We start from the raw sequence: 288,358 nt of genomic DNA on the forward strand, positions 1-288,358 counted from the left end.
ATTTAGCAATGCCAATAGCTCAAACTTAATTAAACCGAGACCTATTGCACTGTAAATGCTTGTTTTCCTTGCCTCGCGCCCCCCCTCCCGCTGTCCGTGTGCCCGTTCCTGCCCCCCTCCCCCCTCCCGCTGTCCGTGTGCCCGCCCCCCTCCCGCTGTCCGTGTGCCCGACCGCCCCCCCTCCGCTGTCCGTGTGCCCGCCCCCTCCCGCTGTCCGTGACCCCGTGTGTGTGTGTCACTGCTGCACTGTTGCACCAAACAACGCGTCAACTCGAAGCGCAAATGAAAAATGTGACTGGCGAGGGCATGATCTTCGTTTCTTGGCTTTAGTTGGGCCGTTCATGTGGGCCTTACTTTTGTGCGGATTTTCCATGTTCCGAAAGTCAGGTATTGGTGAAAAGTACACGTGCTTGCAAACAGTAAGAAATGGGCCTACTGTCTTGGCCGGTGTAGAGTCTTGGAGCTTTTCAAAACGCCACTACTAGCGAGGAGGGATTATATATTTACTCTTCATCCCTCCAAGGTATAGTCTCATACTCCTGACCTATCCCTTACTTAATCGGATTTCAGTGTTTGAGTACTTTATCTGTCTGCCACCCTACAGCCTGCTCCCGGAAGTAGACCTTCGCCCCCGAGAGTCATCCCGTAGGGGGTGAGGTAGTATTCGGGAATCGTTGTGGTGGTTTAGGAGGACTGTCATTTTCTATCTAATATGTTCTTGTGCGCATTTTCAGGCCACGTTTCTCAAACGTTCTGAAACGTGCATGTGTTTCTTTCTCGTGTCCGATGCAAACACTTCTTTCAACGACTCATTTCATGCCATTGTCAGCAGAACATGCTGTTGTGACTTTGATTTTTTTTTACTGTCGCCTGTTTTGCTCTGGGTAACGCCTACTGCTTCCCGAAGGGTGTAGAGTTAAAAGCGTGCAGGTTTTCAAGCCCACTAGGACCACGTATTTATAGCAGAGAGGAGTGCTGCAAAGTGCTAAAAAATCACATTATTAGGCGGAGACTCTGTTTAACGATTCAGTCCTTAAACAGTGCTTGTTATTGAAGGTGCGCAAATGTCACACTCGACACTGTTACGAAGCTTTTTTTTCGTATAGTGTTATAATACACACAAACTATAGGCATGCATGTTACAATACAATGTAAATCTAGGTTCAGAATGACTTTACTGACGAAGTACCCTATATACAAATTTAAAACAAATGAATACAGGGAACCATCCCACCTCCCTCCTCTAAAATGTTGGCCTGTATGCACAGAGTGACTGTCACTGTAGCAATGCACATGGTGGCACTGACTCAGTGCAGCACTGCAGACTATGCCCTCACTGCATCACTCGACAGGGATCTCACTGCAGCATTAGAGAGACCTCACTGCAGCACTGTAGAGCCTAGCCCTCACTGCAGGGATGAACAGCGTCACTCCAATATACCAAGACACCCTCACAGCAGCACTGCACAGAGTGACAGTCATTATTACTGCACTGGAGAGGCCTCACTGCAGAACTGTAGAGCCTGACCCTCACTGCAGGGATGCACAGCGTCCCTCGAGTACACCAAGACACCCCCACAGCAGCACTGCACAGAGGGACCACCATTATTACTGCACTGGAGAGACCTCACTGTAGAGCGTGACCCTCACTGCAGGGCTGCACAGAACAGCCCTCCGTGCAGTACTACACAAAGAAGCGCTTAATGGAGAAATGCGCAAAATAATCCTCATTACCACACTACAAACAGTACCCCCCTCAGCAGCACTGCACTAGAGGGCAACACTGCAAGGTGATAATCATTACATCACTGCCCAGACCGACTCTAATCACAGCACTGCACACTGTGGCCTCCTCTGCAGCACTGCACACTGTCTCCTCCTCTGCAGCACTGCACACTGTGGCCTCCTCTGCAGCACTGCACACTGTCTCCTCCTCTGCAGCACTGCACACTGTCTCCTCCTCTGCAGAACTGCACACTGTGGCCTCCTCTGTAGCACTGCAGACTGTCTCCTCCTCTGCAGCACTGCACACTGTGGCCTCCTCTGCAGCACTGCACATTGTCTTCTCCTCTGCAGCACTGCACACTGTGGCCTCCTCTGCAGACTGCATATTCACCCTCACTGCAGAAATGTGTGTGTATGGCTGGCTCTGGGTGTGTGTGTGTGGCTGGCTCTGGGTGTGTTTGTGTGGCTCTGGGTGTGTGTGTGTGTGCTAGTAATTGCTGTCTGCTGAGCTCGTCCGTAGGGTACAGCAGGTCTCACATTTGCGAGAGATTAAGCTAATGGCAATGTAAATGACAATGCCATTTATTTACCTGTTTTCAAAAGCAACACATAAATACAAATTTTGTCATTTACAATGCCAATAGCTCAAACTTTTCCAAAGGCGAAACCATTGCATTGTAAATGCTTGTTTTCATACCTTTCAGAAGCATGGAGCGCAATGGCAGGCAGAGAGAGGGTGATGCAAGTGTTGTGTACCGGCCTGGCAGTGCATGCTCCTCCCTGCCCCCCCGTGTGACAGCCCGGGCTAAAACAGCTTCCTGTGCACACACACAGCCCCCTCCACCCGCCCCCCCCCCAATACTTCACAGGTCTTTAAAAGACCATTCCCTGGTTAATGACGCTTTGTTGGTTTTTCACCCCTTCTAGAGCCCCTGCCTGGCCACTCTGACTATTGCTGGAAGAATTGGCACTTAACACAATACCGAGCCCTGTCAGCTGAAAATCCGAGGAATCGGGTTTTTGCTCGCAGGAATCGGGAGGCGGGAGACTACCCTTGAAATTGGTAGTCTCACGCCTGAATCGGGAGGGTTGGCATGTCTGTTATTGCACCAAAGGAGCTTTCTCGAACCTTCCTGCTTCCCCTCTGACATCAAGCAACTTATTATTTCACTTCCATAAATATCACTAAACACAGGGGGGCTTATTTACAAGCCCCTTGCACAACCGGTTCGTCACTTTAAATATGGGAAAAAGTGACGCACCTGCGGCGCAAGGGGCTTGTAAATAAGCCCCAGAGTTTCACTGCTGATTTAAGACAATAAACTGGAACCAACCACACAGAGCAGCTCCTCTGTCTACCGGCGAGATTCAAGAACACTCTTATGCTCGAGGTGGTGGTGGGGGTAGGGGGGAGAGTTGGGGTAGGAATTGTGGGACGTTGTTCCTCTTCCCATTTATTATAAAGGAAGTCCAGTGGAATCACTTCCCAACAATGTTCTTTTTCTTTTGTTTTTTGATGTTTTATACAAGGCCCAGGGCCATTGAGGCGCATTACACGAGGTTAGATTATTTTTGTAGGCACGTAAAGAGTGAGATTTGCGCAGAATTAGGGGATGCTGAGCCCGCGCAGGGACTCTCTTTGTGCCTTACCAGACGTAGCAGAGTTGTCTTTCATGAATAACTTTATTAACTTCTTAGTTGCAGGATGGTAAATATGTACATCAGTCTATAAGTCTGGTTATCCTCAAGCTTCAGCCTCTTCAGCTCTTACACCAGCCCCACCAGGAGCAGCCTGCCTGCTATTCAGCACATCTCCAACCTTTACCACTCATCCACACAGGCACCCAAGTATTCCACACATCACAGTCACACCAACATTTCTATACCAACTCTCACTCTGGCTGAGCAGCAGGGAAACAGCGAGGCTGGGAAACATAAATAAATACAATCAGGATATAACATTATCCCCCTCCTTTTAAATGAAAAATAAAATTGTGATAAAATATAAGAGTAACTATAGACAAGAATATACATAAGCGGAGAAAAAGTTCAAGACTCTAGGAAGAAAACTAAAATACAACACCACAAGAATCTGAACACTAATGAATCAGCAGGAAAACAGCTAGGCTGGGAAACGTAAATAAATACAATCGGGATATAACAGACTCCAAACTGGTTCCCTAGTCCTGACAGCTCTGGCCGTTATGCCAGATCCACACCTAACACCAATCTCTACTAAATCAATCAAATGGCAGCTTGCGCAATCGATCCCAGGACAACAACACATACCATCTACGCCAGTCACTCCAGACGAAATTAAAGGTCCTCGAATCTTACTCCTGATTAAACCAAAGATTAGCATCTCTCACATGCACATCGCAGGAACTCCTTGCTCACCTCTGATGACATCACAGAACACAATCTCTTAGTGTTGACCACATCGCAAAACGTATTATTGGCCACCTCAACAGTACTCCTTTTAGCGATCATTTGATGTTGTAACGCAGAACAAGGGCACTCGCTTGCTTTGCCCCCCCACTCCCCGTAACTCCATAGAAAGCGTTGGCTCAGGCGTGATAAGGCCAACTCCTAACCTGCTGCTGACACCATAGAATACCCACTCTCCCTGCTAATAATACAGTTGTGGAGAAGTGTGGCTCAATGATTAGAGCGGCAGACCCTGATGCAGAGGTCTAGCCCGGGACCAGGGTTCAATTCCCCGCCTCGGCGGGTCTTGGGCTCAAAATTTCACGGACCTGATCATTCTCGCCTCGGTGCCTATTCCAATCATGGAGTCCCACTCTGCAACTCTGGGCAATAGCTTGCTTAATCTCCACAACGGCCCCCACAACGCTAAGGATGCCTGGCCTTCACTTTGGGGGTGCCCAGGAGTGGACGCTTCACAGGGAAAGCCAGGATGGGTTCCACAGCGGTATTCGTACAAGCGCCTTGAGACCCTTGCGGGTGAGTAGTGCACTATACAAGTATCAATTTACATAAGCACATCTTCTCACTCGCAGTGACAGCCCTCTGCTGCTGTCGCAGAACCCACAGCCTTTCTACAGGTTAGAATCACAGCGCACACAATGTATGGGACATCAAACAATGTTTCACTCTACCCATGCAACACACAGCTTCGATGAAGGGGACAATGTAGGCGAGAGGATGTGGTCTCACGGCTAGACTGTTGACTTTGGAGCTGAGAAACCAAGGTTCGAGCCTCGGGGTTGACTCCACATCCTTAATCTCCCGGTGCCTACCATAAAAATGAATGTGTCCTTGTGTAACGTAACTGATACTCATGTAAAGCGCTCCAATACCTTCGAGTCGAGTTCGCTCTATATAAATCTGCATAAAAAAAAATATATATTTCTCCCGATGACCTCACGGAAGTCCTTGCTCTGCTGCTGATCTCGCACAACAACATTGCTTCGCTACGATCGACGTAATAGAAACACCACCTTGCTGCCACGTTCATCACCGCATCGTCTTCTGATGGCAAAAAAAAATACGTAATATCACCGCTTATGTCACAGCGACCCTGTCTTGGTGGGAGTAACATCATAGAAAACAGTCTCACTGCTGACGTCACAGTACAGACAGCCTCGCTGCATTTGACATAAGTGCATTATGTTACTACAATGAGATCACCAAAGTACCTGCCCCTCTGCTTGCCTTACAGAACTGTCATCAACGACGTCTTAGAAAATGCATGCTCCTTGCTGACAAAACAGAACACTTCATCTTCTTACTGATGATATCAAGCGACTCCTGTCCCTATCCATGTCGTCAAAGAACACCTGCCTCGTTGCGTCAGATATCATTAAATAAAAAATGGTCTCAATACTGATGAGGTCCTTAAACACCAAGCTGATTTTTGGTGGGACGCGAAAGTGCAATCGATAAATAAAGAGGTCTTTAAATTCTGTATTCATCCTGTCACATTTGCCAATCTTCAAACACAGAAGTGAAATGTCAGGCCATCTTCTGACAAATTGCTGCTAAGGTTTTTTATCATGGGGATTTGTGTTGACAAACTCATCTCACTTTGTAGTCAGAGAAAAGGGCATTATGTGACATCTTACTGGGGTAGGCTAGTGCGAAGGAAAAGGCTGTAGGATGTCATTTTTTTGTAACACACAACAACATTTTAATTCCTGTAAATGAACTGTACACATTCAGCAGTTAGGAAAGCAAAAATAAAGCCCATTTTGTTTGTTATTCCGAAGTATGATGGAAACCAAGATTTTAATGGGATCAAAAGAAATCAAGGCACTTTACTTGGTGATGCACAAATGATAAATACTAATTGAAACCTGATTTTCCCACATTATCATTTATGTACAATAATAGTTTTATCAGTAAACCTGTATATCTGCACAAACGTTGTGGAATTTCAATGGAAAATGTGCTGTTTGTTAATGATAGTGCATTAACATACAATGCTTTAGCTGCAATTTTTTTTAAAAATCGCCCGCCTAATGTCAAATAAAGCTATGAGGGTCGCAAAGTTTTGGCGTTTGAAAAATTGGGTTTTGGTTTTAAAATGTTTGGAAAGCACTGATCTAGACCGTTGAGGCTTGCAGCAATAATAAGCCACAACTGATGAACCAGTATTACATGAAACCAACTAACATAACTGAAAAGATCAGTAATGACTGGAATTGTGAAGAAAGACTGTTGGACTTGGCACTTTTTGCAGGGTTATCCCCAAACATTTTGCTCCTTCCTCCTTTTTTTTCAGACCTGTTGTTTTTGGCTATAGGACTCTGGGCACTTTACCAGTGCTAAAGTGCACATGCTCTCTGTGTAAACTGTTATCACAATTGGTTCTCCCCGATTGGCATATTTGATATACTGGTAAGTCCCTAGTACACTGCACTCTGTGTGCCAGGGCCTGTAAATCAAATGCTACTAATGGGCAGCCTGCAGCACTGATCGTGCCACCCATGTCTAGCCCTGGAAAGGTATCTCAGACCTGCCACTGCAGTGTCTGCGAGCAGTTTGGAACTGCCATGTCGACTTGGCAAGTGCACCCACTTGCCAGGCCCTAACCTTCCCTTTTCTAATATGTAAGGGGCCCCATTGGTAATGCCAAGGTACAGTGTATGTGAAAGGTAGGACATACTGGTGTGTATGACATTTCCTGATAGTGATATACTGCTAATTTCGATTTTAGGTCTCGCCGGAGCCAGCGCATGCGATGCCCTGCGAGACATTTAGTGTGTGGGCTTTTAAAAGTCCTACCACACGCTTTTGGCAGGCATAGAGCGTATGGTTTTGCGCACAATGACCAGCAGAGGTGCATTCTGGCTTTCCTCTCTCATCATGAGGGGCGTACATTACACACCACTCAACAGCCTGCTTTTACTTTTGTCGTCGTGTGCGCCCTCGCACCACTCGCTTGCTTTTTAAAAAAAAATCTTTTAGTGCGCGCACACAACTCCCGGTCTTGTTTTCGCGCACTCACCACTCGCATGCTTGTTTCCCCGATGCTCTGCTCTGCTGTGCCCTTTTCAAGAGGTAAATAAAAAGCAAGATTTATGTGGTCCAAGATTTGTTAATTGTTTACAGAGTGAAAGCTCTTTCTCTCCTTACATTGTCTCTCCCTACAATATCTTTGTAATTGGGAGCCTGCGTGCAACAGTGGCCTCGCTGCTGGCCCTCCGGCTCCCACCCACGCATGCCTCCTCCTCGGCCCTGCGTTGAATGAGCCGGCTCGCTGGACCCGCTCCAAAGCACCTCCCCTCCCCTGGCACCAGGCGCTATAATGAAGTCTTGTATGGAAGTGCTTAAGCGCGGACAAGGAGCACAGCTCTTTAGACAAGTCTTCTTTATCTTGCATAGCTCTCTTTCTTTCCTTATCATGTCTCTCCCTAGCTTCGCAACCCCTCCCCTTATTTGTCTCCCTTTTTCTCCCTCCCTCCCTATCTTTACTCACTATCATTCTACCTTTTACTCCATATCTTATTATCTTACCCTCCTCCCGCCTTTCTTCTGTCACCTGCTCCGTTTTCTCCCTCCTTTTTCCGTTTCTCTAGTTGACATGGCTCCAACCAGTGTTGTGAAAGCTTTACAGATTCTCAACTTTGAAAACAGTTTAGTATCATGAGTTTTATCTCCTGTCTATGTTTTTTGTTCCCTTTCCTCCTTTGTGTGCCTCACTTGTTCCAGTCTTTTCTCTCCCCCTCTCGTCATGCTCCCACACTCTTCCCCACCATCAGCCGTCCCCTCTCACCCACTTTCTCTCCCCTCACCCCACTCACCCGAGACGCCACCTCATCCCTGCGGGTCGCTGTGCTGTTTCCATTCCTCCACCGCCATGTTGGCATTAATTGCCAGCGTGTGCCAAATATCTTTGTAATTGAGAGCCTGCGTGCGACAGTGGCCTCGCTGCCGGCCCTCCCGCCCACACCACCGCAGACCTCCTCGTCGGCCCTGCGTTGAAAGAGCAGGCTCGCTGGACCCGCTCCAAAGCGCCTCCCCTCCCCTGGCGCAAGGGGCTATAATGAAGGCTTGTATGGAAGCGCTTAAAGCCCAGCTCTGCAGACAAGTCTGCGGTGTGGGACAGAGAGCTGCCCAGCCCAGTGACCCGCCATCTTGGTAGTCCTTTTCAGGAAATTACTGGTGGGGCCTAGTCAAGGGAGTAGCCAAAATATTAAAATCCCCCCACTTCGAACAAAAAATCTTATGGCACCATGCAAACTAAACAAGTATTTACGACAATCCTCAGAAGAGCTCTCTTGTCTATTCCATCCATGCATCTACCCATTCATCCTTCCCTCCACCTGCTGATATCCACAATGTCACCTTTATATTCTGTTGTGCATTCAATCTTTCACCATTCTGCCCGTCCACCCATCTATATCCAAACCTATGCATCCATCTTCAAGCCCATCCATCCATCACTCCTTTCACTCTTCCATCCTTCCATACGTATACCCTTTCACTACATTAATCTTTGCACTCTAGCCATCTTCCCTTTCACTCATCCACCTACCCTTTCACTCAGCAATCCAATGATCCATCCTTTCTCTCATCCTTCCACCCAACCACTCATCCATCCATTTACCCTTTCATTCACCCATCCACTCACTCATCTGTGCTGTCACTCATCCATCCACCCTCCCTGTCACTCATCCATCCACCCTCCCTTTCACTCATCCATCCATTCTTTTAATCATCCATCCACCCTTTTATTCTTCCATTCACCCTCCCTTTCACTCATCCATTTACCCTTTAATTCATCCATCCTTTCACTCATCAGCCATACTTTCATTCATCCATCCACCCTTTCACTCATCCCATCCATCAATCCATCGACCCTCTTTTAATCGGCCATCCATCCTTTCACTCAGCCATCTACCCTTTCACTCATCTATTCCCACCCACCCTCCCTGTCACTCATTCATTCCCACCCACCCTTTCACTCATCCATTCCCACCCACTCTCCCTTTCACTCATCCATCCTTTCATTCATTTGCTTATTTACCCATCCACCCTTTCATCCATCCATTCATCCACACATTGATCCTTTCATCCACCTACCTTCCCTTTCATTCATCCATTCTTTCACTTATCCGTTCATCCACAATTGTATCCATCATCCTTCTAATCCTCGTTTCACTCAAACATCTACAAATCAGTTATTTCACTCACTCAACCAACCACCCCCCTTTCACATTAAGTAGAGCCCAAATCATGAACTCCACCCACGCCCCTGGGCCTAGTGCTGAAATTGAAACAATAAGTTCAGGGGCCCAAAGTTTTTCGAATTCTGGAGTGAAGGAAACCAAAGCTGCCTGGTCTTGATTTCACCTCCTACATACATGCCAATCGACCCGCTTCAGGTGGGAGACTCCTGATTCTTTAAGCAAAATGTGATTTCATTTTAGCGGTCTCCTGCCTGAAATTGCCTCTGCTTGTATAGAAGTCAATGGGGAAAATGTGTTCCCCCCGATTTGTTTTTCTAAATCTCCACCTTCCTTTACTTCAATGGTGGCAAATACGCTCATACCTCTTTATACCACCACCTTGCACTTCTGTCTCTGTATCTCATGCTTACAAATTACTTTTCATCCCTCCTTTCTCCCTTGTCATTGTATTCCAGCCGTTAGGGCGGGGTCATACCGCTGAGCATCACTGTCAGGGAGGAGTGTTTATAAGTGTTTAACCATGTAACAGTTGGTGTTGTTGCACCAAGGATATTCTGCTGCATAACTAATTACTTATAAGGTCCCAAAAGCGAGACCTATTGGCTATGCCAATGCTTGTTCACTATTGAAAGGCTATCTGCCCCCACATGATAGAATTGGAAATGCTTTGTAACATCTTACAAGTAAAACTTCCAATTGCGACAAGATCGAGAAATATGTTTTAGGCTCTCTGAACTCAGAATTTAATAACATCTTTTAGTAAAGATGGTTTTTAAATTGTGTGTTTGAAAATGCCACTTTTATAAAAGTACAAAAACCTATAGCGGATAAGCCCAAAGGATCAAGGCCAGGTAGGGCTATTCATAATTCAGAACACAAAACAATGAACCCAGCTCCGTACTACCATACACTCATACTACTCATGGAGTAACGAACAGTCAACTCTTTTATCTGTCTGAATGGAATTTTTATTAGACCAATCCTGTTCCTTTCAAAAGTTAATCAAAACAATTATTTTGGGACTGAAAAAGAAACATAGACTTATCAAGTTCACACATGAACTTACATGTAAATACAATTCACAATAGCATACACTTAAAGATAAAAATACATTTAGAAACTGTGAAAAAATTATTAGCAATAGCTTGCAACATGACAAAATCAGTAAATGAATTCATACATTAATCTGATGCTAAACACATTTTTAGAAAAAATTACATCATATAAAAATTTAGTAATAAACATATTCAATTTTATGAACCACATGTTATTCCAGCTCCAGCATATAGAGTATCTGAATTGTGTATCAATCCTTTATCCAAAAGTTTCCTTGAACACTTGCCGTATTCAGAATGAACTAAATGCCTCCCAAAATGCCAACGTGTTACAAGACCCAGGCAAATAGTACTGGGACCATCATCAGGGCTTCATATTAATGGAACGGATATTCTACAAAAAACAAAATAAATAAATGATGCAAAAACAGCGTCAACCTGAACTAACTCTCTCTCTTGTACATGTAACTTAGTATGTACCTGTTTTCTAGAGTTGGAGCAGCCGCTCCAGCTCGTTTGCTCCAAGAGTTTTTGGCTTTTCTGCCACTGGACTTGTTTATGTTACTGCCTACGAGGCTCCCTTAACTTTGCAAGTATACATTTCTGAAAAGAAAGAACCAAGGTATTGAATATATCTACGTCTACTCTTGACTTACAACCCCAGAGGGAAATACCAAAAAGATATGTACCTTTACTGCAGAGTATGGGGCAGGACTGAGTTCCTTGAAGACTCTTTATTCTACAATTAAAACAACGATATTGTCATCATTTAACAATGTATCCAAACAGGCAAAATGCATGAAGCACTTGAAAACACCATTAACAAGTGGACTTACTTTACCGCATCTTCACCAATTCAAAACTCTGGATGCAATGGACTATCCTTTTGCTCAAATACAGGCGTGCTTTCCCTCACGGGTATTATCTATAAGAAGTACAAACGTAAGCGCATTTAAGCATACGGTCGTATGTTTTTTAGTATAGTAATTTTTAACCAAACAAACACAGGGGCAAAACAGTGACTTACTTTTCACTCAAAAACGAGAAGGAATATTCAACTTGTGCACCATGCTGGTTGTGACTCAACTCGGCATCTCAAACCAGAGCACTTCCTATTTGGAGAGCTATTGTTCATGGGAAAAGGATTTTTCCCAATCAAAACGCTCTAAAGTCCCTCTTTTTGTAAATGCTCAAGAATTGCATTATGGGATTTGTAGTATACACACTACACTCTAGATAATTCAGTCATACCATTCAATACCGTAGAGGCACGATCAAATTTTAAAATGAGATAAGCTTCCTTTCTCAATAATGCAGCATCAATGTAAAAATAACGATTACTTGTTTCCAAGCTAGACAAAACTGTCCATTTAAAATCCTTCTCAGTATGGGAATTGTCAATAAAGTGTTACACCATGGGGGCAGTCAACACTCTATTTTTAATCCTAGAGCGGTGCTGATTGATCCTTTGATTTATTTGTTGATTTGTTTTGCCAATATATAATAAGGCACACAGACAGAAAATTGGCATACACTATGTTTTTTGATTTGCAATTAGTGAATTCTGAATGGTGCCATTTGGTACCATTATGGGACAATTCAGCACCTTCAATGGTTGAATCGCAAGCTGCACACGTTCCACATTTATGATGGCCCTCAACAGGTTTTAATTGCCATTGTGATCTTGAAGACTGTTTATTTTGGATGGGAAAGATGTCCGCTCGTACTAGTTGTTGACCAATACTCTTGTTTTTTTTCATTGCGAACAGGGGTTTTGAAAGCTGCATTCAAATTTTTCAAGCAAGTGCCAATTTTTCATTATAACTTGCCTGAATCTGTTTGTATCCGGACCAAACGTGGTCGCACAAATCATACATTCCAATGGTGGTTTCTCCTTCCTTTGTAAAAGATCTTCCCGAGGCGTGTACCACGCTCTCTTTATTGAGTGCTTCAAGAGCTTTTTTGGGTACTCACGAAGGATCATCTGTTCTTTAACCCCTCCCATGCTCATGACGGAGCCGCTCCGTCATGAGCATCGGCTGAGCTGTGCTCATGACGGAGCGGTTCCGTCATGGCGCTGATTTCGCGCCTGCGCGGCGCGTTCTATTGAGCGGGCGGGGCCATGACGGAACCGCTCCGTCACGAGCACAGCTCAACCGCGGCTCGTGACGGCCGCCGCCGCTCGCCCCCCCCCCCCACCCCTGGAATTGCCGCCGCAGCGAAGGGGTTAAATAGCGCCACATGGTGTTTAAAATCTGATTTTGATGAACAGTTGCGACGTATTCTTTATAGTTGTCCATACAGAAGATTTTCTTTCAAGCTCATAGGATGAACACTTGTATGGTGAAGGATTGTATTTTTATCAGTTGCCTTTCTATGCAAAGTAGTTAACTTTTTATCATTAGACGCCACTTCAACGTCCAAAAACTTAAGCTTTTTCCTACTCATGGTCAATGTAAATTTAATATCCTGATGGCGGGTGTTTAGCCAGCCATAGAAACTTTCCAACTCTTCCTTACAAGCACCAGATGTCATCTATATAGCGCAACCATTGAGCTATATGTTCTTTAAATGTATTGTTGTTAAAAATAAATCTATCCTCCTATTTGGCCATAAAGACAATCGCCATTTCTGGCGCAAACGGACAGCCCATAGCTGATCCTTTGATCTGAATAAAAAAGGAATCATCAAATCTGAAATAATTTTTCTTAAAGGCGACCTTTGCTAGTTGAAGAATAAGCTGTGAGGGTTCCCTATGATGACGATGTCTTTCTTCCAAGTAGGCCTCAATTACTTAAAGTTCCTCATCTTGGGGTATCTGCGTGTATAATGAGGTGACGTCAAACGGCACCATCCAATGGATCAACTCATCAAATTCATGGCCTTCAATCTTATTGATAAAATCATCCGAGTCAAGCACATAAGAAGGTACCTTGGTCAAGAAGGGTTTAAGGAAAAAATCCACGTATGTGGAAATGGGCTCTAATAGAGAATCACTCCCGGACACTATTGGCCTGCCCAGGGGATTATACAATCTCTTATGTACTTTGGGTAAAAAATATAAGACTGGGATCCTTGGGAACTTTTTAGACAAATATTCAAACTCTTTCGGACCCAAGAATCATCCGTCGTACCCTGTTCTCAATATTCCATAAATAACCTCGAGTAGACTTAGTTGGATCATCCTTAACCTTGCGGTACCATTCCTGGTTGTTCAGCTGCTGCCTTCCTTCAGACACATAAATTTCCTTAGGCCAGATGACTACTACAACGCCTTTATAGGCTTGTTTTATCACGACCGATGTGTCCTGTCTCAAACTCTCAATGGCCAATTGCTGCTGTCTCGTGATATTGCGTTTAATAAAGACTTTCTTTGTTTCTAATTGGCTGATGCCCGATAACACCGCTTGTTCATAAGCCAAACTTTCTTTTGGTACTGTTTGTGGGAATGGGACAAATTTCGATTTATTAGAAAGACCAGGCACCTCATTCATTTTAGTATGTACTTTTCCATGGAAAAATGCCTCCAGGCGAATTTTTGGGCAAAACTCTAATGCCTCCAATTTCATTTTGGTAAAATCAGTAATTCTATTGGGGACACATTTAAGGCCCAGTTCTAATATGGAAGATTCCTCTTTTGTCAATTGTCTCTGTGATAGATTAATAATAGCAGAGGGTTTCACGACTTGTATTATTGTCGTCGAGCCCTCATCTCCCACGGCTGGGGTTTGAATCTTCCTCTCTGTTTCAGTTTGCCTTTGTCAACCTGCTTACATGAAGGACCAGCCCGAGTCTGAATCACTGGAGGTTTCTGAAGATGACGGTTCCAAAAAAGTGAGAAAATGATTCCTTGAGCGTCCCTGAAAGTTTGCTAAGGCCCTACATGACTCAACCGATGTGTAGAACTCTTCTTTAAGGAAAGGATATACTTGATCTATATTGAATGATTTTGTGTCTCTTTCAAATTTAGCAGTCTTGAGGCTAATGGTATTGTCTTTAAATAACAAGATTTCTTTTTCTATTTTCTCTAATACATTTTTGGCTTCCACCACGGAGTGATTATCCTTAATCGCTTGTGTTAATTTGTCTAACTCTTCCACTTCTTTCAAGCACTTGTGCTGTTCAATGGTATGAACCATTAAATCATGGCTACACTTGGTGTTTATGTAGCTGAACCCTTTTCTGTATTCTAAATCCTCGGTAAATATAACTGGTATGTTTTTCACTTGAAGACCCCAAGGGATAGTACCAGCTCGCAAGTGCTCTAGTAGGAAATGACCGTGGAGCTCAGTTCGAATATGCTTTTTATGCAATCAACTCAATATTTCAGCCTCGTTATGTTGTTGGGCTGAAGTATTTAACGTCACTGAAGAGAAAGGCGAAGGGGTTGACATAAAATTTTGAATATGTGCCTCTGAAAAAGAAAGTTTCTTTCTCAGACATAATATTGCAGGAAACCTGCCTTGATTCAAGCAATCAGCTAATGAAAGGGCGCTATCGCCCTAATGTCCAAACCCTTGTGAGTGAAAACCCGCTCTAAATTACAAAAACCTATAGGGGTTAAGCTCAAAGGACCGGGGCCAGGTAGGGCTATTCAAAATTCTGAACACAAAACAATGAAATCGGCTCCGTACTACTGTACTGTAATGCCAACGCATTTCAAGACCCAGGCGAATAGTACTGGGACTATCATCAGGGCTTCATATAAATGGACCCAGTACTATTTGCCTGGGTCTTGAAACGCGTTGGCATTTTGGGAAGCATTTAGTTAATTCTGAATGCGGCGAGTGTTGAAGGAAACTATTGGATAAAGGATTGATACACCAGTCAGATACTCTTTTGACCCTCGAGCTGGAATAACATATGTGGTTCATAACATTGGATATGTTCATGTTTATTATTAAATTTTGTATATGATGTACATTTTTCTAAAAATGTGTTTTGCATCAGATTAATGTATGAATTCATTTGCTGATTTTGTCATGTTGCAAGCTGTTGATAATAATCTTTTCACAGTTTCTAAGTCCATTTTTGTCCTTAAGTGTATGTTATTGCTAATTGTATATACGTGTAAGTTCATGTGTGAATTTGATAAGTCTAAGTTTTTTTTACAGTCCCCATAAAAATGTTTGATTAACTTTTAAAGAAACAGAAATGGTCTAATAAAAATTCCATTTGGACATATAAAAGAGTTGACTGTTCGTTACTCCATGAGTAGTAGGAGTGTACGGTAGTACAGAGCCGGGTTCATTGTTTTGTGTTCTGACTTTTATAAAGTAGGCATTTTTGTGTTTAACCATTCTGTGTGCCTCTGCCTGTTTTTGTGTTGACTGTCTAGTTTTAGAGTGACAGGGGCTGGGGATGTGCATTCACTGTAGATAGCCACTGGAGAGTGGAGGTTGCCTGGCCCTTCCTGGATGACTCAGAGCTGAGCTGAAGGGGGCTTGGCTGCATTTAAAGTAGAAAGAGGAAATTTCCTTGCACCTGGATAGGGTCCGTCTCCCTTGCACAATGCTGTCTCCACCTCCTGTGGTTAAACTGCACCAGTGAGAACAGAACTGGTTTGGAATGGGTTCAGAGATTCTTGCACAAAGAGAACATAGACAAAATGGGGTATAAGTAGTAGACCTTAAACCCTAGAACTTTAGACTACTGCTGGACTCAAGAGGAACCTCTGCCCAGGAGAAAAGCTGAAGAGCTGTGAGTAGTAGTACTGCCCCTTTGCTGTCTGTTGTGTGGGGTTGGCCTGAAGTTACTGTTTCTGCCAAGGAGAGGACAAAGATTGGAACTTTGCTTTGAACCTGCTTGATAAAGATCTCCAAGGGTCTGTGTGTACTGGCCTCCTGGTATGAAGTCTCAGGACCACAAAGAGTTCACCCCCAGCTCCCCTGAACTCTACTGCGGATAGTTCTGACCAGCCAGGTGGAGCTTTCTCCAGTTCTGGTCCTCTGGAGGTTGTGCTTGCTGCTGCGAGCTGGAAGAAACCTGATAAACTATGAAAATCGACGCATCGCTCTTCTTGCAGCTGTTTGTCCGACGCAGCATAGCTGTGCAAGAAGAATCACGACGCATCGCCGCGCCACTACCGAAACTGACTCAGCGCCTACTGCCGCTGCAAGAACCGATGCATCGAGGGATCACGGCTGATGAAACCAACGCAATGCCCCCACTGCATCCCGGATTTCTTCGCATCGTACCTGTGTGGCAACTTTTCCAGACGCATCACCCATGTACCAGAATCTTCTCGAAATCGAGGCATCACTTCCCCCTATAGACCAGACTCGATGCATCATTTCTCCTGCGTGCAGCAGAACTGTCGCATCACCACCCCATGGTCTCAGGAACTGATGCATCACTTTGTTTTTCGGCGCTTCCCACATCTGCGCTGTTTGGCCTTGTGAATTTTGACACATCTGCAGGTACTTTGTGAGAAATCACGCATCCATAGTTTTCTATGGACCAAGTTGTTTGAAACCTTTGAAAAGTCATATTCGTATTACATGTATGTTGGATTTTTGTCATTTTGGTCTTGTTGAGTTTAGATAAAGATACTTTATTTTTCTAGACTGATGTGGTGTCCATTTGTGGTGTTATCCCTGTATTACCGTTTGTTTCGAGTACAAATACTTTACACATTGCCTTTTGCATAAGTCTGTCTCATCGTGACAAGCTACTCAGGGGGTGAGTAGGGGTTATCTAAAGGGTGTATCCCACTTACCCTGACTATAAGCAAGGGTCCCTATTTGGCTAAAGGTACCTACCTCTGCCAACTAGAGATCCCCAGTTCTAACAAGGACTAATTTAACTTTTTCTCTGGGCTGTGATGGCCACCAAGTAAATGTTTCAGGAAAGGATTGCAAACCAGACGTTGGTCAAAGAAAGACGTAGGGTAATACCGAAGTCTTGCTGGCATGTCATGAAGCAGACAGATTTTTCCCATGCACCAAATTCAAGCTCTTTTCCAGTGAAAGGTATGAAGAAATTTAGCTGAAGCCCTCTTGGCTCTTTTTTTTTTTTTTTTTTTTAAAACCTTTATTCAAAAAAGAAGGAGATACATGCGCAGGCCCACAACCATCATGGCCGGCCGCAAAGACAGTCAATGAAAACAGGAGAAACTGGAGCCAATCAGTAAACAGGATATATAAAAGTATACCAGATGTGGTTGTGGGGCTCGCAAATAGGATATGAGGTTTTCATTTTTAAATTTTAGAAAAAGAGTAGGGGCTGCAACAACAAGGACATCACACCTTACAGGATAGGAGCACAAAGGAGACGATTGGGACTTACCCCAATTACAGTCGGAGATAGGCTATGACTAAAGCAACTATGCAATCTGAGCAGCCACGGCGATAATACTGGACAATAAACCACATTACAATAATCCACATTGCTAAAAATCACCCAGAGAGCCTACCCCCCAAGAACAGAAAAACAGAGGCTTGTCGAGAAGCCGAAAAAAGAAAAAAAAGGTGCAAGACCAAGAGACAGCCAACCCTACTAAAGAGGAAGAACCCTCCCAAAGCCGGAAAAGAGCGATAGGGACCATAGAACAAAACAAACTAAAATAACAACCCCCCCCCCGCACCCGCCACCCTGCACCCCTGTAATGGCTACGGCCTAACCCACTAACAGCGTGCCTGTCGCCCCGGAACTGCCCCACAGAAGGGAAAATATAAGAAGAAGTGGAGGAGGAGAAAAACAAACAAGCCCCCGGACACCTGGTACCCCCCGCCGGCGGTGACCCCCCCATAGCACAATCATCATAAACAAAGCATAACGGTCAGCATTATCACGGGGAGGACAGTCACCAGGAACCCCCCCCCCCATCCTACCCCCGGCCCGGTGAGGTATTCGATGCAGTCCCGGCAAAAATAAACGGAGCAACCCCAGGGAAATAGAAGTCAACCCTGCAAGCCTTACGAGGAGATCTATCGCCAAAGTCATAACAGTTGCAAACAAAGGGAGCGTCTCAGATGACCAGTGCGAATCCGTTCCGGAGCACATCCCGACCAAGCCACATCCGACCAGAGGCAGTCAAAGCGTCCATGGCGGACCAAGGCAGTGAAGGTGGAGCAAAGTCCGGTCACAAAATGGCGGCATCCGTTATGCAGACGGGCCGGAACAAAGGAAAATGGCGATCCCCTTCGACGGGACCCTGAGACTCGGCAATGAAGAACAGGACATCCAGCGACGACACACCATCGGATAGGAGACGTAGAGGGAAGACCATGTACTGTAGCAGATGAAGGAAAAGTGAGGCCGACTCTCAAAGGAGCAAAGTCGGGCTGCCGCTCGGGCCCCTGCAGATGGCGGGTCAAATCGCTCGTCTGGACCGCAGACTTCTGTGCAGGCGCTGCAGCGTCCGTGGCCGGTCGCGAGCAGCCTTCATCCAGTTTCGCCGCCAGGGAGACACATGCGCCGGTGAATTGCCAGCGGAGCGCCCCAATCGCCGCCATTACGGATCTCAATGAATGTGCGCCATCCACCCCCTCCATCCCAGGGTCCAGAGGACGGAGGGGGACACAATCTCCAGCCCACAACGCCGGGCTCCTGGCACACATTTGGCGATCGCAACAACAAGGGCGCCCCGAACTGACACACTCAGCACAGACACCGGCCGTGGGTGCAGCCCGTCAGCCCCCGGACCGGGAAACGAGGGTCAGGCACACAACCCACAGCCACGGTGCAGGAGGATCGCAGCACGTCACAGTGTCTCTTCTCCGGCACCATCCATCAACGAGGACAAGAGTCAAGAGCGGAAAGAATTATTCAAACCTGGAAGACCGGCCACAATCGCGGTCCCACAGCCGATGTTGATCAGGTCCCTCTCGGGTGTTTCAAAAATCGAGGTCCCGGCGGCAGCCCGGGAGTAGGCCAAAAATGGGACACGACATAACTTCGTCGCTGAATAAGGTAGGAAATCCGGGAAAGCACCGTTGGCATCAGGCAACCTTCATACATCCAGGCACAGGGCGTGGGTAGAGGATAAACGACAGGATCGACAGGCCGCCGGCGGAGGTCGGCAGAGCCGGGAGCTTATGCAGCCATCTTGGTTCGCTTCGTAGCTCCTCCCCCCTCTTGGCTCTTATTGAACCTATTTTATTTACTCTGTTTGGCAGAAGATTAAAATGTCCATGTTTCGATAATTCTGGAATCACACCACTGAGTTCAATAATTCTGAATTGTGGTGCAAGGTTCTGCACAACCGAGTCCTGTGTGGTGACTAATCAATGGGTAACTTTATTAACCACCACTGGCAACTCCACTCTGGGGAAGTAGGATCACACCGGTTCTGGATTGCTTCGGTCTGGTGACATTTATGAGATGCAGGGAACCACTGGAAAACACAGTTATTAAAAACACTTTCTTCATGGATCTAATCCTTTGATACCTCTGGCTCAAAGACTTTGGAAAATTGTCTTTTCAGCTGTTGCAAAGTGATTAGAGAATTTCTTGTGATTATCATTTAATATTTTGCTTAAGGAAGCTAGCTTGTTCGTTCTTCCACCTCAGTCACTGGACTTCTTTGATAATGAGTTGTCTTGCGTTGAGCTAGTGCAGTGTCACCTGATAATCCTTCGACAGTATCCTCAACCTCATTCCACCATAGCCGAACATCTGGTGAATGGAGTCCATTTATACCATCACTGAATAATCCCTCCAAGGCGGGAAGTCTCGATACACTGCCTTTGGTCCCATCAATTTAATGAGACTTTGCAAGTTCTTGTATGATCACATCTGAATTTTGAGAGCTCCAAATTGGTCTCCTTCCCCCAACAGAGAAATTTTAATCCCCACCATCTGGAATAGCAACATTTGGAGGAACGGGGCTGTGATTATTGTATTTGCTTTTCTCATCATCGCAGGACAGATTTAAAAAATGCCATTGATAGCCTTAAATTGCGGTGCCAGATTCCAGAGCAATGACATGAATCATTTCTATGCACCTCTGTAGAGGAATCATTTGTAGCCTTACTTTGGGTACTGTAAACATACAAAAACACATTGTATTGTGGAAAGGGATAACCTTTTGAGCCATTTGGCAAGGTTTTCAGGTTAGGAACCAGCACTTAGGATGTTCAGAACTACTTTGAAACTGTGAATCCTATGTACTGGAGAAGTTGTTGACATGTCAAGGTTGATGCATAGTTCCAATTCCTGCATTACTAATACAGATGCCTGGCAATCTCTGCACTTTGTCCCTTGATCTGTCATATAATCATCTAGTAAGGAGGTTTCTAGGTACAATTCAATTAATATTATTTTCTTTTGGAAGTACACTGACACCCCTGCAATGGATATAGAGATGTTTGCCAGGGCAGACTTGATGCTGAATTGTTAATTATGTGTTTTTACTGTGAGCCTCAAAAATGTGTTTCTTTGCAAATGGTTGATTAAAAAGTGTGTATTTAAGTTATAAAGCGCAATCAATCCATTAAAGTAACTGCAAGAAATGCTGAACTGGTGTAATTAAGACCCAAAAAGTGTCACAACCACAAGAATTCATATGCAAATCTATATTCCTTCTGCCAACTACAGATTAAAAAAAATAACTGAGTTTTTTAATTAGACCACTATTACCATATCCTATACTGCCCGTACCTTCCATATATATTCAGGACCATCCTCAAATCCATGCTGCCCAAGGCGATCATCAATTAATCACTATCAACAGGAGAATTCCTTAGCAAACTAAAAACATCTTATATGAAATCAATTCCGAAGAAGCACAGTCTGGACCAGGAATACTCAACAAATTACAGTGCTTTAGCTAACTGAACATTTATCAGTGAACTGACTGAAAAGCAGCTCTCCCAAATTCTAGAATTCAGTGAGAAAAGCAATCTCATTCTGATGAACAGAAACGACCTACATCTGTAAGAGGCACCGAACCAGCCTGGTTGCTGTTCTGGATTACTACAAAGACACTGTAGGATCTGACACAGTGATTGCACTAAGTCTACTGGACCGCTGAGCTGCTATTGATACTGTGAACCACCAATCACAGCTGAAAAGACTAAAAGATACAGCACTGAAATGGATAGTCATACCCAACTGTGAGATCACCAACTGCATCATTAACTGCTAATTTATTATCACCATTAACCATAAAGTGCATGTGTACTCTATTGCCCAACAACTTAACCTCTGCTCCAATACGTACATCTGCCGCTTGCTGGGCGAATCAGCTGCTTCAAACTAACATGTGGCAGCTATGCTGACCACAATCAGATTAATCTAAAACTGGAACAGCACCAGAACTTGGGGCAACAGGACAGAATATGTACCTACAAACAGACGAGGGATGCCCCCAAAATCACCTGGTAGTAAACCACATAAAACCGAGTTTTTAACCTGTGGATCATGGGAAAATTAGAATCAGCCTCAACTGGCCTGAGGAAATGGGATCTCTCTTAGCCAGATCAAATGAAATAAAAACTTGGGGTGTCACCATGGGCTCTACACTCACCAGGAAACCGGGGCAGCAAGGAGAGAACAGCACCTCTAGCACAGAGAGCTACATGGTGGAGATGCCTAACTTGGGCTACCCTAACAAAGCACGAGCATCAACAGCTTTAGTGCTGTCAGAATTATATTACGCCCATGGACTCTACACTGGACTTACAAAACACTTAGTCAAAAAACTGCAATGAGTGCAGAATGCTGCCACCCGGCAGGTTCTTACATTGAAGAGAAAAGAACACATTAACCCCTTGTCTAAGAGACTGGTTCCTATTTGCAAGAAGCATACCATTCAAAGCCCCTGCGCCACTCACAAGGCAAGTCAGTACATGGGGCCAATTTCCGTACAAGCCACATTTAACCTCTAGAGCCAAGAGTGGAATCTCATGTCAAGAATGGCTCCACCACTAACTACCCCGCCTTTCAGAAGCCGTTCATTTGCAAACAATGGAGCTTCTTAAGAAAGAAATCAAGGGCCACCAAAAATAGCAAAAGTTCAGAAAAGCAATTAAAACATTGCTCTTCCCAAAACAAGACTCGACCTTAAGCTAAACAACTCTACGACTGGCACTCCTGAAGGTTTTGCACACAGAGCCAGCAGTGCCACCTGAGATGACATGGGCCACAATCTTCCTGGGTCAGGCCTCACTTCCACATAACACAAGTGGATGGACTAGACTTAAACGATGGTTCTGCCACTTACTTCATACAACTGTAAACGAACAGGGGCAGTCCTGTTCTAAACGACCTGCACCCAGGAGTAATTGACACATAAGAACTAATGGTCCCATGCAGCAAACACAATTATTAAATTAATACTTTAAAGAATGGCAACAAATCGCTGCTCACCAGGTGAAAGATAAAGTGAACTTTATATTGAGTATAGAAACATTGTTGGCTCTATTGTTATTTTTGTATACTCACTATAAATCTCTCTAGTTTTCACCCTGTGAGAACCTTTTCAGCACCAAGCACTTTTCGAGGAGGAAGTAAATGAATTTGTATAACTGCAAAGAGTGTGCTATTTCCTTTTGCAATTTATCTTCGTTTTTGATGCAGAAGTGTGCAAATTGTACAGATTTTTTGCCAATCCTAAAATATTGTGTCAACAACTGTATCTGCTGCATGGTACATCGTTCCACACAACCATATGCAGCATAATTAAAGGCTCAGCCTAAAGGACATTCAAACACAACCTTTAGTCAACTTTCACTATAAAGTATCCACCTGCAATGATGCGTCTATCCTTACGCTACTCCGCAACAATCTGCTCATGTGCCACAAAACTCACCCAACACATCTACTTTGCCCCTCAAACCCATGCATCCACCTAATGTTTTCCTCATAGGTCTAAGTGCAAAGAACCCACTTTCAACTGGGCACCTGAAGGCATTCCAGGAACCTACCGAAAGTCAGAACGCTCCAGTGACCGCCTAGGGCCACGACTTGATTCGACTTGACATTAAGTGCTTCATGCTGATCCTAATAACACTCTGTAGGATTCAGCTAACTTCATGGTAATACGGTCATATCCCTTTTCATCACAACGGAAATGGCAGGAAAAATAGTATCAGCTCTTCTGTAGCTTTTTGAGGAAAATATCCTTATGGGGGGGAATGAGGAAAAGTCACTCACCTGTAATCCGGGTTCTCTTCCTGTAGAATACTCGTAAAAGTCACAAATACTGAATAGTCCATTGAAGTAAGTGATGCCAGCACACTAACAGGTTAGAGGTAAGCAATAAGCCAGTTTATTGCAGCACAGATAAATACAGGTCGGTTACTGACCTGTATTTATCTGTGCTGCAATAAACTGGCTTAGGTGGAACACATTGAAGAATCTAGAAGGCAACATAGAAGAAGCTAGGCAGAATACAACATCCATCCATGCCCTAGGGTCCAAGAGCACTTTTAAAACTTATACATATTTTTATATCTAACTTTGTACAACAGTAAATTACTGTTGTATAGCGTTTTAGGACCCAAGTGTAATTTTCCCGATTCATGCCCTTATATAGGTATAAAATAATGTATCCTAATATAGACATAGAAATCACAACCATATTAAGACAAAGCTCAAGTAGTCCTAATACGGCTTGGCTACTTCCACTAGTTACGGAAATCTACAAAGATTTCTTTGAAAAACCCGCCTTCAGAAGTCAGGGACTTCCCCCTGCATGAATATTAATTTATCTGAGAAATCATGGAGTTTTCAGAGTCAAGTCTCTAATGATGTTATCATGTCCAATCTTACATCAAACTCGGCACCTTCAAGGTATAAATATGCCCACACATGTCCAAACAAACACACTGTGGTTTGGAGCAGTTCGACTATATACTTGCCCGACGCCCTGCTGCAGCAAGTGCCGAAGGAAACCGACTCTCCAGCTGACTCACTGAGAGAGACGCTGTTTTTTCTCTTGCAGAGAAATCCAGCTACAGTGTTTCCAGGCTACCCTTGCGGGTTGCTGGGAAATCGAGTCTTGAGAGAGAGATACAAGACCTCCTGCATTCTAAACCAAGGTACGAAGCTGATTAGACCCTTAGAGAATTCTTGGAATAGATTCTTGGCAAAGAATACTTAAACTAAGCTACACCTCACCTACTTCTACCCTTGTACTAGACCTAGGTTAGGTACACCAGGATAGGCGTATTTTAGGAGCACCAGTTGAGTACTTTCAGTCTTTAGTTATTAGTGTATGTATTTTATGGCTTAGAAACCATATCATGCTTTTCCAGTATTATTTTATAATACTCCTCGTACTGTACGCTTTGTATACTTCACCACAAGTATTACGATTGCAGCAGTTCATTTCTGATGCTTGAGAAAGAAGACTGTTCAATAAAAACCTTTTATTGAAAACGCCCGTCTCTCTATTTCTCTGCACCTCTGGTGAAACGAAGCATGCACGATTGACTGAGTGAAATAACTATCTATTGTTTCTGTGACTCTAGAGATATATTTCTTACTCTTGGGAAACAAAGTTGTCATGTTTTAAGCGGTTGTCAGAAACGAATCCCTACTTGTTCATTCGAGAAAGTTTCTAGTGACCTCTGAGCTAGCTGGCACACAAACAATTAAGTCTAGTATATTCGGTATAGACCTAGTCGACTTTAGTTCTACGTCTAAACTACAGGATACACTATTCCAATGCGCAGAGCCTATTGGGAATATAGGAACTACAATACATGGCGCCCAACGTTTGGTAAGGCGATAATTTAACGCTAGATACTAGAGTAACTCAGTTGTGCTTTTCACACAGACCCCTTTTTCCCCTAAAATACTCCAATAGACGTCTGGAGTGGGTTAAAGGATAAAAAATCCGCTTTAAACTGAGTAGGACGGAAAAATCCTATGTATTAGTTTTTAGTTTGTTCAACGTTGAAGGATACAGTGTTCCAAAATATTGTGCACCTAATCTTTGTTTCCTTGAAACTTGCTCTGCAAACTTTCATTAAACAATGCCGGATAACGGCAAAAATAACGCAACCGGTGGAGCTGCAGTAAATGCAACCCAGCCAGGTGTAGATGTTACAGGGTTTAATGAAGAAGACGATGATGATGCTATAATCATTCCGGAAAACTTAAGGAAAACTATAGCTATAAAACTTATAGAAAATGGTCTATCACCCAGAGGTGGTAGAGTTATATTTGTCATAGATGCACATGAATATCGGCAGGCAGAGGTATTCTATTAATGGATTATCTTTCCACAAGCAAATCCAACAACACATATGTTCCACTACTACAAAGTAGAGGAACCTCCAGCGGAATACGTTCCTTTTGAGGACGTTGAAATTCCACTAACTTACCAGGAGCATCAGCTCTGGTTTAATGGCTCTCTACAACATCAAAATCACATTACCAGGCTCGGTTCACTAGGAAGACTATGCGCAACATGGCCATTATTAGCCAGCTATACACCGCATCCTGACATTGAAACAATGACAGGTCCTGAACTGTTAGCTCAGCTAAAACAGCTGATTAAAATACACAGGCAGTTGGTTCAATATGTCACGAGGACTTTAACAGTTCAACCAGCTGTAAGAATTCCACAGCATATCCCTCATCAAGGGACCACAAACAAAATGACACCACAGACTATACAGTCAGTCATTGGTAAATTGCCTGCAAAATGGGAACAAATTCCATTCTGTTTAGCTCAAAAAATAACTCAAATAGAGGCAGTATTCCCTGATAGTACACCTCATGAGAAACACAGGATTCTAACAATCTGTTTACCAATGGGGATTGCACCACACGTAGAGGACTGTGACACTTGGGGTACAGTTTTTGCTTCAATTTACACAAAAACACATGGTGTCCTGTCTATGGCGGTAATACCAGACGTTCTGAGACAGATTCAAAATGAATACGGTCCAGAACCGGCCTTAAATCCAGGTATGAAATTACTGAAAGATTTCAAACAGGTCTCGGCTATACTATTAGCCAACATAAAAGGTGAAGCAGCATCAGTGGCGATCCGCCAAAAACTAAAAGAAACAGATATAACAGAACAACCTTTTGAACTTGCCAGAATTATTTAAAAATCATATGAAGAACTAGGTAGAGATAGTTTGGGTGGGAAACCTGTAAAACCACAACTAACTGAAAATCCTGAAAAAGTTTTTATTAAAAACAATCTCACTACTCCAAAGAAGAAATGGGAAAACACTAAACAGACACTTCCTAGAGAGAAGCGTTCACAGTCCAGAGGAAGGTCTCCTCAACAGGAGCCCTCTGAAAAAAGATACAACCTTAGAAATAGGGATACTTTGAGAAAACCTGATAGATATCAAGATAATGATACACGTTCCTCTCGTACCTTTCAGACTTCCTCGCAGAAATCCGAAAGAAGAGGACGATCAGAACAGAAAGAAGAACGAGTAAAATCCAAAGTTGAACAACAAGTTCCAAAAAATAAGAAAACTCAATTTCCAAAAAAGAAGGTAGCAAGTCTAAAGATCAGACATGCCGACAATCTTGAGGACACAACTCAAGAACGGGGAGTGGGCCCAAACAATGGTAGACAGCGCAGCAGAGGTAACCATAGCTCGCAAGATCCTGAAGGATCATCTGGAGACAGTGGACTTGAATGAAAGTATCCAAGTTGAAACTGCAGATACCAGGGTTAGTGTACCACATAAGTTATATGAAGTAACACTCCGGATGGAGGGGGACAAACCAAGAAAAATTAGAGCACTCTTTTGGGAGAAGCTCTCTAAGGGTTATGAAATTCTTCTAGCTGAACAAGACTAGCCACCTGAATTTGTCACATGGCGAAGATATAATTATGCCCACCTTCTCAAATCACATTCCAATACATAAAAAATACACATATGCCAGGAAATGGGCTGTGGCCCAGGCCCCAGCATTATACATGTGCATAAAAGGACAGGCACGGATCAGAGAAGCTCGTGGTCACAGGAACTGCACAGGGATTGAGCTCGTGAAAGTCAATATGCAAAGGCCTCCATCAAGCATCATAGCTATTTTTCGACGATAGATATGGGGAGAACGCACACCTGCCCAGCCTCGACAAAACTCACATGTTTGGGGGGGGGGGGGCTGATTAACTTTGCCTTCACACCAAAGAGCGCCGGGGTCCCTCGAGTGAGTTGTCCATCAAGTGGGTAAAGGGCACGAAGACGGTGCACACACCACTAGTGTGTGGGGAGGGGCCAAACGGACGGGGCTTATATGAGAGTTCACATGCCTCTTGTGTGTATAAAAGGACAGGCACGGATCAGAGAAGCTCGTGGTCACAGGAACTGCACAGGGATTGAGCTCGTGAAAGTCAATTATGCAAAGGCCTCCATCAAGCATCATAGCTAATTTTCGACTAGAGATATGGGGAGAACGCACACCTACCCAGCCTCGACAAAACACACATCATCCTGTAATTATTTTAGGATGGCGCCGGCAAGCTGCCAGCCCCATCCTAAAATAGTTACTAAATTAGCTTCATCAGGACACTAATAGATAAAATAAAGCAGGTGCTGGAGCACCTGCTTTATTTTATCTATTAGTGCTTCCTGTTGAAGCTAACTTAGTAACTATTTTAGGATGGCGCTGGCAGCTTGCCGGCGCCATCCTAAAATAGTTGAAAGTTCAACAGGCTTGAACTTTTGCCCCCCCAAATCCGCCGCTCGCGGATCTCGCGGATTTTCAGTAAGTTCGCGGGAGTTCGCGGATCGCGGATTTACCGAAAATCTGCGAAATCCGCGAGCGGAACGGATTTTCCGCTCATACTTAGTCCTATTTTTGGGCTATGAGTTATCAAGTGAAGGCAAGAGCCTGGCAGCAAACTTCTTAGAGAAACGTGCGCTGCTCCAACCTCCAAAAACACTGAAAAACTTAGTCCATTCTAGGTTTCCTGAATTTTGGAACTAAGCAGAAAGGGTTAAACCTCTCTACGAACTAATCAAACCTGATTTCAAACCTACTAATTGGACACAAAAACACACAGAAATTTTGCGTTCAGTGCAAACAGACATGTTAACAAAAACACAGTTACAAACACGCGACAACATGCTCAATCTCGTAATCCGAATCATCCCAGGAAGATGCGGATTCACATACCTAACCTTTAATGAAGGTGAGACAGTAACTATAGCATACAAATCACACTTGTACACACAAGCTGAAATGAAATTCACTTCAACAGAAAAAATAATGACAGCGGTTCAGACTGCTGTAGCAAAAGAAAGAGCACTCGCACAGGGTAAACACATTAAATTCGTTACACCTGTACCTGCCTTAGAGGCAGTGACAAAAGCAAGCATTCCAAATGCAAAAGCTCTACATCCAAGATGGATACAATGGGTTAATTCTCTTGCTGCAACAGATGTTGAATACGTTTTTGACCCGTATTTAAAAACACAAGAATTCCTACAATACGAATTAGAATGTCCTCTGCCGACTGAAATTCTGCCACTTGAACATTACAGCTGTATAATATATACAGACGGATCAGCACAACCCAGAATTGGGGGTAAACAAGCTTACAGTGCTGCGTGCCCGATTGTTAAAGGTCGCTGGCGCAAGGGAAAATTTAGACCCATGGTCACTAAAACTCAATTACTCGGAGACTGTACAGCTCAGCGAGCTGAACTACAGGCTTTCAAGATGGCGCTTGAAAATACCGATCGCGAATTCCGCACACTCAGTGTGCGATTCGTATTACTGCGTCCAGTCTTAACACGAATACTTGCAGAACTGGGTTCAGAACGGCTTCAAAGACGCTAAAGGTGTAACAATTAAGCATAAACTGCTATGGGAACAAGTAGTCCTTTTGCAAAAAGAACTACAAAAGACTCATGTGATCCATGTAGTGAGTCATCAGCGTGATGGCGTTCACGTTGAAGGGAATTTATTGGCTGATGAGGCCGCAAAGGCAGCTGTGCAAACGGCTTCCGTAGCTGCAATCACTCGTTCAAAAACGAAAATAGACGGTGAAACAATGCTAGCAGTGAATGCCTCATTGAAAGGCAATTATGCAGCATTACCACTAAACTATCCACTCGGTTATACATACATAATTGATGCAAACTCTTTTGCTCGAATCCCTGGAGTGGGGGATAGAGTAATTCCAAACAGGAACAAGAGAAGTGCTATGGTTCACAAAGCACATATGGCAGAGGGTCTGACACATCAAGGGATCTTGCAATCTTTAATAGAATTAGAAGAGAGGTACTGGTGGCCGAGAATGAGCGTAGATGTTTACAAATTTGTAATTAACTGTGATACCTGTTACAGGAGCATAGCTTCAAAGACCACCAAGTACCTAACTACAGTGTAACAAGCACAGCTCAGACACCATTGTTAGACAGCATTAGACTATCTACACGCAGACGTCGCCATAGACATACGCGGTCTCACAAATATTAAGACAAGATTCATTTGGATGTGGCCCCAGCGCTCGGCCGACGCCAGAACTGTTATAAAAGATTTGCGAGTCTTTATCGGCACATATGCAATTGGCACGCTACATTCTGACCAAGGTCCTGCATTTAGCTCCAAAGCTTACAAGGAGGCCATGGCCAGCTTGGGCGTTGCATTGCGGTTTTCGAGTCCCTTCCATCCTGAGGGAAATGCCGTAGTGGAAAGAAAAAAACGTGACATAAAGCAATCAAAAACAGCTAGGGTATTAGGTTCGGGTGACGGGTGGGTCAGACATCTAAATAGTGTCCAACGTAGTCTTAACAATCTGCCAAGAAATTATCTGGGGGAATCACTCCATATGAACTATTATTTGGTACTAGAATGCTTATCCAGGACCTTGATTGTCAAACTTCAGTGCTGGAACAGAAATCGTTTGATATCAAAGACCGCTTGGCTGTTTTACGGGACTTAAATGAAACAAGAAGGAGTCTGAGTAACACAACACAAAGCCCAACGACCACTGAAGAAAAGCCACCTGTCCCAGCAAGACCGGTCTGGATTCCAAAGATTGGGGATCTAGTCAGGGAAAAGATCGCGGTAAAGAAGGAATTTGGGCCTTCTTATAGAAAAGCTGTACCGGTCTTAGCAATTCTTGGAACAAGATCAGTGTTACTACCGCGGCTTGATGGAAAAAGGGAGAAGAGAACAGTATCAATTGACCTGGTAAAACCACATCATGTGGCCGATAATAAGTAGTAGGCCCAGTGGACTCCCAAGAAGTAGCAGAAGACCAAATCTAGCTACTATTCAAGAGGTTCAAACTGAAAGACTTATCACCTTTGATAAACCTGCAGTCAGAAAAGGAATTTGCAACACAGCCATGGAACTCGTCCCTCTTGATACCCAAATATCAATTTTTCAAGAAACTCCTCTCTAAAATGATGTAGAATCTGACTTTACAAACATGTCAAAGGAGGAAGCTACTCCAGTGATCTCAAAAAATCCGAATGCAATACCAAATATTAACAGAACTGCCTCTGGCTATTTTATCAACTTCGATAATTTTTCTGAGGATCCCAGTGAAACTGAAAAAACGCCAGTCAATACATTTTCAAAGAAAAAATAACAGAACTCTTTCATCAACTTGAAAAAACATATCTGGTTTCACCATGGGTTGAATTTTGGATTGTGTTAGGTGTACTTTTTCTGCTATGATGGCTCATTCTTGTTTTGAGTTTGGGACACATGATAGATGGAAAATACAGTACAATGGACACAGCAAGTAAGAACATCAACTTGCTACTGCAAACGTACAAGTCATCTCATCGTGAGCGAAGAGACCTGTCATCAGTGAACATCACAGCCGTTCCTATACCTGGTGGTATAGCATGGGACACAACTGATTATGACATTTATGGCCCAGTGGAACTGCTGAAAATTCCACACCAGTTCAAGGTCTCTTTAAGTGAATTGTTAAGACAATTTGTAAATTTACCAAAGAGTACTCCATTAACTCCTTTGAGGATGGATCTCGGGATTGGCCCGATAAGTGACCTAATAGCCTCTCGCCTTGTGTTATTTTGGCATCGTTTATGGAGCAAGCCTGAGCTCTCAAACTATAGGGAGGAACACAATGATCTACTTTCTATTATGGGAGTAGGAAACTTACCATGGATAGTACACATTAAATCTAGGCTCTATCGCAGAGGTCTTCAAACTTTTTTGCTCCGAGCCCCGCCCTAAGCAAAATGTTTTGAGGTCGGGCCCCCCTACAAAACTTTAAGGCAATGATTGGTGGAGCGGGAGGGACATGGCTGTGTGCAAGGGACGGGCTTATGAGATGATTTCAGGAATACTTTTTCTATAGCTCATTAACCACACTAAGTATGATACTTATAAAACAGCAAATCCATCAAACAAAAACATGTGTGGTCCCAAAAATACTGCTCCCCATTATTGGGGTGTTGTAGTCCCTCACACTCTTGGACCCAAATGAAACTACACCTGCTGTTTTATTGATAACAGCAGTCCTGAGTAGCAGGATATCTCCTCTACATCTTTCACCTCTTCCCCACAATGCCTGCCCATCTCTCCGATTTTGAATGAGGTTCTCTGTTCCTTTCAGAAAAAACAAAGCTCCCACACCAGGTCTCCCTTTTTTCTGCAAAGGTGCCCTCGGTCCCAATGCTAAAAAGGAAAATAAGCTCCCATGCCTCTTTTCTAAAGGTAGACAGTGATAACTGTGATGCAGTGGGCCCCTCCAACCCATAGGCCCCAGTCCTTCTGCATCTGCTTAATTATTGATAATCAGCAGTGGCCACTTACACACCTGGCAGCAGTACCTGCTTCACTAATGAATGGCCTTTTTTAAAGAAAAAAAAGGCCACTTATATTACCGCATTTGCTACGTTATCCATCATCTGCTGCATAGTACTGCATATCCAATTCTTCAGTGCTGTAAACTAGTAATTACAAACATTCTATTCTGGAGGACAGATTTATGTCTTTTCGAAAGTTCTGCTTTATTGTGCAGTACAGGAAGACAAATACATTTTGTTGCACACTTGTGTTTTTAAGTGAACCTAGTTCTATGTATGTTGCGGTTTATTTTGCTGCACAATTCACTTCTTTTGTGGTCTTCTGCCATGTTTTTTAAATATGTTGAGTGTGGATTCAGCAGCCATTTAATCTCCCAAACATACTTTGGGATTGGATCACCACGTACACCTTGTTGCTGTTGTCATAAGGCCGTTTGAGCTCAGGTACAAAAAGAAAACCATCTGCTTATTGCCGCTCAGATTAATACGTCCTTACAACACTCAAACATGAATTATTCCCTTGGCCGCTAAACAATTCCCACCTCCTTTAACAATTTCTTTTTTAACTTCATCTTGACAACTTCCGTTAGTGACGAACCCTTTTGCCTTTTCTCCTGACTCCAATATTTATTTGCACCAAATCAGCCTATCTGCCCCTGAACCAAGCCTGCCTTCCTTTCGTTCCACCATTCTCCTCTTACTTTCCGTTGCTCTTTTCCCTGTTACCTCTAAACTCGTCCTTGGTGCCTTTTGATGAGGTTGACCTCTATAACTAATACCTCTTTCTCTGACTGCAGCTCTTTCCCAGTGCTCAACCTGCTGCTGAAGCCTATTGTCCCTGTACCAGAGTTGGCTAATAGGCTCAGTGTTTCCCTGGAGTAACTGCTTGGTTGTGAATTGAGTGCTGTGAAGCAATTACCACTCCCAAATCTCCAGGGGTGAAGAGGGCAGTACCTACCAATCCACCCAGTGCCCTGCAAGTCCCTCCTTGTGTGGTGTGCATTTAAACCTCATAGGAAATAACAATTGAATTTACCGACACTGTTGTTCTGTAATTACCACATTTCTTATAATCATGATTCAAGCAGAAAAAAACTGCTACCACAAGATTCGGGACTAAGGACATTTCTGTAATAAAGGCCTCCGGGCCGGCCTTAGTCCTGGTGGCACCCTGTGCGACAATGTTTGGAGACGCCTCCCCCCCCCCCCCCCCAAAGACCACCTCGCCACGGATTCCCTCACTACCACCATTTGACAATGCCCCCCAAGTCTCCATTACCACTGTCTTTTAGATTAATTTAGTTTTATAGCGCCACTCATACCAGTTTAAGGTGTCAGAACACGTTACATCACACATACGTTGCACGGAGACAATCATACAAGTGTTAATCCGTGTATGGGAAATGTTACATAAGACAGCGGCCTACAAGTTGTAGGAGTCATATGTCATGCATACTGGTAGGCAGTATAGTTTAAGAGCCCTTGGTCTGGAAAAGCACAAATTCAGAATTTAAAATGTAACACCATTGTGAGTGGTTTTCTTTAACACCATCGATGCTAGTGTTATTTTCCTCCTGTGCTGGAACTTGAGATTCCCCATTGTTCATGACGAGCTCAGCTCGTCATGAGTGTATGGAGGTGTACATCATGACGAGCTGAGCTCGTCATGAGCGTCCAAGGAGTTAATAAGAAGACTTGATTTCTACCCAAATGAACACTTTTTGCAATACTAGGATAAGGAAAAACTGGTCAAAAAGTATGTAGCTGTAATATATTCCTTGCAGTTTGCATGCAGCTCTTTGGTGACAGTTAATAGCACTCAGCTATATATTAGTATTTTAACTTTTAAACTGCAAGTAACAAAAAGATCTCTCTGAGAAAAACCATAACCCATTGACCTATTTATAGTGTATGTACTTTGTGATCTGAATCGGACATGTTCTGTGCAGCAGGCATATTAACCTTCTGCGCTATGATGAGTCAAAAGAAACTTTCACTTCCAGACAAAGCTCCGGTCTCTCCCCAGAAAGAACATTAATCACTGGAGTTATCCTGGCATTTTTATTGATACTTAGAAAATTGCTGGGGCAAGGAACGTGGCATCAGGTGTTTTGAAAATTATTGATGTTTATGCATCATAATAAAAACAGCCAGTTGTTAAAAATACATAAATGTCTTATTTTAGCAACCTTTTTGACCCTTCCAGCACACTTCCTGACCTCCGCCCCCCATGGCATGCTGATCACCGTTCTCACAAGGGCTCGAAGTAAATGAAGACAGCCTGGAAATTAAGCAAATAAACATCGCCACACTTCCAGGCCATATTCATTTACATGCAATTACAGAGGCATTCGCGCCCCCCTGGGAACCCATTCACGCCCCCCCAGGGGAGCGCGCCCCACAGTTTGAAGACCTCTGCTCTATCGTATGGGGTTGACATCCATGTGATCTTCCCCGGAGAAGACCTGCCCCCTAATATAAAAAAAAACTCTGAAACACTTGACCTATAGTTTTTGGGGCATTAAATCTCATTACAGGCTTGAACCCGTCCTAAATGACATCTATCCACTTCCCGCTAAGAAATTATTCCTGAAATTTAGACATGGGGTGCTCCCTCTCAGAGCTTATACAAACAAATGGGAGGGTAATTCCATGTTGGCCTGTCCAGGGTGTGGGTTAAGTGAGGAAACTGGTCTACACATTCTTCTTTTTTGCCCAGCCTATAGTAGATCTAGGGCCAAATGGATACTCCAGTTTTGTAAAAATATGGGAATAAGAGACTTCACTGAGGTTTACAGGATACTGAAATACGATACTAGTCAACTGTCTGTATTTGTAACCTCAAAATTTTTGCTAGCGATGTGGCATATGCGTAGAGTAATTATTGAGACCCAGAAATCTGTAACCATTTAGGAGCTAAAAATAATATGTTCATGCTGCTTTTCCTATATAGACACAAAATCTGTTTTTTATTATCAGTGCAAACTCTATATTTTATTCCTATCAATTCTTTTTTAACTTTTCTCAATTGGATTTTTAAAACTATTTATTGAAATTTTTATATATATCTTATACGTGTACATCAGCTCATTCTTATCTAAATTCTTAGTCTCTGCTTTGCCCAATATTCACGTTTTTCTCCAGTATTGTATAGTCTTTTGAAGCTGTCCCAATGATTGCACTTACAACCGCAAATACCTTGATGAGATTGCTGTACTCCTGTATATGATAATTGTTTTATTTCTGCTGTGCTTTTATGGATTTCAGCCAAAATAAAGTTTAATTGACTGACTGAAAACCATGTTGACCAACACTAAACAAATGTATTCTGCAAACTTTTATGCTCAACTGTCTACATTAGGGTACAACTTTTGGAAAGACAACATTGAGACAAAAACTGTCTGGGGCACAAAATAATGGCAGGTGCAGGGTTTAGAAGCCTTGTTCAGAGCCTGCATTATACCAGAACAAATTATATTTTTGAATGACACCGTTCAACAAACATCCTGTCTTGGCTTAGCTAAGATAAAAGATTTAAACAAACCGTCCATACCTAAACCCAAGCCTGTCAGTAATAACACTTCGGATGAGGAGGTAGACGTAAAACAGATTTAAAAACACAACAGAACAAATCCTGATTGGAAACGATGGTTAATCTGGCCCATAGACACGAATAACTGTCAAGATAAATTCATGAACCAAACAGAAGGGTTCAAATTGAATAGGCCAGATCCAAGATTCTCCCAGAGACAACATCCAGGGATAGTCACCACATACATTGTAGGAAAACTATGCCTCGATTGGCTACAGAAATCCACACTTTCAGAAATTAAACAACACTTGACTTTACTTAAAGAAGGCGTTGACTTACAAGACTTTTTACTTGGGCCTCGTAAACAACGTCAAAAACATTTCATATACGCCGGTATATACGCTGGGTACAACGAAGCTTGGAAAATAACGCAAATGGAAACTGCAGAAAAAATACGAGAAATTGATTGTATTAATTTAGAGAAAGCACTCTCTGTAGTGGACAATGGGTTAACGACTCTGTCCTCCAGAATTTATTCTTTGGACAGCATTGTATCATCTGCCATTGACATAATAGAACAGGATTTGCTAATGTTACAACATGGCCAGTCTCAATTACGTTCTATAATGCTGCTAGGCTGGACGTTACAAAACCTCCGTTCAGGCTATGTGCCATGGCGTCTAATAAATACAACGTCATTGTTTACGGTCTTTAACCTTACAGATAAACAAATCTCTTTGGCACAAAGAGGAGCAGACTATACAGTGCTGAGCATTGAAAAACTGGAAAGATTACTATTAACTGTTTCCGAGAAACCTGTTGTTGAATGGATAATACATGGCACCATAACAATGCCAGTGACGATTTTCCAATTTTAGTATTGTCTACGGCATATACCAGCAGGCCTGTATGAAAGGTTGGGTAAAGGATACATTAAGTAAACCTGGACTTTACCATACACACACAAATGTTGGAGTGGGGGAAAGGAGGTATTTCTTAGTACAAAAAATTGTAAAAACTCACTAAGCGGTACACTTTTATGTGAAGGTATTAATTTACATGGAGCCTGCAAAGGTTCTTTAAATAACCTTTCTTGCCACATGCACGGTATTCCAGCGGCCGTGATAGGCCCGATTTTTAGGCTGCTTTCCAATGGGAGCTACGTTATGCTCAATGATCACAGCTGGTGTGGCATGTTGCCAGGAAAAGCCTATCTGGTTAATGTGTCGGCCAGGGTCACTTGTTGTATGCAAGTATTGTATCCAAAAAGTAATACAGACAGGGAGACGGCGTTGTGGCCTTCAATGAATATATCTTCTATACGAATTGATACTTTAAGCAGAATGAAAGCCATTCTTTTATTAAAAAAACTGTGCAACTGACCTTGTCTAGAGAAACGTATGATCTGCAAGTTGCAAGGACTTCTGCAGAGATACATGCATTATTATCAACAAACTGCCCAGTACATTTCTCAGAAATGTTAGGTCAAATCTTAAACATGTCGGATACCAGTGGCACCGCACATGTATTTAAGACGATCCTTTCAGGGCTGTTAACACCATTTGAAGCAGTCCTCTGCATTTTTCCAAATTTCGTGCACTCTGTGTTTGGTGGTCTGCCTCTACTTTTGGGACTCGTAGCAAGAATTTTATTTTTATTTCTCCTGCTCCGATATGGCAAGTCCAGTCACCAACGATACCCAGATTACAATGGAACGGGCTCTCCTGGCCTTGCGGTATCGTGACAGAATTATACAGAATCTTGGCTTGGCTCGTTTAAGAGATCTGAATGCCACTTGGTTCCTTTCATTCAGACCAATCTGGCAAGATTGCATCTTACCTGTTCTACGATGTCTGCTTTGCGGAGAAGAATGCGTGTTGGACATCTGTCTTACACTTCCATCAGCACTACCAACGGATGTTGACACCTTGCTGGGTCCTGTAACAACTCATACATCGTGTTGCTCCCATCGGCTGCCAATCCTGATGACGGCATTCATTGAGATCCCACCAGCGAATCCAGCTATTGGTGAGATACGTGGAACAACAGGCACATCTACATCGAACATTGCTAATGCGAATGACGCCGACGGCGATGCTTCCCATCTATGCACATTTGATCTACCTGAAGAAGTAGTTCAACTTTCGCCAACTGTGGTAGACGGCTTCTTTGCCAGCTTAGATGATTTGATGTTTTCTCCCAACACCGAGAATAACTTTTAAAAGTGCACACGGCGTTCCATGAACTCTGAAATTCGGCCTTTTGTTTTTCAAAACAAACCCTCTAACTTGGGAACTATATGTTTAGGCAATCTACATTTGAATATTTTTCTTTTTCCTTTTTCAGAATAGAACTTTTTCCCTTGGCACAAAGTAATCTGCTTAAAGTAGAACTATTCTTAGAGAATAAGAAATTCATTTGATACTTCCTATAGACAAATATTTGGCATTATCTCATGAAAACGATAACAGTTTATATATCATGCTATGGAATGGTTTCGACCTTTTTCTTCTGTAAATGTAGAGCCATTTCATAACTGTCATTTTATGTTTTATTTAGATAGCATTTTTAATGACAACTATTGCTTGTAAAATGCGTGCAGGACAAATACTCGTGTATGTGTATAAACCATGTTTAACACCTTGGCTGCTATGGCTTTTCCCCTCCTGTGCTGGAAGTTCCTAAAGTCCATGGATCATGACGAGCTCAGCTCATCATAAGCACAGCTCCAGTGTGCCTCATGACGAGCTGAGCTCGTCATGAGCAGCGAAGGGGTCAATGCATTTCATGTATTTTGGGAGGGATTATGAACACATGCTTTAGTTATGTTTTTATGCTCATAGATTTAGTAATATTAGACAGAATACGTGGAGTGGGTGTTGTATAGCGTTTTAGGACCCAAGTGTAATTTTCCCGATTCATGCCCTTATATAGGTATAAAATATTGTATACTAATATAGGCATAGCAATCACAACCATATTACGACATAGCTCAAGTAGTCCTAATACGGCTTGGCTACTTCCACTAGTTCCGAAAATCTACAACGATTTCTTGGAAAAACCCGCCTTCAGCAGTCAGGGACTTCCCCCTGCATGAATATTAATTTATCCAAGAAATCATGGAGTTTTCAGAGAATCAAGTCTCTAATGACGTTATACTAAAACATGGCAGATGGCGGAACCTTCATAGAAATGCACCGGATCCAAAATAACCTCTATAATATTTTTTTTTCCCTTTATAGATAGTTGACCGGGAATTATGTGCACACTGATAAGACACCCGCCATCACAGTGACAGTCCTAAACAGAACTTTAACATGTAATGAATTGAAAAGCACAGGTGCACCATAAATTACAAATGTGCGAAAACAACAAACCGATGGGTGCTATACGTACTGAGGGTGCACAGTGTCTGGGCTCCTAATGTCAGAGATTGTATGTCGTCTTTTCTTGCGAAATTTGGTCGAGGAGTAAGGAGATATTTAGAGATACATACCCATTTGCTGTTCGAAGGTTTAATTGTATAAGTTCAGATTAAGGTGCACAACCTGTGGATGGTGCACCTCGGTCATACTTACCTCTGTCCAGAATACATGTGACTCTGTTTTATTACTGACAACAAAATTAAGTGAATTTTCAAGCCCAGCTGCATATTCATTCTGGAGGATAGAAATAATAATAAGCCCTCCAGTTGCTGTTGCATCCTAACTTTCTATTTGAGACTGCGAAACATACTTCCACAATCCGGCCTTCACTGCGCGACCACTCACACAGTCAAGGATCTGTCATTCTGTTCTTGCCCTGAAGAAGAAGAAGAAGTCCCACCCGGGACGAAACGCGTCAGCTGTTCGTTTCTTTCTGTTGAAAAATAAATGAATCAATCAAACAAGACTTCTGGACATCACTATTTGTGCTTTTACAATAAGTTTGTTGTTTTCGCACATTTGTAATTTATGGTGCACCTGTGCTTTTCAATTCTCTAATGACGTAATGTCCAATCTTACGTCAAACTCGGCACCTTCAAGGTATAAATATGCCCACACTTGGCCAAACAAACACACAGTGGTTTGGAGCAGTTAGACTATCTACTTGCCCGACGCCCTGCTGCAGCAAGTGCCGAAGGAAGCCGACCCTCCAGCTGACACACTGAGAGAGACGCTGTCTTTTCTCTTGCAGAGAAATCCAGCTACAGTGTTTCCAGGCTACCCTTGCGGGTTGCTGGGAAATAGAGTCCTGAGAGAGAGATACAAGACCTCCTGCATTCTGAACCAAGGTACGGAGCTGATTAGACCCTTAGAGAATTCTTGGAATAGATTCTTAGCAAAGAATACTTAAACTAAGCTACACCTCACCTACTTCTTCCCTTGTACTAGACCTAGGTTAGGTACACCGGGGTAGGCGTATTTTAGAAGCACCAGTTGAGTACTTTTAGTCTTTATTTATTAGTGTATGTATTTTATGGCTTAAAAACCATATCATGCTTTTCCAGTATTATTTTATAATACTCTTCGTACTGTACGCTTTGTACTGTACCACAAGTATTACGATTGCAGCAGTTCATTTCTTATGCTTGAGAAAGAAGACTGTTCAATAAAAACCTTTAATTGAAAACACCTGCCTCTCTATTTCTCTGCACCTCTGGTGAAACGAAGCATGCACGATTGACTGAGTGAAATAACTATCTATTGTTTCCGCAACTCTAGAGATATATTTCTTACTCTTGGGAAACAAGGTTGTCAGAAACCTTGTTCATTCGAGATAGTTTCTAGTGACCTCTGAGCTAGCTGGCACACACACAATTAAGTCTAGTATATTCGGTAGAGACCTAGTCGACTTCAGTCCTACGTCTAAACTACAGGATACACTATTCCAATGCGCAGAGCCTATTGGGAATATAGGAACTACACTACACTACACATTTGTTTGTAGCATAAAAGAAAACTAAAATGGCCAAATTTCATTAAAATTTCATGTAAACAAAAGCCAATCACTTACAACGTTGTCACAGATAGAAAAGTGACTATAGAAAATCTTTCATTAACCTTTTTTAAAGGAAATGTATGACATTGTTAGCCAATAGGCTGCAATTCAAAGCATTCAAGAGACAAACTGACATTGTTCCTTTAAGAACACTTTGCATCCCACCATGCCCCACAGGTGAATGAAGGAATAAATGAAAAAATATTTATAGAGCGCATAGCTACCCGAGGGCCTCCCAGCGCTAATAGCAGTTGTGAACAGAGGATGGCAAGTTACTGAGCAGGATTAAGGAAAAACCATGTTTTGAGAAGTTTCCGGAAGGCCAGAAGGTTGGACTCATGACGAATGTGAGGGGGAAGAGCATTCCACAGCCTAGCAGCATTGTAGGAAAACGAGCGGCCATCGCTTCACGCCATTTGTATTCTGGGAACTAAGGCTAGACAGAGGTTGACCGAGCAAAGGCATCTATTAGAGCGGTAGGGCAAGATGATGGAGAAATTGATAGGCAGTCACTGAAAGAATGGATAGTGACCATAACGCACTGGAATTGACTCTTTCCCTGCCCGGGGGTGAGGTTACACCCCACGGATCAGGCAAAGATAAGGAGGGCCTCCTACTAGAAAACAATCGGAGGAAAGTCAAGTGGGAGAAATTGGCTAACAGTATAGACAGGATACCCCGCCTATATGAACGGATCATCCCCTTCTTGGAGACTGCCTTCCAGGTTGGGAATGTCGTTCAAGACAATGCTAGCAGAGACAAGCTTGCACAAATACATGCCAATATGATTAATTCCCTAGAAGAGGACTTATTTTTCTCCTCTGGGAAAAGGAAAGGTCCCACGCCCAAGACCTCTTGGTACAACGCCACCTGTAGGGAAGCTAAAACCCTCCTGCTACATGCCATAAAAGAACGCCTTAGTAGAGAAGAAATCCGTGCCAGGAGAAAAGCGTACAAAACTCTCCTGGAGAATGCCCGGGCCGAATGGGACCATGACTATTGGGAAAATCTCACCAAAGCACTAACAACAAGAGATTCCCGCACATTTTGGCGTATAGTCGCGAATGGCACGGAGGACCTATCCTCCGCAATAGAGCCCAATATATCCCCTCTGGTCTGGCACAGTCACTTTGAAGCCCTGTATGCGGAGGGAGGGGGGGATCAAAACACTGAAATAATAACACACACACCCAATGCCACTGGAGCTCTCTTCAATGAAAAAGAAGTGAGAGATGCCATAAAAGGTTTAGCTGCAGGGAAAGCTCCGGGACTAGACGGGGTGCCAGGGGACTTGTTCAAACAAGAACCGGGGATATGGGCACCTTACCTCACACTGATTTTCAATGCCATCTTGGGGGGAATGGAGGTGCCCGATACTTGGAGAGGAGCCGAGGTGGTACCAATTTATAAAAAGGGATCCCCTCTGCTTCCCTCGAACTATCGACCTATTAGTCTCATCGACATATCCCAGAAACTCTTTGGTAGACTGATCTTGAATCGTTTACAGGCCTGGATAGAAGAGATGGACATCCTGTCCCCCTATCAGGCAGGTTTCAGGCAGGGTGTCTCGACCATAGATCAGATCTTCAGGTTAAACCTACTTTACTGGAGAACAGCTGCAATCGAGGGCGGCACTCTATATACCATCTTTGTAGACTTACGTGCCGCCTTCGATTTGGTACCCAGAGCGAGGCTGTGGAGGGTCATGGAGGAGCTAAACGTCCCTGGGGATATCTTGGCAATCCTGATGAGACTCCACTGTAACAACTATGCCCGAGTAAGGTGTGGCAAAGGTGGCAAGCTAACCGAAAGGTTCCCCGTTCGCAGAGGGGTGAGACAGGGCTGCGTCCTCGCACCGACCCTGTTTTGCCTCTTTGTGAACGGGGTCGTTGCCCACCTAAACAGGATTGCCAACACCGATGCTCCAAAGCTGACAGGCAGCAGGGTGCCTGCAATTATGTTTGCAGATGACACCCTGCTGCTGTCTAAATCCCCTATGGGAATCCAGCGCATCTTAGATGGCTTTCTGGAGTTTTGCTCCGAACGTGGATTGGAGATCAACCCACAAAAAACTAAATTTATGATCTTAAATCCAAACCCCCATAACCGAGCCCCACCCAGGCTAGGCACTGTCCAATTAGAACGTGTGCATAATATTGAATACTTGGGGATTACTCTAAACGAACATCTAACCTGGACGACTCACCAGACCAAAGTGACCATCAAACTGGCTCAGTTGGCGGGTGGCACGATGCGTCTGGCGAATAAATCTTCTTATCGTCCACTATCCCCAATTATTCATATTTACAAAACCCAGGCCCGGGCAGGTGTCACATATGGGGGTGAACTGTGGGGGCATTCCAAACTCCCAAAACTACAGGCAATTGAAAACAAATTCCTGAGGCAGGTTGTCGCTCTACCCCAGAGCACCCCCCTACTCCCCCTCAGACTAGACCTGGGAATTCGATCTATAACAGAAGAGCTGGGAATCAAACCGCTAACCTTTTGGAGACGCCTGTGGTCTAGCCCAGACCTTATAAGCTACAGAGAGGAACTTCAGGAATTTCTAGAGCTGAGGAACGCCAAACGAATTCCGTGGTTGACTTATGTCAGGACAATGCTTGAGGAGATAGGTTTCCCGGAACTATGGAGGGATCCCCTAAACTCTTGTGCAAAGATCCCAAAAAAAGTACTCGTGAGAGCCTACTATGAACTGATGTTGACAAAAGCTATCGATGCCACGAGAGAAGGATCCTTGACACATTCGTTCCTCAAAGTGAAAGATTCTTACCATCTTGAAAGTGCCCTTGATTCAATCTCCCCCACACTAACGAGAAAACTATTTCTACAGTGGAGGTATGGATGCCTCCCTCTAGCTTCATTCACAGCGTCATGGCAATTACGATCCACCACAGAACTTTGCCCAGTGTGCGCTCACCAGAAAGAAGACGATGTTCATGCTGTCTTCTTCTGTAAGGGCTATGAGAGGAGCAGGAGATACTGGCTAGTCCCGCTACTCAAGAACTTGGGCTTTAGAAATTTCCAACCAGCCTATACAATTTTAAAGTCGGACCTCTCTCCCATTGTGGTTTACGCCCTTTCTAAATTCTTGACCTCCATGTGGTTCATCCGGAATCGAGCGCTGAAAAGACTTATATAATAGCACCCCTGGAAATTTTATTGCTTTTATTGCACCCTACGTTCCCTCTTTTTTTTTTTTTTTAAATGTTCTTAATCATTGGATCACACTATGTTTAATCTTTTTTACTGTGTACAAATACTATGCATCTTTTATGATCTGTGATCGAAATAAAGGTCTTTGAAATTGAATTGATAGGCTGTCCCTTCCCTTCTAAGGACTTGTGGGCAATACAAGTTCGGTCAGGTTATTTTTGATAGAAATGAGAGCATCCTGGGCGAAATATTATTGAAAGCTGTAATATTTATTGTCGGGGGGAGTGGGAGACTTACTTATGACTTTTATAAGGATTCCCCTGGTGCAGTACTAGGATTACAGTGAATAAAGTTTCCTTCTCTTCTGGGGGAATCTCATCAATAGTTGTTAGCACAGAATAGAATAGCAAGCCCATCCCATGACTAAGAAGATGAGAAATAAAAACAGCTCTAGCATTCACCCGAAAAGGTTCTTTAAAGAAGCCTTCTCTACTTGAGTATCCGCTATGGAGTCTGAACCCAGACAATAGTGTCTAGTGAACTATGAACAGATCTCCAAGTAGCTGCCTTACAGATTTTTTAAATGGAAATATTTCTAGGAAGGGCTATATTACCAGCTTTTTCCCATATGAAATGTGCTTTAGGTCTTCCTGGTGGAGGATTGTTAGCTAGCTGGTATGAAAGCAGTATAAGGCAAATATCCATCTAGAAATGGACTCCTACTAGACCGTAATTTATGAAAAGAGTCATATCTTTAGCTTTGTCTAGATAGAGTTTCAGAAACCTTTCCACGTCTAGAGAGTGCAGAGATCTATCTGCCGAAGTTGACAGATGAGGAAAGAATGCAGGCAAAGATATGGTTTAATTAATGTGAAAATATGAAACCACCTTAGGAAGAAATCTGGGGTGTGTTCTCATTATCGCTCTTTTACTATGGAATAATGTGTAAAAAGCCAGAATCTCACTAACTCTGCACAGAGAGGTAATAGTGACTAAGAAAGCTCCTTTCCATGTAAGATGCTGTAAAGAGGTTTTGTGATGGGGCTTGGGGGGGGGGCATTGATTTAGACGGATTAATGTTCTCTCAAGGAGAAGGGGACTTTAACAGGAGGAAATAACTTTTTAATATAATCTAAGAAACCTTTAACTACAGGTATTCTATGGAAGGAGGTTTGTGATGAAGATTTCTTATAGGCAGTTATAGCTGTAAGTTATACTTTAATAGAAGAACATTGTAAACCAGATCTTGCCAGATGAAGCAGATAAGGTATTACCACATCTTCTTGAAACGAGGATGGATTGTGGCTGTTTCTGAATACACTAAATGCAAAACCTCTTCTGCTTTAAGGCATGCGATATTCTGGTGGAAGGTCATTTAGCTTCTCGTGGAATGTTCATGCAGACTTATGAAAGATCTAGATTAGCAGACTGCAGGAATTTAGGATTCAGTCCGCTAAACTCCGTGATTGAAGGTTGGGATGTAGGACCTGGCCTCGACCCTGTACAGGAGATACTGTCTACATGGTAGTCTCTTGTGTGGTCGCTCGGAAAGATGAAGGAGGTCATGTACCACCATTGGTGAGGCCTTCAGTGCCATCATAATTATTCTGGTCTTGTTCTGGTAGAACTTGATCCTAACTGTTGGTCTGATGGGGAATGGGGCAAATGAGTAAGGACATTTCTTTGACTAATCGATCAAAAGGGTATTCCCCATTAACCCAGGTTGGTAAAATCTGGATGCATAATCTTGGCATTCTCTGTTTCCTGCATCTACAAACAAATCTATTTGCAGATAACCAAAGTCTTGAAGAATTTCTTTTAAGACTTTGTCGTTTAGAACCCAGTTGTGGTTTTCTAGAACTACTCAGCTGAGTGAGTCTGCTTATATGCTCTGAACACCTGGAATGGGGACAGCAGTTATTGTTAAATGTGTCGCTATTAACCATTTCCATATGGTTTGAGATATAAGAGATAGTGGTCGTGAGTGAGCTCCTTCCTGCTTGGTCATGTAGGACTGAGTGAAAAGATCTCCGTTAAAGAGCAATGCCTTTGGGGGCTGCTGGGTATTGCAGTGCCAACCTAGCAAGGAGCAAGCCCGATGAAGAAGGCCAGCTAGGCTGGTGAGGGTGATTAAATCCCTAGAATGGAACTCTCCATGACCCAGTTGTGACACTGACTCTACCTTCTCAATTCGGAATATGGTGGAATGGCAGAATAGCACACTACGCTTTTTATCAATTGTTGTAAAGGTCTCTTGTGAAGCCTGTCATGTGGAACCAGAAAAATGCAAGAGGCCATCAAAACCAGTAGGGTTGATATTTGTTGTGCCTTTTGATGAAGAGCTTGCAATACATTGTGACACCAAACAGATTAAGGATAATCTCTTCCCCAAAGGACACACTTTTGTGTAGTGCCCATGTAGCGTTGCTCGAAGGTAATTAATTCTTTGCCCTGGGTAAGTTGTAGATTTCCTGAGGTTCACCCAAAGACCCAACGCAGTCCAGGTCAGACCTGCCAACTCGCACAGTGCCACTGTGTGACACACTATATCGGCTTCATTCACACAGTCACCCAGTGAGGAGCAGCTATCACATGGTAGCAGGTAAAACAAGCTGAAAACTACTCTAAATAGTAGAATTCCAGCTCATCTTTCAGGCTTTGAAATGCCAATGTCCATTAAGGGGTGTTAAAATTCTCCAGGACATCGGCACCGGCATCGGCAATATTTTCTTTGTCCTTTAGAGGACGTACATTGAGGCAGAAAAGGGGGCAAAAGTGCCTCTTGGGTACTTCTCATTACAAGACCCTGCCCCCTCTAGGGCCCCACCATCCTCCTCACTGTGCAAATATTGCTTTAGTTGGCAGATTTGAAAATGTTTCAGTGTCTCCTCTGATGATGTTACCTTTATTTGCCTTTATGGGATAGACAAAGATCTATTGTTTCCTTAGACGTGCTGCAATGACAGCCATACATTTCGCAGGTGTTCGAGGAGCTGACCTCAGTCCGAAATGTAGGGCGTTTTATTGAAAATGTTTGGAGCCTACTATGAATAGAAGAAACCTTTGATGTTTAGTTATTATTGGAATGTGGACATAGGCATCTGTAAGTTCTATTGCACACATACTTCTCCTTTATGTAATAGTGGATAGCTCTGGTGTAATGCTAGCGTCCTGAAGTTTTCTTTCTTTATGTACTTCTTCAGTAGTCTAAGAGCAAGACTGGGTCTCATTTCTTCTTTTTTGTGCTCTTCCCGAACCGCAAAGTATCAGAAATACATTCTCAATCCTCTTTGGTAGGAATGAACCTCTGCTACCCCATTATTTTCTGAAATAAGATACTGATTCCCTTCTGCAACAATTTTTGCTCATAAACTGATGTTTTGACCGATGAAAGAGAAGGAGGAGGGGACTTGAAATGAGGAGAATATGCATTCTGAATAATATTCAAGATTAGTTTGTCTGCAGTTATTAAAATCCACTCTTCCAGATGTTTCACAATACTTCCACCTACCAGAGTGACTAACAGAGAAGGGGAAGAAGTGAATCTGTGTTTTGTAGGAGGCTTTTCTGCGCTCACAGATTGTTGTTGTTGGACTCCTCTACCTCTAGAGGCTGGTGAAGCAACCTCGGTTGCTGTTGTTACTGATGAGATCATTGAGGAGTTCGAACCCTCTGAGGTAAATATGTCCTATCATCAGACTTGTACCTCCTTCTCAATTTCTTTACTTTTTCTCAAACCTAGTTTTTAAAATTTTAATTTCACACTTCATGCGAGAAATTTCGTCATCTGCATAAGATCCAAAGAGTGTTTCTCGAAAATGTCAATTCAGAATGCAATGTTGCGCTTTGAGTTGAGTCCAGTGAATCTGAGCCAAGTACTCTTCCTTGCACACATTCCATGGCCAGCTAGATGTGATGTGTCAGCTGGTGCACTTGTTATTTGGTTAGAAACTAGGTTGCCCTCAAGAATTTCTTGGAAATCTTGTTTGTCCTCTTTTGGTTTTTTTTCAGTAAATCCTTGGAGAGAATCCCAAAGAGACCCATCATATCTCAACAAAAGGGCGGCATCACTGATGGCCTTCGTTGTAGATTCCGATGTTCCAAGCATCTTATTCCAAACAAATCTATATGCTTACTCTCTATACAGTGGTACAGAATACGAATGAGCAATGGTGTGCGATTTCCTCGGTGTGTCAACAATTCGTGAATTTGAAGGGGGGGGGTCTGTTCTAAGGAATAGAGGATCCTAGGCAGGTGGTTTATATATCTTGAAGTCTAGATGCAGCAGATTTTACTGATGCAAGTGTGATAAACAGCTGTATTGCAGGCACACATAGAGGAGGAACTACAGGAAGAAGGGGTCTTGATGTCGCTACGTGATGTAGAGTTTAAAAATAACCACGCTGATGTAGTTGGAGTAGGCAGGATGATATTACATTTTGCCACTTCTCTTTCCAACACATAATTAAATGTTAGTAGATGACCGGCTGGCAAAATCCTTGCTGGGGATTCATCCATCAGAGTAGGTGAATAAACTGTGATAGATGAGAGATTAGTGGGTGTCCTGGTTGGAGATCACCTTCTGCATCGAAATCATGATCTCAATCTATCTTCTGGAACATCTGGTTAATAACCTATTTCTAGAAGTACTCCTAGATCTATTTGTAGATCAAGAGCAATGGCGCCTTCTTTGAGGAGTTCAAGATGGAGGAGTACCCAGTTGTGGACTGCTAAGGGATCTTAACGGAGCAGTAGAAAGCATTTGTGGCTACGTATGAGGTGGTGTGCCTGGAGAGAAATAAGCAGACGTTGATCTCCTAGGTGATTATGTGCTTAATACTGGATATTGGGTATGACCAGTGATTGAGAATAGGTCCAGGAATTATCTGAATCTGATTTGTGTGGCACGTCTTTCTCTGGTAAACCGTGGAGCTATTGTGGTGACATGTTCAAGGTAGATTGTGATCTTGTGCTCAACGTGGAGCGAGAACTAGAGTCTGTGTGACATTTGGTTGTTGAAGGAGGCTACGTTGGTCATTTTAACATGGAGATGTGCTTCAACAAATGGCAAAGGCTGTGGGTCTTTCAATATCAACTTCCAGATGCCAATGGTGGACGTCAAGAATGCTTTGACATAATGTGGTGTTTCAAAGGCGTACTTGTAAATGGTAAACAAACAGGTCGTTGTTCCTTTCTTCACATCATGTTTCTCGACTTCGAACAGGAGCATCACTCTAACTTTGGTGGTGTTTCTCCCTGGATCTCCCTCCTGTGGGAGTCCTTGGAGCTGGAGGAGACCACTCAGGAAGAAGGATTAACTTCCCCATGTCCTCTTGATAACCCAGCAGCTGCTTCTTGCCTTTTTTCCTGGAGGCCATGAAGTCTGATTTTCTTTAAGTCTCTGAGGGTCCTTCTGGAGTGGATACACATCTCTGGACAGTGGTCTTTTGGAAGACAAACAATGCAGTCAGGATGAGGATAGGTCTGAACCTTTTTTTGCTCACGAGGAGCACTTCATGAAAAAGGAAGGCATTTTGACAAGAAAATTAATTATTTTCAGTAAAAAAAAGTTTAATCATACTCTTAGCCTTTAAAAATGTCTCAATCAATCAGGGATTTGTATAGCGCACTACTCACTTCTAAGGGTTTCAAGGCGCTGTGGGGAGGAGGATTCGGGCAGCTCCGGTCATCAGAAGAGCCAGGTCTCGAGGCTCTTCCTGAATGTTTGCAATGTGGGGCTTTGTCTGATGCTGAGGGGGAGTTTTTCCAGGACTTAGCTGTGATGTAGGAGAAGGATCTGCCATCCATTCTGGCTCTGCGGATGCCGTGGATTTCGGCCACAGTTAGGTTAGCGGAGCAGAGGTTTCTCTTGGGAGCGTAGAAGTAGATTCTCTTGTTGAGGTTTCGGGGTCCGGTGTTGTGGAGGGCTTTGTAGGTTTGTGTGACAAGCTTGAAGGTCACTCTGTTTGCCGGGAGCCAGTGGGGTTCTCAGAGGTGCTGGGTGATGTGGTCTTGTCGTGGGATGCTGAGGACGAATCTGGCTGCATTGTTCTGGATGGTCAGGAGTTTGTGAAGCAGAGATTAGTTGATTTCGGCGTAGAGAGCGTTCCCGTAGGTCAGCCTGTTGTAATGAGTGTGTGGGTGACAGTCTTCCTGGATTCCTGGTGGGTCCATTTGAAGGTCTTGCGGAGTATGCAGAAGGTGTTGAAGCATGTGGAGGATATGGCGTTGATTTGTCGGTTCATGTGAGGGAAGAGTCAAGTATGATGCAGAGGTTGAGGGCATGGTCCGTGGACGTTGGAGGGTTTCCAGGTGTCATCCCACGCCGAGGGGGTAGATACGAGGATGAGGACTTCCATTTTCTCCAAGTTGAGCATCAGGTAGCTGCTGCTCATCCAGGATGCGACGTCCTTCATCCCTTTCTCGAAATTGTGTCTGGTGATGTTGTGTTCCTTGATGAGGGAAGAGGATTAGCTGGCTGTCGTCGGCTTAGTATACTATGCTGAGTCAGTGTTTTCTGACAATGGTTTCGAGGGGTGCCATGTAGATGTTGAAGAGCGTGGGGCTGAGGGAGGATCCTTGGGGTATCCGCATCTGATCTCTGTGGGTTCGGAGAGGAAGGGCGGGAGTCTTATTCTTTGTGTTCGGCCGGTGAGGAAGGAGCAGATCCAGTCATGGGCAGTTCCCTGTATGCCGGCATTGTGGAGTCTGGTGGCTAGTGTGCGGTGGGAGACGGTGTCAAAGGTTGCCGAGAGGTCTAGTAGGATGAGGGGTACAGTGTGGCCTTTATCGAGGAGTGAGCGGATGCCATCTGTGGTGGCTAGGAGGGCGGTCTCAGTGCTGTGGTTGCTGCAGAAACCGGAGTGATATTTGTCCAGGATGTTGTTGGATTCTTTGAAGTTCATTAGCTGGATGTTGATGATCTTCCCGGTGGCTTTGGCGGTGAAGGGGAGGAGAGAGATGGGCCTGTAGCTCGAGAGGTAAGTTGGGTCTGCGGAGGGTTTGACTGCTACACGTTTCCAGTCATCGGGGAATGTGCCTGAGGGGTGCAGTTGATAATCTGCCCTAGTTCTAGTGCGATGGGGAAGGGGGCACTGTGGAAGATGTGTGGAGGGCAGAGAAAAGGGTGCTCCAGAGTGTATGCCTCTCATGGTCTTTGCAGTGTCTTCTGTGGTGACAGGGGTCCAGGAGAGCATGGTCGGCTGAGTGGCAGTGCTGGTGGAAGGTGTTGGGTCGGTGCCTTGGTGATGTTCGTTGAAGTTGTCGTAGAGTGTCCTGATCTTGTGTTGGAAGAAAGAGCTGAGTTTGTTGCAGAGGTCCTGGGAGGGAGGGGCGTTGGTGATTTTGCTAAGGGGTCTGGTGAATTCTTGTATGATGTTGAAGAGTTCCTTTGAATTGGAAAGGATTCTGTCATGGATGAAGTTCCTCTTCGTAGATCTGATGAGTTGGTGGTGTGCCGTAGTAGTGGTCTTGTAGGTGGTGCATGCTTCCGGCGTTTTGCTGTTCTTCCATGCTTTCTCAAGTCGTCGGCAAGAGCGCTTGGATTCCAGAGGTCCGTGGTGAACCAGGTGGCTTTCATGGGGTGTAGTCTATCGGAGTTCTGGAGGGGTGCGAGCGTAATGGCGCTGTCTGGTAAATGCAACAAAAAAAAGGTTTTGAAAAGATTTTCCAATGATTTAAAAGCAAAAAGACAGAGCTCCGTGCCCCAGGATTCTATTTCCAGGTGCTGGGAAAATGAATTGGCCTGTAACCTTTGGGGCATGAAGGGATTCAGGGTGTATTGTGAGGTTCTTTAAGGCACAGCGCCAGTTAGTCTCTCCAACGCTTCGCTTTGAAGCATATTAGCCAGACCCTCCAGGATTTCGCGGTTTGCCATGAAATCGGCACTTTTGTAAAAATGCCACAATTTTTACAAAAGTGCCCGCGAAATTGAAGGAATGCAGGGAAAAGGTTGTTACATGACAATGACAAAACCAAACACCCCTTTAGTACTGGTGCATCCTTTCTCTTCATGTATGATTATCCATTTTAAATGGAGTCACTGTTGCAACTTGAAAATTTGTTTAAAAATAGCATACTGAATCTAATCCAAGCAGGCACAAAACAATACAAATATACCAACAACACTTAAAAAAATACAGAATAATTAAAGCAATGAATAAGCTTACCATTTCCAGGGATAGGGTCTCTCATATGCATTCCATTTCCCGAACTTGTTCACTACAGGCCGCTGTTTGAAAGCAGCATGTCCCAAGCAAGGTCTGCCTTCTGCTGGGCGCTGTGTGCACAGCTGGAGTGCTGTTTGACATGTTAAAAGGGGATTATTCCCTCTAACCTGCCACTACTGTTGTAGGCATTGGCAGATACCAGGGCAGTGTCATCTGAAGATACACCTTCAGAATGCCATGTTTCACTGTGTCCTTGATGCCCTGGGAAGAAGGGGGCAGTCAGCACACAGGCCCACTGCCCTGACACTACTTGTTGCAGGCATAGGGCAGATACCAGGGCAGTCTCTTTCTCTGGAGATACACCCTCCGAAAGCCATGTTTCACAGTGTCCTTGATGCCCTAGGAAGAAAGGTGCAGTGAGCACACATGCCCACTGCCCCAACACTACTGTTGTAGGCTTAGGGTAATTTCACTAAGGTAGGTTCTGGAATGCCATTTCCTATGGGATGCATAAAGGTAAATTAATCGTTTATTATTTTAAAATATTCCCTTTAACCTTCCTCTCATCTCACCACCTCATCCCCAACCTTTCGGACTATGAACTCCTAACCACCTTCTTTAAATGTTCGCCTCCAATTCACCCAACTAACTGGCACACGTCCCCTACTCCCAGTAATAAGTCACAACTTCCCTTTCCTAATCCACGCTTATTTGCTATCCCTATTCAAAACAGTACTAAATGCATGAGAATGAAAGAATAAACATAGCAAACATAACAAAACTAATCCACAGGGAAAATAAGAACACAACTCAATTTCTGTACCTGTAAATTCCAGAATTGTACCAGGTCCGCCACATATTTGTTCAGTCATCAATTTAGGAAGTCCGCACTCTAAGACAGCATTGGAACTGTGTTCCTTTTCCTTGCTTTTTAAGAGTGGATGGTTAATGACAAGCAACTCTCTTGCTGGACGGGTCTCCGATTAGTAGGGGTCCCTTCTCACTCTATTTCTATGATCATTGAGGTGCTGCTTGTGAGTATTTAGCAAGCTTCTACAGCATCATACTGAACTCAAGCAGTCTGCTCGGCTATGTCCCAGTTGTGACCAATGCTTCTTGTTGCCCCAGCATGTGCATTTCTGTATCTACAGACTTACGTTTCCTTGGAGAAACATTCACTGAGCCGGAGACGGTAATGGGATTACCCAAGATGAGACTATACATTTGGGCAGGTCCTACAGTGGTTCTCGGACATTTTTCCCTTTTGAACTTAGAAACAGTGACATATTTATCGCTCCCTTTCCTGCGGTATTAGGTCCCCGTCCAATCTATAGCGAGTAAGACACACATTTGTATCAAAGTGATTTCTATAGCATGTCTAGCTAAGACACAACAAGAAACTTGATGGACAGACAGAAGAAAAGAGAAGTAATAAATATATACATGCAAGGGGAGGTGGGGCTCTTTCTTCCTGTTATGTGTTTTTATGGTTATTAGGAGGCTCCTCTATCGCTACATAAGATAAGTGTGAATATAACAAACACAAGATAATGGACGGAGTGCTGAAACTTTTCAAAAACTCACCCCCAGTCAAGAGATCCGGGTTTAATCAATTGTTCTTTTGCTCACTATGCCACTCCAGTTTGGACCCAGCCATAGGCAAATCAGACTTGACCCTGCTCCACATGGAACAGTCCAGCCGGAACTGCCAGGCCAGGTCCTCCCTGGACTGTAAAGAAGCATTCTGGGACCAGTTTCGGGGTTTCACCCCTCATTAGCCAAGCTAGCTTGAATCCAGTGGCACAGAGTGCAAGGGACCCACGTCTGGGCATACCCTTGGCCACTTAGGACGATCATAGCAACCACAGCAAGTTGATGGACGGAGTGTTGAAAGTTTTCAACAACTCACCCTCAGTCTGGGTCTGAACTGAAGTAGCGAAGTGGACAAAAGAACGATGATGGATTCAACCCTGATCTAATAGTGACTTCGGGCTAGGGTCTCAAAAGTTTCAGTGCTCCGTCCATCATCTTATTATGTTTGATTTGTTTGTCTTACGTTGGCATACACAGAGGTAGGTCCCTTGCTCACTTTGTCACTGGATTCAAGGAAGCTTGACTGATGATGGGCGTTAACCCGAAAAGGGTCCCAAGATGCTTGTTTCTGGTCCAGGGAAGACCTGGCTTGGCAGTTCAGGCTGGACTGTTAGCCTGAGGAACAGGGTTGAGACCGATTTGCATATGGCTGGGTCCGAACAGAGGTGGCTAAGTGAGCAAAAGAACGATGATGGATTACACCCAGATCTAATAGTTACTGGGGGTGAGTGTTTGAAAACTTTCAGCGCTTCATCCATCATCTTATTGTATTTGCTTTAAGGTAAGTGTTTTCTTCCTGGCTATGTTTATTAAGAAACTCCTTTTTTTTGCCTGCCGGTGCATTATCAGAGGCGTGTAGCTCTTGCTCTTGTTTTCTGTCTTTAGGCAAAATATCCTTTTCGTGCACTATGGCTCCATGGTTAGCAAAAGCTTCCTCCTGCTCTCTATACTTGTGTTGAAATGTGTATGTATTGGGAGTCTAGAAAGCATGTGGGTTAGGAAGAGCCCCCACCAGCCCTTTCGCTTTGCTGCTATACAGGACTCTAATGTCAGTAAGAGTCGCCATATTGACTAGGTCTTTGAATGGTTACACACTTTACTAAACATAAATTTTTTTGTAAGTTTGATAAAAAGGCATTCAACGCTGTATTCTCTCTGTTTTATTGCGGGACTAACACTGCATTCAATTGACTTTGGTCGGCAGTTCATCTCTGAAGTGAAAGACATCAGTCTTGCAACCTGCATTTAGGAAAAGCATACCCTCTTGTGGTCTGAGTGAGTAGGTCAGTTGAGGGACCCTTGCATTCCCTCAGGAGGGTATATGGTCAGAGAGATAACGATTTGCGTCTATTTCTATCGGTAGTGAAACTCTGGTTCTTTGGGTGTCCATGGTCATTCAGAAGGCCACGCTAGTGATCTGTGTATGTGGTCAGTAAAAAGATCTTCTACCAGTGTTTCCCAAACTGTGGGGTGCGATCAGATTTGTGGTGCGTCGAGAAAAGTCCAAGCAATAAATAAGATGCATTCAAATTCTGTGTTTATCTTGTCACATTTACCATGCTTTAAAGACAGGGGTTAACTGGCAGGATATGTCTTCTGACCAGTTAGTGCGTATTCTTTTCTTTACCGGACTTTTTAAAGTGATCTATGTGACGATCTTGCTGAATGGAGTACAAGGTATGTGAAAGGAGAGGCTGTAGAATGTTGTTTATTTTCGTTTTGCAACACACAGCAACATGTAAATACCTGTATGCATTCAGCAGTTAAAAAGCAAAAAATCTGCACTTTTATGTAATTCTGAAGTGTGCTGGAAACCGAGATGTTAGTAGGATCAAAAGAAATCAAGACACTTTACTTGGTGATGCACAAATGATAAATAGTCAAAGAAATCAGATTTCCACACAATATAATTTGAGAGCTATGTAGTTTTATCATTAAAACTTTATATCTGTGAAAAGTTAGAGGTCATTTCAATGGAAAATGTGTTGTCTGTAAATGACAATGTGCTACCTCACTGTTACATTAAAACAAACCGCCTGCTCCCTGCCCCCATGGCAGTAGCACTGCTCTTTACGTCTACAGTTCTGTGGCTGGTGATAGGAGCCCTTCCTGCTGCATAGCAGTAATGTACATATATATAACTGTTACCACCGCATGTATTGCAGTTTCTAAGTACTGTAAATAATTAGGGATACTACTACCCTCAAGTTAATGTCACTCCATTTTTAAACATCATAAGGAATGAAATGCTTACTAGCCACACCCAGTATTGAGTTTGTGACTTATATTTTTAGGTTTCGCCTAGACCGCACATGCGCTGTCTCTGTGAGACATTTGGTTTACATGAAGTGGGCTTACAGCCCGCTCATAGCTTACCATTTGCTAGCTTCAATGTCGCTCTCATTTCCTCTATTCCCATATTTCTTGGCATGTCGGTGTAATGTCCCCGTCTTCTGTTTGGCCCTCCCCTGAAGCAAGTATTTCTGTCCTTCCATTGGTTCTATTTTTGGAGCAACTTTTTTTCGCGGGGGCGGCCAGGGTGTTCAAGCACTCCATACAAGTGCTTGTGCTTACAGTCTGTCTACCATATACCTGCCCATGTATCTTTTATTCCCTCCTAACCTTTCCCCCTTCGATTTGAATTTTTTTGCTTCCCACCCCTACCCAACAACATAAGCAAATCAGCTCAATGACAGCGACTAGGTCTGCCTTTGTGGCACAGAATACGCACAATATGCATATTGTTGTTCTGTAAAGTGAGACTGTAATTCTGCGTGCCTTCCAAATAAAGAACGCTGCAACATTATTTCATGTCCCCCAAATATAATTTACTGAGTTAAACATTGCTTCTGCTACATCCTTACACTTTGTCAAAAATACAGGGTAACCAGTACAGTACCTCCGTGAAATACTGACAAAACCCTTGCGAGTGGCTTCTCTTCAGAGATTAAGAACCTTGTTGAACTTTGACTAAGGCTCTGATGTAGGCCACTGCACCCTACGCCCCTTTCCTCTATGCTACTCCACGGCACTCAATTCTACCACTGCACTCTGCACCACTCCACTCTATGCCACTGCATTCTACTCCGGGCTGTGCCCCTGCAATCCATGCCACTCTTCTCCACTATGCAGCCGTTCTACACCACTTCACTCTACTCTCTACAATTGTACGCCACTGACCTCTACACCGCTGCACTCTAAATCGACTCTAGTGTATGTCATTCCACTCTATGCCACTCCACCACTCTCCACACAATGCCACTCTACGTCAATCCAAGCTACTCTACTCCACCCTAAGCAACTCTAATCCACTCTACACCATGCCACTCCAATCTGCTCCACTGTCACTCCACACAACTCCAATCTACCCCCACTCCACCCAACTCAACTGCAGTCCACTCTATGCCAATCCACTCTACACTACGCTACTCCACTGTATGTCATTCTATGCCACTTCACTCTACAACACTGTGCTCAACCCCACTTTACTCCACTGTCCGCTACTCTACTCTCCACCCTACTTTGCTGTGCAACACGGCTACAAGGCATTGGCAAATCCAATAGCTCTTGCATAGACTAAACCTACTGGGTTTGCCAACGCTTGTTAAAGACAGGCAGTATACACGTCATGGAACACATACAGCTCACACTGCAATGCAGCATCGGCTGACAGTTGCAAGAATCTGAATACAGCTGCTTGACAGAAAACAAATGTGAATGCAGCTGCTTGACAATGAAGTTTCCGCTTCTCTGAGGCTTCTCCTGATCATTAACACAATGGTAAGTCTTCAGAGTCAAAGGTTACATACAAAAGTGGGTGATAAGAAGAAATGGTGGCCAGCCAAAAATACAGAATGCTAATCAGCCATTCAAATATATGAAGGAGACAGCCCGCACTAAGCTTCCTATGAGTTAGGGTATCTATGTTCAAAATATGTGGAGAAACAGGCAGAAGTGAACGCTCTTGAGATTTTCAGCCTTCACTATCTAGACCTATGAAATGGAATAGGTGAAAGCAGAGCCATACTGTCTGCCCAAGGAGTGGGTAGGTGGGAAGGGGACAAATGGAACAAGACGGGAAAAGCAGAGTCTGGTTTGTCACCTTAACACTGTCATTCAACTCCCTACCACCCTTTACTTACCAGAATACCTCAATCCTCTGTCACATCCAGATCTGGCCAGCACCCAGGTCTGCCAGAGTTCCTGTCGGAGGTCTGGGGAGCTGTCCACAGTGGTCTTTCTCTGGACAGCAGGAGGTAGTTGTATGGAGGCGTTGTACTTGCACAATGGGGCTCAAGTTATGTAGAATGTCATGCAGAACATGAAAATAACAAGCATTGGATATTATATTGTAAGTGCTTTCAGAGATTTAAAAAAGAAAACTGGCAATAGGTTATTTTTAAGCTGTAACACATATGGGCTAAACCTAAACAAGAATTACAATTTCAGTTGAGTCCTTTATTAGTGACCTCCTGTCTGTACATTACATAGCAAAATAAAAAAAACTTGATGTGAAGTTAAATATCTCATTAGTCTCGTGCTGCCTGTTGACACAAGAAGAATCTAAAAGTTGAGGGCTGTCAACCACTCTGAAATCAGACTGGGCTGGCTGCATCCAAAAATCAACAAAAATGAACTGGCAGGACTCATCTCCAAATGACATCAACCTAGATCAGCAGCACCGAAAAAGGAACAGGACTAGCAGTACACAACACCTGAAATACTGTCAGCACCCTGAAACTTAACCGAAGTTAAATATGACTAGCAGCACCCAGAAACCAGACTGGGCTGACAGTACCCCAAAGCCAAACTGGACTGGCAAAATCACACTTGATTATTAGAAATACACATAGAAGACACTTTGTGATGGCACTCAATGTTCGGAGAGGTGCTTCTTGGACAGTGCACCCAAGCCTCATGTTCCCTGCACTAGGATTGCTGGGTGCCTCACGGCGCTCTGTAGTGACCAATGAGGGGCCTGGATGGAAAAGAAGAGTCGATATTCCAGCCTGTGCGCAGGGAGATGAAAATGCTGGGCATGTACACAGGAGAAGCACAATATACACATGGAAGCGGTCTTCCTCGGTCTCAGCCATGTGCCCACAAGCTGTTTCAATCAGCTGCACTAGAAGGAACAAGTGTCTGTGCCATCACCGAAGATGAAGGGCCAGCCAAACTGTGATTCCGATGCCCAACACCAGGAGAAACGGGAGCCACGTCTTGAGGAACCCACCAAAGCTGAGGGAGAAACAGACAAGAGCTTCAGAAATTTTGGGAAAAGTACATCAACTGCAAAGTCACCCATAATTTCCCACCTCAAGACCAATGGTTCTCGCGGCAAAGCACATGAGACAGAACTAACTTCTACAAGCCTTTTAGAATCACCATGTGCAAGCATATTATTTGACATTGGGAATCCTAAAGAAGCGGATTCCTAAATAGATTGTCAATGTCATTAGATTAGCTATGGCGGGACAGCTGAGCAATTAATGCATGGATTTGGAGCCAAAGCTCCCTCCTGCTGGAGCTACTGAAAGGGGAGACCGTTTTCATGATAAAATGTTCTCCCTATAGCTGGGGGTGTCTGCATCCTATTAAGGATTGGAAGGTGGGAATTATAGCCAAATCCCAGTTTGCACGTCATACCTGATATACTTGCCGTGGAGAAGCATCAAGAAGCAGAGCTTTACCATATTCCAGGACGAGCTGCCATTGTATCTCATAAGGTTCAGTGCCATGGCTACGTGAGAGTGGCAGTTGTCACAGCAAAGGTTGTGCTAGGCAGAGAGGGGAGAAAACATACAAATTACTCAAGAATGTAGCCCTTACTCTGCAATCCCTAAGCCCTCCCTTCCTCAAAGTTCACGGGGTATCTTGCTCAAGACCGAAGAACAGGATCAGTTCAGTTCATTTTGCTTTATTTCGATAACTGGCATCATAAAAGCACCAAGAAGCATTTTAAAAACAAGTTACAAAATGACAAGCGATACAGAGATAGATCGGAAAATGTGCACAGCCAGAGTGTTAAAGTACAGTGTTGCACCGCAAAAGATAATACGGTTATCAGAGACTACACAATAAAAGGTATAAAAAATTAATTCGCAAAACCGTAGATAATTACATTACTAACAGTTAAAAAGTACAATCATACCAGTCCTACCTAATAAGGACATCACAAAAAAGCAGAGTGTGGAGCCCGCCATGCAAACCCAATAAATGAACAAGTTTGGGCCCTCTTTTTGGGGGGGGGGGTGAACTAATATAAAGTGCCAATGCATGAGGTGAAGCTTTAATAGTGGATTGAACATTCATCTTGAGTTAGAGTGGTTTCTCCACAGCTCCAAAGATATGATGTTAGACCAACCCCGCAAGGCTTTTTGCCTAACTATCCAGGCGTGGCTGAGGAACTTAGCCACACCACAAGCAAAGAGGGATCTTGCATCAGACTTCAGAATCGCAGAGCAACCCAGTGGTCCGGCGTGCCCAGTTGTCAGGCAGATTGGTTTTAGCCATTTAGACCTTGCTGCTTTATACGCCGGACAAACATAACATGGGCAATGCACTCCAGTAGGGCTCTACAGCAGGGGCAATCTTCTGTTTTCTGTTTGGAAGGGTGCCATTTTGTAGTCAATGCGCGAACAGGAAGCGTACCAAACCTAAAATTAATATACAGCATCCTGTCTCTTGGTACCTGAATTATATCTAGATATGGCTCAAGGCCTCTACTCTGCTTGTGGCGATAGAATTCTTCTGTTAGTCTGCCCACGTTTGGCTTGCTAAGTTCCTGGATCTCTAACCATTCCCAGTACAATCGTTTGAGCTCCACTTTGCTAGGGGGATTTTGCCTATCCCTGGATTCTTTGAAACCCAGAGCTATCAATGTTTTCCTGACGCTTGATATCCAGCTGATTGTGTGGCTAAAGTCTAAACTCATCACCTCAGTTAGTGTTTTGGCGTATTTGTAAAGTTCAGGGGTCTGCCTTATAAGGGCCCAAAAAAGCAGTGGGCGCAACTAGGCAATATCGCTGAACGACCATCTGCCCATGTCGCGCATTAAGGGTGTTAAAGGGGCATTACTGGGAAGCATCACCAAATCCCTCAGAAACTTATGCTCAGATCTACAGATGTCACCCACATTATCAAACCTCCATAACTCGGCACCAGAGAGGGCTGAGCTAACTGCTTTAGCGCCATAAACCGTGAGGGCCGGGGCAACAGGCCTACTTTGTGAGGAACGATGTTCTTTACCTAATACCCAGACCACACGTTTATGGCTCATGAGCATCTTAGATAAATGGGGCCTCCATTACATCAGAGAGTCGGATACCAAGGTAGTTAAAGGTACTGACTCCCTTCAGATGAGTCCCATCCAGCATAAGGTTGCTTCTAAATGGTTTGTGGGGGTTGATTGACATGAACTTGGTTTTTGAGGTATTGATGACAAGCCCCCAAGAGTCACAGAATGATTGGAATCTATTCAGCAGTCTTTGTAAACCTGCTGGGGTGTTAAGACACCAGCAGGGTGTCATCAGCTAACAGGAGAGTTGGTACCTTGTCACCCGCCAGGGTTGGAGCGTCAGCTGAATCTTCTTGCAAAAAGCTGACCCCCGTTCACATCTAAAGAGAACAGGGGGGGTAACACAGCCTTGGCAGACTCCCCTGTTGACAGGGATCTGCTACGTCAGCTGGCCTTGTGTCCACCATCTCACCTGTGCATAATTGCCTTCATGGAGCCGGACCAGCAGGTTAAAGATTATGGTAGGGGTGCCCATATCTCCAAGTATCTGCCACAGCTTATTCCTGGGTAGCAAGTCAAAGGCGGTCTTTAAATCGATAAAATGTGAGACAAAGACTGTCCTTGCCGATTACCACGACTTTCCAATATATGAGAAGCAGCCTAAATACCTGGCCGACCGTTCCAGTGCTGGCCCTGAAGCCAGCCTGATATTGGGAAAGGTCATCTCCGCCCTCTGCCCAAGATTGGATCATCTGTAGCAAGACTCTACCCAAAACCTTCTGCCTTGCATCTATCAGACTGATTGGTCTGTAGTTTGAGGGTTCTTCTCTGGCACCCTTTTTTATAGATCGGGACCCCCTCTGCGCCCTTCCAAGATTCCGGTACTGGGCAGCCACTGGCAATGGCATTGATAAGTAAAAGAATATAACGTGCCCAATTTGTAGTGACTGCGAGAATTAAGTCTCCAGGCAGACCATCTGTTCCAGCTGCTTTGGCAGGTACCATCTTCCTGAGCACGGCTTCAATTTAAGCCAATGAAAAGGGATCACTGACATTGCCAACACCAGAGGAGTCTAAGGGGTCACATAGCCCCTCCAGATGTGTGGCCTCTGGTGCAGAGTAAAGCTTCCTAAAATGATCATGCCAGTCCTGGCTTTAGATGTGATTGGGGAGTGAGCAAGAATCCTTCTTGCTACCCCCGGTGACTAGGGTCCAGAATAGATTAGTGTCCTTAGCTACGCTAGCATCCTTCAATTCCTGCCAGTGCGATTCGTCCCACTTAATCTTTGCTTGGTGCAAAGCTGCTCTGTAATCCTTCCTACCAGTCTTGATCAGGGGGCAGTTCTGGTTACTAATTGCTATAGCTAGGAACTGCCTTTTATGCGTACAGTCTTACGTGTACCAAGAGTGTGGCCCTTGCTGCTCTTACTGGATGCTAGAAAATATGCACTCACTTGTTCCATTGTGCATGAGTGGATAATGGGGATGTCTAACAGCCCCCCTGGATCGGTAGCTGCAGCCTGAAGCTCTGATGTGTTCGGGGTCAGGACTTGCCGAATGCCAGCTATTTTTGATTCTTGCAATGACACCTTACGCCATTAAAAAAATCTTTTACATTTTGAAGGAACAACCTCTCTAGTAGAGGTTAGCGTTCAGGTGCTCTCGAGATGGCAAGGACAGCCCACGGAGAATTCATATTAGCACAAAGAGGCTTTGCCCGGGCGCGCCCCTGCACTGCGATAGGCGCTTTTTAAAGCGCGTGCAGGAAGATGGCTCCTCCCTCCTGGGAGATCAAGGCACTCTGGGGCTTTGATTCCCCCGACCCAGTGGCAGTGATGGCAGCGCGGTGCAATGTTCTGCGCTACGGTAGGCGTTTTTAGGTCGAGGACTATCGGTTCTGCCGTAAGGCAGAAACCGGAAGTCGGAGATTTAATGATTCTTAGAGTGCTGCATTTATCCCTCCCTCTTTTTGCTCTTTCTCCATTGGCTGGCTTCCTAAATGGAGGCCAGCCATTGGAGGAGAGAGCCATCCCTCCAAAGAAGCCCCGTCTTTTTCGGATTTGGGGGCGTCATTTTTGCTGTTCTTTAGACAGTGACGTCGCCCGTCACTCAGAACAGCAAAATACGCCCCCAATTCCGAAAAAAAATCTGAAGCTTGTGGCCGCCATTTTAAGTCTTCTTGTGATGAGGTAGGCTGCTGTCCTCGTTTCCCGCTGTCTTTTTCCCGCCCCCCCTTCCGCTGTCCGTCTCTGTTTCCGCCCTCCTCCCGCTGAATCGGTCGGCCGTTGTTTTCTTTCCCTGCCTGGTCTTTTTCCCGCCCCCCTCCCACTGTCCGTGTTTGTTCCCGCCCTCCTCCCGCTGATTAGGTCGGCCGCTGTGCTGTTGTATTCTTTTTCCCACCCCCCTCCCGCTGTCTGTCTTTCTTCCCGCCCCCCTCCCGCTAAATAAATCATTCAGTGGTAGCCGTCTTTTTTGCCGCCCCCTCCCGCTGTCTGGTTCCCGCCGTCTTTTTTCCCGCCCCCTCCCGCTGGTCCTGTCCCGCCCGCACAGGATCTCATCGCAACTGGTATCTTGAACGCTCACCATAATTGCAGGACGCTGAGGTGTGCGTGCTCAGGACTCGGGAGACGGAGGGAACAGACCGGAGCACTCCTGAGGAACGAGGACGAGCCAAATGAGGAACAAGGACGTGAAGCAGATGAGCTCATCGAGGAGCGAGGACGAGAAGCAGACGAGGCACCCCAATGACGTGCGGAGAGAGCCGGTGTTGAGCAGGAGGAGTGGACGGAAGAGTGGTGGTCACTCCCGGAGGACGTTGTAACGCCGCCGAAGCTCAGGAGAATTGCGGCCCCCGTGGTATGTCGTCCTGCTCTGCCCCCCCCCTTCCCTCCCCCCGCAGCTCCGTCGTCCTGCTCTGCCCCCCCCTTCCCTCCCCCCGCAGCTCCGTCGTCCTGCTCTGCCCCCCTTCCCTCCGCCCGCAGCTCCGTCGTCCTGCTCTGCCCCCCCCCCCTTCCCTCCCCCCGCAGCTCCGTCGTCCTGCTCTGCCCCCCGTCGTCCTGCTCTGCATCGAGGGTAGTGGTGGCCCATCTGTAATTGGACCCATCATGTCAATCAAGCCATGTGAATTTTACCTTGTGCTGATGCGCACCGCCTCATTTACCTCTTATTCCATTTGTGCTGATGCTCACAGTCTTGCTTCATAATTCCCTTGGTGCACAGAGTTTTGCTCTCAGTGATTTACCCTGCGCTGATGTGCACAGCCTTGCCCACGAAGCTCACATTGTGCACTGATGCCCACAGCCTCGTTGGGCATTTGTGTTTTACAGCCTCTTTGGGCATTTGTTTGTTCAGCGCTGACGCATACAACTTTACCTGCTAATTGTCTCTGTACAACTTTGCCTGCGAATTAATTACGTGCGCCGAGGCGTACAGCCTTGCCTGCCTTCTCTGTATTTTGTGCTCAGCTAGGTATCAGTCATTTGCCGGTGTAGTTTCGGGGCTGTTGCACACAGCTTCATCTGTCAATTGTTTCTATTGCGTTGATGCGCACTGCCTTTTCTGTGTGTTTTACGTTGAGCGCTGATGTACCCAGCATCACCGGTCATCTGGGTATTTTACTGTTTTTTTTTTTACTGTTGCCCCACTTCTCCGTCGTCCTGCTCTGCCCCACCCCCCTTCCCTCCCCCCGCAGCTCCGTCGTCCTGCTCTGCCCCCCCCTTCCCTCCCCCCGCAGCTCCGTCGTCCTGCTCTGCCCCCTTCCCTCCGCCCGCAGCTCCGTCGTCCTGCTCTGCCCCCCCCCCTTCCCTCCCCCCGCAGCTCCGTCGTCCTGCTCTGCCCCCCGTCGTCCTGCTCTGCATCGAGGGTAGTGGTGGCCCATCTGTAATTGGACCCAGCATGTCAATCAAGCCATGTGAATTTCACCTTGTGCTGATGCGCACCGCCTCATTTACCTCTTATTCCATTTGTGCTGATGCTCACAGTCTTGCTTCATAATTCCCTTGGTGCACAGAGTTTTGCTCTCAGTGATTTACCCTGCGCTGATGTGCACAGCCTTGCCCACGAAGCTCACATTGTGCACTGATGCCCACAGCCTCGTTGGGCATTTGTGTTTTACAGCCTCTTTGGGCATTTGTTTGTTCAGCGCTGACGCATACAACTTTACCTGCTAATTGTCTCTGTACAACTTTGCCTGCGAATTAATTACGTGCGCCGAGGCGTACAGCCTTGCCTGCCTTCTCTGTATTTTGTGCTCAGCTAGGTATCAGTCATTTGCCGGTGTAGTTTCGGGGCTGTTGCACACAGCTTCATCTGTCAATTGTTTCTATTGCGTTGATGCGCACTGCCTTTTCTGTGTGTTTCACGTTGAGCGCTGATGTACCCAGCATCACCGGTCATCTGGGTATTTTACTGTTTTTTTACTGTTGCCCCACTTCTGTGCTCAGAATTTTGTTCTGTTGATTTTACTGTTAAATTATTTCTGTGCTTAGCATATTGTGGTTACGTCTGTTTTACATAAGTAAGCTCGTGGGTCCCCTATAGTCCTAACAATGCAAAATGTACTTGCTCCCCTTTTCGTCCTAGGGCATATTTTAAAACTGCTCCTCTTGCACTCTAGCTAGCACCCACCCCAGCATATGATGGTGATGCAGTCCTTTTGGGACGCGTCCCAACCACTGGGCATGGACGTGTGGAGTGTCTCCTCGAATGTGATGCTGGCACAAATAGCAGGCTCACCTCTACTATGAGCGTTGCATCATAATTCAGGGGTTGAGAATCTTTTTTTCAATCTAGCAATAATCTGAATGCTATGTAATAACACATTTATTGCGCTATCAAGTACAACTTTCGGGATGGACTGGTTGCCATGCTACTCTTTTCTACAGTATGGTACAATGTGCCATTGTTATTTTTTTATTTTAAAATGCTACGCTTTGCGTATCGATACATCGTTATAGTTTTTACTTGTGTTGGCTTGGATGCTCTTTATATTTTTTTACTTCGTCCCACCTCAACAAGTATGTCCTTTTATTTATTTTTTTAAACACTGGCTTTATTAAATTGATTCAAATACACCTTCTAGTACAAGTTGTACCGACTGAGTTAAGTAATGTGTATGTAAGCTTAGAAGTAGTGTTCTGCTGTGTGACATATTTAGTTTGCTTGACGTCATACAGGTGACGTGCCGCTGTCTGCAGTGAGCGTTTCACCCACTGAGCTACTTCACCACACCTGGCACGTGTCACCTGCAGGTCACAAGACGACCCCTGCAGCAGGCACATCAACACTCTGAGCTGCTTCACGTTGTTTCAATCGTGGTACCAGAGCAAGTCCATTAACGCTGGACATACCTCCCCAGTACAGTGCCCGGAAGCTTACTGCAGCTAGACTAGATCTGTGCAACAGGCGTCTTAACCCTGTCATCTATCTACAAAGCAGTCTGTTGGTGACGAACACGAATGCGTTACTATAAGTTCCCCTTTGTTTTCAGATTATTTCTGCAGAGTTTATATAAAGTCAGACAATCAGGCGGCAATACTGTGGCTCATATAGGAATGCATTACAACCACTGCATTACAACCAGGGCTGCTTTATCCCTCCCTCTTTTTGGCTCACAACTACCTCACAACTTTACTCTCTATCTCACTCTCTCTCTATCTCACTAGCTCACTCTATTTCTATCTCAATCTCACTCTCACTACCTCAGTATATCACAACTCACTCCCTCAAAAATTCACTACATCACTCCCTCACTAACTCACTCTATCTCACTACCTCACAACTTCACTCTCTCTCTATCTCACTACCTCACTCTCTCTTTCTATCTCACTAAGTCACTTTCACTCTCTTTCACTACCTCACTCTCTCTCTATCTCACTACCTCACAAACTCACTCCCTGTTTCTATCTCACTACCTCAGAACATCCCTCTACCTCACTCTTTCACTACCTCAGTCTCTGTCTCTCACTACCTCACTCTATCTACCTCTCTCTCATTACATAACTCTCTCTACCTCACTACACCACTCTATCTCACTACCTCACTATCTCACAACTTCTCTCTCTCAAAACATCACTACCTCACTCTCTTACTACCTCACTCTCTTACTACCTCACCCTCTAGCTCACAACTTCACTCTCTCTCTCTAACTCACTACCTCAATCACTCTCTATCTCACTACCTCACTCTTTTTATCTCACTAACTCGCCATGAAACCCCTGGGTGTTGTGCGCTTAAAAAGTTTAGAATAACATAACTCACTTTCACTCTCTTTCACTACCTCTCTCTCTCTCACTACATCACTCTATGCTTATATCATTACCTCACAACATCCCTCTCCCTCCCTCACTCTTTCACTACCTCACTCTCTATCTACCTCACTCTCTCTCACTACCTCACTCTCTCTCTATTTCAATACCTCACTCTCTCTCTTTCACTACCTCACTCTCTCTCTGCTAATGCAATAGGTATCACATATGCAAAAAAAGCTAATGCCGATAGAAATGACAATGCCATTTATTTAGGGATACAAAAAAGATAAAAAAAATAATGAGCAATACCAATAGCTCTACCTATAATATTGCCGAGACCATTGCATTGTAAATGCTTGTTTAAAGCGTGTGCAGGAAGATAGCACCTCCTTCCTGGGAGAGCAAGGCACTCTGAGGCTTTGAGTCCCCCGAACCGGTGGTAGTTATGGCAGCGCGGTGCAACAAGATCAGCTTTGTACAATCTACGTTTGAAGAGGGAAGTCTAGGCACAGCAAGGACAGTCAATGCCCAGGCCACCCAGGGCAAGTTCCCTGTAGCTTGCACAGAGCACCCATTCTACTCTTCATTCATACTACAAGATGAGGGAATGGACTATGCAATGATAAATTAGGTTTTGATAGTATGGACCACTGCTACAAGAGTAACCCCTTTTACTGATTTATCCACGGAGTCCTGTTTCTTATTCCTTTATATTCATAGTAGATTTGCAAACTGTCTCCAATAAGGGTGAAGATAGCATGCAGCCAGACGAAAAGGCTTAGCCAAACAGATCTTCAATAAAGCTCAACAACATGAAATCGTCTGACCATTATAAACTGTAAAAAAGTGGGCAGAAAGGGCCATGTAGCATAATTAGAGATGACAACTGGAGGGTCATGTTATTATACGGTCACAGAAAAAGATTTGCACCTTCAATAAATACATGAACGTGCCTGGGAAGAGGCCTTTTACAGATCAATATGCAGGTAAGAAGACTATGGGCAGTAGATCCTTTGAAGGTTTCAATGCTAAGATGTTCAGCAGGTCACCAAGGGCCAGATGTAGGTGGAATAGATTTACCGATTTTAAATTACCGAATTTTACCGATTCGGTAATTAAAAACCGGTAAATCTATGGGGTCGACATGTAGGTATTCCAGCTGTGCTGGAATACCGAATCGGATGATTTTGGTATTTACCGATTCGGTAAATACCGAATCGGTAATGCCCATTCATTCCTATGGGCTTTGAAGCCCATAGGAATGAATGGGCATTACCGAGTCGGTATTTACCGTATCGGTAAATACCGATTTTCACAAGGCTGCAGGGGGTGTCACTTTGACACCCTCTGGCACCCCCAAAACAGGCTCGGGTGCCATGTGGCAGGCATACATGCCCTAAGGGCAGGTCTGCCTGTCACATGGCATAGGTATGCATGCACACATGTGCATGCACACATTTGCATGCACACCGGAATCGGTATTTTACCATCAAATTGGATTTGATGGTAAAATACCGATTCGGTAAGGCTCCTGGGACTCTGAAGCCTACATATGGGTGGCTCAGATACAGTAAATTTACTGATTTTTTATTTTACCGAATCGGTAAAATTACCGAATCGGTAATTTTACCGATTCGGTAAAATAATGCCCCCTACATGCCTATCACCTATTTACCGACCGACCTACATCGGGCCCCTAGTGTTTGACTGAAGGGCAGTTTATATTTTAACAGCAACAGGTAAAACAGAAGAACCTTCCAAACCAAGAGAGTTACACTTGGCCTTATATGAGGAAGACAGAAAAAGATTATAAGGAAATGGATCTCCACGTTTATATGGAAATTGGGGAGGATTTTCAGATATGCAGAATGACCACCTTTTGAAACTGAAAATTCTTAAATAGCTTTTAAGAGGGCAGAGACTGAAATTCTGAGTCGTGAGCATATGTCACCACACCCATCGAAAGCAGGTTTGCATTAGATGAGTGGAGGCAATACACTGAAAATCTTTGTGGGCAAGAGAAGCCAAAACAGCATTCAAATCACAAACTGGCTGTGGCTTGCTTAGCTGGGGAAAACAAGTCCCATCGAAAAGATATTCAACCACAAAATTCTGAATAGATCTTTTAACTCATAGTTCCTCATAGCATCTCATACTGTGTGAAGGTGTTGTCAGGTCAGGTATACTCTGCCGGGTGGCAGATGTAAGAAAGGGCATGTGCATTGGCAATACAGTCACTTACTTCAGTATGGTTTCATGTAGAAGATTTCTTCAGCACCTCAGATTTGCTAGGTTTGAAAGTCGTTAAATAGCATCAGGGTAAAAAGAGTTCCACTTCTGAGGCCAAGTTAAGCAACAGCTTAGTTTGAACAAGTCAGAGTCCTAATTACAAGGCCAGTGAAGATCCAACTTTCAAGGTGTATGCTCAGCTATAAGTGAACTAGCTTGATAAAGACTGGAATGAAGGGAGATACTGGGACTTGTAATCGAAAAGTCTATGTTCCCTGCGCATCAAAAAGGCATGACATAAACATAACATGTTTATTTGTAATTGGCACATTCACCCAGAAGGGAGTGGTGTGGCTCACTGGTTAGAGGCGGCAGACCCGGGAGCAGAAGTCGGCTGGGACAAGGGTTCAATTCCCGACGTGGCAGGGTCGTGGACTAGGGTCAGCTGACTCGATAATTCTCGCTTCGGTGCCTACTCTAATCAGGGGTCCCACTCGGCAACTCTGGGCATTAGCTTGCCTAATCTCCACAACGGCCCCATCAACACCTGGGATGCCTGGCTCCACCGTGGGGTCTCCCAGCAGGGACCATCCCACAGGGAAAGTCAGGACGGGTTCCCCAGCGTTTTACAGCGCCAGGAAACCTACGGGTAGCAGTGCGCTTTACAAGCTCAAACATTAATTAATTAATTAATTAGCGCTGAATAATAGAGTTCAAGTTCGGCATTTGTATAGCGCACTACTCACCCAGAGGGTCTCAAGGCGCTAGGGGAAGGGGTTCGTTATATGTCGAATAGCCAGGTTTTAAGTTCTTTTCTGAAGGTGATATGGTTCTGAGTAAGGCGGAGGTGGGCGGGGAGTGAGTTTCAGGTCTTGGCAGCCATGAAGGAGAAGGATCTGCCACCCATGGTGGACTTCCGGATGCGCGGGACTGCGGCGAGGGCTTGATTGGACGATCTTAGTTGGTGGGTGGGTTTGTAGAAGGACAGTCGAGTGTTGAGGCATTCGGGTCCAAGATTGTAGAGGGCCTTGTGTGCGTGGGTGAGAAGGCGGAAAGTAATTCTTTTGTTGACGGGAAGCCAGTGGAGGTCTTTTAGATGTCCGGTGATGTGAACTTGGCGCGGGATGTCTAATATGAGTCTCGCTGACGCGTTTTGGATGCGTTGGAGTTTTTTCTGTAATTTTGCTGTGATTCCGGCGTATAGTGTGTTACCATAATCCAGTCGACTCGTGACCAGTGCGTGGGTGACGGTCTTTCTTGTCTCAAGGGGGATCCAGCGGAAGATCTTTTTGAGAATGCGAAGTACGTTGAAGCTGGAGGACGAGACGGCGTTGACTTGTCTGGACATCGAGAGAGAGGAGTCTAGGATGAAGCCAAGGTTACGTGCATGGTCTGTGGGTGTGGGTGCAGTGCCCAGAGCGGAAGGCCACCAAGAGTCGTCCCAAGCTGAGGGGGAAGATCCTAGGATGAGCACCTCCGTTTTGTCTGAGTTGAGTTTAAGGCGGCTATGTTTCATCCATTCGGCTACTTCTTTCATGCCTTCGTGAAGATTGGTTTTGGCGGTGTTGGGGTCCTTGGTGAGGGAAAGGATTAACTGGGTGTCGTCGGCGTAAGAGATGATGTTAAGGTTGTGTTGACGCGCGATGGAAGCGAGTGGACTCATGTAGACGTTGAAGAGGGTGGGACTGAGTGAGGATCCTTGAGGTACGCCGCAGATGACTTCGGTGGCCTCTGAGTGGAATGGGGGAAGGCGGACTCTTTGAGTTCTCCCAGCGAGGAATGAGATGATCCAGTCCAAGGCTTTTCCTTGTATGCCGATGTTGCTGAGGCGATGTATGAGGGTGCTGTGGCAGACTGTGTCGAAAGCGGCGGATAGGTCGAGTAGGATGAGGGCCACTGTTTCTCCGTTGTCCAGGAGTGCTCGGATGTCGTCGGTCGCTGCAATGAGGGCGGTTTTGGTGCTGTGTTTGGCTCGAAACCCGGATTGAGATGGATCGAGGGAGTTGTTGGATTCAAGGAAGGCGGTGAGTTGGCTGTTGACGGCTTTCTCGATGACTTTGGCCGGGAATGGGAGGAGGGATATGGGTCAGTAGTTTTTAAGTTCAGAGGGGTCTGCTGTGGGTTTCTTCAGAAGGGCGCTGAGTTCGGCGTGTTTCCAGCTATCTGGAAAGGTGGCAGAGTTGAACGAGCAGTTGATGACTTCACGGAGATGGGGTGCGATGATGGAGTCAGCTTTGTTGAAGATGTGGTGGGGGCAGGGGTCGGTAGGCGAGCCAGAGTGGATTGAGTTCATGAGGCGAATGGTGTCTTCAGTGGTGATTGGGTTCCAGGCGCTGAGGTTGTTAGTTGGCGGAGTATGATCTGGGGGGGGGGGTGGGGAGGGTTGATCGCTGGGAGTATTCTTCTCGAAGCTGTTGTGGATGTCGGCAATTTTGTTGTAGAAGAAGGAGGATAATGCGTCGCAGAGGTCTTGGGAGGGAGTGATGTCGTTAGATGCTGCGGTGGGGTTGGTGAATTCTTTGACGATGTTGAAGAGTTCCTTGCTGTTATGAGTGTTGTTGTCGAGACGATCCTTGAATGTTGATTTATTGGCGGATCGAATCAGTTGGTGGTGTTTGCGGGTGGCTGTCTTGAGGGAGGTCATGTTGTCCGAGGTTGGGTTTTTTCTCCATATCTTCTCCAGGGTGCGGCATAGCTTCTTGGATTTTTTAAGTTCATCATTGAACCAGGGAGCCTTTTTGCTGGCTGATTTCATCTGGTGCTTTTTCAGGGGTGCTAATTCGTCAGCACTGTGGGTGATCCATTGCCTGAGGTTGGTGGCCGCTTGGTTTGGGTCCATTGAGAGGGTGGGAGGGTTTTGGTTGAGTGATGTGAGAAGTTGGTCGGAGGTGATTTTGTTCCAGTTTCTCAGAGGAATAGGTTGTGGACGGTTGTGGGTCAGGGTGGTTATGTAGCTGAAGTGAACACAGCTGTGATCCGTCCAGTGGAGAGCTGTAGTGCGATCGAAGGAGATGTGTTTGCTGGAGGTGAAGATAGGGTCGAGCGTGTGTCCGGCTGTGTGGGTGGGGGTGTCAACAAGTTGTTTGAGTGCGAGATTGGCCAGGTTGTCCAGAAGGGTGGTGGTGTTGCGGTCGTGTTTGTTTTCGAGGTGGTAGTTGAGGTCTCCTAGAAGAATGTAGTTCTCGGAGGCGAGGGCGTGTGGGCTGACGAAGTCCGTGATGTCATCGCTGAATTGAGTGCGGGTGCCTGGAGGCCTGTAGATGAGGGTGCCTCTAAGTGTGGTCCTGGGGTCGGTGTGGATCTGAAAGTGGAGATGTTCGGAGGTTGCAAGATTGTCGTCGGAGCTGGTTGTGATTTTGATGGTGTTCCTGTGGACGATGGCGATGCCTCCTCCTGTTGCGGTCTTTCCGGATAATCTTGTAAGTGTCCGGTATGGCTATGGCGATGTCGGGAGCTGATGATGTGTTCATCCATGTTTGAGTAAGGAAGGAGATGTCAGGTGACGCAGTATCGGTTAGGTCCCAGAATTCTGTTGCGTGTCTGTGGACCGAGCGGGAGTTGAGCAGGATGCACTTTAGGCGGTTAGAGTTGGAACTGTGTTTGGAGGACGTGGATTTGGTGAGGGTTCTGAGGCAGTTGAACTTGCAGGAGAGGCAGGCGAATGGGCCGTGAGAACGTCCTGGAGTAGCTTCGCAGCATAGTGGTGTACGTCCGGGGTTGAAGGCGAGGACAGTAGCGGCATCATATGTGATTCCAGAGGGTTGGGAGCGGCGGGGACCAGGGGGTCTGGCGCTGGGCGCGGACGGGCGCAGACGGGCTTACCTTTGGCGCACCTTCGCGCGCATGGGGCGCGACCGCTGCGCGTTAACGCTGAGCGGGAAAGCATCTTTCATAATGGATAGTGGAGGGGGCGGGGGCGAGGGAGGATCAATCTGGGAGGCGGGGGCGGGTTGGGGAGGCTGGCTGCAGGCACAACAAACAAAATGGCAACAATACCCCGAGTGAAACTGGCCGAGATTGGGGCACAGAGGTGGAATGTGCTATGGTCTCGGTGCAATCAGGCCTAATTAATGCAGTTGCGTTCCCACGTTCCCAAAAGCAAGCACACACTTTAAACACGCAAGTTGTACAATGCGAGCATACGTTCCCAAAAGCAAGCACACACTTTAAACACGCAAGTTGTACAATGCGATCGCGGAATAAAATACAAAGCGCTACGATATCTTGGCACAAAGCAGGCAATGGGGAGAGCGCTACGATACCAGAAGGCAGTCTGAAATCGGCAGGCAGTGTGAGCAGCAATGCGGGGCGAGCAGGGAGCGACCGCTTCTCACGGTGCAGCGAGAGAGGTCACTCATTTGATGGTACTCATTTTTATCAAACTGAAAAGGAAGAAAGGCTGAGTGGAGCTGCCGGGATTTGATCTGTGACCAGGATATCCCAAGAACAGGACGCATACAGCCAGTACTTTGTGTTCTCCAGTTCTGCAATTTAAGGAAGATCACTTACTTCAGTAGAATATGTTACTTAACTTCAGTAATGCCTTTTCTGGTAGAGACTCCAACTGCAGATTGCTCAAGTTGTGAATTTCCCCCAGGAATCAGGCTGGGTCCAGATTTAGTTTTTAGCAATTCCCTTGAGAGACGGTAGCTGGCATAATGCAATTTGTGTCTGGGTTGTCCCGCCTTTGATGTGATTATGGGGCATCTCTCTACGCACAGACATTAGCTTTTTTTCTCATCCCTGTGTGCACCAAAGGAAGCAGAGCCATGGACATCAAATATGGCAATGTGCAGACTGTCAGATTTGATTCTTATTAATGGACTGAATGAGTATTCCCACAGAACGGGGAGTAGGGTGGGTCAGTGAGGAATATGCAGTTAGATAGTCTCTAGCAGAAAAGGCAGTACCGAAGGTAAGTAACTAGTTCTGGTATAGACATCTAACCTTAGATTTCTCACGTTGTGAATATGTACCTAAGCAATATATCTCCTCTTTTGGTAGGTTTGCAGAATGACTCAGACCACGAAATCCTGCAGGACAGACTGAGTGGCTGTTCAGACAGTAGTGCTTTGTGAACGTGTGGAGGGATGCTTACGTAGTAGTCTGGTGAAGTCCATGATCGACACACTGTGCAATGAGCACGCAAGCTTTATGGGGGTTGCTTATGGGCAAGCCCACAGCACATCTTGATGTGTAACACAATCATCTCAAGATGGTTCTCTTTTGCACTGCTTTGCCTTTCTTAGCTCCATAGAAGCAGACGAAAAGTTGGTTGTCTAATCGGTAACCTCTAGCTCAATTGACATAGAAACTAAGAGCCCTTTTAGGGTCATGGTGATGAAGCTGTTCTTCCTCCTTGGGCGGGGGGGGGGGGTATGTTTGAGGTGGTGCATAGAAACCAGCCCTATGTGGAATGTTTCGACTACCTTTGGCAGGAATGCCGTTTTTGTCTAATTTGTCCAGGAAAAAAGATAAATAAGGTGGCCCCACGAACAACGCTTTAAGTTCACTGACTTGCCTGGACAATATTATGGGGATGAAGAATGCTGTCTTTGTAGTAAGAAGGCAAAGAGGACAAGTGTGTGTGTGTACGTTGGAAAGGAATGCACATCAAGTTAGTGAGTACCAAGATAAGGTCCCACTGTAACATCATAAATATATGGACCATCCCTTTGAGAAAACGAATTACAACAGGTGACTTGAGAAGGGATGGCAGATCTGGCAAATATAAGAGAGCCGAGATGACAGAAAGGTAACCTTTGGCTGTTGTCGCAACAAGGCATTGCTGGGCTAAGGACAAGCAAAACAGGAGAACATCTGTTAACTGCACATTCAGGGGTTAGATACTTCAAGAAGGAACACCAAGCAATAAAGTTCTCCAAGGGACCTGCATATGCAGGTTTGGTGGAGTGACGCCTGGTTGCTAAGATAATAACAATCCTGTAAGGATAGAACCTAAAGGTTGTCAACTGTCGTCGCTCAATCTCAAAGCATGGAGGTGTAGGTTGTGAAGGCTTGGGTACACAACCTGTCACTGCTGTTGCAACAGGAGGTCGTTTCAAAGGGACAGCCAGAGTGGAGGATTCATGCCACTGACCAGAAGTTCTGGGTCCACACTCTCCTCGGCCAGTCTGAAGTCAACAGAGTGACGAAGGCCTGGTCTTTCCTGATCTTCTTCAGGACTCTGACCAAAAAGGGAGAAGGCCTCCAGGAGCTCAAAACCTCAAAGTGGGTGGGAGGCGCTTCTGAGGGAGAATTGCCTTGTGAATTCCCGCATGCAAACGTTTGGGCACTGCCCATGGTTAATAAGATAGAGAACCTCTGCTGCTCTCCTAATGACTGTGGCAAAAGAGGCTGGTTCTTCTGTCACCATTGTTGGATTGGGGTGACAAGATGCTAACATACGAGGATATAGCAAGGCAACTAGCACCCTGCAGGTCGCCAAAGACATTGCCATCTTCAAAGCATAACTCCTCCTGATAATCATCACTATCTCCTTATATGAGGTGTGGGGGAACCGTATCTTCTCTGAATGGGCATATTGTTTCGGAGGAAGTAGATGGGTCTTTGAACTGAAGAGTACTATTGGCTCAATTTCCAGCAACGTCGGTTCCAGAGTCAGTCTCTGGGCCAGGGCGTCAGACGTGGATGTGTTCGAAGCCCACCATGAGTGGCTGGAGCTGTCCCAGAAAGCAGAACTAGCGCTGTAATTGGTTCTGTGGAGGGAAAACAGGATTGTGACCAAGAAGTGCCTGGGCTGCTGCACTACTCTCAGTGGTGGGAGTGATGGGACAAACAAGACCCATGCTTTAATTTTTATAGGGCTCCCTAGACCTACCTGATCACTGTGACTTTGATGACGATTAGTCACGGGAGTGGCCTAGGGAGCGGGAGTGCACCCATGATTGGCATTGCTGCGCCTTAGACTAGGCGTGCTTTTTTATCCTGCAGAGCTCGGCAACACAGAGCTTTTCTTAGCTATTGCAGATGCTTGGGCTGGAATTTGTCTGCACACTTCCATCATTTGTTGAAGACAAATATCTGAAGTGATAGGATTCGAGAAGCTCCAGAGGGTCAGCAGGTGGAGAAAAAGTAAATTACATCAGCAGTGGAGGTGGCGCTGTCATAGTAGTCCAGTCATCACATCTGAGGCAGGATAGACACGGAGCAGAGCCACATGATGTCACTTATCGACATGCAAGGGAATTGTTAAAAAGTTTCTGGATCCAGTCTGACACCTGTGGGAAATTCACAAGGGGAGGAATCTGTAGTTAGGAGTCCATCAGAAGCTCCTAGAGCTAGTTATGGTAGTGACTGGAAGAGGAGTTGGACTAATCTGTTTAGGAAGGTTGGGTGTCCCCGAATTGCTCTCAGGTGCTGATGTGCAAAACAAGAGACCGTTCAGATTATCTTGACCTAAGAGAGCTCCAAAAGAGGAGGTGTTTGCAAGGGGAAATGACTCTTTTGCCTAGACTATCCTCCTGGTTAAGGGATTCTCTAGTACAGATACTGCAGACAAGAGGCCAGAAAGACCTGAGCATCTCAGGTAGTTGCGTGATAAAATAGTGGAAAGACCCTCAAAGTCATTCCTGTTACACATTCACCAATGTACCACTTTGTACATGGCACCTCAAGCATGTACCACTGTATGACCAGCGGCAAACCAACTAGTCTAATACAGATCTTTGGGTACCTTGGAGCTGGTTTGTGTCAGGCCATTTACACATTGTATCTGTAGGTGAGCACCAATGGTGGAACCACTGCTATCCAAGGGAATTGCTGGGAATTAAGGCTCCGATACAGGAGCTCAAACTAAGAGGTGTTTGCATACCCTTGTGCCCCTGACAGAGGAAAAACAAGCATTAGAAATGCAATAGGTCTCGCAGCATTAGAGTTAGTGCATTTAGAATTGTTTATGGGTTTTTTTTGTAAATCTTTAGCATTTTTGTTCCCTGTAGCCAATGCTAAAGAAAAAAGCCATAAACAATTCTAAAAGCTCTAACTCAAATGCTCTGAGACCTATTGCACTGTGTGAGGGTGAGGAGTTGAGGGTGAGTGAGGGTGAGGGTGTGTGAGGGTGAATGAGGGTGAGTGAGGGTGAGTGACTAACTCTCTGGATCGACTGATTCCTAAAAAAAGGAGGCTTATCAGGGAGAGAAGAACTGCTTCTGCCCCCTGGTATACTCCGGAACTCAGGAGTTGCAGAACTTCCTGCAAAAGGCTTGAACGTGCCTGGAGGAGAGAGCAGACGGAAGAAAGCCGGGCTAATTATAAAAGAGAGATGAGAAAATACAAAAGTGCACTGAAAGATGTCAAAAAGATTTTCTTTAGTGATAAGATTGAGAGGGCAAGTAACTCTCCAAGAGAATCCTTTAAAATTTTTAAAGAACTCCTCAAAGCCCCAGTCCCGCCAGTCGTGCACGTCAATCCTAAAGATAAATGTGAAGAACTGGCTAGTTTCTTCCATTCTAAAATAGATACAATCCTATCCTCTCTGCCCGCTATGCCTCAAATCTCTGAGCCGGCTACTGGTCCTATAAGCTGCCCGACCGAACTTGTCTCTTTTGGCCCCTTCTCGGAGGAGGAGGTTACAAAGGTCTTGGTGGAGATGAAGAGTGGATCTCCAAGTGACCCAGTGCCTATGAAACATCTTAAACTTGTGGCTAATACTCTGTCAGCTCCTCTTACTGACCTTGTCAACCTCTCTCTCTCTCATGGTATAGTCCCTCAGAGATGGAAAAAGGCAGTAGTAAAAGCCCTATTAAAAAAACCAGGCTTGGATCCCGCCAATCTGACCAACTTCAGGCCTATCTCGCTTCTGCCGGGGTTTTCTAAAATCGCAGAGAAGCTGGTTAACCGTCAGCTCTCTCACTATCTTGAGTCCAACCACCTGTTGGGAGACTCCCAGACCGGTTTCCGTCCCGGCCAAGGAACGGACACAGCCCTGCTGGCGGTAGTGGAGGAAGCAAGGAGCACTCTTGATGCTGGAGGATCAGTGGCAGTGATCCTCCTGGACTTGAGTGCTGCCTTTGACACCGTGAGTCATCAGGTGCTCCTCCAACGCCTGTCAGAGGTAGGTGTCTCAGGGACGGCCCTGAAATGGTTGGGATCTTTTCTCTCCAACCGTTTCTACCAAGTCTGGGAAGGGGCAGAACAGTCTTCCCTATTCCCTCTTCAATGTGGAGTCCCTCAGGGCTCATCGTTGAGCCCTACTTTGTTCAATGCATATATGACTCCACTTGAAAGAGTGGTATCCCCCTCGGGGCTGAAGATCATCAGCTATGCTGATGATACTCAGCTGGTGGTGGGCCTCACTCAGCTGGCGGAACAACCCAACTTGTTGCATGACTGCCTGGCTAATGTCTATCAATGGATGTCCAACTCAGCTCTGAAGCTCAATGGAGGAAAAACTGAGCTGATGCTCTTGGGCAACACCAGTCCCTCCATCATTACCAGCTGTTGGCCCCGGTCTCTTGGCGACCCTCCATCTCCCAAGAAGGAGATCAAGTCCTTGGGAGTATGGTTGGAGGAAGATCTGTCCTTTAGGACCCACGCCAGAAAGACCGCGGGGGTTTGCTTCGGTCTACTGAAGTCAGCCCGAAAGGTTCTCCCACTGCTTCCGGATCCAGCTAAGAAGCTTTTGATGCGTGGCTTAATCCTTTCTAGGCTTGACTTTGGTAATGCCCTGTTTCTTGGTGCCCCTGAAGCCACCTTTAAAACCCTCCAACAGGTGCAAAATGCAGCTGCCAGAGTTTTGATGGAGATCCCTAGAAGGCAGTCTGCTGCCCCGGCCCTGAAAGCACTTCACTGGCTCCCTGTTAAGGAGCGGGTGAAATTCAAGGCGTTGTGTACGGCCCATAAAATTCTCCATGGCAAAGGCCCCCCCATCCTGTTTAATATGGCCCGTCCTTATAAACCTCCCCGCCTTTTGCGCTCAGACCAGCAACATCTTTTGCAATCTGCGAGAGTCAGGAGAGCTCGGACTGGGGGCAGGCGCTTCTCGGTACAGGTGGCATCTCTGTGGAACTCTCTGCCCCTTAAGATTCGCTCAGAGCACAAGATCCTAGTATTTAGGAAACTTCTTAAAACCTACTTGTTTCCACAGTAGTGAGTTATCGAGTTCCTCCTTCTTTGGTCTGTTGCGCCGGGATGCCCCCGGGTAAGCTGAGCGCATTACAAATTTCATATAATAATAATAATAATAATAATAATAGTGAGGGGTTGAGGGTGAGTGAGGGGTTGAGGCTGAGTGAGAGTGAGGGTGAGTGAGTGTGAGTGAGGGTGAAGGTGAGTGAGGCTGAGTGAGGCTGAGTGTGAGTTAGGGTGAGGGTTTGCGGGTGGGTGAGGGTGAGGCTTTGAGGGTGAGTGAGGATGAGTGAGGGTGAGTGAGGTGTTGAGGGTGAGTGAGGGTGAGTGAGGGTGAGTGAGGGTGACGGTGAGTGAGGGGTTGAGGGTGAGGGGTTGAGGGTGAGTGAGTGAGGGTGAGGGGTTGAGGGTGACGGATTGCGGGTGAGGGGTTGAGGGTGAGGTGTTGAGGGTGAGGGGTTGAGGATGAGGTGTTGAGGGTGAGTGGGGTTGAGGGTGGTTGAGTGAGGATGAGTGAGGGTGAGTGAGGTGTTGAGGGTGAGGTGTTGAGGGTGAGTGAGTGAGGGTGAGGTGTTGAGGTTGAGTGAGGGTGAGTGAGTGTGACGTGTTGAGGGTGAGTGAGGATGAGTGAGAGTGAGGGTGAGTGAGGTGTTGAGGGTGAGGCGTTGAGGGTGAGGCGTTGAGGGTGATTGAGGGTGAGGGTGAGTGAGGGTGAGTGAGAGTGAGGGTGAGTGAGGGGTTGAGGGTGAGTGAGGGTGAGTGAGGGTGAGTGAGGGTGAGTGAGGGTGAGTGAGGGTGAGTGAGGGTGAGTGAGGGTGAGTGAGGGTGAGTGAGGGTGAGTGAGGGTGAGTGAGGGTGAGTGAGGGTGAGTGAGAGTGAGTGAGAGTGAGTGAGAGTGAGGGTGAGTGAGGGGTTGAGGGTGAGGGGTTGAGGGTGAGTGAGTGAGGGTGAAGGGTTGAGGGTGAGGGATTGAGGGTGAGGTGTTGAGGGTGAGGTGTTGAGGGTGAGGTGTTGAGGATGAGGTGTTGAGGGTGAGTGAGGTTGAGGGTGGTTGAGTGAGGATGAGTGAGAGTGAGGGTGAGTGAGGTGTTGAGGGTGAGGTGTTGAGGGTGAGTGAGTGAGGGTGAGGTGTTGAGGGTGAGTGAGGGTGAGTGAGTGTGAGGTGTTGAGGGTGAGTGAGGATGAGTGAGAGTGAGGGTGAGTGAGGGGTTGAGGGTGAGGCGTTGAGGGTGATTGAGGGTGAGGGTGAGTGAGGGTGAGTGAGGGTGAGGTGTTGAGGGTGAGTGAGGATGAGTGAGAGTGAGGGTGAGTGAGGGGTTGAGGGTGAGTGAGGGGTTGAGGGTGAGTGAGGTGTTGAGTGTTAGTGATGGTCAGGGTGAGTGAGGCTGAGGTGTTGAGGGTGAGTGAGGGCGAGGGTGAGTGAGGGTGAGTGAGGGGTTGAGTGTGATTGAGGGGTTGAGGGTGAGTGAGAGTGAGGGTGAGTGAGGGTGAGGGTGAGTGAGGGTGAGTGTGAGTTAGGGTGAGTGTTTGAGGGTGGGTGAGGGTGAGGGTGAGGGGTTGAGGGTGAGTGAGGATGAGTGAGGGTGAGGGAGGGGTTGAGGGTGAGTGAGGGTGAGTGAGGGTGAGTGAGGATGAGTGAGGGTGAGTGAGGGGTTGAGGGTGAGGGGTTGAGGGTGAGTGAGTGAGGGTGAGGGGTTGAGGGTGAGGGATTGAGGGTGAGGGGTTGAGTGTGAGGTGTTGAGGGTGAGGGGTTGAGGATGAGGGGTTGAGAGAGAGTGAGATTGAGGGTGGTTGAGTGAGGATGAGTGAGGGTGAGTGAGGTGTTGAGGGTGAGGTGTTGAGGGTGAGTGATTGAGGGTGAGGGGTTGAGGGTGAGTGAGGGTGAGTGAGTGTGAGGGGTTGAGGGTGAGTGAGGATGAGTGAGAGTGAGGGTGAGTGAGGCATTGAGGGTGAGGCGTTGAGGGTGAGTGAGGGTGAGGGTGAGTGAGGGTGAGGTGTTGAGGGTGAGTGAGGATGAGTGAGAGTGAGGGTGAGTGAGGAGTTGAGGGTGAGTGAGGGGTTGAGGGTGAGTGAGGGGTTGAGGGTGAGTGATGGTCAGGGTGAGTGAGGGTGAGGGTGGGTGAGCTGTTGAGGGTGAGGTGTTGAGGGTGAGTGAGGGGTTGAGGGTGAGTGAGGGTGAGGAGTTGAGGGGGAGGCGTTGAGGGTGAGTGAGGGTGAGTGAGTGAGGGTGAAGGGTTGAGTGTGAGTGAGTGAGGGTGAGGTGTTGAGGGTGAGTGAGGGTGAGGGGTTGAGGGTGAGTGAGGATGAGTGAGAGTGAGGGTGAGTGAGAGTGAGGGTGAGTGAGGGGTTGAGGGTGAGGTGTTGAGGGTGAGGTGTTGAGGGTGAGGTGTTGAGGGTGAGGTGTTGAGGGTGAGGTGTTGAGGGTGAGTGAGGGTGAGGTGTTGAGGGTGAGTGAGGGTGACGGGTTGAGGGTGAGTGAGGATGAGTGAGAGTGAGGGTGAGAGACGTTGAAGATTACATGGCAGATGTTGGATTATGTGGCAAACACGGCAAATCAATAATTATGCAAAAAACGCAGCAGCCGCACAATTCCATCATTATAAAGAGTACATAAAAAAGGAGGGTGTTGGGCACAAGTTAATTTCATGGCCTTAAGATACCGCAAGCAGGCCTGGCTATCTTATCACCCCAAGGGAGTTTAGAACATTTTTACATTATGATTAGACTGATTGAAACTTGTTTACACACGGATACTTAAATTAATTTTACGATCACCGACTGTGGTTTCTTCAAAGTGCTCAAGTCCTGTATAATTTGGCAGGGAATTCATGAGCCAATCTCTGTCTTCAGATTGGCGCCTGGTGTATACAGCTCTTGTTAAAGCATAAATATTGTATCAGGTTTTCTTTTCCACAAATCTCCCCTAAGCGGTCCTTTCCATTCACCAATGTGCGGACCACCACAAAGTCAGAAAACTGCCCAATGCGACGCAAATTGCATCCAATGTTGTTAGAGCCGGTTTAACCAGCGCTGCGTCCATGCAATAGAAAATGCAAAACCATGACCCGGCAGTGCGGCGAGTTTAAGAGTAGATTCTCCACCTGAAATACAAACACACAAAGCAAGTTTACAGGCAGCCAAAAGCAGGGTTTAATTAACACCCCAAAAGATGAAACCGAAACGAGGCGAACTTAACGTATTCAGCAGTGGCACACATTTCACTCTTAGGCAAATAGCGGAGAGATACAATGTTGAGGCACTTGAGGGCAGCAGTTGTTTGATGCTATGAAAGCCGAGGTCCCTGAGCAACTGCAAAAGCCAAACGAACATGTCCGTCCGATGACATGGACAGCCGCAGCCATCCATCCATCTCTGTCCAGAACAGCCTTCGAGTCGCTCAGACTGGGCTCGATACATTATTTATAGTTTGAAAGAAGCCAAGCTCCGCAGAGCAAGTTAATGCTCGTCTGATATAATAACTGCTTCTTACAGAAAACGAACGGCTTTAAAAGACCAAAACTATCAAAGATCTTCTCTAATTGTGGCAGAAGACACCCTACGAAGCTTAACACAACTGTTGAGCTTGAAGAAGAAACAAGTACTTAAGACAAGCCGGAGGGAAGAGAGGGGAGGGGGGAGGAGAAATGCGACACGGCGGGAAGGGGAGGGGGCGGAACGGGGGAGGGGGCGGAGAGGGGAGAGGTGCGACACGGCAGGCAGGCAGGGGAGGAGAGGAGGAGGGGGGAGGAGAGTAGGGGAGGCACGGCAGCCAAGCTCCGCAGAGCAAGTTAATGCTCGTCTGATATAATAACTGCTTCTTACAGAAAACGAACGGCTTTAAAAGACCAAAACTATCAAAGATCTTCTCTAATTGTGGCAGAAGACACCCTACGAAGCTTAACACAACTGTTGAGCTTGAAGAAGAAACAAGTACTTAAGACAAGCCGGAGGGAAGAGAGGGGAGGGGGGAGGAGAAATGCGACACGGCGGGAAGGGGAGGGGGCGGAGAGGGGAGAGGTGCGACACGGCAGGCAGGGGAGGAGAGGAGGAGGGGGGAGGAGAGTAGGGGAGGCACGGCCTAGCGGCCGTGCAATCAAGTAGTGAGGGGGCGGAGCTGGGGGAGGCTGTGGAAGAGAGTAGGCAAGGCGACACGGCGGGAGGGGGCGGAGCGGGTAAACAAAGACGGACATGCACGCGCCCGTGACTTTTAAGGTCAATGCGCATAAGCTTAATGCGCATGCGCATTGACCTTAAAAGTCACGGGCACTGCAAGGAATCGCCACGATTCCTTGCAGTGTGGATAAAGAGTGGATAACTCGCAATACTCTCGCCTTGCTCGATGCGCATGCGCATCGACAGGCGAGACCTAAACAAGTTACTTACCTGTACACTGTGGTTCTCCAGTGTTGATATCTTTTATAGACTCACATGTTTGAATCTTCCCTGTCATCATGGTGGGAGTCCCACTGTAACAGTAAAATAGCAGTCTTAAAGCTTAATTCCCTAACGTTAGTAACCAATAATCATTGGTAAAAAATATCCAAACTCCACCCATTCAGAGATTGGATCATAGAACCTCCTTCCCCTGCAGGGCCACCATACCCTCAGATTTCGAGCACAAGTGCCCTAGGAAATGAAGAGGTATGAAAGGTGAACCTGAAGAGGGGAGGAGGGAGGGTCGCGTGTGAATCTATAAATGATATCAATATTAGAGAACTACTGTGTACAGGTAAGTAACTTGTTTTTTCTCCAGTATTGTATTTTTTTTATAGATTCACATGCTTGAATCAGAATACCAAGCAGTACTTACAAAAACAAAAGGCCGAAGGCAGCGGGAAGGTGAACCATCCCGCCATGCGACCCAAAAAACAACTCATTTAACATGAACTGACAATAATGCATATAAATGCTAAAAGACATATATATGTATATATACACACACACACACAAAAAAAATTGAAAATATTCGAGAATATCTGAAAACGTTATAAAAGAACAGTAAACTTATATAATAGAACAGGCTTAAACAGCATACCTTATGCAAATAAACGCCTCAAAGTAGCTTGACCAACTGACACATCCGCCTTCTGCCAAGCCTCCAAGCACAAATGTTTTGTGAAAGTATGGACGTTCGCCCAGGTCACTGCCCTGCAGATATCAGGCAAGGACACTCTAGCGAACAGGGCGGAGGAAGCTGCTACCTTAAGTATTGAGTGCGCTGTGGCTTTGGCAACCAGAGGACAGCCAGCCCTCTCATGACAAAAGAGAATAACTGAGGAGACCCAACGAGTGATAGACGCCAGTGTGAAAGCCTGACCCTTCCTAGGGGCCGAAAAAGCAACAAGTAACTGAGTAGACTTTCTGAAGTTGAGTCTTTTGCAAGTAGAATTTCAGACATCTTTTAAAGTCCAGAGCATGGAGTGCCCTCTCAGCTGGTGAAGAAGGAGCTGCAAAGAAGGAGGGCAAAACCACTTGTTCATTTAGATGAAATGCGGAAGGCACTTTAGGAATGAAAGAAGGGTTTGTCCGAAGAATGACCTTGTCTGGAAAGAATTGAAGGTAAGGCTCCGTTGTCGTGAATGCTTGAATCTCAATAGCACGTCTTGCTGACGTGATAGCTATCAGGAAGGCCACCTTTCAAGAGAGATACTGTAGGTCGCATTTTTGAATAGGTTCAAAAGGTGATTTCATAAGCTACGACAGGACAGTATGTAACTGTCATTGTACTGGAGGAGGTCTTACTGGAGGATTAACCCTGAAAAGTCCTCTCATGAATGCCTTTATTATTCTATTTGACCAAAGGGACAAAGAACCAGAACGTTGCCTGTACCTGGAGATTACCGCCAAGTGTACCCTGATGGATGCATGCGCCAAACCAGCCTTGGCAAGAGATAATAAATAAGGCAGAGCGTCCTCAAGTGACGAAGAAAGGGGATCAAGAGAGTTCGTGGTACACCATATACAGAATCTTTTCCACTAGGCCGAGTAACATTTTATCGTTGGAGGGAGCACGAGCATTCTGAAGTACTGTTTGGAATGCCTCAGAAATCTTTAATCGTCCGAACTCTGTGGGATGAGGAGCCAGGCTGTCAAGTTGAGCGTGCAAACCTGGGGGTAAACTACTTGACCCTGGTTCATGGAAAGGAGATTTCCTTTTGGTTGCAAGTGAATTGGAGAACACCTTGATAGGCGAAACAGCTCTGTGAACTAGTATTATTGCGCACAAGCCGGGGCTATTAGAATGACACTGCAAGGTTCCGATTTGATCTTTTGGAGAACCTTTGGAATGAGAGCAAACGGAGGGAATGCGTAGGCGAACACTCCCTCTCATGAGAAGTGGAAGGCATTTCCCAGAGAGCCTAGCTGAGGGAACCCTGCTGGCAAAGGATCTGCATTTTTTGTTGAGGGATGTAGCGAAGAGATCTTGGGTTGGAAATCCCCAGCAGTGAAAAACCTTTTGCAACTGCTCGTTGTCTAGTTCCCACTTGTGACACTGCCTTGTGTCTCTGCTAAGTGAATCTGACAAATCGTTCTGGACTCCTGGCACATGCTGAACCTGAATCGATATCTTGTTGACTATCAGCCATTCTCAAATCTGACTAGCCAGGATTGAGAGGGCCTGAGATATTGTCCCACCCTACTTTAACCCATAAAACATGGTGGTGGTGTTGTCAGTACAGATCAGGATCGATGATCTCCTGATTTTTGTCAGGAATGCTTAAAGACTCAGAAAGACCGCTTTGAGTTCCAGGAAATGTATGTGACACACAGCTTCATGAACAGACTATTTTTCGTGGACCTGCAATCCGTCCATGGAAGCATCTGATGTCATGACCAACCTTGGTTTCTTCATGAGGAAAGAGACCTTGTGAAAGATTGTCTTTGACCGTCCACCAGGACATTGCGGAGACCATCCTCAAAGTGATTGATATGACGTCCTCGAATGAGACTTGAGATTGCCTCCATTGAGCATCGAGCTCCTTCTGGAGAGGCCTCATCCTTAAGCGGCAATTTGGAATCAGCGGGATACAGGATGACATCATCCCTAGCATTGACTTGTATGTCCTTACTGAAACTTTCCTTTTTGCAGACAGACGCCTTACTGTCCTTTGCAGTCGTAGGATTCTTTCTTTTGTGGGAAAGGCTTTCGAGAGTGTAGTGTTCAGAGTTGCTCCTAGAAACACTATTGACCTGGAGGGATTCGGGGAAGACTTCTTAGAGTTGATTCTGAGTTCCAGGGAGTGAAAGATTCAGACACAGGTGTCCATCGATCTCTTGGCGGCTTGAAGCGATAGGGCCTTGACCAACCAGTTGCCTCAATAAGGGAATACCTGATGAGCGGTTCGCCGTAGAAAGGCCACCACCGGAGCCAAGGACTCGGTGAAGACTCTTGGAGCCGATTTCAGCCCGAAAGGAAGATCTCGAAATTGGTAATGGCACCCTGCCACCTTGAACCTCAAAAATTTATGATGTTTTGGGTGAATAGGAACATGAAAATAAGCGTCCAGAAGATCCAGTAAACACATATAGCCTCCTGTATCCATTAGATGCAGAATTTCCTAGAGGGATAACATTCTGAAAGGTTGGGATTTCATGAACTTGTTCAGTGATCTTAGTGATTTTAAGTCCATTATCTGCCTTCATTTTCCCGTCTTTCTTTTTATCAAAAAGAAGTGGGAATAAAACCCCATATTGTGTTGATCGGGCGGCACTTCTTCTATTGCCTGCTTGGTTAAGAGCAACCGAACCTCCTTCTTGAGAATACGGCGAGGCATGTTCGGAGGCTGTTGAACGAATTCCAAGGTGTGACCGTGGAGAAACACGTCCAAAACCCACTTGTCAGAAGATATAAGTTTCAATTGTTTGAAGAATTTGGAGCAAATGAAGGCGAATTGAAGTGGGACTGCGGTAACAGGGGCCTGTGGAACCTCATTGTCTCTTGTTAAGAGTCGTGAGCGCTACCGCCTGATGGCTGGCGTAGACATGCTGCTGGTCTAGAGTAGGTCGATTTTGAGGTTTGTAGAAAGGGCTGAGAAGAGTACTGTGTATAAAAACCCTGTTGGTGATAGACCTGGAAACGCTGCTGAAGCTGTGGGCGAGAGAGATTGACCTCTGCCTCTGGCCCGGAAAGAAGAAAATCTTTTTTGCTGAAGGTTTACCAAATATTTGGGTGTCTCCGTAGCCTTTGAAATTCATTGCAAAACTTCACCCACATGCTTCCCAAACAGCAATTCACCATGGAATGACATGTCTAGAATATTTGTCTGAACCTCTGGTCGAAAAGCAGTAGCCTTCAGCCACTCTTGCCGTCTCAGTACCACTGCTCCTGTCTGAAGGCCGTTGACGAAATGTCCAATGCCACGTCAAATATTTCCGAAGAAGGCTTTTCACCTTCCGACAGCACCACACGTGACTTTATCTTCTGGAAGGAATTCAAGCAAAGTCGAGATGTCGAACCACATCTGGCAGTCATACCACCGAAGGATAGCTAAGGTTGGAGGCTCTGATGGCAGTGGCTAACAAAGCGGAGAACCTTTTGCTGCTGTTAGCCAAATGGCGGCCTTCCTTGTCATGGGGCACTACACAGAGAGGAAGGGTTCTTTGACCTCCTTTCAGCTGCCTTCATAATGACGAATCAGGCCGGAGATGCCCAATCAGGCACGCAGGAGAGTCTTCAGGTGCCTTGTACTTCTTGTCCAACTTTGGTACTACAGCGGGAATAGAAGCTGGCGTTTTCATTAATTTCAAGCCTTCTTGCCACAAGAAGTCCACCATGGGGATGTAACGAGAGGAGCGTTGTGTAGTAGGTTTAAAATCATACAAAAACACTTGGTTTGTTTAACGTGCCTGGGAAGGTCAAAGCGCCTGGAAGTGCGCTCTAGCAGATCCTGAAACCCAGCGATATCTGCTGGCGGAGAGTCGGCTGAGGGTGGAGAAGGAGAAGGAGGAGTGGGGATCACATAGTCATCCCACTCGTCGTGGATATTGTGGTACAAACGTAATTCCTCTTCCTCCAACTGCTGGTTATCATCATCTTGACTTTGAATTGATACAGTGCTGCTTTTCTGCAGCGAAGGTAGTACCCACAATGCTGGAGTGGTGACTTCGTGAGCGGGAGGTGAAGAAGGAGAAGAATTTGCTTCTGGAAATCTTCTATAATCGTCGTTGAGGACTAGCCGGAGGTCAGACACCAATGTAATGGGGACGTTAATGAAGGGTTCTTGAGTTTAATCTTCCTGCTCGTCATATGGATAGTGTTCTTGGAAAACGTCGAAAGGATGAGAGGCGTGACGTTACCTATCCGAAAAAGAATAGTCTCTTTACAGATAAGTGGATGGATCCTCAATCATCTCTTCATCCTTTGAGTCCTGGCACTTAACTTGGGAGTCGCGAAGGACTGTAAGCAGGACCGAAGAGTCCATCATCTTCAGACTCCTGAAAGTCTAGAAGGCGGGCAGGAGGCAGAGGAGAAACTTTTGAAAAATCCTGCCTCTGGGAAGGCGCCGGTTTCAGAAGCACACCATTCTTCAGCCTCGTCAACTGGGTCGTCTACGGGATCGTCGCAGAAGGATAGCTGTCGACGGTGAACTAACTTGCTGAGCCGACGACAGAGAAACTCTCGTCGACAGAGATGGCCTAACCACGGTCGACGACAATGATACCATCACCATAGTAGTCGACGCGGCTGCTATCATCGACTGATGTTTTCGGTCACTTGAAGAATCCTTGGAAGGAAATAGAGGCGTTGACAGAGGGGCAGACCATGACCTCTGACGTGATGAGGAAGGACTAGACTGGCTTTTTTTTACCTCCTTTCTTTTCAACTCTCTCCTCACTATGAGACATGGACTTTTTGGGATCTTTAAGAGATGAAGAAAATCCTTCTTTTCTCTTCTTGGAGGAGGTATACGGCTTCTCCTCAGAATCAGAGTCCTTTGCTGATTTCTTCCTTTGCAGCCAGAGAAACAGCCTACCCTCATGGTCCTTAAGGGTTTTTGAGGAAAAAGTACGACAGTGCTTGCATTCTCTTGGCTTATGCTCTGGGTAAAGACAGTAGAGGCATTCTTTATGTGGGTCCTCAGAATAAAATCTGGACTTTCCAAAAGTCTTACAGGGCCTAAACAACCCGTTTTTAGACTGACATAATGAAGAAAAAAATGGGAACTCACACTCCTGACAGGTACATCAGAAGAAAAATGAACACAGAGATTATCCTTTAGCTGGAGTTCAAAAGGGCAACAGTAGAAGCACTGACTGAGCAGAGCTCATGGAGACTCCCTAGCACACGTATGGTAAGAAATCTGAGGGTATGGTGGCCCTGCAGGCGAAGGATATTCTATGGTCTAAGCTCTGATTGGCTGGAGTTTGTATGTTTATAACAATGGTTATTGGTTACTAAAGTTAAGGAATTCTTATGGGCTTTTCAATGTTAAGCTTTAATTCTGCTATTTTACTGTTACCATGGGACTCCCACCATGACAACGGGAAAGATTCAGCCATGTGAATCTATAAAAGATACAATACTGGAGAAGTTTTGTTACTACTTCTTAAGAAGTCAACTGTTTTCGGAACGGGAGATGGATCTTTGCTATATGCACAATAGAGGGTTATATAAAGGGAGAGGCTACCCCAAACAATTTAACAAAATTGGAAAAGGATGGATAGATGAGGTCTAGTGTAGAACTGACAGGTCACACAGGACTGGAGGAGTAGGAGGGTTGACATGGCCCTACGAGGATGGTGCTTGGAATACATTGGTCATGGCTAGATACGAGGTGGTTGGGGCGCCCACCTCCACTGTGTGTGGTGGACAAGGGCTGATAGAAGGATGGTGACCCCAGAGGAAGGAGGGTGGGAGAAGAGGTAGAGGAGAGGGCTAATTGATGGTTGTATTAGATGTGATGCTGTTTTGCAAAAAACAATATGCTATGTTAAAACAAAACAAAAAGTAAAATGGTGTGCCTATCCAGGAACATAACAGGCAATCTGTGAAACCCTGCACAGACCTACAATGAATACAAGAGGACAAGAGGACATTGGGGGTGGCTCAGGTATGTGATCTCCAAGCACTGAAGACACTATTTGGGAGGAGACCCATTGGACAAATATAGTCTACAATATGCATATTCCTTTAGACCCTGAAATACGGCTTAAAGAGAGTTCTAAGAAGCTAATAGTAGAACTGGAACCACCCAAATGAGAATAATGTGCACAAGTAAAAAAGAACAAGCATTGGCATAGCCAATAGGTCTCGCTTTTGGGACCTTTTAAGTGTTTAGTAATTCAGCATAATATCCTTGGTGTAACAAGTGTTGCATGGCTAAACCTTCCCCAAGGTGAAACCATCCCCAAGGTGAAACCATCCCCAAGGTGAAAGCCAGGCATCCCGCGGCGGGATGCCTGGCTTTCACCTCGGGGATGCCCAGTACGGGTTATCTCACAGGGAAAAGCCAGGACGGGTTCCCAATGCAAGCGCCGGGACACCCCAGTTGGGGTAGCCGTGCGCTATATAAGACCTATTGCTTGTTTTGAGTGAGTGGCTTGTGCAGGTATGCCACTGTGAGGTAGAGATGCTGCGAGTGCTTTTACAGGAGACCCTGTGACTTTGTATTGTAATTGCATTTATATAGCGCTTACTACCCCTGACGAGGCGTCGAAGCGGTTTTTCGGCGAATAGCACGGCACTCCGGGACCCATATAGGATTAGTGTTGAATTAGTATAGTGAAACATGCAAGTACATTTTAAGTGGTGGATAGGTTAGTCAGTTAATTGGATTTGGAATGATAGCAGAAGGATAGAGGAGGACAAAGGTTTGTATTTATATAGCGCTTGTTGACGCATGCTATTCAGGAAGCCTACAAAGGATTAGTGGTGAATTAATATGGTGAAATATGAAGTAATTTCAGTGGTGGATATTAGTCAGTTACTTGGAGTGAGAAGGATGGCGGAGGGATGAACGGGGAAGAAAGATTTGCATTCATATAGCACTTGTTACCCCTGATGGGTGTTGAAGCGCTTTTCTGGCGAGTAGCACGCCACTCCGGAGACCATAAAGGATTACTGTTGAAAATTAGTATAGTAAAAAAAAATGAAGTAATTTGAGTAGTGGATATGTTATTCAGTTATTTGGGTAGTATATTAGTATAGTTTTATATGGAATTTGAGAAGTGAACATGTTAGTCTGTTAATTTCAATTGAAAAGGATAGTGGAGGGATAAAAGAGTGAAGGATTTTTTATTTTTTTATAGGTCTTAGCAGTAGGAGGAAACTTTTGGAGGGGTAAAAAGGAGTTTTGGAGGGGAGGACTCAGAGGGAAGAGTTTAGAAAGGTTTGTTTTAGGGGATCGGTATAGTGTAAAAGGTGTCAGAGGATGCAAGGAGGGGTAGAGTAGGAGAGAGTCTAGAAAGGGTTATTTTGGCAATCATAGTAGTGGCATGGGGTTTGGGATAAATGAGAGAGTGGATGTAGAGGATATATTGATAGATGTATAGGATGAGAGATAGGGTAGCGCATTGGAAAGAGTAGTATAAGTAGTTTGAGATGAGTCAGGTTGGGCTAGAAGATATATTGAGCGAAGTATAGGCTGAGAAATAGGGTAGTGCATTGGAAATGTGAAATTAGAAGAAAGTGACAAATATATAGATCCATAATTACATTGAAAGTATATAGATACATAAAGGAGGCAAGTATATGTAGATTAAAGATATTGATAGAGGCACAGGATGAGAAATAGGGTACTGCATTGGATATGCTTTTTCAGGAGAAAAGTAACAGACACACAGATCGAAGTACATGGAAGGTACATAGATGCACAATGGAAGTATGTACATGTAGACCAAAGATGATTTTTATTTATTCATTATTATTATTATTTTTTTCTCTCAACATAATTATTTTACATGTTTATACAAAGTAATACACAAAGATAGGTGCATATCTATAGTGCTTGTATACAGAGGGATATGCTGTATATTTCTGTTTGCGTATGGTGCTTATGCGGGGAAGAGCCAAATCTTGAGTCGTTTTCTGAAGATAAGGTGGTTGTCGGTGGACCTTATGTTGAGGGGTAAAGAGTTCCAAAGTTTGGCTGCTTGAACAGAGAAGATGTGCCACCCATGGTTTTTTTCTTGTATGGTGGGATTTTGAGGCGAGATGCTCCTTTAGAGCAGAGGTTCCTTTGTTGAATGTGTTTGGTGATTTTATTCCTGATGAAGAGTGGTCCCATTCCATGTATTGCTTTGCGGGAGATACAAAGCAGCTTGAACATGGATCTTCTGGCAACTGGTAACCAATGCAGGGCTTTCAAGGCAGGGGAGATGTGGTCTCGCGGTTTGATATGCAAGAGTAGTCTGGCAGCCGGGTTCTGAATCGGTTGAAGTCTTTTCAAGGTCGTTAAAGGTGATCCGTGGCAGAGGCTATTGGCGTAATCGAGTTTGAACAGAACAAGGGAGATGGTAGCTTGGACCTTGTGTGGAAATCCCAAATGAGGGAAAATTTGTTGCAGCGTTTTTATAGTAGCAAAGCTTGATCTTGCTAGTTCATCCACTTGGGCATTCATCGACAGCTTGGAGTCCATGGTAATTCCGAGGTTTCTTTCTTCCTTCAATACTTTATGCAGTCATCCCAGTTCATCAGGCTTGCGGCAAGCGGGTTGTAATGTTTCCAATCACCACACGTGAGTACTTCAGTTTTTGAAGCATTCAATTTGAGATGGTTCTAGATCATCCACTGATCCACGGCTATGAGACAGCTGAAAATTGTCAATGTCTTTGGGGCATTCCAGTTGAAGGAGTATTTGCGTGTCATCTGCATAGTTATAGCACGTAAGGTGACATTTATTGATCAGTACTGGTAATGAATTCAAGTAGATGTTGAAAAGCATGGGCGAGATGATAGAACCTTGAGGGACCCCTGCTTTTGTGGAGTACGGTTTGGACGAGAAAGGTGGGGTATGGATGACATTAGTTCTGTTTCGAACGAAGGATGCGATCCAGTCTAGAGCAGTTCCCACTATGCCGGCTTCATAGAGTCTTTGTTTCAGAGTGTCATGGTCAACCGTCTCAAAGGCAGCTGAGAGGTCCAAGAGGAGTAGCGCAGCAACCCCGTTGCGGTAACTGTATTCTTTAGGTCATCCCAGATGGCAAGGAGGGCAGATTCAGTGCCTCTTCCCGGACGGAATCCTAATTAGAAGTCTCAAAGTATGTCATTCTCTTCAATGAACTTGTGACATCTGGGCGAACGCTGCTCTTTCTATCAGTTTGTCCAAGGAACGGTCCATTTGTAATGGGTCTGTAGTTGTCAGGGTTCAGCGGGTACAAGTTTGTTTTCTTCAGTAAAATGCGTATGTATGACTTTTTGAGTTCTTCTGGAAATAAGGAATCATTGATGATTCCTCTTACTGGAGTGGCAGCAGAGGTTGTTAAAAGAATTGTCTTGAAAGTTTGTGGCGGGCAGGGGTCAGAAGGGCTGCCGACAGGCCTGCTGGCTTTGACCAGGTCCATAAATTCATTGTGTGATTTGTGTTGGAAGTAACGGAGAGGCTTGATTAGAGCATTCTTGGATTGCTGTTTTGTACAAGGGTTAGTGCTGGGGCTTGGTTTCTGTTTTAAGTTCGATTCCAACGTGTCTGCTTTGTCCGTGTAATGATTTGCCACTTTGTCTGTGAAATCTTGAGTAACAGGATGAGTTCCTTCTAGGCAATTTGGTTTGCGAAATTCATTGAGTATTTTCTAGAATTCTTTATGTGCACATTTAGCATTTTGAATTCTGTCTGAATAGTACATTTTCTTCGTTTTTTTGATAGCAGACTTGTATAATCTGTTAATTTTCTGTAGGTGAAGTTTGTCTTGTTTGGCGTTTGTTTTGAGCCAGGTATGTTGCAGCTTTCTAATTTGTTGTTTTATGTCTTTAATTTCTATGTTTCTCCAAGGCGCTTTTTTTCTTTTGTTCTGTTGTGTGGTTTTGAGTGGTATCAAGATGTCAAAAGCTTCCTGTAGCCACTCATAGATTTTGAACAGAATTTATGGTTTCCTGATTTGTACTGGATGTTAGTTGTGTTTCCAAGTGTTCCAAATTGAATTTGTTCCACGGCCTATAGGTGGATGGATGTAAGGTAGTTTTAGGTGAGTCACTTAGCGTTGTTTTATGTTGGAAGGCAAGCAAGTGGTGGACTGACCATGTGACTGGAGTTATATTTTGAAAGGTAACTAGTTCAGTATTAGCAAAAATGGCATCTAGGATATGTCCAGCGGTGTGTGTCGGATTGTTGACAATCTGATGCAGTTACAATGCGTCTAGGCCGGTGATTATGGTTTTTGGATGGGTCATATTGGGTTTATCAAACCAAATGTTAAGGTCACTCAGAACTGTGTCTGGGAATGTTGCCTTGCTAGGTGGAGGTCTGTATAGGAGCAGGAAGTTACAGGAGGAAGACCGTGTAGAATTGCATCTTGTTAGAAGAGCCTCACAATTCTTTATGGAGATGTTGTCAATTTTAGTGATATGTATTGTTTGCCTGAATACAACAGCTAGACCACCTCCTTTTTTGGCTATACGATTTTGGGTGATTATTTGATAGCCTAGAGGAATGGCTTCATGCAGGACTGGAGCCATATCCTCTCCCAACCATGATTCTGTTATGAATAGTATGTCTGGTTTTGCATCGGTGAGAAGGTTGTAAATGTGACGCTTGTTTTTAGAGAGGGATTGAGCATTTATTAGTAGATAGTTTAGTGAGTGGCCTTTGGTGATAGTGGAACTTTGTTTGGTAGAAGAGTGATCAGTATTGTGTGGGTTTGTAGCAGGTGTGTTTTTAGTGCTGGTATTAGCTGTATTAGGATAGCAATCGTGTAGCTGTTCTGTATCGTGTTCCTCATCCAGCATGCTAAAAAGGCATTTTGATGGGTCTGCATGTGTATGTGTTGGAGATGGTGTGTGAGAGTGAGTTAGAGTGCTACGTTGCTTTTGTGGTGTAAAATTGTTGTGACGTAAACATGGGGAAGCAAAGTTGTGATGTGTGGCATGTTGCTTATATTTTTTGCGTGTGTTTAAGGCGGAAGGTGTATGAGTTAGGGGAGGTGGTGCAGCATGTGGGTCAAGTATTAATGTTCTTAATTGTCCAATGGATGAAAGGCGGTTAGAAGAGAGGTGCTGAATTGCTGTATTTGTGTTAGGTGTGGTGGAAGAGTGAAAGCTTGGCATTGGAGTTTGTTCCTTTGTGTGGTTTGAAAGGTGGGTATATGTTTGTATTTTGTGATGGTAAGTATTGTGAGGTGTTCCGCTTTGTAGATCTTGTTGTGCTGGTGTGTGTATATGTTTTGCTTTTGAGGAGTAGTGAAAAATGGTGCTGATGTATATGTTTCATGCAATGGATTTGGTTGTGCAGTTTTGTTTGTGAGAGGAGGTTGTGACGTAGAGGGGTGGTGATGTGTTTATGAGTAGAGTGTTGTGTTGTGTGTAGGAGGGAATGAAGTAGATGTGAGTGTGTTTATCTTAGACAGGTTTGTTGCAAGAGTTACAAAGTGTGGTGGTGTGCAGGTTGTGTGTTGTGCGTTAGTGTTATTATGGTAGAAGGGAGAGGAGGATGTTTGTTGGACAACTGATGGAAGGGTGATTATATGTTTGTTAGTGATAATAGGTGGTCTGTTAGGTGTAATTACAGCAGGGAGAGTGTGTCTGAATGGGATGTAGTTATGTATGGCGTTGATTGGCGCTGTGTTAGTTATGAGTGTATTGGTTCGTGATATAGGATAGACTGGTGTACTGTTTGTAGATTATGGTGGATATGTGTGGTAGTTGGGATAGTAGGGTGTGTAGATGTGGATTGGTTGGGTTTGTACTGCATGCTGGTACATTAATCTGTGCATAGTGTTGTCCGTGGTGTACATTTGGTGCAAGTGTGATGCTCTGTTTGTGGATGTAGTTGGTGTGGGCTGTGTATTACTAAATGAGAAAAAGGGCAGCATTTCTGGCCCTAGTCCCGACCAGTCTCGAACAGGCTCAAGCAGGCAACTGCCCTTGTCCTCTCTGCAACTGCCCTTGTCCTCTCTGCCCTTAACAGGCTCAAACAGGCAACTGCCCTTGTCCTCTCTGCCCTTTACAGGCTCAAACAGGCAACTGCCCTTGTCCTCTCTGCAACTGCCCTTGTCCTCTCTGCCCTTAACAGGCTCAAACATTGTCCTCTCTGCCCTTAACAGGCTCCAAACAGGCAACTGTCCTTGTCCTCTCTGTCCTTAGCCTCGACGCCCGGGCTGAGACACCCTAACCCTGGCCTTTTTTATAGCCCTAGTAATCAGGTGACCCCTTCAGCCAATGGGAACCCTAGCCCTCACACTATCCAATCACAACACTAGCCCTAAAATCTAGAACCAATAGGAGACCAGGTCCTTACAGCCAATCTTAGCCCTAGTCCAAGCACCCAATCAGTTCAAAAACCCTGATCTCTACGTCCAATAAAGGCCCTAGCCCTACCAGTAGTCCCAAAGCAAGTCCATGCAACCAATGGCACAGGTAGCTCTAGTCCCTACTTCCAATAGAAAGCCTAACCCTACTCTAAGTCCCACACCTAGTCCAGCAACCAATCACACCAGAAGCCCTAATCGCTACTTCCAATTAAAGGTCTAACCCTAGCCCTAGTCCCACCCTACTCCCAACAACCAATAACATAGGAAGCCCTAGTCCCTATTTCCAATAGAAATCCTAACCCTAGCACTAGTCCGAACCCTACAATGATTGAATCACAGACCCAGAAACCAATCAGAACCCTCAAATACCCAACTAATGAGGACATTTACCCTAATCCAATAGAAACACCAGATAAAACCACCTATCAGTGTAGACATGTACCAACCATCAAGCTGATTCCTGGACTCTGCTCACTGCAATCTGGGTCACAGGTAGACTGCAACTCACAAGATGGAGGAGAATGATTTGGGGTGCACCCAGCAAGGCCTTAAGGGGCCTGGGCAGGTGTGAGAGGAGGGCTCAGACTTGCCTGGTAGCTGAATAGCCAATGATCTGCTGGCCTGGGGGTGGGGGCTGGGCAGCTGCTTCTCCTGTTCAGAATCTCCTAGGAGACAGACAGGCTCAATCCACACTTTGGACTTCAGCAGGTAAGGGCCTCACTAACTTGAAATCTAACAATACTGTTTGAATAAAACTTTACTCCCTCACCTGGTCAAAAAACGAAGTGCACAGGCCCTAGTAAACACAGTTTAAACAGCTCACAGAAGGACACGGATGTAGAAAATCCCTGTTGGTGGATGGGTGGGGTGGGGTGGGGGGGGGGGGGGCGGGAGGCTGGTCTCACTGGCTTGTGAACACAAAATCGTGGCTGGGAGTGCACTGTTTTAACATACAGGTCTTAGCACAGAGCAAAGGAGAAATTTGGAGGGAAAACAGAATTGTCACCAAGGAATGAGAGAGACAAACTACAGAGGTTGGACTGCAAATCCCACAATTCAACACGCTAAATGGAGGCAATCATGAGCAGGGAAAACCACAAGTTCAAAACACAACACAGGTGATTAAATATGCAATTACAGGCAGGCTAAAACTACAATTTTTAACTGTAACAACCTTAAAAACCTTAAATGTGGTGGTGGACGTGGAGGTGGGGGTGGATGACGTGGTGGTGGATGGCGTGGTGGTGGATGGCGTGGTGGTGGATGGCGTGGTGGTGGTGGATGACGTGGTGGTGGTGGATGACGTGGTGGTGGTGGATGGCGTGGTGGTGGTGGAAGACGTGGTGGTGGTGGATGACGTGGTGGTGGTGGATGACGTGGTGGTGGATGACGTGGTGGTGGTGGACGTGGTGGTGGTGGACGTGGTGGTGGTGGACGTGGTGGTGGACGTGGTGGTGGTGGACGTGGTGGTGGTGGACGTGGTGGACGTGGTGGTGGTGGACATGGTGGTGGTGGACGTGGTGGTGGTGGACGTGGTGGTGGTGGACGTGGTGGTGGTGGACGTGGTGGTGGTGGACGTGGTGGTGGTGGACGTGGTGGTGGTGGACGTGGTGGTGGTGGACGTGGTGGTGGTGGACGTGGTGGTGGTGGTGGACGTGGTAGTGGTGGACATGGTAGAGGTGGACGTGGTAGTGGTGGACGTGGTAGTGGTGGTAGTGGTGGACGTGGTAGTGGTGGACGCGGTGGTGGTGGACGCGGTGGTGGTGGTGGACGCGGTGGTGGTGGTGGTGGATGCGGTGGTGGTGGTGGTGGACGACTATTAGGTAGGAGGGTGCTGGCAGAATGCGGAAGGAGAGGAGGATCTCGAAGGGGGCACATGGGAGAGCAGAAAGAGGCCGAATATTGGAAACAAGCCACGGCATCGCTCTGGTTGATGTTTGGGAGGTGGGAGGGGTGTTCTATGCAAAAAGGCATTACGGCGCTCTAGTAAATAGTAGGTACAACAAGTGCGGCACGCAAAAGTGAAAGTGACTGCTTTTGGAGCTGAAAGTGCACACTTTGCTTAATGAGCCAGGACGAGGGAAGAAAGACACGCTCGCTCCCGCGGACCCTAGGCCAGGGCAGAGAGAAGACGGGACATGCACCCACCTTTCGCCAATTGCGTGCTGTCTTTCTTAGAAAGACGCATGCAAAGGCCAATAGCAGATGAAGAAAACAAAAGCACAAGCACGAGTGTGTGTTCCAAAGTTTAAAGCCCTTACTAAATGTCTCGCAGAGCAGCGCACGAGCTGGGTCAGGAGAGACTTAAAAATGAATAAGAAAAACTAAAATATTTTCTTTTTAAAAAGCCATTGAGTAATAAGATCAATATGCACATATGTCCCACTCTATAGGTAAAGGCAGACAGGGGTTCTGTACATTAGTGAGCATGATCTGGCAATTTAGGCCTGGGACCATCTCAGTGACAATGCTTAGTTTATTTTGTAATATCTAGACAGTATACTGCACTTTACAATCTGGTCGCCTAGACTGCTGCCAGAAATCCTGCAGGTATGATGAAGAGAGACTGAAAGAACTACAGACCACACAGAGGAAATCGTGGCAAAGTTAATCACAAGGACAGGGGCACCCAGGAGAGAGCTAGAAATAAGTTAGGTGAACAAAGGCCCCAATATACAAATAGAGAAGGAAGACTGAGATAGTATTACGACATCTGAAGGACAGAGCTACAGAGATGCCGAAATAGGAGAAGGTTACAAGGACTCAGATGGTTTGTAGCAAAGGAACGAACGAACACACACACACACTTAAAAGAAGTAAAAATACGCACCTCTATGACAGCTCAGTTAATCGAAGGACTTACGGCTAGTGGGTTACAGATGCACAAATACAGAACAGAGAATGTGAGGGTAACACAAAATCCCGCAATGATAGAGTTAAAGGAACAAGAATGCCCACTCAGGGATAGAATGGGCACAGTAGAACAGAGAAAAGATCAGCCCTAAAAAAGGAGATGTTCGCACACACACAGACACTGTGTTTTAGGTTCAAGTGCAGACAGTATGATAGGTTAGAGCCCTTACCATCCTGTGTTTGTATTCCTCGGATGCTTCATTGACAGCGGTGTCCCAGGCGTTGGGGCCGCTAGCATACACCTTGTTTGGATCCAATTTCCAGTACCTTTTATGAAATAAAAAAAATATTATACAAGATGGGGTCACTATTTGACTGAAAAACAAAATAGCAGTCCAAGAGACAGGAATTGTTCAACTTATTTATTTCTAATGGAGTGCTGCTTAAGTAACACATACAGACTAAGAGGAAGCACATCCACAAATTGAGGGAAAGCAAGAGGCATAAAGTGAGGGGAAAAGAACGAGATAGATGGATAAAAAGAGGTGGACAGATGGAAAAAGAGGAAACAGGAGGGAGCAGGTATGGAGAAGCACACAAAGGCCATGTCTGATAGTCCTATTAAATAAAGGGCTCTTTGAGCAATGCCTGCTGAACATTGCAGATAGATTACACTGCTGCTCTCAAAGGCCCCAGTTCATCTCAGTTTATCCAGGCCATCCATCCAATCCTTCCTCATCTGTATGCGCAGCTTCGAACATTCAAGCAGCACAAACCCGTGGGTTAGAAGAAGCCAACATTTTTGGCTTCCTAACCAGGGTCAGCAGCACTCATTTTGAACAGATTCCCTCATACAAAAAAGACCCTCACACCCCTATAAAATAAATGATAAATAAAAAATAAAAAAACTTACTTTACTGGTCTCCCAAAAGCCATATTGTCTTCCTACAAAATGAAGACATTGTGTGTTACTACAACTGAACAATAACAGTAGGATCACAGCATTTTCGTGAGATAAGCAACTTCTTCAATAACATGTTATAAATGGGATGCACATGCCATAGAGAGTGTCTGTCAAGTGTGTCAACATCTCATTATGCAGCACTTGGACTTCACAATTTGTACTTTTTAAGGAAAGTAGTTTAGTTCCTGGCAGACAACCGTTCACTCACCAAAGCTGGCACCACTCAGGGATTTATGCCCAAAAACCTAAGGAAGGGGTGGAAGAAGCGGCTGCGGTAAAGCCCACCTGACCTGCTCCTCTCAGTGTGTTGTGGGAGCATTCCGCTTTAACATTACCCTCAGTTTTACAACTAATTCAAATACCATATTTCACTCTCTAATCCCTTTTTTCCTGCCACCCAGTAACTCTGTGCCTCGTTACTCAGCTCATGCCCACGGCTATCATCCTTTATATAATAGTCCCCACATTACTTGCATCGACTGCCGTCTACCCTATCGTATTCATGTCTAGATGAGGTCTCCCTCCCCGGCCACCAGCTTCTGCTGTTTCCCCATCTCCTTAAAACTCTGCTGACTTGCCTATTCTGTATCATTAGTGTCTTGCATTGCCTCCCCACAACAGTTGCTTGCAACCCACTCTCCTGTCTCTGCTTCTTCCAACACTTATCCCTGGCTTCCACGCTTAGTTGCCTGTCACATTTTTAGAAAACTCCCATTTATCTATGTACTGTCCCAGACTCATCCTCCCATGATGGTCCTGCCTCCAACTATATCTCCTCTTCCATCTCTCCTGTGCCTGCTTTTTCCTGCCACTCTGAACCCACCTTTCGCTGCCTCCCCTCTCCTGATGCCACACCTACTCGCTGTCTCCACTTTCCAGTTTCACATCTTGTTCTCACTCTTTTCCCCACATTTTAACTCTGTCCTTAACATCCATCATCTCTCCCTTCCATGCTTGTCGCCTCTCCTGCCACCCTACTCCCTCTATTGTCCCACTTCAAACCACTGCTGTTTTTGCCTCAGCCACTGCTTAATTTGTTAAAGAATAAGCCCCGGGGCCCAAGGTTCTGGTCAGAAGCCTGAAGCTGGCACTATTAAATGTAAATGAGCAAGGCTACTTAGGCTAGATGCCACCCCAAGCCTCTCTACCAATACCATCAGACACACCCTACAACGTTATGTCAGTCTTTCCTATTCTTTTTAATCCCTGCTTTTTTGTCACTTTGCTCATTCCTCGTCTTTGCCCCTTTTGTGCTTTTTTTTTTGCTCTTGCTTTGGATCAAAGTTTGAGGAGGAAAAATAAGTAGCATTCCCAGATTTTGAGAAGCAAACAAACAGTACAGGAAAGACATAAAAGTAGGACTGAAGCCTTTAATCTTACCTCTGTGTCTTGTATGTATATGTGTATAAAAATATACAGACCAGACACAGAGGTAAGATTAAAAGCTTCAACTTTTAACTACGTTTTAATCTTTTTTTATGCATATATATATATGGAAAATGCTACTTACCAGTATGCATCTGTTCTTGGCATGTAGAGCTGCAGAGTTGCACACTATGCATACATAGTCACCTAGTGTTGGGCCCGGATGTTTGCAGTTTGTTGTTGTCCTGAAAAGTTCTTTGGAAGTCACGAGATAGGCGACCCATCCTTTGGACCACATTGCGCATGGGCATCGGCTCCATCCCCAGATTGTTTTTCGCCATTAGGGAAATGCTGGAGCTTTGCAAGAAAAGGAAGGATGCCCATGTAATTTGCATCTAATTAAGATAATACTGGAACAGACAAGGGTAGCCGGGGAGATAGGTGGGCGTGTGCAACTCTACATGCCAAGAACAGATGCATACTGGTAAGTAGCATTTTCTGTTCGAGGCATATGAGCTGCAGATTGCACACTATGCATAGATTGTATAGCAGTACCCATCCCTAGCGGCGACCACCCCTATCTGTTGCAGTAGTTTGGAATAATGTTTTGAGAACAGCCTGGCCCACATTAGCTTGTTGCTTGGTTTGCACATCTACACAATAGTGTTTTGTGAATGTGTGCGGTGTAGACCATGTAGCTGCTCTGCAGAGGTCATCTAGGGGAATGTTCCCTAAAAATGCCATTGAAGCCCCTATTTTTCTTGTAGAGTGGGCTTTAGGAGGAACAGATAACGTGCGTTTAGCTTTGTGGTAACAAGTCTGTATACATTTGACAATTCATCTAGCTAGCCCAGATTTTGAAATGGGATTACCTTTGTGTGGTGGTGAGAAAGACACAAAAAGTTGTTTTGTCTTATGAAAGGGTTGTGTCCTCTCTATGTAGTATAGCAATGCTCTTTTGACATCTAATGTGTGAAGAGCTCTTTCTGGTACTGTCTGTGGTTGCGAGAAGAAAACGGGCAGTTCAACAGACTGATTGAGATGGAAGGGAGAAATGACTTTGGGTAAGACTTTTTGATTGGGACGCAGAACTAGCTTATTGTGATCCATTTGCAAAAAGGGTTCTTGAATGGTTAGTGCTTGTAGTTCACTAACTCTCTGCAGAGAGGTAATAGCTACTAGGAACACAGCTTTCCATGTTAAAAATTGTAGTTCACATTTGTATAAGGGTTTGAAGGGAGGCCCCATTAACCGCGTGAGAACAACGTTTAAATTCCACACAGGTGAAGGTGGTACTCTGGGAGGAATTATTCTTTTAAGGCCTTCCATAAAGGCTTTAATGGCAGGCACTCTGAATAGAGATAGATGTTGTCTGTTTTGCAGATATGCTGCTATTGCAGCAAGATGTAGTCTAATAGACGTATAGGCTAAGTTGCATCTTTGGAGATGCAGTAAGTATCCTATGATGTGTTGAATAGACACATCTAGAGGATTAATATTGCTGTTGTGACAATATATTACAAATCGTTTCCACTTGGCTGCACAACATGCCCTAGTGGTTGGACGTCTAGCTTCTTTTATGACATTCATGCAGTCTGGAGGAAGGTTCAAATATCCAAATTCTAGGATTTCAGGAGCCAGATCGTAAGGTTGAGCTGAGCTGGGTCCGGGTGTCTGATATCTCCATGGTTCTGCGTTAAGCGGTGTGGAGACAGGTGTAATTTTTGGTGCGGTACTACCGACAGTTGTAGCAGTGTAGTGTACCACGGCTGTCTGGGCTACGTTGGAGCAACTAGGATGAGGGTCAGAGAATGCTGCTGTAGTTTGTGTACTACTAGTGGCATGAGTGGTAGAGGTGGAAAAGCGTACGCAAATCTGTTTGACCAGTTCATCCATATCGCATTGCCTTTGGACAGTGGGTGTGGATATCTGGCGGCGAAGCTTGGGCATTTGGCGTTTTCGTGGGTGGCAAATAGGTCTATCTGAGGTTGTCCCAAAATCTGAAAGAATGGCTGAAGAACTTCCATATGAAGTTCCCACTCGTGGGTCTGTTGTGTTTGCCGACTTAACAGATCCGCTATGGTATTTTGTACTCCTGGAACATGCTGGGCTAGAAAGAATATGTTTTGAGGTATAGCCCACCGTCATATGTACTGTGCTAGTTGAGATAGTTGCAGGGAGTGTGTGCCTCCCTGCTTCTGTATGTAATACATGGCTGTCATGTTGTCTGTGCGGACTAACACAGCTTTGTTTGATACCTGCTTTTGGAAAGCTTTTAGTGCTAGGAATATTGCTAGTAACTCCAGATGATTGATGTGGAGTAACATTTGTTGTGGTGTCCACCTGCCTTGCATGGTGTGTTGCAGTAGGTGGGCTCCCCAGCCGGAGAGCGATGCGTCCGCAGTTAAGATTATCCGAGGAACTGGCTCTAGGAACGGTCGTCCCTTGGAAAGGTTTTTGGTGTTCCACCACTGTAGAGAGCGATGAGTCCGACCGTCTACCAACACTAGGTCTGTCAATTGACCTTGAGCCTGGTTCCACTGACGTGATAAGCATTCTTGTAGCGGACGCATTGAAAGTCTTGCATGGGGCACTATGAAAATGCTAGAAGCCATCATCCCTATGAGTTGCATGAACACTCTTGCTGGAAGGGAGAGTTGTAGCTGAAAACCTTGTTAGAAGAGTTTGTATGCTGGCTATCCTTGCTGGAGTGGGATAGGCAAGCGCTTTTGCAGTGTTTATTGTGGCACAGAGGTACTGTTGTACTTTGGATGGTTGTAGATGGGACTTGGCGTGGTTTATTGTGAACCCCAAGTCGTGAAGCAGTTGTATTGTGGCATGAGTGTGTTCCATGCATTGATTGTATAAGCTGGCTTTTATGAGCCAGTCGTCGAGGTACAGGAAGACAAGGATGTGTTGTCTCCATAAATGCGCTGCCACCACTGCTAAGCACTTGGTGAATACTCTTGGTGCTGTTGTGACTCCAAATGGGAGTACTTTGAATTGATAGTGCTGTACGTCTATTACAAATCTGAGATACTTCCTGTGAGTCTTGTGAATGGGAATGTGGAAGTATGCGTCCTTGAGATCTAAAGTAGCAAGGAAGTCGTTTTGCGACAGAAGCGGAAGGACTTGTTGCAGTGTGACTATGTGAAAATGGTCTGACTGTATGTATATGTTTAGCGGTCTGAGGTCTAGAATAAGCCTTAGAGAGCCGTCCTTTTTTGGAATCAGAAAATATAGAGAGTAAACCCCTTTGTTTTGTTGGTGCAGAGGAACTGGTTCTACTGAACTTTTTTGTATCAGGTAATCTACTTCTTGCTTTAACAGTGCTAGATGTTCTTGTGACATTGGACGCTGTTTGGGTTGTATTTTTGGGGGGGTATATGTTAGTTCTAGACAGTAACCTGATTGAATAATTTGTCGCACCCACCTGTCTGCTGTCATGTTGGTCCAGGCAGGAAGGAATTGTTGCAGTCTTCCCCCCACAGGAGTGGAATGTTGGAGGGGAAGGGGAGGAAAGTCATTGGGTAGGGGTAGAGGCAGAGCGGGAGTTGTTTTTTTTGCCTCTGCCTTTGTTGTTGTTACCCCTGTAATCCCCTCTTTGGTAGCTCTTAGTGAATGTGGATTGGCTAGGGGTTTTGTAAGAGGTGGAGGGACTTTCGGAGGAGTAGCCTCTAGTGTTGCCTCTGTATGATGAGCGACGAAAAGAACGTCCGGGAGCTTGCTGTTGCAAAGTTCCCATAGATTTTGCTGTATCGGTGTCTTTTTTCATCGTTTCTAAAGACACGTCAACATTTGGGCTGAATAAATGTGTCTCATCAAATGGCTGATTAAGGATGGAGTTTTGTACCTCAGGTTTAAAACCCGAGATACGTAGCCAAGCATGGCTATGTAGGAGGGTGCTGGTATTAATTTCTCTTGAGGCGGTAGCTGCCGCATCTAGGGCACAGCGAATAGAAGTGTTGGTAATATTTTTACCTTCCTGTATCAGTTCATTGGCCCTATTTTTGTATCTGTCAGGTAGATGCTGCATTATGGACTCTAGTTCATCATAATGAGCTCTGTCATATCTGGCCAGCAACGCTTGGGTGTTGGCGATGCGCCAGATATTAGCTGCTTGAGATGCTCTTCTTTTGCCTGAGGCGTCAAGTAGCATGGATTCCTTGTCTGTTGGTGAGGCCTCACCTGATGTCTGAGAATTAGAACGTTTACGTGCATTAGATACTACTAAAGATTCTAGTGGTGCTGGACCTTTAATATAGACTGGATCTGTAGGGGCAGCTTTATATTTTTTCTCAATTCGAGGATTGAGGACCCGAGCCCTGATGGGGTCTTTAAAAACCTCTGTTGCACGTTTGATTACACCCTTAAGCATTGGTAAAATGGCAGTAGACCATTGTGTGTTATCAAAAGTGTCTAGTAGGAAATCTTCCTCCACCGCATCTGTGTGTAAGTCCACCCCATGATATTGGGCAGCTCTTTGGACTAGTAGGTCAAAACCTATAGTGTCCTCTGGTGGGGATGGTCTAGAAGGGTATATGTTGTCTTGTGGGACATAAGGCACATCAGGGGTGTTGTAATCCCATGGATTAGGTGACTGAGGGGGACTATTGGTCCCTGCTGGGTTATGTGCACCTCCATCTGTGTCATCAGAGTCTGTGTCTACATCATCATGTGGATCAGGGGATGGTGTAGGTGAATGGTGAGGCGGAGTAGGTGTAGGATGGGGAAAAGTATGGGGAGGTGGAGGAGGAGGCACCCTTAATCGAGAGGTTGCAATGTCTCTCTTCTTTGGAGGAGGAGGAGGTGCTGGCGCATCAAGTGGTCTCTTTTTGGAACTGAGAGTCAATTGACCAGTCTTAGGATCCTTGACAAGAGTTTTTTTGGTTAGGATCAGGTGTGAAATGTTGCTCTGAACAGGGCAGATTCTTCGGTGTCGAGGTTTTCGGCTCCGTAGGTTTTTTTGGCACGAGTCGGTAGCTGATTTCGGTTTAGAAGTGTGCCCTTTTGAAGTGTCCTTTACCGGAACCTGTTTCTTCAGTTCCGGGTATTTTTTCGGATCCGAGGCGTGTGAATCTGGAGTTTCAGGCAGTTTTTTAGTTGGCTCCGAATGCGGTTTCGGCATCGATGAGCCGCTGCCAGTCTTCGGTGCCGTGTGCTTCGGTGTCGGTGCAACGGTCGGCGTGGTTGACGAAGATGGATTTTTCTTCGGTGTCGGTGTAGGGTCAGCACCGTGGATAGGCTGGCTCGAGCCAGAGCTGCCTGAAGGCTTAATGGGCTTCTTTGCCGGGCCCGAAGGCGGGGCGTAGAAAGCAGTCTCTCGATGTGCACCCGGGCCCGAAGGTGAGAATGTGCCCGAAGCCTTTTAAGAGGGTGTTGAGGAAGGGTTGGGGTCGACGATCTTACTTACGACCCGTTGAGCTAGAGCAGATGTCTTCAAACTGTGGGGCCGCCCCCCTGGGGGGGCGTGGATGGGTTCCCAGGGGGGCGCAGATGACTCTGCAAGTATATGTAAATGAAGAGAGCCTGGAAGTGCGAGCAATGTTTATTTGCTTCATTTCCAGGCTGTCTTCATTTATTCCGAGTAGTGATTTGAGTGCCCTGGGGGCAGGGGTCAAAGAGATTACTAACAAGCATTTGTCCCGCATTTGCCAGAATTTAAGCTACTGGCTTTGTAAATGGCAATGTCTTTTACTTATGTTTTGAAAACCAAAACATAAATAAAAGGCACTACCATTTACAATGCCAATAGCTCAAACTCGCATAAATGCAAGACCTGTACCATTGCAAATGCTTGTTCTTTCTTCACGTTTAGATTTCATCTATTTTTCACGCCACTAATTTCAATTAAGGTTTACTTAAATATGCAGTTACTTGGTTGGGGGGTCTATGATTTATGCTGCAAAGGAAGGTGTCGCCAGGAAACCTGGGCGTTGCAGTGCTTACTGTTCACAATTAGCCTTTAAAGACCGTTCGTGAATAGACTTTGAAACTCCCTTGAAATAATGCATATGTTTTATTAAACAGACATAGTAGAAGAACTCTCGGGCGTGCATAAATTTCCCAAATGGGAATAGCATTGTATTAAGCACAACACAAGTGAAACCCATCAGGGGCTGGGACACGGAACATTTCCACTGGTGCAGAAACACGTAAAATCCACCTTCACCATTGCTCATCTTTCTGCTCACCTAATGCTGCATAGATGAAGAGGTATTGATAAATCCATGTTACATAAAGGTTTTGGCGCCAGGGTGAAATGAAGAAACGGGTCTGAAACAGCATGGCGTGTTTATTGACCCCTGTACATAATTTTAAGTGAGTTATAGACATATTACCAAAAAAGCTCTGGTCAATGAAAGACCCGCAACAAAAACAGAGGAACCAATTTTGCAGTGTTTGCAATTTGTGTAATTATGAATGAACAGACTTATTTTGCCTGAAACATGTATTTTCTCTATGTTTCAATAAGTAAAGGCTTGACAAATACTTAATGTGAAATCAGTTTGAGGTGTGTTTGTCCTAGTGAAAACTACATTTGTTTGAGAGTTTGTTTGAATATGCGTTTTAACTGTGCAGTAATAACTACAACTTTTGTACTTTGCGTTTTCCCTCGGTGCTTTTGGTTGTGTTTTACGAGGATGAGTCTTGCTGGTCAGTGTCTTGGTTTTGAGAACGAGGAGGAATTGCTGCTTTTACTGGTCTTGGTTCACGGTTGTCATATTATATTATGGATTAAGAGTTAAGAATTTTTTGTTTCAAAAATGTTATTAACATTTAACATGCGCACATCAAAGAGTGGGTAGTTCTAACATTCGGTAGGCATGTCATAGGTGCCTGAGAGCTACCGCGCCTAGTTCAAGACTTGGCGAGCGCCTGTACCTCACATGAACCTAGAATGCTTAGCTTGAGGTCCAGGGTATAAGCAAGGCCACTGGAATTATGCAGCAGAAGAGGGTCAAATTATGAGACAGAGTTGAGTAAATGATGCGGCAGGAATAGGCAAATTATGCAGCACGTTTTTTTAATAGTATTACTTCATTCTTTTTTCATTTTAAAACTTGGTAACACTGTCTGGGCATTGATTGCACCTCCTTAGGAACAGTTTAACACCAAAATATATCTATAAGCAACAGAAAGAAGACCAGGCAAGCTTTGCAAAGTGCCTTCCACCGCCCAGCACCATTTGTTAGCATTTTTACTAACTTTGGAACCGTTTGACCTACAACCATTTTTTTGTTTTTGGTAATATCCGCAGATGATGTGGCAGATGGTGGATTGTGTGTCAAATCCATTAAACACCTACATACAGCAGTACGCAACTACAAGATTACCAGTCAATCTTTGTAAAGGGCCTTCCAATGCTCTGGAACACTTTGCCACGTTTTAAGCAAATTGTGTTCTGTGTGAGATAGAATCAAGTATATTTTGTTGGAATCTGCAGATTGTGGATTATGTAGTAAATGCGGTAAACTCAATTATGTGGAAAACGCTTCTGCTGCAGAAACTCATAATTCAAGTGGCCCTTGCTTTAAGCAACTCAATCAATTAACAACTGGTTTCTTTTTTAACTTTCTGCACTACCTCCACACCCTTCGCTTTCAGGCAGAGGCACCTCAAAGTCAGCATTAACCATTCAGGGGCAGTTTTTTTAATGAAGGCTGAGTCCATGAGGTGGCAGGTAGAAGGCCAGCAGGATTACATTCTGATGCAGATCCCTAATCCTCCCCCTGGGGACACACAGTAATGGTCTAAGAGACAGATGAAAGGATGAGATTCCTAGATATTGTCAAAGAGAAGGTCCAGAATAGGAAGCACAGTATGGGGACTAATCTTTATGTTTACAAATGGCCAGAGACAGCTTTTTCTGAGAGATACCCCAAAGAAGGGGACAATATAAGTGTTTTTAATTGTTTTTAAAAAGTTCATTCATTAGTGAAGCTGGCGCTGCTGCCAGGATTGTAAGTGGCCACTGCTGGTTATCATTAAGGATGCAGATGCAGCAGGACTGGGACCCAAGGGTTTGGGGGGCCCACTGTATCACACATACAACTGTCTGCCTTTAAAAAAGGGGCATGGTAGCTTATTTTCCTTTCTAGCATTAGGACCGAGGTGATGGTCTGTCATGGTGGGGAAGAGGTAAAAGATGCAGAGGAGTAGCTTGCTACTCAGGACTACAGTTCTCGTTAGTGCAGCAGGTGTAGTTGCTTTGGGGTCCAAGGGTGTGAGAGGCTCACACCAGCCCAATTATGGGCATATGTATGTTTGAGGTAATGCATGTTTTTGTTTGATTCATTAGCTGTTTTATAAGACTCATATGTAGTGCTGTTTATAAGCTATAGAAAAAGTACTCTGGAAATCAACTCATAAGACCTACCACTTCCATGCAACTCTCTCCCTCCTGCTCCCCCAATCCTTGCCATAAAGTTTTGGAGGGGGGCCCGACCTCTAAATTTTTGCTTAGGGAGGCTCAGAGCAAAAAAGTTTGAAGACCTCTGAGCTAGAGTGACTTTCTCGATGTCTGAGTCTTTGGCGTCTGAGGAGCTGGTACTCTCTTCGGCATGATGGTGTTCTGGCATGTCGACGCCCTCTTCGAAGATGTCGTCGGGGATCGAAGCTGACGAGCGGGCCATTGTTCTTCGAGCTCGTCGGTCCCGGATCGTCTTCTTGGAGCGGAAGGAGGCACAAGCGGAACAGTCTTTAGTCTCGTGCTCCGGTGAGAGGCAGAGGTTGCACACCTCATGTAGGTCGGTGTGGGGAAACTTCGACCCACATCGAGGACACTTCTTGAATGGCGTCCTTTCCATGAGCCAGAAGTAAGGCCTAGGTAGGCCCAAAGGCCTTCGTCGACGACCGGAATCGAAGACTTTGAAGGTGAAGAATCGCGTTGATGTGGAGCGTGATCGAAACAATACCGTCGAACTGGGTGAGGATTGCGCGCCGAAGGAAATTCAGTTCCCAACCGGAGCGCAGGAAACACATCCGAGCCCGATGGCGTAAAAAAACAATCTGGGGATGGAGCCGATGCCCATGCCCAATGTGGCCCAAAGGAGGAGTCACCTATCTTGTGACTTCCAAAGAACTTTTCAAGACAACAACAAACTGCAAACATCCGGGCCCAACACTAGGTGGCGATCTATGCATAGTGTGCAATCTGCAGCCATATGCCTTGAACAGTGGAGTTTCAGATTGGAATAGTGTAGAGTTGATTAGTGGAATTGCCTAAAGTGGAACAGCATAGAGAGGCGTGTTGTGCAGTAGACTGGAGAGTTGTAAAATAGAGTGCCCTAGATTGTAATAGCCTACAATGGACTGGCATAGAGTGGAGTGGCGTGAAGGGGTTTGGTGTATAGTGGAGTGATGTAGATTGTAATAGCGTAGCGTAGAGTAAAGTGGCATAGAGTGAAGTGCATAGAGTGGAGACTGGCATAGAGTGGAGTGGCGTGAAGGGGTTCGGTGTATAGTGGAGTGATGTAGAGTGTAATAGCGTAGAGTGGAGTGGCATAGAGTGAAGTGCATAGAGTGGAGTGTGGTAATTGAAACAGACATAGCGGGAGTGCTTGAACAGATGTAGATGGAATGTGGCAGAAATAAAGGTTATAATGTGTAAATGGTAATTTTTGTTAGCAGGTGTAAATAGTTTAAGTAGTGTTAAAGTTATAGGTGCTAAACCATTTATATATATATAGTGCCGCAGTATACCGCGGTATAAACCGATGCAAAGGCAGTATGTGATTGGCTAATGTCTGTCTTTAGAAAACGTAAAAAGCAACCATGTAGTTTTCAGCACACTTTCCTTTCGTTCAGGGAGAAGGCTTTAGATTTAGGTAGGTAGTAGGTATTATTGTTGTTCCCCACCAACAACCACTTTATTATAGTGGTAATAGGTAAAAAAAAAAAAAAATGTAAGTACCGTGGTAATTCCTAGGAAGTATTGCGGCACTCCGTATTTAAAAAAAAAAAATTTGAACATACAGAAACTTGTAAATAATTTTCCATACTTATTACCACTTTAATAAAGTAATAATAGATGGGGAAAAAATTAAAACCTAATTCTTACCTATATCTAAGGTCATAACTCCGAGCACGGTCACAGTGTACTTTAATAACTTGGCTACCACTATGTAATATACATATATAAGGACAAATATCTATATCCTTGTAAATGTGTGCCTAATTACCCAGTGGCAACCACCACGGGGTAGTTATGGTGAAGACCACGTTTCCACAGGAAATAGAGTTTTTGGTCTGCTAATAACTTTAGCACCGTTAGACAAATCTTTAGGAAACTTTCCAAAAAAAGGCCCATCCACGTCAGCTTCTTCCTTGAAATTTTTAGGCTGATCCGTCAAGCGTGGCCGAGAAAAACGGTACGGGGGTCCCAAAATGCATTTCCCCATGCAACCCATAAAGGCTGAATGGATGTACATCAAATTTGGCAGAAAGCTAGATCCTGGTGTAAATCAGTTCAGCAGTTTGAGAAATTACGGTTCAAATTCTATGTATATGTCATGCCAAGAAGGATCTGCAGAGCCAACAGATCTAAAGATAATATCTCTAAAAAGTAATTTAAACAAGCACTGGCATAGCCAATAGGTCTCGCCTTTGGAACTTTATAGTATTTAGCCATGCAGCATATTATTCTGCGTGATACAACATCTACTGTTCTTTAACGTGGAAGCTTTGACAGTAATAGGCATTATAAAAGCACTGCATTGAGAAGTGCTTTAATACGCCATAATGAAGAAAAATAGAGTTTTAATTAAATAAATAATTTGCACGATAACACAATTTCAGAGAGGAAGGCACAATGCATCCATGTTTTCGGCTTTCACTTTGTACAAATCAGTAAATAAATGCGTATCAATGCGTCTTTCCTTATGCTAAGGTTGGTTTTTATCGTAGTGCACTTTTCAAAATACAGCAAATACTCGACCGGCAGGTTATTGGAACACTTTACATGAACACCAGTTCCATTATACAAGGTCCCATTCAACCAATGCAGACCATGGGGTGCTATAGGAGCACTGACTCTGGTCTGTGCTGTTGCATACCAATGCTGGGTGTAGTGGAGCACGTTTTGTGCTGCACTGGTCATGATGCCAGTGGTGTAGCAACTGTGCATCGAGTTCCAAAGAAAGCAATGCAAATGAGATTCTATGGCTTTGTTTTGAGCAAAAAGATAAAAATAACCACAGAATATGGTGTAGCGCGTTCCCCAAACGCGTGAGCTTGGAGCCGCTGCAACTACTGCACTTTAGTGCGTGTTTTCGTGGAAGGACACCGGCCATGGCGTTGGAGAGCTGACTGTCACAGGTGCACAGAGTGCTGCCTGATGAACAAAACAGGGTGTATAATGTAAAAAGAGATGTTTCCAATGTTAGCACTCACAACCGTCCTATAGGCAAGTAGGTTGTCTCTAACACAAAGCAATTTCTGGAATGCATTTATCTCCAGAGGCTTTGCTTGTTCTCCCATTCACTCTTACAGTGTTGGCAACGGCGCTTAAGAAAATGTTTTTCTTTTCTTTTGCTGCTCCCACTCACCATGACCAACCACTTGCCACTAATAGCCTGTTTCAGAGCTTCTGTTTTGACTACCCCTGATTTCTCAACACTAGCATGTCTTATTCCAGCAACATTGCAATGATTTGTGTGGTTGTTTAGTTGGCATGTCTTCATAAGACAGACAGTGTTGTTTTAACAGCACAATCAATTTACAATCAATCCAAAATACTTTAGACAGTCAAGTCCATTAAAGTGCCATAAAAAGATTCAAAAGAATCAGTACCTCGTTTTAGCCATGTTATGTTAAAAATGATTCAGCGAAAACCAGCTTCTCAATCGTGCAGGTTCAATCAATTGATGTAGAGGAGAGGTTTTAGAGTGTGTTCTGATAAAAAACACTTAAATGTGCATTTTCAATAACATATAAGGCAGATAGTTTTCACTCTTGGTGATGAAACTGCAGCGCCTCTTGCGGTAAGCATGATAGAACAAGCATTTAAAATGCAATAGGTCTCGCATTAGAAAAGTGGGAGCTATTGGTATTGTAAATTTTTTTTATTTTTTTTTGTGTGTAGTTTTTCCAAATAGCTACATTGATAGATGAGTCATTTACAATGCCAATAGTTTTAATTTTTTGAATGTGACACCTATAGCATTTGGAATGCCACATGATTTGTATTGACGTGACTTTGATGGCAGCTTATGTTGTTATGCCACATTTCTAGAGAGCAGGAGAGTGCAGCAGGGGATAGAAGCACAGCCCTGCAAGCTGAGCGTCCTCCCATCGCACACCCATCTGTGGCTTGAGTGGTGTGAGGGTGAGGGGTGTGAGAGTGAGGAATGTGAGTGTGAGGGAGTGTGAGTGTGAGGGAGTGTGAGTGTGAGGGGGTGTGAGTGTGTGTGATGGTGAAGTTGAGTGAGTGTTTGTGAGGCTGAGTGTATGTGACAGTGTGTGTTGGTGAGGGTGTGTGAGGGTGAGTGAGTGTTTTTGATGTTTAGTGAGGGTGTGTGACGGTGTGAGGCTGAAGGTGTGTGAGGGTGAGTTAGGGAGTGTGATTGTGTGTGAGTGGGTGAGTCTGAGAGTTAGGTGTTGTGATGTTGATTGAATGTGAATGAGGCTGAGGGGATGATGGTAAGGGTGTCTGAGTGTGGGGCGTGTTTATTGTGACAAGTTGCAAGGCTGAGCGTGGGTGAGTGTGTGGGAGGGTGTTTGATGGTGAGTGTGCGAGGTGTAGTGAGTGTGAGAGTGTTGTGACGGGTGTCAGGGGAGGGTGTGTGTGTGAATGTCATGTGTTTGAGGGTGAGGGTGTGTGTGTGTGAGTGTGAGGGTGAGTGAGGGGGTGTGAGGCTTCGGGTGTGTGACGGCGCGTGAGTGTGAGTGTGTGTGAGGGTGAGTGAGGGCGTGAGAGGTGTTGTTACGCAGAGGGTGTGTGACGGTGTGTGAGGGTGAGGGTGTGTGAGGGTGAGTGTGAGTCATTGTGAGTGAGTCTGAGTGAGTGTGAGTGAGGGGGTGTGAGGGTGTTGTTGTGAGGGTGAGGGGAGTGAGCGTGTGTGAGTGTGATGGGGTGTGAGGGTGAGGGGGTGTGAGTGTGTGTGAGGGTGAGGATGAGTGAGGTTGTTTGCGGCTGAGAGTGTGGGAGGTGTAGTGAGTGTGAGAGTGTTGTGATGGGTTTTAGGGGAGCGTGTGTGTGTGAGTGTAAGGTGTTTGAGGGTGAGGGTGTGTGTGTGTGAGGGTGAGTGAGGGGGTGTGAGGTTTCGGGTGTGTGACGGTGTGTGAGTGTGAGTGTGTGTGAGGGTGATTGAGGGTGAGAGAGGTGTTGTTAGGCAGAGGGTGTGTGACGGTGTGTGAGCGTGAGGGTGTGTGAGGCTGATTGTGAGTGAGTGTGAGTGAGTGTGAGTGATTGTGAGTGAGTGTGAGTGTGAGTGAGTGTGAGTGAGTGTGAGTGAGTGTGAGTGAGTGTGAGTGAGTGTGAGTGAGGGGGTGTGAGGGTTTTTGAGGGTGAGTGTGTGAGGTGTAGTGAGTGTGAGAGTGTTGTGAGGGGTGTGATGTTGTGATGGGAGTGAGGGTGTGTGAGGGTGATGGGGTGTGAGGGTGAGGGGGTGTGAGTGTGTGTGAGGGTGAGGGTGAGCGAGGGAGTGCGAGTGTGTGTGAGTTGTTGAGGGTGAGAGTTAGGGTGTGTGAGGGTGATGGTGTGAGGGTGATTGAGGGTGTGTGAGGGTGAGGGGATGAGGGTAAGGCTGTGTGAGGCTGAGGGGTGTTGATGGTGAGAGAGTGTGAGGGGTGTGAGTGGGTGCGGCTGTCCGGTGTAGTGAGTGTGAGCTTGTTGTGAGGGGTGTTATTTTTTGAGGGGATTGAGGGTGTGTGAGTGTGTGTGAGTGTGAGGGGGTGTGAGTGTGTGTGAGGGTGAGTGTGAGGCTGAAGGTGTGTGATGGTGTGTGAGGGAGATGTTGTGTCAGGGTGATTGAGGGTGTGTGAAGGAGTGTGAGAGTTTTGGTGTGTGAGGGTGATGTTATGAGTGTGTGTATGTTAATATTAATTATTTAATATGTGTCGTGTAAAAAAAAACGTGATAGATCTTCCCTTTGTAATTGTCCTACCTTATGTGTATTTTTGTATGTAATAGAACTGTGTATGTTGTTTAATTACTGTGTGGTGTTATGTGTGTTTTAGGTGTCTGTGGAGTCCCGTATTCATTTTATTATTTTAAAAATGGCCGACGCAATGCGTCACCTTGACGTTCCCTACGTTAGCGTTCTAGTTTATTTTTGTGTTGTGAGTGTTTACGTTTCCTTGACGTTTATTTCTAGCCAATCGGAGCGCGACGTTTTTGACGTTGCGTTCCGATTTACTTAAGTCAACGGTGGAATTCCCCAGAGATCGAGAATGTTGGTGCGCGGAAGGCGTGTTCTTGTTCCTGTGCTGTTGCTGCGTCGTTTGACAGGTAAGAATGTATTCCAAAGTGTTTTTTTATGTAATGTAATGTAGTATCTATACTATCTTTAAGTTAACAACTGAATAGGAGGGTGTTTTTATAACTGTTGACAACATTTTTTTTCGCTCGTAATATTTGTAAATGTTTGTAATGTAATGTAAATTAAAGTCTTGTTTTTAATTGTCGATATGTAATGCATATGTTTTCTAAAACTGTAATGTAATGTATTTTTTGCTGGTGTTTGTTATTTGACGTACAAGAGCTGTTATTTGAACTTTGAAGTGCTATTTAGTTTATAATATATTTATGTATGTTGTGTTTGCATTGTTTTTTTCCTGTGATGCTGAAGTAGCCGGATTATATGTTATTGAGGTACTCGATGTATGAAAGGAAACTTTGTGTATTTGCTGAATTTATTTTCCCTAGCAATGTATTAAGAGGATGTACAGTGATGTAATGTGTGTATTTTATGCGTTTTGTGAAAGAATTGTTTTATTTTCCAATCCCTGTTTGCATATTTGTGTATTAATAGCTGCACCCTCCTTGCGTTGCTTTAAGTTTGCATTTTGGACTAGCTGCAAGTGTGTAATCCTCTTTTTACGTATAATTCAAATGGTTGCTTAACGATATTTATGTGTACAGTTGGAGGCTGGAGTTGTATTTGGAGTGTAGAGTTGTAGAGTTGTATTGTAGTTATAGGGTGTAGTTGGAGGCTGGACTTTGACGGTGTGAGTGTGAGGGTAAGTGCATGTGAGCCTTTTGGAGTTTGCCATAGTATGTGTAAATTTGTAGTACTGTATGCAGTCTATTTTCTTCCCCAAACGTGTTTTGTAGCTTAGTATGTGTTAGATCAGAATTTGTATGTGAACTATCTTTGATGTATGCAACAGTGAGAATAAGGGTGTAGCTTTAAATTTATGGGCATAAGGGTAGACGTCTTAGGATGTTTTTGTATTTTCTGTACTTCCCTAATTTTTTGTGAACAGCTGCGTGGGCAAGGGGCATTGGCTGTTGTGTTGTTGAGGAGTGCTCTTTTGATGTTGTTTGATGCTGTTTTGGTGTACGGTGTTCCTGTGGTTGTGCACTTAGCACCACCAAAACACTTCGTGCAACAGCAGCATCAGTCAGAGCAACACCAGAGTCTTGTGCTTTTGTGATGACGCATTTTGTTTGTGTTTTTGATTATTTCTGGCATTGTTTACTTGTTTATTTTCCCTTACTTTAGTAAGTGCTTTCTGTTGTGAATTTTTTTCCTTTAGCTGACTTTGTCCACTTAAAAATTGTTGTATTTTTTGCTGTGTATTCATATGTTTGTCTATTTTGTGTGCATTTATGATCTTTGTGAAAGAACTGTTTTATTTTACAATCCCTTTTTTTATTTTTGTGTATTAATTGCTGCACTGTCCTTGCGTTGCATTAAGTTTTAATGTTTTAATAGCTACAAGTGTGTAATCCGAATTTAACGTATTAAAATAAATGTTGCCTTACGTTATTTATGTGTGGATTTGGAGAGTAGAGTTGTAGTTGGAGTGTAGAGTTGTAGGGTGGTATTGTAGGTATAGGGTGTAGTTGGAGGGTGGACTTGGACTGTGTGAGTGTGAGGGTGAGTGGATGTGAGTCTTTGGGTGTTTGAGGGTGCATGATGGTGTGTGAGAGTGATTGAGGGTGACTGTTTTAGTATGAGTGAGTGTTGTGAGTGTGTGTGTGAGGATGAGGGGGTGAGTGTAAATGTTGACTAACGTTATTTTTGTGTGGAGTTTGAGGGTGGAGTTGTAGTTGGAGTGTAGAGTTGTAGTGTGGTATTGTACTTTTATGGTGTAGTTGGAGTGTTGTATTTGACGGTGTGAGTGTGAGGGTGAGTGGATGTGAGGGTCAGGGGGTGTGAGTGTGTGTGATGGTGTGTGAGGGTGAGTGAGGGTGACGATGTGAGTATGAGTGAGGGTTTGAGGGTTGTGAGGGTGGACTTGGACGGTGTGAGGGTGATTGGATGTGATTTTTAGGGGGTGTGAGGGTGTGTGATGTTGTGTGAGGATGAGTGTGGGTGTGAGGGTGATGGTGTGAGGGTGTGTGAAGGTGATGGTAATGGGATGTGATAGTGTGTGATGATAGGTGTGGGTGAGTGAAGGTGATAGTTTGAGCGTGAGTGAGGCTGAGTGTTGTAAATGTTTGTAATGTAATGTAAATTAAAGTCTTGTTTTCAATTGTCGATATGTAATGCATATGTTTTCTAAAACTGTAATGTAATGTATTTTTTGCTGGTGTTTGTTATTTGACGTACAAGAGCTGTTATTTGAACTTTGAAGTGCTATTTAGTTTATAATATATTTATGTATGTTGTGTTTGCATTGTTTTTTCCAAGTGATGCTGAAGTAGCTGGATTATATGTTATTGAGGTACTCGATGTATTAAAGGAAACTTTGTGTATTTGCTGAATTTATTTTCCCTAGCAATATATTAAGAGGATGTACAGTGATGTAATGTGTGTATTTTATGCTTTTTGTGAAAGAATTGTTTTATTTTCCAATCCCTGTTTGCATATTTGTGTATTAATAGCTGCACCCTCCTTGCGTTGCTTTAAGTTAGCATTTTGGACTAGCTGCAAGTGTGTAATCCTCTTTTTACGTATAATTCAAATAGTTGCTTAACGATATTTATGTGTACAGTTGGAGGCTGGAGTTGTATTTGGAGTGTAGAGTTGTATAGTTGTATTGTAGTTATAGGGTGTAGTTGGAGGCTGGACTTTGACGGTGTGAGTGTGAGGGTGAGTGCATGTGAGCCTTTTGGAGTTTGCCACAGTATGTGTAAATTTGTAGTACTGTATGCAGTCTATTTTCTTCCCCAAACGTGTTTTGTGTTTTTTAGCTTAGTATGTGTTAGATCAGAATGTGTATGTGAACTATCTTTGATGTATGCAACAGTGAGAATAAGGGTGTTGCTTTTAATTTATGGGCATAAGGGTAGACGTCTTAGGATGTTTTTGTATTTTCTGTACTTCCCTAATTTTTTGTGAAGAGCTGCGTGGGCAAGGGGCGTTGGCTGTTGTGTTGTTGAGTAGTGCTCTTTTGATGTTGTTTGATGCTGTTTTGGTGTACGGTGATCCTGTGGTTGTGCACTTAGCACCACCAAAACACTTCGTGCAACAGCAGCATCAGTCAGAGCAACACCAGAGTCTTGTGCTTTTGTGATGACACATTTTGTTTGTGTTTTTGATTATTCTTGGCATTATTTACTTGTTTATTTCCCCTTACTTTAGTAAGTGCTTTCTGTTGTGAATTTTTTTCCTTTAGCTCACTTTGTCCACTTAAAAATTGTTGTATTTTTTGCTGTGTATTCATATGTTTGTCTATTTTGTGTGCATTTATGATCTTTGTGAAAGAACTGTTTTATTTTACAATCCCTTTCTTTATTTTTGTGTATTAATTGCTGCACTGTCCTTGCGTTGCATTAAGTTTTAATGTTTTAATAGCTACAAGTGTGTAATCCGAATTTTACGTATTAAAATAAATGTTGCCTTACGTTATTTATGTGTGGATTTGGAGAGTAGAGTTGTAGTTGGAGTGTAGAGTTGTAGGGTGGTATTGTAGGTATAGGGTGTAGTTGGAGGGTGGACTTGGACTGTGTGAGTGTGAGGGTGAGTGGATGTGAGTCTTTGGGTGTTTGAGGGTGCGTGATGGTGTGTGAGAGTGATTGAGGGTGACTGTTTTAGTATGAGTGAGGGTGTGAGTGTTGTGAGTGTGTGTGTGAGGATGAGGGGGTGAGTGTAAATGTTGACTAACGTTATTTTTGTGTGGAGTTTGAGGGTGGAGTTGTAGTTGGAGTGTAGAGTTGTAGTGTGGTATTGTACTTTTATGGTGTAGTTGGAGTGTTGTCTTTGACGGTGTGAGGGTGAGTGGATGTGAGGGTCAGGGGGTGTGAGTGTGTGTGATGGTGTGTGAGGGTGAGTGAGGGTGGCGATGTGAGTACGAGTGAGGGCTTGAGGGTTGTGAGGGTGGACTTGGACGGTGTGAGTATGAGTGTGGGTGTGAGGGTGATGGTGTGAGGGTGTGTGAAGGTGAGGGTAATGGGATGTGATAGTGTGTGATGATAGGTGTGGGTGAGTGAAGGTGATAGTTTGAGCGTGAGTGAGGCTGAGTGTTGTGAGGGTGTCAAGGTGAGTGAGGGTGTGCGAGTTTGAAGGTTGAGTGTGTGACTGTGGGTGAGGGTGAGTGTTTGTGAGGGTGAGGGGGTGTGAGGGGGTGGGAGGGTTTGGGGGTGTTGTTGAGTGATGGTGTGTGATGGTGAGTGGGTGAGGGTGATTGAGTGTGTGTGAGGGTGAGGCTGTTGAGGTTGTGTGTGAGGGTGTGTTGCTGAGTGATGGTGCGTGATGGAGGTTGTGAGAGTGTGATTGTATCACGCTGTAGAGGGATGTGGGGAAATAGTAGGCCAGCTGAATGGGGTGTTTTTTTTTTTATTAGTTTTGACAAGTCTTTTGAAAGTAAAGCTAGCCATCCCTCCTGTGCCTCGAACTTGCTGTCATTTTTTCTTTTTTGGGTGTGCGTGTAATTTAGTATGTGTTGTGTGTTGTGTGTGCGTCAAAATGCAACCCAAGGAGACGTAATAGAGTGTGTGTGTGAAAGTCCCCTTGATCCGTGAATGTGTGTATGTAAACTTTGTTGTGGTGTGGCGAAGTGGTGTGAACGGAGTGTGTGTTGTAAGAAAGGATCCGTTGTTAAACGAGCAACATTTGTAGCGAGTCTGGATGTATACTGATCAGCAGTAAAGTATTGGCTGTGAGTTGTGTTTTCCTGTGTGTATGTGTGCAAGATGCAGAGTGGGTGCAAGCTGCAGAGTGGGTGCAAGCTGCAGAGTGGATGCAAGGTGCAGAGTGGATGCAAGGTGCAGAGTGGGTGCAAGGTGCAGAGTGGGTGCAAGGTGCAGAGTGGGTGCAAGGTGCAGAGTGGGTCTGCAGAGGTGATAGATGCAGAGTGGGTGATAGATGCCGAGTGGGTGAGGAGGTACGCCTGGTATATAGGAATGTCTGTTACTATGCATATGAATCAGAGATTGTGTGCCAGATTTGTGTCCCAAGTGTAATTAGAAGCTGTGGCCACTGTCTAGCAGGTTGGTAGTGTTAAGTAAGCATAAGCTGTGTTAGCAATCCATAAGTTGTGCGTGTAATGTAGTATGTGTTGTGTGTTGTGTGTGCGTATAAATGTAACCCAAGGAGACGTAATAGAGGGTGTGTGTGAAAGTCCCCTTGATCCGGGTATATGTGTATGAAAATTTTGTTGTGGTGTGGCGAAGTGGTGTGAACGGAGTGTGTGTTGTACGAAAGGATCCGTTGCTAAACGAGCACAATTTCTTGCGAGTCTGATAATGAACAATAAATTACAATGCCAATAGCCAGCGTTCAAATGCTGTTGAGCCCACCCAAATCAAAAACAATGGCAGCCCTCTATCTGTTTCGTGTGGGTTGATGGGGTGGCTGGCTGAGGGGGCTTTCAATGAGGCATCCCTTTGCTGGCTCAGTTTGAAGCCCTGGTTTTAAGTATGAAGGCTGGGCACTCGATACAAAGTAAGTATTAGCAGAAAGGAACGGGCTGCAACTTGCAACCAACATTTGAACGCTGACGTTCACTCCCACACATGTACATGTTTTTAGTACTCAATGCGAAGCTGTGAAATGCGTGTTTAAAACGAGACACGTTCGTGATACTGCATGGAGAGAGAGGGGAGGTGCTGGCGGAGGGGGAGGAGAAATGCGAGGCTGGCTGTGTCCAGGGAGAGAGAGGGGAGGTGCTGGCGTCTGGTGAGGGGGAGGAGAATTGCGAGCGTGGCTGTGTCCGGGGAGAGAGAGGGGGAGGGGGAGGAGAATTGCGAGCCTGGCTGTGTCCGGGGAGAGAGAGGGGAGGTTCTGGCGGCTGGGGAACAGATGTCGAAGGCTGGCGAATTTTGTTTTAAAAATAGTGTGTTTCAGTGTGTGAGTTGTGCATGGTTGGTTAAGGGAGACGAGACAGAGGAGCTGGTGGCTGGGGAGGGGGATGAGACATGGCAGCCTGTCTGTGGAGGAAGGCGACCCCGTCTGTGTGCGGGGAGAGAGAGGGGAGGTGCTGTCGGCTGGGGGTGGGTGCGAGAGAGAGGGGAGGTGCTGGCGGATGGGGTTGGGGATTGCTGTGGGAGGGAGCCTTGAGGGGGAGTAGAATTGCGAGCCTGGCTGTGTCCGGGTAGAGAGAGGGGGAGGAGAATTGCGATCCTGGCTGTGTCCGGGGAGAGAGAGGGGAGGTTCTGGCGGCTGGGGGCTGGGGAACAGATGTCGAAGGCTGGCGAATTTAGTTTTAAAAATAGTGTGTTTCAGTGTGTGAGTTGTTCATGGTTAAGGGAGACAAGACAGAGGAGCTGGTGGCTGGGGATGGGGATGAGAAATGGCAGCCTGTCTGTGGAGGAATGCAACCCTGTCTGTGTGCGGGGAGAGAGAGGGGAGGTGCTGGCGGCTGGGGGTGGGTGCGAGAGAGAGAGGGGAGGTGCTGGCGGGAGGAATGCGACCCTGTCTGTGTGCGGAGAGAGAGAGGGGAGGTGCTGGCGGCTGGGGGTGGGTGCGAGAGAGAGGGGTGGTGCTGGCGGATGGGGTTGGGGATTGCCGTGGGAGGGAGCCTTGTCGCTTTCATGTGCACGCGCTGTTAATGTCAATGCGCATATTAGACTATTTGGTCAGAAATTATTTATTTTATTTGGTCGTTATTTCTCTTATCTGTGAAGTGATAAGATCGGGGCATGAAGACCTAGCGACTGATTAGCGATAATGCAGAGGCGGCCAATGTTTTTGAACTTTTTTAGGGATTACGAAACGCCACTGTTGACACGCTTTGTTTCCTATTATTTTCTCTGTTGACTTGCATAGAAGTGGAGGCAGCCCCTGAGATGCTGTTTTCCCGAAAGCTGACACGGCGGGCAGGGGAGGGGGCGGAGCGGGGAGAGGTGCGACACGGCAGGCAGGGGAGGAGAGTAGGAGGAGGAGGGGGGAGGAGAGTAGGAGGAGGAGGGGGGAGGAGAGTAGGGGAGGCACGGCCTAGCGGCCGTGCAATCAAGAAGTAAGGGGGCGGAGCTGGGGGAGGCTGTGAGAGAGAGAGAGTAGGCAAGGCAGGCGGCTGGGGGCATGTGCACGCGCTTTTAAGCTCAATGCGCATGCGCATTGAGCTTAAATTTCTCGTGCACTGCAAGGAATCGCCACGATTCCTTGCAAGTTGGTTAAAGAGTGCATAAGCCCCCATAGTCTCGCAAGCTCGATGCGCATGCGCATCGACAGGCGAGACCTAAAAACATCTTTAGGAATCGAAACATGTAAACGAGCCAATTATTTCTATTTTCTCTGCATGTTTTTGGGTTAGCGGTGCGGTTGATAAAAACCTGTGGTCTGAAATAAACAAGTGATCTTTAACAGACTTCTTGGCTGCATAATTTGTAACTGTAGTTCTAAAAGCTGGCACTGAGACGCTGCGGCCTTTAAAATGATGTTTTTTTCCTTAATTATTTGTCTGCTATGTCCCAAAAATTTATAATTTTGGAAATCACCTGCGGCTGAGCATTGTTCAGGAGATAATTAACAACCGCTGGAAGTGTCTGTGAACCCTCTTTAATCAGCAGATGCAGGAGAAATTGTGTGCGATCCTTGAGGAGAGAAAGAGAGATCAAGAGCAGGTGTGGTAAAGATTTCTGAAACAGGCCAAGCAGTCTGCATGTTCTAGTGTCAGGTTTACATGCCCATGGGGTAGTAAGTAATGATGAAAAATAGCCCATCCAGGATTGGCAGAATTTTACTTTATAATATGGTTAAAACAGTTCCAATATGTATTTTTGGGGCGCTCTTCTGGCATAGCTCGTGAGAACTAAAACAGCATGTTCTCTTTTGGCGAAAGCCTGGTGATTTGATGCAAGAGATTTAATGTTCACCTTTCTGTTCTAGGCTGTTTTGAACTGTGGATGCTGTAGTTTTAAGTTCCTCAGATCTGCCGCACCTATTTGCTCCAGTGCATCAGAACGGGTGCAGGCCTAAACGTTTGATTGACATGAGCTACTGGGGAACAAAACTTCCAGCCAAATTAACATTTTCAGGGATCCTGGCTCTGCTACACGTGCTGAGTGTATGTACTTTAAGATACAAGCCTTCTGAGTAATTAGTTGGTCACTTCATGCAATTCCATCCTGATCTGGGCTGGCGAGATGTTATGCAGTAATTTGAATAGTGATCTAAATGTTGTACTCCGTGAGCTGTTCAGGAAGCCACCAAATTTCCCTTGTAAAGCCTCTGTCCTGTATGCCAGCATTGGAAGGAGTTTGGCAGTATTTATTTCCAGCTTCAATTCAAAGGAGAACTTTTTTGCGCTTGTAAAAATCTTACGAAAGGCGGATTGTAATGAAGCCAATTCAGGTTTTAATGAATTTAGGTGTAGTAAGTGGCCTCCGTTGTCATCTAGCCAGCATCCCAAATATTTATATTTATTTGAGATAGTCAGACTATTGTTGTTGAGGTGCCAATTGCCTTGTTTTATCTTTTTCTGGCCAAAAATCGGGATGCTGTTTTTTCATATTTGATTGTTATATCGTTTACACAACACTGATTATATAAAACATCTAACAGTCTTTAGAGCCCCATCAGTGTTTGGCTTAAAAGAACGACATTGTCCGCATAAATGTGCAAGGTGATATGATGATTTGCTAATCTTGGTGCATGACTGATTGCTCGATTTAATGCAGGTACCAAGTCACTCATGTACAAATCAAAAACAACTGGTGCTAATACACACCTCTGCTCGACGTCTTGTCTGATGTTCATTTTATCAGAAACAGCTGTGTGAGATCCCAGTTTTACTCTAGCCCATGTATTAGAATAGAGCACCAGAATGCCTTGTAGTAGTGGTTCTCGGATTTGCCAGGCTATGAATTTCGACCTCAGAAGTTGGCAATTAACATGATCGAAAGCCTTGCTATAGTCTATAAAACAACAATAGAGCTGTTCCTTCTTCTTAATTTGTTTTGCTGCAAGCACCTTACGGCCACATGGCTGTCAATGGTCCCAGACAATGTTCTAAAACCAGTTTAGTTGAAAGGCAGCATGTTGTTTGTAGCTGCCCATTCTTCTAATTCCTCCAACAGGAGAGACACAAAGTATTTTGCTACAACATTGAGCAGTGAGATGTGTCGGTAGCTGTCGGGAAATGAGAAGGGATCTTTTTTATAAATGGAATGAAAGATTGAACCTTGCCAGGAAGTTGGAATAGATACACTGATTATGCAACAATTGGACAGATTTTCCAGAGCTCTGGAGCAATTGTTGTCATGTTTGTAAACCAATGATGGGATGCCATTGGGACCTGGGGCACTGTCAGCTCTGCTTTTCCAGATTAATGTTGCTATTCTCGTAGCATTGAATGTCAACGCATATTTGATACGTTTTGCTTCCACTGCCACAGATTTCTGTTGTATGATCTTTTGTTTGCTAAGAGCAAAGTGTTCCAAGTGTTGGTTGAGCATTTTAGTTGTGACTTTATACAGAATTAGGACATATTTTGTCCAGATCTCTGAGGTGACATTCGTTCCATATATCATAGTAGATCCTGAGCCTCTATTCAAATTATTTATCATCCAGAAACATTTTGAGTTTTTGTTTTGACACGCCAGGAAGAGCTCCGTCTGGAGTGATTCCTCATATTTTTGTTTAGCTAGCCAAATTAGTTTTTTGTACTGGCTGCGCATAGTTTCGACTTCGACGTGCAGGGTGGAATTGGATTGTGATTTAAGCGATAGCACCTTTTTGCTCTTTTCAGCATCCTTAGTTTTTTGTGAACCATGGTTTAGTAGCAGTGAACTTTATGGATAAGGTGCCTTGTTGGCTACAGACCAGGGCAGAAAGTAGCTTGTGTGCTAGGAGATTCCAGTCATTAACTGTAGAGATTGAGGGCATGCCCAGGTTAGGTGATTGTGCTTTCCAATTAAAATACTTTATGGCAACTTCTGCGCTCCATTTGACCTGTCTGCAGTTATGTTGCGAGTCTTTTGAGCCAATAAACCTAAAAGTGGTATGGGCATTAATGAAAGTTTTTATGGACCAAACCTGAGGCATGTGGGTGCTTCCACAGCACGGATGGATGGAGTATGAAAAGATGGTGTTAAAAAGGGTGACTGAGCAGAACATAAAATCTAGCACTGCTGATATTTTTATTGTAACAGCACAATAAATAACACGTTCAAGATTATGAAAAGCCAAATTGTTTATAGAAGCAATAGGAAAAGCCCTATCGCAGTAGACATGCTATTTGTGGTGAATGTATAGCTGGCAATCGGTGACAGGCATGAGGCAAAACAAAATTGTATGCATTTAGCAAATTAAATGCAATTAACTGATTTGTAAAATCAGTAACACTACCCTGAATTCGAAAACTGGGCTGCTTGCATTTCATATGTAAAATGCATTCTAAGCATTTGTTCAACGAGCGATTGCAACGAAATGCAGACGAGCAAAGCATACACTGGTGCCCTGTACTTTGTTGGAGCTCCCTGCTGAAGTAGTTAGAGCAGGTGTAAAGGCCAGTGTGGGGGTGATCGTCGGGTCAGGCCACCAGCAGTAGCCTCATAACTGACAGGAAAGGGGCCACTCCACTCCACTCCACTGTCCAGTGGGAGCGCCTGCCACCTCAGCCAATCACTGTTGTCGAACTAGATCCCGGAAGGCAAAAGAACGGAAAACTCAAGGTTTCCAGTGCTTAAAAGGCAAAAGAGAGCAGCCGCTGGCAAGCAAGAGTCATCGCAGGACCATTAAATGCAAATAAAAGAGTGCCTGAAGAAACAATAAATGAATTCAAACATAAAAGCACTAGAAAAAACATACAACGGCGGGACAAAGAATAGCGTTCCACCAGTAAAAAGAAAGTACTGCAGAAAGACACACCAAGGAGCAAATAGAAAGTGGTTGGCGTGGTCTAAACCCACAAAGGGATTACAGCGTGCCCTGACTCTAGGCTCAACCTAAACAATGTAAGGGAGGCAGGCTAGGGATACCCTACTCTCCTAGGCCACGGATATGAGGTACTGATTGCAAAAAAGTGGGGGGCGCTCCCATCATTTTCAAATATAAGCCCATCAGGGTGGCCAGGACCCAGGAGAATCAGCGCAACTAGTTATTTTGCGGAGGGGGCGGGCAACCTCCTTCCCGAGCCTCAAAGAGGCCGCAGGTACCCCATCTCCGAGGGTGCGTTTGTGTATGTGTGGTGGGCAGGGTGTGTGAAGGGTCTACCTCCCATAATTGTAGACCAGCCCTGGATCGAAGCAATGTCCCATGGAATCGAAATTTGCCTAGCTTACGTAACGGTAAGTTTCAATTCTATTAAGGACACGGAGGCGAGGATTATGCTATATCTTCCTTCGCTTTATTAACATAAAGAAACCACAGCAGCTCAGGAAAAGATATAATAAGAACAAAAGATGCTTTAAACATAAAGCATTGACGTAATGTTCAACAAAAAAATCAACAACAACTCCCAAGAGTCTCTTTGCTTATAATAATAGTCCATAGTCCTTTGTCTCTGTCCATCATCACTATATAACCGGACTTCCCATCATCTTCCTCCTCTTTCTTCGCGCAGATCACGCTTAAGCCTCATTGGTCCTGTTTAGCACCGTCGTTGCCTGCCAAAAAAGGAACAGCATCAGCGAGGTGGCCCAGGAAATGCGACAACAAGGCGAGGAGCATTCAGTAAACAACACAGTACTGACAACGTAAAGGAAAACGCTTTACTTACTGCCATACGGGTGGGTAGAGACACCACTGTAGTCCGGGTGGGATAATCCTCGCCTCCGTGTCCTTAATAGAATTGAAACTTACCGTTACGTAAGCTAGGCAAATTTCGATTCTATGTCAGGACCGGAGGCTTCAGATTATGCTAGTTTAAAGCTTACTTACCACCAACTGAGCCAAATCCACCACCGGCTTAAAATAAAACCTCTTGAAGGTGGAATCCGAGGACCAATCCGCAGCTCGCATTAGGTCCTCCAGACGAGCACCCACTGAGAATGCCTTAGAGGCCATGGCCCCCCTGGCGGAGTGTGCTCCAAAGAGAGAAGTATTGATGCCCGCTTCCTGCATGACCCAACGCACCCACCGAGCAATAGTGGGGGAGGAGACAGCTTTGTGTGGCTTCCGCAGGGCAATCAACAACTGACGCTCGCCCGGAGGGCGCAGATCCAAAGTCAGGTCCTCATATGCTTTGAGGCATTGCACGACACACAACTTAGGAGTGTCAGTAAAGGCTGGATAAGAAATGGAACGCGACGACGTCTTAGTGCGTCGGCCCACCGTAAAAGTAACCCCATCCGGGGAAAAAATGCGTGCAGAAACATCCAGCGCGCGCACGTCCGAGACGCGCCTACAAGAGACCAGACATAACAACATGGCTAATTTCGCCGAGAGCTCCTTAAGAGACAGATAAGAATTCGCTGGCCACGACAGGAACAGATTCAGAACCAAATTGACGTCCCAAAGGACGGAGTACCTGGGTTCCGGCGGCAGTGCGAGGCGAACCGCTCGCAGAAGCCGGCACACAAAAGGGTGTTCCCCTACCGGATGGCCATCGATGTTATCATGGCCCGCAGATATCGCCGACCGGATAGCATTGATCGTCCTATACGCTAAACCCTTGTCGGCCAAATGAGCCAGGAAATTCAGCACGGGAACAAGGCCGGCGACCATGGGATCCAAATCCCTTCGTAAACACCAACGCATCCACTTAAGCCAAGCGGATCTGTAACGCTTCGTCGTACTATCGGCCCATGCTTTGGAGAGCAAGTGCGCAGCTGACCCCGAAAGGCCCGGGAGCGTCCAGCGTCTCCTGAGAGCCTCCACGCCACGAGGCGGAGAGTGTTCTGCATGACGAGAGGGTGAGGTTCCTGATCCGGGCTCGTCAGGAGCAGAGGAAACAGGGGGAGTAGGATTGGAAAATCCCAAGAAAGTTCCAGAAGAACCGGAAACCATACTTGAGACCTCCACAGCGGTGTAACCAACACCAGTTCCGCACCCTGGCGGCGTATTTGAGCCGCCGTTCGCATGATCATGGAGAACGGGGGAAACGCAAACGGCTGTTCCCGACTCCAATCCTGCAAGAACGCGTCCGTGGCCTCCGCCAGAGGGTCCGGCCTCCAGCTGTAGAACCGCGGCAGCTGGTGGTCGAGACGGGACGCGAAGAGGTCCACCGAGAAGGGGCCCCAAAGGGAGTTTAGCCACCGGAAGACTCCCGGATCCAGTTTCCACTGGCTGGCATCCCTGAGATGTCGAGAGTGCCAATCCGCTACCTGATTGCGCTGGCCTGGCAGATACTCCGCCGTCACCGCAATGTGACGAGACAGGCAATAATCCCAGAAGTCCTTCGCTAAGTCCGCCAAGGCGCGGGACCGAGGACCTCCTAGGTGGTTCACATACCGGACCGCCGAAATATTGTCCATCCGCAGCAGGACACAGGCCTTGACCGAATCCTTGGTCCAAAAGCGAACAGCGAAGGAGCCCGCCAGGAGCTCCAAACAATTGATATGCAATTGTTGTTCTTCTGAAGACCAGGCGTCGCCGGTGGAAAAATCCCCGCACCGGGCGCCCCAGCCCGACCTGCTGGCGTCGGACTCTATGATCAAGTCCGGAGCCGACCCGAAGATCGCTCGCCCATTCCATGCCTCCATGTGAGACAGCCACCATGACATCTCCTCCTTTGCTTCGTCCGTGAGGGGGACCCACTGATCGTAACACATCCCACGGCGCAAATGCTGCGCCTTCAGGCGCTGAAGAGCCCTGTAGTGCAGCGGGCCTGGGAAAATCGCCTGGATGGAGGACGATAGAAGACCCACCACCCTGGCGACATGGCGCAGTGACGTACGGTCCCTCGCGATCGTCTGCCGAAGCAGGTGACGTATCTTTGCGACCTTCCGACCCGGAAGGCTCAAGACCGCCTGTACCGAGTCCACCACGAAACCTAAAAAGGTGATCTGCTGAGTGGGAACCAAAACCGACTTGGAGCCGTTGATGACGAACCCCAGTCTCTGAAGCAGGCCGACAGCTTGGCGCAGCTGTCCTGCCAGCACCTCTGGGCACTGCCCCATGAGGAGGATGTCGTCTAAGTATACCAGCATACGGACCCCCTGACTTCTGAGAAACTCCACTACCGGGTGGAGGACCTTCGTGAAGCACCACGGGGCCGAAGAAAGACCGAACGGCAGGGCGGTGAATTCGAACACCTTGCCGTCCCACAGGAATTGTAGGAAACGACGATGAGGGGGGTGGATGGGAACGACCAAGTAGGCATCCTTGAGATCCAGTCGCACCATCCAATCCCGAGGGAGGAGCACGTCCCGAAGGAGGTGGATCCCCTCCATCTTGAAGTGACGGTAGACCAACCACCCATTGAACTCCTTGAGATTGATCACAGGCCTCTTGCCCCCATCTGTCTTGTCTACCAAGAAGACGTTGCTGAGGAACCCATGTGGGTGGCGCATTGATAGACGGATGGCTCCCTTGCGCAGCAAGTCTGAGACCTCCTCGTCTATCAATCGCGCGTCGGAGTCTGAAAAAACCATCGGGCGCGGGGGCCTCGCCTGAGTTGGTTGGTCATAAAACTCTATATGGAAACCTCTCACAGTTTGCAAAACCCAAGCGTCGGCAGTGAGCAATTCCCACTCCCCGTAAAAGCTTGCCAGCCGCCCCCCAATCGGAACATGATCCAAGCAAAGTACACTTACCGGGGGCATTTCCTTGTCCGGAGTTCTTCTTGAACCCTCTGCCACCATAGCGCTGTCCCCTCGTGGGGTAGAAGTTGGTGTAGTTGGCCGAGGTCTGGTACTGACCTCTTCCGGAGCCTTGTCCACGGTTGTTGGTCTGCTGACCACGGCCGATCGCGCGGCCCCTGCCGCGACCGGCCCCTCCAGAAAAACGCTGGTGGAACACCCTCTTGATGCTGGACTGGGCCTTGTCCAGCGACGTGAACGTATTCACGAACTTTCCCAGCTCGCGGATGAAAGGCTCACCGAAAAGGCCACCCTGGGCCACGGCACCTGCCTCCGACGAGGCCAGGTCCCCCAGCTTCGGATCCAGCTTGATAAGGAGCGAACGCCGCCTCTCCGTGGATAGGGCACAGTTGGCGTTGCCCAAAAATACGATCACCCTCTGGGCCCAGTTGGAGAGCACCTCCGGTGAAATGGCGGTGCCATTCGCTCGGACCTCCTCCGCCATATCAGGGATCTTCGTGGCGGGCCCGACCGCATCCAACAGCTTGTCCTGGCAGGCCCGCCAGGACCGGTCGATCCCCTTCCTGGGGTCCTTCATGAATTTCGCCAGGAAGGTGGCCATCTTGGGGTCCAATTCTGGTGTCATGGCCACTTTCCCTTCCAGAGTAGGCCGAGGGCATTCCCCGCGCAGGCAACCCCTCGCCTCCTTCTCCAGGGGCTTGCGCAGCCTGCCCGCGACAAACTTCGCCACCGTCTCCCCCGGGGCCCAGGCCGCGGATCGGGGGTGGACGATCTCGTCCGGGTCCAGCATGCCCGACTCGTCACGGGGCATCTCCTTCGCCGAAGGTGTCGGGAGCCAAGAGCGGGTCGACTCCCCGTCGTCATCCGTGTCCGGGGAGTCGTAGATCGGGGAGGCGGGCGCCGTAGACACGTCGCCCGAAGTGCCAGGGTCCACCAAGGGCGCCGGAGGCACCTCCGTCGCCTTGGCCAGGAAGGCGTCACAAAGTCGCTCGAAAGCGCCCTTGTCCACGCCTTGGGCCTCCGATGAAGGTCCCTCACCACGGGGTCTCTTCGGAGCGGGTGGCAACCCGCCGGACGTCCCCGGGAGTTCGGGGGACGGAGGCACCTGCGCCGCTGCCAGCTTCGCACACTCCTCCACGATGCGGGCAGAAAGGCGGTCCTCCATGGGCCCTACCACCTCCGTCACGCAACGATAGATGGAGTTGTCCACCGCCTGAGAAAACTCATCATCCTGCAGATAGGGGCAGGCCTCCTCATCGTACTCCCCTTCCATCTCGGAACCAAGGGGCAAATGCGGGGCACCCAAGAGGGCGGCAACCGAGAAAGTTCTCGAATGTGGGCAGGCCCAGCGGCTGCGATCATGTTTTTGGGCCAGCTGACGTGGCAGGTGGGCTGCACCAACCCCCAAGCGCGCAGACCCTCCTCGCCGGGACCGGGTCTACGTACCCCTCAAGCGCGCTAGGCCACACACGGAAAAGAGGTGCACAGATCTCGCCCGAGGGCGATTCACGCGGTCAGAACCGCTATACAGACCCCAGAGGGCGTCAAAATTGGTAAAGTACAGACCCGGATCACCAGGTGTCAGAGGGGTACGCGAGGGTCGGCCCCTGCGCAAGCAGACCCCACGGCGTGGCTCCTCGCACTGCGGAGGCGCGCCGGAGGGTCGGCGAGACGACAGGCCGCCCCCTTGCGGTCTATGTACACACCGCACACAAGTGGGAATAAAGTCGCGTAGGAACGATAGAACGTTCCCGCAACCGGGGACTCTGAAAGGGAATAAACCATGCAAGGAGTCCCCAAAGACCGCACACAAGACAATCAATCACAATAAAAAGAAGTCGAAACAGAAAAGCACTTATCTGGGTGCGGGAGCAGCGAAGAAAGAGGAGGAAGATGATGGGAAGTCCGGTTATATAGTGATGATGGACAGAGACAAAGGACTATGGACTATTATTATAAGCAAAGAGACTCTTGGGAGTTGTTGTTGATTTTTTTGTTGAACATTACGTCAATGCTTTATGTTTAAATCATCTTTTGTTCTTATTATATCTTTTCCTGAGCTGCTGTGGTTTCTTTATGTTAATAAAGCGAAGGAAGATATAGCATAATCTGAAGCCTCCGGTCCTGACATAGAATCTCATCCTAGGGGACATTGCTGTTCCCTGCTCAGAAGAAAGTGGTAGGCAGTACAATCTTAATTCCTTGCCTGCAGTCTCCTGGGAAGGGAACACAACTTTGCTCCCACACAGTGGGAGCACAGAAAAAAAGTTGCTCCTGCTTGGGCAGAAGCAACGGAATGAAGCTGGCTCCCGCTGGCACCCAGGATGGGTGCTTGCTGGTGAGCCAGTAGGGAACACGGGGGCCTTGGGGACTCCCCCAGGTCAATTGACATGTTGTGGGAGCCCCGAGTGGGATCAGGGGCACCCACTTTATAATAATGGCCATCTCCCACCTGCACCTACTATGGGTGCTGGCTGGGGAGCTGGCATGGGGCTCCCTCCATGGCCTCAAATTTAATGTAAAGTTTGGGTGACAAAGGTGGCATCTGGACACTCCAAAAGTGGAATAATAAATAAGCGGCAGAGCCCACTCATTTATTATTCAGTGCACTAAGCAAGAAGCACCCCATAATCCACTGAGGACATTTTATATATAATTTTGGATCTTAGTGGTACCAATCATTTTTTGCAATGTTGTAGAGGTCTGCAGGGAGAGCAGCAGCCCCAAGAAATATTAAGAAAAACACAACAGGTCTCCTGGGTTATTGAAAACATGACAACAGGAGAGTTTACCATATTTTTCCAAAATACTCCGACCCGGAGTTGTACGCTCTATCCACTGTGGAAGGTTCTGTGGTTGTTAAAACTGTTTGAAAAAAAGGCCTTAAAGAATTGTTAATGTTTTTATAAAATGCTTTATTGAAAGTATTTTATGACACTCACTATCATTAAACATTGCAATGAGTGAATTTATAAAATGCACATTTGATTTGAGCCATCAGTGACTTTTTGACAAAGCCAATAAATCGGATTTATATAGGTTGATGTGCCGACCCCCTTGATGAATCTTTTAGACCAGCTTTTTATATTTTGGAATTATTTGACAAAGCCAATAGGTCTGCCTTACTTAAAATGACACTAGCTAAATGACATGACTGTAACACGCGACTTAAAGTAGCTTACTCACGAGCTCACCACACACTGCTAATTACCTCACATAATAAATACCTCATGACCTGTTCCATGACATCATTGATAACATCATGGCTACACCTGAAATTACACCTTTGATGAAAATATTGTGCATGGCTGGGGCCAGAGTTATAGTTACTTCAGGTCACAAGTTAAAGTTACTTGACAGAACTGTAACTGGTGAATTTCAGTGGTTTTCACCCAACTATAACTTTCCTGTAACCTTTGTGTTTTTTCAGTGAATATTCAGCCGGCTGCCTCCGCTGCCCGAAAGAAACAGATACATTACTTTTCTTGTGGAAAGGAGAGCATACGTTTCTATTCTGCTGTGCAGAATGAGTTGACCTTTGTCCCAATAACCGTGGCTTGTATTTATAATTATGAAAGGTGTTGGGATAGTGGGACAGTCCTCCAAAAACCTGGACAGTCTGTGGGAATACTGGACATCTGGTCACTTAAAAATAACTGATTGTCCCCAAAACTAGTGCTGGTGGGCCTCACCTGCACCACTAACCCAGATTAAGCACTGTCCTCATCACTGTCACTGCTGCTCCACGGTCTATCTCATCTGTACCTTATTTATTTATAAGTTTTATATAGCGCGAACAGGACCCTTGCGGTTATCAGAGCGCTTTACAAGGTATGTGTCTTAGATGCATAGGTACATGGTAAATAACAAAGTTCCATGCTTCCTTCACTTTCCCGTTCCACTTTCCCTGTTGGTTCCCTACTGGCAGCACACACCCCTGCCTCTCTCTCTCCAATGTCCCCATAGTTATCACGCGAGTTTCAAGCTCCACTCCCGTCCCCGCTTTCTCACTGCAACCCCATTGTCTTCCTGGTCTTCACCCTCTTTTAAGACTGCCTTGCTCTGGCTCCCTTCTCCCATAGCCCTGCGTCTACTGGCTGCACCCGATCCTCATCTGCCCTCACCTCTCTACTCACCTGCCACTTCTCCTCCTCAGTCACCAATGCCCTGCGGTCTCATCTATTGTCCCTGGACTCCCTGCTGTTTCACTATTGAGGGCACTGCATCCCGAATTACTTTTCTCCACCCTCTCTTCTGCTCTCCCATTCATCCATGTAAATGCTCCTGACACCCATGTCCTCACTGCAGTTCCCACAACACTACTCTCCTGTATGTACCACCCCCTCTTCCATTTCCACATTTCCCCTACCCTGCTGTATCCCAGACTTTGCCCCTTCTGTCCACTGCCTTTCCCCTCTTCACTCCTTGCCTTTGTTCTACGGGTCCACTGCTTTTCTTCTCTCGAGGCCCGCCTCCCTTTACCACTATTAACAAGTAGGCACTTTAAAGCAGCTTTAGAACAGAAAAGGGACATTACAGATAACGTAAAAAACATAACATGGTCTCAAACATGAAAACTTACCGACACATAGTAGGGTCCCGCAAAGTCCCGAATTACCCCGGCTGATGTGCAAATGCCCATGTGACCGATGATTGGGAAAAGCCACCTGTTGAGAGAGGTCAGACAGTCAGAAGTCTGAAGACTCCAGACACGCAGATTTCCATGAACTAAATGCTACAACCTTTGCTTTCATGACAATTAGATGAGAAAAGACAGCTACGGATTAAGCCCCTAAATGATTCGAAACAAAACCAAAGTGCATTTAAAAGCTTAGTGCACAGAAGAAGTACCTTCCAATATTTTAAGAGAGGTTCCGAAAATCACACAAAACTGTCTTGAAGGCAGAAATACCAACCTAATTGCCGCTTGTTATGTGTGTGAATAAGAATTTTTAAGTATCTTAAATGTCCCCAGTACTGGAACACTATGCTTTCCTAGACGAGTTTACACAAGTTTTCTCTTCTACAAAGGCATAGAGATTGCGGAGGATTGAAAAACGGACAGTGCAGACTCTACACCTAGCCATGGACCTGAAAAATTATGCCACAAGTAGACACTTCATGCTCATTTCTCACCAGGAAAACTGCCCAAGAGTACTGAATTCTAATCACCCTTGAGAATCCCATCCCAATTTGTAGGAAGTACTGCAACTTCGGCTACAGTCCTTGCAATTACGCATCCACACACCCTCATCATCTTTAAAAAGTCACCAAGCTCATCAATTGAAAAAGGTCACAACTTTTCATCAGCAGTATCCTGAACACAACCAAGCCCAACTTCAAAAGAAAACCAAGCATTGGCAAAGTCAATAGGTCTCTCCTTTTAATGGCGTTACCTGACATTTAGTTTTCCCAATGGGTTTTCCCCAATGCTGTTCTGCATTGGCAAAAAGAAAACAAAAAGTTTGTTTACAGATATGGTACAGCATCGGCAAAAAAAAAAAAAGAAAACGAGATGATGTACACGCACGCATGCATTGATGCATGCATACAGCGTATAGGTCTTGAAGTTACAGCAGCCTCTGCATGTTGACACATAACAAAGCACCCATTTTGTGTTTTAATTTAAATTGGAATTGTAAATTATAATAAAAAAGTGTATGGAAAAGCACATTTTCAAAGATAGAAAGTGCCCTGCCAGAAAAACTGAAAAAAATGCAAAGGGGAGATGGCTTTTAAAAGCAAGTGGAGTGATAACGTTGCCAAAAAGTGGCACAGTGGTAGCTGGGTAGGTGATTACTGAAATGTTAATAAAAAAGTTATTATTTTTTTAAGTTGAGCTAGGTAGAGGGGTTGGGGAACGCAGAAAGCTTGGGAGCAGGGAAGAGAGGAGAGAGCAGCATACATAGGAGAGAGTAAATAAACGCACACACCTTCATGAGGTGCTGATACCAAGCACTGGAAAAGACGTAACGTAAATGCACTTCGTTTGTTACTCATCCTTACACTTTTCCATCCATTTATCCTTCTACTAATTTTTGTAGTTAGCATATTTTTGCATTTACTCACTTACCCATATGAAGTTAAAAAAAAAACTCAACAAGCAAACGGAAGATAAGTAACTAGAATAAAAATATATGTTCCCGAAAAAAGTTGTAGGCACATGCTTGCAAAAGACGAAAATAATATTAAAAATATCTGCCACGTTTAGAAGTAGTGTACTTGCCATCTTGGAGTGGTAAAAACTATGACACTATGCAACTCAGTAAACTCACACTGAGAGGGCCATCTTTAAATGCTAAAGTGTATTGTGTATCGTTGCACTGACCGAAGATGTCAAGCATTATGCTCTTAAACATGGTGGCCATTTTGGCAAAGTAAAAAAACATATACGCTATGGAAAATACCATTGCAAGTTGGCCCTCTTGTTTAGTAATAGTGGCTGCACAGGAAGCAGCAGACTGCAGATAAAGTGAGACGCAAGAAACAGTCTAATATAACTGCCAGGAGACCTAGAAGATTCTTAAAAAAAGCAAAAGAAGATGGAAAGAAATGAAAGGGTATCTATAAAAGAAAGAAGTAGGAAACTAAAGTAGTGCCCCACAGGCCCAGACACTGAAGTGCACTAATTTTCAGGCAAATGTAAATATGATCATGCAAAATACCGTCACGCACAGGGAAACAAGGGCAGACATTGGTTTCAACCACTGCCCTTTGCAGTATGTTGCCATAGGGAGACGTAGAATGTGAATGGGACTCGAATAAACAGAAGGGGGCTAACCCAAGGCCTTCTATGTATAGGTATGTATGTAGTGTTTATGTGTTTTTTATTACGAGAAGGGTTTGGCAGACAATTGCACCTGCCAGGCCCTCCACCGAGAGGTTATCTAGGATCAGTCAGAGGGGATGAATAACACGAAATTCATAGCCTGCTGCAGCATTCTTTAAGAATGTATGTAATAAAATGTCAGTCTACAAACTTTAACCCCACTGTAATGGAAATACCAATTAAAGACCTATAGGGCTGCACGTTCTTTTCACAATATGTTAGACAGTCTTACTGCCCTGGTCATAACGTATCATTACAAAATGATGAGGCCTACAACATCTGATATAACATTCCCCAATGAACCAAACTGGCCTAACGCATTTATAATTAGATTTTCACCATACACAACTCAGTCCTAGTGTATTCCGCGCTTTCCAATAAGGCAACCATCAGGCTAACATACCAAAAATTACAAATATGTGCAAAAATACACTTGTCAAAAAAAATATGCAACTTCTTGTAAACGGGTTTAACAAGTTTTATCACAGTTCAAATCTTCCATCCTCATGGTTGTTAGGGAGTGACCAATACCATACTCCTTGCCACTACGGCAGCAATAGCTGAGAATCTATGTAAGAAAATAATCATTGGCTTTAACATATGCTATTCACTATATTTATGTCAGACATAGTGCTTTTGACATAACTTTTCATGATAAACAGATCAGCCCTATGGCAACTGGCATAACTTTTTCCAATGAACCAATCAGGCCTACACTGGTTTATCAGCATTTGCAGCTCGGCCTATTGTAATGAGCACAAGTTTTGTAACAAAGCAATCATTGGTTTAAATATGTACAACGTTACAGATTCCAACACAATATACAAACCCTCCTAAAATAGCATAACAGGGATTCTCAAGGCATAACAGGGATTCTCAAGGCACAAACCTACCTCCAGAGTTTTTCACTTGGGACGATCAGTACCAAAGGTCTGGCAAACAACGGGTAACAACTGAGAGTCCATTAACCCCTTGCATACGCGCACTCCCTCCCCGGTGGTCGACACCAGGGAAGGCTAAAAAGGATCTTCTGGTGTAAAGTACAGGAAGATTCTTTTTTTGGCTGCGAGAGACGCGGAATCCCTTAAGCAGCTCTCCCCGCTCGTCCCTTCGCAAGGCTACTCCTTCAACCATGGCCCAGTTGAGCAGTGAATGGCGCCAGGCTATTGCGTGGAGGAGTACCGGGGCTTACCATCGTTTGATAAAGCGCTTCGCTGTAACCAGGCCCAAGTCTAGAAATCGGGAGGTGGCCCTGTTTTTCTATGTCCTTTTAAAGAGGTGTAAGATATATACCTCCCAGTGAAAAGGGATGTCGCGCCCAGTACAATTGGCTAAGGTAGCTGCTATGTTAGCCCAGTATTCTCCCAGGACGGACAATGCCATAGCATTTGCATTAGATCAGTGTCAGATAAACGGCATCTAGGGCAAGCTGTGTCAGTATGGTGGAAGTATTTATGGCTCTGGGCTGGTGGGAGATATGCCCGGTGTATGATGAAGAGCTGAATCTGCCTAAAGCGCCGATTGCGAGGCAAGCGCGTTGGGCCCTCCAACATGGCCGTCCACTCCTTGTCCGTGAGCGCACGCCCCAAATCATCCTCCCAGTGTTGCCTTAGGGGATTAGGGCAATCGCTGTGTGTTGACTAAGTGACAAGGCAAACCAACGGGTCAGATGACTCCCATCCCCCATTATATGTAGGTATTGGATCGTATGGTATGTGAGAGGTTCCGCTGTAAGATTGCCCCATATATATGACAGGGAGGCTATGAGCGCACAATGCAATAAAAATTGCCCACGGTGTAGACTTTCCTATGATACAAGTTCTGCGTATGGGATGAGAGAGCCATTAAGAAAGAGGTCCCCTGTGTCGCAAATGCCTGCTTAGTCCCAGCCGTTTAGTTAGATTGCTGTGGTAAATGAGCTTCCTCGTGGTGTTCCCAATAGGGGATGGCAGGGGCATATGGTGTAGTGTCACAAGTGATAAATAGGCTTCCTCGGTAACATTTGTATGCTATGGAGAGTAATAGTTCATTTGTATCCCGGGGATTCACACATGGGTGGAATATGTAGAGTAGTGTGATGTGTCACAGGAGGTTGTAGTGAGGCTGTGTCTGCCAAGTGCAGAGAGGCTAGCCATCTGGCTATCCATTGTAACTGAGTGGCTAGGCAATAGTGCTCAAAGTTAGGCATTGAGAGCCCACCCTGTCCTGTTGGCAGATAAAGCTTTCTCATGGAGACTCTATGCCTCAACTTCCCAGAGACAAAATCCCAGACAGTTTTTTCCCATTTTAAGGAAAAAGGAGATCGGCGGGGAATGAAGATAGGCAGGGTGGTGAAGTAGTAGAGAAGGCGACGGAGGATCACCATCTTTGTGAGGGCAATTCTGCCAGAGACTGCCTATGGGAGAGTCTTCCAGAAGGTCATCTGCGACTGTTTAGCAGAGTTGGCTCTGATGACATTTCCCTCAAATAGGTCTACCTTGTTCCGGTATATACGTACCCCTAAGTATCTGAAGGCGTCAGCACCCATTGTCACTGGTACCCCACCCAGTGAGTACCCCGGGTATGGGGATTTCAGCGAGAAAGGAAAGGGAATGGACTTTGCCACATTGATGCGCAGTCCTGATGCATGGCGAATAATTAAAGCGCTAAGTTCAAGACGGGAGGGATAGAGTGGAGGTCTCTCACGTACAGCAGTAGGTCATCAGCGTATAGAGAGATTGTGTGTGTGCCGTCTCCATGGGGGATACCCATGTCAACATGTGAGCAGATGTACGCTGCCAATGGCTTGACTGCTAGTAAGAAAAGGAGGGGGATAACAGGCAGCCCTGTCATGTTCCACAACCTACTCTTATAGAGTCTGAGATATAGGGCCCCGTTTTAACGCAGACCTTCTGGCGCTTGTATAGCAGCCTGACCATGCTAAGAAAGAATGGGCCTATGCCAAACCTGGTAAGGCAGGGAAGAGATAATCCCATTCGAGAGAGTCAAAGGCTCTCTCGAGATCCATCACCAGGCAAGCCAAGCGGGGGCAGTGCAGAGGGGTGTTTCTGCCACCCTGAAGTAATGACGAGTGTTGCGAGCGGTGTTACAGGACGAACCCGTTTTGGTCCAGATGCACCAGAGAGGGGATATAAGGCATGAGCCGATTAGCGAGGATCTTCGCCAGTATTTTGTAGTCTGTGATCGCTAGTGGTCTGTAAGACCTTGGGGATGTGGGGTCTTTGCCCAGTTTCAATAAGGAGACTACTTTAGCCATGCATAATCAGGGTGACAGGGCGGCCTGCCCTACTACAGTGGTGAAGAGGGCATGCCGGTGTGGCACAAGGATTTCGGCATATGTCTTGAAGAATTCTGTAAGGAGCTCATCTGGTCCCGGTGTTTTCCCAGATGCCAGTGACGACAGTTCTCCCCTTGATGGGTTACAACTTAATGGATAGAGGCTTTAAACGTAGCTGCCAGAGTGGGCATCGAACAAAACTAGCTCTATGAGCTAGAACTCGCGAAACAGGACAGTTCTTTTTATGGGCATTTTTTTGTACTTAAACGTAGCTGTCTGAGTGGGTATAATGCAGAACTAACTTCATGAGCATTGACTGTACAGGTTGTCTATTGTATACGCAGCTCTATAAATGTAATTTATGATTTGTAAAATAGATCTGTGGAATAAAAGAGTGAACCCAGATATATGTTACATTAAGCTGTACTGTTTAGCAAGTACAAACACACAAAATTACTTATGATTGAATATGGCATCTCTTTTTGTTTTTAGGTCATGAACACGTGATCTACTCTACAACCGTATATCATAATAAATAGAAATTATCTATATAATCACTTTTATTAGTGTGTCGTGTGTGACACGATATACTATCAGCCTATATTCGGAGGTGAGCAATAAGACCCTTTTGGAATAGATTTCTCACTTACCTGAATTTAATGAGACTATAACAGTAGCCCCCGTACTAGTATTATATTCTGAAGGTTATACCGAATATATATTTTGTTCTTCTTGTAGTAAATGGAAGACTAAAAGCTTGGAATTAGTCTCATGAATGTTTTTTGCTCCCCTCACTTGCAAGGATGACGCAAGCCAGTTAGAAGGTGATTCTTTATGATTGGTATTATTTTAGAAATGACCTCAGGCATAACCCCGATTGGAAATGAATAATGGGTTACATCTATATTTATATTTTAAGGACATCTTACTATTTTCAAGGAGATCTATCCTGATTGACTAGTGTATTATAATGGTGTATTTGGCAGCTATGGCAAAAGTCAAGAAAGCCCGTTGGGGTGGACGCTCCTTCACTCATACAGCGGCGAAATTATGGAACTCCCTGCCCCTAACTCTCAGACAAAATAGCAACCGAATGTCATTTAGGAGAGATCTAAAAACCTACCTGTTTTTAAAGGCGTACTAATTTTCACCCAGTAGCCCGACACACCAATTCAGTCTAAAGCGCTGCGAGGCCTCCGGGTGGTTATGCGCTATACAAGTGGAATTTTTCATTTCATTTCATTTCATTTATCAGGTGATGTCTCATGGATTGCTAATGGGTTCGGAGAATCGGGTTAATTTACAGTTTGACTCCTCCTTCTGAAATTCTTTTGCTTTTGGATTCACTACGAATTCGGTGTGGTGTTGGTTCTGCTTCTATATACACATTTCTTTGATCAGGTTTCTGCCTAAAAATTCATGGCGAAGGATACTTTTCTAGGTTCTCCCACGGGTGTTGGAATTTTTCTCTAGTATAGATCTAATGTGTAATTGTTTGTTTTTAGGTTTCGCCTGGGGCCGGAGCTCCTAGCTCCGCCCAGGAGAAATCTTATGTCTCTACAGTGTACTGCTTAGTCCCGCCCTCTGTTCCATTGGCTAGCTCCATAAATGGAGGCTAGCCATTGGAACAGAGATCTGTCCGTCATGGCCGGACCAGATCTGTGGGCGTTCCTGCATTTTTTTCCCTCTCCACCCTTTTTGCATCGTCATTGGGCGGTGGGCGGAGTTTCGTTTTTTTTTATTGGAGTTTGTTTTCGTCATTATGCCGACCACGGCCGCCGGAAGAAGTCCAGGTGAGTGCGTTCCTTTCCCGCCCCCCCTCCCGCTGTCCGTTCCTTTTCCGCCCCCCCCTTCCGCTGTCCATTCCTTTCCCACCCCCCTCCCGCTGTCCGTGCCTGTGGTGTGATTGCACCGCAATACGAGGTGCTTGTTTTTAGAAAGTGAACAAAAGGTCACTGTTTGAGTGAGGAATTACATTACTGAGTCGCTTACGGTAAAATATCGGCCTGTGCCGTTTCCAAGCAACTTTTCATCATCGTCTTGGCAAGCGAGAAAGAAATGGCGTCCATATCTGAAAGTACCATGAATGACCCCCACGACCCCCTCCTCACCCGGCAAAGGCCGCTCGTGACAGGGTTAAGCGTTCCTTTCCACAGTCTTGTATCTAGTCCAGGCGGCTCCGGGCTCGTTGCCTTAAGCAGAGTGTTATCATGTTTATTCTGCCCATTTGTGCCAATGCTGATACGGCAAAATCCCGCGGTATGCGGCTGCGACAGGCAGGCCTGGCACGTCGACACCTTCATGAGGCACGAGTGCTCATTCGTGGGTGAGGGGAATACAACTACGCATCGCTGCCGAACCAGACACTTAGCATATTAATCATCGTAAAGTAATGTGGACTGATTCCACAGGAAACCATCCGGAAGAACTGTCGAGACATAATAAATGCGGGCCCCAAAGATTATTTCGATACGTGACAACAAGACTATAATGCTTATTATTGGTGTTTTCATACGTAGTGTGTGCCACGGTTAAAGCCAATGTTATTAATAATAACCTATGAGGCTACCCAGGCGGCCCACAGGATGTGAAACTGTGCTAACTCCTTCTAACTACCCTACCCGGCACCACTAGACTGAGTGCAGGGTAGAAGGAGGGTGCGCCAGCCTCGTGGATAACAATGGGCTGTGTTGCTCCGGTTGGAAAAGATACGAATTTGCACGTCCTGGTTACTCTTGCATCACGAGTGTCCATTACTCTGTGTGACATGAATTGAGAGATAAGCTAGGAACAGTCAGTTTTGAAGAAAATAATCAAAAGCTTTGGGGAATAACAGTAAAGACGAGTTAAAACATGCACACAAACATGCACAAGCATTCCTCCATGAAACATTCAAACTCAACAGTGATGAGAGACCGCTCCAAGGACAGGCATCCAAATACACCGATACATATTAATCACAATCTCACAGATCCTGCATAACAAGTAATACATATACACATCTTTACACATAATGGGGGGCTCACATGTCGCTGCCCTGTGGGTAGGGCAATAGTGAAAAGCAAAATGGCAGCTGCTATGTCTTACATGCTAAAGTCCCCACACAGCCTCCTTTACAAAGGGAGACCGGGATCTCCTGCAGGTGGTGCAGTGAGTGAATTCACCTACCTGCAGGGAGATGTCTAAGAGGTGTCCATGAATGAGAACTCCCCCCCCCCCCCCCCCTTCAAAGGGCACCTGCAGGTGGTACTCAGAGAGATGTGCCTCACAGTGTGCCCCCTGATGGCCTCTTTGCTTCTGCGCCTACGTCCATCCATAATATGGTGTGGGTGAATAGGGAACGCTTTTCTCTCTTTTGCCTCCGGCCAAGCCCCTTTGCAAATAAGGGAATTCTCCCTGAAGATCAAAATGTGTGCTGGTGCGATCTGTAACCCCTTCTGTAATACCAAAGGGCCTCCAGGGAGCAGAAAGGAGGAGTCCACGCTCGTTGAGGTTGAGGGGACTTTAATTATTATGATCCCAGATACACACACATTTGTGGATTTGCACTGATTTCTAAGGAGTATTGCTTGAAATATGGTGAATTCCAAAATTGCAAACATCTTAGATGGAAGCTTGCGCTAAACAGATTTACTCACTTGTTTGTTCATTTGTGCATACACACACAAATGTATGCACAGGCACACCCGCCCCCCCCTATTAGCAGCCCACCTCAAAAAGCATACATGAATATTAATGTACAAAACATGCAGAAGGACAAATCCAATGCAATGACCTTATTTTTTGTCAGAACACTTTTAGGAATCTGTTGTGGAAATGTTTAATGTATTAGATTTATACTTGTCATGCCCTGTGTTTGTGTGTATGAAGCCTTTAGCTGTCATCGGCAGACTCCTTACAAGTATTATGTAATCTGGGGGGTGTGACTGGGTGTCGTTAATTAAGTTTGTGACACAGTGCATTCTCTGGGCCCCACTATTCACCCATATGGTCAACGTTAGTGACTGTACCACCTTCCCGAAGACTTGGACGGAGTCCATCATTGTTCCAATATTCAAGAAGGGAAATCACCAAGATCCTGGTTGTTATAGACCAATTTCCCTTCTTGACTCCATGGTGAAGGTGGCAGGTCGAGTTGTCCTGCAGCGACTACAGGACTGAGCAATAGAAAATAATGTTCTGTCCGATCTCCAGTACGGGTTTCGGGAGGGTTTGGGAACCCTGGAACAGAGTCTAAACCTGGCAATGATCGTTGGGAAATACACAGGAGCCAAAAAAGGGAGACTATACTTAGTCTTGGTCGATTTGACTGCAGCATTTGACTCTGTAATCCATGCAAAGTTATGGGGGACTCTTGCCGACCTTGGTGTGGATCCTAATATTATTGCCTTCCTGCTCCATTTTTATGAGGGAGCTTCAGCCAGTGTAAGATACGGGGTGGCCGGCCAGTGCACAGCAGGATTTCCTGTTAGAAGAGGGGTCAGGCAGGACTGCGTCCTGGCCCCCTTTCTTTTTAATTTATACATCAATGGTCTGGCTGAGTCACTCCTTAAGAGTGGGCATGATTTTCCCCAAGTAGGTTGGAGACCTATACCGGCTCTCCTCTACGCAGATGATGCCATTTTACTGGCATGCACAGGTAATGGGTTAAAAGGGTCCTGACCAGTTTTAACACCTTTATGCTTGACTTGGGCCTAAAGATTAATCTTTCAAAAACTTTTACAATGAACTGAGCTACTGGAACCCGGAGCATTACGGGTGAAGTATATTATCTGCCCACGATCATACCATTTGGTCAACCAAGAGGAGGCACTATTAATCCCCAAATGTTCCAGTGCTGGTGATGGACAGGACCTGTAGCCGACACGTCCTACGTGAGTGTAAGAGAATAAAGCTGTAGTTGGCTGACAACCGCTTAGAGTTATGGTATTAGTATGGGCGAGAGGGCTACATATTAATTGATATTACTAAATAATGCCCCGGCTAACTGTAGGGAGCCCTTCTTAGCTTAGCTAGATATATACAGTAGTGCGCTGGTTGGGTTGTTCCATACCTGTGGGCTATAAACTGTAGATTCTACTTGAAGGTGCAGTTATCTTTACGGGTTCAATGAGGGGTGTGGAATGATGTAGTTATCTAGGGAATAGCCATATTTGAAACTGCCTTCTGAAGTTTATATGCTCCAGAATGCTATGAATCTTGACTGGTAGTGAGTTCCAGAGCTTAGTGGTTTGTACCGAGAAAGCAGTGCCTCCTACAGGTAATTTATGGTAAGGCGGTGTGATAACTGGTGGAAGCCTGGACCGCAGTGTCCGGTTTTTGTTTGCATTGCCTGATTGTAACTTTTTTTTTAATTGCTTGTATTGAACTTTAAGTTGAGTAATGGTAGCACCTGTTATTTAGAGTGCTTAGAAGCAGAACTATGATGTGAGGCACTATATAAAGTAAATATTACTTCTTTGGGTCTGTCATGACTTCCCCTGCACCTGTACTCGAGCGGCTTTATCGTGTTACTGTATATGAACGCGCCTTGAAGCTATCTCACAGGTGACACCTGGTATTTGTAAAAACCCTATTCAAAGGCTATACAAAGAGAACGTGATCTCCATGTAGCAATAGAGCATTGAACTGGGTGCAGTTGTGTTACGGCATACAGATGCACTGAGCTACTGTCACAGAGCTGGTGCCTGGGATATATAAAGTTGCGGTCTATGTTTATAAAGTGGTTGCAGCGAATGCATAGGGCACACCCCTGTGTCTTATGAACTTAATGCATTGCTCCTCGCAGCTCAGTTTATGTAACAGGGTCCAGTTTATTAATTCTATCTGTGTATGTGTGTGGCTCTGGATATATATGTGTAGCTCAAAGTGTGTATGTGGCTCTGGGATGGTGAGAGTGTGGCTCTGGGATGGTGAGAGTGTGGCTCTGGGATGGTGAGTGTGGCTCTGGGGTGGTGTGTGTGTGGCTCTGGGGGGATGTGTGTGTAGCTCTGGGAGGAGTGTGTAGCTCTGGGAGGAGTGTGTGGCTCTAAGTGTGCATGTGTGACTAGGGAGTGCAGAGTGACTAGGGAGTGCAGAGTGACTAGGGAGTGCAGAGTGACTAGGGAGTGCAGAGTGACTAGGGAGTGCAGAGTGACTAGGGAGTGCAGAGTGACTAGGGAGTGCAGAGTGACTAGGGAGTGCAGAGTGACTAGGGAGTGCAGAGTGACTAGGGAGTGCAGAGTGACTAGGGAGTGCAGAGTGCTAGAGAGTGCAGAGTGACTAGGGAGTGCCGAGTGCTAGAGAGTGCAGAGTGACTAGGGAGTGCAGAGTGCTAGGAAGTGCAGAGTGCTAGGGAGCGACTAAGGAGTGCTAGGAAAAGACTAGAGAGTGCTAGGGAGTTCTAGGGAGTGCACAATGCTAAGAGGTGCGGAGTGACTAGAGAAGCTAGGGAGTGCTAGGGAGTACACAGTGCTAGGGAGTGTAGAGTAACTAGGGAGTGCTATGGAGTTCTAGAGACTGCAGAGATTAAGCTAATAACAATGTAAGTGACAATGCCATTTATCTGTTTTCAAAACCAACACATAAATAAAAATAATTTTGTCATTAACAATGCCAATAGCTCAAACTTTTCCAAAGGCGAAACCATTGCATTGAAAATGCTTGTTTCTTTGGGTTTGCAGCCCTGAAGAAGTCTTTTGTGTGCTACAGCACATGACGAAACACGTGTTGGCTGTTCTCTATGATTATACCATTGAATCAAGCTGTGTCGTGGAATAACGATCTTATTGAACTGTTAATACTAGAGACCTGAATGAAGAATCTGAATTTGTAACAACATATGAAGACAGTCTGAAATACTTTGGACTATAAGATACTTCATATTTTTGAAGTGTGCTCGGGGTAGACCTGTTTCTGTTGCATTCCTTCATTTGAGGGAAATTACGAGGTTGAATTGGTAACCAACCTATCTCCCCTTTAGAGCACCAAATTCTACTTATCCGAGTACTGTTACATTGCCCAATTCTGAGGTTGAGCGCCCCCCCCTCCGGTTTCCTGCCTGGTTACCAAATAGTAGTTCTCAAACTGAAGGATACATTAGGAATTGTGGCAGTTCTCAAAATTAACATACTCTGGAAGTTGGGGCACACATTCACCATTCAGGTGTCAGCCACCAGTAACATTCCAGAGGCGTAAACTTCATAACGAAATAAGAGCCATCAGTTTTGGACGCTGTTAGTTTTAAAACTCACTAGCTGACAGGACTGTGTACTTTCATTGCTTAAGCCTCTCTTGTTTTAAAGGGCGACATAGATAGAAACTGTGCAGCAGGTGCAGTGGTGCCAGGTACCAAGTCTGCAAGGTACCACCTGGTGGCTCCTAAGTGAATGTGTGATTTAAAACTCCTCTGATTTTCACTGTTTCAGATTTTCATAGTTAAAAATGATAATCAGTCAAATTAATCTTCACAGTCCCACTACTTCAGGGTCTTCTTTCCAAAGGAATGGATAGGTTACAAAGAGGAGTACCACAGTACTATTTCCTTATAGTCAAAGCCACTGGAAATGTGGGAAGGAAAGACAACATTATGTGTTGGGGTTGACTAAATGATGTGGTAATAAAAAGGCAAATTGTGCTGCACAATGCAGCACATTTTGAGATAGTATTGCGTCCTTATTTTGGCACAGGTTAAAACTGTCTTGAAAAAGGGATGTCCTAATCAGTACCAGTTCAACTCCCAAATACAGTAATAAACTGAAGAGGACCAGTCAACCTTTGCAAAGGGCCCTCTGCTGTGTGACAACATGCTTTTCAAAGACAGTGGTCTCAGACACTTATTTATACTTAATACTAATCAGTTAATGATAACCTTCTCTTTAGTCATGGGGCATGTCCGAAGGATCAGCCAAGGTACATTCAATGATCATTAGTATACAAATCAAGCCAAAAAGCAACAGCAGTAAATATGAATCCAGGGCAATATTTAATTCATTACAATCATTGCTATCTCAATATAAAAAAGAGAATTTAGGTCGCCCAAATGGAATATGTGCAAGAAAATTAATATAGAGTGCTAGAAAAGGAGAAAGTGTAAAAGGAGCATAGAGTAAAAAGTACTTCAAATTTTTATATACATGCAGTAGATTCGCATAGTGTACAATTTACAGATGACCTGGTGTGAAACAGCTTCAAGCCACTTTTTTATGGAGACATTACTTCCACAATTATATTGCACATGAAAGTATATATCAACATCCAGGACAAAAACAATTATATGGCGTCGACGTTTCGACTCGTCTTTAGGGCTTTATGGACGCCGAGTTACTCGGACCTAACTAGTGACTGATTGATCTACTGGCACTTGACACGCAGCGCGAATCGAATGGCTGCTGTGCATTCTCCTTGAGTTTTGATTCAACCTTAAAACTGGCCGATTGAGGGGGCCTTTAACTAGCAAGTCGGGATTAAGTCCCATGAACATTGATGAAGCAGAGTTCCAATACCTGCAACACTGGAGTTAACCTACAATCCAGGCTCACCTTGTGAGTATTTATTCCTCACCCCTGGGTGCGAAATTGAAAACATCACCCTCCCCTCCATTGGTTAGGGCTTGTGCTACTCTTCTGGCTGCCCAATTCAATAGTCCTGATGAAGACTCGCAAGGCTAAGGTTTAATTATCCATAAAGCCCTAAAGACGAGTCGAAACGTCGACGCCATATAATTGTATTTGTCCTGGATGTTGATATATACTTTCATGTGCAATATAATTGTGGAAGTAATGTCTCCATAAAAAAGTGGCTTGAAGCTGTTTCACACCAGGTCATCTGTAAATTGTACACTATGCGAATCTACTGCATGTATATAAAAATTTGAAGTACTTTTTACTCTATGCTCCTTTTACACTTTCTCCTTTTCTAGCACTCTATATTAATTTTCTTGCACATATTCCATTTGGGCGACCTACATTCTCTTTTTTATATTGAGATAGCAATGATTGTAATGAATTAAATATTGCCCTGGATTCATATTTACTGCTGTTGCTTTTTGGCTTGATTTGTATACTAATGATCATTGAATGTACCTTGGCTGATCCTTCGGACATGCCCCATGACTAAAGAGAAGGTTATCATTAACTGATTAGTATTAAGTATAAATAAGTGTCTGAGACCACTGTCTTTGAATAACATTTATTACCCGGGTCTCTTTGACGTTCTGGGTCACCCCATTGTTCTAATGGTGTGACAACATGCGTCACCGCATATTTTGTAAAGTATTATCTATTTGTGCTATGAACAATCCTTTTTCACTTTACTGTGCAGATTATGCAGCAGATGGTGGATTATGTGGCAAATGCGGAAAATCCATAAATATGCAGAAAATGCTGCAATCATAAAATCGGATAATTCCAGTGGCCCTGCTTTTAGGCTGAAAATGCCTAAGAAAACCCCAAGTACCAGAATCCATTGCAGTGGTCTTTCTGATTTCTAATTAAATTGACTGTGAGAGAGAATCAAATGTTTTAATCACATTTCTGATTCTGTGACTTTATGCACACTGGTTATGAGATTTTGCGCACTGTACGGGTTATGGTGTGAAGCCAAGGGAAATGACCATAGACCCGATTCATTCACTGGGAAAAGTTATGTTTGATGCCATACATCTGGTCTGTTTATTATAAAAAGATATGACAAAGGCAGTAGACCTAGCTTGGTGACTGTGAAAGCATTTGTTAAAGCCAATAGGCCTATACTGGGGATTGTTATAGTACTTACATGGAACTTCACAGAATACTGTAGTAGACAAGGATTTTGGTACTGGCGACTTACTCAAATAAACTATGGGCATAAAAGATTTGCACTGAAATGATCCTTGTTATGCCTTTTTAGGGGGGATTTTTTATTTTCTAGACAACTTTAAATTTGTATATATTTGCAATTTTACTAATAGTTGACTTGTAGTAAATGTATGCACATTACAGTTACCCTGCCTCTATTACAGTAATGAGCCAATGACAAATACTAGTGACCTGACTGGTTCATTGGGAAAAGTTATTTCATAAGCCATAGGTTTGATCTTACACTTTTGAAAAGTTCTGACAAAGGCAGTGGGCCTGATTTATTTATTAAGAAACAAACCTGTTAAAGCCATTAGGCCTTTAAGGGTGGCTTGTTATTGCACCCTCTTTAAGCCTGCAGAAGTAATTACATGAAATCTCACCGATTCATTTTTATGCAAGACTTTCTTTTCATTACCCTTAGAACAAATCTTAGAGGTACACGATTTGCGCTGCTATAATTCTTTCTAGAATGTCTTCAGAAAGTTTATCAGGCTTAGTTGTCTGCCAGAATCTGGCAATGATAAACATATATGCTACTGCTATATATACCAATGGCATATATACCACTTCAGTCATTGACTCTCTTGCCCTGTGAGTGACATTTGTCTGACCACATGTGCACAGCCACCTGAAAATTAGTGCATTTCAGTGCCAAGGATGGTTGGTCAGTCCTTTAGTTTTCCATGTGCTAGTTACATGGCCCTATCATTTCTTTCCCTCTTCTCTTTATTTCGATGATTAAAGCTGCTTGCTTGCTACTCACTGAAGTGTACTGCAACATGTACAGCCACTATATCTAAACCACCTGACCAGAGTGGAAGAATATTGTCGTTTGGGTGTCGTTGCTTTTAACATTGCAAAATGGTCCATAAATAGTATTCAATCGGGGAAGGCAATGGGACCAAATGGAGTCCCCACTGAATTCCTTAAATCATTGGCTACGTGGGTCACCCGCATCTTAAAAATATGTTTAAAGAGAGCTTGAAAAAAGCAATCCTACCAAATGATCACTGTCTGGCTTCTAATGTGGTCATCCGAAAGCCGGGTAAACCTGCTGAGGAGCTGCGGTTCCTATAGACCGATCTCTCTAATCAATGTCGAGGCCAGGGTTCTGGCCAAACTTCTGGCTAACCGTCTCATCCATCTAAACCCCCATCATTGGCCCATGCCGACAAGTCTGGTTTTATGCCAGGAAGGAACACGGCATTGACTATCCGTCATCTCCACAGTGTTTTGGGAAGGCAACCATACATGGAGGAAGATGCTGTAGTGCTCTCTCTAGATGCTTCTATGGCGTTCAACTCCATAGAATAGCCATATCTTTTTCAGTTACTAGGGCACCTGGGGTTCGGCCTGAAGTATTTGGGCCGTATTAAATTGCTCTATACAGAACTGCGTGGTCAAGTCAGGGTTAATAATCGTACCTCCCAGACATTTACACTGGGAAGAGGCACCAGACAGGGCTGCCCCCTAGCCCCCATGATTTCCTCCTTGATTCTAGAACCATTGGCTTCCTGGGTGCGAAGGGATGTGAAACTTAAAGGGCTGAAGTGGGCGGAGGGACACAAGGATAGAATATTGTTATATGCGGATGACATCCTAGTATACTTGGCGTCCCCCCATGCGTCCCTAAATAGACTCCTCGATATCTTCACCAACTTTGGCAAATACTCAGATTATGCTATTAACTGGACTAAATTAGTACTATTTGTCCTCCGAGGTCCAGTCCCTCGGCTTCCCCCGGGATGCGAGTTTGAAGTGGCCCTAGATGGTTTTCGCTATCTGGGGATTTTTTATCACCCCTGAACCCCAACTCCTTCACCCAAAAAACCTAGCCGTCCCACTGGATATACCTAGAAATGATGGTATCCACTGGAGATCCCTGCCACTCTCTTTGCTAGGTCGAGCACCTTGTTTAAAATGCTCGCTCTTCCTCGGTTTTTATATATCCTACAGAACTGCCTACTCCCAGTTCAACAGTATTGACAGCGAGGTCCGGTTGCTGATGTGGAATGGTACAGCGCCCCGTAAAGCTCTACATAAATTGACTAAGGGGTGGTAAGATGGAGGAATAGCACTTCCAGACATACAACTTTATTATTGGGCCTCCCAACTGGTGATAATAAATCACTGGCTGTGCCGCTCCCCATTAGACCCGGCCTTTAAGATAGACAAATACCAGATGGGAAGGGAGGGGTGCCTTGGTGCTTTATACACAAAGGTCCGGAAAGGGAGGTATGTTGGCCCCACGGCTCATACGGTGGAAATCAGGCACAAGGCGACTAAACGACTAGGCTGAACTGATGTACTGACTCAGTCTACACCGTTGTGGCCCACCCAAAAGCTGGGCCTCCTGTGTTACCAACCCGGCTCCGACAAATGGGTTTAGATCGGGCTCACTAATATAGGACATCTCATCCAGAAAAGCAAAATACTCACTTTCCAGGAACTACAAGAGAAATATGAGTTAACTAAGGGGGAGACATTTTGTTATCTGCAGATTCGCCACGCCTTAATAACAGCACTCCCAGATATGAGGAACCTCCCGGAATCGTCCCCATTGGAGGACTGGTTGCTCTCTGAACCAATTCCAGACAAAGCAATATCATTAACATACCGCAAACTTTGCGATAACCTACCTGACCATTTCTAAGCTTTAGGTAGTAGGTGGCAAGAGGACATAGAAGATGAGGACTGGCAGACGGCGCTGATGTCGCCAAGGAAGGCAGCTACTGCACACCGCTTCTGTCTGATCCAACCAAACATCTTAAATAGAACTTTGAGATCACTTTAGCGAAAATAGGACATAGGCAAGACACATTTTGTCTGAGGGGTGTCACAAAGAAGCAACTTCCTACCACACAATATGGGACTACCCGTTCATACGACCCATACGGGAGGAGGAAATGACGCATATGCAAGATGCACTGGGCAAAAAGATCAACCTCACTCCAGCACTGGGACTTCTTAATATCTGGGACGCGACTTATCCCATGGAGGTAGAACAACCACTAGCTACTCTGGGGAACACACTAGTTAAGAGAGCAACAGCAATGACATGGGGAGTAGCGGAGAGGGCATCAAAAAATACTTGGGCGTCCGAACTGATAAGTGCATGATTGCTGAAAAATAAGTCTTTAAATCTCGAGGATGTCCCAGGAAATGGGATTAAAAAAATGGGGTGGGTGGACTGTATGTATACCAATGCTTGTGATGATTGGAATTTGATAATCAATAAAAAAAAAATTTTTTAAAAAGAAAAACATTGCAAAATGGTCAACATGTTGGTTCTAAATGTGGCAGTGAGATGCAATTATAAAACAATACACTACATACAGTACCATTGCAAGACGACCACCTGTTGCTTTGTTTAATTTTGTTACTGCATGTATATGTCTGTCATTTTTAGGCGTTAAGTTTTCTTTTTTTTGTTTTTATTCTTTTAATTTTATGCTTATGTTGCTGAGTGAATATAAGAGTTACTCAGTGATGAATAGATGCATGAGTGCAAGGATGAGTAACAAAATGCATGTATGATTACTTATTCTGTACCTAAACTCATCAATGACTAAGAAAGCGCTTTATATATAAGCCAGACCTATTGACATTGCCAGAGCTTATCAACCTTTCAGTGGTAGCTAGTCAATTTTCCTAGTTGCACATCTCATCACTCGGTTGCACACGCAAGCTAGAAATTTATGCACACAAATATTCTGTTGCCACACAGGAGGAAGAATAATTAAAAGGAACATTGGTAGGGAGTGTGCGTTTGAAGAGGCTGTGGTGCGGGTGAGGGGTGGGAAAGAGCGGTCTAGCGAGAAATCCAGGACCGAATTGAAATGCTCCCCACCCCAAGGAACTACGTAATATCTTTCCAGCAAGGTAGTAGTGCGGAAATGTTACAAAGGAAGGCGTTCTGATCTGTGTTGGGTGCATAAATGGAGCCCAGAAGAAGAGGCTGCCTATTAAGCCTATACTTGAGGAAAACATAGGGTCCAGCAGGTCGCCACCTCCTCGTCCTCCTCCTCCAAGGGACTCCCGCCTTTACCCAGATTAATACACCTCTAGCTAGGGAAGTGAAGTTAGTGCTGTCCACATGTCCACACCAGCAACGTCGCAAACGGATAGCTTCTAGGTTCCTCAAGTGGGTCTCCTGTAGTAGGGCGATACTGGCGGACCTATGTTGTAAATTTGCATATATACAGTGCCTACGCACAGGAGTATGTATGCCCCTGACGTTCAACGTTATGTTAATACTAGTCATGCGGGCGGTGTGAATCCGTTAAACGCAGCCTATGAAGCAGATTTACACTGAACGCGTGTTTGTCGTGGCAACAGATCTCTAGGTAAGGCAATAACTCTATGGGAAAAAACAAATGCATAACCAATAAGTTGTGAAACTTAATAAGAAAGAACGCCAAACCGGAGTTAACAGAGGCAGATGTGCCTAACTATGGCAATTAACACGTAGTCCGAAATTAACTCCAAAAGGGGGTGTGTATGGTAGGCATGAAACAGAGTGGCCCATCCCCGAACGAGTAACATTACGAAGTGGCGTCAAAACGTGGCACCGCATGTGTGTGGTGTGGTACGGGCATGAGGTGCCGGGGGCAGGCATGAGGGCTAACTGAAGGTCACTACAACAGTGCGTGTTATATGACTATTAGAGGATTAACATGAGCAGAATTGTCAAATATTTGCATCTGAGGTGTGATGTCTGGCAGATGCGGCGAGCTAGAGTCAGTCGACCACTCCAACGTGAAATCGGCGTCTCCCCGGGACCTGGATGATGATGCTATGGAGACTGCGGATGGTGATGATCTCGCAGTGGACGGTGGCTGCCACCTGTAATAACTCTTGGAGTTCGAACCTAATCTGCTCAGGGTCTGGGGCATTGATTGGCGATGCCCTCTGCCGTGCGTCTCCTCCTCTACCACCTTGACAGCTGCGCCAGCTCCTTTTTTATATCAGGGAGTCTTTTTGGGGCCTAGGTGTAGCTGCCAGTCAGTTTTTCTTCCAACCAATCCGAGGCCTCACGGCCCCGAAGGTGGCGCGCCTCTTCTGCACTTCAGCAGTGTAGTCGGGGAAGAAGGAGACAGTGACATTTTGTACCTTGGGTCCAGAGTGTCTCCCCACCTCTCTCAGTATCACATCCCTAACACAGAAATTTAGAAGGCGAAACACGAAGGGACATGGGTTAGTCCCCGGAAGAGGCTTATGGGGTGGACCCGGTGAGCACGCTCAACTACAAATTGTGGTGGGGAGAGTGAACCCGAGGGGAGCAACTCTCTCATCCAGGACTCAGTGTAGCCCACCGGTTCCTGTCCCTCTGCTTCCACTGGTAAACCAATTACCCGCTAATTGTTGCACCGTGAATGCCCCTCCGTGTCATCCAGTTTCTCTTCGAGGGTGCAGCTCCGATCCAGAAGGTCCTGTAGGGTCACAGTATGGTTACAGAATTTGGGTTGGAGGTCCGCAAAGGGGAGTTTTTGGTCATGTACGCGCTTGGCCAGTTTTTGGTGGTCTACCCGTAGGAGTGTGAAGTCAGATGTGATGCCGTTGATTCTGCTTTCTAGAGCGGTACGGGTGATTGAGTTTTGTGGGTCGTGAAACTGCAAACATGTCCAATCCAGCTAGAGACCAACCTGCTCTTGGTCCCTAGAGTCAAGGCTGGGATCCACAAGGGGATGGGGGGGGATGACCAAATAAGGGGCTCACAGTCCGCACCCTGTCTTATCCTGCACTGTATGTGCTCAATATGGCCCCCGTGCAGGAGGCACAGACTTCATGGTGCGGTTTTGTCCTGGTGCATATGGGAGTCGGGTGTTGGATTCCCAGGTGGTCGGGCCCCCCAAGATGACACAGCTGCGGCGCGACTATGCAAGAGGAGAGCCTATGCCCGAATGACCCCCGGGCCCTCCCTCCCCTCTATCGGCCACAGAGAGTTAGCTTACCAGCCTCACCGGAGACATCTTCATTCTGCATGGCTATAGCGGGTCCCCTGGAGCCGCGCTTCCTGCGCGGGATGGGGAGCCACCAGGCAGACTGCCTGGTCGGGGATCGGCAGCACAGTCCCGCCCCCTCGTCCACGCCACCACTCTGGGCCTCCTCTGCATGGTAGCCCCGTCCTGGGCCACTGCCAGGCCTCACCGGCCCACTCAGGCTCTGGAGAGAGTTGTACCTCGATCGCTAAGGGTCAGGCGATCTAGCTGTCACATGCGCTGGCCAGTGCATGGGCGAGGTGCCAGTCAAGGCCCGCAAGACCCAATGTGCTCTCAACCTCAAGGCGCCCCTTACCGGGGGCTTGATGCGGAGTTGCTTATGATAATCGGAGGATTGATACGGAGCTCTAAAAGAACGTGTCTGTCATCTTTAGTGCTTGGCCACGCACCCTGACATCATGGTGCCATTTCCATTATTGTAATGTTCCATTCCATACAGATCTGACCAATAGATTCGGACATAAATGTGCCTAATCAACCAGTAAGACCTTTATCATTGGCTTGTTACCTTAATCGAATCAGGCCTGTAAAAAACGTATAAGCTTTGCAAAGGCAATCTTCAAGCATACGGTCAGAAAATTACAAATACACAAAAATTAACAGATGGCAAAACAATATTGAACCCCCAAAGACAGTTCACAAGGATTTTGAAAGAGCAGATCTTCTACCCACTAGGTTTGTCAGGTTTGTCAGTGGGGGGGAGGGGGTTGGGGGGGGACAAGAGGGGAGCACCGACATCAAAAAGAGATTCCATGTACTGCAAAACCAGTCTACATCTTTAACACAGTGTATTAATAATTCATCCTAATGGCATATTGGCTTTAATACTTGTTTTTCAAAATAAATAAGCCAGACCTCCATCTTTTACTGTAACTTTTCATAATAAACACATCAGGTTTACAGCTTTTGATCATTGGTTCGGCACCATATCCAACTCAGTTGTGCTATATTGACTAAAAGAAATACCACAAGTCAAACAATGCAATCCAAGCACTATTTTTCTTCATAAGCACACAATGTCAGCTCAATCAAAATTTACACTTTAGGAAGTCAGCATTTGAGTGGAGCCATGGCCCCTCTCTTAATAGTGCTTCTTAAAGCTATTTTTCTGTAGTCCCTTGAGGTTGCTGACACCTCCACTGACAATCCATCCTATTCGGTGGATTCCTGCGGTGAAACTGTAAATGGATGCAGTCACCCAATCAAAACAATAATAAAGAAGCTATACTATAGCAGAGGGACAAACACAAGAACAGTAAGGAAAGCTATTGAAATCAACGCAAGCAAATTAGCCTAAAGAACCGAACCAATGTTATGCAATGGATTTGCCAAAGCGTTGGTACTTTCCACTGCAGTTTTTCTAAAATAGACAAATAAAATTACTAATGTAGCAAGCCAATAAAGAAGCATTCATAGTTACAGCCAAAGAATGGGGAGGTGAGTCACATAATAACAACCAGCTTACATCTATTAGTGTCACTGGGAACAAGATATAGAAGAGGAATATTAATTTGTGAGCTAAAATGAAGCCTTCCTTTGACTTTACCTGTCATCTCAGCTACAACAAACAACTAAGAAGTTAGTAAGTCTTACCCATAAGAAAAATATACCCTGGTGGACAGAAATGCTCTAACAGTGTTCATTTAATGTTGTGGAGCCAAGGTATTCCTGCAGAATGTCATGATACCACGCTCCAGTCACGGGCTATCATTTATCAATGCATTGCACTTTGGGGTACTGACGTACCAAATCGCAAAGGTTTGTAAATGGGAAGCAGAAACAGATCTTATACACTAAATAGGTATTTAGGACATAGCAAGGTAAAAGGCATTTCTAGAGTCCAGCCCATAAGTATGGCGTTTCTCCGGTCTCCCGGTAGTCTCAGAATATTGTCATAATAGAAGTAGCAAGTAATGCAACTTTATTGACTTGAAAATAAAGTAACGCTTGCCAGTATTTCAATGCATTAATTGTATAAGCTTTTCTGGTAACACTCGCTGCCCTGTAGATCAGTGTAGGAATTAAATACTAGGTATGCATAAGTTACAAGTTGCGATACAGTCTGACTGTCAAGTGTTGGAGAAAGGGGGTTGATCCGTGACCTTCTTAAAATAAGGGAGACTTTTTTTCAGAGACTGTACTGTTTGCCTCAAACACATTTTTTTTTGAGAAGGACAACTCCTAATAAGTGCTGATAAATACCACTGACAACAAAAGTTACAACAAGCATTGGAAATGCAATAGGTCTCGCATTAGGAAAGTTTGAGCTATTGGTATTGTAAATGACACTTTTTTTTTATTTATGTGTTGGTTTTGAAAGTAGCAACATTAATAGCTTTGTCAGTAACAATGTCAATAGTTTTAACTTTTGCAAATGTGACACCTATAGCATTTGTAATGCAATGTGTGTTGTATTTACGTGACGCTGTCTACCACTATTGCCCTCTTCTCCTCCGTCCCCACTGCCTTCCATGGACTTTCTTTTACCCATGATTCAAGTATGTTACAACGAAGGAAAAAGGAATGTAATGTGTAAACAGTTGGAAACGGGCATAAAGACTAGAACAAAGACTAACACCATGAGCTGGCAAATATATAGTACAATAGACCATGCGCCTAAAGTTCCAAACGTTGATTGGCAGTTCGTAAGAATAACGTCCGGTATCAACAATCTATGTCCTGCTCAGTCCGACATACAGATGCAAAAGAAAGAGAGGGGGCTCACAGAACCTTTACAATAAGAGGGGTATCACTGCTGTTGACCACAGCCAAGGGGCAGGAGACAGAGGCGTGGTCCAGCCCAGCCTCTTCTGGGGTGGGTCGCCCTTGGCTCGAGCTTTGCCCGGGCTAGTCCTGTGCCGCGGGATGCCAGCAGTGCTTTTGTTAGGACTCTGGGCGCTTAGGTGACGTTGGTTCGCCGGCCTGGGGTCGCTGGGAATTGAAGTTCCTGGATGGTGGGTTAAGGCAAGCAGTTCCCCTCGCTGCGATGTTGGAGCTTGTCGAGCCGTTCCCCTCACAGCAATGTGGTTTAGAGCAAAGCCGTTCCCCTCATGGCGAGTAAAAGCGCGTCCCGCACTGGGGGATACCAGCAGCGCTTTTGTTAGGGCTCCGTGCGCTTAGGTGACTTTGGTGCGCTGGCCCGGGGTCGCTGGGAAATTAAGTTCCTGGATGGTGGGTTAAGGCCAGCCCATGGCAATGTTGGAGCGTGTGGAGCCGTTCCCCTCACGGCAATGTGGTTTAGAGCAAAGCCTTTCGACTCACGGCAAGTAAAAGCGCATCAGCATTTTAAAATTTCCATAGCACTGGGTTTTCACCTTTAACTTTGTGCTAGCACAACAAAGATAAACACGCATTGGCATACAGGGGAGGGGGCGGAGCAGGGCGGTGTGGGAGGTCACCCGGAGTGGTGTTTAAAGTTTTTTTAAAAAGTAGACACGACCTGCGGCTGCCGGCCGTGAAAGTAAAAGTACGGCCGGCCGGCCGTGTCTCGGGGGAAATACAGATTTAAAAGTAGTAGTAAGAGTAGTTCCGGGTCCCTGATAGAAGTACTATCAGTGCGTGCCTGACCGGGTTTAAGATCCGTCTCTCCCTCCACATTACTATGGCAACCACGTAGCTCCGACTTTGTCACACGCTAACGTGAAGACCCAGCTTGCGTTTGACAAATCGGATCATGTAAACAAACCGATTGTCATGGTAACCACGCAGTTCAAGCTAACGCCGCGTCATGACGTCGCTGTAATCCACTCGGCGGAATGTTTACTTAGAGCGGTCAGCGCCGAGCTTTGCAAAGACGCCGGTGCATTTAATGCAGTTGGGATTACGCAAGGAAGGAAGAGGGTTCTCCTCCAGCATTTGAAATTTATTTAAAGGTAAGCCAAGTCCCTTTGTTGGTGCCTACGCTAAAACACTAACATTTTGGGCATCGCTGTGATAGTAAACTAATCCCTACTTTCTATCCCGTTTTTCAGTGCTATCCCTTGGCTCTTCAAAGTATATGTTGAAGCACGACTGGGTACAAGATTAATCCCAATACCCAGGTGAGATTAAGCATAGGCATACTGTATGATTCGTGCCCAGTTTTTGCCTCAATAATGCATTATTCTAAATACATACCCCTCACTTTCCCAGTTAGGATATAAGTTGGCAAAGCGTCACAATAAGATCAACCGTCGGGGGAGCACTCCACGCACCACCGATAGGTAAGGAAGAGAGAAAATGGGCTAATTTACATCGTCCCAACTCTGCCTATATTACTAAGGTATTAATTAGGTTCTCTCTCTATCTGAACAGACACACGCAGTTCAAGCTATTCAAGCTATACCACCTTTACAGTTGAAATCCTTCTGAAGGTGAGTGCAACTAGGTCTTCCATAGGCACCATTAATTAGATGCCTTTCAGAATACCCGTATTAAAACACCTCCCCCTTTTTTAATTACTTAGGCTGTTCCGTTCCCTCCCAGTCCTGATGAAGACCCGTGTTTGACGCCAAATGAGCGCGCTTAGAGGGTCGAAACGTCGACGAATAGCTGGATCTGTACTTTTCAATACCCTGTGATGAAAATTGACCTATGTAGTATACAGTGGTATATGTGAGATTGCGCAGACCAAAGTTGAATTATTGTATATTTCCCTGTATATAAGTATTGTATAGTTCCTGTTCACTTTTGCGGCGCCAGCACTGAGCACTAAATGTCACAAAATTGCACTTTTTTCACATATTGTACAGCCTTTTCTTGAAAATTACAAAGAGTATTTATGAATGACTATAATTCATAAAATAGTGCATAAATACATGATTGGTGTTGGATTTTGATCTTTATTTTATTTACTTTATACACTACATATAATTATGAGTGAGTAAAAAGAAATGTGGTACACCCGAAGGAACCAATTGTTGAAATATTGAGTAACTGCCCAGGTTCTTAGGGATACTGGGTTAACCCCATTGGAGATTTCACGCAGCTGAGAAGCAGTCCAGAGCTGAAGTCGGAAGACGTCAGTTCAGTCCTGCATCAGTCAAGATAAGTTTTTGTATTTTAATATTTAAAATGTTTGCTCACCCGTCTGCCCCCCCCCCCCACTCCCTGTTAATTAGGAGGCGGCAAGAGTGTTTTAAAAAAGAGGGCGCCTTAAGACAGAGTCCACTTTGCGGGTGTTCGTGCAGTGGGGGAGGGAGGGGAGAACAGAGAGTATTTATAAGTTATAGTGCAACTCCCATTAAGTGGGCAGCGTGCTGGGTTACGAAAACACGGCAGAGCGCCATAGAGTTTGCAAGCTGCACATACCCGCGCAGCCGCTATTGTTAATTCTTAAATAAAAGTAAATAAATTGTAAAAAAGAAAAGTTGTACGGTGAGCCACAAAGTAAACGAGAAATGCTATTCCAAAGTCTGTTAGAAAGCTGCCGACATTACTGAAGCTGGCATCCTTGAGTGCCATTACTGAATCTGGAATCTTGTGAGTGCTCTGTACATTAATTAAGTAAATAGTTCTAGGAACTGCTAATGAAAGCTCCGGAGTTAGGACACATGTAAAAGGGCCAGTCCTCATGGGAGGTAACAACAGAAGACAGGGAGGTTTTAAGGAGGAACTAATATACCTATCAACAAACCAGAAGCCAACATTTACAAAGGACAATGATGCAAGCCAATGAAAAATATGCGCAGAGTGGGTGGGGCTTCAATTCCATACCTGAATACAGCATGTCTCGAAGAGACAGTGTAAGCGCTGCCTAGGCAACACCTAAAAATAAAGCACTGCCCCAGTGAATGCAAGTGCCAGCTTGTCCGTACCATCATCAGAGTACATCCTATAGCACCTGAGGCTTTGTGCAACACCCCAAAGGTGGCACACTAAAAAGACAGGACCCTGACAAACATGAATGGTGCTCAGGTTTATAAACATGGGCTAGCCTTCAGATGCCTAGGATCTGTGCAGAAAACTGTGCAAAGATCTATAATAAACCTCTCATGCACAGTCGTTGATGAAAATGTTGATCTGGAGATATGTCTACGCCACAAAGTGCTGATAAATGTACAGTGCAAGACAGTCTGAAGCACAGGACTAGCAGGAGCATATATTTTTTAAGGTTTACTGAACACTCATTTTGGAATGTAAAGGATAGATACAGATCGATGCACAAGAACTTCATACCTGGATGAGTCAATTAAAAGGGTCTGCAAATTCATCGTAAAAAAATGAAAGGCTGGGGATAAATCTGGATGCAATGGACAAAAAATGCCCATTCAGCAAATATGGGAGCAGTGGGGTGTGTACATACAGTAGGACAGAGCGGTCACGGTTTCAAAACTGAAGGCTTGTACAATTAAATAACGCAAGGATACCAAGTATTAGATATATTTTGATAATGCTTGGACATACAGGCATTAACAAAGCATGGATGTGCTTCATTGGGCGGAACTAAAGTTGCAGTGTATTAAAATGTAGATTACAGAAGTTACCAAACCCTAATGCTGAATGTGGTGAGCAACAGAAACACAGGCCTACCAAAAGCTGGTTACTGTCAAACCATGGTATGAGAAGGGAGAGAGACAGGGCAAAGTCAAAAACTACGAAAGGACACCGTAAATAGCAAAATACATAAACCATGTCATTTTTTTCCACCACAATAATTTATATATGTATTAAAAAACAGTAATGTATTGAGCAGAGAGGGACTATTTAGGGAGCTGTAACAATGCTTGATTTGATTTACATTTATAAAGCGCAACATCTGCTGAAAAAAAATCTAGGAGCTGCCTGGAATGATAAGGACTGAAACTAATGCAAGAGAAGATTGAACAAGCAGAGCTTCATTCTGCATCCTCGAGTCAATTCAAAACATTCTGTTGAGCTCCCACATAACGAGCGTTACAATAGTCTAATTTTGAATGCACCAGGGAGGTGACAAGTCTGAGGGAAGATATTGAAGAATTTTTCTCAGCACTTTTAATAGAAGTAGGAAGAGGCTAGGGAGCACGTTTGATACTTTTAGGAAAGCTTCGAATCAAAAATAATTCAAAGATTCCTTGCTTTTGCCACTGAAGTAGGAAAAGAGCCAAGCGCTGGTGGCCACCATAAGCTGTTTCAAAATGAAGTATCCTTTCCAAAGAGAAGAACCTCCGTTTTTTGGGAATTCAGTTTTAGGCACTAGGAAGACATCCATTTGAAAACGGACAGAAGCGTGTGGCCACCTCGTCAACGTCATTATTTATAGGGACAACAATTTGAGTGTCATCGGCATAGGATATAGTAACAAAGACGAATTACTTTTTAAGGCTCACAAGAGGGGTCACATACATGTTGAACAAACACAAACAGGGTAGGGCTCAAGAATGTGGAACACCGCAGGGCAGCATGAAATGTTTTGAGCTAAAGTCACCTAGGTTTACTGCTTGCTCCCGGTCACCTAGGAAGGAGCATAAAAATTGCAGAGCGGATCCATGGATGCCTATCTCACTCACTCGTTGTTTCAGGATTGTCTGGCTTACCGTGTCAAAGGCTGCAGATAGGTCCAGGAGGACCACAGCAACCTTGTCAACACGATCTAAGAAGGCCCAAACCGCTTCAGTCACTGAAATCTATGCAGTTCCAGTACTGTGTGCTCTCCTAAAGCCAAATTGATAATTGTCGAGAATACCGTTTTCCTCCAAAAAGACAGTGATAGTGGTATTCATCCATGCCCTGCAATGGAAGCATTGACTGAAGTGCCATTAATAAGAAACTAAAATAAGCATGCTGCTTCGGATTTATTCTGTATAAACACAGTGAATGGAAGTGATATACTGTACAACTACACTCTGTATGGTTGTCCAACAAAAGGTAATACTACTTGCAACTTGCAAAATCCAAACAGTCACTAAGGCAATTTAGGGCCCAACACAGGCCACCTTTATCTTGGCGAGTGCCAAAACAGGGACATCAGCAACCTGGATAGTAAGCAGCTCACACAAAACATTTAAAATCTAAACACTGAACACATTTCTCTATTAACCACAAAGAGCCATGCATCCAATCAACTAAGAGACTATCAAATGATGGCTCCTTCAGGTCCATTGATGGCCATCCCAGACTTGTATGAAAGGCCGACTTGATAAAGAATATGCTACGATGCTATAACAACGGTGGTTAGAACTGTAACAAGCATTTGCAATGCAATAGGTCTCGCATTAGGAAAGTTTGCGCTATTGGTCTTGTAAATGAGAATTTTTTTTATGTGTTGGTTTTGAAAATAGCGAAATTAATAGCTTTGTCATTTACAATGCCAATACTTTTATCTTTTGCAAATGCGACACCTATAGCATTTGTAATGCAAATTGTTTTGTATTGACGTGACTTAGATGTATTGATATTACAAATAACAATGTTTTTTGTTTTTTTAAATAATTAATACTTAAATAAAAGTTATTGTAAATTATAATGGCAATAGCTTAAACTTAAGTAAATAACTTTTGTGAAGATTAGGTTCAGTGTATTTTATTGTGGCGAAAATCCAAGAAAAGAAGTGAAATATTAACATCTTTTTGGGACATTTGTAATAAAGCTTGAAACATTGATAGAATATATTTGAACCAGTTGTTGTTGAATGGTTGCACACATTGATGCTGTGGTGGCGCTGAGTGATGTTGTGGTGGCGACGAGTGATGCTGTAGCATTTAGTGATGCTGTGGTAGAGCATAGTGATGTTGTGGTGCCCCTGAGTGATGCTGTGGTGGTGCTGAGTGATGCTGTGATGATGCGACAGATAGCTAGAGTGGGTGTGATAGATAGAGGGAGGGCGATAGATAGAGGGAGGGCGATAGATAGAGTGAGGGCGATAGAGTGAGGGCGATAGATAGATAGAGTGAGGGCGATAGATAGAGTGAGGGCGATAGATAGATAGAGTGAGGGCGATAGATAGGTAGAGTGAGGGCGATAGATAGGTAGAGTGAGGGTGATAGAGATGGATATGAGGGAAGGGTAAAGAAGTGTGACAAAGATGTATCTGATGAATGTGTAAAGAAGTGTGACAAAGAGATGGATCTGAGGAATGGGTAAAGAAGTGCGACAAAGAGATGGATCTGAGGAATGGGAATAGAAGTGAGACAAAAAGAATGCTTGAGTATTGGAACAGCTGAGCTCCACCAACAACAGTTTTTCGTTCAGCTCATGGGATCATAACGTGCCATATGCAAACACGGAACTTTACAGCAGGTATTTTAAAGGTAGATAGACAGCCTAAAATTATTGTTACTTACTGTTCAGTACTGAAATCAGTCTGACTGAGTACAAGGAAACGGACTTGCGGTGCAAGGGGTGTATCTAAAAACCAGCTCTGGCAAAGCCAATAGGTATCAACTTTCTAAGATAGTGATATTTAGTCATGCTGTACAGCAGGTGTACTCACAGACATTTGCACAGGGGCATCAAAGTACGGTCTGTGGTGTGACTGAGGGCCGCACTGATGCCAGAGGGGTGGTGGTAGGGGTCTGGGTGGGTCAGTGACTGTGTGAGGAGGTCTTAAAAAATGTTAAGTAAACGGACAAGCATTTCTTTGCAGGTTAAACATTTTTTTCTGGATAATAGTGCTCAGCAGCTCGCACTGCTGTTAACTAGGAGGAGGCCGCATGTAAAGGTCAAGAGGGGCACAAGCGCCCCCGGCCCCTACTTTGAGTATCATAGCTGTACAGCATTGCGGCTGCTGAGCATCATGGCTTATATTTTTGTTTAAAAAAAAATACATATATAAACACCATTATGAAGCCAACTTTGTCATTTTGTAGGAGCATGCCTATATGCATGCCTACAAAATGCAGAAAGTACTTTTTTATTTACCAACATCTTATTGTGTGGTAATTGCTTTATATAGCGCTTACTACCCCGGATGAGGGAGAGGCGTTGAATCGCTTTTTCGGCGAGTAGCACTCTACTTCGAAACCCATAAAGGATTAGTGATGAATTAGTATAGTGAAATATGAAAGTAATTTGAGTGGTGGATATGATAGTTAATTATTTGGATTAAAATGGATAGTGGAGGGATAGAAGAGGGAAAAAAGGTTTTCATTTATATAGCGTTTGCTACCCCTGTTGGGGTGTTGAAGCGCTTTTTTGGCCAGTGCTATTCCGGAACCCATAAAGGATTAGTGGTGAAATAATATAGTGAAATGTGAAAGTATTTTGAGTGGTGGATATGTTAGATTGGTAAAAACAGCACAAAACATGATTTTTTTTACTTTTAGCACAAAGGTGCTCAAAAGAAAGAAAACCAGTAAGGAGGTCCGATAGAGGTAGAATAGAAGAAGTGAGATAACTGATCCCTGAGGGTCACTGCAGAGTGAGCTGTGGAGAGGTAGTGAAAGTGTTGTCTGGCGTCTGTCTTTGAGGTAACAGGCAATTTTTTTCAGAGTCTTTCTGTAAATTTCAAGGCTTTCCAGCCTGAGAATGAGTGTTTGGTTATGGGTTGTATCAGAAAGCTTATACTAAGTCCATAAGGCAGCAGTGGAGTTGTTTTGTCCTCTGTACGTATTAAGTCCTCCAAGCTGGATATCTTTTAGGTCATTCTGATTTTGTGCCTCTGGCTGGTGGGAATCCTAATGATTCCTCTGTCCGCAGGTCGTTTCCCAGGGTGAGGTTAAGGAGATGTGCTGAAACCTTTTCTAAATCAGCTTAACCAGGCGTCTGGAAACTGGTCTGTAGTTTGCAGGTTTGGAAAGTTCACAGTTCATGGTTGAGAAGGCTTCTCGTGTAGGAGGCCTTTTGCTTGGATTTTTTTCAGGATGTTACTTATTACCGATTTGGCACAAGTATTCAGTGTTTGATTCACTCGCATCTTTCATTGGTTGGTCGTGGGGTGTGCGAGTCACACATGCGTTGTATCTCGTGCTCCTTCACAAGAACATGCTTACCTCTCTCTCTCGCTGTCAAAGCACTTAAAAGCCACATATATATGGTGCATAACCATGTATAGAAACAAAGTATTGTGTTCTCTCCTAAAGCATGCATCCACTTCATTCATACTGCAAGTATTTAAATGTCTCCCTCATTGCTCCTCTCAGTAGTTTGCTCTGCTGCAGAGAATCCCTATGCCGGCTCCGCCTTTTACCATCGATCCGTACTGTCTTTCTAGCTGATAGACGAGCTTGCCTTTAAAAACTGTGCCTCCTCTAAGCGCCTGACCAGAGCCTTACCATACGAATCTGTGGTGCACAGCATGCCGGGAACAGGAAAGATATCAGTGATGAACCCGATAATAATTGTCTTTTTTTTGGAATTGAAAGTGCTGAGAGAGTGGAATTTTGCAGCTGCTGCAAGAGCCGTAGAAGGCGATCTAGATATGACGGAGGTACTTGTGGATGCTGTGAATGACAGCGGTGGAACAAACGAAGCAACAATGAGACACCCCCTGTTGAAAACTGCAAGGGCCACGTAACACGTGCAGCAACACACACGCAGACACAGGGGGCGGCCACACACACATGCAACACTGATGTGCAAACAGGCACCACATGCAGCCACACACACATACAACACTGATGTGCAAACAGGCACCACTTGCACTGTGACACTTATCTGCCGACAACCACACAATTAATTAATGCACTCACATTGGCACAGCTGCATGCACAGTGACACGTGCACAAGCAGACTCTGGGACACTCCTACACAACGACACGAGCGGCACTACTAACGCACTTAGCGTGTGTTGCCTACGTAGAGTGTGCACCCAGGCACAACAGTTCTGCCCCACAATGCCATACTCTTACGCAAGTACCACAACCGCGGGACGCTCACACCATCGATGTGAGTCTCACACTGCACAAGCCAACAGGTTACCGGGATCACTCCAGCACGCGATGAATACATATGCCAGGCTCCCTCGAAACAGGCAGCAAGCAGTGTGACTGAAACCGCAGAGCCATGTGTAAACAAACGCACGCGATGTACGGTTAGCTCAGAAAGTTGTGAGGGTATACCAAGGTGTGGTATACAAATCACATTTCGTGCAACATAGCAGCAATATTTATTTAATTATATGTGTGGGTGCAAACTGCAGTGTTATAAAAAGCCATGTTTAACAGGCAGTGAGTTTTATTTCAAGGTTGTAAATGTAAATTGATACTTGTATAGCGCACTACTCACCCGCAAGGTTCCAGTACAATATGGGTTTTTTTACACTGGGGGACCTACATTCATTCTGATTTCCTTCCTGCAGCCATTTAATGTATGACGCATGATGGATAGTGCATTTAGATAATGATAGGTCCACCCCACTCTATAGAACGTCACCATAGCCCACAGTTTAATTATCAAGCTGTTCATGAAAGCGAAGCAAAACCTGACCGTTGTAATTACAATCAGGGCCTCTTGTTAGATGAACATAGCAGGAGCAGCTTAAACAAGTCTTCTTTAACAAGCTGCCTGTGGGAGGGAGGCTGATGATGTGATGAGGGGCAGAAATGAGAAGCGGCTGTGAAGCAGAGGGCGGGGCAGCGAAACCCTTTGATGTAGCTCACGGCCTGGCGGCCGTGAAAGTGCAAGCAATTAGGGGGGAGGAGAAGTGAGGCCAGAGCACACTGCGCACGCTGGGGAAGCCTGTGGGAGGGAGGCTGATGACTTTGATGTGGTGAAATGCGCGTGCTTGTGTTCACGTGATTTCACATGAACTCTTTGAAATCCGCACGATGGTTTGAGCACTTATTTTGCACACTAAAATTCTCCCCTATCCATTCCTGAGGAATGGGATAGGCTCGACCTACAAATGTGAATAGCATAAACATATTGCATTGTAAGAAATTGGATTATTTGTAGTGGGGGACTACTCACCTTAGGATTAATTACAACCCTTGTCAAGGTGAACCCTCAAAGTCACTAAATTAATCAGAGCTCAACCTCCTGGTAGTTACAGCACAGGGCAGACAGGCTTTACTTAGGGCACCGTGTAACATATTTATGCAGTACCAAAACAGTAATAAGGTCAAAATCCAAAACAATAAACATCCCAAACAGAACTAGAAAAATAGAAACATATTTAATACACAAAATAACACCAAAATGACAAAATAACAAATAAGGGGAACCAGAGATATGTATTTATAAACTTTTATGTAGGAATAACACCAAGAAGCACAAAGTGTCAACGACAGCCAATAATCACAGTTCCAGTCCTTTAGGGCTCCTCTCAGGTCACAGACAGCAGGTCAAACCCTTTTCTGTTCTTCCACATTTGCAGCAGTTTTCTGAAGCAGGTGCCTGGAAATGCCACATTTATGCCTGGCACAAGCTAGAAGGTGGGATTGACTCGTGGGCACACCCTAACAAATGGGGGAAAAGTTCCCTGTGCCAACCCTACCCAGATTGGGCATTTCCAAGATGGTGGAAGTCTTCAGCCACACTAACCTTGGGCTCTGGGGGCTAGGGTTGTGTGTGGGAAGTGTACCATGAGAATCCTAGTGCCCATCGGACATCACATTTCAGTACGAATCAGCCTATATACCTACAACAAACCCAGAAACAGAACTCTGGTATGACAAAAGCAAGGTGTCCTGCAACAATAGAGTGGATACACAAGCATTGATTTGGCAGCCTGTTATCCAATTTTCATGTGTGCCCAAAGTGACATGTATGTACCCAGCTGGTCTGACACTGCAGTATCAAAAATTATGCTCACAGCCACCCCCGCCACTTCTGCAGAGGTCAAAGGAGCAAACTCTATCCATTCAGGTCACCCAGTCAATGACAGTGGCCTTTTGTGTAACTCCTGGGAGGCATTTCACACCTTGCAAATGGGGCTCATCACTGGCTAGGAGACATTGGGCACCAAAATGCAAATTAGGCTCCAGGAACTGCAGGCAGAGAAAAGGCAACTTTCTAAAAGCTACCTTTCCTTAATGTACATTAAAAATCCAAGTTCACTATTAAATTGGAGTTTTAATAACTAACAGAAATAGTTGTTGAATTATTTTTCTAGCTAGTACCATTCCTGAGATACAATATTAGGATTTGAATATGCTTTCTGGCTCTCTACATAGGACAGAAAAGCCTGTCACAGCAAGAAATACCTTTTGGGTGCTAGTCACTGTAAGGGGAGGATAACTTTTTTCTATATCTAATACATTTCAGTACCATGCACCCTGCCTTGTAAGCTACAATGTCTACAAAGAGGTGCTTTACTAATTTTTAAAAGGGAGAGTTTGACCTGTCAAAACGGCCTATTTTGACAGGTTGAAATAGAGATTTCAGGCTGCAATGGTAGGCCTCAACCCACTGTAGCGGATGACACAAAAGGAGCTGCGGTCTACTAGTGGCATTCAACTTACAGGCCTTGGGCATAATTTACACCAAATAATAATAATAATAATAATAATAATAATAACAACAACAACAATAAAAGTCATTTGTAGAGCGCACAGCTAGTCCCAAGCGCCAACGGCAGGACTGCCCTAAAGAAACAGAAAAGACTTAAGCATTAAACAGGTGGGTTTTCAGGCCTTTCCTGTAGAGTTTTTCTGAGGGCACAAGGCAAAGGCTGGATAGAAGCATATTCCATAGCTAAGCCATCAGGAAGGTGAAATACCTCTCACCTCATCTGGCCCTATGGATTATATGGATATCCAGAAGCATCAAGGAGCTGGACTTAGGGGATCTGCTCTGGAAGTACGGCTTAAGTCTACTTCTTAAGTACAAGCGTCCCTTGTTTTCCAAGGCTCTGTAAATGAAAAATAGCGACTTGAATTTATTGCGACTGCTCATAGGGATCCAGTAAAACTGGCAAAGATGCACAAACAACGATTGTCGTACTGGAATCTTAAGGATCAGGCAAGCTGCAGCATTCTTCATAATCTGAAGCCGCTGCAGAAGATGCACTGGCAAGCCCAGATAGAGGCTGTTGGTGTAGTCCAATTTAGAGGTGACAAGAGCATTAACAACGGTCATGCAGGAAGCCACAGGTGGAACATTTTTCTCAGAGATTTCAGGGTGGCAAAGCAGCTCGCCACTACTGCTTTCAACTGCAGCTCAAAGGATATTCCTGACGCAGGTAGAAGGGGCAGGGGTAGCCCCCAACTCGGATGGCCACCAGCTCAGAAGGTCAGGGAGTGTGTCTGTACCAAAAAAGAGAATTTCCGTTCTATCTGAATTAAACTTCAGACAACTTGCATCCATCCAGTCAAAAACTGTTTTGAGACGGTCCTTGAAGCACTGAAGGTGGTCAGGGGCTCCGTACTGAAAAGAAAGCATCAACTGCGTATCGTCCGCATAGGAGATAATCTTCAGACCCTGCTCTTCAACCAACTATACTAGGGACTTACAGGCAAGTTAAATATACCAATTAGAAATATGGCAATTCTACCATGTTTAAAGAGAGAGCATAGGCATTTTACTCCTGGTCAGTAGCGGTAAAGTGTACAGTTCTAAAGCCAGCAAAATGTAGGGTGCAGCAAAAAGGCAAAAATTCTGGGGTGCTGGGGTGACCACACAGAAAATGTGAATTTCCTACAAGAATATCTGTCAAATGGTTCCATTTCCTGAGCGACACATTCACCCTTCTTTATGTCTTGCTTACTAACAGTTTTTGGTTTCAATACCAATACTTAACGTAGGCCGTGGGTCAGCCATTGTTTATCGTTTCTGACTTTCCTGGCACTCTTATTTGCTTACTCTATATTCTGTAGCTTCTTTTCCTCTTCTGGTGTTTGTATCACACCCAGAGTGTAGCTTATGTAGCATCAATTGACCTGTATCTTTACTCTGCTTATATCAGGTAACTACTTTTTTATTTTGCTAGGATGCTTGCTACCGCTTTTACAGGAACGCTGCAGCCCACAGACCACCGTTATCTTAAAATGTTATCAACAAGCAAAACTGGTGTTACTAACTACCAACACTGACTGTGATACACCTCAAAATATCATCTGGATCAGAACTTAAAATCAAGCGGTCATGTCCTTAACATCGGGCCCTATATCAGGGGATTGGAATACCTGAACTCATTTGGACAGAGATAAAAATCCAATGCTATCATTATAATTCTTACTTCTGGAACTGACAAATCTTACTACTCTAGAGCCATCCATGGAATTTTCACCAGGGTTGGGTTCCCTAAGGAGGTGATCTCATATAAAAGCAAAACTTTCATGTCTCCTATCTGAAAGTCATGTGGGATGAGTGTGGAGTGACTTATAAGTTCACCACCTCTACCATTCTGAAGGAAAGGGTATAGTTGAAAGACCCTGAAAGGCATGATCTTAGGTTTGCTAGAGAATCTCACAGGAGGAAATGGGATGTTCCTTCTCCCATGCCTGATGTTCGTAAACGGAGAGGTTCCCCAAAAAGGAGTTGGCTTTAGTCCCTTTGAGCTACTCTTTGGACACCCTGTAAGAGGTCCATTAAGCTTGATAAAGAGGGTTGGAAGAGACTCCTCAGTTAGCCTAAGCAGAACATAGTGGACTATGTGCTTGGCCTACACTCCAGGATAGTGGAGCACATGAAGAAAGTGAATAAGAATTTGGAGGCCAGCCAGGAGATTGTGAAGCACTGGTATGACTGTACAAGCCAGGGATGTTGGTGTGGTTATTGAAGGGTGTGACACCCAGGGCACTGCTGGACAAGTGGACTAGGCCATATCCCATCATCGAGAACAATTACTGGCAAAGCCAACAGGTCTCACCTATGCAGAACTATGGACTTTGCCAATATGTTTGGCATAGAGTGGTGTGCTGCAGATTGCTTTGCGTAGAATGGAGTGATACGCAATAGGGTGAAGTAGAGTGCATTAGCATAGAATGCACTGTTTTGGAGTAAAGTGGTGCAAAGTTCAGTGGCATGGAGTGCGGTGTTACAGAGTAGAGTGTCAGAGTGCCATGCTATAGAGTGGCAAAGAGGGCATGGATGTAGGGTGCATTAGCTTAGAGTACCATGGTGTAGAGTGGTGCAGAGTGGAGTGCAGTGGCATAGAGTGCAGAGTAGAATACAGTCGGTGTAGAGTACAGTGGCATAGAGAGCCATACAGTGGCGTGGACTGGTGTAGAGTATTTGATTTGATTTGATTGGGAATTTGTATAGCGCTCTATCACTCCGAGGAGCATCTTGGCGCTTATTTGTGGTTGTGTATTCCAAAAGGTGGGAGATGTAGTAGTCCATGAAGGTGTTTCAGTTTTAAACCAGGGTTTTGCAGGTAGTATCTGTTTGGTTGTAGATCCAGGTTTTGATGGCTTTCCTGAATTTGCTTTCGCAAGAGATTTCTCGAATTTGAGGTGGGAGTTTGTTCCATGCTTTGGAGCCTTTGACCGCTAGAGACTTTCCACCTCTAGTGGCCAGTCGGAACTTTGGGATAATCATTATGTTGGCCGTAGCAGATCTCAGATGACGTCCAGGGTAGTAGCGATTAAAATTGTTGAGCAGGTATGTTGGGCCTCTTTTATGAAATGCCCTAAAAGTGATTATCAGTAGTTTGAACAGTATTCTTTTTTGTATGGGGAGCCAGTGAAGAGTGTCAAGTGCTGCAGATGCCGAGGACTTTCTTGGCATTTTTAGCACTAGTCTTGCTGCGGCGTGTTGTACCATTTGCAGCTTATGTAGGGCGGCTTTGTTGACCCCTACATACAGACTGTTACAATAGTCCAGCCTGGATGTGATTAATGCCACCGCTACCGTTTTCCTGGCTGATAGGGGGAGGAAATCAAAGAATTTACATTTTAGTATATTGGTGTAAAGTGTTTCAGAGTATAGCAAAGTACAGTGTAGCAGCATACAATGCAGCGTAGTAGAATGCAGTGGCATAGATTAGAATGGTGCATAATAGAGTGGAATGTCATAGAGCGCAGTGGTGCAGATTGGAGTGGTGCAGCGTTGAGTGCAGTGGCAGAGAATGCAGTGGCGTAGAGGGGTGCAGAGAATACAGTGGCGTAGAGTGGAGTAGTCTGCAGTGGCGTGGAGTGGTGTAGAGTGGAGTGATGCAGAGTGGGGCAGAGTGCATTGGCATTGAGTGCAGAGGTGTAGAGTGGAATGGTGTGGTGTGGAGTGAAGTGGCAGAGATCGCAGTGGCGTAGAGTGGTGCAGAGAATACAGTAGCATAATCTGCAGTGGCGTAGAGTGCAGTGATGCAGAGTGGGGTTGAGTGCATTTGCATAGAATGCAGTGTTGCAGAGTAGTGGTGTAGAGTCCAGTGTTGGAGAGTAGTTAAGTGCCATGGTGTGGAATGGAGTAAAGTGTATTGGTGTAGAATGCACTCGCATAGAGGAGAGTGGTGCAGAGTAGAGAGGCATGGCGTAGAGTAAAGCGGACTGGTGAGTGCATTGGCGTAGAGTGTTGCAGAGTTTAGTGGCATAAAGTGCAGCAACGTACAATGCAGCATAGTATAATGCAGTGGCGCGAAGTGGTGAATAGTAGAGTGCAATGGCATAAACTGCAGTGGTACAAAGGGTAGTGGTGCAGAATAGAGGGGTAGTGAATGCAGTGGCGTAGAGTGGAGTGATGCAGAGTGCAGTGGCATACAGTGCAGCGTTGCAGAAAGCAGTGGCGTAGATGTGGTAATGAAGTCAGTGGCCGAGATGTAGTTTCAAGAAGATTAAGTTGTAGTTACATATTGTAAAGATCAATTAGGACAGCCCCGCCTGGAGCAGCCTACCTGCTGCTCAGACAATCTTCAACTGTCCACTCTCACACCAGGCACCCGAGCATTCCACTCATGTCCATCACACCAACATTCCACACAGAACACTCACACTGGCTGAACAGCTAGGAATCAGGTAACATAGGAACGGTATTAACACAACAGCAAGATACCACATATCTTCTCCTCTTACATTTGAAAATTTAATAAACCATACCAAACGGAAACTATGCACAACAATGTACAAGTAAAGAAAATAGTTCAGAACCCAAGGATGCAGGGTAAAACACCAAATCATGAAAAGGAACGAAGACTAAGAGGAGGAAAGAAGAATAAATAGATTCACATACAAAATAACACTCATCCTCCCCCTTAGAAATAATTCAAGAATATCAAGCTCACAAGAATGAAATAAGATACCTCCACATGAAAAGATAAGTGAATCATAAACTTGTGAAAGATGCAAAAGAAGCATCCAACCATGCTCTGCACAGCAGGTCAAAGCACTGTGAAGAGAAACACAGGAGTGAGACACGAACCCCCAGAAGTCTATCACTATGGGTGAACTGAACCCCAAGTGTAGACCCCTCATGGAAGGAACAACAATGAAAACTGCGAGGAAGGGACTAAGTCCCAACTTGCCACCCCTCATGTAAGACAAACAAGCATTTACAATGCAATGGTTTTGCCTTTGTTAAAGTTAGAGCTATTGGCATTGCTCTTGACATTTTTATTTATGGTTTTTTTTAACATAAATAAATGGCAGTGTCATTTACAATGCCACTAGCTTTATCTCGCAAATGACACAGACAAACACCCACAGAGAGCCCCCCCCAAACACACACAGAGCCCCCCCCATACACACACCCACACAGAGCCCCCCACACACACAGCCAAACATCGCATTATATTACACCATCTTTTCCCTTTTGATCCGAAATAAAACTAAAACAAGAAACTAAAACGACACGTGTGAATGCTCAGGAAAGCACTAAATCCTCAAACTGACGCTAGTGATTAATTGTTATTATTAACGCCAACAATATTACCGATTAATAACGAAAGTTATAATGAACTGCCCTGTCTGGGAAGCTTTGATGAAGTGCGATTTGTGGAGAGCGTTGTTTTTTCCCTCACGCACTCTCTGTAGTAGTTTTATGGCTCATACGGCACCCTGGAAAAGCTTCGAAGCACCGATTGCAACGTTTACATGGAGGGATCTCTGGATGTCGGGGGGAGGGGATGGGCATGTATGTTTTTTGTAACATTATGCCATGCTGGAACCTGAGCGTGTCATCAAGGCGCCTTAACAGCCCAAGTAACGAACCACTCAATGTGATGGTCGGATCTAGCCAACTACTGTGATAACTAAATACATATGTACAGACGTATGTAAAAGATGAATGAACAGACACCCAAGTACATGAATGAATGAGTAGGTGCATTAATGAGTTAACTATGTATATATATATATGATCGACAGACACGATCCAACATACGATATAAATACATGAATAAGACAAATGAATGAATGAATGGATGAACACACAAACGACACAAAAAGAGCCCCCCTCAGCCGAATGAATAGATAGATAAACACATAATTAGTAGGTGAATGAACGACCGGCTAGATGAGTAAATAAACAAGCAGCCAGCCGTCCTTGGACTGCCAGTCCCGGCGACGCCCTCACTCACCATCCTTCGACTCTCTCTGTTGACTGATTATCCGTCTTTCCTGGTGCTCCCGTAAACGTAAACAACTTCCTTATTTCTTATTTCCCCAAAACGTTGCGTTTCCCAAAAAATGGAGGAAAAAATTAAAACCAGTGCGTGAAGTGTCCGAGGCGGCGCTCCATCCAGAAGGGTCCCCGAGTCCTGCAGGGCCAGAGAGGGGGCCGGGCGGTAGCAGACGGTCATCTCTAGGCGCTAGAAGAGCAGCGCTGCCTGCAGGCTCTGGTTGATGCAGCCGGGTGCAGCTCCTGGCTGTTGTGACGGCGATGTAGTGTTGCTCTACGCCGGTCCTGAAATAGGAACTTGCAAAGCTCAAAAGTTTGCTCGTTCTTTTCAAAAGCGGGACACACTGGCCTTGCTGGTTCCAGGGACCGAGCTACCAGCGACCAAGCAGCAGCAGTGAAGCAGGGCAGAGCCGCCGAACTGCGAGAGCCACTAGGAGCCATAAGGACCCTTTAGGAGCTTGAGCGCAACCACGAACTCGATCACGAGCAGAGTAGCGAACAGAGTAGCGGCACCGGCACTGCGGCATCGGCAGCTTGGCAACCCGGTGCTCAGCATTCAGTGTCGATGGCGGCGGTGAGTTGCGGGGGGCTGTAGCAAGAGGTGGAGGCGGGTGGGTGGACAACGAGAGGAAAGAGGGCGCAAGCTTCACAGTCTACGGCCCGCAGCCTCCCAGCCCCACCCCGCTCCCGCCTGAACCTGAACCTACATAAACAGTGGTGAGGCGCACTCTGGCGGGGGCTCCTTGCGACGGCGGCAATCTCCGGTCTCCCTCTTCGGCATGGGAGACCGGCAACGTCCTCCGCTTCTCCCAGGGCTCCCTCCAGGCCACGGGAGCCCCGGGGGGGGGGGGGCGGACACTTCCGGCCGGCCGCGCTAGGATTGGCCGGCCGGCTAGTCACTTCCGGGTCGCCGCGGGCAGCGCGGCGGCCCGTCTCTAGCTCAGGCAGGCGGGCGGCGAAGTTTCCCGAGGAGTGGGCTCCCTCGCGGATCACGGAAGAAAACACAACAAGCCTGCTGCAGGGCCCCACGGTGGCGGGACGCAGGAAGAGGTGGCCTGAGCTGCAGCCTAGGACTCGTGGTAGGGGCGCCGAGTGCCGTCTATGCTAGAACAGATTCGGGGGCGTTCCCGAGAACTGGCTTTCGGCTGACGTCGCCAAAAGCCAAAAATTTTCGGCAACGCCCCCGAATCTGGTCCTGCATTGACGGACAAACGTGTCTTCCAATGGCTAGCCTCTATTTATGGAGCTAGCCAATAAAAGACGGGGGCGTATTCCAAGCCACATATACTATACTCATTAGATTTTTCCTAGCACATGCGTACTTCATACGCATTGGCTAGGCAAAACCTAAAAATGCAAGCATGGGACTGTGACCCAAAATGCAAACAGTGTAGATATCAAGTCACCCCTACTGTTAGGGTAAAATAACTTATAATAACCTCCTTCATGAAAGGGTTATTTCATTTTAATGTCATACTGTGTAAATGGGAAAGACCCCAAGAAAGCCACCCCTCACGTAAGGGGCACGTGACTTACTGGGTAAAAATGGAACCATAACCCATTACCTGTGCAAAAGGAAGTGATACCCCTTAGACACCCCCTTCCCCCCCCCCCCCCCCTGTGAGGGTCCTGTGACTGACTTCGTGGAAATGGGACTAAAACCCATTCCCATCCCTCAAGAAAGTGATACAGACAAACAAAAACTGGCCAAATCCACCTAAAATGATGCATCCAAAGAGCGCGGTGTTACAAACCATGAGTAATGAGAGACCACCACACATTAAACAATCACCCTCCTGTAAAGGTTAGTGCGAACACACAACATAAGAAAAATGGGCAGACAATACCCACAACAAACCCATATAGGATATGTAACATTCTATGTAGCTATGTATTGCCAGAACAAATACCTAATGTAATGATAACATCCATAAAGACATTATAAACAAGAAGCAAAAATACAATGTAGAACATGGCCAAAGGAAAACACAATGACCATAAACAACAAAACCTTTCGCCGGTGAACGACCTTTCACCCGAGAAATGTTACTGTGGCTACACCCTCACATTGAAAACACCCCAGATACAGAGTAATTCTCTCACGTTTTTTGACCACACAGGACTGTACCAAAAACCTTCTTCATGGCAGGACTTCGAAACTTGAGAGCTACAGACGTGAAAGTTACTGAAGAGCCAGCTATACATCAGATTGGATTAGCTGTCAACACCATTGAATCGTGTAAATTTCCGTGATACTCAGGATTTGACCCCTGTACCCGCGCGAGTAGATTAGATCCGGCATGTTGGCACGTTCAAGTAGCACCAAGTGAAATGGAAACACCAACCTGTGTTGTGACTGCTACAGTAGAAGTCTTGGCACAACTGTGTGTCCTCATGAAAATAATGAAAAATTATATGGACCGCCACATTGACTACCAAAAGCGAAGAACTCCAGGCTACGGCGGCTGAAAATCGGGGGCAAAAATACATATGACGACTTTCATGAATCTTATCAAACAAATATGGCGGCAAGCCTGCGTGACAGGCGCCAGCTGGCTGAGGGTTGGATCGCGCTGCACTGCTTCCCACAGCAGATAATGTGAAGAAGAAGACGTCACTGAAGATCGCAGATAAGGACCGCGCAACACCTTATATAAGGTGAGATGCAAGCGCTGTGTTACAAATGTAAACCGCAACATAACGGTTTAACCCCTTCGATGATGATGACAGAACGGTTCCGTCATCAGCATCGGCTGAGCTGTGCTGATGACGGAACCGTTCCGTCATGACTCTGCCCGCGCAAGGCGGAGTCAGCATGGGCGGGGAATTCGCGCCGCACGGATGCAGTTAACCGGCCTCACTGCAGGCAATTCGTTGTCATTAAAAAGAATAAATATTGAGATATACTCACCACAGATAGTGTCATGACACAGTGGTCGAAGTGGGGGGGTGGAGGAGTAGGATAACTGTAGTCGGAGACTTCGAGGGTGGGGATAAACCAAGGATTCGATCACTGGGCGGAGTCAGAGGTGTGGCCAGAATGTGCTAAACATCCCAATTTTTTGTATTTGTTTGGCATTTCACCGACCAGTTACAGGTTATTGTGTTATTTAACCCCTTCGCTGCTGGCCCGTTTCCGCCGCTGTGCGGTAAACAAACGAACAGGGGCGGGATATGACGAACCCCAGCCGTCATCAGCACACGAGCACCATAGTGCATGACGGCTGGGGTTCGTCACCAGCATACAAGGGGTTAATTCAACTAATGGATTCACTTGATTATTTAAGGTTTAATAGGAGTTATTGGCATTTAAAAACATTCACAAAGTGGGATATATTTCCAATCACACAATGTCAAAAATATGATTAAAAGTGGAATCACAAGCCATTTGTCTCTAAGCCATGCAGTTTCTCTCATTAGCACTTCTCCTCCCTTCTTCCTCAAGAGCAGTTCAAACACAAATGGCAAAATATCCTAGTTTGCAAATGTTTTCTATATAATTATGGCTCTGCCATATTTGCCACATAATACATCATCCACTGCATAATCTTACAGTTTTAACTAATCATTTTTGTAGCTCAAACGGATAAAAAGTTACTAAAAAACGTGACTTGAGTTGCTGCAAAGTAGACGGCCCTTTGCAAAGGTTGACTTATCACCTTTCTCACTGCTGCATTTGTATGTTATACTGATTCTAATGAGGCAGAATCTTTGCAGAGACTTAACATGTGCAAAAATGTCTAAATAATAAAGCATAAGAAAATATATTGCATTACGCTGCAGCCTTTTTTAGGTCTCGACTACAGCATTGCTTGTTTGTTGAGAGTCTAGTAAGACGTCTGAAAAGCCCCCCCCAAACTACGGATTCGATACAGTTCATGGGACCCAGGCGCGTGCACATCGCCAGGCACATCCCACACCATGCCTCGGCATCAGACTTCAAAGGAAGCCGCTCCCCTGCCCCTCCCCCCCCCATTAGACTTCAAAGGAATGCGCTCCCCTGCCACAGAAATGCAGAGAGCTTGTTTCATCATTGCTTGCATTCCACCATTTGTTTTTAGCGCTGGGCTTTAATTATCTTTTGCAACTTTAAAGCACTGTACTTTCATTTTATTTGCAGCTTCAAAGCTGCATCTGCTCCACCACCTGCCGCCAAAAACAAGCTGCATATTTCACGTTCCTCTCGCCTCTTCATTAGCGGCCGAGAAAAGCCTCTTCCGTTCATGGTAATTAGCCGCTGTGCCGAGCTCCGAACTGCCTGCCTCTCCTCCTCTCCTGCAGCTGCTGATCAGCAGCCCACAACACCAAGATGAGTTGTATGGCTGCCAGGAACTACGGACTCCATACGCCTGGGCTAGATTTATTTAAGAGGGGAAATTATTTGATTTTTTTTAACGCTTTCTGCACATTTCAATGACAGTTTTTAAGCAAATGAAGCTGTGTAATTTTATTTTGGTGCAACCCTTCACTTTCCCAGCGTGCGTGCAGTTACCATTATGTAAATATTGCTTTGGCTGCAGAAGCCTCACAAACAAGTTTATCAGAAATCACCACAACACATCTCTACCTCGCACCCCAGGCCATGCATACAGGACACCTGGCTGGGGCCCCCAAGAGCCTCCCGTCCCCGAGGAAGCTTGATCTGTTTGTAGCCTCATTTCCCTAATTGCAATCGCTCCGCATTTAGAGCCTCCTTGTTACCACCTTTTGTTGTACGTTCTTCGGCTCCTCCTATCGCCACGTATTTCAAATGGACTTTTCGCCCTCACTCTTATCTATCGCCCTCACTCTTATCTATCGCCCTCACTCTTATCTATCGCCCTCACTCTTATCTATCGCCCTCACTCTTATCTATCGCCCTCACTCCTATCTATCGCCCTCACTCCTATCTATCGCCCTCACTCCTATCTATCGCCCTCACTCCTATCTATCGCCCTCACTCCTATCTATCGCCCTCACTCCTATCTATCGCCCTCACTCCTATCTATCGCCCTCACTCCTATCTATCGCCCTCACTGCATCTATCGCCCTCACTGCATCTATCGCCCTCCCTCTATCTATCGCCCTCCCTCTATCTATCGCCCTCCCTCTATCTATCGCCCTCCCTCTATCTATCGCCCTCCCTATATTTATCACCCTCCCTATATTTATCACCCTCCCTATATCTATCGCCCTCCCTATATTTATCACCCTCCCTATATCTATCGCCCTCCCTATATCTATCGCCCTCCCTATATCTATTGCATCACCACTGCATCACTCAGCACCACCACTGCATCACTCAGGGGCACCACAACATCAATATGCGCTACCACAGCATCACTGAACGCCACAGCGTCACTCGTTGCCACCACAACATCATTCAGTGCCACCACAGCATCAATCTGTACAACCATTCAACAACAACTGGTTCAAATATGTTCTCTCAATGTTTCAAGCTTTATTACAAATGTCACAAAAAGAATATTTCACTTCTGTTCTTGTATATGTCACAATAAAATACACTGAACATAATCTTCACAAAAGTTAAAGCTATTGCCATTATAAATTACAATAACTTTTATTTAAGTATTAATTATTTTAAAAAAATAAAAGCCATTGTTATTTGTAAAATCAATACATCTAAGTCACTTAAATACAACACATATTGCATTACAAAAGCTATAGGTGTCACATTTGCGAAAGTTAAAACTATTGGCATTGTAAATGACAAAGCTATTAATTTCGCTATTTCTAAAACCAAAACATAAAAAAAAATGTGTCATTTACAATACCAATAGCTCAAACTGTCCTAATGCGAGACCTATTGCATTGCAAATGCTTGTTTTGTTGCATAATTTAGTCAACACTGCAGAATCATTTTGTCCCCCATTGCTGCATAATTCAAGTGGCTCCAGAGCAGGTAGCACATGTTAAAAGGGTTTGTGCATGAAGCAAAGAGACTGTGAAGTATGCAAACTCAGTTTGGTATGCGTGTAAATCCTGCATCGCCAATCCTTGGTAAATTGCAGCTACTACTGCTGAAACAAGACCAATGGAGGTACCAATGGGTGAGGCGGACTGGCATCAACCGCAGGGTCTGCTTTAGTGCTGGTGGCGCCCTGTGCAACAATGTTTGCTGGTGCCCCCAATTATCACCTGCGCCTCTGACTCCCTCACTACCACCCTTTAACAGTCCCCCTCAAGTCTCCATAACCACACTCTTTCTCAGATGCATTAGATTTACAGCGCCACTCATACCAGTGTACAGTGTCAGAGCACTTTACATTACACACACTACACAGAGACAATCATTTATATGGGTGTAAATCACTGTAAAGGAAATGTTACATACGACAAAGGACTACAAGGTGTAGAAGTCACATGACAACCATACTAGTAGGCAGTATAGTTTAATAGCTCACTGTTCTATGTTAGGATTTTAACTTATAAACGGCAAGTAAAAAAAGGATCTCTCTGACAAAAGCAGTAACCTACTAACCTAGTTAACATTATGTGCACTTTGTGATCTGCATGGTACATGTTCTTTGCAGCAGGCACATTCACCCTCTGTGCTACTTTTCCAGGAGTCAACCCTTCCATAGACAAAACTCTGATCTCGCTCTAGGAAGAACATTAATCATAAAAGTTATCATGACATTTTTATTGTTGCTGGAAATTGCAGGAGGCCAGGAAGGAGGCAGCAAGTTTTTAAAAAAAAACATATGTAGGAAGGTGGCTCCCTGACTATGGATACCCCAGATTTTTTGCCTTGTGTTTAGCTGGTTTTCGACTTAGTTGGCCTGGTTCCCTGCTAATCAGGGCCCCAGGCTCTCTGCTCACTCTTTAAAATGGATTCCATGCACCCTAGGTGCATAACCCAATTGGTACAGGACACCTTGTCAGCCCCTATGTAGTGCACTATAGGTGCCATGGGCATAGGTGCATCCAAGGCCTACCAGGGGCTGCAGCATAGCTTTTGCCACCCCTGGCTGGTTCTTAAATTGATACAACTGGCTGATCACTCAGCTGGGGCAAGTTGGTGTAATCACCTCTTGCTTAGATATAGTATACCTATATCTGAACCTATATCTGGACACATATAAACCTGAGAGTCACTCCTATGGCAGGCCTTAACAATCCTGGAGGCAGAGTGCTTGGTTTTATGTGAGATGGTGCTCTAGCATGAGCTGAGCCTGTCTGCAGCTGTCGGGACCAATTCCCTAAGCTGTTCCGGGATAATGCCATACCATATACTCTTAAGTGCATTATAATCCTCACGGTTATATGTTAACTTTGGTTTGGCTTTATCAAAACATGTCGTGTAAGAGTCATACGATTTGGAATACTTCCCCCTCGCCAGTTCTGGCGACGGGGGTAGTATTCCACCCCTCTAGAGGGAGACGACATGTTACTTTGCTAAAACGCGGTTGATTTTTAAAAGAGCCTCAGATCCACAAAATGGATGCTTCTGCCACAGACACATGTCTGGCCTCCTGCTGCTGACCAAATCTCAGCAGAGGAGGCCTGGACAAAAGCTTTGCTGTCGCAGGGAGGTGTCACACCACCCCAGACAGGAGATAGTGGATTGTAGCAGGGAGGTTTGAAAGAAACCAGACAGTGCCTGGGGAGCACAAGGCTTCCCCTTGCATAATCCGGTCAAACCGGTTCTGGGGCACACCAGCCCCAGCTCCAGTGCGGCCTGGACAAAGGGAAAGGGGTGTAACCACCCCCTTCCTGGGTCCCACCCATAGATGGGGACCTAGCAGGATGTCCAGCCCCCAAGATTGGTATAAGAATGGGAGCAGTGCCAAAGCACTCAGATCATCCTGAAATCAACTTTAAACTAAGAAGACGACTGGACTTCGACTTTCTGATGAATAGAAGACTGAAGAGCATCTACCTTGTGGCCTAGGAGGGGCCACCCTGTGAACACAGGCACCACCCAGCACCTCGACGCCTGCTTTGCCGCCGCCTCCCGCCGGAGCCCGAGTGCAGAGCCTGACAAGACTCAGACTCCCAGACTTCTCACAGCCCGATCCACAGTCCCTGCAAAGAAGGGACCCGTGGAGGCACCGAGAGCCGTGGGACCGGACATCTTGGAAGACCCCCGAGACGCTGACTGCACAGTACCCGAGGTACCCTCGACTCTGTGCTTTGGGGTTTGAGAAGCCCCTTAACCGAGCAGCATTTACACCAAAGATCAGCCCTCCAGCATCTCCACGATCTGCGTGGGGCCCTTTTGCTTTGTGCCACTCGACGCGCCATCCCGGCCACTTGCCACGTGGTCAGCGGCCATCTTGGCGATGAAACCTACAATTTACACTGCGGGTCTGGTTGCTAAAGACTTGCCCTCGCTCTTGTAGAAAGGAGAACCCGCTCGGACCTTGCTGGTCCGAGTAATAAGCCTTTTTCACTTTCTGCGTGGCTTGCATTAGCCAAGGCCTGTTTGCTTCAATCAAGTTGCTGACACCGCCATCAGCTAGAGCCTTCGTGGGACAGCTTGTGATCGATTCCTGGACGTCCTTCACCTCTTCATGTCCACGTGGCTGCAGAGAGAAGCAACACCTCATCACCTGTTTGCACCAGACTTTGCCTGGTTCCAATATGGTTCCACGGTGGTCACTGGTCAGTGACTTTGAACATTGTCCCCTCTGCTTTCAGGTCTTCACCACTTCAGATCCACCCTTGGATCCACCGGACACTTCTCCTTCACATCGCCTGCAGCATCCTCAGCTTCAAGCACCAACAGCCTGCGTGTCAAAACCAGACGCCACTTCGACCCTATGCACCCGCTTCCTGTGGGTGAGGTAACATAGCAACGCCGGTGTTCCCACACTGGTACACACCTCTAGGGTCTGTGTCTAAAGTTTTGTTCCTCTAGGTTCAGCGGAAGTGTCCTTAAACTCTATTTGTGTAACTTTTACGCACCATTGACTTTGCATTGGTGCAAGCCACACTTTACGTGCTGCAACCGAATACCGCTGGCTTTTCCCGACTTTAGCATTGCTAGTCCCGACTGCTCCCAGCGATTCCCTAGGCCCTAGGCCTAACCACTGTTCGATTGGTATCTCTTATACCACTTTTTTAATATATGGTTTGAGTGGCCACCCGCCCTCATCCATAATTGTGCAACTTTGTATGTTATACTGTGCTTTTGATTTAACGCTTGTGCCCCTTTGCTCATAAAGAGTACTGGGGATTATTTTAGAAATAAATACATATATTTTTATAATATATACTTGTGTGGTGTCCTTTCATTTGATATTACAGGATTGTATGTGGTAAAACAGCTCGCTTAACACGATCTCTTGAGTTAAGCCTTTAAGGCTGCTTAGTCTATGCTACCCTTAAGATAGCTTGTCTAATAAGGTTGACTTACAACCAGACACCATAAGGGATTGTTTGGACTGATACAAGGTGGTTCCAGAATTGGAAACATCATATATAAGGCCAACTTCTCACACCATAATATACTTGCAACACTACGTGCCCACCCGAAATAGGTACCCAGTGCGGCCACACCGTTCGCACTGCCCTAACCTGCTCAAGGTTCATGTGACAGAGTAACAGTGACTGCATCACTGTTGCTCTAGGGTGTGCTGCTTCGTAGGCCTGCCCGCAAGACTGGAGATGAAATTCAGTATGGATTGTGGTGGACAGGCCTTCAAGGTTATCCCACAATTGACACCACTAGGGTACACCTGCTTGTGCTAAGAAATCAGGCCTTCTAAGGTCTAGTGGGGCCTTCTAAGGTCTAGCATGGGAATATGCTCCCTCAAGAGAGTGGTCTGGTGGACTGGTCATGAAGGCTTAACCCGGTTCTCCAGTTCCAAATTTGACAGCTCTAGCCATAGTGCCACATCCTCTCCCCCACTGAACACCATACTGCCCCACTGAAAGAAACTCGCACTGCCTTCAGCTACAACTTAATTGTGCCCGCTATAAACACTTGGATGTGGCTCAATTCAAATTATGCACTTGATAAAGAGTAATATGCTGCCTAAAATAAAACAAGCATTGAAAATGCAATAGGTCTCGCCTTTGATTAAGTTAAAGCCATTTGCTTTGCTAATGTTATTGTATAGCAAAGCAAACAGCTTTAACTTAATGAAAGGCAAGACCTATTGCATTTGTAATGCTTGTTTTTGCAGGTCATTTATTAAAACTAGTTTCTATTTAGCAATTTTAGTTAAAAAATGTTGAAGTTGTATAGACAACTTAGAAGAAGCCTGTAGCATCTTCCTATGTAGGGCGAGTTGAGAGTTTCAGAAGTCCTGGGTGCGGGTGTACGGCAGAATGTGGAGTGTGCCTAGGTATCAGCGAGATGCAGAAACCCAAAGCATAGTTCTGCTAGTTGTTTTAGGATGGATATGGTGTAGTGGTTAGTGGGACAGAAAATTGTTGCAACATTACCTTCATTGGTTTGATGGAGAGAATGGTAATGAGTTATGATTAACTGTATAATGGGGGAACTATGGGTGGGGAGATTGGGTTGAGAGCTAGTATGTTGAAAGGGAGGTTTAGACCTCTGGGAACGGGGGTTTGTGTAGATGTGCTGGTGATAAGTGGTAGCTCCGTGATGAAATTTGTAGGTATGGATTGTACTGTGCGATGTACTTGGGTGTTGTGTACTGATTTGGACAGGATGGGTAGGTACCCAGAAGGAGGGATGACGAGAAGTGTAAAATGTTCTATTGAGTATGCTGCGGCATCGTGGTTGGTAGTGTATCAGTGAAATGTGGAGATAGAAGGGCTAAGGATAGTTATCTAACATGTGAATAACGGAAGCCTGGGTTTCTAGCCGTGGCATTTGATGTGATGGTGTCATTTGCCAATGGTGTGGTGTGTGTACAGTACGGAAGGATATAGGTTGCAATAGAGTGTGATATATATATATATATATCGTTGTCTTGGAGGATAAAGGGATGTGTGGGTTTTAAGTACTTTGACAGGAATGCACAGTTTGGGGGGAGTGAGCGAGGTGGTGGATTGTTGTGGTAATGAGAGCGATGCAAAAGGGACAGGTAGGTAGGCTATCTGAAGACGCAGCGGAAGAGGGCGGTGGAAGATGTGAGTAGAAAAGAGTGGGTGAATAGAGAACGAGGTGTACAGAGGAGGGGCATAAAGGACAGTAGTGTAGTGGTAAGAGCGCCAAGTATATCAAGGGAGAAAGAAGCTTTGAGCAATAGAGTGGTGAGGCCGATTGATACTTATCAAGTTTGGGAAGGCAAAGACATAGAGCTATTTTAATCCGGTGAAGAGACATTTACTAGGTCAGGATCAAGTGAGAGGAGGAGAGAGAAGGCCAAGATAAAAAGTTGGACAGGGGTCAAAAAGGAGCTGAAGAGGAGGAAAGGGGTGCAGGACCACAAAAGGTATGAGGACGGAGCTGTGCATTTTTTGGGCAGGTAACTCAAGGATAGAATGTAGTGAGGTATGAAGGGGAAAAAGTCGTGAGAAGACAGTGAGTGGGAGATTAACAGGATGAAAGGTTATGTTGCAATGCTGGGGGGCGGTTGGATGCCCCCCACTCCCCTCGATACTATGTTGTTTGAATGCGAGCTCGAATCCAGGTATGTTGGTCAAGTGAAATGGAGGAGCAGTCCGATTTTATATGAGAGATTTTGCGCACGTTGGGTGTGCATGTGTGATACAAAGTACGGCAGTAGGAAGGCATGGCGTGTCGCACACAACAATTATGGCACATATGATATAATAATGGCTCTTTTGTAATGCTTACAAGGGGAGTTCACGAAAGACAATTAAGATGGGTGTACATATAATATTACAACACAAACTCGTCTGGAAGCATCTAACATGTTGGGTAACATACGTGGCACTACAGATAGTACCCATGTCTGTAGATTACACACGAAAGCTTTGCCAGCACCAGTGACAAGATAGGTCATACATACACTTATAGCAGACTATATTTAGGATTCTTTAAGGCAAGGTGGCTGTACACTTGGAATTACGGATAGCACATAAAGACCCTTATAGAGGCCAGCATAAAACACATGACACTAAATGTGTCCTGTAACTATGACATGTACGACATATATGGCATGCGACACGCAGCACATAAGGCACAACAAGTAATACTTGTGGCAGACAGCACCTATGATGCTGGGGGGGGGGTGCACAAAGATAGCACAACATAACAGTTTCCGTACCAGGAAGGCAGCATATAGGCATGACAGCCAATATATAGTTCCTGCACTGAGGGCTGCATAGGAGACAGGAGACTAGCACTCGTGCCATAAATCATGTATGACAATTATGCCGGATTGCACAAACAATACGATGGGCATACGATAGCTCCCTATATATAGGAATTAATGCAAACAGTAAACGCTACTGGTGTGCGAGCACTCTGCCACGGGAGCTGCGTGAGGCCGGATGGCGGGAGTTTCCTGCCACTACGATCTGTCTGGGCTCTAAGTTTCCCCGCTCCTCTCCAGACTGCCTCTTTCTTCCCCCAGGGCCAGGTGTACCTGGCACTCACATCTGGCTGACCAGCTTCTGTCTGAAGGTCGTGCTGCGCCAGTCGGTTTCCTGGCTGTTCACGTCCATCTTCCGCCCCCGTAGATGCTACAGCTCACAGCACGGTGCGCCCCCGCCGGAAGTCACAGCGGACAAGGAGACAGAGGAGCGAGGGATGCTGGGAGGGAGCGAGAGCCAGAGCGATGCCCATGGAATGCCGGGAACATGAGTACTACTGCTTCTCAGCGCGAGCTGGGTGACGCACTGTTGCTTGCCACTCAGCGCGAGCTCAGTGACGTTCTTCACGCTGTCAGAAACACTAGACAAGCTACTGCAAAGATTCTCTCACCGCAAACCGCCATCTTAGTTGTATACTGTTTCCTTTTATTTATTTAATGCATTTTTATAAAGGGCGGACTTTACCCGAAGGTGTCAGAGCACTGTACAATAGAGCCAGTTACGTTACATGTGAGAACTGTTACAACAAGCCTGGCCAACGACAAATCCTCCTGTTGTCGTTTTTTCCCCTCTCGGAACGCAGATAAGCTCCAGACGGCAACAAGTCAGGTCCCGGGCCGGCAGCCAATCACAGCGCGGCCCGGGGAATGACGTCACAGGGGTGTCCCGGCCGGCAGATTCGGGGGCGTGTTTTTCGCCCTCTCCCCTTCCCATTGGCTGGAAGGTAAAATTCCAGCCAATGGGAAGAGGAGAGGGCGGGACTTAAAAAAAGACACGGAAACGCCCCCAAATCGCGTTTTCAGGGGAAAGCGTGATTGACAGCCAATCTATTCCAATGGTTAGCCTCCATTTGTGGAGCTAGCCAATGGAACAGAGGGCGGGACTAAGCAGTACACTGTAGGGACAATAGATTTCTCCTGGGCGGAGCTAGAAGCTCCAGCCGCAGGCGAAACCTAAAAAAAAGTAAAAGCAAACACTCACAGGGAAATCAAGATTAAGTAAAGCATGTGAAATGTAAGCAGAAACAACATGGTTACCTAAACTATTTCTCACTCACTATTCAGAAATCAGCGAGTGTTTTACCTGAAAAGTTAAGGACATGACTACAGGGCCCTGAAGGGAACCGTTTTAATGTCCATTGCTTATATCCTTACAAAACGTAAGTAGTATGGTTTAAAAAGACCACATCCATAAACACAGAGCCATGGTACACATTTTGTTTTCCAATCCACCTATCAACCAGGTATTGCAATACAACCAGGAATGGTGCACTTCCCCACCTTGGGACAACAATGCTGTTCAAAGAAAGACGATAAAACAAAAGTAGCGCTTCACTGCAAAGTCTGTAAAGTGAGGTTGATGTGTTTGGATGTGAATAAAACCAATCTGGCCACTTTGCAACCACTCTGTCTTGCTTTACTTAGTGATGTATTTATTTTTCATATTTAAAACCTTTTACTTCTCTCCTTCCCGAGCCCGCACTTTGGAATAGAAAAATGTCAGAAAAAGGGCATTTGCCGCAAGAGTGTTTTTCTTTTTTGGATCCATTTTACAGGAAGCAACTAAATGAAAGAAGGAAAGAAAGGTTGTGAACAGTTTCTTCAAGTCACAGTTTTCAGTAAGTGAGGAGCAAGACAGAAAGAGAGGGAATATTTGGAAGAGAGGGGTGGGCAGCTACCAGCACAGAAAAGAAGAGGACATTGTCTGGGTCTTCTCTGGGCAGTAAGGAAGAGACAGAGTCCTTTTCCTTCTCTGCCCGTCCACGAAAGCAAGCCGAGCCTTATCTGAATGCCTTTGCTATTTCTGCCATCCTGAGACACAGTTTTGAAAAGAAAAAGTAGGGGAACAGAATCTTTTTAATAAAAGAAGTGAGGGCACACCGTGCCCTTCTGATCCCGCCCACGTCGACCACTGAATTGACAGCACAAATTGCCCCCTCCATCCGTCGGCCAAAATGACCAATGTACTCATGTGCGATCAATAGCGTTAACGCACAGAATGTAGATGGCAAAAAATGGATATATAACACACACGATGAGTTGCAGGCAGAGTCCAAACAGTCAGTGGCTGTGATACTCAACCCAGGGCTAACAGATTATTGAACTTGTACGTACCAGATTTTGGAGCCATGGCCAATCCTGACCTCACCCATGGATGACTTTGAAATATGGAAAGTCCTTAGATTATATTTCCACCCATTCCTGTTGACAGCAACTTGGATCTGAGTTCCATTTCAATGTTGAATGTACTATAGATGATACTGTACCTGACATCAGAATGGTGAATGTGCTTAGGATCACACAAGTTGTCCCTGGAGATACAGAAGATGTTGATGAGCACGGCACGCCTGGGATGGGGCTTTCTGGTGCGTAAGACACTGGTGGAGCAGGGAGGCGTGATGCTCCTGTTTCTCCATGTTTTCTTATTTCTTTGAATACTTATTCTTTCCTGTGAACACTTCCTCCTGGAAATGTATATTGTGCTGTGTGTCTGGTCTCTTGTGAACCACTTCTTCCTGTAAATATGATTTGTGCGGTCAGCGACTGTCATTTCTGTAGCTTCCATTCACTCTTAAAGACTTCGTTGGCATGTCATCTGTATCTTTCATAAGACCGCGTGTAGAGCATGAGTTTGTGTCCAATTCTTCGCCAAAAAATGTGTGATGCAGGGTGCAGTCGCGTAGTATGCATCAGCATAGAGTGCAGTAGTGCAGAGCACAGAGCCAGACAGACCCCCCCTCCTACGATTTAGGGCGGCAAATTTTGCGATCAAAAAAAGAACTATTTGCAACCAAAAACCTTAAAATTCACTGTATTTTTGCAGTGGGCAAAAAATGTGCCTGGCACAAAAATATTGAAATTCTGTGCTCTGCCACTGTAGGAGACTGTGCTATATCACAGTCTGTAACATTGCAGAGTCTCCAGCAGAACAGTGCCTGGAACTGGAGGATGCCTGATGCCAAAGAGAGTAGAATACAATCAGACACCTTCTCTTTTTGGCATCAGACAATCTGTTTGTGCAGGGCAACACGGGCGGGGGAGCAGGGTGAGGAGGACGAGCAGCGGTGGTCGAGGGTATAAAAAAAAAACACATGGGGGGAAGAAGGGGATAGAGGAAAGGGAGGTTGGGGAGAGGTGTGCAGTGGGGGGCAGGAGAGCCGTTCAAGGGCCTGCAGAGTCTGCAGGGGGCATACAAACGTGTGAGGCCGCAGCAGGCTAATCGCACAGGAAGGGGTTCTCTGCATTTCAAAGACAGGCAACAGAGGAATTTAACACCTTTACTGCCTGCTGGCCTGTTGCTCACCATCGGTCTACTGGATTAGCTGCAGCACAGAGCACAGAGGTAGTAAAGAGAGAGTGAATGCTAAAGTGATTTTTTTCATATTTTACGAGCTCTTTTGTAAAAATCGCTGTATTTTTACAAAAGTGCAGATTTTGCACTTTTTGTAATAATCGCTAAATCCAGGAGGTTTGGTCAGAGTTCACTGGTGTAGAGTGGCTTAAAGTGCATTGGCGTAGAGAGCAGTTGTTCAGAGTAAAGTGAAGTGGCAAAAATGTGCTTCATTTGTGCTTTCCCACTTCTGATATATTCTGAAATACTTGCTTAGTTCATTTAAACGTTGTTGTGTACTAGAAAAAACACATGTTCCTACCCTCAGTATCCAGCAAGATTGTTACATAAATCCTCTCACTCTGAAGTTGAAGAAAGAAAGGTAAACACCAGTCTCCCTTGGAAGATAGAAACTGACATTTGATTTCTGAGGTAGTGTGGAAAGGCGTTGCTGATTGGGAGGGATGACCTCACGCTGGACAGCCTCAAACAAAATAAAGCCAGCAAATAGAAAGCAAGAAAATGCGAGTTACAAACCACAAAGCCAATGGAATTCCCAGGGAAGCTATCTGAATGTCCCCAAGAACTCTTTAGCAAACCAGACAGCTGTGCTTTTTTGTAGGTTTCAACGTAAAAAGTGGAAATAACCTCCTAGCTGGACTTGGGTACCCCCAAGAACCCTTACAGGGTTGTCAATGAGAACGGCTCAAGTTGCCCCACAACAGGTTAGACCTCAATACGTTAATGTGACAGATGGTGAAGAGGAAGTGGAGAGCGAACCTCTCCCTGACCTCTTACGCTCTAATGGCCAGAATAGAAGTGTGGAAGGAGTAGTACTCACCGCCACCCTAATAAGATAGCAGTGAAGGGACTTCCCTCAGTAACTGAGGCAGTTTGCGGGACTGTTCTCTTGACCCCAGGTCTGTCAACATGGTGTACCCATGAAGTGGACACCGGTGACAGCTTACCGGTCAACAGCAAGATATACAGGTAGTCTACCAGGTCACAGCCAGTATTAAAGCAAGGATGTTAAGATGCCGGAATTAGGGGTAATTGAGCGATCCAGTAGTCCATGGGCCAGCCAGTGGTAATGGTGCCCTAGCCCAATCCCAAATATGGGAAACCGGAGATGAGGTTCTGTGTGGAGCACAGAGGCACCAATGCAGTTACTAAGACTGATCCCCACCCCATACTAAGAGCTGATGAGCTCATTTATAAGTTGGGGCAGCCAAATATCTGAGCACATTTGACCTGACATCAGGTTATTGGTACATAGCCCTCACATCAGGAGCCAAGGAGAGGTCTGCCTTTTCTAAACCTGAAGCCACTTTCAGTTTAAAGTTATGCCCTTTGGGCTGCAAAAATACACCTGCCACCTTCCAGAGTTTGGTGGACACAGTACTTTCAGTCCTGTAGAGTTTCAGTGCAGACCCCTCAACAGACCATGATGCAAGTGGCTAAAAAATTATAGGTTAGTGTCCTGAAGCATATCTCTGTATGTCCCATGTGTGTTGTGTCACATATGTGTGCTTGCTTTATTTACTTTCACGTGTGCCACAAAAGAATGTACATAGATTTGTTTTATATTTTTGTAGCCGCTAAAATGATTTAGTTTGATCAGACCATATATAAGAACATACGAGGAAATCAAGTAGAATATACCCAGTTGATGTATCACCTGATAATTTTAAGATGATCACATTAATTCTATGTTTGTGTCTTCTAATATTTTTAGATCTCCAACTTAGATGTCTGTGTTTCATAGAGGTAGGCCCTCTCTGTTAGACTGTATTTAGTCATAGCATAATAACATTATATGGACCCTCACTTATTCAAAGGGTAGGAGAAAAATCTCTAATCCTGATGAATGCCCCGGACCGATTTGGCTATTCAGCAGTAAAAAACGTTATTGACTGTACGATTACTTAAAATCTATACAGTATGGAACACATAAACATCACCCCCACCCAAAATACCCTACCCCATTTAAAACCCTATATTCAACTTTAAGATAGCGTAATAACTGTTTTTACGGCTTTGTTGCCGTTAAAATTTCAGTTAAAAGACAAAGCAAGCCAAAAAAAAAAAAAAGTAAGAAAAAGAAAACCTCCGAGAGTCTCAAGTTGTGTGAAAGTTCAACAGGGTTATTCTCTCCATAATGCCAATTGTCAATAGAAAAGTTCTTAAAAAGCCCCCTGTAAGACCCTGGTTAGATTTCTGATTCCAGTGATTCCAATGGCTTTGCAAGAAATTCCTAAATTAGGTGACAACTAGCATGATTAGAACACCAGATGGTTCTCGTTGCTAAATAACAGGGTCCTTGAGTTCTGTGGCCTTTTGATGGGAATCAAGTGCAGTTCTAACTTGATGGATAAACTTACCAACCCTAGCAAGTAGACAAGTCGTAATTTCTGAAAAGCACCAGTCTGAAGCCTCTCTGCAAGTTCTATGGCCCAAATTCCGTAGGGCCGGGCACAGCAAACCGTGGCGATCGCTGGCCAGTTTTGTACAGCAGCATAAAAGGTGTAACCAAGATTCTCTACGGTAGTTGCATAATCGGCAGGCAATGGTACAGTAAGTTTGTGCCCATTTTGGGTTAAAATCCACGATCCTAAGGGCCAGGAGGCGCAGATACAGAATTTTCTTTCTTTCTTGAATAGAAAGTGAGTCTTGCTAGTATGGTTGGGGTTTGCCGGGAATGTATGACTTATCCAGGGCCAGTGTGAGAGGGTTGTCCCGGAGTGATGACTGATCCCCACCCCATACTAAGAGCTGATGAGCTCATTTATAAGTTGGGGCAGCCAAATATCTGAGCAAACGAAATGGTCTGGACTTGGCGCTTTACAGCTTGGGCCCAGGCAGAATAAGGAATTTCATGAAGGGGCAAGCTCTTTCCCTCAATTTTCAGTAGGTCAATTCCTTGTTCCAACTTAGAGTGCCATGGGGAGCCCGCTTCTCCAAATATAATTTTTAAGAAATGTTTAAGATTATTTTCTGGGGCTTTCAGTACTCTGATATAATATATTAACAAGTCCCCCTGTAATACCAACTCCGGGCGTTTCAAGCCTATTTCCAGCCTTAGCCTGGTGTTCCTTGCCTGTCTGGGAGCCTGTAACACAAACTTGTAGGCTTTCATCTGGGCCGCATTGATAACTTTCTCAAATGCTCCTGGATAGGCTAGGTGGCCATACGTAATAGCAGGAATCAGTTTTGCCCCAAGTACAGTCAACATCGGTTCTATTGATGGACTAACTAGGCGATGACTAAGGCGTCTAAGGGACAGGATTATTTTGTCAATTCTCGGTTTTAACTCCTTTAAATGTTTGGCTGCAGTAGCCCTCTCTGACACCCATACGTCCAGATAATTATAGGATGTGGCTGTACTGATTCGGTGTTCACCCAAAGACCATGTTGCTTGTTTTTTGTGATGGTATTTACCAAAGATTACTATCTTTGTCTTGCTCTTATTGATTTGTAGGCGGTTTTCCTCGTTGTATATTGAAAGACTGTTTAATGCCGTTCAGCAGAGCAGAAACATGTTGGTGAAAAATGTTGGGTTGCAAGGATCATAAAAATCTGAAGCCATACCCCTCGATTACCTTACGATAATCTACTTTTATTCATACCCAAGGTACCACATGAATAAAGGGATACCTGGTGGTATACCTTGAGGTCTTTTTAGTTAGAAACTGGACCACTGTTATCCAGAGTAGAAAATATGTAAGAACTCTACAGGATAGTGTACAATAAAACATTTAACTCACTTTCCTAGACCTGGGATTCCTTCCATCCTAAGGTCTCTGAGATATAGCCACCACATCTAATTTTTGTGTTATAAAGGGAATCTGGTAACCCATTGGCTACCAACCGCATCCTGCCCTGAGGCTGTTTTCTGAGCATAAGCTGGGCACCCAGAACTCAATGGTACTGAAAGAAGGAACGAAGAAGGACTGCCCTGCTGCCCCGTGGAACCAGCAAAGAGAGCCACAGCTACTCACAGTTGAGCTGAAGGTTTGACAAACGAACCCTAAGGATCCTAAAGGGGTTGGTTAAGTGCATTACATTGTGAAGTTGCCAAACCACACCATACAATACACCCCATTTCCTCACATACAGTATTTCTCCTTCAAGAAATAAATTCAGCACAAGTTCAGTCAATTGAGAAACCAAATCTCTTTAATTTATTTACAACCACTACTTACTAGATGTACTACAAAACATAGTTCTTTCAATCCCCTATAGGTACAAACTCCTCACAAATCCAGGTAACAACACCTTCATACCGCGTGGTAATCCTGTTTCTCCAGTGTCAACGTTCCTTAATATAACTAGTGCTTTAAAACAGGGATAGTGTATTCAACCCTATACCTCTCTGGGTCAGAAATCTCTGCATTTGTCTAAAATGTGACAGTTTCTCAGAGATCCCCCCCCCCCATTTTGAGACACCTTTTACCAAGAGAGCACGTGTGTTTCACTTTCATGAATCAGTACATTTGAGACCTGCCACCATATCACACACTATCAACTCTTCCCACGATCACCCGATCACCCTGTGAGGGTAACGGTGAGCATAGGGTAAGCTGGAAGCCCCATACACAGGGTGAGATGCCAGCTCGTCTCTGGAGGCTTTGCACTGTAAGGATCCATTACGTTTTACAACCTCTCTGGGACAGGAGTCTTCACCCCCTCTGCAAAACATGTTCCCCTCAAGACCCTTCAGCTTCTCTCATACTGGAAGGTTGCAGGCCTGCGATCATCCAATACAAATGTTCAGCCATGCTAAATTTCCCAACCAAATACAGGACTAGCTGCTCAAATCCAGAATTTCTCTCAGCATTTTGGGACTTTGTCTTTTTTTAACTGGACTACATATATAGGAATGCAAAGAGTAAGTCTTTACTTTTAGTCACGCATGGAAGCAGCCAGGGCGTTTACTGTACATTGTGGAACTTGGTTTGAGTAAACTTTTTAGACATTAATAATTACACATGTTAAACTGCATGCCATTTAGTTAAATATATAAAACAAATGAACACCGAGTTATAACAACTCTAGTAATACATTCTGACGAGTCACAAATTAATCGGACCTACTTCAGTCCAAGTTTATTTGTTCCCTAAGCATTATGTTGGCCCAGGTATATGTAATTTGGAAGGTATGGGCCAAACTTTGTGAGATAGCAGGTGCTACGATACATACACTCAAAGAATGACATGCATTTGATAATTTGTTTACAATTACAAAATCTACACACATGCAAGATGTGGGAAAAGCAGTCATGCACCATGTACTATTGAATACGAAGAAACACCTGGAATGGGTGTGCTACTCACAGATGGACCTGGGAAAAGCTATAGGTCTGGGCCTTCTCGTTGTAAAGGGCACCTAACTTCCGTTTCAGAACCCCGTGTGCTTCCTCTGCAAGGCTCATTTCCCAGGCCTTTAAAGTCCCCGTATCTCACTAGAGAACCCATCTCCTGTGCGAAGACGTCCCTGACAGACATCCAAGACCTACATTTTAAAATTCGGAAACCACTGCATTTTTAAGCACATACTAGCAGTAGCGCCCTTGATGCAGCCACATTTCTCAAATTAACGGATATAACACCCGTACCATATGCCCCTTTCTCTGGCATTTCGGACCTACCTATCAGTTAACAAATCCAACCTTAAGGGATCCCGCTAGAATCCGTAGAATGCTGTGCTCTCAACCCGCCTGCTGAGGTGTCACACTGACTATCCGTAGTAAACATCCAGTTTTAGGGTCTTAAGTCTCTAGTGCAGCATATCCCTCCCCAAGAGCATCTAAATAACTTCCTTTCACATTAAGGTTATTTAAGGTGTGCATGATGCCATCACTAGGTACTCCCTGCCTTGTAGCATTCTTGTAACCAGCACTGCCTGGCGAGTGGGGACCGAATCAAATGTGGCCTCACTCACACCCTTGTCCATTAAATGACAGATAACTGAGCATTATTCTCTACACCGGCCCCCTCCAGTATCAGACCCTCCCATGCGTCCTCCACCCCACGTGCTCACGTCAGAAGTGGGATGGGCGTCCACACAATGCAGTTCGGGTATCGTCCCCGCGCGGGGTCCGGAGCGGCGCTCAGCTGCTTCATTTTCGGATCTTCCACTTCCGCCATGGCGGCCAGCAGCCGCTCGGCTTCCGACATCGTCATTGCGTTACTTCCTGGTGACGGGCGTCAGGCAGCGGCCGCTTAATGTGTCACTTCCTGGAGACCGAGTCTAATGTTACGCACCGCCCTTAAACCGGTGTTCTGTACACCTTCTAGTGAAATGCCATGTACAGTACAATGTTAATGAGTGCATGGCTGTGCCGAGTGATGTATTGCAACCGCGGGGGACCGTTTTTTTGGGTCTACGCTTTAGTCCAGAAACCAACGAATTTCTTCTGCCTGTTAATACGCATTATTCATTTAGGGAAAGGGATTCTTCATCATTCTTGTTGGAGGAGGTGCGAACCCTCGGCTATTTGCCTGTCTGATAGGTAAACAGTAAATTTCGGCTGCTATTTACTTGGCTGCTGGATAAATAGCAGAGATTATGTGTTATTTATCAACTCTACCTCAAGATTGCCTCCACTCACGATCTCTCCATCCTAAACTCTACTCTCGACTCCATTCATAACTGGATGCCAACTCATCAACTGATTCTGAATCCCTCCAAAACTGAATTCCTCCTCTTTTCCTCACTCTCTCCTCCCCCGGTTCAAACATGGATGTATCAGATGAATCTACTAAACAATAAACCCATCATTGTTGACAGCGCAAAATCCCTCGGTGTCATACTAGACAAAAAACTCAATCTTATTCCCCACATCAATTCCATTGCAAAATCTGCTCGTTTCCAACTGCGCCTTCTTTGGGGAATCCTTCGCTTCTTCCCGGAGCAGGACCTTATAGCCCTGGTGCAATCGCTGGTCCTCTCCAGACTTGACTACTGCAATTCTCTTCTTACGGGCCTCCCCAAATCCCACTTGTCCCCACTGAAGTCTGTTTTCCATTCAGCAACTCGTTTCATCTATGGGGCCAAAAGAAGCGATCACATCACACCGATGTTATCCACCCTCCGCTGGCTTCCCTTCGAGGCTAGAGCTATCTTCAAGACCGCTTGTATCACCCACAAAGCCTTGCACTCTTCCTCTCCTTGCTATCTGGCGAATAAACTGAAACTCTCTGGAGGCTCTAGACCTTCACGCAATGCGGAGAATCTATTGCTTGAACCTCACACTTTCAAGAAGGAAAGAATGATGGCCCAATCCTTTTCAGGGAACACAGTGAGAATCTGGATCTCCTTTCCGCCTCAGCTGCGGACCACCGCCTCCTCCCAGGCCTTCAAAAGGGACCTCAAAGTTCTCCTCCCTCAGAGACACCTCCAAAAATAACTGAAGTCCTCTTTGTTATTTGAAGGAAGACCTCCCACTACTGAAAAGTCTACCTTCCATGATCATGGAAGTGCCTTCCTAGTGTGTTCTTGTGGTTGGAGCGTTCGCCTTTTTTTACAGTACTATCTATGTACTTGTATTGGGTACCCATTTGTAACATGCACACACCACTTTGCCCCTGTAACACACGGTGTGCTACCTCTCACATGTTTTTACCTTTGATACTTGCACAAGTGCCACCTTTGCCTACGTAACGTTTGTTCTTGTGCCTGAGTGTCTAGCACATTTTGCAGTATTATACCTCAAATTATACTTTGTTTCTCTTGTAACCTGCACACTTGTCACTTTTTCTTTTTTCCTCTTGTGCACTTTTTACTACCTCATGTATTTTTGGTTGCTCACAATTTTTACTACCTCATGATTTTTGTTTTCTCACAAGTGTCACTTTTACCTTATGGAACTTAACATCTGATTTTGTAATCTGTTCTCATGTAATGTTCTCATCTTGTATCATCTCTTACAATTTTACTACCTCATGTATTGTTGTTTGCTCACAATTGTCACTTTTAACTTATGTAACTTAACGTCTGCTTTTGTAATCTGTTCTCGTGTAATACTCTCATCATGTAATCTTTTTGTTCCTATTGTGAAGCGCTCTGACGCCTTCGGGTAAAGTCCGCGCTATATAAAAATGCATAAATAAATAAATAAAAATAAATTATTTGACCAGCGGCCTTGTATGTTAACAGGTAGCAACGTTTATTAGTGAGGTGGTCACGGACTGAACAGCAGAGATGATGTACTCTGGCCAGTGCATGCCATTAGCAAAGAAACTTCACTATTTACCTGGCAGCTGACATGTTGCAAATATCACCTACTATTAAGGCTGCTGGCTAGATACCAGTGATAATACAGTATTTGGCAGGCAGATGCTCAAACAGCACAGAAGCTTTACTTTTTACACAGCTGCAGCAGAGACCATGTACTATTTTGACTGCTGGCAGAAAACAACGGTCATGGCACGTGTTATAAAAAAATGTTTTTTAAAAGAAGTGGGGTCTAACCAAGTTGATAGTACGCAAGTTACAACATTGCACATGACGTCACAGCACCTGACATCGTATGTGGCCTCATAGAAAATGACCTCATAAGAATTGGCATCCGATATTAAAACTTCACATTCGTTTAGCAGGTCTATATTGTACATTTCAGCTCATTTCGAGATTTAAAAAATTAGATTATGCATCAGGGTTGTGCCAACATAGTGGTGCAACCCCAGCGCAAAATCTGGACATCAACTAATATCTTTTTTAAAACCTATGCCACAAAGAAATTGGCAACAAGGAGGAAAAATGGCAGTAGATCTGTTCTGCTTAATTTGTTGCAAAGTCTGTGTTTTAAAATATCTTAAGGGGTTAAGGCACCTGCTGCAGAGGTCTTTGTGTGCCCAGAAAATCTCAGGGAATAATAATGGTAAGATAACTATGGAGGTTAACACCTTTGCTGGAGTGATCGGTTTGCTAGTCCCACGTTTGAATAAAGTAGCATAGAAGGTTAATGTTCTCCTGCAAAGCACATCTTAAAACATGCAGATGTCAGATTTTTATTTTATGTAGATAGGTAAGTGGGTTACTGTTTTTAACACAGAGATCTTTTTGTTATTGCAGTTCATAAATTGTAATCCTTCCAATATAGAATAGTGCGCCTTGAAGGACATGTGACTTCTACACCTTGTAACCCTCACTGTTTTATCTAGCACATCTTGTGCATTGATTTACACAAGTGGTTTATTGTCAATGTATAATGTGTATATTACATAAAGCCTTATGACACCTTGCATTGGGATGAGTAGTTAATATCACTCCTCTCTTAAGTACCTGTGGAGTGATAAGAAGGTGTTTGTCTTTGTTTCCGCTCCACTGTGTTTGCCTCTAAGTGTGAGGCTCCAGACCACACCTAGCCAGGATCATCTTGGTACAAAGGGAGTCCTGATAGCCCCTTAACTTTGGACTTTATTGTTGGCCCAGCTGCAAGTAAAAATAAAAGAAGGTCGCTTCCCTGTCTGTCATTGCTGCTGGGAACGGAAATCAGATAATGTGCAGGCGCTGTGGAAGGTGTCCCAGTGTCTGAAAGTTACACCAGGACAAATTCAAAGTATTTCAGGTGGGGCCAGCTTCTTAGCAGGGTGGACGGCATCTACTCTGTGAACATAACGGGTAGACGCCGTCTACCCGTGTGTAGCCCCGACTTGTGCCCTTACAGTAATTATTTACTATTTGGCAGGCGATCATGTAAACAATAGAGAGACTTCTCTATCTGGCTGCCAACTAAAATATTGTAGATCATGAACTATTATACCAGCAGCCATGCAAACAGCTAAAAAAAAACGCTATTTATCAGGCGTCTTACTAAACAGCAGAGATTATGTACTATTTGCCCACAGTCAAGCAAATAGCGAAAAAAGTAACTATATGTCCAGTTGGTGACTAAATAGCAACAATTATGTAGTGACTATTTAGTCGGTGTTAGAAATGGGGGTCTCTAGTTGGCAGTGACTTGCACCATGTCCAATAAGGGACCTTTCCTTCTAGTCATGGTAAGCGGTTTAAACAGCTAAGATAACCCCTGCTCACCCTCTTTGTAGCTTCGCACGAGCAGTCAGGCTTATCTCAGAGGCAATGTGTAAAGCATTTGTACATAAACACACAGTAACACAGTGAAAACACTACAAATGGACACCACACCAGTTTAGAAAATGAACAAATCTTTATCCAAATAAAACAAGACCAAAACAACAAAAATCCAACATACATAAGCAAAGATATCCCTTTTGAAAGATTTAAAATAGTTCTGCCATAGAAGACTATTGAGGCATCACTTTTAGCACAAAGTATCTGGGATGCGTCAAAATCTAAGACGAAAACAGTCGCAGAGAAGGAGAGGCGCTGGAAAGGCAAAGCGATGCGTCGGTTCCTTACTTGCAGGGAAGGTGTTGTGTCAATTCCTTACTGCTAGGCAGCGGAGGTGATGTGTCGGTTCCCTACTGTGAGAGGAGGTTATGAGTCACTTTCTAACTGCGAGGGTAGGTGATGCGTCGGTTAGTTACTGCGAGGGGAGGTGATCTGTCGTTTCTCCAGACAAGCGACATTAATTCCTTACTGAAACCCAGCTGAGCCTTTCCTGGCGCACATGAGCATTGCATGGAAAATCTGGATGCATTGGGGTTAATGCTGCAGTGACAAAACAGATGCTGCACCGATTTGCACAGTCGTGACCTGGTGATGCTTCGAATCTTCAGCCGCACAGCAGGGCCTAGGTGGGAGTCGAGGCAGGTGTCTCTGATGTCGGAGATACAGTGCTTGGGATTCAGGCTGCGGCGATTTTTGGGCAGCACGGCAGGCGCTATGTTGATTCTTCGGCCAAACCACATTGGGGCAATGCATTGATTTTTCAACTGCACGGCAAGCTTGTGGCGGGAAAAGCCAGTGCTGAAGACCGGTGTGTGGAATTTCTTTTTTTTCTTGCAGCAGTAGCAACCTCCAAGGGCCCAGACTGGAATTGACACCACTTGGCAGGTAAGAACTCTCAGCAGAGGAGTTCAGATGCTGCAGATTAAGTCTTTGATGGCACTGAGACTTCTTAACAGGTCGCAAGCACACACAGGCCCTTGGAGTACTTTGGCAAGCAGGTAGATGAAAACAGAGTCCAGTCCTTTCACTCTCCAAAACAAAAGCGGCACACTAGCACAACACAGCAACAAGCAGAGTGTCAGTTCTCCTACAGCTTCTCCAGCTTTTCTTCTTGTCACTATCTCCTCCTAGTCCAGAAGTGTCCTAAAATGAGGGGTCACAGGGCCAATACTTATACCCTTTTGCCTTTGAAGTAAACCTACTTCAAAGGCCCTGACCTCGTTCCAGACACACTACAGAGGGGTGGAGACAGCTTTGTGTGAGGACAGGCACAGCTCTATTTAGGTGTCAGTGACAACTCCTCCCACCACTCTATCTCAGGAAGACCCACAAGCATGGTGATGGACAATCAGGATATGCAGGGCACCTCAGCTCCCTTTGTGTGACTATCTGCAGTGCATGCACAAACAGCCCGACTGTCAGTCTAAACCAGATGTGGATACCACAGGAAAGCAGAGGCACAGAATGGTAAATCAGGAAAATACCAATTTTCTAAAAGTGGCATTTTCAAACACAAAATTTAAATTTCACCTTCACAGAAAGATGTTTTGAAATCCTGGGTTCAGGGAACCCAAACTTCCAATCTCTGTCTCTTCCTGTAATGACCGGATTCTCGAACCAGATGGGATCAGCTCCTGAGAGCCCCTCCAACCCAGTCCGAATGTAATCACCTCCCTCCTTAGAACGTATTTACAATAGGTATATGTATATGTATGTACATCTCGTACCTAAGATTGGGGAAAATAGCAAAACACATGCATAGGTTTTCTACAATATCCCATTCATACCAGCTAGTCTCACGGCCACTCAGGCCCAGACTAATCTACCCTGGGGCAGTTCTGATTATGCACCATTACACACTGATCACCCTCAGTGCTCACTCGACACGCAATCCGGCGTGCCATACACACTGAGCTGCAGCCCCAGTGCTCTCTTTTTATCCGGTCCACAATCCGGCGGTCCTACACACTGGTTTCCCTCCCAGTGCTCGCTTACTTACAACCCGATCTGCAATCCGGCGGATCTACACACCAGTCTCCTACCTGGTGTTCTCATTAACGCCGCTTACCAACGACGATCACTCTCCTATGAATACCTTTGGAAGAAATCTCTCATTAGCTACTCGGGATGATACTACAATAACATGAATTAGCACAGCTTTCCAAATTGAATCATGTACCTTCTGCTCTCTGCATCAAATGGTCCCTCTCTCCCTCATTATTCAGTCACCTCTTACCTGACCAGGATTTACATCCGTTCATGAAAACGATGTCTGACTAGAAGACCAGGTTACCCTGATTGAACAAGAATACAAGGCACATGTCGGTTCACTAAGAACTGGGGTACTTTATTACAATGATTATAAACACAGCACTATACTATAACATATATCCTGCAAAGAAAAGTGAAAGGTTAGAATGTGCACACTAGAAGTAATGCTCACCTTGTGGACACGAAGTCGGGGTTCAACAGTCATCTAGGTTCCCTTCTCGTCTGTGCCTTGGCTCGTCTCAGTATCACACCTCAGCAGTCACGAGTACATGTTAAAAAGGGTTCCAAAGACAACCGGTAACCAAAGACCCTTTTATGTTGCCCGGCGGTATCGCCTCTATGACCCACCAATATTAATCAATGAAGAAGCAGGCGCTGGAGACTGGAAGGCGGGAAACGAGGATTTTATTTTCTCCGGAGGAGAACACATCAATTCAGACAGCAAGTATCGTCACGAGGTGCTCTAACCACATCTCTGAGGCCGGGCCTCTTATACTAGAGTTTACAACCTTTATTGCACATAACACATTCTCGTAATATTTTAATACTTGAAAGAACATCCTCGGAATCTCCCCTTCAGACCCGTTCCCACATACATTTACAGTTGGATTCCCCACCCCGGTCACAACAGGTGATGGTTGTCGCACAGCAGGGCATTCCGCCGATTCACGGAATGCATGGGGTTGATCGGATCTCATGGGGTGGGGGCTTTGATCGGTTCGGGGGTCTTTTGATGGGGAGGGGAAGCTTCCTACTGTACGGGGTAATAAACAGTATCCGCAGGGTCAGGTGGCAGCCTGGGAACGAGGAAGACAAACGGGGACACAGGAAAAGGGGGTTTGCATCAAAAGGGTTTGAGGCCATGAAAGGAATGAAGGGAGGTGTCGCGCTGGGAACAGGATGGGATTCCGTGGTGAAGCTGCGCTGAAGAGGGGTTTATGACCCAAGGCATGAGAGAGCGGGGGGTTGTCAGCGTGCGGGGGAATGCTTGCGAGGTTAAGAGAGAGAGAGACGCGCTGGCTATCAGCAAGGGGCAGGGAGGCCATGGCATTCAAAATGGCTGCCGCTTACGCGCATGAATGGGCCTGGAAAGGGGCAAGATGGCGCAGATAATGTTCACCAAGTTTGTATTTATTTTCTACAGTCCTCCCTTTAACATTTCCAAGACATCTTGCTGGCCTATTTCCTATCTACATCTATATGCAGCGATCATAAGTAAGGGAGAGGGGACTTAGGCGAAAGAATTGTACATAAACATCACATTATAAACATCATATTGAAAAATCTCATCATTTAGTAGGCGGGTTCATTGTTAAGTTGGTTGCAGGAAAAAGTCATCGTAATGCAATATCAGACTAGAATCACGTAGCGAGGGCGTTGGGTACAGATCATAGAATAAGAACTGGTAAGTCATCATATAAGTAAGTCCTTTTTGTATACGGCGGGTGCATAGTCAGTCCAATGGTGATTGGGAGAGAAAGGAGAGATAGAAAAAATATCAGAGTTCTCGTTGTCTTTTGTCGTCTTCTGTTGGCACTGTTAAGCACCTGGATTACAATTCGGTCTGTCAACAGGAATGTTCATGTGGATTGAGTCGTTGGAGGTCTGCGGGCAGGGGCTTGTTTCGCCAGGCCTCATAGGAGCAATGCGTTACTGTTTTGGAGCAGATGCATCTTCTTCCGTAATGCAGAGCATAGATTTGCAATAAAAAATGCGATTGTTCCTGAATTGTGAGATCTGTTTGTTTCTTGAGTCTCTGTGGTGGGCATTTCCTGTCGCTTCCATCATCTTCGAGGCGTTCAGCAGCGGGTAGAACCACATACTTCGTTCATCTTCTCTTTGGAGGCGACCCTTGGTGGAGTTCTAGGTCACCGTTCTAAGATTAACATAGTTCGTGGTCTACTTAGTCGGAGCTCCCTCCCTTCTGACGTAGGGAGTACTCTTCTCTGGGGAGCTCAGTAGGATTTGGAGGAACTTGGGAGTTCGGATGGAAAGGTGCGGGTGTGAACAGTCCTTATGGTAGGTCGGAGGAGGAGGGGATGGAGCAAGGCCAAGTCGGGAACAGATCAGGGGGAGGCGGAGAGTTTGCGACAGGCGAGTCCGCAACCATGTTCAGAGAGCGGGGGCTTTTGGCACACGTTGATCATAGAGCAGGGGCTTCAGGTCAGCCCTTTCCTTAGCTTTGTTTGAAACAGTGCCCCGTCCTGCGACTCCTTACTGCCGTGGTCTCGCCTTGGCCTCCGTTGCTGTCGTTCCACAGTCCGCAGTCAGGCCGCGTGCTCCCACATCCGGTCTCTTTCTCCTCCGACAGTGGTATCCTTAAATGAGTGTTGAAAAGACAGTCTTTAGAGATTTTGCAGAAAAAGGTAATTACATGAATCTATTTTCTTTCCCAACACCAAGCGACTAGCGTAAGCACTTGCTACATTTGAGATTTTTGCGGCTTACGTATAAACAATTGATGATGGGTTTGCTGGATTCCTTGCAACTTCCTTTTGTTGGCTAATTTCTTGACGCTTTGATGATTATTACGTTCATTTGTCATATGTCTATTATAGTAGATGTCAGTTCTTCTGGCAGAGACCCATTTCCCTAGTACGAGTCTTGCAAGGTTAGGCTAGTCTTCAGGGCCTTGTATTTTACAAAAAAGTGCAACGTGCTATTCACCATAGTCTGATAAGCATCCTTCTGAGGGATGAACATAGGCTAAACAAGTCTGCATTACATAAAAACATCTTATCTTCAACCATGCCTACTGCAACAAGTTCTTTCGTTTTCCAATCTAATTTTCAACTTTGCACACATCCTTCTAACTGTCTATATAAATCCTCGCAACCTGGTTACTACAAAAACTCGGGAGGGGTGGTTTGCAATAATTATTAAACTTATCCTCGGGGAAGGAGGGATCTGATGGGTACCAAACTGGGGGCATTTTGGGTAGATGGGGGTGTCTCGATCATTTCTTACAGCTTGGGGTACGGAGACAATTTTCAATGGGGATGGCCGCATCACCACAGACACATTTTTATCATAGGAGCCACTGACAAAGAGTTCCCTGAGAGTGGGTCAAATTTAGGGAACCTTAGTCGTCTTACCTGTCCCTTTCCTATCGGCCAATTTAAATTTCATTCATATTTTAGTAGAAAAGGAGAGGTAGTAACGTGGTACCAATACAATTTTATTTAGGACAGATTTGCACAAATACTTGTGGTATTTGGGGCCAATCAGGAGGTGCACCAGGTTCGCCAATTAGGTGCCAGTTGCTAGGAAGAGGGAAAGTGTGGAGGGGTGGAAGAGTGAGTGAGAGAAAGAGAGAGAGAGAGAGAGAGAGAGAGAGAGAGAGAGAGAGAGAGAGAGAGAGACAATAGGCCGAACAGTACACGTGTGACATAGAGAATGACCGTGTATTGTTTGGGCTATTCAGTGCGTTACCCAACGTTAGACGTTTCGGGTCTGTGTTAGGAGGTGGGAAGCATGCAGTTTTGGGACAGAAAAGCGTTAGATTTGGTAAAAAAGGTCGTGAGAGCGTCCTTGTTGTGCCATTTTGTAGCGCTAGTCCGTCTTCATGCATCGGGCGTGACGTGGTTCCAGATCCCTTATGATACTCTAATCGGGATTTTAATGTAACCTGCAGAGGAAAAAAGGGGGAGAAAAAGGGGAGGTAGGGGGACAACATTCGAACACATCAAATGTAAGGGCACGAAAATCCTTTACTTACCACATAATCGTACTTGTCTCTTCGGGATATAATCCCTTAGGGTTCTGGTTTCTTAAAGTCACGGGGGCAGGCAATGTGATAGGTGGTTCATGGGGAGGTTCGAGGATGGCGTTAAGGATCGTGTGTAGTGAAAGACGCTAAAAAGAGGAATCAGAGGTGCCTAGCGCGAGGTACCCGGTTTCGTAGATGTATCCGGTCATCGGGGTCCCAAAATCATTCCCAAAGCTGTGATGTTCTTAAGGCATACCAGTTCTTTGTTTAACCCCGTACCTTAGTACCTTCGACCACCATATCCTTATAGCAATTTATCAATCACACCATTTTACTTTACCCATTCTCTGAAGTCGAGGTCCTTCTTCATAAGCAGCGTATCATACCTTCGTTTTGACCATCAACCCAGGGCCGAACAACCATTTCTCGGATAACCTTAAAAAGAAAGCAGAACAGTTGCGCACAGAAAAACCCTCCCACCGATACCCGTATTTACAAAAGTACGCGGAGCCTATCCATAGCTTCTAAGACTTTTATTTGTAGAGTTATTCAGTACGTAAAAGGTGAGAGCGCAATTCATATTTTGGCCTGACATGTCGTCGATGGAAGCACATACAGTAGGGGGTTATTTTGTAGTACAAGAACATGAAAAAGGTCTAATTAATTATTTGTAAGTAACCAAAAACATTTCATTGCGTGACGAAGGAATCAGGGGCATTTCAGTTCATAGATGGAAACACAGTCAAGCTCATCGTAATCACATTTCCTAAATGCAAACCGCGGGCGTGCATCATGAGCGACGTTATGTATCAGTTACAACAAATATCGAAAATAAATTGTTCATTGAAATCAACATTTTATGGAACCCTTCTTAAATGTTCGCCAAGTGAACCCTCCTCCCTTTAACATCGAGTGCGCAATGGTTCGTATATATATATGTATATCTTAGTACATCAAGTTTCATTAGTTAAGGAACACCACGAGGCATTCATTAGTTTCCATTGGTACCAGCGCCATTTTGGGCGAGGTCGGTTTAGTCCGGAAGTAGCATCAGGGGCAAAAATATCCCCGGCAATTGGCGGTTGGACCAGAGTCCCTTTCGGCAGTTCAAAAGAAAACTGTGCTAACAGAGGGGCTGGTGGTGCGGACCGTCAATCAAGAGAGGGAGGGGGTAGAGTCTCTCTTACCGGGTCATGTTGATGTTCAGCCGGAACTTGTTCAAGTTCGTTAGCCCATAATGTTCCTGGGTGGTTCAGACGGAAGCTGATGCAGACACGAGGGCACCGCCATCTTGTTGCTGTGCCGTGGTTATTTCATTTGAGATCAATGCAACTGTTCCTCACCGGAAGCCTGAAGGGGCCGAGGGCTCTTGGGACTTTGGTAGAATCTTCAAAGTCGAGGGGATGTTTTGTCGATGGTGGGGGCTTGCGCCCAGGTGGGCAAGCGCCCGAGTTGCAATTTCGGACAAAGTTACTCCAGCGGCCTAGACCCGCCTTTCAAGGGCCCAGACGCCATCTTGAGGCCCTGCGGCAACCTTTGCCGTATCCATCAGGAGCGGAGGAAAACTTCTTGTGATGGCGAAAAACAGAGCATCATGCGGTTGGAGCTGGACATTTTGGTTCGGGGCGCCAGGGTGCAGCAGTGGAGCCTTCATCTGGGGAGGTGAGGGAGGCTCACCGTGCCGTCTTCCTCTCCCGGTGCATCCTACGCCGTCTCTTGGAATCAGGGGCGCACATGATGATCACCCTACACCCCTGATTCCGACTCTTGGGGGACCACTGTACATCCGGTGCTCCGTAAATATGCCCGTCGGACATTGTATGTCCTGTACTATGCAAGTATACCAGCCGGGTCTTGTATGTCCTGTGCTACGGAAATATACCAGCCGGACATTATATTTCCTGTGCAGCGTAGGTATATGGCCGTCGCCCGGCTGGAGGACATCGGCGTCGGGCCAGGGCAGGGAAGCCTCCTACCTGTGGAGGTGGAAGAGGCTCGTCCGCGTCGCCTCCTCCTCCCTGCCCACCCTGCATCCGTTCGATGGAGGAATTCGTGATGGCCGGACCAGGAGATATGAGGGAGGGGGTCATTTTCATCCGCCCCCTCCCTACTCGCGGCCCGGGGGACGCCATCCCTGGAAGGGCAATATGGGAAGACCATTTCATTGCCCGCTGTGTGGGGTCTCCAGTACCTTCTCGCCAGCAATCTCTTTTTGGGCTCATGGTTGCTGGCAGGCCCCGCCCCACACGTGCTATGTGTTTCGGATGGGCGGGACCATCGAACTGTTACATTTCGAGGACTTCCGGAGTGAGCATAACATGTTTTGTATTTTTCCTTTTAGTCAAGTTTGCTTTTTAGAGAGTTCTACTAGTTATTCTATTTACTGTTGGTTGTGTGTTTTACCGTAATTAAATCCTAAGTTATATAATAGACGTTTGGCTTTCTTGAATCTTTTCTCTAACGGGGGGTTGTTTACACTGACCTGCAGTTGTGTTTGTTTTTCAGAGTGGGGGAGCAACAGAGAGCAATCAGTCCCAGAACTCTAACATGTCGTTAAAATTGGTCTGACGAAATCTGTGCCACCGAGCATAATCGAACGGGGTGGTCCTGTCTGTTCTGTCTGCACTAGTCTGATTGGTTTTTATCTCACGTCTTTTTCCTTTCTGTCGGTCCGTCCTTTCTGTCAACCCTCCATTCTTACCTATGCTTTGCAGAGTCGGGCACTGGGCTTTCCAGTGTCCAAGACGTTTACAGAAAGCACATTGGTTTTGTTTTAAATCTGTCCGTCCTGTGCGTAATGTCGGGGGATTACCTTCAGGTCGTTGTGTTCCGGGGTTGGCTTGTCGGCACATCCCTTTACACCATTCGCTTTTCATGTCTACTCCTCGGGACTGTGCCATCGCTGGCCCTTCCCTCTGCCTACTAGACGTTTGGGGGGTTGTCCGTCGTGTCCCTTCACCTTCTCCGAATTCGTCGCCTTCCCTTCGTCGTGCGGCTTCTTTGCGCCACATGCCGAGACTATCGAGCATAATAGGTGTTGTTTCATTCCTACGAAGGGCTATTTCTACTGTTTCTATTTTGTCGAGATCAAAGGATCCTCTCAGTGGCCACTGTCTTTCTCGATCCCTTTTCGTATATTTATGCCACAGCTCACTATAGGCTATAGCAATTAATCCATGCTTCATGAACATGTCCTTATTAGGGGTGCCTTCCAGCGGAGCCGGATGGTTCATCTCTAATAAGCGGTCCGGGTAAAACAGGCTACTGACCAGTGGGGAGAAGACAGGCATGACGGATCACAATGGGATAATAATCAGCACTACCTATCTTATCACTGCGCGCAAAGACTAGACAGAATATTTCTATTCTACGTTGTTTGCACGTAGTGAATACCTCATGAACCAATTCTGAGCAATCGATCAACGTTAGGTCAAAAATAAAAAATCAATATGGTCAATGGGGAGAATAAGTAGGCTCGCAAAGGTTCGCGTCACCTACCCTTTCACTATCTGCAAAGAGGGGACCTAATCTTCCCTGTTTTCAGACAGAGAATCTCCAGAAAACAATCTATAACAGTTAATCAATGTTAGGTCGAAAATAAAAAATCAATATGGTCAATGGGGAGAATAAGTAGGCTCGCAAAGGTTCGCGTCACCTACCCTTTCACTATCTGCAAAGAGGGGACCTAATCTTCCCTGTTTGTAGACAGAGAATCTCCAGAAAACGATCTATAACAGTTAATCAATGGGGGGGGGGGGGCAATTGTTGAATGGGGAGGGGGAAAATAGGTCCGACGGGTGCGTACCTATCCTTCGCTGTTTATAAAGGGAGAGCCTGTTGTTTCTCCGTTTGTAGACAGTGAATCTCCAATAAATTAACAAAGAGTAATACTAGTATTTTCACAACAATTTCAATTATCTATCACTTTCGCAATTCGTCGTATTTACACGACCTTACCCGGACCGCATGGACAGTTTCTCATCTTCCGAATCCAGCGCCCGATCGTCCTCTTCTCTTCGTACTTCTCGTGGCACTCCTGATGGTTCCCAGTCAGGACCGCAGATCACTCGAGAGAGGTCTGTTCGGAACCAGTGAAGTTCGGATGATCGGCTGTCAGACAAGGGTCTATCGGACAGGGTACCTTCCGATCGTTGCAGTCGTTCACTCTGTCGTCAGGACCTCTCCCACTGGATCCACGAGTCGCTGATGGGCCCCACGTTTGGGACGCCAATTGTTAAAAAGGGTTCCAAAGACAACCGGTAACCAAAGACCCTTTTATGTTGCCCGGCGGTATCGCCTCTATGACCCACCAATATTAATCAATGAAGAAGCAGGCGCTGGAGACTGGAAGGCGGGAAACGAGGATTTTATTTTCTCCGGAGGAGAACACATCAATTCAGACAGCAAGTATCGTCACGAGGTGCTCTAACCACATCTCTGAGGCCGGGCCTCTTATACTAGAGTTTACAACCTTTATTGCACATAACACATTCTCGTAATATTTTAATACTTGAAAGAACATCCTCGGAATCTCCCCTTCAGACCCGTTCCCACATACATTTACAGTTGGATTCCCCACCCCGGTCACAACAGGTGATGGTTGTCGCACAGCAGGGCATTCCGCCGATTCACGGAATGCATGGGGTTGATCGGATCTCATGGGGTGGGGGCTTTGATCGGTTCGGGGGTCTTTTGATGGGGAGGGGAAGCTTCCTACTGTACGGGGTAATAAACAGTATCCGCAGGGTCAGGTGGCAGCCTGGGAACGAGGAAGACAAACGGGGACACAGGAAAAGGGGGTTTGCATCAAAAGGGTTTGAGGCCATGAAAGGAATGAAGGGAGGTGTCGCGCTGGGAACAGGATGGGATTCCGTGGTGAAGCTGCGCTGAAGAGGGGTTTATGACCCAAGGCATGAGAGAGCGGGGGGTTGTCAGCGTGCGGGGGAATGCTTGCGAGGTTAAGAGAGAGAGAGACGCGCTGGCTATCAGCAAGGGGCAGGGAGGCCATGGCATTCAAAATGGCTGCCGCTTACGCGCATGAATGGGCCTGGAAAGGGGCAAGATGGCGCAGATAATGTTCACCAAGTTTGTATTTATTTTCTACATACACGTCTGCACCGCTATGCTCTGTCTCCTCTGCTTCCCTCCAAGTCACTGGAAAATTTCTCTTTATTATCTGCTGTCTCTCTCTGTCTCTGATCACTCTGCGCTACTTCTCCTTCTCCTTCAATCTTTCTCAGAGAGTATCAGCTTCATGATCTTTCTCGGACTTCAAGATGGCGACTGTCTGCCTGGAAATAATTGATGGCATTGATGCTAACGGCTAGCTGCCGCCTACAGACTGACTCACTGCCTAACACTTTCGCTAATATGGAAGCTTGTCCTTTCATGGAAAGTTACGGATAGTAACCTGCCGCCCACCAAATTCTTGTACCTCCCCGTACCAAGGACACGTTCCCAGCCGGCCGGCCTGATGTTGTGTATTCGGAGTGGAGAAAAATACAGTCTTTCGATAAGGGCCAGCCTGAGCCGGTTCTCTCCAAGCGAACAACACTTCGAAACTAAAACATTACACTTGGCCTAGAAGCATCTCAAGCTGCCGGGGCAGAAAGCAAGATGGAGTCTCTCCCGTTTGAGGCCTACAAGGCCCGAAATAAGCATAACTCCATAGAAGGTATACTAACACTCTTGCAAAAGGACGGATTATCACTAATACTAATGAATCTATCCCCTAGCTTAAGTTTATAAGCCCTGATCTAAGGAAAAGGGTACGAAAGTGCATTACTGTGCCTTATGAATAGGCCCTGTTTATAGTTCTAATCCCTGCACTAGAAGAGTAATAGGCTGGAGTCATCTTCAATCATTCTCCCTCAAAGGAGGGCCGAAAAAGTCGGTCAGAACACTTCATCCTTGACTCCAGTCTATTAATCATTCTCTATATGGAACTAACATCTGTGGAAGAATAAGAGGAAACAAAACTAACTGATCTATTCCTCTTGCCAAATCTACAGTATTGGAGTAGAGAAGGAATGCACTGAATAAAGCAGCAAATAGCTATTAAAATACAAATAAAAATCACAATACCCCCTAATATCTGTCGTAGGGAATGTAAATCAGGTAACCAATTGAAGAGCCAGTCAAACCAGCCCTGGTCAATATGTTTTCTAACCTCTGCAGTCAAGTCATGGAGTTTGTCAATATGGGCTTGAATGGATTTGGTATGGTCGGACAAATTAAAGCAGCAAAGACCCTCAAAGTCAGAACAGTCATGTCCATGCTTTAACAGGAGGTAGTCGATAGCTGCGCGGTTCTGCAGAATTGCTCTACGTTCACCCTGGGCATCTAATAACATATCAGATAAAACGGTAGAGGTTTGGTTAATCGATTTTACCATCCAACAGGCCATTTTTTCAATGGACTTCGCGTTGTAAACAGCCAACGCTGGGACACCAATAATTGAGATAGCTAAACTAAGGTATTCAGATTTGGAATAGAGATGTAAGGAAGAATCACAGTCCTCATGTAACATCATAGAATCACGGACTACACTGGAATAGGTATTGGGATGTGAGGAAAACATTAATAAACTCAGTCTAGTGATGGCACACGGGCCTCCGGAAATATTTGCAGGAATATAGGGCCAAGAGGAGTTGCCGCAGGAGAAGAGCCAACCAGAAGGTAACAGCATTGTACGGTAATGGCTAGGAGCAACTACTATACTTTTACAGGTCATATTATTTTTAACAGAAACACATGATTTTGGGGGTCTTCGTGAGCACAGCAATTGTTCATGAGCCGAAAAAGAAGTGGCGGCTCTTAATTTTAACTTTACACATTCAGTAATTGCATTAGGATCACAAGTCAAGAAAAATCACAAATTATTATTATTATTATTAAATTACACTTGTATAGCGCTATCTACCCGGAGGCCTCGTAGCGCTCATGACTTACTCTTTATTATCGCATGCGCAGGGCAGATCAGTGTGCTTTTGCATACAGGTGTGTTTTGAGGATTTTCCTAAAAGCAAGATGATTAGTGATTTCCCGAAGAGATGGGGGGAGGGCGTTCCAGAGCCTGGCCGCGTTATGTGAAAAGGAGCGACCACCCCATCGAGCCTTCTTGACTCTGACGGAGGTGGCCAGCTGAAGGGAGCCAGAACGGAGAGAACGCCCAGGCAGGTAGGGGGTGGCCAAAGTCTGCAAGATTGCGGGACCAGTGTGATGGAAGGCCTTGTGTAAAATACACATAGATTTAAATTGCACTCTCGCCGCAATAGGGAGCCAGTGGAGCTCTCTTAAGGCATCCCTAGCTGACTGTCGGCGAGGAAGATTGTAGAGGAGGCGGGCCGCACTGTTTTGGGTGACTTGGAGCTTTTGGATGACAAAGGAGGGGGCTCCCAAAAAAAGAGAGTTCCCATAGTCCAGGCGCGACAATATCAGGGCCTGGACAAGAATCCTCCTGGCCTGAAAAGGGAGCAGAGGGAGCACCTTCCGCAGCATCCTCATCAACCCAAAACAGGTGGCTGCAATCTTAGTGGCTTGTACTGAAAAATTCAAGGCTGGGTCAAGCCAGATCCCCAGGCTCTTTATCTGGGGCTTGGGAGTCGGGGGCTCACCCAGACATGGTGGCCAGATGGATGTAAAAACAGAGGGGGGAGAATTTCCCAACAGAATGACATCTGTTTTCTCTCCATTGAGCTTTAAACAGGAGGAATGCATCCATCTGGCGACCGCCTCTAGACAGGGACCTAAGGTGTGGGACGAACCCTCCGCGTGGTCTAAAGAGACCACCAGTTGGGTATCGTCCGCGTAGGTGACAATACGCACACCGAAGGGTTGGACTATCCTGTCTAGAGGCTCCATGTAAACATTAAACAGGGTGGGGCTCAGGGAGGAGCCCTGAGGAACCCCACACCTGAGAGAATGTTTAGATGATACTGCCTCACCCTCAAAGACCTGGAAGAACCGGTCGGTCAAGAAAGACGTCAGCCATTCCAGGGCCGCGCCCGACACGCCCATGTCCGCTAGTCGTTGCAACAACGTGACATGGTTCACCGTGTCGAACGCGGCACTCAGGTCCAGTAAAATAATGGCGACTTTCCCACCCCGGTCCAGCACAGCTCTTGCTTCTTCCGTAACCGCTAGAAGCGCAGTTTCCGTCCCATGTCGCGGACGGAACCCTGTCTGAGAGGCACGCAGGAGACTGTTTGACTCCAGATAGTTCGTTAGGATGTTGTTTACGTGCCTCTCAAGCAGTTTGCTCAACCAGGGGAGCAAGGAGATGGGACGGTAGTTTGCTAAATTACTTTGGTCGAGATTGGGCTTTTTTAGCAGCGCTCTAACCATTGCGCACTTCCATGTCGGGGGAACGGAGTTGGAGGAGATAGAGGTGTTAAGGACATCCAGTATAATAGGGCGGATCATATCCATCGCCAGTTTGAGAGTGTTTGGGGGTGCTGGATCATTGGGAGAGCCAGAGGTGACTTTAACAGTCAATTTATCCAGTGCTGGGGCGTCCAAGGGAGGAATAGTGTCTAGCCTACAAGAGGCCAAGGCATCAAAGGTAGGGGGAGTAGAGGGTTCCAGCTCGTTATTAGAGTCCTCAAATGAGGAGTAGATTGTAAGAATCTTCTGAGAAAAGAAGTTAGCCAGATCATTGCAGCGGTTTTGAGCGCCCTCAATTTCGGGGCATTCAACTGGGGGGGAGACAAGAGATTTCACAATTTTAAAAATTTCCCTAGGGGCATTAGCTGCTGCTTGAATTCTGCTATCGTAGAAGGAGGTTTGAGCTACTTTTAGCTCCTGTTTGTATAGCCTAATATTGGCTCTATATTCATCCTTCTTAGTTTGGGAATAGTCCTGTCTCCAAGCTCTCTCCAGCTTGCGGCAGGCTAATTTCATACTCCTAAGTGCGGGGGTATACCATGGGGCTGGTTTTGGTTTTTTTATGAGATTATTATTTTGAACAGGAAGGACCAAATCAAGTGTAGAGGTGATCCAGCCGTCAAAATTGTTGGCTGCTATGTTGGCATGCGTCACCTTCCCTGGAGGGTCTCTGGCCAAAGCAGCTTCCCATGCAGGGAGGGAGAGAGAGGACCATTTCCTAGCTTGGTGTTTGGCAAGACAATAGGCAGAGGGGAGGGTGTTAGTGCGCCAGATGAAAGGTATCACAAAATGGTCCGTCCAAGGTAAAGGGATAGGGGTCTCCACTGTGATGTCATTGATATTACTAAAGACCGTGTCGAGAAGATGGCCTCTATTGTGCGTGACATGGAAACCCTTTTGATAGAGGTCCAAAGCTTGAAGATTGGCACGGAGTGAGTTAGCAGCATTGTCGAGAGGATCATCAAAGTGCAGGTTGAGGTCCCCCAGCAGGGTAAGATTAGGTGAAGATAAGATGACACTGGCAGCCAACTCGGTGATCTTAGTAATAAAATCAGTGAGGGCGCCGGGAGGGCGATAGATGAGAATGCCAGAGAAGGTGGTAGTAGAGGAGAGTTCTAGCGAAAATTGAAGGCTTTCGCAGGTCGATGACATGAAAGGGGTGGTACGGCACTTGTAATTGTCCCGATAGACAATAGCCAATCCACCGCCTCTCCCCGTTTGGCGGTCCAGTCTCTTAAGAGTGAATCCTGGAGGGATGGCTCCAACAATGGCCGGATCGTTGTCTGCCTGAAGCCAGGTTTCTGTTAGGAAAAGGGCGTGGGGATTAAGCTCCTCAATCAGTAAACGTAATTCGATTTGGTGCTTATTAAAAGACCTACAGTTTAGTAGGAACATTCTCCACTCCTGAACGGGAAATGGGCGTCGGTTGACGCGAATTGAGGGCGTCCAATTACAGTTTTTACAAATAAACTCTGAAAGAGCAGGCAGAGCCAGGTGATCACAAGCCGGGCTAGTGGCGTTACGTAGGGCATGGAGTGTGGAACTGTCATACACCATCATGGGTACAGCCCCAGCCATGATGGGCAGGTCTTACCGCAGGTAGCAGGAAGCGTCTGGACGCGGACTGGCGCAGACTGGCTTCTCTCTGGCGCCTCTCCGGCGCGTCAGTGGCGCTACCGCTGCGCGTCACCGCTGCGCGAATGAGCGAGGGACTAAGTAGGTTAGGCGGAGTGGGAGACTAGCGCGTCAACCCACCAAGTATGGCCGCCTCCAATGGAGCAACCAGGAAGTAGTGCTGCTTGCCTCCCTCCACATCAAACAGCGCTAGAAGCTGCGGTGGACCGGGGAGTGAGCGAGCACAGCACACAGCACACAGCAAATCACCCTGCGTGATATTATACGTAGTAATCTGAGAATGAATCGGGGGAATAGAGTCTGAAAGAATGGTACATAAGGGACAAAATTCATGGGCCGCAAAATTGCCCAGAATAACATTGGGTTGGGCATTTGATATATTGAAAATATGTTTAAGAGTCTCCAGTGAGGCAGGGACAGCAACCAAACAGGTCGCTAAAATGTCAGTTACTGAGCGCATGGGTGTCAGGCAAAAATGTGGAGAATTAGTAACTCGTTTGGCCAGGGTCGTCCAAAAGTTTGATCATGAATCCCACGCAGCGAAGGAACGCGGTACTCGGGTTCTCGAATCAACCAAAGTCTGTGGGTTTCCTCCTCTCCCGACGTAGCAGACCAAAAGGAGTCCAACGCCGGCACATCCTGCAGCAGCAGTCCAGAGAATGATCTGAAAGAAAATCAAATACAGGCATTATTCATTCTCGTAGGTAACATTTGTCAGCCGGGACAGCTTCCCAGCTATCTTTCCCTGGTCTCATCACCAAAATGGTGTTGTCATGACCGGTTGCAATAATTTCAGCTTGTTCAGGGGGATGTTTAGGCGATTGCACCCATATTCTTGCTCCAGGATTGTCAGAGGAACCAAATCCTTTTTGGCCTTGCACAGTTAGTAAAGTTGGGGCAGTGCCTTTCTGAATCTCACCACTGAAAACAGGCATGATTAGCAATTGAGCAACTCGGTCAGTCTTTTGAATCAATAAATCAACCTCACTGCTATTCAGCAGGAGGACCTTAATCTCTCCCTGATAATCACTGTAAATCACTCCTCCGAGTACTTGAACACCTTTTAATGCAAGGCCCGATCTAGGGGCGATCAGACCAAAACTTCCAGCTGGTATACAAACACCAACGCCGGTCTCGACAATAATTCGGTCTTTACTCTTAAGTACAGTATCATTCATGGCATGCAGGTCCAAGCCTGCGGAACCTGGGGTTGCTCTGCATGGAGCCAAAGCTCCGGGGGAAATTTCCCAGTACATTACAGTATTGCCAATAGTGTTGGGTTTTGCATCAACATTTGGGGGAAACAAACGCATCAAAGGAGATTCAGCATGTAACAAGGGACGATTATTCAGAATTAACAATGCTTGAAATAAATAGTGCCGCCAATTTTTATATCTTTCGTCAGTTAACTTTCGCAACTGTTCTTTAAGCAAACCATTCATTCGCTCAATAAGACCAGATGCCTGTGGATAATAAGGAATATGAAACACCCATTCTATATTGTTTTCCGCACAAAATTCTTGTACCAATCTTCCACGAAAGTGGGATGCGTTGTCAGATTGAATTTGAAATGGAATACCATAATATAATATGATTAATTCCAATGTTTTAATGGTATTTACTTGGGTAGCTTGTTTGCAGGGAAAGGCCACCAAAAGGCCACTGTAAGTGTCGAAAATTGTGCAAACATATTGACAATTTTTGCTCATAGGAAGCGGGCCAATAAAATCAATTTGCCAAATTTGAGCGGGCAATTTTCCTCGGTGTAAATGACCTTTAACAATTTGTGGTACTTTTCGTTGTCTGGAATGTTGACAGATGGGACAATGCAGAATAGCATCTTTAATGTAATTTAAAGGAATATAAATTCCTCGATCGGCGGCCCACCTGCTAGTGGGTCTCTCTCCAAAATGTCCTGCTTTCTGGTGGGCCCATTTCGCCAATCCCGCCAAATCAGAATCTTGCATGTCCACCACTGCCTCAGCAATTTTAGATTTCTCATCTGCAATGTTATGAAGGAATTTGTCAAGGGAGTCTATCAGGGTATGAGCATCCACATGAAAGATTGTCACAATACTCTGTGGGAGCATTTCCCAAATTTCTTGCCATAATTTTTTTCCCCACAATTCTTTTGAATGCAATTCCCAATTATAAGAATGCCAAGTTGGTAACCATACCGCCAGTCAATTAGCTGTGAACCAGGAATCAGTGAAAATATGACATGTACCAGGTAGTTCCTGCTTCAAAACTTGGTAAACTGCATATTATTCAGCATATTGACTACTCTTTCCTTCACCAGTTGTACTCAGCAATTTCTGTGTGATAGGATTATAGGACACTGCCTTCCAATGCCGTTTATCTCCAATGAACCTCGCTGAACCATCCGTAGAGCACACATGTTTTCTGTCCTCCGCGGACAAATCATCAAATGGCTTACCCCACTTGACAGGAGATTCCTGTACTACAGGTACGGAGCAATCACTCCCAGTCTCATTCGATGGCGCCTGCGCCACTTGCTCATGTAATGCTGCCACACCTTTCGGACCCACACATGCCCTGTCCTGAATGTACCATTTCCATTTAATCACACTCGCCTCTAGAGCATGTCCAATTCGATGAGTTTTCGGCGAACTCAAAACCCACTGCATGATAGGAATTTCAGGTCTCAAAATCACATCATGACCTACAGTCAATTGTTCGGTATCCACCAGAGCCCAATAACACGCAAGTAACTGTTTCTCAAAAGGTGTATAACGCTCACCAGCCTCAGGTAACTTTTTAGTCCAAAAACCTAACGGCACTTTCTGTCTGCCTTGCTTTTGCCACAGACTCCAATTTGCATACAGACCTTGTACAGACACATTCAAATCCACATCACCCTCGCCCACAGGCCACAGATCCAAGGCGTATTGAATCGCTTCTTTTGCCAAATTAAATGCATTCTGTTGTGGTTCACCCCATTCAAACGCATGCTTTTTGCGAGTGACTCGATATAAAGGAGCCAATATCTGACTCAAATGGGGAATATGTTGACGCCAAAAACCAAACAAGCCAATGAAGCTCTGAGCTTCTTTTCTATTCCTCGGAACTGCAAAATCTAAAATTTTTTGTTTAACCTGCGGGATCACCTCTCTGTGACCTTCATGCCAATTGATGCCTAAAAACTTAACATTTTGGGATGGACCTTGTAACTTATCAGGATTAATTTCCCAACCTTTTTCACGTAAACAGTCAAGGGTTTGATCTAATTGAGTCTGAACTTGATCTTGTGTTTCACCTTGAATTAAAATGTCATCAATATAATGGCACACTTGAATTTGCGGGTGTACAGTTACTTCGGACAAATGCTCCGCCACCAGCCGGTAACAGATCGTAGGACTATGTACATAACCTTGAGGAAGACTCCTAAACGTCATTTGACGCCCATTCCAGGTAAAACTGAATTGTTCCTGACACTCGGGGGCAATCGGAATTGAAAAGAAAGCATTAGCAATATCAATAGACGCATACCATGTACCTGGATGCTTTTGGATTCTTTCAATTAAAGTAACAATGTCTGGTACTGCAACAGTCAAAGGGGGTGTGTGTTTGTTCAGTTCTCGATAATCAACGGTCATGCGCCAAGAATTATCGCTCTTGCGCACGGGCCAAACGGGATTATTCCAAGCAGAAGTGACCGGAGTTATAACTCCTGCATCAACCAAATCCTGAATTGTGGCACTGATCTCTTCATGACCACCTGGAATACGATATTGTTTCTGAGAAACCACTTTTGTAGCTTGGGGAATTTTTATGGGGGGCATTCGTAAACGGCCAACCCGTACGGGTCTGGACGATATGTAGTGTTTAGTTCCAAATTGATAACAACCGTCATCCAAATGCAAAGTCATTCCTTTTAAAATATCAATTCCAATTATATACTCCAAGAGTGGTACAACCAACACAGAATATTCTCTTCGGGGAATTCTGCCTATTCTCATTTCAAGTGTAGTTTGCACTGCGGGAGTCTTCTTTCCACCTAAACCAGTAATTGTGAAAAATTGTCCTTTAAATTTCTTTGATTTACCATAAATTAAAGTGGCCTCCGCTCCTGTATCTACCAATGCTCGGGCCCTTTGAATATTACGATGTTTCCAAAAAATTTCAATATCTACATAGGGTCTATTGTCTTTGTGAGCCCACCTGCGTTATGGAGCTTGACCTATTTCCTAGTCATTTTTACTGCGTTCTGTCAACCAAGACAAATCAGGGTAAATGCTCTCAGGTTTCTTGGGTATCAAAATATCCTGTTCATATCCATCTCCATTACGAAATGGATTTTTGTCATTTTCATAGTACTGTGAATTACGATCAGAAAGCCTGTGACGATCCTCCCTTCTCCTCAACTCAGGGGACTGATCCCTTTCATCTCTGTATCTGTTGTAAACACGATCATCTCTCCCCCTTTCTTTTTCCCCCTCTCTCCCCCTTACTTTTTCACGACGAGGGCAATCATCACGCTCATAGCGCCGTCCTTCATGGCGATCAGAATCCACACGACGCCTGTCATCACCACTATCATCAGAATAACCACGATCACAATCATTCTTTCGCACACGACAGGCACCCTCCTTTCGATCCAAACCACGCTTATGAAACATGTCCCATAAGCGATTATTAGGTTCACCGTCAATGTCCTCCTTTTTCATACCATCAGCCAACAGTGCAAGAAACATATCACGTCTAGAGAATTTATAATCTCCAGCAGTACGACCCTCCAGTCGAGATTGTCTCTCAGGTTTAAACCAGTCACCCAACTCACCAAGCTGACGGACAGATTCAAGCACCATAGACAGAGGATTACCAGTTTGATTAATCAACAAAGTCATCATAACCTGCTTATAAGCAACAGGGGAAGAACGGATAATGCGATTCCGCACAGAAGATGTCAATAAGCCATCCAACAACCTGTCAGCAGTACTGAGAAAAATCGCAGTTTTCATCACCTCCTCTTTCAGACGCTGCGACGCATCGCGCAAAGTGTACCACGGCTTGTCATTGACAGGCCAATCAGACTCAGTAGGGTATTTGTGATTACAGCCATCAGTCGCTAGCTGGAGCAGACTAATCTGGCCAGCACCATTATAATTTCGAAAATGATCTTGTACAGTAGAATCGGAACTCAAAGAGCAAAAACGTAAACAATCACCTGCATCTAGCATGATACCTGCAGCACCTAATTCATAAAGGCGCACCATCCACGTAAGCAAAGCCTCACCAGGCCGTTGTCGAAATCGTTGCAAAATGTCACTAACTTCCTGTTGAGTAAAATCTTCAATACTATCCAAATGAACACCATTCGGATTACCAGGAGCCTGTTGTAATTTACGTCGAAAAACCGGATGCGCAGAAACCTCCGGACGAGCATCCGAAGAAGCCCGGTCCATAGATTTAGAGGAAGAATCAAGAGTAGGTACGTCACCAGAACGGGAAGAGCGACCACGGTCGCTAGAACCATCGTCTTTGTCACAAGAAGCAGATTTACAATCACGTCCAGGACGAGAAGACTCGCGCTTGTCACTCTCCTCAGCCGAGGAGCCAGAATCATTTGAATCCCAGATATTACCATCCCACTCGTCGGGGTTCCAATCCAGTCCGGCTTTCGCCACGACCAGACGCACTTTCCGTTTAGAAACACGACCACGACGGTTTCTATATTTGTATTTCGCAATTCGAACAGCAGCCCTTTCGGCTATAGTCTGATACGTCTCAAGTTTGTCGGCAAGCAATTTATTTTGACATCGTAAAAGAGTATGCGCATTCTGCACCTCAACAAACTTTTCTTCCATATCCACAAATCGCTTCTGTAATTTTACAAATTTCTCATGAAGCATTGTGTATGCAGTCAGCACAATCCAACCTCTGCGTCCCAAAATAGGAAGCTCATCACCCTTCACTACTGGAGCTTTTTGCAAGCAAGAAACCACATCAGCAGGCTCCGCCTGCTCCAAACAAGAAGTCCAATTCTCGCTCAAACCAGTAGAATCGGCCCACTCATGGGCCAAGGCCTCATAAGGCGTTGATTCCCAGCCGGGATTTCAACAGGCAATTTGAAAGTAGATTTCGATTTACGCGAAAACATTTCGGCACACAAAAAATATATACACAATTATCAACAAAGAAAATACGTACGAGCCGAGCGCAAACAAACAAGATGAAAACAATACAGCGCACACAGGCTTCGTAAACAGTTCGTGACGCCAGATGTAACGACCGGATTCTCGAACCAGATGGGATCAGCTCCTGAGAGCCCCTCCAACCCAGTCGGAACGTAATCACCTCCCTCCTTAGAACGTATTTACAATAGGTATATGTATATGTATGTACATCTCGTACCTAAGGATGGGGAAAATAGCAATACACATGCATAGGTTTTCTACAATATCCCATTCATACCAGCTAGTCTCACGGCCACTCAGGCCCAGACTAATCTACCCTGGGGCAGTTCTGATTATGCACCATTACACACTGATCACCCTCAGTGCTCACTCGACACGCAATCCTGCGTGCCATACACACTGAGCTGAAGCCCCAGTGCTCTCTTTTTATCCGGTCCACAATCCGGCGGACGTACACACTGGTTTCCCCCCCAGTGCTCGCTTACTTACAACCCGATCCGCAATCCGGCGGATCTACACACCAGTCTCCTACCTGGTGTTCTCATTAACGCCGCTTACCAACGACGATCACTCTCCTATGAATACCTTTGGAAGAAATCTCTCATTAGCTACTCGGGATGATACTGCAATAACATGAATTAGCACAGCTTTCCAAATTGAATCATGTACCTTCTGCTCTCAGCATCAAATGGTCCCTCTCTCCCTCATTATTCAGTCACCCTTTTACCTGACCGGGATTTACATCCGTTCATGAAAACGATGTCTGACTAGAAGACCAGGTTACCCTGATTGAACAAGAATACAAGGCACATGTCGGTTCACTAAGAACTGGGGTATTTTATTACAATGATTATAAACACAGCACTATACTATAACATATATCCTGCAAAGAAAAGTGAAAGGTTAGAATGTGCACACTAGAAGTAATGGTCACACATCACCTTGTGGACACGAAGTCGGGGTTCAACAGTCATCTAGGTTCCCTTCTCGTCTGTGCCTTGGCTCGTCTCAGTATCACACCTCAGCAGTCACGAGTACACGTCTGCACCGCTATGCTCTGTCTCCTCTGCTTCCCTCCAAGTCACTGGAACCTTCCTCTTTATTATCTGCTGTCTCTCTCTGTCTCTGATCGCTCTGCGCTACTTCTCCTTCTCCTTCAATCTTTCTCAGAGAGTATCAGCTTCATGATCTTTCTCGGACTTCAAGATGGCGACTGTCTGCCTGGAAATAATTGATGGCATTGATGCTAACGGCTAGCTGCCGCCTACAGACTGACTCACTGCCTAACACTTTCGCTAATATGGAAGCTTGTCCTTTCATGGAAAGTTACGGCCAGTAACCTGCCGCCCACCAAATTCTTGTACCTCCCCGTACCAAGGACACGTTCCCAGCCGGCCGGCCTGATGTTGTGTCTTCGGAGTGGAGAAAAATACAGTCTTTCGATAAGGGCCAGCCTGAGCCGGTTCTCTCCAAGCGAACAACACTTCGAAACTAAAACATTACACTTGGCCTAGAAGCATCTCAAGCTGCCGGGGCAGAAAGCAAGATGGAGTCTCTCCCGTTTGAGGCCTACAAGGCCCGAAATAAGCATAACTCCATAGAAGGTATACTAACACTCTTGCAAAAGGACGGATTATCACTAATACTAATGAATCTATCCCCTAGCTTAAGTTTATAAGCCCTGATCTAAGGAAAAGGGTACGAAAGTGCATTACTGTGCCTTATGAATAGGCCCTGTTTATAGTTCTAATCCCTGCACTAGAAGAGTAATAGGCTGGAGTCATCTTCAATCATTCTCCCTCAAAGGAGGGCCGACAAAAACAGTCAGAACACTTCCCAATTGGAAGTTAAACTTGTAAGGTGTTTCAAGACAGCTCCAATGATAACCTAGGGGAGAGATAGCCCTTGCAATCGCGAAAAACTTAATTAGCACTATTTCGCAATCAGGATATGTAAAACACCAGCACGTGTCCTACCTTTCACATACACTGCGCCCTGCCCATGTGGTTACTTTGGGCCTACCTTAGGGGTGCCTGATATGTAGATAAAGGGAAGGTATGGGCCTGGCAAGTGGGTGCATTGCCAGGTCGACATGACAGTTTAAACTGCACTCCCAGACACTGCTGCGGCAGGCCTGAGACATGTTTGGAGGGCTACTCATGTGGGAGGCACAATCAGTGCTGCAGGCCCACTACCAACATTTGATATACAGGCCCTGGGCACACACAGTGCATTTTACTACGGGCTTACCATTAAATTAAACATGCCAATCATGGATAACCAATCATAGTCACAATTTACACAAGGAGCACTTACACTGATCAGCAGTGGTAAAGTGCCCAGAGTTCTAAAACCAGCCAAAACTAAGTCCAGCATACAGTCAAAAATATAAGAGGCAGAAGCAACAAGACAGGAGAAACCGCACCAAGGATGCTAGGTCTAACAGTCAGCCACCAGGTAAACAGAGACTTTTCTCTGCTATTTACTTGGCCTTGAAAATGGCAGAGAAACTTCACTATTTACCAGGCCGCTGGCTAAATAGTAGAGATTCTGCACTGTTTCACAGTAGCCAGGAAAAAAAAGAAACTTTACTGTTTACATGGCCATTGGCTAAATACCAGAGGTTATGTACTTTTTGTTCAGCAGTTAAGCAAACACCAAAGAATCTTCACTCATTATCCGGCTGCTGGCAAAACAGCAGACATTTTTAATTTGGCCAGCAGTCATGCAAATAAACTGAATTATTTTCCTGGCTGCTGGTTAAATTGCAGAAATTATATACTATTTCATCGGTTGGCTGGCAAATAGCAAAAAAGAAAAAAAATATTCGGCTGCTGTCGAACTAGTATAAATGATGTACGATTTTGCTGATGGCCTTGCAAATAGAAAATAAATTTCATTATTCACCAGGTGGCTTGCTAAATAGCAAACAGTATGCAAAATGTGGCCAGTTGCCATACAAATAATGGAGGAAGTTCTCTGTATAATAAAACAGCAAGAGGATGGCAGTAAAGGATTTGTCGTCGCACCACCTAACTATACACAGTAATTCAAGTAGATTGCTCTTATAAATGCTGCCCACCTCTTAGGTCCACTGCCACAGGACCGTACAAAATAGATAACAGATAGAGAGATACAGCAATAACAGTGATATGATAATGTATCAATACATCACAACGCAGCACAAGTCCTTCTTTGATATGAAAAAGTCCAGTTTTAATATGTTTTCTTGACTCGATGATAAAATTAGACAGTCCGTACTCTTAACATAGGATGATCACAAAGGCAGCCAAGAAACAGCCATAAGATGATCACAAAAGCAGCCAATGCCTTACCCCCAGAAATCAGACTTAACCCGTCCACTACTGCTTTTAAAAATGAAGTTAAATCCATCCTCATGGCCAAATACACATGAGTATGGTCTGCTGAATCAAGGTGGTGAAAGGCAGCTAAGCTCTTAACCACAAGACACTTATTAATGCTAAATATAACTGTATTGTCTTTCTTTATTATATTCTTTGTACTTTGGTGTGGATCTACTATTATTGCTTGTATATGTAAAATTTACTGTTTGTATAGCGCTCTGATATCCGCTAGGATCTTGTTCGCGCTTTATAAAACTTTCTAAATAAATAAATAAGGAACAGCCAACGCGTTTCGCCCGATGCGGGCTTCCTCGGGACAGGTTATTCTTATTAACCGTATTCACGCTTATTTCCAGGTGAATAAATATACAAATAAGCTTGTTGATACAGGTATCCTGTGTAAGTAGCAACAAAAAGGAGAACAAGAGGGGTACGTGACTTGGACACAATGTCTATCCAAAACAATTCACTCAGACAACGTAATATCTGTGCTTATCTTCCTTTTTCTTACAAAAGAGGTGCTCTTTTTTGTTGCTACACACGCAGGATACCTGTATCAACAAGCTTATTTGTATATTCATTCACCTGGAAATAAGCGTGAATGCGGTTAATCTGAATAACCTGCGCTGAGTTAGCCCGCATTGGGTGAAACGCGTTGGCTGTTCCTTGGCTACTTTTGTGATCATCTTATGGCTGTTTCTTGGCTGCCTTTGTGATCATCCTATGTTAAAAGTACTGACTGTCTAATTTTATCATCGTGTCAAGAAAAGATATTAAAACTGGACTTTTTCATATCAAAGAAGGACTTGTGCTGCGTTGTGATGTATTGCTATATTATCATATCACTGTTATTGCTGCCTCTCTATCTGTTTGTTATCTAGGAACTTCTCTGTATACCTGGCTGGTGGCTAAACAGGTTACATTTGGAGTTGTTATGCCTTTTGCCAGGTAGAACTGCTAACAAGGAGTGAATATAATGGCCATCCATCTCCTTATAAAAGTTAGGGTTCTGATGTTTTATTATTTCATTCATTGATGGCATTCATTCTTCAAGAGTAAGCATTTTTGTGGTCGCAAACCCTGTGATTTTGCGAAACGAGGGCCTTTGTGCTAAAACTGGCTTAGATGCAAGCACTAACTTACAGGAAGGCCAAGTTGAAATTTTCATTGCGCCGGAGTAATCATAATAATTGTGGTCATTTCACATTACCGAAAATTCAGCGATTATTCCCACTCACTTAATTAAGAGTAAAATCCTACCGCAGGAGGATGGAGACTATCAAATTTGCAAGCTGCTGCTATGCTTGTTCTGTTGCATTTAGCACTATTGTCTTAGCACAAAATGCATTCTCTGGTTCATTTTGGATGTGAGGATGCTTTTTGCTCCAAGAAAATAGAGATAAATGCTGGGTCCTTCCCCACACCCAATTTTGCTGTAATCCCATGTAATTATGCTGCAGCAAATTACACAAGATACACACAGACTTACTTATACACCTAAAGGTCCCAAATGTTTGAATTTTTCCAGGAATTTTGACAGATAAGGCACAGAACGCCACTCCATTGCACCATGGGCCAAAACACAGACTTGGATGCTGTTTATGGAGCTGTATCGTGCTCCACACAGATGCTCAGACTCTTAAGTTTCCTGCACAGGTGGCCAATGATAAAGATGATTAGAACCTCTAAAGACTTGTTATTGCCATTTACTTTTCTACAGCTATGTACTTGGTCTTTCTCACAGAGTCAAGGGAATTTACCAGCGCCAGATATAGGATTACCCGAGGGCTCCATGTTATCAGAACACCTGTTTCTCTGCAGCAAATCAGTGCATTCTCACGATATTAGTTAGTGATCAGTTCAATTAAACAAATCAGACTAAAACCCCTGAAAAAAATAATTTGTAAAACCAAATACCAGAAATGGGCATGTTGTATCCCAGTGATATAGTGCCATCTGATATTTAGGATGATCTTATTAGAGTTGAAACAACTGCATAGGACCCCTTATGAAAACACCAACACAGGATAATTGAGAGACTTAATTCAAATCTCATGACAGATGGGAGAAATCTTATGGGCCTGATTTAGAGTTTGGGGGCTGAAGTTAACTCCATCAAAATGGCAGAAGAAGACAGTACCTTTGCAATCATGAGGGACCTACGGCTGCCAAATTTAGAGTTATCCGCCTGCCCTATGGTCAACTTTCTGAATTTGGCAGGAGCTGCAGTCATGGTGGTTCCTGTCTATGAGGTAAACATATGAAGGCAATACTGTAAGACATGATGGCCAGCCGGCAAACTTTTGAAAGCTTTTTGTTTTTCAAAAACAAACTCCCAAAGCATGAGTTTGTGTTAGAAAAACAAACATTAAATGCCCCTACAAGCTGGGAGTTCTCTCACAGGATGTCATGGTAATTATTTTTTTTTTACTGTCCTTACAGCTATGTTATGCCCTAAATAAGGTGTGCGATGAAAAGTTCATCCTCCTCCTACCTCTACTCTGCAGCCAAAGGAAGTATTCCCTTGAGTAGCCACAGGCAAAAGAATGGGACTATAATTAATGGAACTGAATATCATTTGCGCATTAATAAATATTCCCAATAAATCAGGGAAACACATACAACGCATCAAAGATACAGAAGAAAAGAAATTCACAAGAGTTTTTATTAATTGGCTTTACTGCAAATATTCTAAGAAGTAAGACCCTGAAAAAAACAGACATTTTGTTTCCTCCATTCTTGTGACTTATGGATCACTCATTTCATAGTTCCACTTTTATACTAATTTTCCAGACCGGAAATGTTTGCTGAGACACACTGCTGAGGTTTCAGAACTGATTTGGGGGTCAGCTTCCCTTTCAAATGCCAAAGGGCAGCCCTGCTTAGAAATGTTGTCACCTATACTAAGAGAAACCTCTGACCTACACACCACTCCTAACATATGCCTATGTCAAAACCCAGCAAGAACTAATCAGCAGTCCTTTGCTAACAAGGACCTCACAGAATATCTGTGGGTAGCAGTTTATTCATCCTTCCTCACTTCAATGATTGGGTCTCCAGCAACAGGGATGCAGTCAATACACTTCCACTGTCTGGAATAGCTGTGTCTACTATCCATCGTGTCATGCACTTAGATTTTCAAATTTAAAAAAAAATCTTTATTTCGGCCTTTATGGCCATAAAAGCACAGAGGAAAAAATACAGCACAGTTTATACATATGAATCAATCTTACAGAGATAAAATGCATATGCATTACAGTATTTAAAAAAAAATTCTGAATATGAATATTAAAAAAGTACTTCTTAAGAATACACATTTTATAACGTTTAAAAAGGAGATGAAATTATTAAAAAGTTTTGTTTACAATAATAAGATAAAATTATCCAATTGACCCAGATTTTAATATGGATAGAGGTACACACCACATAGAGAATAAATATCGGGAGACTGAATCCACAATGGGCAGACTGGTGTCATATTTTAGGAGCCTGTAGGCCTCCACACAATGCTTTGTCCCAGGATTCTGGCATACCAGTTGTAGCCATCGGTATCTAACCTTCTTGTATGCCAGGCAGACAAATAGAACATGTTGATCCGTCTCCGGATTATCTGCACAGACCGGACAGTCCTGGGTCAAAGTGTCTCCCCATTTATTTGTAAAGGCACGGAGTGGTAATCAATGTTCCCTCTAATTTTCTTTCTCTGTGTGCGGCAATAAAGGTGCTTCGTGCACTGCAGCTAAGGCTATGTGTACACTGAAGATAAGCAAAAACTTAATATTGAAGCATGCGCAGTGTGCAAGCTACCAACATTGGTGGCATAGTAAGGGTGCCATGGGTCCTAATGCAAACCAGTAAAAAAAAAAGAACACTCCCCCAAACACCCACACAATCCTCTGGGTTGGGCATAGGTGCCACTGCATCTTGTGTCCTAATTATTCTACCTATAAATCCTCTCTAATTGCTATCTCCGTGCCACTATTATTTCCTCCTTGCACCTTTTCTTATCTCTGTCCACTTCCACACTATCTTCTAGCTTGTCCTTATCGCCTTCCTCCCTTTTTTTAGCTTTTTTTCTTTCCTTGCTCTTCTTTACAATCCTAGTTTTCTGTTTCTATTTCCGCTCTGCTCCTCTATTTCCTTATTCTTTCTCCTCTCTTCAATGTATGTCCTACTCTTCTCTCTCCCACAAGTCTCACTAAACTCCCTGTGATCGCTCAATCCACCCTTACTCTGTCAAATCTATATCTTGACTATGCTTCTCTCATCTTGTTCCCCTCCTTGGCTCTGACCTCCTTGAATGCCACCTCTTGGTCTACCTAACCCCTTTAGTTTGTTCAATCCTTACCCTACCATTTTACTTTCCTTTCTACGTTTACTCCCCTTTCTTTCTTTTCCTCTCCCTTTCTTGCTTTCTATCTCACTTCCATATCTCATCCTCTCCATACATGTTTCCTTTTCACTCTACACTCAAATCTCCCCTCTTCCTCACTCTCAAATCATCTTTCCACTCCAGCTCTCTATTATTTCTGTCCTTCCTGCTTTTATTACTTTCCAATCCCCGTTCTCTGCCAATTTGAAACCGGTCTATAGAAAGTTGCCATGCTCAATGCCAGATGCAAAACATTTTTCTCTCATGCTTCAGTGGCAAATACTGAATTCATGTATTTGAAGGTGCATTCTTTGTGATGATGACTAAAAAAGAGAATTGGTTTAAAAGTATTTGCTAGTCTTTAAGATTATAGTTTAATATATACTTTTTTATTACCGTTTTTTGAGCAACCATGACTGGAAAGTATTGGAGCTCTTTGCTTGAGCATCAAGACTGGAACCTGTTTCCAGGGCCAGCTTTAGCGCTGATGGTGCCCAGTGTGACACGGTTTGTGGCGCCCTACCAATGACCACCTATGCCACAGATTCCCTCACTACCACCCTTTACCAGTGCTCCTCAAGCCTCCATAATCACATACTCTCTGATGCATTTAATAATTTTATAGTGCCACTCATATTATTGAAGGGTGTCAGCACTTTACATTACATACAGATTACACAGACACAAACAATTGTGTGTGTAAATCACTGTATAGGAAATATTACATAAGACAGAGGATTATAAGGTGTACCAGTTACAAGTCATCCATACTGGAAGGCTGCATAATTTAAGTGTTTGGTGTGTAGAAGTGCAAACTCAGTATTTGAAACGTAACATCAGGGTTGGGGGTTCGCTTCAATAATTACAATTGTTTTCTACCCAAATAAATATTTTTTGCAACATTACGAAAATGAAAGATTGGGGAAAAAATCATTACACTCTAATATATACGTTGCAGTTTGCATGCAGCTCTTTGCTAACAGTTAATAGCACAATGTTCTATTTTAGGATTTTAACTTATAAACTTCAAGTAACTGAAGGTCTCTCTAAAAAAGCAGTAACCCACTAAGCTATCCTCATAAATACAGTTCTGTGATTGGTACTTGTCCTTTGCATCAGGCATATTAACCCTCTGCGCTGCCCTACAATGAGTTAAAACTTCCATGAGACAAAACTCCATCTCACTTCAGGAAGAACATCAATCACTGGAGATATGTTAACATTTTTATTGTGGCCATGAAAGACAGCAGGTGCGCTTTAAAATTTAATATACTTGCCCTAGAACCCTGCCCTGCAATGTTCCCCCAGTTCCAATGTCATGGCACATCCACACCCGCTCATTGCAGTGTGAAACACATTTACATATGTTTTGTTTCACACTGCCTGCTAGGGGCCTCTTCGATACTGGAAGCAGTCCCTTCGTCATTCAATTGATTTACTTGGCCTCCTGGTGCACCGTCTGCCTTAAAATAGACGTTTTCACGCTGCCCTTTTATTATGTATTGTGCTCCCTGAGGGGAGAGCGTGCTCCCACAGAGTGTCTGGGCGCTGCAAGAAGCAAGGCTGCGCGCGTGCACATGCACGCAGCCTAGTGGGAACATAGGTGGTAATACTCTGATTTATCTAGCAACCTGGTTTGCCGATTCCTAATCCCTTTGCTTACAGTTCCTGTATTCCTGGCCTTAGTTCTGGTATTACTTTGTGTGTAAGCATGGGCGAATTTTGCGAATTCGTGATTCGAGAATTTGCGTATTCACGAATTCGCAATCCGCAAAATCCGGGAACTCTCGCAAATTTGCGGATTTTTTCTTTTTTTTGTGTTCGCAAGGGTTTCTGCCAGTTCGCAAGGGTATTGTACCAGTTCGCAATTGCAAACTTACTTGTCGGCTCGCAACGGTCACAACTATGTTGTTTCTACGTCTGGTTCATCATCACAGGTTCACAGCACCCTCTGTTTCACCACTGCCATCCTCTGGTTCACCCATGCCACCCTCTGGTACATCACTGCCACCCTCTGGTTCACCACTGTAGATTATGGGGGGGAAAGCAAGCACACCGGCCCTGCTTCAACTGACATGAATTAATTTGGGGTTGATTAATGTGTCACTGAATTTAAACTTCCAGTCTGGCACCTGCTTCCTTATCTGTAATTTGCTTTCTGTTGCAGTGCAATTTTTTTCCCAGGACCTTTGTGGCCTACTTATAGCTATTCTATGAGCCTGCTGTGAGGGTCAGAGCAGGGTCATAGAATAGTTGCAAGTAGGCAACTGAACTCTGGAGGGGCCCCTCAGGAAGCACTACAGGGAATGGTTACTAATGATGAGTTTGAACTTTTGCACCTGCTGAGTGCTTTCAGTTTTGCAAAACTCGTTTTTCTGCAATTTCGCGGGATTCGCGGGGCGCGAATTTGCACGAGATCGAATTCGGAAGCCACGAATTCATGCGAATATGCGATTTGTTTTTTTGCGGAGTGTTAGTTCGCAAGGTTTTGTGCGTTTTAGCGAGCCGCTTGTAGCGCAACGGCGCGAAGTTACCCTCACGGTCGTGGCCATCTTGTCTGCATGTCGTATTCCGTTTCCGGGTGCGATGTGTAATCTCAAAGTGTGCGGCTCGCCAGTACAAGTTCGCGAGGGAAATCTCGCGCGAACTTACCCATGCGGTCGTGAACGGGCGCGGCCATCTTGTTTCTAACTCATTGCTATGGTTCTGGGCATGCTTTCTGTATCCTCTCTGAATCTCTGCCATCTTTTGCTTGTTTGAAGTTTTTTTTTATCTATTTTACTTATTATCTATCCCTCTATTTTTCTAGCTCTATATTTTTGTGTTTTCTGCTACTTTCGGTTAATTTTAAACTACTTTTTTAAACTCTTTTCTTTTCTTCTTCCCTATTCTATTTCTTCTTTATTATTTAGCTTCCTTTCTGCCCAGACCATGGTAAAGGGAGCCGGGAAGCATCCTGAGAAAGAAAGGGTCCCGCACCCCGTGCCCGGCTCCCGTGCGGGCGTTTGAGGGGGAAGACAGTCACAGCCCGGGAGATCTTCAGCCCGGAGGAGGTGGCCGCACTAGTTTTTTATGTTCAGCGCCCCCTCCCCAGGACCATCATGGCAGGCGGCAAGATCGCTAGCGGGTACGGGATCCGGGAGCGCCGGAAGCAGTGGGAGAAGGTGTGCCGGGCCATGTATCAACACTCTCGGGTCCGGTGCACCTACAACCAGGCCACCCACCGTTGGACGGATCTCCTGGACCGGGAACGCAACTTGATCGACCTGCTCGGCCTTGAGATCCCCGGGCTTGGTGAGTAGTAGTAGCTATTTCTTCACTACTCTGTTTTCTCCTGCTCTGTGTGTTATCATATTGCAAATTTTTGTTTTTTACCAAGAGCAATAATGCTGCTGATTACATTGTAGGTAAATTATATTTCAAAATCTTCTATGCATTTCAGGTGCACTGCTCTCCTTCTCAGTAGCGTTGCTACTATGCTTATTTGTTTTTGATTTTGTGTTCATTTCATTGGCCTGAGAAATTATATATGGGTGTAGTTTAAAGAACTGCGTAATGCTAGACACTAAGGGTCATATTTTTAATTACCGGCGCATCCCTGCAAAGTAGCAGGGATGCGCCAGTAATTGTGCGCCACGCCACCACCACCCATGGTGCGCCGTATTTACAATGCGGCGCACCATGGGCCCAAAACGTCACCGAAGCGTTACGCATCTGTGCCGTAAAGGCAGCGCATTGCTGGAGTTGCGTCGCAACGATGGCGCAGCTCCAGCAATGCTCTGGGGTGCCCTATCTCCCCAATGCTGCGTCAAGCCGTACGTCTGCTTCAAGCAGGCGCAGGGTTTGAGTCACATATCATTGTCCTAAAAGTGACTGATTGAAATCTTGTAGATTTCCCTCAGCCACTTTTAGGATGCGTTCCTGCGCAGGAACGCCCTCCCTTGCGCCAGAACGCCCCCTGAGGGCGCAGGGCTTTACAACGTGATGCATCTCCCATATGCGTCACGTTGTTAATATACGCCGCACCATGGCGCCTCTTTTGTTCTGCCGCTGCGTCACAAAAGTCACGCAACAATGGAGTAAAAGAGCCACAAGGGGCTGCTAAATCTGCCCCTACAGACTCAAATCCAGTCCTTCCTTTGTACACCTGGCAATAAGAAGAAATAGTGGTGGTGGATTGATAGTTTGAGTATTTTAATGACTGGTTAATGTAGTAGGAAACTTTTTAGTGTTGTTGCTGATCTGCAATCACAATGGACTTTGTCACTTCGCGTGCTGCGGACTGCTGCCTGCCAGTCCTAGGCGAACCTTTTTACTAGTTTGTTTAGTGAGTTACATATCTTTCCAAGTCGACGGTCCACAAATCAAGCAATACTAATATCGTAGTAGACCACATGAGATAGGTCAATATATCCCGTGGAATAGTTGTCTATTTGCTATTTCTCCAAAATATTTTGTTATTGTTCTTTTGAAATATTTAATTTGGTTGACAAATATCATCCATGTTTTCTGGTCTTTCTTTCTTTCATGTTGTACATCAGCTCCCCCCAGGGGCAAGAGGGCATTGGAGGAGGCTGCTGCTGCTGCTGAACAAGGCCAGGATCGGTCAGGCGAGGGCTCCTTTGCTGGCCCCGGTAAGTTTTAATTTTAATATAGAGTACCTATTTTTTCCTAGCGCTCCTCATTCGATTTTTTCTAAATCGTCTTTGATCTTATGTAGACTGTATCTAAATTCTTATCCTGCTTCGACTATGACTCCCTGTGGTATTACTAGATTATACTTATTAGTCTGTCTGTGTAGCTAACTAAGATTGCACATTTGGCAAAAGGTGTAAAACGAAACTCCCATTCTAGTCAGGAATAGCTCTATGCACTGAGTGCAGTCCTCTGGGATTGTCCATAATGTCTTTTCAAGTCTTCTAAATGTTTATGCTTTGACAATTACCAACAATAACAAGCATTTACAATGCAATGGTTTTGCCTTTGTTAAAGTTAGAGCTATTGGCATTGCTCTTGACATTATTTTTATTTATGTTTTTTTTAACAGAAATAAATGGCATTGTCATTTACAATGCCACTAGCTTTATCTCTCGCAAATGACACACACAAACACACACAGAGCCCCCCACACACACCCACACAGAGCCCCCCACACACACAGCCACACAGAGCCCCACACACACACAGCCACACAAAGCTCCCCACACAGAGCCCTCCACACACCCACACAGAGCCTTCCACACACACACACACAGCACAAGCAGGCAACAGGGGCACGAAAACGGAGGCACAAGCAGGCAACAGGGGCACACGGAGGCACAAGCAGGCAATAGGGGCACAAGGAGGCACAAGCAGGCAACAGGGTCACGAAAACAAGCACATGCAGGCAAAAGGGTCACAAGCAGGAATTGTAATTTAGACGGGGCTGAAGTGGAGAACGGTCAGTAGGGAAGTAGTGCGGCTGGTGCAGTGGTACCAGGCTGAAAGGTGAGAGGGGCTGTCTGCACCCCAGTTTGGACAGTTTCCACTACCTAACAGGGATTGGTGGGAGGGGGGTGTACTTCTTGCTTTCTTTAGGGCTGTTACTTCGGGGACGCAGTGCACGCTCTTGCCTGCTGCCAGCTGCCGCCGGGACACGACAACAGGCAGGGAGAGGACAGGCTGGGAGAGGGCAGGGAGGGGTCAGGCTGGGAGAGGGCAGGTTGGGAGAGGGCAGGCTGGAAGTGGACAAGCTGGGAGAGGACAGACTGGGAAAGGTCATGAAGGGGACAGGCTGGGAGAGGGCAGGCTGGAAGTGGACAGGCTGGAAGAGGACAGACTGGGAAAGGGCAGGGAGGGGACAGGCTGGAAGAGGACAGACTGGGAAAGGGCAGGGAGGGGACAGGCTGGGAGTGGGGAGGCTGGGAGTGGGGAGGCTGGAAGTGGGCAGGCTGGGAGTGGGCAGGCTGCGAGAGGGCAGGCTGCGAGAGGACAGGCTGCGAGAGGACAGGCTGCGAGAGGACAGGCTGTGAGAGGACAGGCTGCGAGAGGACAGGCTGCGAGAGGACAGGCTGGGAGAGGGCTGGGAGAGGGCAGGTTGGGAGAGGGCAGGCTGGAAGTGGACAAGCTGGAAGTGGGCAAGCTGGGAGAGGACAGGCTGGGAGAGGGCAGGCCGGAAGTGGACAGGCTGGAAGAGGACAGGCTGGGAAAGGGCAGGGAGGGGACAGGCTGGGAGAGGGCAGGCTGGGAGAGGGCAGGCTGGGAGAGGACAGGCTGCGAGTGGGCAGGCTGGGAGTGGACAGGCTGGGAGTGGACAGGCTGGGAGAGGGCAGGCTGGGAGAGGGCAGGCTGGGAGAGGGCAGGCTGGGAGAGGGCAGGCTGGGAGAGGGCAGGCTGCGAGAGGACAGGCTGCGAGAGGACAGGCTGCGAGAGGACAGGCTGCGAGAGGACCGGCATGGAGAGGACAGGCGGGGAGAGGACAGGCTGGAAGAGGACAGGCTGGGAGAGGACAGGCTGGGAGAGGGCAGGCTGCGAGGGCAGGCTGCGAGAGGGCAGGCTGGGAGAGGGCAGGCTGGGAGAGGGCAGGCTGGGAGAGGGCAGGCTGGGAGAGGGCAGGCTGCGAGAGGACAGGCTGCGAGAGGACAGGCTGCGAGAGGACAGGCTGCGAGAGGACAGGCTGCGAGAGGACCGGCATGGAGAGGACAGGCGGGGAGAGGACAGGCTGGAAGAGGACAGGCTGGGAGAGGACAGGCTGGGAGAGGGCAGGCTGGGAGAGGGCAGGCTGGGAGAGGACAGGCTGGGAGAGGGCAGGCTGGGAGAGGACAGGCTGGGAGAGGGCAGGCTGGGAGAGGGCAGGCTGGGAGAGGACAGGCTGGGAAGCAGAGAGGGTCTTAACTGAGAAGTCTGCCAGCGCGGAGCTCTCCGGGGCGCAGAGCAGCAGCAGGGCCCAGCAGAGCAGGGCGGGGGGCGGCAGGGGCTCGCAGAGGTGTCTCCTGGGGCAGCCGCCCAGGTCCACCATGGTTAGGCTCCGAGCCCCAAGCTCACGTGGTGCCAGCCCTCCTCCGGGGCAGGCGCTTCACACCTTTGTGACACTTCACACCCCTTCACTGGCCTCTTTTTAACAGAAGGCGATGGTTGTCAAGCTACGCTCCTTGCTAATAAACTAGCGGGTCAAAAAGGGACATTTGCACCTAAAGTATCGGAGAAACCGATACTGGAAACACACACAAGGGCTGAAGTAATGTGCTTAATTAATTGTATTCAACGCACTCCAATTTAACATATATGAGATATGATCACATTTACAGGAGCACATTATGCATTTTACGGACCTTCATTTGAAAACATGGACACATAAAACGTAGACACAACCATGCATACTAAGGCCGAGGGAGACAGCCTGGCATCTGATATATTGGGTATCACCGGTTCTTGTCCTTGTGTCTCGTCCACGCAACGAAAGTACTGACGTTCTCGGATGGGTGTGCGCTTACCTATGAGCAGGGCATATAGGATCTGAATGAAGTGTTTCAGCCCCCTAAAGGCAGTGCTGGGGATCTGTTCCAGAATCCCCTCGTAGATGCGCCGTGCCACCTCCTGGTCCGAGGGCTGAAATTTCCGAATGTAAACCCGGTCCTTGGTCCTGGCATCCTCCTCTTCAGCGGCGACAAAGGACGAGGAGACCGGGGCAGCTGCTGGCATCAAGGGACACATCTGGGAGGAGGACACGATCTGGGCATCTTTCTGTGTGCTCCCCGGTATGGAATTGTGTTCTTCAGCCACTATTTTAGTCTCCCAAACCATTTTGGAAGACGAATACATCCTAAGTCATTCCGATCCTTACGACTCGTGGGGGGGGGGGGGAGACTCGCGCGGGGTGAGGGGGGGGACTTGGAGGTGCGGGGACGATGGGACTTGGGGGTGCGGGCAGGGGGGTGGGGGGGGCAGAGGGGACTTGCGCGGGGGTTAAAAAGTACATTTTTAAAAAATAAGAAAACTTACCTGACTGCCCGTGTCCGCGTCAGAGCAGAGGAAGCAGCTCTAGTGATGACGCGACTCTTTGCACCTGCCCTCCTCACAAAATCTGTTGCCTACAGCCACCGGAAGCCCCTCTTTTTCGTCCACTTCTCACCACATCCAGTTTAGATTACAATTTACAAGTCAAGCGCCTCGAGGCCAGGCTTCCCTCCTCTGCTTGCTAACACCCTTCACAGTTTGCTACACTATTGGTTAAAGCTTTGCTGATGCATTGCTGCTCTCAAGTTGCTGCCAGTGCCAGTTTAGTTGCTCCCTTGGTTAATCATTTACATAGTTACACCCATGTTTATGCCATGGCTTTGAAAATAAATGTGGCCCATTAACACATAACATGTAACTTAGATTAACCGTACTAATAAGCGCACATTCACACGTTACTACTTCGGTGCAAAGATCAAATTAGATGTTATTATCACAATTCAGCAAAAGAAGCAGGAGAAAAACACCTATGTTGCTTCACAGATTGCATTTAACTATTACTCTACACAGGGAAACAACTCCCCTAATAGTCACAGATATCCCTTCGGTGTGGTTGTACAGTGCTGAACAAATTGCAATAACCTCTGCATCCTGATTTCAGTGAAATATGGTTACAAAAATAAATAAAGAAAAGAAACAGAATAAAATTCTCCGGCAAAAACCATATATGCAGGTGCACAATATATAACATGAGATTTAGTACCACAGTTGAGTTTAGGGAGGGGGGTCATGGCCTGTTTTACAATGGAAATAAAAGACAAATTATATACCTGCGTGTTTATTATATATATATGTGTGTGTTTACACACACACACACATACACACACACACACACAACTCCCGCTCCCGAAGAATAATTTATGTATCTCATTGATTTCCTTTTTCCTGGTCACAAGCTGATTACTCGAGTTGACAGAAAATATCCGAATACAACGAACACATCCAAACATGATACCCGGATTCACCACTAGTATTGATGCAATCAGCCTCCCCTGCAAGAAATGTACACAAAACGGGGACATTTCCATTGAAACCACGGACCACTGCAAGCAGAACACTGCAGGAATCTGCGAGGCAACCCTTCACTTCTGCATACAATTGTGCTCATTGTGCAATGTGTGCGTTCATAAAATCTCCCTCTTCTCAAGAGCACACTCGAACATGCCCTGTTCTTGTACCACAGAGAACGGACAGCCGAACAGCAGGTGCAGTATTTGCATTTCTGTTTTCAAAAACATGATCCGTTTTAAAAAAAGCGGCCAAGTATTCCATACCTAGTGTGGCAAAACAATCATGAAATACATAACGGGTGACAAGTGTTTTATGGTCTAAGGTGGCGATGGACATCTTGTGAGTAAGGGGAGAGCACAGTAAATTCCCGCTTCCTTTCCCCCATCTTCCTTCTCTCCCTAAGCTCTCACGAGCTCTCGAGAAGAGAGAGACACTCGGGAGAGCACCTACCGTGTCACATTCACACGCGCACAGACGGTGCTGTCACAGGTACCCTATGACGCAGAGGAGACTGCAGCAGACACTTCCACGTGCCAAGCTGCGCGAGGCCCGCGGTGCCCAGTGTAACATGGCGCTCCCAGTGCCAGGCGGACTCGTGCACAGTACTCAGCCATGGCAGTGTAATGTATGCGGTGCGGTACACATAAATAACGTCCCAGTTCGATTTCAGATGTGCACAGAGTAATGTGCTCAAATACGTCTGCGCAGACCAAGAGAAGGCAGAACTATCAGCGTTCGGAAAGATAATAGTGGCCATCTTGGGAAGGTAAACGCGGGCATAACAGGCGATCACACCACATAGATCAAGAGAAGGCCGAGCTTTTCAGTGTTCATAAAGGTAAAGGCGCTAATGAGCAACACTTTCGCCCTAACTACCCGATATAGCGGTGGGAGGCAGAGATGTTGCCAAGTCACAACAGAACACACCAGAGACCAACAGATAAAACGAAAACAAAACTCCAACTCGGGGGGCGGCCGTCGTAAGGGCACACAAGCGAAGGAAAGGCACGAGACCTACACAAACGCCTCAAACCCAGCAGGAAAGGCAGTGTAAGAGACTTAGCTGTAGTGAGATCAGTCATACCTAAGTCACGTTCTTTCCCCGGGGCTCCTCCTGTGCTCGGGAGCCTCGGGACGGTCGGTGCAGGCTGCTTCCTCCTTCCGGCTCTCTCCTCCTCCTCCTGCGATGACGCGGAAGGGGGCTCGGCCGGCTGGGCCAATCCCAGCACGGCCCCAACAGATAAAACGAAAACAAAACTCCAACTCGGGGGGGGGCGGCCGTCGTAAGGGCACACAAGCGTAGGAAAGGCACGAGACCTACACAAATGCCTCAAACCCAGCAGGAAAGGCAGTGTAAGAGGCTTAGCTGTAGTGAGACCAGTCATCCCTAAGTCACGTTCTTTCCCCGGGGCTCCTCCTGTGCTCGGGAGCCTCAGGACGGTCGGTGCAGGCTGCTTCCTCCTTCCGGCTCTCTCCTCCTCCTCCTGCGATGACGCGGAAGGGGGCTCGGCCGGCTGGGCCAATCCCAGCGCGGCCCGGGCTTGAAGGCGGGCGCTGCTTCTTCCTCTCACTCGGGGCCGCGGCAGTGAATACACGGAGCAATGCCGGGTGGGCACCGGCCTTTAATCTAAATATTAAGCGAGGTGGGCACTCGCTCGGGGTACCACAACAGCGGCAAGGTCCCTGGCAGGGTGGGCACCTGCCAGCGGACAAAATACTCGAAAATCGGCCAAATAAGTAGGCAGGTGCCGGCAATGCCGGACCAGATTCAGGGGCGTTCCCGGCTTTTGGCTGACGTAGCGTTACGTAGCCAAAAGCCAAAAATTCTCGGGAACGCCCCCGAATCTGGTCCAGCATTGACGGACAGGCCAGTCTTCCAATGGCTAGCCTCCATTTATGGAGCTAGCCAATAAAAGACGGGGCGGATTCCAAGCCCCATATACTATTCTCATTAGGTTTTTTCTAGCGAATGCTTACTTCGTAAGCATTGGCTAGTCAAAACCTAAAAAGGTGAATGACCACCAAGAAAGAATAAGATACTACTTTACTTTTGATTTGGATAGGAGGACAATCCGACTACTACTGTTGCAGGGACAAATCTGCACAAACAGAACTATGGACACTAAATAGTGCATTGTTTATCAATTATAATAGGCGCAGGTAGACTTTCCACATACCTCAGTGATATCAGACTTTGAAGAACCCCCAATCTCCTTACTAACTAGATAGTGTGGCAGTCATTTAGCTCCCTAATTCCTTGATGATTGGTCCCCAATGATAATTATCCAACGCTGTACAAGAGTACGGAGTCAGAGTCCAGAAGTGTCAGAGGCACGGACTCATGCTTGCAAATTGCAAAACCTTTTGCTCATTCACTCATGACCAAAAACCACAGAGTCTATTTAAGTTTTAAAGCTTTATTAAAAATAAAAATATTTATTAAAATCAAGCTTGTCATAAAACATAAACGGTTGATTAAAAATGGAAAAGTGCTTATAGTGATTTATTTCACACATTTATTGTGGGCAAGCCGAGCCCTCACCTGGTTTGAACTTTCATTTTTCTTTTTGGTGCTGAATCATTGGTCCCTTCGTCCTAGTTATGATGATTTATTCTTAGAAGTGAAGCTTCTGTCTGTTATGAGAAAAATGGTGCGTGTTAAAAAGCAACAATTCATCAGTTGTGCCAAAAAGTGCAGCAAGACAACACCCTTCCCTGGAAAAAGGGACATTTTTACTTTAGAGTAGACAGTCACAAATTATTAGATTGGTTTCTGTATTCATATTTCTTCATTCCTAGACAAAATACTAGTGAGTGGTCTATGTCTATGAAATCTAACATTCTTAAATGTACTTTGTAGGTGGAACATCTGGTGCTGGGCCCAGCGCGGAGGTGGAGGAGGAATGCTCTGGGGAGGAGGCGGTGAAAGTGCCGGACCAAACTGCTGTGCGGGTTGCCACGATAGTGGCGCGCAGTGGTAAGCTCTTATATTCCTTACTTATTGAGATTGCAGACTGCATAGTGTGCTCCCCGTGAGAAAACGTAAGGTTTGTCCAGATGAGAGACATGAAGAAGAATGATTGACATATAGTTTGAATGGATGGGTGCCTGGATCATGGTACTATCTGACTCTTAGATAGCATATGTGTATCTAGAGAGAGTAGACGGTCACTGGATGAACTAAGTGTTACTTTGAAGAGCATGTAACACCGCACCCGCAGGTCCGTCCCAGTGTAGGAAAGGCAAGGAAAAGAAGTTGTAATTTTGTCTGAATACTACCATGAATAGTAGCAGTAGTTTGTATTGCAAGCACAGCATATATCCGGCTATTACGATGGCCACTCACTACCTCTGTTAATAAGTTTAGTAGAACTCGGTCATTCATGTGTGGATGTATCACTGTTCACTCAATAAAAAGCAAAGCACCTAAAGTCATCCCATATGTAAGCAAATACATACCATGTGCAGTGATAGATAATCAGATTATTTATCTTCTTCATTTTCCTTTTCTAGTATTCATAGGCACTGTAGGGTGAAAGTTAAAGTAATTAAGCAGTAGCCCTGGTAACAGAGTATTCTCAGTGCCACCCATAATAGAAAAGTAAGAGCATCACCACCTGCATGTACTGGACTGGTACAGTAACGCAAGTCTGTCTCACTCATCATGGCGGGCGTCTGTTTTTCTCGGGTGCAAGTTGACTGCGCTGGCATTATGCCGGCTTGCAGAAGTTAACGTACCAATTTTGCTAAACAAGAGAGAAGAAGAAGAATAAGACTGGCATACTGTCATAGTCGACTCTAATGGAGTGAGTCCATAGTGCTCATAGAATTGATTCCTTAAACTCCCACTAATGTTAGAGCAAGGATGAAGAAGTGGGAGGTTAGATAGATACTGGCCACAATAGTTATGTACTGAGCTTGCAAGTTGCTAGTTCTACTGTGACACAACTTTCTGCTGAATCATTTTGTGTTAATCTTAAAGAGCATTGGTTACCGACTAAGTCTTTTTCTTTCTTCATATAGGAGCTCCTTCCAAACCAACACGGAAGGAGCTGGCTAGACGGGCCCGGCAACGGAGGCTGGAGGCCACTGTCGCCGAATATCGGCGGCTGGTGGCCCAGGAGGAGGAGGACACGCAGAGTACGTCTACAATATCTACGGCGACACCTGCATCCTCCTCCCCGCTCCCTGGGTCAGCCAGTCAGCGCAGCAGGTCTCCAGCGGTACGGAGCCGGGGTACCGCAGCCACCCGCCACCGCCGAGCAGCAAAGAAATCAGCTGCCACCACAGCAGTTACAAAAAAAGGATACACCGCCTTTCCCTGAGGGTCTCCTACCTCGAGCAGGAGCTCCTCAACACCAAAACCCTGCTCGAGACCCTCCGCAAGGAGCATGCCGACCTGGCCCGGAAAGTCAACAACAGCAGCCAGCAGTAGGAGGAGACTGTCCCTTGCCCCTTTTTTAAATCCTTCTGGGGGGTGGGAATTGGGAGTTGGGTTTTTTGGACTTTTCACTGACATTCGTTAGGGTTAGGGAGTGGGGGTGGGTTGGGTCTTGCGGGAGATTATTTTTGTTATGGATATAAATATACTTTAAACTTTATCTTAGCATACGTTTTTTTTACTGCTTTTGAGGCGGGTGGGTGGGGGTTTAACAGTAAGTTTGTTTTCCTGAAACTCAAGTGGCATCTTGATTCAAGTTGTGTAATTAATTGCCCAAATGTTTTTCAAAACTAAGTGCCTATCACAGAGTAAGTGAATTCAATAGTCCTAGGACTTTACTAGTACTAGCGTCAGTCTCTTGTCTCTCCTAATACTCTATTATACTTCCTCCCCCCAAACGCTTATCTTACCTGTAATTTGTGTTTGGAAATAGGGCTAGGCACAGGGCTGGCAGCACGGCAAATGGCGATTAAGGGTGGCAATCCTGGGCGGATGAAATGTCATCATTGCGGTGGTACTAGTGGTGTTACACAGTGGCAGTTGCAGCATCTGAAAAAAAAGAAAATGAAACCTTGTTTGTCCTTACCGTAGCATTAGAATGGTACAATAGAGAATAGCAGGTGACAGTACACTAGAACAGTGCCACAATGAAGCCTAACAAATGGTAAAGTATTGAAAGTATAACTAGTACTTGCGTTGAATTTCTTTGACATTGGCTACTACTACAAGAAATAGCACCGGGGGGAGGAGCTATGACACCAACCAAGATGGCCGCATAGTCTCCCGGCTCCGCTGACCCCCGTCCTATGCTTGCTTATCCTGTCAAATATCCTGATCCCCTGCCCCGGAGTCGTGTGGGTGAACTAATCTGCATCCCGATGGTGTGATCGCGGAATTTTTCTGATGTTCTGGTGTGAAGTAACATCGAAAATGTTTTGAGGCCTAACCCAGACTGGAAGCCGGGGTCTCGATTGCTGGTCTACCCGGGTCCAAAGTGAACAACAACAGACTGCCTAGGGTGGTTGGGTCCGGTCCTTGGAACTTTCGAAAAATTTTCTGGACTACTTTGCACACCATCTGCTGCCTGGTGCTGTACCTGAGGTGAGGCGACAGGCGGTGCGCGGTGCTGCGTCGCGGGGGCCCCCGGCCCGGAGGCCCGGCACTAGCACCGCTGGTGCCCCGGGGTGGGAGTCCCGCCGCGCGTTGCTGCATGTTGCTGGCCCGTCCCTCGTGGCCTGTTTCTGCTCCGGCATATCCTGCCCCGGAGAGGAGGCCTCTCCGTGGGGATCGTTATGCCTGCGGCCGTATGGAACCCGGCGGAACGGACTCAATGTGGCCCTTCCTTGCGGATGGTAATGGCGGAAGTTGCGGCGCTTCACGCGATGGTGAGGGCCCAGGTCAATCATTGGCTGTCGGCAACAGATGGGATCATAGGTCCGGGAACGAGCCCTGACTTGCTCTTTGAGACCCGGCAGCTGACTTGCCCCCTGTTGGAAGCCCTACTGGTGTGTTTGGACCCGGTGCGGGAAGCTGTGCCTGCTCCAGAAGAAACGGAATTTATCGTGTGTGCTGAGATTGGTGACTCTCTTACGTTCTCGGAAACATCGGTCCTACAGTTATCGGAGCATTTCGCTGCTTCCCCCATCCTGGACACTGTTGGCCCACACTTTGATCTGTGTCGGAACGCGTCGCACCCCCTCCCCAATCGGTCTCCCAACATGGCGGATGGAACGCTTGGCTTCGGGACGGGGAGGGACATCGTTGGTGCAAGCTGTGTGCGTTGGGACCTGCTATTCCTCTCCTAATTGCTGACTCAAGCTCCGGCTGCCTCTGTGTGAACTTTGACTTTCTGGGGATGTGGCTTTTCTTATCCGAGGGACTCGGCAACTTTGTTAGACGGGGCCAAGGCTGAGATTGTGGGTTGAATCATTTGCGATGGATCTATTGGTAACGGGACTGCTTCATTAACAGACGGATTCCGGGGCGGGGGGTTTGTGGTTCCCCCGGGGTATTTTTGTATGGTGGACAACTTTACTTGTGTTGGCTTAGGGGGGCCCCTTTGATAGGGCGGGGGGGGAGAGACTGGGAGCGTCTAGACCATGGGTACTCACAAACTTTCTCTAAGGGGCCAAATTTACAGTGTAGTTTGTGGCCGAGGGCCGCACCGGTGGGGGCGTGGTCAGTGAGAGAGGGGGCGGGGCTAGAGACCAAAAAAAACCTGTGACCATGAGGTTGAACACAGGCCCTGGCAGCGGATGTCTTTGTCCACTGAGCCACCAGACCGAGCATACACACATATCTCTCTCTCTGTTTTCCTCCCTCTCTCTCTTTCTCTTCCTCCCTCCCTCTCTCTATTTCTCTACCTCCCTCTCTCTCTCTCTCTCCGTCCCTCCCTCTCTCGTCTCCCTCCCTCCCTCTGTCTCCCTCACTCTCTCTGTCTCCCTCACTCTCTCTGTCTCCCTCCTTCTCTCTGTCTCCCTCCCTCTCTCTGTCTCCCTCCCTCTCTCTGTCTTCCTCCCTCTCTCTGTCTTCCTCCCTCTCTCTGTCTCCCTCCCTCCCTCTCTGTCTCCCTCCCTCTCTGTCTCCCTCCCTCCCTATCTCTGTCTCCCTCCCTCCCTCTCTCTGTCTTCCTCCCTCTCTCTTTCTCTACCTCCCCTCTCTGTCTCCATCCCTCTCTTTCTCTCCATCCCTCTCTTTTTCTCCCTCCCTCTCTTTTTCTCTCCGTCTCTCTCTGTCTCCCTTACTCCCTCCCACTTCCTCCCTCCCTCCCTCTGTCTCCCTCCCTCTCTCTGTCTCCCTCCATCTCTCTGTATCCCTCCCTCTCTTGGTCTCCCTCCCTTTCTTTGTCTCCCTCCCTCTCTCCGTCTCCCTTTCTCTCCCTTTCTCTGTCTCCCTCCCTTTCTCTAACTGTCTCCCTCCCTCCCTCTCTCTCCCCGTCTTCCTCTCTCTCTCCATCTCACCCTCTTTCTCCCTCCCTCCCTTTGTCTCCCTCCCTCCTTATGCCTCTGCCTCCCTCCCCTCCCCTGACTCTCCCTCTCTCTCCCTCCTCGACTCTCTTTCCCTCCCTCGCCTTCCCCTGACTCTCCCTCTCTCTACCTCCCTCCCCTCACTCTCCCTCCCTCCCTCCCCTCACACTCCCTCCCTCTGTCTCTCCCTCCCTCGCCCTCCCCTGACTCTCCCTCTCCCTCACCCTGCCCTGGCTCTCCCTCCCTCCCTCCCTCTCCCCTGACTCTCCCTCTCTCTCCCTCCCCTGACTCTCCCTCTCTCTACCTCCCACACCCCCCCCCTGGCTCTCCCTCTGTCTCCCTTCCCTGACTCTCCCTCTCTCACCCTCACTCTCCCTTCCTCAACCTCCCTGTCTCTCCCTCCCTCTGTCTCTCCCTCCCTCTGTCTCACCCTCCCCTGACTCTCCCCCTCCCTCTCTCACTCCCTCCGTCGCCCTCCCCTGACTCTCTCACTCCCTCAACCTCCCCTGACTCTCCCTCCCTCTGTCTCTTCCTCCCTCGCCCTCTCTCTCGATCTCTGTCTCCCTATCTCTGTCTAGGCAAGGTGTATTAATTCTATTAGAAATATCACGAAAAGCAAGAGCTATTTGCTGCACACATCGAACCACCTTCCCCAGCCTTCCCAAAATCTGCAGCACATTATTAGTGACTCCCTAATGTAGAGGGTGCACGAGAGCTGGCTGGACCACTGCAGCAGAGATCAGGTGTAATCCGGAGGGCAGAGATTCCAAATAAGGCTGGGCTGATTCAGACTTTCATCCCTTCAGTGTCGATGAAACAAATGCTACTCGAGGCTGCGCAGAGTGATCTCCAAGTTCATGCTCGGCTCGGTTCAATCAGTCACAGGGTTTGTCCTGGTCACTGTAATTGTCCAACAATCCTCCCCCTCCCCCCCTCCTCTGTGGCAGCCCGGGATGAGTCAGCTTGCCTGGCGCGCACACAGCCGGAGCACTTCACAGGTCTTTAAAAGACCATTAAATCGTTAATGAGGCTTTGTTCTGTTTCACCTCTTCTGAGGCCCCTGCAGCTCCACTCTATGGCTGGAATTTCCCGGCCCCCCTAGAGCAGAGCCTCTCCGAGTCAGGCTGCATGGCGGTGTTTACTAAAACTCTTGATTTTTTTTTTTTTAAACTGGTACATGTCTGCAAGGTCCGGCGGGCCGCCAAGGAAGGCTTGGCGGGCCGCCACCGGCCCGCGGGCCGTACTATGAGTCCCCCTGGTCTAGACTATCGCCCTCCTCCGCTTTCCCGTTGGGTGGGGTTTCCTTTCTTTCTCTTTTTTCTCTTCTTCTATATTTCGGGTTTGGTTCTCGGGCGACAGGCACACTGCTGGGGGGGGCCGTAGTCATCTGCAGGGGTGCAGGGTGGGGGGTTGGGGGAGGGGATCCTTTGTTTTTATTTTGTTTCTATGGCCTTTTTTCTCTTCTCTTATCTTTCTTTGTCTTTATCTTTTTCTTTTTTTGGGCCAGTGCAGTGGGTTTCCTTTGGTATCAATCCCTGCTTTTTCATCTGTGCCTCAATTTTCGTGGTGTTTTTTGGGTCTTAGGGCAGGTGACTGCAGGTGCGAATTGACCGTAATAGTCCTTCACATCCTGAACCTCCTGTTTCAGCGCCATTGATTTGATCGATTACTGTTTACTGTTGACACGTTTACTATTCTGCCTGCCATTTTCGCTGCTGGGAAATTGTTCGGCACCTGATCCGTCCACCTTCTATTATAAAATGAAAACCTTTTATATCCTGTTTTTCTAATTGTGCTGTTCAGTGGCCAAGAGTACGCTAGCATGGAGATTCTGCTCCCCGAGGTGCTGCATGTGATTAAAATTGCTCTCTGTTAATCTAACTGCTTAGCGGCCGGCCCCCGGGGTTGTAGGCCCATACTTGTATTTGGTTTAAATGTCAATAAAGGTTTAAAAAAAAAACAAAAAGAAATAGTACCGAAGGTGAAGGACACAGCAGCGTAATAATTTGCCACGTCTAGGAGGAGGATGTTCTTGATGACCAATCAAGTTGATGGCGCACATGAAAATCTGCTTTCATTTGCCAATAGTGACTGAGTGTCAAGCTGAGTAAGAATAGAATATATCCTCGGATTCCTTCACCAGCCTGTTGCTATGACCTTATCCTCCCCAGCAAGTGTGTAGAATTATTGCTGTCATTTAGTCACACATCAATCAAAACCACACAGCCCGGGGGAAGAGGGTTAGGGTTTGGAAAATGGATGGGAATGGGGGATTTCGGGAAAGTTTTGTTGAGAGAAAAAAAAAAGCACAGCATGTACAAACAATAATTGAAGATAAAGAAATCTTTGGGTACAAAGCTAACCATAAATCTTTTAAGTGACATAAAGGAAGTGCATGCACTACTACATGCATGGTTACTGAAAAGTAAGTAGTACTTTCGACATCTGTGAATGGAAGAATGAGACAGTACAGGGCTGCAGTACTAATTATGCGTTTTCACTTGACTATCTCTGCACTCAGAGAAACACTTCTTACATTAAATTAGGTTTAAAAAATAGCACAAGTAAAACCTATAGAATGGCTGTAGGGATGAATTCAGAAGCATAGATCAAAGAAATGCAGAGTCAGACTCATAGAAGTTCACAGCAATAACATTACTTAAAAGATAATTAGAAAAGAACGGATACTGTATCTGTATGTTGTTGTAGTTGTCCTGTTGAATTTGGTAAGTTGCATGCATCAAACCATTCCTCTTATTAGCAGGACTCCTACATTCCAGCTGACGCTCCGTCCATCAATGTTGGTGACCAGAAGACACCCTGTCCACTGCCTGCCTGGCGGATGCTGAATTGCGGCTCGCTAATGTGAAGCCTGACTTCATCCTTTTTTTCCCATTGCACAGACTGAAACCCGGCCTATTGATGGAAAAACAGGAAGTGATATTAGAACACCACTGACAAATAAATATAAGGTAGGTACGCTGTGTAGTGCAAAAAGTCCCACTTTCAGTTTCCTAGTAGACAGTACAATATTTTTGAAAGTGCATACTCTGTCTGAGTCTCCTTTTGAAGGTTAAATAAGTATGGGTGAATTAATTTAGCGGGTCTTTCCCCTCAAGCTAGGTGTACTGTAAACTGTGTTTTAGAACAAAATTAGACCTTCCCAGCAGTGCTCCCAGACCCTTACTAAACCCAGTCGCAAAAATGTAGAAGACCCCCAATCAGATCTCAAAAAACGAGGCCTAGTAGAAAAATGGTGACAACACGTACTTTGAAAGTAAAGTAGGGCCAAATCCCCCCTTACCCACCGTGGATTGTATTCAAACCACTTGCAAGCAAGCAAAAGTATCCATACCCAGCATCACTCCAAGACTCGCAAACCCCCCCCATAAACAGCCCCCCGCCCAAACACATGCAATACAATACTGCTAACCCTAACGAGCCCTAATTTAAGAATAGTGGCAAACGCTTTCTTTAACTAGGCCAAATCCCCCCTTTCCCACCATGGATGTTCTTCAAACTACTTGAAACCAAGCTTACACAGTCCCACGAGTGCTGTAAGACCCCAGAACCCAGTTGCAAAAATCTAGAACACCCCCAAACACATGGAATACTGCTGCTAGTGCTAACCCTAACGAACCCTAAGTTACAAAAAATGCCAAAAGGCTTTTCAGCATGGATTTTGTCCAAACCACTTTTATCCGGTATTAGACCTTCCCAGCAATGCCCCAAGACCCGCCAACCCACCCGCAAAAAAGCACAACACCCCCAAACAGCCAAAAAGCCAAAATGGAAACTCTCCTACTTACAATATTTTTCGGCCTTCTTTCAATTCTGCCCAAGCGCGCTGTGCAGCTAGGCCATAACTTCCGTTTTCCACCATGGATTTCCTGAAAAACAAATGCAATCAAAATTAGACTGTGCCCGCAGTGCTCCCAGACCCCAAAACCCACCCACACACACCCGGAACCCCCCAAAGAGCACCTCAAAGACAAGCAAGTCTGTGAAACGCAAAAATAATTTGCCTCCGATTTTGTCCAAACCACTTTTATCCGGTATTAGACCTTCCCAGCAATGCCCCAAGACCCGCCAACCCACCCGCAAAAAAGCACAACACCCCCAAACAGCCAAAAAGCAAAAATGGAAAATCTCATACTTACAATATTTTTCGGCCTTCTGTCCAAACGCGCTGTGCAGCTAGGTCATGACTCCACTTTTCCACCATGGATGTCCTGGAAAACAAATGCAATCAATATTAGACTGTGCCAGCAGTGTTCCCAGACCCCAAAACCCACAAAAACCAGGAAGCCCCCCAAACAGGCCCCCGAAAACATGATAGTGAGCAAAATGGCAAAAACTTTTTCAAGTCTGATTTTCGCCAAACCACTTTTATCCGGTATTAGACCTTCCCAGCAATGGCCCCAGAGCCGTCAACTCACCTGCAAAGAAGTAGAACACCCCCACAAGTGCAGAGTCTTTCTTCATTGGGCGTAATCCAGCCCTCTGCTTTGAGGGAAATAGGAGTCTGGAGGAGGAGGATAGAGGAGCATGTTCTTGTGAACTTGTGAACCTGAGGAATGCAGACTGCGGCACCTTCAAATCAATAAGCAAATATGTGAAGACAGTTCTGCTGATGGGCTTGTTTTTGTGATTAAAGTTTTTATTTATATTGACTTTGCAAAACAAAGAAAGACATACACACAGGAATAAAAGTTAATAAGGACAAAAAAGAAAGTTATTTATTCATTGGCTCATTTTCAGGGCTCGGTGTCAGGGAAGAAGAGTTCGTCCTCATACTCTGCGAATTCAGGCGGGAGTAGATCCCCTAACAGAGAAGAAATTCCCTCATCTAAGTTGGTGTCCTCCTCGTCTTCTTCCGGCGTGTATTCTCATACTTTGTAATCTGGTGTTATGAGGTGCTGATTCATCTTGATCATTACTAACCTGTCCACATTTTTGGCCGAGAGGCGGGTCCTTTTGCAAGTTACAATGCCACAAGCAGCACTGAAAACACGTTCAGAAGACACACTTGCGAGTGGGCAAGACAAGTAGTTTATAGCCAGGTTGGAGATCTCTGGCCACAATTCTTTTTTCCCATGCCAATACGCCAATGGGTCATCATGAACTTAGACCTCTATTGAGTCATTCAGATAGTCCTGCACCATCGACTCAAGGTTCTCCACGGTTCCTCCACTTTGCTTACTTTTTGCTGGGACCTTTTGAGAAGCAAACCCAAGCTCAGTTAGCCCATGCTCTTCTTCACACAATGTTACTGTTGTGTCTGGTGCAGATGATCCGGTTGCTGGTGTCTTTAACGGCTGAGAGCTCACTTCTGCCACAGCCACAGAAGTGGATTCTTTTGACTCAGGATGTACTGCCTTTTCCTTCAATTTCCTGCCGTTCTCTTTCAAACCGAGTGGCTGACACAGCTAGCCAATGTTTGTACTTTGTAACTTCTGCGTCATCAAAAGGAAAGAATACTCTGCCCGCCAGTGCCTTTTTGTACCGTGTATCCAGAATAGTAGCACAAATTGTCATGTTCTAATCTACGACCCCGATCAATACTGTGACCTTATGCCCCTATACGGCTATAATCCATTTATGCCCTTATAATGGCATAAACGATCAGAGCCATATTTCAGCCATATTTCAGAAACTCGCCTCTGCAGCTCATTACAGTACATGACACAGCAGAAGCCACTATCTTAGATTCCTAGATTACACTCCGAGTTCTTCAACAAGATAAAACCCAGCAACCTGGGTAAGCCCCGCTTGCTATGTTTTGATTAGTAATAGAACTCTAATGAGCACTGAAAGGACGATCACTTCCTAGTGACATCTTTATTGACGTCTTATGTCCAAAAACTTACGTCAAACAAGGCACCTTTCAGGTATAAATATTACCAACGTTGCCTTAAGCAGGCGCGACGACAACAATGGTGTGGTGAATACAGGAGCAGAACAGCTGTCCCTTGCAGAGCCCAGCAGATGCAAGCAGCCCACAGACGCTGCCCTCCTCCTCCTTGACGCGCTGAGAGAGACGCTGTCTTTTCTCTTGCCGAGAAAATCCAGCTCCGGCGCTTCCAGCCTACTCTTGCGAGTGACTGGGATATCGAGTCCTGAAAGGAGATACAAGACCTACAACATTCTATTCCAGAGGTATGGTGTTGACTAAACCCTTAGAGAGAATTCTTGAAGCAAACCTTGGCAAAACCAACTTAACTTAAACTGCTACTTACTTACTCCCTCCCAAGTATTAGGCTTAGGTCAGGTACACTGGGGTAGGCGTAGTTAGAAGCACCAGTTGAGTACGTTAGCTAAATGTATATATGAATGTATATATTTTATTAATTTTAACCATTGTATGGCTAAGAAACCATATCAATGCTTTTACAGTATTATTTCGCAATCCTCATTTTACTGTACGCACTTTTTATAATAAGTCTTGCAATTGTGGCAATTCATTTCTCTTGCATGAGAAGAAAGACTGTTCAATAAATAATGCCTTTTATTGAAAACGCCCGTCTCTCTATTCTCTGCATCTTGGTGAAAGTAATCGGCACAACTGACTGAGTAAAATAACTGTCTATTGTTTCACACAACTCTAGAGATTGACCCTTATTCTAAGGAGCAAAGTTGTCATGTTTATGCGGTTGTTGGAAAACTGAATCCCTTCTTGTCTGTGCCAGGGAAGCTGATCACTTCCTATTCAGTCAAGAAAGTTTCCAGTGACCTCTGAGCTAGTTGGTAACAAACCCAATTAAGTTTAGCATAGTCAGTAGAGACCTGGAAGACCGCACTTCTACGTCTAAACTGCTGTTTATGTTATTCCAATGCGCAGGGCCTATAGGGAAAATAGGAACTACACTACATGGCGCCCAAGGTTTGGTAAGGCGATAAAACTAGCGCAAGACGTTAGAGTAACTCAGTCGTGCATTTTTCACACAGACCCTTTCTCCCGTAAATACTCCAATAGACGTCTGGAGTGGGTGAAAGGTTAAAATCCGCACAAACTTAGTAGGAAGAGATTCCTATGTAAAGCTCTGGTTTATTCAACGTTGAAGGATACAGTGTTCCAAAATATTGTGCACCTAATCTTTGTCTCCTTGGAGACCTGCTCTGAAAAACTTTCATTTATACAATGTCAGTACTAGACAACAGGACCGCTGAAGCCGCAGTAGATGCGAATCAACGGGACGCCGGTGTTAATGAACAGGGTGCGATAATCATCCCGGTCAACATAAGAAAAACTATAACATTAAAACTTATAGAAAATGGACTGACCACACAAGGTGACACAGTCGTCTTCGTGATAGAGGCACACGAATATCGGCAGACAGAGGTATTCTATTCATGGATAAAATTTCCAGCGGCAAACGCTGCAACAAACGAGTTCCACTGTTACAAAATAGGGGAACCACCGGATGAGTACGCTCCTTTCTGTAGTAGGGGATCTCTGTGTATAGTCATAATCTAGTGAATAGTCCCGCCCATGTGCGTGGATCCCGGCAATCAAAAATAATCTCTTAAATTGTCAAAATAATGCAGAAACTGCAAAGACACTTAAGAGATAATTTAAAGACAAATAATGCAGCCTATATCCACAGGCTACACTGTCCAGTACTTCAACTAGAAATTCCACCAAAATTCACCACACACAGTACAGCCTGCTAGTTTCTACCATAGAGAAACCTGCCTCCCCCAGTCAAAGACTCAGAAATGATAGAGAGGAAGGCAGGGACAGACAAGCCCCATAGGCTGCCATTATGTGGCTTAAATAGGATACTGTGCCTTTAAGAGAACTTTCCAGAACTTCTCCCAGTATCCCAGAATGCATAGCAGGTCCCTCTTACTTCAGTTCTTTTTTCCGGCTCCTGCTTACAGGACCCTGGCATTGAGCTCTCCCTTTCTCAAGGGTTTATTGGAATTGTTTTTGCACTTTTGAATTTTAAAAGTGTTACAGTTTATTTCTTGGTGCTCTCCTCTCCCTTTTGTGCTGTTTTTAGGTGTTTTGGGGCTCCAAGATGCCTGGCCTTTTTGTGAAGTGCCCAGCATGTGAGAGGAAGAAGGCCAAGAGTGATCCCCATGAGGTCTGCATCGTGTGCCTTCCGGAAGATCATGTCCCTGAGGAGTGTGTAATCTGCCAGCAGCTTTCTGCTTGGACCTTGAGGGACAGATTGAAGATCAGGCTGGCTGGCCTGGAGGATAGGCGTCTGCGGGCTGCAGGTGGGTCTAGGCAGCCTGGGAAGGTTCCCTCTGCCTCTGCTGAGGCCCCCGGGGGGCTCCCCGGGGGCAGGAAGTCCAGCAATCGGTCCCATTCTCCGTCGACGGCATCGACGACGGCGTCGAGAGGGATGACCACGGCGTGCTCCCCTTCTCCCCGGGGCTCCGGGTCGAGACGGCGTGATGGCTCGACGGCAAAGGAGAAGCCGACGTCGAAGCCGCCGTCGACGTCATCGTCGTCGTCGACGTCGAGATCTTCCTACCGTCGACGAAGGCACAGTGACGTGTATCGACGCTCGCCGTCGAAGCCGCGCCGACGCTCGCCGTCGAGGCGACACCGTCGGTCGTCGTCGAGGCGACACCGTCGATCGCCGTCGAGGCGACACCGCCGATCGACGTCGAGGGGCTCCTCGACGTCGGGATCATCAAGGGGCGCTCGTCGTCGAGGGCGGGCCGCCCGACGTCGAGAGGACGACAGGAGAGGTCGCGAAAGAGGAGGTCGACGTCGAGGAGTCGGCGTTCGACGCCGAGGAGAAGAGGGTCGACGCCGAGGAGACGGCGTTCGACGCCGGAGTCCAGGAGACGTCATTCGACGCCGGAGAAGCGTCGTTCTGCGTCCAGCAGACAGCGGTCAGCGTCGAGGAGTAGGTCACCCTCTCCAAAACGGCGGAAAAGGGACTCTAGTCCCAGGAGTCACGCTGCGTCCAGTGGAGGTCGCAAGAGGAAGAGGTCGCCTGCTGATGGGGATGGCTCTCCGCACCCCTCGCCTAAGGGATCACCGGGCTCGGTGTACGAGGAAGTGTACACTCCGTCTCGGCCCAGGACTCCTACTCCTCCCCCCGTGCCTAAGGAGGACCCTCCACCCAAACCACCGCTGCCTTCAGGAGATCCCTCGCCACCTCCGATCCCTCCGCATGGGCCCACACCGCAGCCGAAGGTTCCTCCGCCAAGGTCCACTTCCCTGCCGTCCCTGCCTGTTCCTCCTAAGGGGACTCCGAAACCAAAACCCCGGGAGGAACCGAAGAAACCCCGTGATGAACCACGGAAGACCCCCCCACGTAAACCAAAGGAGCGCCCACGAGCTGGCAGGTCACGCTCTCGCTCTGGGCGGAAGGAGAGATCGCGGCACAGATCATCCACGCGATCGCGGCACCGCCATAGGAGGCGCGAATCGCGCTCACACACGAGGTCCTCTGGGACCAGGGATTATTCACCTACCCTATCGGGGTCACCGGACACCAGAGTGTCCCCGATAGATGACCTGGTTGCCTTTCAGGACGTCCTGTTGAGGGGCGTGGCGAAGCTAGGCATATCCCTGACAGTGCCTACGCCAAAGACATCGGTCATTTTCGAGACTCTACATCAGAAGCATCTGTCTTGTCCTCTCCTGCCGCCGGGCCTGGAAGAGCCGGCTATGGCTCTGTTTCTCACCCCGGCGGTGACGAGGGCGGCTCCGTCGAGATTACTAAAGAAGTACCGGGCTCCCGACTCGGATCCGGCCTTTTTGAGAGCTGAGCCCCCGCCTGACTCCGTCATCGTCACGGCGGCCCGCAAGCAGCATGCCACCACCCCGACCTCCACGGTCCCCCCGGACAAGGAATCTCGGTGGATGGATTCGGCGGGGAGGAAAGTCTGTGGAACTTCCGCTACCTCCATGAAGGCGGCAAGTGCCACGACTTTGTTGGGACGCTACGACCGCGCCCTCTGGGACTCCCTTGAGCGCTTTGCGGAGCATTTGCCCCGGGAGCAGCGTGAAGACTTCATGGAAGTCCTGAGTGAGGGGATGCTGGTGGCCAACCAGATAATCAGCGCGGCTGCGGACTCTTCCCTGTTGGCGGCTCACGGATTTTGCCACGGGATCAACCAGCGGCGCCACGCTTGGCTCCGGCTTACGTCCCTGAAACCGGACGCACAGCAGAGGGTGGCCAATCTACCGTTCTCCGGTGAGACCCTCTTCGGGAAGCATGCGGATGATGAAATGGCCCGCATGAAGGCGGAGGCAGAAACGCTGACGGCTGTGGGCCTGGAGAAGCCCAAAGAGACCAAGAAGCAGTACCGCCCCTTCCAACGGCGGTTCGGCGGACAAGGCCGTGGACGAGGACAGGCTTCGGGGCACTCACAACAGCAGCAGCCGTTCCGTAAGCCGTTCCAGAAGCGGCAGAAGGGCAGGGGAGGCCAGCAGTCGGCTCCAGCGCCCAAGGGCCAGGCGGGGTCTAGGCCCTAGGAACTTACTTCCCCCGGATCCGTTACCCACTCCGGTAGGGGGAAGCATACAACTTTTTCTGGCAGAGTGGAGAAAAATTACTCAGGACAAGTGGGTGCTGAATATTGTTTGCAATGGATAGAGTCTTCGGTTCACCAGCCCTCCTCCGGCTATTCCCCCGGTCGGCTCGCAGTTTCAGCTGCGCGAGCTTCAGGCGGAAGCGGATGTCCTGTTAAGGAAAAGGGCGATAGAAGATGTACCTCTGTCTCAGAGAGGAAGAGGTCTGTACTCCCGGTTCTTTCTGGTTCGCAAGAAGGACAAGAACGAGTTCAGGCCCATTCTGGATTTGCGACAGGCAAACAAATGGATTCGCAGAGAAAAGTTCTGCATGCTGTCGTTGCATCAGATTTATCCTCAGTTGCAACAGGGAGACTGGCTTTGCGCTATAGACCTACAGGATGCTTACTTCCATGTGCCCATTGCACACAAACACAGGAAGTTCCTGCGGTTCCAAGTCGGCACCAATCATTATCAATACACAGTACTCCCATTCGGACTGAAGTCTGCGCCGAGAACATTCTCGAAGTGCATGGCGGTGGTAGCAGCACACCTGAGGAAGAAAAAGGTGTTCGTCTACCCTTACCTGGACGATTGGTTGATCAAGGCATCCTCCTTCTCGGAAGCACGAGCACACTTCCAGAAGACGTGCGTTCTCCTGAACAAGCTGGGGCTGCACATCAACATGGCCAAGTCTGTCCCGACTCCGGTCCAATGCATACAGTACTTGGGAGCCTCCATCAATATGCTGTCAGCAAGCGTGTCTCCTTCGGAAGAGCGACGATTATCACTCCTTCGGAAGGCTCAGGCTCTTCTGACGACTCCATCTACAACAGTGAGGACGGTGTCTTCTCTACTGGGATCGATGGCCTCTTGTATCTTCCTGACGCCACACGCACGGCTGCACATGACACCGTTGCAGGAGTGCTTGGAGGACCAGTGGGATCAGAGGAAAGGATCTTGGGACGACAAGATTCGACTGTCGCTGCATGCTCTTCAGTCTCTGAAGTGGTGGTGTTCGGCGGAGAATCTCCTCAGAGGGGTTCCCTTTCACAAGGATATTCCCACGCAGACTGTCGTGACGGATGCGTCTCTTCTGGGATGGGGAGCGCACTCCGGGACTCTACAGATTCTGGGCACGTGGTCACCGATGGAGACCACGTATCACATCAATTTCCTGGAACTCAGGGCTGTTCACTTGGCGCTGAAGGCCTTTCTTCCGTCCTTCCAGACCAACTCTCTGCTTGTACAGACGGACAATACCACCACGATGTATTACCTCAACAAGCAGGGGGGCTCGAGATCGCGCACCCTGTCGCAGGAGGCGCAGACAATCTGGCACTGGCTCCTGGCCAGAGGACTGACGATAACGGCCACCCATCTACCAGGTGTGCAGAATGTTCAGGCAGACGCACTGAGCAGACAGCTGCAGGAAAACCACGAATGGGTCATAAACGACGAAGTACTAGGAGAAGTCTTCGCAAGGTGGGGAACTCCAGACGTAGATTTGTTCGCCACCGCCAAAAACAGCAAGTGCAGAGACTTAGCCTCCAGATACTTCCAACAAGGGACTCTGGGGAATGCGTTATGGATCAACTGGACGAACAACTTTCTGTACGCCTTTCCTCCCATTCCCCTGATTCCGGCGGTGCTCATCAAACTGGCCCGGTCCAGAGCTCGGATGATACTCATCGCCCCGGAGTGGCCCAGGCAGTGGTGGTTCACGGACCTACTTCACCGGTCTCTCCTTCCTCACATTCGGTTGCCGTGCAGGCCGGACCTTCTCACGAAGTTCGGGGGACGGATGTTACACCCCAACCTCTCGTCTTTGAGTTTGGCGGCATGGCTCCTGAGATAGTGCAATATGGCCATCTGAATCTGCCCGATGATTGCATGGACATACTGAAGGAGTCTAAGAGACCTTCCACTCGGACTTCATATGCTTACGAGTGGAAGAGGTTTTGTATCTGGTGCCAGTCTAAGAACCATGATCCTACGACCTGCAAGGAAGATGTCATCCTTCCTTACCTTTTACATTTGGCGCAGTCTGGCCTTAATGTCCATTCCATTAAGGTTCATCTTGCTGCATTGACTGCCTACAGGAAATGCCCTTCACAGACTTCCATTTTCCAGATCCCTGTGATCAAAGACTTTCTGGAAGGCTTGAAGAAAGTATTCCCTCCTGTCAGGCTTCCCTCGCCTTCATGGGAATTGAATGTGGTGCTGTCCAGATTGATGAAGGAGCCTTTTGAACCTATTCATAAGGCTTCGTTGCAGCACCTGTCCTGGAAGGCGGCGTTCCTCGTGGCCATTACTTCGGCCCGCAGGGTGAGTGAACTTCAGGCGTTGTGTTGTAATGAACCTTATACTGTATTTCATGCTGCTAAGGTTGTTATGCGTACTCACCCTAAATTTCTTCCCAAGGTTATTTCTGATTTTCATGTCAACCAGACTATAACTTTGCCTACGTTTTTTCAGAACCCTTCATCCCCAGCGGAGAGGTCTCTCCATTCCCTGGATGTTAGGAGGGTGTTGAAATTTTATCTGGATAAAACCAAGGATATTCGTAGGTCTGACCAGTTGTTTATCAATTATGGGTCGGTCAGGACGGGTCTTGCGACCTCGAAGCAGTCCATCTCTAGGTGGATTGTGTCCTGCATACAATTGTGTTACCAAAAGGCTAATAAGACCTTAGGAGGTAAGCCTAAGGCTCATTCCACCAGGGGCAAAGCTGCCACGACGGCTCTGCTCCGTAACGTGCCGATTGCTGAAATCTGCAAGGCAGCCACTTGGAAGTCGGTTCATACCTTTGCTAAGCATTACTGCTTGGACACTGACGCCAGGGCAGACGCTCAGGTTGGCCAGGCTTCGCTGCGGAATTTGTTCGCACAGTAGTGGCGTTATGTATTTATTCTCCACCGCCGCTTTGGTGTGGGGATGGGCTTGCCATTCTATTCACTAGATTATGACTATACACAGAGATCCCCTACTACAAAAGGAGTAGTTTCTGTCCTGTAACTCCAGTTCTGTAGTAGGGGTATCTCTGTTATAGTCATAAGCGCCCGCCCTCCTCCCCGGTGGAGATTTTTTCATCATACAAGAATGCGACAGGTCTGGCGTGCTTCGCCTTCAAAAAGAACTGAAGTAAGAGGGACCTGCTATGCATTCTGGGATACTGGGAGAAGTTCTGGAAAGTTCTCTTAAAGGCACAGTATCCTATTTAAGCCACATAATGGCAGCCTATGGGGCTTGTCTGTCCCTGCCTTCCTCTCTATCATTCCTGAGTCTTTGACTGGGGGAGGCAGGTTTCTCTATGGTAGAAACTAGCAGGCTGTACTGTGTGTGGTGAATTTTGGTGGAATTTCTAGTTGAAGTACTGGACAGTGTAGCCTGTGGATATAGGCTGCATTATTTGTCTTTAAATTATCTCTTAAGTGTCTTTGCAGTTTCTGCATTATTTTGACAACTTAAGAGATTATTTTTGATTGCCGGGGTCCACGCACATGGGCGGGACTATTCACTAGATTATGACTATAACAGAGATACCCCTACTACAGAACTGGAGTTACAGGACAGAAACTACTCCTTCGAGGAGATTGAAATCCCATTAAAATACCAAGAGCACCTGCTCTGGTTTAAAGGCGCCCTAAAACATAATGATCATATTACCAGGCTCGGTCCACTAGGTAGACCAGGAGCAACGTGGCCGGTTCTAGCCAGCTACACACCACATCCGGACATTGCAAAAATGTCAAAAGAAGAGCTGTTAGCACAGCTAAAAACATTAATTAAAATACATAGACAATTAGTCCAATATGTAATGCGGACTGCAACAGTCCAAACAGCTGTTAATGTTCCACAGCTGACCCCTCCTCAGGGGAACACAAATAAAATTACGCCACAGAACATACAACCATGTCTTGGTAAAACACCCATAAAACGGGAACAAATTCCTTTCTGGTTAGCGCAGAAAATTACTCAAATAGAGGCAGTATTTCCGAATACTACCCCTATTGAGAACCACAGAATCCTGTCCATCTGCCTTCCAATGGGGGTCGCACCACACGTGGAGGACTGTGACACTTGGGGTACAGTCTTTGCTCCCATTTACACAAAAACACATGGTGTTCCGTCCATGGCGGTAATACCAGATGTGCTAAAACAGATTCAGAATGAATACGGTCCAGAACCTGCTTTAACTCTTGGTATGAAATTACTGAAAGACTTCAAGCAGGTCTCGGCTATATTACTAGCCAATATAAAAGGAGAAGCAGCATCTGTGGCAATCCGCCAGAAATTGAAGGAAACAGATATAACAGATCAACCAATTGAGCTTGCCAGAATTATAGAAAAATGTTATGAAGAATTAGGTAGAGACAGCTTGGGTGGGAAACCAGTGAAACCCCAACTACTCGAAAATCCTGAAAAATTATTTATTAAAAATAATTCAAACACTTCTAAAAAGAACTGGGATGGAAATAAACAGTCCACTCCCAAGAAAAAAGTTTTCCAGTCCAGAGGAAGGTCTCCTCGACGGAGGGAAAGAACTCCGACTCGAGAACACCAGTCTCCCCAGAGGGAGCCCTCCGAGAAAAGATATAACCCTAGAAATATGGATAATTTGAAGAAGCCTGATAGATATCAAAGTATTGATACACGTCCCTCTCGATCTTTTTCGCAGAAATCGGAAAGAAGAGGACGGTCAGACCCAGGAGAGCACACCAAGTCCAAAGACAAGGAACCTGCTCAAAGTAAAAAATCAAAATTTCCAAGAAAGAAGGTAGCCAGTATTAGAGTAATCGAACATGCCGAGAATACTGAGGACACAGTTGAAAAACGGGGAGTGGGCACAGACAATGCTAGACAGTGCAGCAGAAATCAGGATAGCTTGCAAGATCCTGATGAGTCATCTGGAGACAGTGGACACGAATGAATACATTCAAGTAGAAACTGCTGACACCAGAGTTAGCGAACCTCATAAGATATACGAAATAACACTGCGTATAGAGGGGGATAAGACTAGGAAAATAAGGGGTCTGTTTTGGGATAAACTCTCAAAAGGCTATGACATCCTGTTAGCTGAAAAATATTGGCCGCCAGAGTTTGTCAGGGAGTGCCCTCGTGGCGAAGAAATGATTATGCCTGCCTTCTCGAATCGCATTCCGATTCATACTAAATATATATATGCGAGGAAATGGGCAGTGGCCCAGGCACCAGCACTATATAAAAATCATGTAGGATGGGATGAGGACTCTCCTCCTCACAAAATCCAGTTAAAAAGTCAACCGACTGCACAAAGGCAGTATCCAATTAAGCAAGAAGCTAAAAAACAAATCAGGGAGATTTTAGATCAACTTGAATACCAGGGGGTGATTGAAACATGCACCTCTCAAATGAACAAGCCTTTGTTTCCTGTCTCCAAACCGTACGATTCATATTGTTTAGCCTTGGACTACAGACACCTAAACTCATGTTGCAAAACATTTGCAGTACAAAATTCGCATAGTGCTGCACTAATGAATAACATAGTTCGTAGAAAATATAAAACGACATTAGACATATCTAATGGTTTCTTTTGTCAAAATATTGCACCAGAAAGCAGATCCTTGACCGCTTTCTCAGTAATGGGGTCTCAGAAAAAATTCTGTAGGCTCCCACAGGGATTCAAGAACAGCCCAGGACTATTCTCAGCCAGAGTAACAGAGTTACTACAAATGTATGATGATGAGGCATTATCTTATGTCGATGACATCTATCTAACAGACGACGACTTGGAGACTCACTTGAAAAGGGTGAATACCATAATACTTGGGTTCGCAACAGAGGGTTACAAATTAAACTTTAAAAAGTCTCGAATTGCCCATCTGACAGTATTATTTTTAGGATACGAATTATCAAGTGAAGGAAAAAGCCTAGCGGACAACTTCTTAGAGAAGTGCGCTGTACTCGAAGCACCTAAAACGCTGAAGAATTTACAATCAATTCTAGGCTTCCTGAATTTCGGAAGAACTTACATTCTAAATTATGCGGAGAGGGTTAAATCTCTCTTCGAACTAATTAAACCTGATTTTAAACCAATCAACTGGACTCAAAAACACACAGAAATTTTGAGATCACTGCAAACAGACATGTTAGCAAAAACAAAATTAGATACACGTGACAATACACGAAACCTTGTAATCCGAGTCATCCTAGGAAGATGCGGATTCACGTACCTGACCTCTAATGAGGGAGAAAAGGTACCAATAGCTTACAAATCTCACTTGTACACACAAGCAGAAAAAACATTGTCTCACAGAAAATACTGTGAAAGCAGTACTAACTGCAATAGCTAATGAACGAGAACTAGCACACGGCAAAAGGATCAATATCCTCACAGCGGAATCCGCCTTCGAGGCGCTATTCAGCCCACTAAACCTGCCTACAGTGTCACTGGATCCGAAATGGATACAGAGGGAAAATTCTCTTGCTGCGGACGACGTGAAATACTATTTTGCTCCGCAATTCGAAAAACTGAATGATTTAAAATATGAACAAGAATATCCTCTGCCAATCGAAATTCTGCCTCTCCAACAATACTCTTGTATAATCTATACAGACAGATTTGTACAGCACTACAATGTAGAAAACAAATCCTATGATGCAGCCTGCGCGATTGTTAAAGGTCGCTGGCTGTGTAGTAAATTCAGACCGAAAATAACAAAAACTGAATCAGTGAGAAACTGTTCGGCTCAGCGAGCTGAAATCAGATCTTTAAAGATGGCGCTTGAAAATGCCGAACGTGAATTCCCGACACTAATCGTGTGCGGTTCGCATTTTTGCGTCAACTCTTACAACAACAAGTTACAGAGCTGGGTTCAAAATGATTACAAAGATGACATAGGTGCCACAATCAAGCATAAAATGCTTTGGAAACAGGTAGTTCTTTTACAGAAAGAACTACAAAAGACTCACGTGATACACACTCTGAGTCATCAACGTGATGGCATTCACGTTGCAGGGAATTCATTGGCTAATACAGCCACAGCGGAAGCAACTAAACCGGCTTCCGTAGCCACAAAAAAGCGTTCAGAAAAATACATAGACAGGGCAACCATGCTGGCAGTAAAAATGTCCTCAAAGGGCAGCTGTGCAGCATTACCCTTGAACTATCCACTCAATTATGCATACGTAATTGATGCAAACTCCGTTCCTTTTGCTCGAATCCCTGGAGTGGGGGATAGGGTAATTCCAAACATGAACCGGAGAAAGTTATTAATAGCAGACGCACACATGGGTGAAGGTCCAAGGCACAATGAAATGAGGGAATCTCTGACCGAATTACAGTCAGTATACTGGTGGCCGGGAATGAGCCTGCACCACTATAAATATGTAAAGAACTGCCCGGACTGCGACAGAGATCGCAGCAATGAGTCAAGCGCATTAATGCCATGGTAGGCATAATGCTGTCTATATGCCATCCAGCGTCCTATTAATTATTTAAGACTATACACTTAAAAAATGTGGCCCCAGCGCTCGGCTGACGCCAAAACTGTTATAAAAGATCTGCGAGTCTTTATCGGCACATAGGCAATTGCCATGTTCCATTCTGACCAGGGTCCTGCTTTCAGCTCTCGAGCTTATAAGGAGGCCATGGCCAGTATGGGCGTTGGGTTGCGATACTCTTGTCTATCACACCCCGAAGGGAACAGTGTAGTGGAAAGAAAAAAACGGGACATAAAGCAATCTATAACAGCGAAGGTATTAGGTTCGGGTGCTGGGTGGGTCAAACATTTAATAAGTGTCCAACTTAGTCTAAACAATTTGCCAAGAAATTCTCTAAAAGGTTTCAGCCCATACAAACTATTGTTCGAACTAGAATGCACATTCAGGACTTAGATAATCAGGTATCAGTGGTAGAAGATAAGAATAAAGACTTTGACATCAAAGATCGTTTGGCTGTTTTACAGGACTTGAATGAAACAAGAAAATCCTTAAGCAACATAAAGTTAAAGCAACAGCCAACTACCACTGAAGAGGCTCCACCAGCCCCAGCAAGACCTGTCTGGATTCCAAAGATTGGGGATCTAGTCAGAGAAAAAATACCGGTGAAGAAGGAATTTGGGCCTTCTTACAGAAAAGCAGTACCTGTCTTGGCAATCAACGGAACAAGATCAGTAGTACTACCGCCCCTTGCTGGTAAAAAGGAGAACAGATTTGTATCAATCGACCTGGTAAAACCACAAGCATGTGGCCTATAATCAACAGTAGGCCCAGTGGACTCCCGAGAAACAACAGAATACCCAAATTTGCAACAATCCAAGAGGTTCAAACTGAAAGACTAATCACATTTGATAAACCTGCAGTGCACAGTGAGAGACTATGCAATAATGCCATGGAACTCGTGCCACTTGAAACACAGATTGAATCAGTTCGTCAAGAAACACCAGTCTACAATGATGTGGCATCAGAATGTGCTACCGAAAGACAAATTGAAAAAACAATTCCAACAATTGGCAGAACTGCCTCTGGATACTTCATCAACTTCGATAACTTTTCTGAAGATCAAAGAGACCCTGAAGTGACGCCAGAAACAAAGACTTTTAAAGAAAAAGCAACAGAACTCTTTCATCAAAGAAGTATATCTGGATGCACCATTGATTGAGCATTGGATAATCTCAGGGGTACTTATACTCCTACTATGCCTAATTTTAGTTTTAATTTTAGGAAAGTTTATTACAGTTCAATGAACACTGCAAGTCAGAACATCAACTTGGTCCTCAAACCACACAGATCATCCCACGTGAAGAAAAGAGAACTATCAACAGTAAATGTCACAGCCATTCCAATACCCTTAGTATGGGACAAAACTGACTATAAAATATATGGTCCGGTCGAAATCCTGAAATATCCTCACCAGTTCAAGGTTTCCTTAAGTGACTTTGTAAAACCAAGTACATTTTCTGATGATTGGGATTTTGAAAGTATTAATAATATGATGTCTGATTTAGTGTTGTCAGCGAGATTTACAGAACATGATTATTTACAAGGTTCGTCTAATTATGAACAGATGTACTGCTTCTCACATTACGGTGACCATTATTTACATAAAACTGCACAACCTAGAAATGTTTTTAAATATAACCAATGGGAACATTGTGCTACTCCACCTAAAAGTAGTTTGAAAACATTCTATGAGAAATTCCAGTACTTCTCAGGGTTTAACACAAGTGATGCAGAAACATTTTATTATAAACTGTTGGATAAAACAGGGTTGAAAACTATGCTGACAAATACTAAATTGATATATTCAGAAGCATTTTATGAAAAAATGATGACATTTGGTTTTGATTTTTGGAAAAATAACATTGAAACAAAAACCATCTAGGGTACAAAAGATTGGCAGGTACAAGGCCTAGAAGCATTATTTCGAGCCTGCATGATCCCAGAACAAATAATGTTCTTAAATGACACAACTCACCAAACAACCTGTCTTGGTCTAGCTAAGATTAAAGACCTTAATAAACCGTCTATTCCAAAGCCAATACCTGATAATGCAACTACAGATATTGAAATAGACGTATCAAACATTTTACATCTAAACAGAACACATCCTGATTGGAAAAAGTGGTTAATCTGGCCTACTGACACGAATAACTGTCAAGATAGATTCCTGAAGAAAACACAGGGGTTAACAATGACCAGATCAGACCCTAGATACTCCCAGAGACAACATCCAGGGATAGGAACAACATACAGTGTAGGGAAGCTGTGCCTTGAATGGCTAGAATCATCCACACTGGCAGAAATTAAGCAACACTTATCTTTACTTAAAGATGGTGCTGATTTGCGCGATTTCATTCTGGGACCACGCAAACAGCGTCAAAAACGTTTCATAGCGACCAGTATATATGCGGCTTACAACGAGGCTTGGAAAGAAACACAAATTGAAACAGCTGAAAAAATACGAGAAATTGATCGTATTAATTTGGAAAAATCACTTTCTGTTGTGGATAATGGGTTAATGACTCTGTCCTCCAGAATATATTCACTGGACAGTATTGTATAATCTGCCATAGATATAATAGACAAAGACTTGCTAATGTTACAGCATGGCCAGTCACAATTGCGTTCTATTGTACAGTTAGGCTGGACGCTGCAAAACCTTTGTTCAGGCTATGTGCCATGGCGTTTAATCAACACAACGTCATTGTTTTCCATCTTTAACCTTACTGATAAACAAATCAGCTTGGCACAGAAAGGAGCAGACTATACAATCCTGAGCATCGAAAAACTTGAGAGATTACCATTGACAATGTCAGAAAGTCCTATCATTGAATGGATAATACACGGGATTATCACAATTCCGATAACAACTTTCCGATTTAAAAATTGCCTTGAATACATACCGACTGGCCAGTATGAACTTTTGGGTAAAGGGTACATTAAGTCAGCATGGAAATTACCATATACACACACATGCTACAGTGACAGCAACAAAAATGTATTTCTTAGTGGTGAAAACTGCAAACATTCACTAAGCGGTATACTTTTGGGCCAAGGTATTAATTTACACGGGGCCTGTGAAGGAAATTCAAACAACCTTTCATGCCACCAACATGTCACACCTGCAACGCAGATAGAGCCCTTCTTTAGACAACTTGCTAACGGGAGTTACATTCTAATAACGGATCACAGCTGTTGTGGCCTTTTGCCAGGGAAAGCATATCTCTTACAAGTAACTTCCATGGTCAAATGCTGTATGCAAGCATTGTTTCGAAACGGCCCTGGAGACTCCGAGACTCCCATATGGCCTCGTTTGAATGTCTCTTCTATACGTATTGATACTTTAAGCAGAATGAAGTCTGTGCTTTTGCAGTCAACAGTGCCCATCACGTCATCAAAAGAGATGTATGATCTCCAAGTTGCAAGGACAGCATCGGAGATTCATGACTTTTTATCAACAAATTGCCCCGTGCATTTCACAGAAATGCTTAGCCAAATTCTAAATATGTCAAATGCCATAGGCATCCCAGGCGTATTTAAGACCATTTTTTCGGGACTGTTAACACCATTCAAAGCAATTCTGGGAATCATTCCCAATTTTGTCCATTCAGTCTTTGGCGGCATACCCCTGATTTTGGGACTTGTAGCAGGCATTTTATTTTTGACCCTCCGGCTCCGATATGGAAAGCCAAAATACAGACATGACTCCGACAAGGATGGAAGAAACTATCCTAGCAATGCGCTACCGGGACCGAATAACTAGAGTCCTTGGATTGGCCAGGCTGAGAGATCTGAACATGACCTGGTTTCTTTCATTCAGACATATATGGCAGACCTGCATCTTACCTGTGCTTCGATGTATGCTATGCGGAGAGGAATGCGTGTTGGACACCTGTCTTGCACTTCCATCAGCAGTACCAATTGATATCGATACTTTGCTAAGTCCTGTAACGGCTTACGCATTGTGTTGTCCCCAGCGGCTACCAATCTTGATGACGGCATTCGTTGAGACTCCTGTGCTACGACTAGGTGGTGACAGTGGAGCGAGAAATAAAAGCAACATCACCCAGGTACGACCTTCTGTGAGCATTGCTGATCCAGACACCGATGATAGCAATCATTCTCACACCTGCCAAGTTACAGCATTATCGAACTTGGTTGAACTGTCACCTGATTTTGTAATTCTTTGAGAGCCTGTCTGATATGATGTTCTCCCCTGAACAGAAACAATAATTTTTGAAAAGCATTCCGACACACAGCGTTCCCATGAACTCTGAATTCGGCCTTCAGTTTTGATCAACAAAAACTATTGAAAAGCGTTGGAATTCTATTCCCCCGTTCACCATGAAAAGTTTTTTTTTGGTTCAAAATTTTTTTCAAAATATTTACCTTTTTTTGGCACGAAAACCTTTGCTTAAAGTAGAACTATTCATAAAGAACAGAACTTCTATTTTTAGGTAGATCTAGAGACATAATAACTTTACATCAGCCTCTAGCACATGTTACAGCAATTGCATTTATATGTGATGAAATAATCTCGCCCTTCTTTTCTGTATAAAGAGATATTTCATGTGTAATTTTTTTTCGCAAAACCGTTCACTGATTACATATGCTATAATTTTTGAATGATTTCTATGCTTAAAGACGTACAGTACCTATATTTTCATGTATTTTCATGTATTTTCAAATACGCCATTTGAAATGCATATATGTATTTTGGGGTGGGTAATGTTACACATGCATCTTATTGCTTTAGTTTTTAGTAATTTGATGGACATAAATTCGTGGAGCGGGTGCCGTGTTCTAATCTAGGACCCCGATCAATACTGTGACCTTATGCCCCTATACGGCTATAATCCATTCATGCCCCTATAATGGCATAAACGATCAGAGCCATATTCAGCCATATTTCAGAAACTCGCCTCTGCAGCTCATTACAGTACATGACACAGCAGAAGCCACTATCTTAGATTCATAGATTACACTCCGAGTTCTTCAACAAGATAAAACCCAGTAACCTGGGAAAGCCCCGATTGCTATGTTTTGATTAGTAATAGAACTCTAATGAGCACTGAAAGGACGGTCACTTCCCAGTGACATCTTTATTGACGTCTTATGTCCAAAAACTTACGTCAAACAAGGCACCTTTCAGGTATAAATATTACCAACGTTGCCTTAAGCAGGCGCGACGACAACGATGGTGTGGTGAATACAGGAGCAGAACATCTGTCCCTTGCAGAGCCCAGCAGATGCAAGCAGTCCACGGACGCTGCCCCTCCTCCTCCTTGACGCGCTGAGAGAGACGCTGTCTTTTCTCTTGCCGAGCAAATCCAGCTCCGGCGTTTCCAGCTTACTCTTGCGAGTGACTGGGATATCGAGTCCTGAAAGGAGATACAAGACCTCCAACATTCTATTCCAGAGGTATGGTGTTGACTAAACCCTTAGAGAGAATTATTGAAGCAAACCTTGGCAAAACCAACTTAACTTAAACTGCTACTTACTTACTCCCTCCCAAGTATTAGGCTTAGGTCAGGTACACTGGGGTAGGCGTAGTTAGAAGCACCAGTTGAGTACGTTAGCTAAATGTATATATGAATGTATATATTTTATTCATTTTAACCATTGTATGGCTAAGAAACCATATCAATGCTTTTACAGTATTATTTCGCAATCCTCATTTTACTGTACGCACTTTTTATAATAACAAGTCTTGCAATTGTGGCAATTCATTTCTCTTGCATGAGAAGAAAGACTGTTCAATAAATAATACCTTTTATTGAAAACGCCCGTCTCTCTATTCTCTGCATCTTGGTGAAAGTAATCTGCACAACTGACTGAGTAAAATAACTGTCTATTGTTTCACACGACTCTAGAGATTGACTCTTATTCTAAGGAGCAAAGTTGTCATGTTTATGCAGTTGTTGGAAAACTGAATCCCTTCTTGTCTGTGCCAGGCAAGCTGATCACTTCCTATTCAGTCAAGAAAGTTTCCAGTGACCTCTGAGCTAGTTAGTAACAAACCCAATTAAGTTTAGCATAGTCAGTAGAGACCTGGAAGACCGCACTTCTACGTCTAAACTGCTGTTTATGTTATTCCAATGCGCAGGGCCTATAGGGAAAATAGGAACTACACTACAAATGTAATGCTGTTCTAAGTGGATCATTTGAAGACGTTCATCGCCAAGTAGGCGCTGTAAGAATTTCTCTGCCAAATCAAAAGCTTCTTGCTTTTGTAGGAGAGTAGGGTCTGCAATCCTATGATCACCCAGATTTTTTGCTTTTGTTTCACTGGTTTACGACTTTCTCTGGCTGTGGGCCTGCCAATCAGACCCACAGCCTGGCTGTTCTCTTTCTAAATTACGATATGTACCCTAGGTGCATTTACCAATTGGTACTGGGCCACCTTATCAGACCCTGTAACTCAGGGCATAGGTGTACCCAGGGCCGCCAGGGGCTGCAGCATGTATTATGCCACCCCTGGCTGGCCTCCTAAATTTGACACAACTGGCTGCATGACAGCTGGGGCGAAGTCGTGTAATCACCCTTTGCTTTAGATATAGTAGCTCTATATCTAACCATACAATGGACACCCGAGTTCCTATCAGACACTCCTATGGCAGGCCTTGACAATCCTGAAGGCAGAGTGCATGGGCTCGTGTGAACTGTGTTCTGGCCCGAGCCGAGCCGGTTGCAGCTTGCGGAGAAAAGACCCAATGGCTGTTCCATGATAACGCGTACCACATCGGTAACTTCGGTGTTGCGTTATCAAGACATGTCGAGTAAGGTGTCATACGAATCGGGGTGCTGCCCTCTCACAAACCCTGGCGACGAGGTCAGCATTCCGCCCTTCTAGAGGGACACGACATGTACGTAACTGTGAACCCCGGTTAAAGTTAACGAAAGCCTCAGCTCCACAAAATGGATGCTGCCACCACAGACACGAGTCTGACCTCCTGCTGCTGGGAGTCCTTCCAGCGAGGAGCGCTTGGACAAAGGGTTTCCTGTCGAGGGCGGTGTTCGCACCGTCCCAGACAGGGTTTGTGTATTCTGGGTAGGTAGGGCTTTTGCGAGAAGGTGACTGCGGAGTGGCACCCCGGTGCTCACTACGCATCTGCCGGTTAGAACCAGTTCCAGGGGCGACAGCCCTGGCCTGGGGAAAGTCCGGCAGGGGAGAGGGGTGTAACTACCCCCCTTCCTGGTCCCACCCTTAGGGCAGGACCTAGTCATGTACCCACCCCTTTCTTTAGGATAAAGGCCGGAGCGGGGACCCTTCCAAATTAGATCATCTTTGAATCAAGAATACTTTCTACGAAAGGACTTCAAGACTCTTCTCAAGATTTCTCCCTTGTGACTAAGGAGTAGTCACCCTGCATCAGCGGGCACCATCTAAGAACTCTGCGGTTTGCTGTAAGTCCTTCCTCAAGGAATCCGACGGCCCAGCTCGAAGAGAACCGGCTTCCCTGGCACCTCTGACCTCTACCCACGTCATCAGCTCAGCTGTGATCTGTGGGTGCGACGAGACCTCGAGGGACCGGCCATCATCAGAACCTGCACGCTCTTAAAACCAGCACGACCATCGAGGTAACTCTCTGGTGAGTGCTCTGGGGTTCGAGAAGCCCCGACCCTGAGCCGCTCCAGCACCGAAGTGCAGTCTCCCAGCATCTCCACGATCTGCGTGGGGCCCTTCTGCTCGCTGCTCAGCACGTTGTCTGGACACTAGCCGCTGGCTTGTGCCCTTCTGTGACGACATCCGAGAATCATCACTGCCGGTCTGGTTGCTCCAGACTGGCCCTTGCTTCCATCTTTTCGAGAAGCACCCCGGACCCTCCTGGTCCACTCAAGACGCCGACAGCGCCATCCTTCGTGGGACAGCTCGCACCTCCACCGTGGTCGCCGACAACGCCTCCCGGTCCGTGAGACTGCAGAGCCTAGCGTCGCCCACTCACCTGGTCGAGGTGACGGCCAACTGGTGCCTTCCTGGTGCCCTCTGACTACTGGCTAGTAGTACGAACTTGGTCCCCTCTGCTTTCAGGTTTCATCAATCTCCGATCCAGGCTTGGATCTCTACGAACTATTCACCACTGGTCGCCGGCCAGCAACTCCTTTTCTTCCGGCTCCTGGCTCGTCAGCGAAGACCCCGACGCCTGTAAGACTTGTGCAGCCGCAGCCCTCGTGGCTAGGTAACTCGGCATTTCGGTGCCTGCATAGCCTCCTTACTCTAGGGTCCCGAGTCCCTCGCTTCCGACTTGCCTTAACCTTTCCGTGTCCTCGGACACTTGTTTAAACGTGCACTTGAAGTATTTGCTAAAGAGATTTGGTTTGTGCTTAGTACCCTGTCCTCATAAAGAGTACAGGGCTGTTGTGATTCTTAATAAATATACTGTTTATTTTCATAACACTTGTGTGGTGTCCTTTCACTGGGTGTTCAAGGGGTACATGTGTGGTAAACAGCTAGCTTAACGCGCCCTCTCGAGTCTTTAGCCTTAGACTGCTCGTATCCACGCTACTAGGATAGCTGGTCTATAGGTTGACTTACAACCAAACACCATAAGGGTCGTTGGAACGATACATAGCGGTCGCTAGAATAGCGAACGTTGCATATCGGGCCAACTTCTCACAGCTTTTCTTTGTCTTTTTGAAACATAGAAGACACCGCCTTCAGTTGGTGCTCTAGCATGCGCAAGAATTGGATAGCTTTTCCCAAATTACAGTCCTCCCTGCTGACTGCACGCGTGAAGACCTCAAAAGGACGAAGCATGTCTGTCAGGCTTTTAACTAGCTCCCATTGCTCCGCATCTAGCCTCAGGTCCTTCATAGCTGTACCCAGTGTTAAGAAATACTGATCAACTACCATAAACTGCTCATACAGACGCTCAAGCATGTAGAAGGTTGAGTTCCAACGTGTTGCCACCTTCTGGATGAGTGCTTTAACTGGCAGTCGACGTTCATATAGCAGGCCCCTCAGATGCTTCTGGGCCTTAAAAGAATTGCTGAAATGTGTGCACATACTTCGGCAGGTGGTCAGTAACTCGCACACTGGACTTTCTTCACTCAAGAATTTTTTAACAACCAGGTTTATACAGTGCGCCAAACACGGCACTCTGAAATATTTACCCAGTTCCATGATCTTAACTACATTGGCGCCATTATCCGTGGAAACACAACCAATCTTGCGTTTTTTTGGGGACAGCCATTGAAAGACCTTTGTGTTAAACTCCTTCAAAATGTTTTCTCCTGTATGACTTGTCTCCATGCCAAATATGGCTAGTGTTGCATGTTTCCGAGCAGCTTTAAAAACATTGTCCGTGTCAACACCTGCCCTTAGCTTTGCTGTAACTCCTGAAAAAGAGACCCAGTGTGCAGTGATGCACATGTAATCAGTGCCTGCGCCACTGGTGCACATGTCTGTTGTCAGATGTATAGTATGAACAGCACTCTTCTGCAAAGCTGCCCCAATCACCTCCAGCACATCTGCATGTAGTGCTGGAACCGCAACTCTGGCAAAATAGAACCGGCTAGGATCCTTCCATTTAGGGCTGAGCGTTGCCACTAATTCAAGAAAACCAACCCCTTCCACAAAAGAAAAAGGGAGAAGGTCCAGGGCTAGCATTTTAGCCAGCTTAGTGTTATACAGATGCGTCAGTGGGTGGTTGCATTCAAATGGCGCTTCTGAAAACAACATGCTTCTAATGGTGGGCTGGACCATGATTTTACGGGATGATGACTTCTTCGACCCAGTTACGCTCTGTGATGATGAACTTTTTGGCATTGGTGTCTCACTCTCTCCCACACTTTTAGTGTGGCTCACAGGGGGTGTGCTGCTGACAGGGGTACTGGGTGTAAGTGAAGAAATGTTTGACGCTTCTTCCTCCTCGTCATCATCAGATGAAACATCAACGTATACAGTTTGTTGACTTTCAATTCGGGCTTCTTTGATCTCCTTTAGGTGCGCATGCCATTGGACAGTGTGCTGTCTCTCAAGATGACCTCTCTGGCCTCCGGTACCATAGTTGGTACCAAGCTTACCACGACTAACTGCAAGCTTACAAATGCTACAAATGGCTGTTTTCCCTTGTTGTGCAAACACTAAAGAAGTCCCAAACTGCGGACTTAAAATGTCTGTGGGGGGCAGACGAGGCTATACTGGTGGTCATGCTGCTAATGCCAGATGAAGTGGAGGATGTGTGTTGCCGAACTTTACTACGTTGTGCACTTGCACCACCACTAATTGAGGTCGAGGTGGATGGAGGTCCCTTCTGGAGAGAAAAAAATATGGAAGCGGTAGGTGGTGGTGTACTAGTTAACTCCAATGATGGTGTTCCCATTGCCTCCTCGTCGACAACATCACGCTCAGCAGCTTTTTGGGCTAGGGTAAAAATGTCTGTTTGCTGCATGCCCGCTGAGCCTGTAGTGGCGTTTATGATGACTGCGTCGTCGTCGTGAGAGTCTTCATCAGCAGGAGTAGTATACGCCACTTCTTCTTCAGCATCATACTCCATAAGTACGAGAGTTTCGGGGACCTTCCTTTTACGCTTAGCTACCTTTGTCAGATCATGGTGTGCCTCACTCTCAGACGGCAGTGGTGGTTCCCAAGTTAGATCCATATCATCAGAAGGAACGGGGCTTGAAGAAGATGTAGACACCATCCTTGATCTTTTCCTTGCTAGGGATGTGGAAGACAATGAATGATCAGGAGGAGTGGCTTCCTCAAATGATAGCTCGCCCTGAATGTCGATTTCCTGATGTGCCCCTACTTCGGGAGGAACAACTATTGTGGGCACTTGTGCCCCTCCATGCACCTCTGCTTGCGCATCTCCTTGCGCTGCCTCTCCTTCCACATGTACTTGGGCTTGTACTTGCACATGTGGTTGTTGTTGCGGCTGTGGTTTTTGAACACTCGTCAGATGAGTTACAACAACCTGTGTTGATTGAGGGACATTGCTGCTACTTTCTTGCGATGAGCCAACATCACTGGTCGATGGTGATTGAACAACTAGACTAAGTGCCTCTGCAGCAGTCAATGGCTTGGACTTAAGTTGGCGTGGTGGTGGTGGCACTGAGCCCAATGGAGCGGGGGTGCTGCTCCCAGCTTGGTCCCCAGCAGATCCCGCTGCTGCTGCAGGCGTACTTTTTTTTTTATTCCCAAAAAATGTGGCGGGCGGCACACCAGTCTCATTGGTAACTTGCTTCTTCTGCTCCTTACTGGCAACTTTCTTGATAGAGGAGCTACGGGGAACTTTTTTTGGGGCCATCTTCAGATGTCAGAACAGCAGGCCGCAGTTGCACGAGTTGCAGAGTTGACTTGTCTGTGGCCACACGTGACGTCGCGTGACGTAATGCTGCACACACATCGCAAAATCGAAAATTCCAAAATTATAGTTGCAGCAACTGTAATGCCCCAAACAAACTTACTTGTGAAATTTCTAATCCAAAAGGGATCCAAAGAAAGTCAAAAAGGCCTCAAATCCAAATATCCAGCAGCATCCACAAAAAGTAATCCTTCCAGGTCAAGATCCGAATGAAAGTGACCAGCACATGAAGAAAGCACTGGGAGGAGCCTGCTGGACAGGAACAGGAAGTTGGAGACTGTGGGGCACTTCCTTCCCCCCCCTCCCAAATGGACTCCTTGCAAAAAAAAGTGCAGGCAAATGTCAACCTGAGGAGTTATTCTCATAAAAATCATCATTTTCAGAAGGTTTATGCTGCTTGCTGGTGGATTTCTTGTGCAGAATTGCAAATTTTGCAATTTCGCGAGTGCGAGATTGTTGCTGCCCGCCGCATCTACGTGTTCGCAATTGCGAACTCCCGACAAACTCTCACTGTGCAAGGTGGCAAGCCGCAATGACGTAAACGCAGTCGCTAAACTCCCGCGGGATCCCGCAGCAAGATCCAAAATGGCGCAGCACACGCCAAATATCGAGAAAAACAACTCGGCAAACGCTGAATGACGGTAAGTGAACGCCGCGCGCCGCAATATTGTATCACCAAGCAAAAAAATCCGCTGCATGCGAATTTTCGGCAAATTCGCGAGAGTTCGCGGATTGCGAATTTACCGAAAATCCGCAAATTCCACGAACGGAACGGATTTTACGCCCATGCTTATTTGTGAGGCACTAATAAATCAGGTCTTCGGTGCTGATGCCACTGTCCTTGATGTTCCTAGCCTCCTAGTCCACTGGTTCTCTTGTCCCATTCTAGTCCTACTAGTCCTCCTGGTTTGCTTGTTCTACCTTGTTCTGGTCCTCCATCATGGTCCTCCTAGCAATGGCCCCCCTCTGTCTGGTATTCCTCATACCATGGTATTCCTAGTAATGGCCACCCTGGGTCTGGTATTCCTGTAAATTGATACTTGTATAGCGCACTACTCACCCGCAAGGGTCTCAAGGCGCTTGTACGAATACCGCTGTGGAACCCTTCCTGGCTTTCCCTGTGAGGCGTCCACTCCTGGGCACCCCCAAGGTGGAGGCCAGGCATCCTTAGCGTTGTGGGGGCCGTTGTGGAGATTAAGCAAGCTATTGCCCAGAGTTGCAGAGTGAGACTCCATGATTGGAATAGGCACCGAGGCGAGAATTATCAGGTCCGTGGAATTTTGAGCCCAAGACCCGCCGAGGCGGGGAATTGAACCCTGGTCCCGGGCTAGACCTCTGCATCAGAGTCTGCCGCCCATCATCGCCCACCTAAGGCAACGAGAGATCAGGCATGTCAAGAGGTACACAATGCAATAATTCAAACCATTACTTTGTAAACCCAACCCGTTATCACAGCACACGTCAAAGTGATGTATTTTGTTTCAAAGGCACAATAGCGAGTTTGGTAGTAATAATTATTTTCTCTCAACTTATCGGATAGTTTTATTCGAGGACCCACACTTGGATGGAAACGTTTCGGGAACTCTTTTTTGTGACCAGGGCTACTCTGATTCGGTTCCTTGAGTGCCTCTGAAGGAGATGAGCTTGGAAGCAGCCCTAACCTCCCCGTGAGTGCGGTGCCCCGGGACCACTCTATGTACCCCAACTCCCGCTGTGGCTGGCGTTCTCTTCGCGCTGTCAGAGCCTCGTGCAAGGCAGGCATTGCACCAGAGAGTGGCAGTCCTTAAACACTGCAGGTATTCACCAGAGACAGCGGTGAGACTTGCGTAGTTCATGTTTCATACTAGGGGCAGTACGGGCCCATTACCACTGCAGGCATGCACCACAAAAAAGATGAAGATGTATTACCTAGTGTCAGTGCCGTTCCTAAACAGTGATGAGCTTCACATGGTACGAGCATCATACCAGAAGCAGCGACGGGCCAATCATTAAGACTACACGTTTTAGTGGCCAATGATGAGCCAGACACGGTGCATACACACCAATAACAGGGCTTGTCCACATACGCTGCAGACACCCCGGATGAAGTTCACTTACTGCAACCTAGAAGCCGGCAATGACCGTTACACTATGAATTGCATTAAACTGAATATTTTTCTTCTGTTATATAGGTACCTACATTTGGCTCTACCCTCTACTCTGTTCATAGCGCCGAGACACCCCAGGGTATTTGCGCGCTCTATAAATTGCTTAAATAAATAAATTATTCCCCTATAAACCCACCACCTGCAACGGAACTAAAAAACAAAATGTAATTTAAAAAACAAATGCAATACTAACACAAAAAATAGAACACATACATTTAAAATACACACTAAAATACATAACACTAAATAAAACTATATATTTAACAACAATATTTTTGCAAACTATATTACTCACTTCGATATTTTGGAAAACAATATTACTTACCTTCAACTCAATATTCTAATCAACGATATTCTGACAGTCGATATCTTTGAATCCTGATATTTTGGACGCGATATAAGTGTAAGTCGATATTTAAAACTCCATATTTTTACTATTTCCCCCTAATGCAGTCTTCTCTATGACTAGGCCTATTAGCCCAAAAAGTTCAACTAGCATTTGGCTGAGTATGACATCAAAGATCCAGGAACCATATGCATCAGTGTTCGTACACTAACTCTCCATCAGGTTATACTATGAACCAGGGAGAAAATTACAAAAAACAATTTGATGGACAGAATGTAGATCAATGTCTTACATTCACCCCAGTACAATGATCTGGGCCTAAATCCATCGTTTTTTGCACTCCACACCACCCTGGGTTAGATAATGGCTTTATGCAAATCAGCTCTGACCCTGTGCCCCATGGGAACAGTCCAGTCCGAACTACACAGCCATATCTTTCCCAGACCGGAATCAAGCATCCGAGGACCGGACCGGTTTCGAGGTAACACCTCTCATCAGCCCGGCTAGCTTGACTCCAGTGGTGTGGAGGCTCTGGGACCCACGTCTGAGCTACCCCAGTACACTCAGGGAGAAAATTACAAAAAACAATTTGATGGACAGAATGTAGATCAATGTCTTACATTCACCCCAGTACAATGATCTGGGCCTAAATCCATCGTTTTTTGCACTCCACACCACCCTGGGTTAGATAATGGCTTTATGCAAATCAGCTCTGACCCTGTGCCCCATGGGAACAGTCCAGTCCGAACTACACAGCCATATCTTTCCCAGACCGGAATCAAGCATCCGAGGACCGGACCGGTTTCGAGGTAACACCTCTCATCAGCCCGGCTAGCTTGACTCCAGTGGTGTGGAGGCTCTGGGACCCACGTCTGAGCTACCCCAGTACACTCAGGGAGAAAATTACAAAAAACAATTTGATGGACAGAATGTAGATCAAAGTCTTCATACTATGAACCAGAGCAACATTGTTTTAGTGCAGCTGACACTGTATATCACCCACCAGTGACCTCTGATTCGACTGAGACAAATAAACCTACAATGTGGGATGGGGTTTCTTTCCTGTTAGACTATATTGCCCATTTGGTTTTTGAGAGCAATGTAGTGTCCATAAACACGTCACTAATACAGCACCCCTGCCAATAAAAGCATTAAGTACACCCTCACTCCCTCCTGTCTGACCCACAACCAAGTGCCTGTGCCTTGGGTCCACAAAATCTCACAGAGGTCGAATCAATGATGACACAGTCCATTCCAGACAACGGTAGGGCGTGGTTTTCCATGTTTTACTGTTGGTTGGTAACTTGCACCACATTTATCATTACATGTTCTGTCCCTGGCAATCTAGGACTAGGTACTATAGTACACCTGTAACAATGCGGCGAGCTACAAACAGCATCAATAGAGATGGACAGGCAGCCGCATTATTGTGTGCAAGAAGGTACTTTGTACATGGGACTTTTCAGTCTACTTTTCATACTCTGGAATTTTGAATTTCATTTAATTTAGAAAATATCTTTTTGGGCAGTGACATTTGCATTGTGTTGGATTGCAGAAAGAAAAGAAAACTGAGTTTGAAGCAAGGTTTTAAAGAAACAATGGCAACTACCTTTAATGTTTTAGTTTATTGAGTTGGCATCTTGTTTTATCAAAACGGCCAAAGGTTTTATTGTGTTTGTTTATTGTGTTGCTAAGGAAGATGCAGCAGTCACTACTTTTACTGTTTTCTAGAGTATTTATATTAAGGTTTTACCATGTGCTATTGTGTTTCTGGGCATTTAAAAAGGGTTTTGGTGCATACATTTGTGTCCACAAAAGGTGACAAATGACACCGCCTCATACCCCTCAGAATGTCACCGCCTCATTAGGAGCCAGCAGTACTTAGCAATAGGTGGGTTGATCACTTAAAACGGTTTGTGTCTTGTTAGAGGCCCCTGTAGACAATTCCATCTCTTGTACTGGAGCAGCTGCCAAGTGTTGCGCTAGATCTTTGGGATTTGTAAAGAAGTACGGTCTGCCATTTTCGAGGATTCTGAACTTAGATGGGCCTGGAAATGAGAATTGGATGTTCTTTTTTCTCCGCCCACAACATTCTGCCCTCAACAAGAAGATCATATCCTTCTGGGAATCTCACTCCTCCTCCCCAATCTCAGAGGCTGACTGGTCCAAAACTTGGAGCTCGGTCTCGGGAATAAAATCTCTCCAACCCTTTCCCAGACTAAGTTTTGGCTTCTAAATAAGGCCTACTGGACGCCCGCCTACACTCGCACACAATTCAACATGGCCCTACCTGCTGGAACTGCAGTAAGGAGACAGGAGACCAAGCCCACCAATTACTATCCTGCAAATGTGTGAAACCCTTTTGGGATAGAGTGTTTGACTTCATCTCTAATCTTTTCTCATGCCCCCTCAAAAGGGAACTAACCACATTGACATTTGGTTTCCTCAAAGCGGACTCACTGAACGACAATGACAGATCACTTCCAGACTTACTCCTGACAGCAGCAACTAAGATAATACTAATTAACTGGAAAGACACGCAAAAAGCGTCTTTCAAATGCTGGATAATTTGGGTCAAGGGGTGCTGACAACATTGCCCTCTAGAACTCGCCTTGGAAGCCCCCCCTCAGACACATGTGGGATAGCCTCGATCGATATTTCAAATCACACAAACCGCCATAAATCACGTTTCCCGGCCTGTCCAACTAATCACTTAGCCCTTACGCTAGCTCATAATACCCTAATAGCATTTAAACACTGTCAATGCATACCTTAGATCATTTGATACGTATCATCGGATATATATTCTGTTATATTGTAGTTTTTTTCAATCTTATAGAATGTGCTTATGTACATTATCATTTGTCAGTGATTATATAATGCGACTGACACAATCATACGTCTACCTGTGGCTGTCATTTTACCCAGACCGTAATTCCTGGCTTAACATATTGCCATCTCTATCTAATCATTATTGTACTAGGTCTGTACTGGTGTTTTTTTTGTTGTTTTTTTTTCTTCGCTCTTTTGTCCCTACATATGTACTTATTGATCGTTTTGAATTGTCTAAATACAACCAATAAAAGAATATTGAAAATAAAAAAAGGTCTGTGTCTTAATAGAGTGAGGGTGGGCATCATTTTTCCTATGAGTGCAAATAGGAAACATTTCTCGGGCATCTAGGGTGTGAGATTCTTTGGAACACTGCCAGAACCCAAGGGTGAGCGACGTGTGACAATATAACATTACAGAATAATAGCATGTAACTGATGGAAGAATGTTTTGGACCAAAGATAATTCTATCTAAGGATCAGAGGACAGCATTATGCATATCTTGATTCACATTTCACAACAGCAGCTGTTTCCAAGTTTAATCTTCTAACATTAACCAAACTATGATTCCCAGTCAACCAGGAAAAGGTTAATTGCAAAGTAGCTATTAAGTCCACCAATCAGTAACCAATGTCCCTTATGATCCTCCCGGTACTTCTCCTTTTCACTGCTGCAGCTGAGAGTTAAGTGCCCTTGTTGCATGTCATTGTTGAACAGTTTGTATATTATGTATTTTGTACATTGAGTTAGGTGTGCTTGGTGGCGCATGCTGGAATCCACAAAACTGACTGTTTTGGATCAACGCAGCAGGCTTTCTCACTAGGAGAACTGAGCGCCTTAGATGGTTGTTGTGTCCCACAGAGGATTGACATAGGTGGTGAGGTGGGGCCAACAGCACAGTTCTGACTTCAAGGTCACTGGCCACCATCCCAGCATAGAGGATGAAGCGCAGGAGGTTATTCCTGGTCTAGATTGGCCTTCTAACACCCTGAGGACCGTATTGATATGATTAGATCATGGAGGAAGCAGGAGTAGGTTGCGAAGCCGCCAAACTCCTCGAACCAGCTCTTTTGACACCACTTAGCGATAGGAATCCTCAATGCTGATACACAGGAGCAGGCAAGTCACTGTGCATTTTAAAAGAACATTTTGTGTGCTGTCACCCTCATAATTAATTCTCATACCTAAGGGTAGTGAGTTATAAAATCATTTTTTCTTTCAATGAGTTCCTCCAGGGGACCTGGCCATTATTACGGTCATAAAGCGAGGGAGGAATATTGGCCCCCAGGAGAGCACCCTCTTCATGAAGAATTTGAATTGTCCCTCTCCAGAGCTGTGAATGAGGCATTAAAACCTATTAGTGCTCAACTCACAAAGTTGCCTGGTAGACTTTCTGAATCCAATGAGTGGGAAGATGTGGTCTGTGACCAACTGGCAAACAAAGGAAAAAAAGCACCAAGTTAGTACAATGCCTAAAAGAGCAGCAAAAAAGCGCGACATGGTAAACTCTGTAGAATTCTATAAACTGCAGGAATCCAGGCAAGTAACAAATATATTTTTTTTTAAAGTGCCCCTCCCCTGAGGAGGCCATTAACGCTGGGAAAATTACAACTTGGTTGCCCCAGACACTGACCCCATGAAGGAGGGAATAGATGACAAGGTTTCTTCTAAGGAGGAGCTGGGGTACAATATACCTTGATGTCCTAGAAGAAGAGGGTAGACTGTTTCTAGAAGGCCGGGATGTGGTAGGGCCAATAAGAAGGATCTTAGAGTCTGCAGTGAAATCTAAGGCTTCAGGAGTCCCTATGGCCTCAGAAACTGTTTCAGCATAGGCCCACCAAGCAGTCAATATGTTGGGGAATGCGAGTGCATCCTTTTGGTGGTAAAGAGACACTCCCTCCTGATTAAAGTGGATTCAAAATTTGGGAATTTGCCCTCTGTGAAAGATGGTCCCATAGCACAAAATTTCCTGTTTAGGAATTCCTTCGTCAAAGGATTAGGAAAAACTGTAGCAACTTTTTCCACCCTGGACAGAGCCCAGACTTCAATTATGAAGATCTTAGAGGGAATGGCTTTTCTGGCACTGGAAGAGGCAGGGGATGCTACCCTGACCGTCCTTTCCAGCAAGGTCCCTAGAAATGCAAAGAAGAACGCACGCAAAGAAGAAGGAACAATGACCGACAAGATGGAAGGCATTCTGGGAAGGTGGCTCAAGAGGAACCGGGAATAGAAGCAGTTTCATAGGAGGAGCTAATGCCGAGGAGATTATTCTTGTACGTATTATCCAATTCCCCTTCTAAGATTTCGGGAAATGGTTCAAACTATTCAGCTAGAACTGGGAAAAGATTACAAAGGACCCATGGGTCCTACAAACCGCAACGTTTTCTCAGAGGTTTATGGCTCCCTAGTACAAATAGTAAGACCCAGGTCAGGAGTCATCTCCGATAGACACAGTGTTGGAAATGGGCAGGAAGTGAGTCATCTGAAAGTTTTGAGCAATATATTTAGGGTGGAGAAGAAAGAGAAACACACACGGTATAGGCCCACTATGAATTTTAGAGAATTCAGGGAGCGGCTGGTACACCTGCACTTCAAGATGGAGCTATTCCTCTGCTAAAGAACATCCTCTTAAGGGTCTAGATGGTAAGATTGAACCTTAAGGATGCCTACATGACAATCCCCGTTTTCTTCAGTTAGGCTGGAGGGGCAGAATTTATGGATTTATGGCACAACCATTAAGACTTTCATTGGTGCTTCATCAATACTACGAGGTCAGTGGCAGAACATCGAAGAGTTCAGGGCATTAGACTGATTATATATTTAGAGGACATACTACTGATAGTTGAATGCCCTCTGCAACTGAAGTGCAATCTGAACACAACTATCGCTATGCCTCTGGACCTAGGGTTTGTGATCAAGGAAGAGAAGCCGGGACTGGTCCAGAGTCAATCAATGACTTTTCTGGGTCTGTGGTCTACTCTCTGGCAGCCAATTTACGTTTCCCACTGAAGAATATGATTGTGATCAAGGAGTTGAGAAAGTCTTTCATGAAAGACAGAATATCCCTCGGGCAACTGGCCAAGATAAGGGGCCTTCTGTCAGCCTCCATCCAAGCCATTTCCCTGTGTCTCCTTCACTACAGTGTACTGCAGAGATTAAAGACCTTGTGTGTTTGGAGGGGAATTAAATATTCTGAACTGATTTTTGTCTCACAGGAATTCAGTGGTGGCTGTATCATATGGAGGCCTGGAATGGACAAGGGATTTTCATCTCCTTCCCCCTATTCCCCCTGAAGCTGCTCTTCAACAAGCATTTGCAATGCAATAGGTCTCGCATTAGGAAAGTTTGAGCTATAGTTATTGTAAATGACCATTTTTTAAAATGTATGTGTTGGTTTTGAAAATAGAGAAATTAATAGCTTTGTCATTTACAATGCCACTAGTTTTAACTTTTGCAAATATGACACCTATAGCATTTGTACTGCAATATGTGTTGTATTTACGTAACTTAGATGTATTGATATTACAAATAACAATGGCTTTTCATTTTTTTAAATAATTAATACTTAAATAAAAGGTATTGTAATTTATAATGGCATTAGCTTAAACTTTTGTAAATGACTTTTGTGAAGATTATGTTCAGTGTATTTTATTGTGACCAAAATCCAAGAACAGAAGTGAAATATTAACATCTTTTTGTGACATTTGTAATAAAGCTTGAAACATTGAGAGAACATATTTGAACCAGTTGTTGTTGAATGGTTGCACAGATTGATGCTGTGGTGGTGCTGAGTGATGCGATAGATAGAGTGAGTGCGATAGATAGAGGGAGAGCCGATAGATAGATAGATATACAGACAAGACAGATAAGACCGATAGATAGAGTGAGGGCGATAGAGGGATAGAGTGAGGGCCATACATAAGATAGATAGATGGTTGTGTGTGTGGGGGTGTTGTGTGTCTGTGTGAACTCACAGCCCGCAAGAGCGACGGTGAGCGGAGACACCTTGCTTGGTGTGTGGCCAGGGAGCGGGCAGCGGCGTGGGGCGAGCTCGCTGGCCAGGGATTGAGAGGCATGAAGTGAGGCTGCGGTCGGGGAGCCGGATTAAAGCACAGGACCGGCAGCAGCAGAGGGCGAGCTTGCTCTCTACTGAAGGGGTAAGTAGCCAGCGGAATCAACCCATAAACCCACCCAGCACCTACCAGATTACCCGC

General features: G+C 45.7%; 1 protein-coding gene across 1 annotated transcript; it reads right to left on the reverse strand.

Moving 5' to 3' along the window:
• Window positions 1–57,984: 57,984 nt before the first annotated feature.
• Window positions 57,985–199,380, reverse strand: TMEM222 (transmembrane protein 222). The gene is made up of 6 exons (XM_086957598.1): window positions 199,176–199,380; window positions 135,715–135,799; window positions 100,520–100,551; window positions 99,837–99,933; window positions 59,194–59,324; window positions 57,985–58,785 (listed from the first exon to the last, which is right to left on the reverse strand). Exons 1-6 carry the CDS (start codon window positions 199,316–199,318, stop codon window positions 58,698–58,700), a joined length of 576 nt encoding a protein of 191 aa, XP_086813724.1. The 5' UTR covers window positions 199,319–199,380; the 3' UTR covers window positions 57,985–58,697.
• Window positions 199,381–288,358: the final 88,978 nt, after the last annotated feature.

This window comes from Lissotriton vulgaris, chromosome 2_1 (genome assembly GCF_964263255.1).
Source record: "Lissotriton vulgaris chromosome 2_1, aLisVul1.2, whole genome shotgun sequence".
NCBI classification, from domain to species: domain Eukaryota; kingdom Metazoa; phylum Chordata; class Amphibia; order Caudata; family Salamandridae; genus Lissotriton; species Lissotriton vulgaris.

Excerpts from the sequence above, each read along its gene's own strand:
- TMEM222 (XM_086957598.1), bottom strand. The coding sequence starts at position 199,318 with ATGACGATGTCGGAAGCCGAGCGGCTGCTGGCCGCCATGGCGGAAGTG. Across the intron at positions 135,800-199,175 it reads ACGCCCATCCCACTTCTGAC|GTGGCTTTTCCCAATCATCG; the intron begins GTGAGCACGTGG and ends CTCTCTCAACAG. Across the intron at positions 100,552-135,714 it reads CGGGACCCTACTATGTGTCG|GAAGACAATATGGCTTTTGG; the intron begins GTAAGTTTTCAT and ends TTCATTTTGTAG.